We start from the raw sequence: 288,358 nt of genomic DNA, 5'->3' as shown, positions 1-288,358 counted from the left end.
TTTGCCCAGTTGTTGCCCGCTCCGGATTGTCCGTAAACGAAGTTATCCGGTCGGAATAACTGACCGTACGGACCCGACCTCACCGTGTCCATGCTCCCGGGTTCCAAATCCACGAGGACCGCTCGGGGCACGTACTTTCCGCCTAAAAATTTCACACACACATCACAGATTTGACCGACACAATATCTTTATATATATGTTTTGGGATTCGTCTAATAATAATATTAGAATTCGTGTCCAGTCTTACCAAGCGCCTCGGTGTAGAAGACATTGATCCGTTCCAACTGTAAATCGGAATCTCCTTTATACGTTCCGGTTGCATCGATACCGTGTTCGTCAGATATCACTTCCCAGAACTGCACAGTAAGTAATAAAAGATTTCGTATATGCGTATAAAATAAAACGATACTAAATTACACTCTATTCCAGCGGTTCTCAACCTTTTTATAACTGCGTACCATCGAAACAGTTTGAACATTTTCATATGCAATATGCCACTAATTGACAAAATAACGTTTGTTTTTTGCTTATCAAAAATGAATACGTTGTTTTAAATATTGATAATATACGCATTTAATGCATAAAACGAAAATTAAATATGTACAGTTGTTATTCTTACTATTATTAATATCAAATAAACCAATTAATATTTTTTGAGAATAATGATCAAAGCCATTTTTTTTTATAAAAAGAGATTTTCTTTGCATACCGCCTATGAACTTTCCACGTACCACTAATGGTATGCGTACCATAAAGGTTGAAAAACGCTGCTCTATCCCAAATAAGATTGGAAAAAAATCACGACGAAACCGCGTCTTGTTCGCGCACGTGCAGTCTCGTTGGCTGCCTTCGATGTGCCACCGACCACTGGCCAATCACAGCGGTCCTACCGTTACGAGGCTACGTAGTTTTTCCAAACTTATTTGGAATAGAGTATTGTGTGGAGTGATGGTGTTATTATTAAGCAGGTTTCCCTTGACGCGTGGCTCGGCTCGCGGCTCGTGTGCCGTGACTGTACCGAGGAATTGCGCCGTTGGAAAAAGCCACGTGACGAGCCGTGAAGCTCGCGATGTCAAAAAGATCGTCTAAGAGGCGACCACGTTCGAGCCCCCCTCGCTATACCAAGTCTCGCCATTCCCACGGCGCGTCTATGATATCATGCAAAAACGAGCCACGCGCGTCGTGGGAACCCGGTTGTAAATAATAATAATTTTATTGTCATGTCCGAATATAATTACTTTAGAGCCGATTTGATTTCCGCACTGTCCAGCTTGTATGTGGCAGATTTCCCGCATGATTTTTAAGTACAGTAGTTTTGAATTTTAAAATGTGTAAAATGTGTGACGGGCTACGCGCGCCGTTCTGATGTAAAAGTATAAATGTATTTGTAACGTAATGAGTTAATTTAAAGTATAAAAGTTTTTGTGATCGGTTAAAATTTGTGTGTTTTTAATTTGTGTTGTATTTTTGTTTATTAATGTATCGCTAGGTATGGATTTTGAACTTTATTTATAGTAACCATCATAAATGTTTGTTTGCCGTAAGTTCTATAACAATTAATTTAGTTAAATAATATGAATTTTATTAAATTAACATTTGTTTGATGAAATACTTTTGGGAAATTTTTGAAGATATAAAAATATTTTAAAATAAAAATCTTACTTTATATACCGGCATACCACATATTTAATAAATAATAATTTATTATTCAACTAACCTATACCTATACAATATTACCTATCTTCAAACCTAACCTAACCATGAGAAGTTATAGGTTAGCAGTAGAGTATCTATTCAGAGTTGTAATTTAAATTACATACTTACCGTATAAAAATGTTTCTTTTACAACGTATCAAAGTGTCTACTGTTTCAACTGTTATCACATTATTGACACACTGAAAAATTACTTACTTATTTATTTGACGGACTTTTTTACAATAATTGAAGTTAAAATTTAAACCATTTCACATAGCTTCTACATATATTGTATGAGCCCACATTGTCATAATCTCTATTAAATAATATAAGCTTTATTGTTCATTATAAATTCACTGTGTTTTATTAAATTTGTTTTAAACTCAACATCGAATAGCTCACTTAGATTTTTATAAAAAGTGCGATGGGTATACTGTAAATAAACTACAAGATATACGAAAATACCTATGCCTACTACTACTAACTGGCTACTCCTACACCCAGTGTTTGGAAGGAAAGAGTTCCAAAAGGAACGGATTCCTTGAACGAATTCTTTTTTATAAAATAAAAAGAGAAAATGAACAAGTTTTTTTTCAAGGAAAAATAACAAAATTTTTCATCCCTTTCTAGTTAAAATAATTTACACAGATATTATTATTATAATTAAAAATTAAAGATGTATGCATATGAAAAAAAAACATTAATAATTAAATAAGAATTTTTATTTTATTTGGAATTAAAAAAGGAACTCGTTCAATATTCAAAGGAACGAATTCTTTTTTTTCCTAAATAAGGAACTTGCCAAACACTACCTACTCTTATAAATCTATATAAATATCATGAATATAATATATTACAATGGTGATAAGCATATTATATAATTAGCATATATTACAAATTAAATACCATACCTAAACGGCTAAACTTAAATATAATATTAAACCTCTTTTTATATTTATTTATTTTATATTTATAAACGGACGATTAATTAAAAATAGTTGGTTTCTAACGTAACACGTTCCGGTATTCTCATTACACAACACTCAGACAAAATATTTTTTAATAAGCACACCTAAATAAAACACAACAATATTTTAACATAAAACCGGAAAAATGGAAACACCAAACCAATACCAAAAACGATGCGAACAACAGAATTTGATGAACACAATGAAAGAGCTTCAAAGAGAAAACATGAATAGAAGAATAAATTGTGGTGGACAATTGAATCCCGAAACGGGTCCCAAGAAGCGTACTCCTTGTTGTACGCTGTCGCCCGTGACGCCGACTCCCCTGATCAAGACCAACGTCTGCGAAAGACAGAGATTACCGAGTAGAAATTTTTGCACCACTCTTCAAAATGAATGTGACAGACCCGAACTGACCGCGTACGGAAGAGAGTTTATGGCGAACAATGGAAAATTGGTGAGTAAAAAAATATTACGTGTTTTTAAACATTATAGTTCGATTATATTGATATTGATCATGACATTGAAATTATTGATAATTATTAATACCGAATAATTGTTTAACGTGTTAATTTGAAGAGTTTCTTTAGTTCTTCTCCCCATCCACTAATATTTTACCTAGGGGGGCGCCCATGAGAAGTGTCTGAACATAATAATATTCTACACTGAAGAATACAATATCGTTGCTTATAGTGTACCTTAGACCACCTGAATAACACACGATTTCTTATTTCAGGTTACGAAGTGTGTGTGTGTAAAATTCAACGGTCTTCAAGACTCGTGTCGGCATCCCGGGTGCTACACCAAGGTTGGATGCTTAGACAATCCGTTCCCAACTTGTCCACCTGCACAACAGTGGAAAATCGATTACGCCCCAAAAAACAAGAAAAACAGTGGATGCTACAACTAGGAATCAGTTATACACTATGCCAAACACCTACTAACACGGACACTATACAAAATGTACGGTACTGCAGTAACGATATGATATAAACCGAGACGCACATAATATTATGCCACCCAATGGCTAATATTCGTAACAAAATTAATATGAGAAATAAACGTACATCAAATTTTTATTAAATGACTATTCTATGGTAGGCACATTGTGCTACATCTTAACCAGCATCGTTGTCAATAGACAATAATTGATTCTTGATGAGTAATACTTATTAAGCGATTATTTTGGTTTGTTAAAACAATAGATCCAGACCAGTAGTTTCCGAAATTTTTTCCATCGTGAAACATTTTCATTAGTCATCATTACTCATTATAAGTCACAGCACACTTTGTAATATTGTCTATTTCCCAAAAATAAGTACTTATTGGGACCAGGATACACATACGTCGCTGTGAATATGCAGGTATCATTGCAAACCTTTAAAATTTTACGTTTATTAGTGTGACACAGCACACCCTTTGGGAAACACTGATCTACAATTCTAGATTATCCAATATAGGCAATAACTAGACCAAAATAATGTGTACCTACTAAAAATGTGTTAAATATTTATATGATGTAAGTATATGCAAGGCAGAAATGGAAAAATATGCACCAATAAAATAAATACAGTAGAAGCTCCTCGACTCTCCAAACTTGTTGGGACCAGAGATCTTAGATGCTCGAATAATAAACGTATATATTACGTGTTTTAATTTATATATTTAACAGCAAGTATATTAAGAGATATTATTCTGCTGAGTTCTATGTATAATATTGATATGATTCGAACAAAATCCAAGTTACAAAGTACTCAAAACGATACTTATGGTTTAATTGATAATCGTATGTGATATTCCTGCCTAGATATTGTTAGTCTCTAGAGATTATCATGTTCGTAGTCACCATAATATAGATCCTCTCACGAACATCGATAACTTCTCGAACGTTATCAAACCTGTAGACTACTCAGTATATTCCTATGTAATGTTACGAATAATACATTATGTATTATACACAGGGGCAGAATTTCAATGAAAAATTTGGGGGTATTAAAGCCCTTCTATTTTTTTACATGTTATTTTATGGAAATCAGCTTAAAATGTAAATTAACATGAACAAATTTGGAGGTGCTAAATTCAAAATTCAGGGTGTTAAGCATACCCAACCTCCACTCAAATTGCGCCTATGATTATACATGTAATACACTATACCAGGCGTGCCCAATCTTTTTCAATTTATATTTATACTGCGGGCCGTAGATGCTTCACGGGTTTTTTTTTTTTGGTTCATTTCGATAAAAATATATAGACTAGTCATATGTATATCTATTGTACATTTTATCGGATATAATATTATCTTTGTTCACTTATCGAATTTATGATAAAATACATTTTTTTATAAATAATAATTTTTTTTTACACCTATACAAATTTCTAATTTTTTTAAAATGGTCACGGGCCGGTTGGAACACCTTCGCGGGCCGTGGGTTGAGCACGCCTGCACTATACAGTGTTGAGTTTTTCGGAAAGAACTAATTAACAAATTTATTTGGTCAGTAGTATAATATAAGTAATTAAAAGATCATATCGGATGTTAAAATGACTCAATTGATTGAATATACATACTAGTGTGATTGCTTTTGTTTAAATGTCAAAAGACAAAAATATATCGCAGTGCATACTGTTGTGGGAGCTGTGCGTCTTGAGGCTTATTACTGAGAGACTGACGTGGACAGTGTGTATTAAAACTTCTTCTGGAAAAACACTGACGTCGAGTAGATTTTGTCTGATGCTTATATAGATTGATTTTTTGTGTAATCCCTTCTTTTTGATATGCATCGATTAATAAGTTTAATGTCAAAGTATTGATGAGTCATTGTGTGTTTATGATTTTATTTTGTGCGCCAGTGTTTGGCAAGTTCCTTACAAAAAAGAATTTGTTCCGTTCCTTGTTCTTTTTTTTTTTAAAAAAGGAATTCGTTCCGTTCCGTTCCGTTTCTTGTTCTTTAAAAAAAAAAAGAATTTGTTCCTTCAGAAAATGAGCGAGTTCCATTTTTAGTTCCAAATAAAATAAAAATTCTTATTTAATCGTTAATGTTTTTTTTTTTCATATGCATACTTCTTTAATTTGTAATTATAATATATACCTACTTACAAGTAGGTACCTACATATTTTATAATTCTATTTTGAGATTTTCTTCAAAATTAAATTGTTGGCCGACATATGTTGACTGTCTTATCGTTTATTGTTATAAATAATTATATTTTATTTAGGTACTCATTTCTACATAAACTATAACGTATAACTTATGAGAAATATTAATAAAGTGACTAATGACTAATGAGTAACGATTAACGTCGATACTCGATAACGATCACTAATTGGCAATAATATACATTATACACATTAAAAAAAATATACCTTATCTTAATTTCAATTATTTACATATCTGTGTAAATTATTAGAACTAGAAAAGAACGAACAATTTTGTAATTTTTCCTTGAAAACAAGAACTTGTTCAATTTCTTGTTCTTTTTCTTCTTATAAAAAGGGAATTCGTTCCAGGAATCCATTCCTTTTAGAACTCGTTCCTTCCAAACTCAATGTGTGATATTATGACAAAGATGCCGCTGGTAATTTATTGTGTTGTTTTTACCGAACGTCTTATCGGATGGGTGTTGAATTTTATTTAGGTATGTGTCGCGTGCACAATAGATGCCTATTGTGTATGTTTATGTCTATATTGAATCATCTTACATCAAATATAATGGCCCGTCGTTATTACCTATACCGTGTTTTTTTTATTTAAGTTTATTGACATTTTTTATATTGCACTCTTTTTATGATTAGTATAATCCTTTTAGGAGAGGAGGGATAACAATTTTTTGAAAGATGCAACTTACGTATTTTGGAAAAACTCCATTGCTTGGACTAATAGTATAATGTTATATAGTCAATATAATATATACCTAATACGTTGTATATTAATTAGTCAATTATTATTTTTTAAATTATAAATTGTAATTCACTGCAGTTAGCACAATTGGGTTCTCATAGTATGTTCCACAAACCATGAAACCATAATGTAATTTAGTAATTATAATTAATAAATAATGATTAATGACCAATGACCAAAATATGCATATACAAGGTAGGAGCCTTATAGATTATTATCTGATACAATTTCTTTATAAATTACCTACTTACATACAAAGTTTATTATGTAAATAACTTATTGGTATAGTATTCAAATTTGTGTGGCAATTCAATGGTTAAAAATTACATTATTCTATTTTTCGGGGGCACGTCACGGTAATAATATTAGCAAAAGTGAAAGCACTATTTGTACACGCGAGTGAGTTTTTTTTTGTTGATATAGATAGATCAAACTACACTGAAAGTCAGTTCCATAATTCAAAATATTACTATTATTGTTTAGAACGGACACATATTGCAGGAAGAAGATGCAGTTCAAGTACTCTTGTACAGCATGCGTAGTCGTGACCTGCTATGTACCGATATGACAATCTATTATGTTTTATATGGCGAATATGTTACTGAAATACAAATAATAATATTTGTCTATTGTGGCCTGTGCAGATATTTCGAGACATCCGAGTGAAATAAAAACCTAATTTAGTGTTATCATTGTTAATTTATTAAACATTTATGTTTTACGTTATTATTAAAGCATATTATACTATAATATAATATATATATTAATAGTTGATCAATGTTAGAGGTAATGATAATACTGCTTTACCGATTAACATGAGAGTGTTTGGTTTATATTAATATATACAGGCTTGGACGGATACTGAACGATGATATGATGGCCGGGTCTGAGGGGTATTGATTTCAATGGGTGCTACATAAATATTTATCTTGTAGGTACAATTTACATGCATGTTTAAATATTAATAAGACGCATCAAATCCATAATTTGCTATTGTTAATCAATATTTAGAAATGGTGTAATATAATATATAATATATAGGTATAATTAATATAATAATAATAATTTAAAAATTGAATAAATAAAAGTATCACTATAATTTTAAATTTATCTTATTTTTATATTATATATCTAATTTATTTATTATAAATATCCAGGATAGAATAAATGTATTGTAATGAAATGTATGTAATGTGAAATCTAAACGTCGTACAAATGTTACATTATTTGTAAATCGATAATAAATAAGTACTTGACATTTATAAACGCGAATAAACTTATGCGTCATCTGTCTATCGTAAAAATGTATGTTTATAATAGTGTAATAGGTATATTAAATCTCTAAGTAGGTAAATTATATTTTTAAGGAGGATCTTGCCCTTGAATTAACCAGAACCTGTAACACACTAACACCCCTGAAAACCCTTAAAAAATCAAACTCCTGAAACCTATATACTCAACCCGAATGATTTATTTTCTGATTAACCCGAAGCCCAAATAATTTTTTATTTTACAATCTTTATAAGATATATCATTTTGTATGTATTTTAAGTGGTTCATTTTATAATAACAATGTTAGGACAGGACTTACAATCAATTAAATAAATAAATACTATAAAATTAGATTTTCTTAAAAACCTCGAAAATAAAATCAAATTCTATCATTTGATTCTGACTAAACCAAATAGCTAAATATTAAAGTATTTAAAATATTATGTATTACTTTATCAGTACAAAATAAATCCAAATAAAATATTGATGTGTTAATGGTAATGTATGGTCGGGAAATATTAATTTATATTTAAACAATACAATTTAAAAAAAAAAATATATCTCTTAAAAATAACTTAAGGTTTAAAAAATATATTTTTTCTGGACTACTGAACACCAATATTAACCTGAATAATAACGATTATTAACACCCAAACGTTCGTTTCAAATTTTTATTCGGGTGTTTGGACAACTGAATACATTCATCACTCAAAACCCGAATAAATAATTTTGGAGCAAAGCTCTGCTTTTGAGGATATCGCAGACAAAATGTATTTTCTTGAAGTGTAGAAACGATTTAACCACAATTGTCCACAATTTTTTGATAGTTGTAGGTAATAATATGGTACTACCGATAGTTTAAAGCATAAATCATGTTAGTCCATCAGATTTTTAATATCTGATGAAAGACGTTTAAAATATTGTAAAAAAAATCACATTATAGAATAATATATAGGTTGGTTACCAAAAAAACCTATATAGATGTAATTTAAAAAATTAATTCAACTCCATTTTTTGACAGGTATCTGCAGTTTATAGTTTAAGCTTTGCATACTCATACACTTGATGATCATTTGCAGTTGTGTGGACATTAGTCTCAAGTGCATCGTACATGTGATTTGTGTGAGGTCCATTTTTCAAACCCGCGGAAGATTTAAATTTGATGTATATTGCGTATATTATAGCTGTCGACTTGTCCTTGTTCGTATAGTATGAAAATATTAAATAACTTACGTATATGTATACTTATTAGTAACGCTATACATTGCCTTGTACAATAATTAACGTACCTATAAGACATGGCAGATAATTTTGTTTTGTTTTGATTATGATATAACGCAGGCCAAATAATTAGTTTGTTTTACAGGTGACCGAGCAAAAATGTGTATTATATATTCACTGATTCAGTATTTAATAATAACTATTGCACTTCTTTCGGACATGCAATTTCATTAAATAGGTACTTGTAACAAAGTGCTACGAAATTCGTTTAGTCAGTTGAATTGTTCATTTGGCTATCAAGCCAACAATACTAAATTAGTAAAATAGTATAATCATCGCATTATGATAATATAATAGATGTCCGATGTCCCGGAATTATTGTACCTGAGATACAAAATACGAATAAGAACGAATACCTATTTTGTATTTGTATGGTGAAATATTTGAATTAACCCGTCTTTCAAAATATTACCTACCTATCATATTATTAATATATTATAGTAATTAATTAAATATAATTTCTATGAATTTTGAAAAGAAATACCGAATATGGATCTAAACACATATTTGTAATTTATATGAATTGAATTTATATGAATTGAATTTAAAACCAATGCAAATTAGTTATATTGTACAAGGTTATATATTGCAAAATTGGAGATAGAAAGGATTGTTAAATTGTTTAAATTTTATGTAAGTAATGTAAGTATATTTTTTAAAATTAGAATAGGGTTTTTAAGCAAACAATTGGTAGATGACATAAATACACAATACGCAGGCTTATTGTATTATTAGATCAATAAGTGTTAAAATAAAAACTTCATCTTTTTTTGTTGGATAAATACATTTTTGTTATCTGGAGAAAATAAAAAGTACCTATGTTTGTCTTAAACAATATCTACATAATTCAAAGTGTAATTTTTGATTTTCTACCTTCTTTGTTTTTACTGCAGCGAAATCAATTACCTACATACATTTAATAGTATTTTGGATGCCTATAAGCGAGATATTAATGTTAAAAATATCACAAATTAAATGCCGCACTATACTAACGTTTCATAAAATATTATTCATTAAATCACCTTTACATGTATTTGCTAAGTGGGCCGCAAGTTTAAGATAAAATTAATTTATCGCTTCGCTCAGAATATAAAAACAAACATTTTGGAAAGACTGATTATTTGTTCATCTATATTTTATATAAATTATATATGATAGTTATTATTCACCTACAATTTTTTTTATATCTAGGAAGTTTTTAAACCCTACAATAATAATATTATGTCGACATGTCGTGATATAATTATTTAGAGTTGAGTTTTTGAATGTTTAATATAAATAGGTTCTAAATTTTTTTGTGAATTTGTAGGTATTATCTCCACTCAGAAACGTTTTTCTTATGCTATGATATTATATCATTGAATTTATTAAAGTTTAATAAAATCCATTACACATTAACCCACTTGTAACCTACTGTATAGCAGACCGACATCCACTTACCCGCTTTTTATTATTGTACCTACATTATGTCGATATAGCTGCAATAGTAGCGTGCAAAGTGTACAGAAATGAATTAATATAAAACGCAGTCAAACCGTATTGATAATAATAAAGATAAAATCGTTACAGGTACATGATAATATTAATAATATGTTACGATACTGAAGTCGGACCTGCAGTATCCTTACCTTCGATAGCCATAATTTGCACAAACAAATTCTAATTATAGCCTTGCAAATTCTTGAAACTTTTTCCTAACTCTGAGCATAATTTTCAAAATGTTTGAACATAGTTGATGAGCTTAAGCTTAACTTCAAGAGCCCCACTTTTTATAAAACAAGATTTTAGAGCCCTATGTTATTGATGTTGAACATAGTTCATAGGTCATTGTTCAAATAGGTATAGTGTGGAATTATAAGTATTAATAATAAGTAATATTAATATTCATCGATTATTGGGTAAATAATAAATATAATATAATGTAATTAAATACAATATGGTTCGCATTTCAATAAATTGGTACCTATTGTTCCTTTATCTAGTTTAGTGTTAGGTACCTACGTACAGGCGTACAGCATTATTCGTCTTGTCAATACAGGCAGCGTGTGATGGTCCATCGATGGACTAGTTTAGGAACTTTTTTTATTTTTGTATAACAATTGACTGACAATTTATTTTAATCTATAATTTAATCTATTTGTTTTAACAATGACTTATTAATTATTATTCATAAAATATATTCCGAATGGATACACTAATAACCGTAATTTCATTATTTTATTACAGGTCATTTTCTATTACCAAAAGCGTCTTTACCTATGATGTAAAGTATTACAAATAAAAACGTTGTCATGTATCGAATAAAATAAAAAGGTAAAATAGTATTATAGGTATATCGTATATACTTATATATATATTTTTATGGTTATTTTATAGCAAGTCATGTGTTGTAGTCATTTGTGTCTAAACGTTATTAATATTATTATTATTATTACTTTTTTAGAAACCGTCATAAAACTTAAATTACATTCAACAAATGACGGAATCACATGTATAGTCGGCTATAAAGTTCTAAGTTAAGAATTAATAAACTTTAGCACTACAATCATGTGGTTACGAAAAACATTTTCTTGGAAAATTCATGTACCTTCTGTTTGTAATATCAAAATTCGATTAATTCTGCTATCGCGTATACCAGGGATACCATGCATTTCATTACAAGGTTGGTAAGTTAGCTAAATTTTAACGACACTTAGAAATATTTTCATTTTAATTTTAAATCTTGCAATTATTGAAAAATAGTAGTGAAAAAAAATTCTGTATTATTTCTTTATAATATAATCAGCTGATCCCACGCACTTCGTTGTACGTAAAAAATGACAACTTTACTCTTAAAAAATTGTGATTGTTCAACTCCTTTTGGGAGTAACTTGCTGGAGTAAGTTTGAGCATTTTTTTTTTAAAACCCTGTTTTATCCGAGAAACATGTTTTTATAGGTATAGTGTAGCTTAGTAGCTACCTGTTGTACGAATATATTATGACTGGCACGTGAACAGTTTTTTAAACTTTGATTACGACATTTTACCACGTGGCCCGAAAAAGGTTCGCCATCCCTATACGAATTTATTTCAATATTAATTTAGACGTGAAAAAATCGATACGAGTAGGTCTTGTCCAGCTATATAGCCTATATATGCTTCTTATGCTTCTATAATACTGTGTATTCGTATGATATTATGTAGATGGTGGGCTCACCGGGCACACTTTGTGCACACAAAAATGATTGATTAGTAGCATTAATATTTCCGAAAACTCGAAATGATGTAAATTGCAAAATTGATTGCTCAAAGTATTATTTGAATGAATGGATTTTGTTGTACCTACCTACTTATGTATTGTAGTATTATGTTGTCAAAAATCGTGAGCTCTGTTACCCGTACTATATAATACAGCCTTATACGTATTGTACCTACTATAATATACATCCATACCTATAGAAACACATAATATATATTATAAAGTAAGGATTCATAATGTAATACAAAGCATAAGGTCTAAAGATTTTAGTTATTTTTTTGTAATTTAAAAATACTATTCGTGGGTAATTGAAACTTTTAAAGTATATTATTGTATTGCATACACACGATGACATTTTCAAATGCAATCACAATTTTTTTGTCCAAAATTAATTTAACCTATTGTATTATTAATATCTAATAGAAAAATAAATTTCTTTAATAACAATAATGTACTTAATAATATTATAGGCTAACAGATCGTGTTTGCTCAGAATCATTTTTAGTATATGATTTTATATCATTAAATTCAAATATAATACATCCATTACAGAGAGCCCTCTAAACCAGGGCTTGCAAACGTTATAATAACGTTAAGATTATAAAGTTTTATTTGACAAAAAAAACGATTAAAATTTGTAAACGTAATTATAACGGAAAACGATAATCAAAAATAATTAAATACCGTAAAACAAAACATAACGATTAACAAAATACATTATATATCATAACGTAATTAATAACAAAACATAACGCAAAACGTAATTTATAGAATATCATTAATCGAAAATATCGCAAAACATAATTTATAGAATATCATTGAACAAAAAATAACGCAAAACGAAATATTTTAAAATCTATTTATTTAAAAGGTCTATTGGTTTCGTAGAAACATTTATTTCATGCAAGCAATCTAAGAATTGATTATATTATATTCCGTATCCGGGCCATTACCTACACACATTAGTAATTGTTTTTGAATTTAATAGGTATTAACACCATTTTAAATAACGATAAACGCAAGACTTGTATAACGTTTTAGTTCTAAATAACGATAAATGCAAAACTTGGATAACGTTTTAATTATAAATAATGATAAACGCAAAAATTGTGTTAAGTTATAATTGTAAACAACATAAAAAGGAATTTTTTTTTAATGTAAGCCTTGCTCTAAACACCTACTGTACAATGGTAACCTGCAGTTGCCAACTTATTTAATCTGGAACCTATACGGTATTATAAATGCCTTAGATGGCACTATGGTATAGTACCTATAATTTTGTTTTGTCAGTTTGGTGTAAACCTGGTTTAAGAGAGAACAGCAGCTCAACTATTTCAAGAAGTAGTCATTTCAAAGGACACCCACCTAATTAGGCAAAATTGTGTAAATAACATTCTTTGGGTTATTTTTGGTTTAATTAAAAAAAAAATCATTTCAGGAATATTTGTCATCATCTTTTCATTATCAATAGTTTTTACACCGAATAATTGGGTAATTTGCATATTTGGCTTAAGTTACAAAATAAGTTAAGTACTAACATTTTCACGAACACCTGATGAATGACAAATTTACATAAATTCACAAAAATTGTTTACGAATTTACAAATTTGCATCGATTCGTGCTCTTAGAACTTTTAATTTTACCACCCTCCGGAGCGATAGATTACAAATCATATTTGTGAATAGTTTTGGGGCCAATTTTTGTTTGACGAATAACCCCCCTACACACTATTCACGAATTTGTACGAATCGCGAACCGCATAATATAGTGTCATTGTCGATAAAGCATGTAGGTATAATCTATACTGCTTTGTTTATAAGTAACGGACGGTTTTCCATAGATAATTTATATTAAAACTAAATTATACTTGTAGTTAGGGCCTAGGACAAAACATTATATACTTATAAACGAGTATTCGACTTATTATTGTTATAATTATAATAATATTATTTACTATTATTTACGGTTTCTATCTTTAAGCGAGCTATAGTTACACGTGCACAAAATATTGTTTTTGTTATTAATAGGTATCATCAGGTACCAAATACCAATTTTAAAACATTTGCTCAATATTTTGTATATTATGTTTTATTTATTGTAGTTGATCCGGCTGGACCCGAGTGACATAATACAAAAATATACTTCGGCGGGGATGTTTATACTAACGCATATTAATAATTTATTAAGTAAGTACCGTTATTGTCTGCGATGCCTTGTTAGAAATTGGGTAAGTTTATTCTGTGGCCTCGATATTGTGAAAGAGATTTTATCCCATCATTAATAAACAGTTTAAATGAAAGACTGTAAAATGGAATTAAAATGATTTATGTTGCAAATAATGTTATAATGTACCTATACCTACTATATTGTATACAGAATTACAAAATTTCCTTTTTTCTAAATATAATATAGTATATTATAATATTGTAATATATACATATAAAATAAAAAAAGTATATATATTATACAATAGGTTTATATAGCTGTTATCAAATTAGATACTTTAGAAAAAATCGATAATTACTTCAGATTATTATAATAATCTAAAGAAGACTTGTTTTCCGGAATAAATATTTATAATATTATACTATATAGGTAGCTAATTTTGATTCTTATTAGTTATACAATGCAAGAACTTAACGGAACAAGTCTTAAAATTAAAATACTAATTGAAAAAAGATCAAGTGTGATAAAACCAATTATTATTAATAATAATATTAAACAGGTAGTTAATTTCCGAACACTGCTTATTACACCGTTATTGATTGATATTTAAAGAAGGCTTTTGCTTGTATTCAAATATTAGATAATTACTATTGATTAATTAAATGACAATATTTATGAAAGCTTTCTTTTATTTACCTACCTACATTGATGATTAAATCTTATTGTTAATACTTAATTGTAAAAACATAGTTTAATTTTTAACAACAGCAGTGTTTATTTTTAAGTTTTTTAAGATCAATAATTTAGTATTATTCATTGATAATTAATTGATTAGTTTAACGGAAACCTACCTCTATTTTTTTACCAGACATTTTTGGGTATAAATTATGTAATAGAAATAAAAATTTATACTATAATTTAGTTGAGTAATTATTTTTGAGTTGAAAACTATTTATATTTAGTGTTTAAATTAACAATATTTACTTTCTCAAATTAAGCCCCATTTTAATTAAAAATAAAACATTGATTTTAATTTGTTTTCCCGACATAATATACCTTATTACGTGTGAACCTCTGATGTAATAATAATATTATTCGTGGTGCGACGCATCAAAACATTATAAATCTAAAAACATCTCCAAGTTCAATGAAAAGTCAAAATTAATTATTGAGGGTATTTTGATTTTTGACTTTGGTGTACGAAACCCAAAACTTGGTTTCAGTTCCGACGGCTGGTACAGTGAATCGTAATAATATCTAGAAATTCACTTGCTCGAACCGGTAGGAAAAAAAACGTCCTGGGAATTTTGTACTGCATCATAATATCATTCACATGTTTCATGTACCTACGGGATAATATTGTAGGATAATTTTACACCGGTTTGGACATATACGAATTTCAAGTATCTATTATTGTATACCGTGGTTGAGTATCACATTGACAATAATGTTAAATTTACGATATTACGATGAACGTAATTTTCAAGGCTGGGCATTAACGAGTTATAAAGTTAAAGTTAAGTTAAAAAGTTAATTTTATTTTAACTTTTTAACTTTACTAGTTACTTTTGGCTTTTAATTAACTTAACTGTTAACTAATTAAATTTCTTTCTTAATTAACGTGAAATTAACGAGTTAATTTTTCATTTTAAGAAGTAAGTTAATTTAATTTATTTTGTTTTTAATTTTATAATATTTCACTATTTCAATCTATTTTGTGTTCATGTCCATGCAAAATATGTATTGTAAATTGTTTAAAGTTAAAAATTTATATCATTCGAATCCTACTTATATGGAAATCTGTATGAAGTATTAACACTAAATCCTATAATTTAGTTTTGGGTTGGAAAAAAATACGCTAGCGTTGTATAAACAAATTAATTGTTTTTTAACTTTTAACATTTTGTTATTGGTGCATATTAACTTAACTTAACTAGTTAACTGAGTTAAAAAAAATCATTAACTTGCCCAGCCTTGGTAATTTTAGATCCCCAACTCGAATCTATCGATAGTTTTTATAGGTAAAACACGGCGAAATCGTCAGGTCGTCGTGATATCTATTATTTTTATGAGCCAATATCATTATTATAATAATATTATGATGAATGCTGAAGCGATAATAATATTCAGCGGTTTACGTTTTGACGCGAAGCATGTGCAACGTCGTCGACGTATCTCTCTCTCTCTCTCTCGTTTTCGTGTTTACTGGTAATAATTTCCGTCGCCCGCGGTGCCGAATACCGCATCGTATAAGTATAATAATAATATAAGACATAAGTATTACGTGATACGATATGTAACAGCCTGTTGAACAGACGCGCACATTTCATACAACGTCGACAATTATTATTACTATACTTCATTTCCACTCGTATTTCTACACTATTTGAAATTTAGAATTTTTCAGCAGACTTCGCAGACGTTTTGGCAAACGTTATTCGCTCTTACGAAATTTATCTAAGTAAAAATACAATTTGTAATTAATTACTAACCGATCTTACAAATCAAGTATCCGATCATTATTTTGAATGTTTTCTATAATATACGCTTTCCATCATTTTAGCTCTATTTTGTGTAGTATTTTCCATTTAAATTGTATACAACAAATATATTATAATAACCGTATATCGATCAAGTTGTTAACGATCAAGTTGAGCTCTTTACTGACTGCGTGCATCTGTACTGTCGTCTATCACTGGTCCATATTTTAATTTAGCACCTTCAAATCTCTGAGATGAAATTATGATGTTCAGACAAATTTAGAATACCGTGGAGAGCTTTAAATCTTGTACAACATTAATGTTTAATAATATTTTATTATCCCTCGTTTGAAATATTTCGTCTAATAGGTAATACAATTATGAGGAAAATCAAACTACTATAACTATTATCAAGCTTGGGCATAAACAAGTTAAAAAGTTAAAATTAATGTTAAAACTTTTTTATTTGTTAATGTCCAAGCTTCTAATAATGGGCATGAAGATACCCATCAGTTAGTTTTCCCATTAACAGTTGTTGTATGTATTTAGATTATATATAAATAATTAAATAATAAATATAATACAATTATTATTTATTGATGATACATGTTGTATACTTTTTTTTAAACTGACTATTTATAAATTAAACAATAAATAAATAAATAACTTAACTTAAATTAACAAGTTAATTGTAAGTTTCCATATAACTATTAACTTAACTGAGTTAAAAAAAAAAATAGGATAACTTTTAACTATAAACTTTTTAAAACGTTTTCAATCAACTTAACTTAAGAGGATGTCGCACCCGCATAATATGTTGTCTCCGTCTTACACGCGTACGACATGGCAAATTTTACACTCAGCAGATCACGTTTAGCCCGGTTAATTTTAAAATTAGACTGAATTCAGTGAAAAAAGTCAGGCACGTAGCCAGGATTTTATTTGGGGGGGGGGGGGGGGGGGGTCGAAATAAATGTTAGTACAATTTTTATGCTTAATTGATATATAGAAAATCTTTTATTTTTTTTTATAAGCTGACAAATTAAAACCAAGTTACAAGTTACAATACAATACACAATACAATCTATTATTATTTAAAATGTTTAACTGATGTAGTAAGGCCTATAATATTAATTTTCTGTTTTTTGAGCCATTACACCCAACACTTCGTCTGTAGAGATAGACACTTCTCAATGTATTGACAGAAGATCAAGTCCCGTTAAACTCTCATTTCCAGTTTTATTACGAAGCAATGTTTTTAAGCGTTTTAGTGTTAAAAATGAGCGTTCAACTGCTGTTGTAGAAACTGGTAGTGTTGCCGAGATTTTCAATAAAAATGTATGTTTGGGTAAAACTTTGCATCACATGCATTGTTACAAAATAAAACACAATATTTACAAAATGCCCCGTTAAATACTTTTGAGTATGATAACCAATTCCATTTTTGGAACCATTTATATTGAAATTTAAGTTTTTTTCCATTAAATTCACGAACAGGAAAATCATAAGTCGCAGTAGGTTCATATAGGAAATTCATAACGTTAGATTTAAATAAATCGTTGTTGGAGGTATAATTTTTTTTCTTCAAATAATTCTGTTGAGACTGTTCCGATATCCATGTTAATAGTACTCACATTTTTTACATCCACAGTTAGCTCACTTGTGACCGTCGTATTTTCTTCAAGCTCACGTTTCGAGTCATTGTCTAACCACGGATTTTTAACTGCTGGTTTGAAAAAATTGTCTAATGCCCCTCGCTTCATGACAATTAATACAAATACTTAAGTCAAATTAAAATAAAATAAAATATTAAAATAACGTCTAAGTATATATTATTATATAAAACTATACCAAAAACGGAACTCGTGTTTGTCTCGAATTTTAAAATTAACGGGGCTAAACGTGATCTGCTGAGTGTAAAATTTGATATGTCGTACGCGTGTAAGACGGAGACAACATATTATGCGGGTGCGACGTCCTCTTAACTCAATTAAAAATTATCATTAACTTGCCCAGGCTCTACTATTATACCGTATAAAATATGTATATTCAAGTTGAAAATTCAGTCAAAGATATAGAACGGTGGGGAGGGGGAGGGACAAGCATTTTAAAACACTGAGGAAATCAAATCAAATTGTCCGTCTGGTCGTCATCAGTGATAGAGGCACGTGTAACATTTTTTATTTTGAATGTGACAATATTATTATATCTGGAAAGATGAATATGAACAGCTAGGCTCAATTTATCATTACAATAAGATACGTTACAATAAGTCTAGCAAAGTGCTTAAATAGTCTGAGCACATGGCACATCTATTAATTATGTAATATATTTAACCATGATTGTACATTCATACAACCATTAAAAACCAACAGAGTTTGTATTTTGAAAGGAAATTATTTTCCAGATATGAAATTATGGACCTTAATAAAACTTATTCCACAAAGTTGAAGATGTCAAGCAATTAGGTTAAAAATATATTTTGAACAAACGGATTTATATAAGATTGTGCAGCTTGTAACAAGCGTAGACATATTGATTTTGATATGGATTTTAATAAGTCGTGCTCCAAATGCCAATGAATAGGCACGCCAATATATAGTTAATATATAGTATTATCATAGTATTGATAATATCAAATGATAAACTGAATGTTATTTTTAAAATATAAACTTAACCTAACCTGGGAAGTCGTTATATTGTGTAGTAGATTTTAAGTGTATTTCATCGTCATCTGTGGCGTATTTAGGTTTTTGTCTGGGGGAGGGGGGTGAGTATGATTTTATCCAGTAGCCCCATTTTGAAAGTTAGAGGCTTTAAGTTAGGACTCCGAAAACTTTTGCATATTATATACAGTCTATGGGGGTAGGGGATTGATCCCCTTGATTCCCCCTGTAAATGCACCACTGACCATCGCCATGCACAATACGATTCGTCATTGAGATCAAGTAACTCAATTTAATAAACTTCCTCAATTTGAATTCAATTCACACAGAAAATGTTCTGAGCGAACTAAGCGGAGACGGTGGTCAGTTCTATTTCTAAGGATTAAGGATGTTTTATAATTTTTTATACTGCTATAAGTAGTTTATTTTTCTAATAGTATTTTTCTAGTAATTATTTGGTAGGTTGTGCTAAATTTTTCCAAAAAAAATATTTATAGGTATTATTATTAGGTATATATTATTAATATAGACAATACATATTATAATAGTATACCATTTTATATTGATGATAATTATAATTATAATTATTATAACTTATAAGTCAATACCAGTGTATCGTAGAACGGAGCGTGAACAAGTTCATAGTATAATCTACAAATAGCTTAAAATTGGTTAAATATTTTGAAAATGTTATTGTTTGTATATAAAATTATAATATATAGGTACGTACTTAACGATGAAAAGTTTTCAGTCCTCAGGACTATTATTTTTTGTATTAGGTAATTACAATAAAATTGTTATTTTTCATTTAAACATCCAAAATTATCACCATTTGAACTTGCTATGTCTGTAAAAAAATATTGCGCATACCTACCTATGTATTATTTTGAATGTTTTTCTAACTTCGGTAAGAACAACTTATAAGAAGAAGTCTTGTATTATACTTCCATCCTAAGGTATTACAGTTAAAAATTGCACCTATGCATTTTTAACGAGTGTAAAATCACTGAGAAACTAAAATGCAAATTTAAGCGACTCGATTAAATTACAGTTATAATACGTATTTATAGCCTATAGGTTGTGATAATATGTTGAACATACTAAATCGTTATATCTCATACAGTTATACAGTATACAATGTATATGCACTTAACATCAATACATAAAACTAAGATCAAATAACTCTAAATAAATATCTAGTTATTATCTAAATAATAACTCTTAATTAAACATTTTATTGCGTTTTTAACAGTAAATCACTATAAATTAATATAATATCATCGCTCGTAACATGCGGTTATGTATGTTTATTAATAGTTATTAGTATTTTTATTCGTACGTCATGTACAAACTCGTGCTAAACGTATTCCTATTACAATATATTTTGTTTTGTATTAGCCGATTTCGAAACTCGTGCTCATTATCATTTTACACGATTCGGAGGACCACGATGCGAGAATGTACCTACATAATGGGACTAAGTAAGAACGTGCACCAATAATTGTGCTTGCAGCACAATGATGACTGCAGCTCAGGACAGTAACTCTTAAACGGTACCCAGCATAGCATTATACCTACCACTGAAGGAAGGTAGGTCATGCCATTTTTGGTGATATCTAAAAAAAAATTACACCCGGAGGAGCTGAATTTATAATACTACCGAGATACGACTTAAGCAGCCATCGTATACGTGTCAATATAATATCATAAAGTCTCTTCTGACGTCTCCGCAACCCAGCGTAATATATTATTAGGAATTCTTCATGTTTATATTCTTTCTTATTTTCCAAAAAAAAAACGCCTTGCCTAGCTGTTCTAATGATTTTTTTTTCTTAAAGCTTGATTTAAAAAAAAATAAATACAAGAAGTAACTGAGTTTGCACAAACTTGTTGCCATCGTATCGGTGGTGGGGTTATCCGAAAGCGTCTTAAAACGGGACTAGAACCAAAAAGATAGTGATGGTTACGTAAAAAAAAAAACGTATACAAAACGCGTTTTTTTTTTATCTTGTCCGGTCTTCTCTCTTTCTCTCTCTCTCTCTGCATCTCCCTCTTTCTTACTCACTCTCTCTCCCTCCCTCTCCCTCTCTCTCTCTCACTCTCACTCACTCACTCCATACCCAAGCTTTCAACGCTGCCGGACACGCGCGTGTAAGGAGACGAAAAACGGCACCTGCAGACACATGGCGAGCGGGGAATTCCCCCGGTTTGCCGACGGACTTGTTACACCACACGCGGTTGCTGCTGCCTGCATCGATGGACCGCGCGATTAACAGAAGAAAGTGAACGTGATTTCGGCTACGGCGGAAGGGGTCGGTAACCGGCTGTGGTCGTCATCCTCGAACCGCGTTTGAGGCGCAAACGGCACGGTACTCGCGAGTCGTACACAACTCGATCAAACGCGCACCTGTCTTGTCGTCGTTGTCGTCGTACACTTGACCGATTTTGAGACTCGTCAGACAGTATAGAACTCCAGGTGAGTAAAATAATATGTTAATAATATGTACCTACGCCGGCCTATAATAATAAGCGTTGGCATACGGAATGGCAATCGTATTTATGACAACAATAAAAAATATAATTTTCACTATAAAAAAAATATTATTATATTATAACAATATATGATAATCATAAAGTAATCATGAAAATTGTTGGATATCTGTTGTCATTGTGTTATTGCGTATTGTGTTATTTACTGTTCGCCACTAATGATTTTAATGGTTACCATATTATTAATATCTATAGTAACTACTATTATTGTTATAGCGATAATAATTAACGTAAAAAGATGTGTTTGAAATATAAACCAAAATGTATTGATCAGCTCCCACTATAATAGCACTTAGATTATTTATTGCGTTTTCTATTAGCTCTTACTTGCCAGGGCAGTCGGGCATGTCGGCGAGACTATTGCGAAGGTGTATTCTTGCGTTCTTTTACTTATTTCCAAGACGCGTATCAAATTACGACTATATGGAATTATAATCACACGATAACGAGAACAACGTCAAAAACCACTGGCGTTAATATCACCCACGAGCACATGACTGCAGTATGCATGTAACGTGCATTTTTATTGTCAAATTCAATCATGCCAAGATAACTCGATTTTCTTTTACATGCCTAAATTAATAATGATTAGTCGCCTTTATAAATTATTATTTTCCGATGACAGTGAAAAAAAATAATGCAATCAACTTTATGCATTACTTTAATTATTTTCCACTATAATACAAATAGATTTCTTTTTAAATCGATTGGAAAATATAAAGTGAATGAAATTGTACCTGTAATCTGTATATTGACCACCATGAAGGTGTTTTTGAATTACCTGAGATGAGAAAATCTTAATTGTAAACATCTATAGGTTTCTTTAATAACACAATCTGACAGCTGTTATGTTTGTTAGATATAACTTCTAGTTAAAACTAGTGAAAAACTTAAGCTATAATTAAACTAATTTATTAATGAAATTTAATAGGTAGGTCTGTACATAATATGTCCAAACAAATTAATTTAGTAAAAATATTTGCTTGTGCTACTTCTGTTGTGGCTTTAAGTAGGTACCTATACTCAGTGATTCATGCGCTAAAATCGAACGATTGAGTAGGACTCTCAGACTTAGCCCTCCTCTCTAGTCAATCTAGTTGTGTCAATGTTGGGTTTTATTGTGAAAGACTCTACTGTAGTATACTGTGTAATAATACTAATGACTTTATAATATCATAGTGCTGATAAATATTACCTTTAGGCTTTAATCATATGCATCGGGGAAGATGTTTTTAGGTCAAGTACCTATACTTAACAAAATGTATTTACCAAGTTTTTATAAAAATAAATGTGTCGATCAACAAAGTATACATTTTTATGTTCATAAAAGTTAATAATAACTAATTAATTGATTTGTAATTAAGTTTAACAAAATAAGAAGAAAATAACTTATATCTTATGTATAGATTTGATAATATATATTGAGCATGACGAAATATATAATAAATAATCAGACAATCGATTTTTCTATTTTGAGTTGATTGAATTTACTAACCAAAATATAATTTTAATAAAGTAAGTAGACGAACAGTTTATTAAATGATGATAAATAAATATCTGGATACAAGTATTTATATTATTTACGTAACTGTCTATGACTATAAACCTGGCATTTTAGATTCTGAGCGGAGCAATGAATGTATTTTATTTTAATATTTTAAAATTTGTATATATATGTACTTTCAGATAGGTATTTATAAAACATTTTTCCACATAATAGTATGCGCTATACCTAATGATGCAAATTAAAATTTTTTATTTTAATTTATCACAATCCTTGTTTTTGTTTTTTCTCGAGAAAATCAATTATTAATAATTGTTGATGTATGCATTTTACAAAATATGACCTTTGCGGTAGGTAGGTACATTCAATAACAAAACCTATAATGTATTTTACATAAAACAAATGTGATTACTGATCAAGCGAGAATCTTAACTTGGGCAACTAAGAAAATATTAATAATTAAGTTTCAAGCCCACCACATTATCATGGAATATCATTTACGATTTACCACATTATTGAATCAGTGATGGCCGGAGTGAAAATGATATACCTAAATAATCGCGAGAAAGCTAAAAATTAAGCTTATTTAAGCTAATTAATGCTTCAAATATGAATAAAAAAAATTTGTAGTAATGTATTTTAGATATATTTTAATTTTTATAAAAACTAATTACTTACAAGAAACCTTGTATCATCTCAGTGGCATAGCCAGAATTTTAAAACGAGAATACCTAGGTGCAAAGCTAAAATATTAAAAATAAAATCAATAATCAACAAAAATAATTTATTTTCATGTTGTTTAAATTGTTTGATACGGATGAGGAGAGGAGGTATTTGCATGGCCCACTGCCAGCCCCATGGCTACGCTACTACTTTACCTACATTTTAGAGATTTTTTACCGCTATAAAAGTATATTTTATATTTTGAAAAGATTCCATAGAAATTAGAAATCATCCATATAAAGTATCAATTTAAATTTCAAGTTTTTATAGTTTATGGTTTTTTAAATTAAAACTTAAACAAAATCAATTATTTCGTTTTCCAGTTATTACTTTTTGTTGTATTTAATGATTATTTTGTAAATAACTGGCATATTTCTTATTTTGACCCTTCTGACTATTTTACTACAAACATGACCCAATTTTTTAAAAGACACCATACTTACCGGGTTGTTTAAAAAACAACAAACTCCATCATAATAAATTGTTAAAGTGTAAAACCAGTAAGTACATTTATCACTCCGCACATAATTTAAATATAAGTGTTGCTACTTTGACGATCAGTATCACTATTTTTTTTAACATTTAGATGATCTAGTTTTCATCTAAAAAATATCGTTTATTATTTTTCGATTATAGTATTGTAATACATGCAATTAATAATCATTAATTAGGATTCCTATTAGTTGCCTGCATAGAAAGTGCATGTGCAAATAAATGATAAAATCTGTCATATATTAATAACAATATATTTTGTTGAGATTCGTGTCTAAGGATTATTATGTCTGATGGTTGTTAAATGGGTACCTACACTTTTTCCTTTACATCCGGTAAAATATAAATCACTTATGTAAAATTTATCTAGAATATAAATGATTATTAATAATTAGCTCGACACTAAAATGTTGTTTTCTTTCGGAAAAAAATTGTTTCGAATACTGAATCGTAGTTATTAGTTTCTACCCGAGAGTAAACAAACAAATAAGTCCACTTTGTAATTAAGTTATATAGGCAGGTGCATAATATGTATAATGTAAATTGTATAAAATAAATTACAATTTCAATCACAACTAATAATTAATTATCCTTATTTCTCCCCACACCAATCTAATCAGTTACCACATTCATAGTTAATACAAATAGCATTATTTTATATTTGATATTAATACAATTTTATTTAAAAATAAAATCATAGGTAGCTACCTAATACATAATGATGGCGATGATAATTATTACAAATTAAAATGCGTTTTCAGGTTGTATAATAATACATCCACCTGTATTAAACATGTTTATTTAAAATATAAGAGTTTTGAATAAATAATTAAATACATTATATATGGAGATCTATCGAATAGATAGTATGGTTTGTGATTAGACAAAGGGATTTTGACTGTCTATGGAATTTATGGATTTTATTTAAACTAGAGTGTTTGGCAGTACCCCAATTTGGATGCTATACATCATGCATGTGGACTTGTTAAGGAGTTTAAGGTTAACGATTGAATAATTAGACGGTGTGAAGTTTACTTACAGGTACCTACACTGTTACAATAAACTGTTCTGTTTCAAAAATAATCTTCTGATATATATTATAGTGAACAAAATATATGCCACGGACACAATGTTATTAGTAATTAACAGAAAAAAAAATAAATTATGACATAATGTTTTGTAATTATTCATTAATGTATATTAACATAATATTAAAAAAATATAAGTGAGGAGCAACACATTATTAAAATCGAGTTCTGCGTTTAAGACAATTAGTACCTAGTATAATTAGTAGTCAGTTACGATTTATTCGCGATTTCGAACAAGAAGCTCATATCATCGTAATTATTACTTATATTTTTTATTATTTTACATAATATGAAACATTTAACCATGCCAATATTTATAATCATATAATATATACAATACTTTGTAGTTTTCAATAATTATATCTATCTATAAGCTTTATTATGGCACAGTTTTATTAAATTGTACCTGCTGATCTAAGCTTAACTATTCCGCGATTATACGTGTACCTCCTTATTATATATAATTATTTGAAAAAGTAGTTTTCGAAATGAGTACAAAAAAATATTGTAAAATCAATAGATAACTATCCCGATCTATTTGAAATCGTATATTATGCATTTTATAATTTATACCACTCATGATATGTAGTTATGTCGATAAAATTATTCTGTAATCGTTTATAAAAACACAGTTAAATATTGGGCCCGGTGAAGTTTTTTATGATATACAATTAATTTACATGTTGTACGTATCAATAATATTCTTATTGATATGATCCAGATTGATATCAGGTGAAAAGAACGAATTTCTACAAGTTTTACTATTGATGTTACGAAAAAAATTTTATTTAACTGCCTGTTATGAGTTTTAAATAATTATACACAGATCTGATATAGTGTACAGACGCCTGCATTGTTTCATACTGTTATGTTTCCATTACCTCATCAAATAGTCGCATGCTCATAATTATTGTTACATATTTTTTTATTTAATTAGTTGCCTGAATCTTAAGCTGCATAGATATTTTATAAGTGGGATTATAATTTATTATGACATAAATTACTTTAATTGAGTAATGTCTACGTTGTTTAGCCAACGCATCAAACAAAGATTTTGCTTTAAAAAAAATACTACTAATTAGGCCAGATAAATCGTAATTAAATACAACCCAAAAATATATAATATCATCTTAAAAAATACATTCATGCATAGTAAATTATGCAGTTCACCAAATTATTTTTAAATAAAATCTTTTTTTCTCGTGAAATTGTTGAGTGATACTAAATTATAGGTAGGTATAGGTTAACATTTATTTTTAAAATTTTGATTATATACACTTACTGAACGCTGAAAGATCTCAATGAAAAAAATAGATAATATTTAATTAAAAATTTACGTTTATTGTTAATAAAATATGATATAATATGGTGTTCAGTGTGAGATCCATAAATCTTATAGGTATGCATGGATGCATGATAGATCCTGTTGTATAATATTTATTTATCTATTTAAATAACAATAACAAAAATTATAGTAATAGTAATAAAAAAAAACATAATATTGTTATCTATAAGTAATGAGGAAAGCTCTTACACATTACGGTTGCGTCATGGGTATTCGTTGAAAATAATATAATGTACACCAGTAAAATATTGTAGTCGAAATCGTAACCGATCGCCTTGATAACACCGCATAAACGCATAGGTATCTATTATATATATATATATACAGTGTGTACAAATCAATTTTTTTATTATTATTATTTATATCGTATTATCATTCTTTGGGAAAGTCGACACACAAATGTATTACAGTGCAATAAAATTAGTTATACGACCCTGATGGAAGAAAAGTTAGCAACGATTTATAAGTAGGTGGGTAGGTACGTCTTACTCTATATATAACTTACATAACCAGTGAAATTTAAATAATACAATTATTGTAGAGATAATAATATAATGAGCAAACAGTAATATTGCCATTACTATACCTACATAAACAATTGACAAATAGATATTATAATCTAATAGCAATCACCATAATGAATTTTATTTTATTGTACAATTTATAACGATAATCGTAGGCCAATAGTATAATAACTGTATAATGTACCTATATAATATAGTGTTTACCTACTACAGTAGGTAGTTCTAAACATGCACCTCAAAAATTAAAAGACCCGTCAAGTTCAGCAATAAAGATAGGTATTAGGTACCTACTATATATATTGTCTATATAATAATAATACTATGATATCAACTATATAGCAGAGAAAATAGTACCTACTTAATATTGCACGGGAATACTAAGGGCTGTTCTTACAATGTCTGGTTAAAGTTAACTGATACTTAACCGGCCGAATTTTGCCGGTAATAAAATCTGTTATCAGTCGTTTAGTGTTAACTGGCAGTTTACCGGACATTGTATAAGAACGGCTCTAAGTCTTATATTATACATAACCGTTAAAAAAGTAAAAATAATAATGGAAACGTAAAAGTCGTTAATAATAACACAAACACAATATGCATCTTTAAAACTAAAACAATGTTTTAATTAATGTTTACAATCTGTTGCAAAATATCAAACCATCGTTGGATTTTTAACACAATATAATAACAAAAAAAAAACCATGAACATAATTATTTATAATATAATACGCACTGCGCGGTCCAATAAAGATGGTATACACGCACTAATTATTGGTACCTACAACGCGTGTCCTTGCTACACGTCATACATCACTCGTCAGACGTCACACAATGATGTAATTACTGGGTGTCGCGATAACACCATAATATATAGTAATGTACACAAAAGTTTATTTCCTATTATTATTTTCTGGGTCGGTCGTCAATGGCTCCATAAAATGAGTTTTACTACACTGATCGAAGAAAAGTTCAAGGCGTCATTACGAATAGGTACCCATATCCGGTGGGTACTCAAAACGCATTTTTTTATTGCTAATAATATATGATCGTTGATTACACAAAATAATAGTAATACCTGTATAGCTGGCTGGCAGAAAACTTATAATAATCGATCGTACTGCATATTTTCCTCCAAATAGAAAATATGTAAAAATACAAAATATACAAAACGTGCATCATTTTTGCAATCTAATCTTGCGCTTATATTCGTCTATATACTTAAATAAGACTACATTTCATTTTAGTAAAATAAAAACCTATTAAAACAAATAAAAATATCGGACGTACCTATATGAGTCACTGTTTATTATTTATTTGAATAAGATGGCTGTGTTCGTAACAATTTAATAAGTCAGAAACAAAAAAACAAGATACAATAATATTGTACATTTGTACACAATATATATTATGTCCAATATCAATGTCAACAACAACTAAACAAATATAAGAAAAATAAAATATGTATAAAAATATACAGAGGGTAACGATCCAATAATGGTATTGCATTAAATTATTATGTTAATTTATGTCTATAAATAAAAAGTATTTCTACGGACGTCTTATATTTCGTTTGCGTTATGTAAGAAAAACTTGTTCCGAATGTTCAGAATATTCTATAGTTTTGTGATGACCGACGTAAATCAATGATGATATAATTATTAATTTATTATTCTTTATATTTGACTTGGTATACCTATCATACTGGTTGAAGGTTTTTGTTGATCTTTCTTTTTCCAAATAACTTATTACTTAAAAGTTAATAAATTCGATATGTACCTACATTATATTTATTATACTATACATTATGCGTGGGTTCAAGTATTACAAGATTTGGTTTATGAATAAATATATCTTGCACTCGATATATTATATGAACATTATTCATAAATTTGTTTTTTAAAAGTATTCAATTGGTGAAACAATTTTAGTTAGAACAACTTCTAGGTGTATAATCCAAATATAGGTACTAAATAGGTACTGGCATTCACAATATCAATACATACCTATACATTATATCAGTGAGAAACTAATTAATACATTCGTTTATTTTTTACAATTTTGGTAGGTTTTGAATCTTGATTGAGTTAATTAACCAACATATTTTAAATTTATACCTTACTTGGTTATTGCTTGGTAATCTCTAGACTCCAACTTGAGAGTGAAGTTAATAATATATATTTTTTATATGTAGGTATCTGATGTAATTTGTTGTACTATGTAGGTATTGTGTACCTATTGTCTACAAGGCATGGATTGCTATAGGTTATAACATAATATTTTGTGATGGTACGACGAGAAACTTAATTTTCATTAAAAATGTGTACTTAATTACGCTTAGTAAACTGAATAATCATCATTATTTCCAAGAAAAATTAATTTAATAACTTCTTTTGTATGTATTTAAACATTTAATGATATTATTTATTTTTATTAGGTATGTAGTTTTGGGTATGTCTTGCAACAATTATAATACCAAGTTAATTATATTTTGACTACACTTCTATTATATTTAAAAAATGTTTATCACTAGGTAATTGTTGAAAAATAAACAAAACACTTTGAGTTTGAAAAATTATATTAAGTAATATAGTTACCTAAAATAAAATGTTTATAGGAAGGAACCTATATTAAATGGAAATAATGATACTAAATAATGCGCGAGTACCAAAACCAACACAATTTATATATAATATATTCTATGTAAGAAGCTTACAAACACATATTGGATCAGTTATCACTGATACTATTATTATAAGTACTATACTATTATTATAATTCATTACTAACAAGACGTAACTATTATTATTTTATTTATACTATATAATATATTATAAATTTTAATATTTTATACCTAATGTAAACTCTAAATAGTTGCCTCTGTAGCCTACATTGCTTCAATAAAACAAAATCCATTTAAATGTACCTAAACAGTATGCGTGAAGCAATTTTTTGTCTGGGATTGACAAATTTCACTTTTTTTTAAACGTATTTAAATTAATAAAAATATCACGCTATAATGGTACTAAATGACATTGACAAGATTTATTGTTACATCGTTTTTAAAAAAAATATTTATGGATAATTAGCAAGCCATCGCACATGAGTATAATATTATGACTTTGACATGAATAGTTACATATTAGGTCTCATTAACAATAACGAATTGTACCTAATTTATTTGTTCAATTATAATTACATTATTATATTGTTTGTATTAAGTATTAATACCAACTGCGTTTTGTTCTAGAATTGCCCAAAAGTGTTTAGACTTCTTCGATTTTTTTAAATTATTTTATACCTCAAAATAAATACACTGAATAAACTGATTTAGTAGTGTAATACATCGACAGATCTTTATTGTTTATTGGGCTGTATTTATTCAATAATATAATGTATTTATAATATATAAGTAATGTAATATATATAGGTTATAGGTATAGGTACACAGCTATTGCAAAACAGTTATAAGTTATAATTTACAACCATGCTGAACAACAAGATGCTTGTTTTTTAAAAAATCTATTCACTAAAAAATAATTTATTATTAATATAAAATATTTTATTTTTGTTTTTTTTTTATTATGTTTTGTGTGTTGTGATGTAATGGGAACGGTTTTACGCATTCGTTGCGAAATAAGAGTAGGTATTTAGAAAAATGAATTAATTGGTTGTTGCGTTGGTTATTGTACAAGAAAAAGTTTCTGTCGGATTAATAAATATTAAACTATTTAATACAATTTTTTTTTGAGCATTCTTAATTTTATATTAGACGATACTATAGAAGCAGGGACTGCTTAGATTTTATATCATTATGGAATCTACTACAATTTGGCTAAATATTAATATTGATCAGAAACAAAATATAGAACTTATTTGAGAGCACATTTTTTTGTAATATAACGGACGGTTTGACGAGATAATATAAAATTCAAATAAAGCCAGCTGGGGTACCTATATAAATGAGACGCAAAACCATAAAAATCTCTCACATACGTAGTTTATTTATTCAAGCAAATGATATTATGATTGTCTGCAATTCTATATTACTTCTGTAATTATTGGTTTAAGAGGAAACGTCGCGCCACACTTCCGCACGAGTTCCGACGATACATTCGGTTTATATTTTGTACATTTAATGAGTTTTACAACACATTCTGTGTGGGTATAGTATTGTTCTGGGAAGGCTCACAATATAGTAATAGCGAGCGTGAACGAATCGGGTATACATTATATGTACATTACAATCGACATAATAATAATAATATTAATATTGTTATTTATTGTACGTAGGCAAGCAGACAGGTGTTCATATGGAAATTTAATTATTATATTCGGTTTACGACTGACATCGCTACCAGTCGTTTTAAGTACCCAACTCAATAGTTGTAGTTACTATGTAGTTAATAAACTTGTAATTTAATTATCATTTGCCTCGTCTTCTTAACACGTCGTCCAATACTACCACGCGATGTGCATTATAGGTACTTAAACATATTACAGTAAAAGTGATGCGGTGACGGAGGTGGTTCCCTCGTTTCAGTTTGACGGTTTTAATATTTATGTTTTAATTAGCCCCACGCTGTAGATGATTCTTTTTTCCAATCTCAAACGGACGTGCGTACCCCCCTTCAGACCAATATTATATTTTTAAATTAATTGCTACATTTTGGTATCATTTTTCGAAGTTCCTCATAAAGGGAGCCTGCGCGAAGTTGGTCTTCCTATTATTATTTTCTTTTCATCACACTGGAAAACGATATGCAAATATTTGCAAAGTGACTACATAATTTTCAAATAAATTGGTTTGGTTTTCGGGGAGTCAAACGATTCTATTAAAAAAAATAATATTTTGAAACTTCAAGTAGCACTTACACTGTATAGCCTACCTACCTATATCCGACGACCGTCATTCGCTAATATTATAACGCTATGATATTCTTTTATAAGATAATTTCACCGCAGGTTGCACACATTATTAATATTGCTGGTTTCACTTCATTTAATTTTTTTTTATTATACTACACTTCATTCGACATTCTAATTACCTATTATTATTATTTAGATTGAAACGTAATTTACGGTACCTACCTATATATAATGTAAATCAAAATTAGTAGGCATAAAAATATAATTCAACTACAATATTATATTAATAGTGTTTTGATGAGCACGTAAAATAAAAGGCTTATTTATTAAAACACTTAGGCATTTCCGTTATTTTATGTTCAACGTATTTGTTCAAATTAATTGAAAATATATTTTATTATTTACAATTAAAATATATAATCAAAAATTAAAATATGCAATATTAACTACTAGCTATATTGGCTACATAGTATGATATGCATGGGACGTTTTATAAAATTAATTAACTATAAGACCAGGGCTTTGAACTCAAATAACTTAATTCTCGTTCTGACTCACGAATACGGTTCTTATATTTAGATTTGTAGCAATGTACCATAATATGTACCATTCAAATGTGTGAAACGTAAAATTTTAATCGAAAAATTTATTTTAAGTGCACAACATTATTTCTAATTTATTTTATGTTCGTATATAATTAATATTTTATTACTGAAAATGTATATTCGTATTTAGTAATTCTTCTTATTTTTTTTTTTTTTTTATGATTAATTACTATAAATTATTTACATATTGGCAGATTTTAAATTAGATCAGATTAGAATTTTTATTTATATTATTTTTGTAACTAGGTATAGGGTACTTACTACTTATATTATTAAATAATATTAAGTATTAACATATTTAGGGCAACTAATTATTATTCAGGTATTGAAGCCGTAATTGATAGGTTCTTAATAAAATATACATATTTTAGGTGTTGACAATAACAATTTGAATTCGGCGTTTGTGAATTTATTTGTTGGGTGCGTTTGTAAGGCAAATAAAATATCATGATTAGTAAAAAATTAAATCATAATTTCTAAATAGAATAGTCTATAAAAATGATAGTAATGCGTACAATTTATAGATTCAAATTTTTGAATTTTGGTATTCGGTGTTGTTGAATAGAAATAATTACTGTCACATACCTTTTAGGCATTAACCTAACTTTTGGCCAAACATATAGACGGGCGGCGTTTCTCAAATCTTGATAAATACAGACGGTGATCTTTAAATGTACACGGCACTAATTTTTTTCATAATAATTATTTAGAAATTATTTCTTTGGTATACAATCAAGTAAGTAGTCAACGGCAACTTTTTAAATTTAAATTTTATATTGTGTATAATAGCAGAAAAGTGAAAATTTTATATAGAATATATTATGATATCTAACCAAACTGCAGGAGTTTTTACGGTTTTTTAATTATGATTTTCAAAAATACATCGCCGAAAAGATCGGCTTGTTTTACATAGGTAAGCCGTAATTTACTGTAGGTCAAATAAAAAAAATTTCTAAATCCGTAACAATAACGCCCGAGGACGGACTGCAGTTTTTTTTTTTTTTAAATTTTTGTACTACCGGCGCATTATACCTAATATTTAATATTGGTATCCGGCACACGACGACCAAACCAGAATGGTTTTGTTTTTTTTTATCTTGTAGAAATTTTTACCACACTCGTCGACCGACCAGCGTGCGCACACACACACACACACACACACACACACACACACACACACACACACACACACACACACACACTATACATTTATACATAGGTATGGTACATGTACATACAAATATATAATATATACAGCACACTTGGGCGCATTACAATAAAGTGTATACGACGAGATCGCATATCACGAGTGAGTAGAAGTGACCTGCAGTGACCGCCGCGGACACTGCGCGCTGTTTAGACATAACGTATAGTATTGTATACCTATTAGGTGCCATAATTATTATTATATTATAATACGTACCTACTGCAGACAATCATAGTACCTATATGCAGTGGATGACAGAACGTCACACGCCAAAATATATATAAATATTGTACCTATGATACTGTATTATAATAATATCAGCTCCGGGCAGGTTCGTATATTTTATATAGGTACATTATTACATCCCAAATCCTTAACCTATACCTATGCCCTATACATTGTATAGGCATCATACACACACTGTCATTGATTAAACATTATTATATACATTGTATATTATATTTAATCAATGACACTGTACGCCATACCTTGTTACGCCATCGTATGCGGAATAGCTGGTGCCATAATGCGCGCGCGCTCGCGTGTATTTCATTGCATAAAAATATAATAATACGACGTGTAACGTGTGGGTACGAAATGATAATATAATATAATATTATATGCACCGGCCGGCGGAGGGGCGACGGCACAAAAAATGTAATTTCTCTTCATCAAAACTCGTTATCGGCCGGCTCAGCGGTCCGTTTTGTTTTCGACGATATTTTTTTTCCTTCGTTCCTAATGGTACTCCCGGCCCAGTGGTGTATTCCAGTATTTGACGAAGGCTGGGCAAGTTAATGATTTTTTTTTAAACTGAGTTAAGTGTTGATAGACATTTTTTTTTTATAGTTTTAAGTTAATAGTTGATCAATCTTAGAAAACTCAGTTAAGTTAAGAGTTAGGTATATATAGAAACCAACAAGTCAGTAAGTAAACTTGCCGCCTTAAGTTAAGTAATTTTTTTTGATTCATAAAGCATAGTCATCAGATAGTTTAAGCTTTAAAATGACGGAAATAATAAATATCATTGTCCGCAGGCAATACATTTACTATAGCAGTAATAATGACTAATAGCTTCTAACATAATATGTCTTACCTACTTAAGATATATTTGCGCAACATTAATTGTTTTCTCTCTCAGGCCAACGCGCAACATAGATAAAACGCATATATAATTATAATTTTTGAGTAATCTTAGAGTAAAATCACGTATTGCAAACATTTTATGGGATAATATTTAGGAGGGATCGATATATTATTTTATATTTTAATAATATTTGACTTTATATCTGACTTTATAAACAAAAAGAAAAATTTGTAAATTTAAACGGATATTCAATTGTTTTGATTTTTGAGACAGTATTTAGACAAATTGATTTGTCATATACCCTCAAAAATGTGAAAATTCTCTATGATTTAACTCCAAGATTACTCTAAATCATAAACAACAAATATTTTGGGTGAATGAGTTTTGTCCAGGGCTTGCATTTGAAAAAAAAATCAGTTTTATGTTATTTACAATTGAAATGTCACATAATTTTTGCGTTTATGGTTTATCGTTATTTAGAATTAAAACGTTATCCAAATCTTGCGTTTATCGTTTCCAGAATTAAAACGTTTCTTGTTATTTAAAATAGTGTTAATAGGTACCAATTAAATTTAAAAATAATAAGTAATGCGGGTAGGTAATGGCTCTGATGCGGAATATAATATAATCAATTCTTAGGTTGTTTGCATGAAATAAATATTTCTATGAAACCAATAGACTTCTAAATAAATAGATTTTAAAATATTATGTTTTGCGTTATGTTTTGTATGATATATAATATATTTTGTTAATCGTTATGTTTTGTTTTGCGGTAGTTAATTATTTTTGATTATCGTTGTCCGTTATAATTACATTTACAAATTTCAATCGTTTCTTGTAAAATATAACGTTATAATCAAAACGTTATTAGTCCGTTAGCAAGCCCTGGTTTTGTCTTTATGTTGCGCGTGGGTCAGATATTAAAAAACCGGAACCTACCTACGCTGATATCCTCTTAATATCTTATTTTATTTCATGATGAAAATATATTATAATTTAATTTTTTGAGGATTGTACCTACCTATTAGTATTTATTTTATACAGATGCATTATAATTATAACTGATGTTACTTAAATGCCACCAAAAATATGTTATTTTTATTAAACAATTCTGTCCAATGGCAGCATCAAAAAGTAAATTCAACAATTACATTTTAAATTTTCCATTTTGTTCATGTAGGATCAGTAATCATAGGACCCACTTATTTTATGTATTACTTATAAATAAACGCAACTTACATCTAATTGATAGTAACCCATTATTTATTAAGTAAAATAATGTTAATAAATGTTATTAAATAAAACTTAAAAGTTAAGTCACTAAAAATTAAATGTAAAAACGTTAAGTAAAAAAAGTTCGCTGAACTGTAACTTATTGACTCGTTTACAACCAAGATTGAATGAATTGAGTTATAATAAAATCTTTCTGCCCTATTCGTATTATGCGTATACATATAAAGTCAGTGATTATTTGGTTAGGTGCAGCGATACAAATCATATGATCTTTCCTAAAAATTAGTATACCAAACTACTTTCTTTGCTTGATGTGAATTTTAAAACTTATAAATATAATTATACAATTAATATATGCACGTGAATTTTAGTGAGTGCATGCGTGCCACAGTAATATGGTTTGGCCAGATTTGTGAGACGAAGTCCACTTGTAACGCGCGTGACCTATATATAACCGCATAAACCGGTGGTCGTGATGTCCCCCAACAAATGTTATCTGCGTAGCTAATTGATAATATAAATTGTACGAGACGATTGGCTTAGGCACCTGTACATCTCGCTATACCACGCACTGCGTATATTCAGCTGTTACAATATCTCGACGGAAAGGGCGGCATCGAGGATATACAATTGCAGTCGTGGCTGCACGTCCATAATATTTTCAATAATTTATCATATACGACTTGAGTGCGTTATTTGGCCTCTGGTCCTAGTCTGCGACATTGCAAAGCGGAAAACGGAAAAATCGTGAATCACGTATGAGGAGTATATGGTTTTTGTTTTAGCAGTCCATCGCCGGCGGAGAAATGACAAAATACGATGGTTCCGCGTGGTCCGGAAATTGTTTTTGTGTGAATAACAAATAATAGTATACGATGATAGTAATTTAGGGTTATCGAGTACATATATATATATATATATTGGCGGAGAAAGTAAGCATCGAACTCTTGTAATATACAGACGTATTTTTTTGTTTTATACATTCACATCAATGGCATTCGTGGATGTAAAATAATCACGTTCGACATCAATTCGCTTGGGTAGGCAGGTAGCTATAATGTTATATACTGACGAATAATAAGCAAACAACATGGAGGTTCTCATGTAATATTTGTTTGATTCGTAATACGTCTCGACGTCTTGTTGTTTGTACAGAATCCTCGTAATTCTCTAAAAGATATTTTATAAAAAAAAATTATTACCATTTGACTATAAAGAATGAAAACTATTATACCCATTGAATCCGCGACGTCGTTTGAAATGTGAAATTTAACACTTCATAAAATATAAAAATGATCATACGGACTGTCATACTGAGCGCAAAAGTACGTCATACCCGTAAAACGTGATTTGAAGATACTGGAGTTGGGCTAGGTTAGGTGTCACCGGGTGTCTTTGAATTTGAAAGCAGTGATAAATCATTACATAATATATTGTGGTTTATCCAAAAATGGTCAAGGTTTAGTCCGAACTGATGATTTGCTCGCATATTATAATATTTTGTTCACTGTTACTTCGTTGTTCTTCACTATATTTCGAATATTAGAAACGTGAAATTCTCGACGAACTCATCGAATACATTTAAATATATATATTTGTTTATATTAATATTTATATACATTTCAATTCGAATACACTTCTTCGTATGGATTCCATAATAATATTGTGTTTGAATAAATCGACGCAAATATCTGCGCATATTATAATTATTAAAGTGATTATTAGTGAAATCGTTTACCGCGCCAAAGTGGTTTTTTGGCAAAACCATGTACGATGTATTCGCTGAACAGATTTCAATTTTTCGTACTGTTCAGCATCTTACAAGTTATTTATTACTTAAAATATTAATACTGCTATAAAGTGTTATTTTCTACCCGTTGACGATTAATTCACAGGTGTCCATTATTTGCACGTGAACTGCAAGTTATAATATCATGAACAGGACATTTTGATCAATGTAATCATTGGACACATTGGGCATTGAGACACTGGGCAGTAAGTTATTTTTTCGAAACTTGTGATGATCCCGGTCAACCTATATATTTTGAACATCTATAATATATTTAATACGTACAGCACGCTTACCGCTGTCCGATGTATCAATTACAAATATTTACCATAACCACATCTGGTGGACTATATATTACAAATTATACCTAACGTTGAAATCGATCCTCAGTGGCCACGTTTTTACGCTGTTTTATTGATTATCGGTACGAATAAAAATATGAAAAGCGTAGATAGAACTGCAGAACGTTAATCGAATATACTATACTATACTATAGTGACTGGGCAAGTTTTGAGTCTAGAAAATAATATTACTGTAAGCACAGACCGAATTAGCATACCACTGCAATATTATTATTATTATTACCCGGCATAATCTCATTTTTTTCTGATTTACTCAAAAAAAAATTATACCTATAAAAAACCAACCAACAATATTATTATGTTTACAAAGTAATGAGCACTTATTTCAATTTAACTTTTATTATTAATTTTAACTTACTTGAATGAAAATAAAAATGCTCTCGACTTGTCGAAAGTACCGACATAGGTACCTACGTTTAAGTTGTTTAACAGTAATATCTTTTTAAGATTTTATATTTTGAATTAATGCAAAAGAGCGCTGAGCACTTTTAAAATGTTACCTAATTAGTTAAACAAATAAATAATAATCCCTACATTTATGTCTATGTAATATTTAACAATGCCTTCAATTATTTTCAATGTTATGAATAATAATAATAATGAAAAATATGACTACTATTGTTAGAAAGAAATTTAAGTCAAGGCAATTTCATACACATATCGAGGCTGCCGTTATCTGGCAAAATTGTATGATTGACGACTGTAACACTGTACTTATAAACGAGTAAGGTAATAATAATATTACATGCAATTAACATAATGATTTTTTCTAGGTAGGTGCCTACTGCTACATTGTTGCTTGACTTAACTTGTTTTATCATTGACAATATTCTTGTGAACAATTATTGGTAACATTTAATAGAAAAAAAGTGTGCATTGATAATCAATTTTATCAAATCGTGTTAAAATATTGTTGTATTAAAATGCAAAACATCTAAAACAATTAATATTCTAATGACTAATACCATTGATTATATTCTATTTCTATAATATTATAATTTATAATCAATGATAATATCTGTAGGTCAAATCTATATTCTGGTTATTTATAATATAAACATATTGTGCAGTATACAATACCAATATTTTGTTTTACCGTCTTACCAGTTACCATATTGTATATACTTTTTTTTTCTTCATTAAATAGACCAATTCACGAACCGTTTCACGAATATAGTTAGGTATGTACGTAGGTGTTTCAACTCGAATTGCTTCTGGGCGTTTTCAGAAGCAATGTGACAATACTGTATGGGTGTATTTGATTTTTTCTGTCACGTGATCGATGGCGTAACTTGGAGTAATTTAATTTTTTAATTTTGGGAGAGGGCAGAATATTATAAAGTTTTTTACCTATTGTGGCTAAAAAATTTAGGGGTGGAGGAGGTAACACTCTGGTTACCCTCAAAAAATGTATCAATAATAAATCAATACTGTATTATCTATATAATATTATAATCACCAAGACTTTAAATGTAGGTACCAGGTACCTGCTATTACAATATTCATATTTTGATGACAAATTATAGTGATAGAAAATAAAACATTCAAGATCAATGAATTAAAGCGTAAAACTAGAGGTGAAAACAATATTTTTCCACCACTATAAAATATGAGGGCGAAACCATCCCCCTTCTTTCCCAGATTATTATCCCTATTCATATGTTCAAAAAGAATTTGGAATGTCTGAGTTACAGTTGACAACTCATAGCTCATAAGTGATTTAAACATACATTTGTCCATTTGGCCCCCAATATTGAAATATATCCAAACGCCGCTGGATGGCCCATACCGGTGTCGCAGGTTTCTAATACCCTCAAATGTTTACCCCGGGGGTAAAATTAACCTAGTATATTTTTAGTTTATTTTTTGTTGGTACACCGGTACCGTTAAAGTTACAAAATATTGTTTATATAGTGTTCAACGCCACTTTATACGCTTTAACATAAATCACAATATCTTAAGTCATACAATTTATCATTCGAATAATATGCAGTCGTGTTATCGACGAATATCCAACCATATAGGTGCCTACATAGAAAAGTGGCAACACAATGACATTATAATATTAATTTAAACGAAATTCAAAAGTTGTGTACACAGCCAGTGTAGGAAGGTATTATTTGATATTATTTGAATAATTACTCCAATGATGGATTGGTAAGAAGTCAAATAATATCATAATACTAATATAATAGTTGTTATATTGATCGACGTGAAAAAGGGGGAGGGGGATATTTGCAACCACTGTATTTCAGGTATTCTAATATAACCATGTTATTGTTGTTGTTATTATTATTATTATGAACAGTCCTTCAGCGGTTTGTATCAAAACAACATTAATAATCGTGCCGTGGCGTCATAAATTCTCTGTCACGTTCTATTTCATCCGAACACTTGGCAGGTTTACTGGATAATAATTTTCTCGGCATTCCATCACACGTGATTATAACCACTCGCGCGGTGCCTAATTACCTACTCAGTTTATATATACGAAAAAGTACCGTTTTTTTTTTATTCAATACTTACGGCCAACACGCTTTGTAATTATTATAATTACAATATCGTTGCACACGTGTTCGAGATTATACAGGTAGCGAATATTCACTGTACACGCAAATAAATCGTGTGCGTTCACCCCATCACAACCACTGTTTACAACAGCTATATTTACGCCGTGTTTGCGGATTGATTTGTCAATATCCGACGAACTATGTGTGTGTGTGTATAATATTTATATAATATTATTTAATGCTTAGGTATGCGTGTTTGACTATATAAGTATATCGCATTACCATGCAACGATGTTTATATCATATTTCGAGTCGATTATTATTTCACTCGTAGACACACGCATCACACTAATATTATTGTTGCATCAAAACTTCACTTATTCTTGTCTGCCGTATCATATTTATCCTATTTTTAGATGTACACGAAGCTGCTCCCCTCACCGCTTTGTCAAATGTATAATAATAATATTGCGAGTCGAGTTCGAATAATTTTATTGCGAATCTCTTTAAAAAAAAAAAAAATAAGGAAAAACGGAAACAAAATTGATTTTGGCTTTTGGTGTAACTCTAAAACAAATGATATTTTCACTGAATGTTTATATTAACATATATACACCATAACATTTTCAAAATATTTTGACTTGTTTTGAGCTGTTTACAGACATTTTCAGTTTTTTTTCTATAAATGTCAATAAAATGTTATTCAGTGGTCAAAGAGCTTGTAAATTTAATACAAGATTCCTAATATGTTGATACAATGGCAGTTGAAAAATATTATAGTTACTTTCTTATTCTTTGTTCTTCGTTTAGATATCAAACTTCGTCATAATTTGAACTTGAAATGCTTATAAAAAAAAAATCGTGCCTGTATATCTTTAATATTTTTATATAGCAATAGGTACTAAAAACTTATGAGGAACTCTGTATTCAATTTTCAAGGATTTTGACAAAGCAAAATTGCTTATTGTTATTTATAGAAAAAAAAAGAAAATTTCAAATGTCTATGAATAGCATTAAAATAGTAATAATATTTTGAAAATTGTACGATGTAAGAAACTATAAAATGTTAATATTCCTATAACTATTTGGCAAAAATCGGTTATTTGAAAAAATTCCCGTTTTCCCTAATTCTTTTTTCTTTTTCAATTATTAAGAAAAGGTTTGAGAATTTTTCACTCATCTTCCCAAGTACAAAAAAAATTCACTCACCTAAAAGAAAATACATTGAATTTGAAAATCTAAGCATTTTTTCTGATCTATAAAGTGATGAGTGATAACAGATATGAGAAAAGTAGTATAAAAAAAACATACACACATCATATACAAATATCAATAAATGTTCATAGCTCCACTCAGAATTTAAAAAAAAAACGTATAACAAAATTGGAAAACATCTCCAAATCACATTATGCATTGTTAATTATAGGCACGGATCAATGTACAGTCTACCTATGTGAAAAAAAATTCAATAGATAACTCTATTGGATGAGCATTAATAGATTTACGATTTCTATTTGTTAATAAATAAGAATCCATGGGGAACTCTTGCAACAAAAGTGTTGTATTGTGAATAATTGTGATAAAAAAAAAATAACTATTACATTCAATAATGTGTCACGTAATACCGTTATAGTCTATGATAAATTGTATTGCTCCTAACAATACTATAATGCGTATCTATGCACAAATGTACGTAATGCCTATTAAGTTCTAGTTAGTGAAAACGGGATCGATTTTATTAATTTCGTAAAAACTTGAAATATTAAAAGCTTGAAATCGAAATTTTTTCATAGTTCATGGGAATATTTTAGTGGTCTGTAATCGGAATTTAAAATCTAGCTGTTCCCGACATACCTATAAGAGGTATACATAATATTTTACTAATATGGTACCTATAAGAGAAACTTCTAAAATAACAGTCCCTAGTCCTTAATTTGTTTCTATTTTGTTTTTCCATGAGCAATATTATAGGTTTGACGTTTATTTCGGAAAATCGTCCATGTAATAAACCACCTAATGACAAATGTAATATCTTGATCTTTGAAGATATTCGCCCCGAGAGAGCACGCACTTTGTAATACCAGTATAATATTATAATGATATTCTTTGAGTAAAATCCGTATACAGCGCGTTATTATGAAACAAATGATTATAGTAATATGTCATTGGTATGTCATGTTATACCTATACGTAATAATTTTATGTAATGTAGTAATACACTCACCCATTGTACAAATATATGAATATTTATTTATTTAGGTATGATATTCGAAATACTCGAATTTGCAACCGATAGTAATATATATTATTGTTGAATAACGTCTGATATGTTATTTTTCAGGTGATAAAATGACGAACGAAAGTGTATGCGAGTGGTACAGCGGTCGTTCGGTGTTCATCACCGGAGGTACCGGCTACATGGGCAAGGTGCTCATCGAGAAGCTGCTTAGAGACTGCGGCGGCGTCAAAACCATTTACGTACTGTGTAGACCGAAGAGAGGTTTCAGCCCGACAGCCAGGATAGAGCAAATAAGGAAATTAGCAGTTGAGTGATGATCGTAAATCATAGTACTAATAATATTGTTTTATACGGGCGAAGTGGAAAAAATTGGAAAACAATATTATGCTCACGATAGAAATTAATTAAATCTTATAATAGTGTTGGCATTTAAGTTTAGTATACAATATATATTATAATATTAAACCTGACTTTTCATCAATCTGCGTCAGTATAAAAATATCTTGTAATTATATTATATTTAAATTTCAACGATTAATATCTTAACCAGTCCTGATTTTTCATGTCAATCAATATAAATTTGAGTAATTGACAAAGATGCATTTTCTATATTTCTAAATTTTCATTAATTTTAGTGAAATTAATTTTACATAATCGTTGAGTGGTAATTTAGTTGGTTTCGGCATATTTTGGTGACCTTATTAGGTAGGTATATTATTTTAAAATTTTTATGTTAATTAAATATAATTAAATTACCTAGTAAAATATTTGTTACATTTATTATGTTCTCAAATTATATAGACTTACTTATAAAGTTTGACCAATTTAATGTCTCCAAAAGTATTTTTCGAAAAAATTATGATAAAATTCCATAGTTGTTTTCAATTTTCAAAGTATTTTACTGTCTTAGTGGGTAGGTATTTACCACAATAAAGGTATACCTAATTTTTTATTTTAATTAAACAAATACATTGCTATAACTTTAATCCATTTACTTTATTTTTAATTTACAAAAATTATAAAATCTAGTTCTTTACGTCAATTAAATTTCTGTTAATTGAATTATTCAGTTATATAGTTTCAACATATTATATCAAAATTATAAAACTAAATTTATATTGTACCTATAACGTTTGAAAAATGATAGTTGATTATTTTGTTTTACTTTGAACACAAATTATATGATAAAATAAAATATTTAACATAGATAGTTACTTATTAATCAATTACTATAATTTTGAGATAGTAGGTACTAAAAAAGGACTAAAAACATTTCTTCATTGTTGCGGTGGTCGAGGCCGCGATCTGAATATTTCTTTCATCCTGTTATTCTTTCTTTAAATATCTATCTGAATAGCTTGAGGAGATGGGGCGTCCATAATTTTTGTTCTTGCCCAATAAATGCAATATTATAATAAATTGTTGTATAATTATTGTTAAGTCGTTTCTAAATATAAGAGATTGGCACATAAAAATATGTCTAGAAGGGTGGTTCATATCGTTGTTACATGCACATGTATATTATCACATTATATACGGTGCATATAGTTATTATTATTTTGAATTTTATATAATGTTTACGTTCTCGGTGTGTATCAGGTACCTGTAAAATCTAAAACGGCACCTATAATCGAAGAACACTATAATTAATTATAATATTTATCGTTTTCGTAAGGTCGTTTGGTCGTGTAGCAAGATACGTTTACACACGACGATCGTCGTAACATTTATAATAGGTGTATGGTTTGTATTATAGCACTTCGTTATGTACGACCGATTATAAAAGTGTCAAAAGTAAAAGTGACTATAATATTTGTATATAATATGTATAAGCTCAGATGAAATCGTTGTTTATAACAACATTCAATAATTTATTATTATATAGGGACCAGCGAAATAAGGTCATAATATAAGTTCCATTTCACCAGCACTGCCGCCTATAATTTATGGTCATAATAACAGCCATCACGTATGGGTAATAGCGTAGGTTTAAGGGTCTTGTGAGGACCTTCGAAAAAATGTTTATTATCATATAGGTCATTAGACTCATATAAACGTAAATAGACGCAAATTCTACTCCACAGCACACGTTTATACTTCATAAATAATAATTGGGGTAGCTATAAGGACATAATATAGACCTAAAAAAATCATTTAATTTGCAAACACTTATGCTCTAAAAATATTTTATATAGTATAAGTGAATTATTTTAAATCGATAATAAGAACGACGATAAATAAGTCACGTACAATACCTAATTCGGCACGTGCGTCGTGTGTACATGTGTACACCCTATTTACTAAAATAGTAAAATACTCAATCGACGTGCCGCCACAGCGGCAGTACGCGGAGCCTACCAATTAACCAAATGGATTTAGAACTGATTATTGTTTTAATAAACGTTATTTAAAAGAAAATGTCAAATAATAGCGCAAATAATAGTCCGTAAGTAACCACTAACAGACGGGTTTTGTTTTTTTTTCAAAGGTGTTCGAACGCGTACGCACAGAGTTCCCGGATAGGCTGAAGAAAATCAAAGCGATGGAAGGTGACTTGGGCCTTCCCGGACTAGGACTGAGCAACGAAAACAAGTCAATTCTTGTCAACGATGTGTCAATCGTCTTTAACGGGGCGGCGTCGCTGCGCTTGGAATCGGGTCTGAAGGATGCGATAAGACACAACACCACTGGAACGAAACATGTGTTGGACTTGGCTGTGGAAATGAAAAATTTGGCGGTAACTTAGAATATATAATTTCAGTACGCTTTACCAGTGGCGTGCTCAGGTTTTTTGAAAGGGGGGGATATGAATGTATGGCCATTCTCAGACCACGTCATATAGCGGTAAATATACTTTCATTGCTTATTATCATATATTTTATATGCCAAAATAATCCAATGTAGGGGGACATTACCACGATTTTATTAACTGTACAGTTCCAGTGTGTAATGACTTGTATAAGTTATAACTAATACCAACATTAAGAGTGTCGAACCAGAAAATCTAAATTTTTGTTTAGAAGATTTTTGTTTTTTTTTTTACGGAATTTATAAAAACTCTTGAATTTTTAAATATACATAATATTAAATAAAATAAAATAAACTATGTATGTGGTTTGTTGGTATGATGTATCAACATTTAAAAATGTATTTGAATATTTAAGAAAGATGTATAGTTTTTTTCTGATATTTCTAATATAGTTAGCAATGCTTTACTAACATCAATAGTCTCACACGATTAGTTAGTTTTAAGACTCTGACTTTTCGATGTGTTTGTGAATGAATATATAATATTTTGAACATCAATAGTCAGCTTATATGTTATAGTATTCCTTAAATATTATACAGGGGTGAATGGGTTGTCCATTAAATTAATCAATTTTTTTAAGCGACTTGACATTAGTACGGTTCAAGTAGAAAATTACTATTTGCTCGTAGTAAAAATATCACTTACCCGGCGAGGGTGAATACGAGTTAGGTATATTATTCAGTTTCAAACAAAAAACCGACAACGTATAATAATATAATACTGTACAAAAATAGAACCGGTCATCGCTAATTAATTAACTGTAAACGATTGTCTGACGCAATTGTCGTTTTGCGTCGGTGAAACTGCGAAATTCGGTCTCGGCAAGGACAGGTTTTTTTTGTTGCTATTTTTTATACGACAATATTATAAACTCGGAGTGCAGTTGGGATTTCGTTGTTTTAGTCGTTCGTCCATTTGTCCACGGCTTTCTGTCACTGCGAATATGACACACTCGAAGAAACGATTTATCCATCACCGGCCAATCCGGAGGACGTCATGCGCGCTGTCGAATGGATGGACGATCATACGCTTGAAACCATCACGCCTAGGTAATATATACAAGACGTGTGAGTTATGGATGTTTTTTTAAAACCGAGTTGAGTTAAATTGATACTATAAATTCAATTTAAAGTTAATAGACAATAGTAAAATCATTTTTTTAGAAATCAACAATAATTTATAACTTACTGATTTAAATAAATTTTATTTTTTTTAACACATAATACAATTGGACAATAAATATTTTAAAATAATAAACATCATTGAACGATAGCAATTACAGTAATAATAAGTAATAACTAGTAAGCAGTAACTTACTTATGTAATTTTACATCATTATGACTACCTATAATATTTTACAATTTGTTCTTTTTGTGAATTGTACCTACAGCTTACAAGTACTCCATTATAGTACCCAGGTACCTATTTATAAAATTGAATTATTAATCTTTAATGTCTGTATGGTATCAAAAATAAATAAACTATACTTATTGGACAATACAAGAAGTAAATTTAAGAATTACATATTTAATTTCCTATTATGTATCTTCAATAATAATTTTATTGATGTTAATATTTACTATTTAATTATTTATAAACAAACATAACTTACATTTGATTGATAGTAACTCATTGTTTATAAAGTTAATGTTAATAAAGATCACTATCAAATAAATTAAATGTTAAGTTACTAAAAATTGAATTTAAAAAAAATAAGTTTGAATGTTAAAATTAACTCAATCTTTATCCTATTGGCTTTTTTGTACAGTTTTGTTAATATAATAAATATTATTTTAGTAAGTGTTAACTATATAGGTACTATAACGTAGATATACATTGTACACACTACACGTTCGTGAATAGAACAACCACTTCGACTGTCGGATAATGTTTTCAAGAGCACGTAATCATAATATGTAGAATACTGCTGTTCACCGGCATATTGTATTTTTATTTATATTGATTCGTCACTGGTCTCCTTATTTGTTAACTCAACACTGTAATGGATATTGATGTTTACTTTATATTGCCCTTCACGAAAAAGAGTCAATTTATAGGACATTTAATACAGCACATTTGAATTGATCGCCTCATTGACGGGGTCGGAGATAATATATTATAGTATGAAACCTATATAGTAAATTTATTATATAATGTACATGTATGTATACGAAAACACAACTATTACATACACACATGTTTTTGTCTTCTGGGTTTTGATAAATATTTATTTATTTATTTCGTTGAATTTTTTTCCTTATAAAAAATAAAAATATATACAAATACTGTTGAAAATTTAAAAAAAAAATTACTTCTTTCTTATCTATAATATATTTAAATTATGTCGTAACATTTTTTTTAAATTAGCAATGACTCAATATTTAAACTACACGCTAATATACACTTATATTTATGAAAAAATGCCATCTGCAGCCTGCAGGCATCCATTTTAAGTTATAAGGTAGAATAAAATATCAGTATTTAACAGTATTTAAACAGTATAAAGTACATTGTATTAGTGTATTGAACGAAAGTAAAGTTTAGTTATTTAACTATTTTTGAAATAAATTGTTGTTCGAATCAAATAAGAATTACCTAAAATATGATTTTTGCTAGCAAAATAAATAGACAGAGTATCGACAAACGTGGACGTCAATTTTTTTGTTAATTTTATAATAAAAAATAAATCATCTCTTTTATAGCATTGTTGCTGTATGAAGCTGGGAAAATACCCAAAATTGATCAACATAAAAAAGTTATTATCAGAGCTCACTGCTATACACTTCACGTATTTTTGTACTTTATTGTATGAATTTTTTTTGTAACACTTTTTGACACTTACTAAGGAATATAGTAAATTACGTCTTCTTTAAATTCATAGAGAAACTTTAAGACTATACTCCAAAGTATATTTTATGATTAATTTAAAATAAGAGGAGAATTCACTCTGCTAAATCGTAAAATTTAACTTTTAGTGTACTTCGTCATTAAGTTATTCACTGTATGTGTTAAACATTATTTCTATTACAAATCAATAACCATAGTACTTACTTACTACCTATACTATGATAAACGATAGGTACAGAACAGAGACGCATTCTCTACTTCCTACATCCAGAATATTTTTATAACATAGGTTAGCCTACATAATATACACATGGGCTTAACTATGATTTAATAGTTAGCTAGAGAAATCAAGGTTAAAAATAAGCCATGTAAAACCAAAATTTAAAATAAACCACACAGTAAAAACAAATCTGAACAATAAAATAAGTATAAGTTTTTTTAAAATTATAATTTACTGCAGTATACGCCCAAAATATTTGGATGCAAATGTTTACAAATTATCATTATCGATAATCTTATTAGATGATTCTTTTTCTCTATTTTTATAGCCACTTTACTGAATCTGTTTTGTGTCAAAGTCGACCTGATGAATGTTTTGATTTTTCTCATATATAAACTCGTACATGGTACATCCACAATATTGATGTATTACGTAGAATATACTTAAATAGAATTATTAACTATTTTACACAATATATTTTATCCATGGACGTTTTTTTCATATAAGTCTATTGGTGGGAGCAGGGGGTTAAGCCCCCTCTAGATTCTCCCTATAGTTATGATGATACGTTTTAATTTATATTAGGTAGGTAGGTAACTGTAAGTAATTTATGCTGTTATTGGTAATATTACCTTATGAGGGTGGTGATACCGCAGGTTGAACATAAACGGTTTTTAACTTAATCACATATATACCATAATATGCATTGATTTTATAGTGTAAATTAGTGCTATTTGTTGTTAATTATTATGATATATTATTGGTACCTAAATTGTAAATATAATCGTACCTACCACCTAGAACGGTTTTATATAAATAGGTTCATGGTGTAAATACCTAGCACAATATTTGAAAACTTTAACTGTGTACAAAACAATAATATTTATATGGTGAATAGTCCCGATGATAAAATATTTTTTAAATTACAAGATAACTAAAATAAACTGAGAAAAAATCTTAATTTTTTTTAATATTCATATATTTTTAAAATATGAACTTAAAACACTCGTAAAAATTGAAATAATTATGTGCCATCGATATTTTTAAAGTTTTGTTAGAACAACTTACGAGAAAACTTGTATTACAATGTCTAAAGTATAAGTTAATAAGGGTAAACATTCTTTTTAAATTATAAATTGAATAGAAAATTCTAATTAAAATATTTGGTGAACATATTTTCAAGTTGTTTTAAAATCAAAATTGATTTGATCAAAAACGGCGGGTATTGCATTAATATTTTATGTTCCCGTTTTTCAGTAATTTGTTTTTAGTTCTTCCCAATTATTTTGAGCAATTATATTATTCTTTTATTCTTTTTACTCTATAGTACCAACTAGAACTGATTTTCTCCCAACTACCACGTTAAAAATTGAAGCAAACGTGATGATAAGCACAAAAAAATTAATTCTCCGCTCTAAATGTAAAATTATATACACCATAAAATTGTTTATTCCTAAAATTGGCCTGCATCGCTAGGAATCTATGAAATTGATTTTATGATACGTCGTATTAATGATGGCATACTTCAAAAAATGTTATCGAACAGTTTAATTTGTTTTGTATCGACTACATTGCGTCATGATATCTTAAATGTAGACACATAAACAGTCCGGAAGTGATTGTTTTTTTTTCGGAAACTATAAATGACAATATATATCCATTAACTCGCGCTGAGCGTAATTGGCTATTATTATTTTATTTTTGTTTCGCCACAGGGCGAACCGGTTAGCCTTATTACCGTAGTTCAATGTTAGAGAAAATAAACGAATATTGCAGATTAATCATATTCGAATAACGTAATGAATTCGATGATCAAACGAAAAAGCAAATTATCATTATAATATGGTTAAACTGTATTCATCTAATAAAAACAAATCGATTTCAGACTGCTTGGGCCCCATCCGAATTGCTACACGTACTCCAAAAGGTTGGCTGAATCGTTGGTCAGCGAATATGCTAGTCGAATTCCAATATCTGTGGGCCGTCCGTCAATTGGTAAGTTCATATTGATATCGTACCTATTATTAATATGTACCACTACCGTACCTATAAACTAAACTAACGTTACACACACGACGTACACGCATACGCTGGATTGGTCAAATAAATTGCCCCGGCACCGCTGCAGTCAGTGACTTGCCGAAGTTGAAATTCTTCAGAGACAAGTCTAATATTCCACCCACACAAACCTCGGTATAAAAACATACATATATTTTCAATTGCCTGCCGTATTAACTATTAAGTACCAAATTAGTAGTTGATATTACTACATTTTTAACCACTGGCCATTATCCACCCTCCCTTCACCCATTAAAAACTCAGAGGCGATTGCTTCTTGTTTATCCACTTCGCCACGCCACTTCGTCACTGTCTGCATTAATGGCAGCCTTGTAACGTGTTGGTTCGGAAAATATAATTTTTTTGTTTTTTGTCGCTTGCAGTGACGCCTTCGTTCAAAGAGCCCGTTCCCGGATGGGTGGACAGCTTAAATGGGCCGGTAGGAGTCATTGTGGCTGGCGGCAAAGGCGTGATCCGATCCATGTTGTGTAGTCCAGACTACGAAGCGGAAGTTGTGCCTGTAGACATTGCGATTAATGCTCTTATTTTGATCGCTTGGAAGAGAACAACGATCGAGTAATTATTATTTTTATTATTATTATATATTATACTGTTCTTATCCTGTCTGTTGACTGCATGATATATTATGATTTATGATTATTATATGTTATAATATATATATTATATATTATTATAATCGAACGGCTAACGATGAGAACTTTCTGATCTGCTGAAGAGATCACTAGTCACTCAACAAGCGATAATATATGCACATAAGCTTAGGTCCACCTAACTGAAGAAGCGATAACAAATTGGAAAAACATATCAGCTGAAGTACTACAAGGTTGTGCCTTAGGCTATTCTTTAACTATTCTATTTTACGTATACTTTACGCAAAATTAAAAATGTCCAAGTGTAACTGGATCACACGAGAATCAGACCAAAAGATTCGACAAATACCTAGTTGATTCACCCTGAATGAAAAACACCATGCCCGCCGGAGAATTGCAGATCAAAGAAAAAATGCACTAGTAATTGTTTATTTGAAGAAATTCTGCACTAGACCAGGAAAATCAACGGCTTCTATATGTACCTAACTATCATCAAACCGATTTGTAATTATGGTGTAAAATTGTGGGATTGTGATCATAAAATCCAACATTGAAGTCATCATCGTTGTCAAAATATTCGTACCATTGTTGGAGCATACAAGTCATCCCATCGAGATTTCAAGATATTGTAATCTATCCAGAATGAAATCAAAAATTGTTCTGAAACTGCTAAACAACTTCTAGACAACTCGAAAAACATTATAGGCGTATCAAACGATTGAACGCATACAACTTAGTTTAAGTGACTTGTACATTGTCCATGTACATATATGTATAATATATATATATAATTTATTGATTATCATGTAGGTTTACCATATATAACCTACCTATTATATATTGTACATATTTAAAAATGTTTTATAATAATCATTCATAATTTTACCTTTCAGATAAAAATAATTAACAAACCAATAACGTCAAATGCTGTATTAGGTACATATTATTATAATGGCTTGGACTATATTAAAATTAGACTTAAATTAAAAAAATATTAATTACAAAGTGTTATTCTTTGAGTATTAATATTCTAAAAAAATTTAAAGTTCACAACTTCTTAGGTTTTTTCTTTATTTTTGTTACTATGCCTTATATAGCCGATGTATTTTGAAAGTGGTTATGTGCTTCACTGATTTTTAATACAGAATAATTTTATTATAATTTAAACATTGCAGTTTACTCCTAATAAATTCACAGCCTGACTATTTTTTGACATTATCAATGATTAAAATGTATGGTCATATTTATAAGTTTCTATATGCCGTTGATTTAATTCGTTACACAAAAAACGTATTTAGGTACAGTTTTTAATCTTCAATAATGATTGATTGATTGAGATATTTGATCAAGGAGGTACTGACTGTTTTATTTAAAACAACAAATCACTTCCGTAGATATTTAAATTTAGGATGCACTTAAGTTGAAGAAATTTATGAGCTACGTTGAGTGAAAACACATACCAAATGCAATTGTGTGTAGTTAATATTTTAATAAGTTTTTTTTCTGATTACGTCAAGAGAAGTATAGTTTTTTTGATTTTATCGTCATAATGATTTGACGTTTGATATTGATAGCGTAATAGTTGTAAGATAAACTAAAATTATCACATTATCAATTACCTATTATACACAGGAATTGCATTTGAAAAAAAAATCAGTTTTATGTTGCTTACAATTAAAACGTTACACAATTTTCGAGTTTATCGTTATTTAGAATTAAAACGTTTTACAAGTCTTGTGTTTATAGTCTTGCGTTAAAATAATAACTAATGCGGGTAGGTAATGGCCCGGATACGGAATATAATATAATCAATTATTAGATTGTTTGCACGAAATAAATGTTTCTACGAAACCAATTGACCTTATAAATAAATACTTTTTCAAATATTTCGTTTTGCGTTATTTTTCGTTCAATGATATTCTATAAATTACGTTTTGAGTTATGTTTTGTTTAATGATTCATAATATATTTTGTTAATCGTTATGTTTTGTTTTGCGGTATTTAATTATTTTTGATTATCGTTTTCCGTTATAATTACGTTTACATATTTCAATCGTGTATTCGTCAAATATATTATATAACGTTATTATAACGTTTGCAAGCCCTGATTATACATTTGAAAAAATAACTCGGAAGACATATTATAATTTATAGTCAATTCTAATATAAATGTACCTACCGTGATGCTTTATTTTATTGTTGTTTGAACCAATTGGATTTTGGACTTAAGTATAAGCAACCAAGGATTTATCTTTGAAGAATTGCATTAATTGTATATAATATTTCAACGTATATATTAAGATTTTTGATCACTAAGTACATTTTATTTTTATTCGAATACCCCACTATCAATCAAACTTTTTGATGCCTATAATAATATGTTTATTGATAATATAATAATATAATAATAATTTATTGATCAAAAAAATAATTGAATAAACCATGAATAATAATTGAAACATTGAATCGTTATAGTAACACAATCGATGACATGGTGCCGTGTTACAATATATCCAAGGGAGACATCGTTCGCCTGACCTGGGGTGAAGTGTTGTCTAAAGGAAAACGATACGCATACGAGTATCCATTCGACGCCGGTCTGTGGTACCCCAATGGATCGATAAGGACCAACAAATTGGTGCATTACTTCATTGTGTTAATGCTGCAGGTCATTCCGGCCTACTTGATCGATGGAATCATGTTATTGGCTAGGCAAAAGACATTGTAAGTCAAAATCACAACCTATGGGATCCAATACTCACGGATTTTTAAGGAGTTCAAAATAGATAATTTTTTTAGGGCGTACATGCGGGGTGCATAAATTTATGTGAATTAGAATGATGATTAGTGTATGTGAGTAACTGTGTGTAAATTAAAAACTGAGCATTTCAGAAAGTGCACAAACATATCATTACGAAAAAACGCATTACACGATTATAAATTATTTATATATATATTTTTTTTTGGCACAAGTAGAAATAAATAAATAAATAAATAAATAAAAATAAATACAATTATTATTATTAAACTTATAAATCTTTTGCCAATTGTATTTACTAATCTAATCAACTGGTTAACATTTGTGAAAACATATTTTAGCTTACATGACAATTTATTGGCATAACCTATAGGTCTATTTTTAAATTTGGTAATATACACAGCCGGGATCAAATTCCTTTAATACAATATTACTTTATCATTGACCAAACACATATGAAATACTAGGGGTTAACTGAGCACTTTTCATCAGGTGTGATCTTATGTTATTATCTTGAGTAAATAAAATATGTCTTATAATAACATAAAAATAAAAATAAAAATAAGACAACTTTTTAATTAATTTAAAAATATGTTAGTAAATACAATATTTCTTTTTAAATCATACAATATCCTTTTCAAGCTTAAAAAAAAAATTAAAACTTAAAAAGAATCGTCTATATACTTATGTTTGTAACTTAAAAGTTGTAAGTACTAAATTGACAAAAAAAAAATGGCAAAATAAGTTTAGGGTTGATCTGAATTTTAAAAACTACCAACCCCTTTGGCACGTTCACAGTCCTTACTGCAATAATATATTATCTGAACCTAACCAGTAGTATAGTGTGTTGCTTCAGGCATTCATACCCGAAGAACTTAGATATCAGCACTTTGCTAACAGTATATATCGCATTAACATCATGTTTTGTATTGAATTTAAAGCATGGTTCGAGTTCAAAAGAGGATAGCCGTCGGTATGGAAGTATTGCAGTATTTTACCATGCGCAGTTGGAACTTCAAAATTGAAAACACTAAAGCACTGATAAACAATCTAAACGAAGAGGACACGAGAAAGTTTTACATACAGAATACCGAAATTGACGTTGAAAAGTACATGATCCAAGTGTTGCTGGGTGCTCGTCAATATTGCATGAAAGAGCCTCTTGCAAATCTTGACCGGGCGAGATTTCATCTAAAACTGTGAGTTATATTCTTTATCATAAAGGTATAATTAATTACTTTTTAAAAATGTAATTAGATTTTAACAAGTACAGTTAAAAGTTTAACATACAGTTAATATACGTACCAATAGGACTATAGCGTATCTACATTACAACGTTTGGACACACAATTTAATGGCCGATTACTACCTAGAATATATATTGTTTGTTGTGTTATAATTTATAAAATATGTATAATATATTTATGATATTGAGTTTATTTACTATACCATCCAATTCTGCAAAAAAAAGAAAATCAATCCAATCGAAATGTTACAAAATCAAATTGTTGATTTTTTCTAGTTTGTCTAGTTTAATCGTACTCAATAGAGTAATAGGTACTTACATTTTACTAATTATTTGAATTCTCTGTGAATCTGAATGATGTTAAAAAGAAAAAAAGTAGGTCAGTGCATTTCGGTGGTGGATGTTTGTCCATCGTCCCTTCGGGCCTCGGGCAGGATAGTGTAATTTTACTGTATTTGATTTGAATTCAATGATTGCATTCGATAAAAAACGATTCTGAGCGGACGAGGGAATCTTTTTTATTTAATTTTATTCGTTTCTATGGTGATAAACAAAGCGTTTTAAGAACAGCTTAAGAACGATTTATATAAATAGGTAATTTATATAACTATAATTATAATTTATAATTAGGAAATATCATAAAAATGAAAAAAAATATAAAATAAAAGAAAAAGCTCTTAAGTCTCTCAAATGATTTGAAAATGTTACCATGTCTAGGTATGGATAATATAAGTAAACAACCCAAATTTCAAGTTTTTACGAATGTTTTTAACCGAATTACAACAAAAAAACTCTTAAAATTAAAATATCTATAAATGGCTCAACAATGCCCTAAATTTTCCGAACTTTAATCCGTAAGAAACAAAATCTAAAATACAACAAAAATATCTCATGTCATTTTTCATTTTCAGCAATATTTCTGGTAGAAAACGTCGTCCGTAATTATTTAATATTATAAAATCGTAAAATCGTACGTTTTTTCTCCTTAAACCGCTTTTATTTCGAGTAGCGTTTCGAAAATCGAAAAATGTCCTCTCTAAAGTACCAGCTCAAGAACATTACCTTTTAGAAAAGATGCTATAGTTGATACTTTTAAGCAAGTTTAGAGGGAGAAAAAGTGTTTACAGAATAAAAAAAAAAACGAAATAAACATCATTGTAAAACCATTACATTCCTCGCTCCGCTCAGAATCTAAAAACCAATGTACACGCTGTACAACTGGTCATAATTATGTTACTAAATATAATATAACTTCCATTGTGGTTGAAAACACAATTATAAATTATTATCCACCAGCGTAACTATTTTACGCAATAAAAACATTTATTCTTCCTTATACACTGTGGTTGGATCTGCATAAGTTATACAGCTGGTCATTATCAAATCGTATCGATCGTTATAGGTACTTAGATAATATTATTCTACAGTGATTTTAAAAACGTTATTTTATGTTTGGTTTGATTAGACTATCTTTGCACAACATGTTTCATAAATAATTTATTGTTTTTTACCAATTTTTCCGAGAAACAAATTCATTACCTAACTTTAGAGTTTTAATTTTCGATTATTCTCGATATGTGTGCAGAAACTATAACATTATTATTATGTACAATTAATATTTATTTTATTTTCTACACACCCTTGACATAATTGAATATTATGTACAATAATTTATATTTATAATTGGTACCTACTATTCATTAAATTGGGTGATAATAATATATTTTTATTTATGTGATCGGTATATTGATAGGTACATTGAAAAGGGCAGATATTGATGTAAGAATATTAGACACCAATTATTAATATCTTGCTTATACTGGAATAAAACAGGTTATATAAAAGCAATATTTCTTATTATTTTTGTTGTTATAAACAGATGAGTACCTAATACACTTCTACAGTACTATCTGTAGTAATGTGTGGTGTGTTAACTATATTATAACAATAATGTTATTTCTGTTATTACTGAACAATGAAAAATGAATTTGAAGATGTTCTGCTTCTTGTTGTGTCCGGAATTTTAAGATAAAATAAAATAAAATGAGTCACTGCATAAAGGAGTGAAATTTTTTGAGCGTAGGTAGTATGGTTATTGGTTAAACGTTAGATATTATCTATAATTTTGTAAAATTAATCTCAATAGGTAAATCATCAATACATTTTCTGTATAGACCCTATAACTTCGGCAATAGAATTTGCTATATCTGGGGAACATTTGAAAATATTCATGAGAATAATACCCCCATAATTCATAAACAATAGACATTTTGCACAATATTTTGAAGTATAATTATATTGTTTGTATAATAGGTATGCGCATATAAAGTCATATCAATAACTTACCAGTTACCAGCATGGGCGGTATAATTGATTTCTTGTCCAGGAGTTTCAAACAACTTACAAATATTCCCCCTGACTCTTTAGCATGCTATAAAAAGCAAATAATTTCTATAATGAAACGAAATTTTAATATTAAAACTTATAACAATGGTTATAACTTTTATTAATAACTAACCTAACCGAAGACTCGTAATATAAAGCTGACTATCAACTTGTATAGCTGCAAATTGTGGCAACTTTGAACTGACCGTAGTAACTAGTAGCTGAAAACCTAACCTACCGTAGAATACGATTAATCATTATTGCAGCTGACCTCAACTAGATAATATCATTCGAAAAAACAACATTTATTGACAATTATACGTAGTCACTGAGCGAAAAAAAATAAACTAAGATCCCTATAATGACTAATTTCTGTTAAAACGTTAAAAAAACTCTTGTCTACGGGGATGCAATTGCCTATATGCTCCATACTAAAATAATAATAAACATTATTTTCAGGCAATATTGGTTGCATTTGGCCACTAAACTGGTTTTCAGCATTTTACTCTTGTGGGTGTTTGTACGTGCGTTCGATTCTTTCAAATATTTGCTGGACTCCACCACGAATTCGTTCACAAACGTACCGATCATTGGATCGTTAATACCAAAGTGATGTGCTCCGAAGAACCATATTTATATCACTCGACCGAATTATAATAAATTGTTATATATATAATATATATAATTGTTGTAGTATAGATTTTTTTTTGTATAAAACATATTATTTTATTACTGTGGAAGGGATGATCATATTATATTTATAGATAAGTATTATACTATTATATTATATATACGCGTAGTGTGGCTGCAGATATGAAGAATCATAATTATTATTTTTGTTTGTTTGTTAATTATTATTAATATTTTTTTACGTATGGATTTTAGTTTAAGTAGTTGGTGCAATATATAAATATGTAATTTAAATAACACAAAATGTAATCGCACGGTTTGAATGTAATATTTACAGTGATTCAAGGGATTTGAATAATTATTTTACTTTTTAGTATTTAAATATAAAACTAATATTCTCAAAAAATCAGATTCGTTTTTTGTTTGTATTGTACCGTTATGTTTTTACACCTTTTATCCACTGCAGCGTTGATGCCAGTATTAAAATAATATAATATATTGTGTTACTTACGTGTACTTACTATTATAGTGTTGACGACTGACGTGTTGGTATTCATATAATAATTTTCTCTGTTACAGTGTACTACTGATGTGTTGTGAGTAGTGATGGGCACAATCGAATAGTTGACACTATCGAATATCTATTCGAATGTTTTTAACATAACCGATTAGTAGTTTTTAATAGAAACTATCGAATAGGTAGTCTGAAAAACTATCGAATAGTTCGGTGGACTATTCGAATAGCACTATCGAATAGTTTGGTGGACTATTAATAGCCTAAGTGGTTCTCGTTTGCGTGAAACGGCTCTTAATTTTTTATTATGTTGTACGTTTGTATTGTTTTTAATACAGAGATGACCACATGAGTACCTTTAATGGCAAACGGGTCGCTGCTCTATTGTATTTTTTAGACTTTTGACTGACGGCGGCATCGCATTCTTATTTGATAAGATTAACTAGTGGTGAATATTCCAGCTGTTCTGGTTATTTAATTTGGTTGCGAGTTTAAAATGATCTTAGCAATCTATGGATCTATGGGCAACCAGTACTATCTATTCGATAAACTATTCGATAAATTATTCGAATAAAAACGATTCGATAAATTATTCGAATAAACTATTCGATAAATTATTCGAATAAACTATTCGATAAACTATTCGAATAGTTTTCATCTTCGAATAGGTTATAGATGACTATCGAATAGTTCGAATAGTGAACTACTATCGAATGACTATTCGATAGTTCCCATCACTAGTTGTGAGCACATTGTACGGAAGGGTTATTAAAGTTTTCAATAACTTAAGCTATATTTAGCTGTACCACCACTACAATATAATAATACGGTGGGTAGAAACATTAAATATAGTCGATACGAAAAAAGTCCATTCTTTTAAATAGTGTTTTTAAAAAAAAAATAATCCGAACGTGTGTGTACAGTGTACACGTAAGAGACGTGTCTATTAATTGGTAAATTCTGTAATCTTCTGGACGATACAGAATAATATTTTACGATCGATGATGTACCTATATCAGGATCAGGGAATGGAACCGGAATCCATATTTTACAATGCTTAGAACCGGAACCCCAGTATAATATTCCGGTTTTCCGGTTCTTTTAGGTTCTTATCGGTTCTAAGAAAAAGTCCTGTATCTGGACAAATAACTGGACATTTTATTTAAATTGGATTTTGTTGTAATCAAATAATTATTTTTCATAGAAATATTTTTGTTTTGTACATAGTAAGATGTGGTATTTTAAAATTTTAACTCGAAATAATCGTATTATAGGTACGACCGAGACTGATTAATTTACACACATACGGGTTGCATTTTTCATTGGTAATGTACCGAGAATGGTCGAAAACAATGATGTGTTTTTCTACAATCTTTACCAAATACCTACGACTTTTACGAGAAATAATATTTATATAGTTATTTATAACTCTGTCTCACAGTCTCAAACACAGTCACACACTCACACATTGAAACATACGTGTAATTTACGACTTATTAATCTTATGGTCATACTGTAATTTAATGTTTTGCTTATTAGTTATTAGCAACTTCTAAGACCTAAACCCAATACACTTGTTAATCAATTAAAATCATTTTTAAAAAATGAATACACTTCTTAAATTAATAATTTCTTACCTAGTAAAATTATGAAATTAATTTTTGATTTTATTAATAACTGTTTAATTCTTTAATTACCTACCTATAATAATAAATGATTTCAAAATTATTATATAGCCAGTTTTATTAGTTTTCATTTTCCAGTATAAATTTAAGAAGGAAGTTCAAAAAGTTCTAATAATATCTGGATGAATGTAACAAACTAACATTACACTATTTTAAATTAGCAATTATACAATTAATTTTGCAAACTGAAATAAATTGAGTAAAATTAAAAAAGTATTTGGAATGTGTTTTAAATACTTTTTAAATGGATGTATTTGTATTTGTATTTAAATAAAATTTTAAAAGTATCTTTTATAAGACTGGGCCAAGTTATGACTTAATGAGTAAAAAATCTACCTAATAAGCAATAAGTAATTTTTGAAAAAAATCATTTTTAAGAACCGGTAAGAACCGGAATTAACCGGAACCGGAACCCATATTTTGTAATTTTAAGAACCGGAATCGGAACTGGAACTTTACTTATCTTTTTTATAAGAACCAGAACCGGAAAAATCCTAAAGGTTCCAGTCCCTGATCTGGATATTGAGTCTTAATGTTAAATTAACTGCAACGCCAAATAAAAAATGTATAATGTATAAAAAATGTATAATAATAAGTCATCGAACTTAGAATACCTACCTACGAAAAAAAACCAACACAACATAATATAATGTTAGCTTATAAGGTTTTGCTTGCTGTTGTTTTTTTTTGTATACTCATATTGTTCCAAAGTTGACCTACTGTCAAACAAATGGCAATTCCATCACCATGGTTCGTTTAATGACACTGAAACTCATCGTTACGCATGATTTTACACTGTCACATAATATACGTTTTTACTATCAAAGATGATTCGAATTTTTTTCACATCGTTTATATAATATGTTATTATAATATGTTTTATTGTGTGCAACATACTCTAGAATCTCATCTCACTGATGGATTTTAGAATTACCTATACAAAGTTTTCTAATTGGACTTTGAATGTTTGTAGAAAGCTACAGAATATTATAATATTGTCTTATTATATAGAAAAGTTTTTTAATATCGTTTGTCTGCTAGAATTACGTTTATCATAGGTACATAATATTATAATGACTATATATGCGTGGTGGCGTAAAATGGCGAAATGCCTTTAACCCAGTGTTGTCATTTCAGAATTGTTCATGAAATGTGAAAATTTTTTCAAATAGACAACCACAATCGTAATTCGAAAGAATTAAATACCAAATAGCTATATATTATTATTATTATTTATTGCATAATCAATAAAAAAAATCCTCTAAAAACAAATATTAGTTAAACGTATCAAAATGTAAAGATTCTTTTTTATGTAGTATATTTTTATATTTTTTATTTAGTATTAGGTGCAGGTTATTTTAGAATATTTTTACGTGGCAAGAAATAATAATACGTTCAACTAAAAGTAAATACTTTTAAAACAGTAAAAATACTATAAGCATAAGATTAAGCTGTCAATGTAATCAATATTATTATATTACAATAATTTCCAGGAAAAAATAAATATCGTAATGCCACGCAGTTATTTTTTTATAGGAATAAATTACTTTTAAAAATTAATCAAAATTCTAGTAGGAATTACTTTTGAAAATAAGTAGGTATTTAAACACTGTTGGGAATTCTTAGAACGTATTAGGAGTACTTATTTGAAGTAATTTATTCATTTCTGAGTACAACATACAATAATATTATGATTTATGAATGTTTAATGTCAATTTTAAATTTTTATTTTTTTACTTTTGTCGCAACAGTCGACAACAGTTGTTTGACTACAAAACGCGCGAGGTGTGTGCTTATATGTGTGTTAAAATTATTGCCGAGTTAGCCCAGGTGGAAATTATCGTGCTTAAGGTGAAAAATATATCCTGTCTAACCGGTAGAAACTGTTTTTTTAAGTTGATTATTATGTATTTGTGTATATCAACGTGACGGTTAAGTGTGGTCTGATTTCGTAGCATTTTTCTGCTTCTGCGGGTTCATTAATTGGTATTTTATTTGGCAGAAACAGTACGACGGTGTGCAGTTAGTTTATTATACGTTAAATATTTATAAGTGAATAGTGACAAACAGACTTAGCCGTTTAGACGTTGGGACAATTAGACGTAAAAAAAATCAATAAAAATATTGGTAAGAAAAATTAAAAAATTAAAATACAATATCAAAAACAGTTACATGTAAATAACTACTATTTGATATTATATTTTAATTTTTAAATTTTTCCTACTTATAATTTTACTGATAGATTTTTTTTTTGACGTCCCACCAATTATTCCAAACGGCCACGTCCAGTCGAGTTTGTCTATTTTTCTTAGATCGATTTATCAGAATATTGCAGGATGATTAAATAAAAACCAAAAATATAATATGATAGCTACTTTATTTAGAAAGTATGCATATCGTCAATGAATTTGTCATCGTCACTCGTCAGTGCGACAGTGCTAACCTAACCAAACGTGAAGTTTGTTTGATTTTCAAATATTAAGTACGCAACATTATTGAATAAGTACTTCAGTTAACTATGCAACGCCCTAGTAAATCTCAGCTCTTGAAAGTCCTGATAAATTCCTAATCCAGACCACAATATATTAATAAACAGATTTTGTTTGGTAAAATATATAAATAAAAAAATAAAGTCGTAAAAATAAATATTACATAAGTATATCATATAATATGACGTGTTTATAAAAATAATTGTAGACGAAATGTACATATTTTAGATTTTTGAGCTTTTATTTAAATCAATAGTATTCTGAATATGTACAATTAGTATAAATAAAAACCAATAAGAAAGAAAAATGAAAAATACAATTTTCTATCTGTCATTATCTTAACATAGGTACAAGTTCCTTAATTTGTTTATAAAAATTGTGTTTTAAAACTAATAACAATTTTTTTGTATAATATATTATGCTGAAAATTTGAAGTGTAAATTAGTTATAGACACATAAGTAAAATAAGTATCTATATTGTACACAACACACTGTCATACAAATATTTGGTTTTTAATTTTTTTTTTAAATCGACCTTTTCATGGAGTAATTCAATATGTGACTAATTGTAAGTCAGTTATTGTCATTAATCGAATTTAGATTGGTAAGTCCGTCGACGAATAACACGATTTTACATTTGCATGGGTTTTACATAGTTGATTGTAAATAACAGGATTATAAATTTATTTATAATATATAGAACTCCGTCTTCAAATTGTCATTTCATTTTTTTATTTTTGTTATGATTATAGAAAATAGGTAGATAGAACCACTTGGTACTAATACAATAAACTATAGTGTTAATAGATGTTAAAAATAGTTCTAGAGCGCTATTATATTTATTTTATTTATTATACCCAAGGATCAAGATGATGATATTTATTAACTAAAATAAGTTAAGTTGATAGGAAAACATTTAAAAAGTTTGAAGATAATAGTTTTAAAATTTTTTTTAGTTAAGCCAAGTTAAAAATTGTACGGACACCAACAATTAACTTACTTCAGTTCAGTTAATTTTATTATTTTAAAATAATATATATCATTGAATGGAGACAATTATATATATTTTACTGTAACTAAATTAGCTTACAATTTTTTATTTTTTTTTATTAATTAACCCACGGCAACTTAGGCCATTGGATGGTTTTTTGACTGTGGGGGAGGGTACTGTAGGTTTAAACACGAGTGTTTGTTAGTTTGGCAGAGTTGTCTAGTGGGCACCTGTGGTAGGATCTGCCATGCCTGGGTGGGTCATGCACGGGTCTAACCGTGACTACCCGCAGATTACAATTATTTTACTTATTAATTTTACTTTTTTATTACAAAAATATTTTAGATTTTTTCTTTTAAGAATTGTACCTATAAGTATTAATTTTTGTAAGAATGCATTATTAGTACGATTCAGGGACTGGAACTTTGATGATTTTTACTGTTCCGGTTCCGGTTCAGTTCCCAGAAAAACTGAAATTTAGGTTTCGGTTTCTTTTTGGTTCTTAAAAAATAAAAAAATTGTTACCTGTTTTGGTTTTATACTTAAGTAAAAAAATTTGTAATGTTAAAGTATCAGTTCCGGTTTTTCAATTAATTTAAATAAGGATTCCAGTGAGGTTCTGGTATAAAAGTTAATTTAAATAAAGGTTTCGGTGAGGTTTTGGTCCCTAATATTCAAAGGGATCCAGTTCCAAAACTGGTTCTTTTTGGTAAGGTTCCAGTCTCTGATAAAATTATTTTACCTAAATGGTACCAATAATAAGTTATTTTTATTGAACTATGATTCCGGCTAAAGGAAACAACAAGAAGTAAATTTAAGAATTACATTTTAATTTCCTATTAAATTTATTGTTTGTGTATCATCAAATATCATTTTATTATTTTATTATTTATAAATGAAAGTAACTTAGATTTGATTAAAAATTACTCGTTATTTATTAAATTAATATCGATAAATATCGATCAAGTCAAAAGTTATGTCAACAATTAATACTGTAAAAAAGTTAGATAAAAAGTTAAAACTAACTTAAGATTTAATTTATTCGTCTATGCATCGTCCATACTGTTGTACGAAAAACGGGGATGTTTGTCAAAAACCCATAATAGCGACGGATGAGTATCTCTCTCCGAGGTTTTTCTTCAATAGCTTTTCTTTTTCTTCTTTTGCAACGTCGGGAGGCTTACGTATGGCGACAAAACTTCACCCTCTCATATACAGATTTCGTGCTTTTACACGTATATGCCGTTCATGGCACAGGGGGCTCTATATAGAGTACAGACGATAAGGACGCCGATGCAGTCTACACGTGTTTGTAGCGGGTAAGCTGCGCTCGATCTGCGTTTATCTGAACCGTACTAATATCAGACATGGCACGAGCAACTCCCATGGGAACTACGCGTATGTGTTTATTTTCTTTCCTAATTGTTGAGTTGATGATTAAAAAATTATATATTATTCTGTCACCAGAACCGAACCGTGTCATCTGTCGCTGTGGAGTGTCGGCACGACGAGCAACGGCATTGCAGTACACATAGAGTCACGAAGTCGCAAAAATGGGACTGTTGGACGTAAGTACGATGATGATACAGTATTAAACATAAATATTAATAATTTGCCAGGAATAACGTATTTAACGTAAACATGGCAGAAATATTTCTGAAAAACCGAAAAAAAGTCACTTTGTGTACTTATACCAACGTTATTGAGTATAGGTCACTGTAGTGGATGAGATCAATTTAAAATATACAGTCATAATACATTGCATAATATGAAAAACAATTTATTCTGAGCAGAGACGTTGTGTCAACCTATTAATATTTTAATATATTAATTAAATTATTTCATTAATTTTAGTAATAAATGTATTTCTAAGTAAATACCTATACGGCGGTAAATTGAACTAATTTTGGCCGGAAACATTGCATATAGTATAATATAATATTATTCATTATTGTACAATTTACATTAATATTATCCTATTAGCCGATTCCGATGTATCATAATATAATGAAGTGAATAGGTTAATAATATAAATACCTGATAAATGATAATAGTCCAAACATTTTGAAAATGTTATTGTATAAAGAAAAGTAATATGTTATAGGTACGTTATGACAAAAAGTATCAAGTCCCAATAATTAAAATAAGATAACATTTTTATATTTAATTTAATTATTAAATTTTGTCAAAATTTGAAATTCAAATGTCTATGAAAAAAATATTGTGTATAATATACATGTACCTATGTATTTTTGATATTTTTAAATTTCTATAAAAAAATACTTGTAAGTAACCTTGTATTACATTTATTAATCATTACTTACAGACAATTTATTAAAATTATTCTAAATATTTTTGAAAAATTAATTGTGTATAGAGAACGATCATTTTAGTCATAGTGGTATGTCGAGTTTCTACAATGGATATTTTTGAATTACAACAAAATAATAAAAACCGTTTTAAGAGTTAACATTAAAGATATACGTATAGGCATGATTTTTATTAATGAAATTTAAATTTTGAAGTTCAGATTTAGATATTGAAACGAAAAATAACGGTTTTAGTTATAGTGTGGTCGACAAAAATAGACTGCGATCGTCACTCCGCCTATCAGCCGTTTTTCGTAGACTCAGAGGTTTTACGTTTGGAAGTATTTATTTTATTATAGCACAGACCAGGCAGTCTTTCATCCCATTTTAGGGTACATTTTCGTTTCTTAACAATCGTTTTTTTTATAATTATGTTTATGTCGGTACATAGTTCTGTTGTATCATAAACGTGATATTACACGATTTGAAATTATTTTAGGCGGTAAAATATTTGGAGACCTATGCCGTAAAACAGCCGATGGGCGCGTGACGATCGCGGCCTACTTTTCGTAGACCACACTATAGGTATATTGTTCAATTGTTGTAATCCATAAATATTATTCGTGTGGACTTGACAGAATCATTTTCTTATACAATGATATTATTCATTGAATTCAAATTTAACACGATTCATTTATTCATTAGAGTGATCCACTTGTAACCTACTATACAGCAGACTGACACCCACTTGCCCACCTTTAAAAAAATAGATTTTTGTTATTGAAATCTGTTTTTTTCAATAAAGTCTATATAGTTTTATAAAGTTAAAAATTATCGTTATATCATGTTATTTTATTAATAATTTACGATTAATATGTATATGGACGATCAATTAAGAGCTTTACTTTGATACATATTTATAATTCATACAATTTCGTATTCATAAAAATATTTATAATTTAAAGAACTTACCAAAGACGGTCAAGTTAATGAAAACATTAAATTAGTTAAGTCAAATAGTTAATAACGTTAAATTATAAGTAAATAGTAAACAAACAATAAAGTTAGCTCTAAAATTGCGAAGCTTAAAAAAATGTACGTATTTTTTTTAATATCTATCTACATTAATCACAGATTAGAGTGTATAACTTACAATATTTTCAAATAATAACTTAACATGATATATTATGTCAAGAATGCACTCTACAATAACTTTTTATTGCACACTAGCTGTAGTGATGGTCTAGAAAATCACATGTTTGTATCAACAAAACTATTAAACCTAGGAATATATAATTGTTATTTGTATTTAAAACGATTGCATACTGTGAAACTGTAAAAAAAAAAATTATAAATGAATGCATTTTAACTATACAGTTATAACTATTATCTATAGACTAAAGTAATACTTGTACCCAACAATAGTCAAAATGCATTAATTTATAATTTTTTTTTAGAATTTCACTGTATACAATGAGTTTAAAATTCTAAATACAAATAAAAATTATATGTATTGCTGTATAGTAGATAAACTATAATCTATAGGTAAAAAGTAGTTAAGTGGATGTCGCTCTGTTATACAGTAGGTTACAAGTGGGTCACTGTATAATGGATTGTATTAAACTTGAATTCAATGATATCATATAATTATATACGAAAAACGATTCTGAGCGTAGACGGTTTGTCAGTCCGGTTATTTTATGTTGTTATTATATTTTATTATAGCCTGTAAGTTGAATTAATATTATAAATTACAACAAAATTACTAAAATTTTTATTTTTATTTTTATTTGTATTTGTCTCTATGGTGATAAACAAAGCGTTGGAAATTAAAATCCCATTTTTAGCGGTTTTTGGTAAATTGTCTGTGGTTTTTCCTAACTATTGAGAAAATTGAAAAATGACCTCTCTAAAGTACCATCTTGATCCAATTTTCTAAAAGATAATATACTATATGTTGAAATTGAAGCACTCCTTCTGGTAGACATTTTGTATATAGGGGAAAAAAAAATAAAAAATAAACACCATTGTAAAACCACTAGATCCCTCGCTCCGCTCAGAATCTAAAGTGAATGTAGGTCTGTCTGTCTGCAGTGTGTATGTGTATCCATATTACCATGGCAACCATTTACATATTATTTTGAGATGGAAATTTGATGGAATTTTTTGTAAGTAAATGGTTACCATGGTAATATCTAACACATACTATTTATATAGAGTAGGCAATTTTAATGGACAACGGAGTGCACGGGATCAGATATTTTTATATGTTATATAGGTAGATTAGACCTTTGGGCAGAAGATGGGCTAATTTAAAAAGGGAGAGGACCAACCCCGGAAGGCGCTCAAACAGGGATTTTGAGATTTCCGATAGACATTTTTGTTTATAAATGGTTGCCGTAGTTTCCATTATATCATAAAATAAAACATATTATCCATATAGAGTTGGAATTTTTAATGGGCAACGAAATGCACAGGATCATCTAGTTATAATATATTACCTATAAACTATAATTATCTATAATAGATAAGTTTCAGTATGTTTAAAAATTTGTACCATGAAATATTTTTAACGTAAGACATTGTATTTGATTCAGTTTTTTTTCACTGCATAAATAAGGACTTAAGAGGACGTCACACCCGCAATTGTTGTCTCCGTCTTACACATGCGGGTGTGACGTCCTCTTAATATTAAACTTATTTATGAAAACTAAATTTTTTAATATATTTTTCCCATATAACATGTATAGGAAGTTAATTGGAAATTATATAAAAAGTTTTAAAAACTATTTCTAATGCCCTCTCCTTCGGAGTTTACTATTTTAAATATAATATACCAGTCTACTTTATGATAACTTATAAAGGAATCTGAAAATGATCAAAAAATCGGAATTATAACATTAATTTAAAAATTGTTTAATCACACAGATATAGTTAAATGAAACAAATGCAATTAATTAGTATAATTTATTTTTGAAAATGTAGATATTTATATTATTATTTACAAAGCTCTAATTATTGAGGATATTGAGAATATTTCGACAAGTTGAAACAAAGACAATAGTTTATCACAACGAAATAAGGAAAATATTTTGTCGGTGTAGAAGCAATGTCTTGTAATTATAAATAAAGTGTTTTTAAGATATTACGTATATCAACATTTTAAGTAAAAAATCTTGAACATTTTAATAGTTACATCACGATCATTATTTTCTAAAAAATATACACTTAAAAGTTATTCAATGTAAATCATTTATCAAAGTTTTCGACAGAAATATCACTTCCATAGTGATGATTTCACCTTGTGTTATTAAAATAATATTTTATCTATATTTATCTATAATTTACATTTATATATTTCCTAAAAAATTGTTTTTTGCTTCTTCATATAATATGATATTATATTAAGTTGAAAAATGTCATAACTGAAATTTCCCTTATAGTTTTCTAATTGTGTTCTTAAAAACAGTACATTTATTTACTACGTAATTCAGAATGATTTTTTATTTAACAACTATAATATAGTAATATAGGCATTTATATGCATTGAATTATACTACGATTTTAGTCTCTTATAAAATACAAATTTAGCGTACCTGATTTTTTCTTTAATTCTGGCAAGTTTGTGTGCCTGAGTCGTTTTTCTATGCATCGATTTCACAAGATTATTCAGTTATTACGAATTATTAGGTACTCATAGAAAAATTATTTAAATATAATTATTAACAGTTGTAGTATAAACATTTATCTATTATGGTCCCGAATTTCGATAAATTGTTGTCAATTTCCTATTCTTCATTCAGTTATCATGATAATACGTTTTTCTGACTTTTGAGGCTTCTCAATAATTAAACAATTAATATTTATTAAGTACTAAACTTTGTGTTATGCGTCCGAAATACCAACAATTGTATAAATTATTAATTTTATGTGTATACGTTATATTTTTAATTATGTCAAATAAATAACTAATAAACCAATAAAGATAAACAATATGACGTATGCAAATAACAATCGTCACGAAACGGCGAATATAAACCACATGTGTTGTTTATAGGTATACTTCACAATTATTATTATTTTATTCTACACATGATTCACAGCCAACGTTTGGCTGTTCACTGTTTTTATTTTGTATTATTATTTAACATCATATTTCGATAACACATTGATCCATTTTACAGTTGTTGCAAAAAAAAAAAAATGCATAACTGATTCGTTTGTGGTAGATGGGCCGTAAATTGTATTAAAATCACAATTAATTCCATACCAAACGATTTATGTAATCAACAATTATTACGATTTACCTTTTTTACAGTATAAAAGTTTATACATGCAACGCAGTATTGATGTGCGAATTATGAAAAACCATAATTGTCATATTATTTTATCAAGAAATATAACAGAAATTATAATGGATAGGTAATATTACTATTAAATTGTATACCTAGTAGGTAGCTATTAGATTATTTTAATTTAAAACCTTATAGGTAGGTTTCCAGGAATTAATGTATGAAACCAATTTCAAAAACATTTTTATTTTATTAATCAATATTAAACTAGTTATGTTCTTGAGTGAAAAACAAATTGTAATTTTATACTAGTTAGCACTTTTTCAGGATGTCAAGACGTATGTATATTAAGAAAATCATATTATTACATTATAATATTATTCATTGTATAGCACGCAATATCATAACAGACCGTGCACGTTATGATAGTTAATAATATTCTAAACCAATGAACCGGACGCGATTTTTCGAATTTAAATCGATTTGAAACCTTTTTTGTTTCTCTGTTACGTTATAGTTCTGCATCGTCGACCCCAGCAAAACGTTTTGGGACGACCCGAAGATGTACTTGGACGATCCCGGTTTGGACACTTTACTGTCGCTGACCGCCGACGAGCTGTTACCGTGCAACGACCAAGACGACGAGACCTCATACGATGACGAGGACAGCAAAGGGAATTTGCCGGACACGCAAAGGCCGCGGCAGCCGGACAGACCGAGTGACGTTAAACAGGTGTTGGAGTGCACTTATCCGAATTGTGACAAGACCTACTTGAAACCGTCCCACCTCAAGGTAAATGATTATTGTCAAATATATTTTGTAGTGCGCGACTGATGCTGCGCTAAGGTTGGATGACGGAAGTTGATGCGTAATTTTTTTTGTTTGTAACTGTTTTGGGAAGAGATCGATTAAAAGTGTAATACTTAGTTATAAAAATATGGTTTTTTTCTTCGGAAACGTTAACAAGTCGACTGTCCGACCAATTTCACTGATCTTACTACGAATACACCAGCTAGAGCATCATAATATTATATGGACTCAATAGTTATATGAACCCGGGCTGTGTATCATATTTGTTATACAGAGATTTTATTAGAGGTTTCCTGCACGGTGAATTCCCTAAATATAAATAAATATGAATATTAAGAGTAAGCCATTTTTGTAACAAACCTTTCGGGTTCCAAACTTAGACCACCAAAGCACTCCAAAAGCTGTGCAAATACTGAGGTCTTGGTGTGGTTACGTTATACACCGTATTTATATTGGAGCGTAATGCGTACCTATAGTAAGTCAAACAAATCAGTAGACATGTAAATACTCCGCACAGAGTTAAAAGTCAAACAGTTGCTATACCGCCTATACCACATGACTGTTACACTGAAAATGTTGCAAATTTAAGTTTCTACTGGAGTTCCTATTGTAGTATGTAAGTTTCCCAGTGACCATATTATAAATCAAATATGACTGATAAAGTGACTTAGTTTGGAAACACTATAGCAACCGAAAAAAAAAATGCAAAAGATTATTTATTATTTTAGATTTTTTAGGAGTCTCTTAGGTGCATAACCAAAGTATTATATAATCACGATGATAGCAATTTTTATAACTATAAAAAATGTTAAATTTATGTTTACATAATATTACATGCATCATCAATTTATAACTACTATAATATACTATAATAGTTTGGATAACTAAAAATCGGATTGGTTTCTATGATTAATTAATATTAAAATGGTTATGGAAGTTCTAATATAACGTTACCATCATACTAGATTTTTATAAATGTATACCTATTAGTTGGTCATATTCAGGTAAAGTAACTAATATATTTATCTATTTTAAATATTATAATATAAACCTACAGTTAATACTTACCTATATATTATTATGCTGATAATTATCGTAAAATATTTTTTTATACAACTCAGTTACGTTTATTAGAGAACTAATTGATTTGATTTGAGTTTAAAGTTAGTTTTCCAAATTATGAGTAGGTACTTGGAATATAATTATTCAGATAATTAATATCAACTTAAATTCAGTCAGCCGAATGAGTTAATAAAATGTTCAGTTGTTCAAATGTAAATAGTAATTATTAATTAATGATTGTTGTACAAACTTTGAATAAACAATAACAAATTATTGTTGAAAGCACATCATTATATTTATTTAATTAAAAATAACTTTACACCATAATACATTAATAAAATATAGAGTATTACATTCAAATTAAAAACAAAATTTTTCTTCTAAATAATAAGTTCAGACAGTTTAGTTAATAAAAGTACGAATTGTTAAAAAAATTAATCTGTCACTTAAAATATTATTAACTCGTTATTACTCAGCCTTGCCTAATTGTACTTGCATAGTAGGCCAGAGCTAAAATTTAAGTGACACCGGGCTTCTAGCACTTTTTTAACACCGTCATCAGCAACTGTTACAATTTGTATATCATTGCAATGTGTAAGTACGAATATAATATTTTAATTATCACAATAACATTAACCCTTTGTCGACCGACGGTACTTATAAGTCCACCGAAATAAAACGTGTATGAAATATCATAAAACGTTATTTTTGTGTTTCTAATGGGTCGGTACTCACGAGTACCATCTACCGATTAAATAAATATTATTTTAAAAGCGGTCGTACTATTATTAAACATTTTATCGGCGATTAATTTCGGGGACTGCAGCATTCAACACATATACATGACTTGGTATTTTTCCTTTCTATTTATATGTACATATTTTATCATTTTATCATAAGAAATATTTTGTTTATGTTTAGATATATGTCTAGATGGATTATCTGTTTCTGTTATTGCGATTTCATTATCGATATAATGAAATATTTATAAATAAGAATATGGACTTGTAAGTACCATTGGTCTTTCACGGTAAATATTTAGTCAGTTGTCGACTAGTAATCGTCGCCGTCGTTCGTAAATGTTTGATTACTGTCTGTGAAATCGTTTTTTTTACGTACTATACACATTTTTGTATTAAAAGTTCGAATTATTTAACCATAGGTAATAATATTATTTTTGCTAGAAAAATTAAAAGCGGAAAATTCACTAGCATGTGGGACAATCCGATCAAACCGTAAAGATGTCCCGGAATTATCTGAAGATAAAAAAGCGCCTAGAGGTTCATCAGATTATCGCATTACAAACACTGGTATTGGTGTTTACAAATGGAAAGATACCAAGTATGTTATGTTAGCATCAAATTATCATGGTTCAGAAATAACAACTGTAACAAGAAAGGATAATTGTGGTCGAAAAAAAGATATTCTATGTCCACAAGTTGTACGTGATTATAATTGTTATATGGGTGGTGTAGATCATGCTGATCAACTTAGAACAACTTACGGTGTTAACAGAAAATCAAAAAAGTGGTGGCACCGAATATTTTGGGGTTTATTAGACATTATGTTTGTAAATTCGTATGTGGTATACAAGCAAATACATGGAAGTATTACTTTATTGGATTTTCGTCGTTCAGTCACACAAGGACTTTTGACTTTACGAGAACTTCCTAAATCAAATAAAAGACAATCAACTTCAACACCAAAAAATAAAGGTCCGGCAATAAAGAAGAGGAGAGGAAAAGAATGGTCAGTGTCAAAAGATGTGCGTTTAACCAATCGAGGAATTCATTGGCCAAAATTTGTTGCTAATCGAGGACGTTGTGAAGTTTGTGCTATGAACGGAACTCAATCAAGGCCATATTCAAAATGCTCCCATTGCAATGTATTTTTATGCTGTAACGATAAAAAAAATTGTTTTGCGGACTATCATGATATAGATTGTTCATAACTAGTATAACTAATATGCATATAAAATTATTATAATGTGTTCATAAGCATAATGTAAAATAACTATTTTTTTTTTTAATTATAACATTTTTATTTGACTGATATGGAGTTATGATTTTCTTTTTATTTAACCAACATATAAATCAACACCTATTAATTTCCACGATAAAAAAAACTTTTGGTAACAAAATAATTCATATATAGCATTGACCTAATAATATAACATTTTTTAGACTAAAATACTTAATTTACACTTAGGAGCTATTGAGGTTTTTAATTTATATGTAAGTATTCTAAAAAAAACGTTTATGCTTATTTTTACTAAGAGTAATATTTTTAGAAATAAGAGAAGAACATTTTTTTTTTCTAAAGTCGTAAATAAATTTTGGTATATTCAACATGTTAAAAATTATATGGCAAAATTACTGTTGGTACTTTGAAGTACCAATTAAAAAAATCCTAGATGACCGATGGTACTTCCAAGTACCATGATCCTAACTCAAATTTGAGTAAAAAAAAAAAAAAAAAAACAAAAAAAAATGTCTTATATAGGTCAAATATAACATGTTTATGCAAAAAAAACTTTAAAAAATATTTTAATTCGATGCTTGGTCAACAAAGGGTTAAGCTCGCTTCATAACTCACATATACAGTAAACATCCTTATAACGGACCCGCTATTAGACGGAAATCTCATTAAAACGGAAAATAACATCAGTCATATAATATACTGAATATTTTATGGCTATATCTCGTATATTTTAGTCTCCCTATAACGGAAACATCTATGCTCTATAGCCTATATATTCCGTTATAAGGAAGTTCAACTGTATTTATGTTACTTAAAAAAAAAAAATGATTGTGTTTATTCAGGTTTATCATTAACATCTTACCGTTCAAATATTTTACTAAATGAATTAATAGTTTTAATTAAAATAACATAATCGTTGTAATGCAGTATGTCTTACTCAACATCCGATATTTATGTTCACTTTGAAATTGTAATCGAAAATCCAATAGAGCACAAAAAATGTTTTAATTGAAAGTACCTACCTAGATTATGGTCCACCATTCACGGAAATGCGATTATTCACACGTAAGTCATACAAATTAATAATATTATAGGTATCAGGTTTATGGGGAAAATACAATTTTATATTTTTATATTAAACATGTTGCACCAATTTTGTTATGCTGATAATAATTTTTTCAACTCTTAAGTTAGTGATTAATACAATTAAATCCAGTGAAATTATCAAAAGATTTTACTAGCTACCACCTCGTAGTTCAAGTCCGGATCTTAAAGTGATGTATTACGGCGTACTGTATAGGCAATATAGGTACATCGCTGCATCGAGGAACAACATTTTAAAATATTTAACCCATTGACATAATCAATAATATATTATTATTGCTATTAATTTATTATATTATATTTTAGGTCATTTAAACTATTCACAAATGTGCATGATATAATTACAATAATGCGCATGCCACTTTATTTTTTGTATTGTAAGTTACAAGGCTAGCCAAGGTATTGGGATATTGTTAAATTGAGTAGTTAAGTTAAGGTGACAGAAAACGTTTAAATAAGTTTTAAGTAAATAGTTAACTCATTTTCTTTACTTATTCAAGTTAAAAGTTATACAGAAACTAATAAATTAACCAAAAAACTTAAGTTAGTTTTACTTTTTAACATATCAAAAATATCAATAGCCAATTTAGGTAGATTAAATTAATCTATATTATGAAAACACGTAATTGCAGTGATATAATAACTTACTTGTGGTGTAGTTGTGTGATTTAATATCATTATATGACGACAATTTACATATTTGTCTTAAGACTCGGAACCCTCAAACCAAACCAGAAAGCCGTTGTTTTCGGCTCAAGCCTCCCGACATAAACTTGTAAAATACAGGCTGTTCCAAAATTCTAGTGACAATTGGCAAAACAAATTAAACACTGGGAGCGCTGTCGACGTCTATCGTACTGATTGTTAGGCGGGTTCCCCTCTACGTCGATTCGGGAGGTTGTATTTATTTTCCCGACGTTTCGCATACATTTTGTCTTAAGTGAAGTGTATTTAAATGTATTCGATAATATTAGTAGAAATTGTACTAACCAACGTACACAGTTAGCTATAAAAGTGTATAAAGTTTCGATAACAAAATTAATTTATTATAAAAAGTAAAATAACCAATACAAAATAATATCAATACATTCCTAGTATGCGAGTTGAGGATTATGCCACCAGAGCGCGTATCGCAATCTTGTTTTACCAATAATGACATAAATATTATTATACTACAACGACGGCGTTTTCTCGTCCACAGGTGCACATGAGGAGACATTCGGGCGAGAAGCCGTACGGGTGCATGTGGCCGGGCTGCACTTGGCGTTTCTCCCGATCCGACGAGCTGTCCCGGCACTGTCGGTCGCATTCGGGCGTCAAGCCGTACGGGTGTGACGTGTGCGACAAGCGGTTTTCGCGGTCCGACCACTTGGCCAAGCACGCGCGCGTCCACCACAAGCGGATGGCCGCCGCGGCCGCCCGGCTGCAGTGGCCGCCTCAACAGTGCCAGAAGCGCGCCGCCGTACAACCGACCGCGGCCACCACGGTTAAGACCTCCGTAACCACCTCACCGGTCACCAGACGTCAGTGATGACGCGACGGCCGTCCGATGTGGTTGTGCCTACGACGTGCCTGTGAATTAAACACTGCAGCAATCCACCCAACACCACTGATGCAGATTCTAATATTATACACAGGCTGATTTACCAGGCGTCTTCATCTCTATTTTCACAATTTTTCACTATTAATAACGAATTTATTAAAATTAAGGTTTTTGGAATTTTTACCTATAAATAGGTACAATTTTATGACATATTGTAAGCGACTTGTGGCGATTCCAATTTCTTGAATCAGAACTTTTATTATTGTACATTTTTAGCATATACCTATAGTAGGTTTACGATTTTGTAAAAAATAGGACCACGTTTGAATCGCCACAAGACACTTCTTAGACGGTATATAAATGCTTGTGAATCACTCTGTGTACATCCTTTTTCTGCATCGCAACACTACCACAAAAGCAATGGCATAATAAATTATTGCAATGTATATATTATATATTAATCATCATGATCTGTGCAAACGCGAATTATACAAAAAATACACAATATAACTCACTGATACCTACGTGTGTATTACATTATTAAGTGGCAAGTATGCACTTACAGTTGTCTTGTTTTAGAATAAGTTTGTTCATCTCGATATTCGCGTGATTCTGATCTTTCAGGGCTGTGGATAGACCGGGACGTACTTTTTTTAAAACTCCATCCGCAGAAATTTCTTTGAACTGTTTCAAATGCTCCACACGTTTGTATCTTATATTAGTGCCCAATGGTACAAAGAATATTTAATAATTTATAATACAAATAAAAATTTATGTAAGTACATATAATAAGTAACATTGTATTAAGTAAATTTTTCCTTTTTTTGTGTGAAGTTATGGTAGTATGTAATTTAATGAACTGACCTTAGTAAACTTAACTAATCTTGTTTCAGAGATAGGTATATACTCTATGGGTTTTATACTTTTTCGTTGAGAATATAATCACAACATTTATTGATATTTAATACAAATCATATTATACATTTTGAGGTTCACAAGGGAGGACGGAAATGTCGTTTGAAATCTCGTCCCTCCCACCAATGGCACGTTTCTGTTAAGAAACATATCGGAGATTCAAATATGTCCATTATGTCATTATTATTAATGTTTTCCAATCAGAGTACCTTGAAATATGTAAAACGATATATGTCATATGTCAGGTGCCTATTTTATAATAATATAGTATAATCGTTATTGACGAACACAGGACAAAAATAAAACACAAGGTCCATTTCGTAATAACTTTAGTTTTTATTAATTTTTTTGTTGTTTTTATTTTATTTTCACAATCACTCAAATAGTAGTCTTAGTCTATGAAAAAAAACTTAATAATTATAATATAACCTATCCTTAAAATGCAACAACGCCAAAATTTATCAAACCCAATAAAAACAAAACGAAAAAAAAAATGAACAAACGAGACCTACGTTTAAATGAGACATAATATTAAATAGAATTGTTCAATAATATACAAAAAAAAAAAAGTTAAAAGTATAATAAATAAATAAATTAGATAAAAGAAAAAATTATATAGTACGTATAATATTAAATAATATCAATAATAATTTATAATAATCAATTTTTCAACTAGGCGAAATCAGAAAGGAGAAAACAAACAAATCATACAGGGAGAAATCATTAAACTATACACATAAATATTACGGCAAGACTTAATAACTAAGGCCTTCTACATAACAATGATCAGTCACAATTAATAATACAAGACACCGGGTGATATAAATGAGTTAAGCCGAGAGTACCAGATGTTATGGGTGACTCTTGTTTTTTTCACATTAATTTTTTATATGTTTTATCATAATTATTATTATCTTTTAACGCAACATTACCCACCGATTTTAGGGAGGGGGGACCAGCAGTCTCAATCACAACGTACAAACATCTTGTTCGCACATACTTAATATATATTATATTATTATGTACTATATTACTTATTATTTCTCCTTTCGACGTTATATTAATATTAATTTTTTCTTTTAAACTTTTTTTCAATACAGGTTTTTTTTTGTTAATTAAAATTATTATCGTTATCACTAAACTTAAATTTAAATTAAGACGTACGTTTAAAAGCAAAAACCTTAAGATACTAAAGCTAAATTGTTTTTTTTTCGGAAACAAAAATAATGACAAGCCATATCTAAGACAGCTTTGAGAAGACGACATTCGAACAATCGTCCTTTTTTATTATTTCTTAATATTATCATAATATTTAGGCTAATCGTGTGTAGCGTACGCGCAGTACGCTGCAGAAAAAAAAATTAATTTAATATTAGACTTTTAATTAATGTAAACATAATATCATTACCATTATCATAATAATAACACTTAAAACTTACACACTAAAAATAAGTCGTTACATATTATAACGTTCGAATTGTAATCATATTATTAAACGTAGGTAATACGTGCTATATTATATTTTATTATTTTGTTGAAATGTTGTACACACATATACACGTACGTACATTATAATTTATATTATACGCCGAAGCGGTATTATCGACGTTACGTCTCGGTACACATATTATGATAACAACAATTATAATATGTCGTCAGCCAAGACATTTAAAAAAAAAATATATTAATTAATATAGAAAAGGACCTACACATTACGCAGAATATTAATTTGATGTGCGGTCACTGTTTAGAAACGCCGAACAACGCAACAGGTATCATACAATAATATATTATTATAATATACGTACGTAGCATATATCGTACGTGAATCGGAAATGTTTATATACTTGGCACTAGCGTAGACCAAGATTTTGTGATATATTTATTTTATTTGTATTATTACCTATTCGATTTTATCTTCAATTTAAGATGTCATACCGATCTACTGTGGTCGTACCTCTACGTTATAACGTGTGAGCGGAAAACTAGTAGGCACGTAATAAACCGATCGTGAGAATGTCCGGAATCCGCGGAAAAATATTTACTTTTTTTAACGATATTTTCATTTTGTCTTTAGCACAAATAATCATGCGCAAATAGCGTCCTGGGAAGACACCGATGTGCTAAATATCACATTTAAAACTTCATACGTTTTATTCAGACAAAGGCGCTTAGGCGAAACCAAGTCTTATTATTACATTTTTATTATTTTTTTTTTATGGGACAGAATACAAAAATACCCCTGTAAAATTTGAACAGTCGTATGTATGTACAATTTCATTTCATAGTTAACCCAGAAATTCTCTAAGAAAATCGCTTTTCGCACGAAGTAAAGACAATTTTCTAAAAACCGTAAGTAAACAAAAACAAATAATAATAATAAAAATAATAATAAGCTATACTTTGGATGATATACAGTAAAATTAGGATTGCATTACTACGATTATTAAAAGAGGCGTTACTATTACAATGGTATCGTCCAAATTTGTTTGAAATTTTCTTTCGTAACTGTATTTACACATAATTCAATTGCATCATATAAATTGTATGTATTTATCGAAAATAATAATAATAAAATAAAACAAAACAAAAAATAAAAACTATAATTTATATAACTCATGATAGAGAGAGAGAGAGAAAAAAATAAAACAAAAAATACTTTATAAACCTAACGGCTAACATATTATTTTTATCTTTTTATTTTTTTAGTACCGCCATTAAACGAGCACCGAGGAACGGTCTCTGCGATTTTACTATAATATCTTTGGGATTAATGGAGCAAACGTAAATCATAATTATTTAAACAATAATCACAATCGTTGGACAATTTATTGATTTTTTAAAAAAAATTATTCTTTTATTATATACACCACATATTATGTATTATTAATTATTTTATACAAAATTTTAAAAATTAAAAAAAAATATCGAGCTGACTAATGCGTCGTGGGGAGGGGTAAGAAAGTCGTGGACAAATAAAAACGTAATTTTATAACATGTTTATGCGAACCGTGGTGGTGGTCGTCGTGGTTTAGGTCATACGCGGTGGACAATTTAGAAAAGCTGACTTGGGATGAAAAAGCCACTAGCCGGTGAAGGGAGAGTTAAACGAAATACCAGTGATAAGCGTTCCCGATTTTGGGTTAAATGAAATAAAAAATTTAAATCGTGGCCCTAAATGTATGGTCGATATTTGTGTAAAAGCACCGATCGACTTGAAGGAGGTAACCAATTTTGAGAAAATTTACAATTAATATTACCATTTTTGTTGTTAATTATTATCAGGTTAGGTTAGTGATCGAAATTACGTTTTCTGGGGTCGAGTGAAATATTTTAAATAATGACGAATGACATATTTTTATCATTACGACCAGTCCACACACACACGAAACATTCGCACACATATTATTATTACAACTATAATATTATCTAACGTTGTCAAAATCATAAAAATTTAGATGAATAACGAAAAAATCACATTATAAAATTTATATACTTTTTCTATATCTACTATATTATAATGTTATAATCATAGGTCAAATAAAATAGGACGAAATCAATCGTCAATTATAGAAGAAATTTAAAAAAAAAAACAAACAAATAAATAAAATATGAAAATAATAAAAACAAAAATAATCTTTTCTTTTTTCTTTCAAAAATATGTACCTACCTAAGTCAAGGTAAAAAAATAAACATTCTTTAAATTTCTTTTTTAGATTTAAAATAAAAATTTGAAACGTATCGTTTTAAAGAACATTTTTTTTTCAAACGGTACACAACATTATAGTGACTATTAACCGCTGACATGTACTAACACATGTATCACAGAATTTCAAGGAGACAAATTTACCAAAAAAAAAATTCAGTCACACGGATACAAAATGGATGGTTATACTACGGGGGGAGGGGTGGGGATTGGTCGACTAGGCGACAATAAATTACATTTAAACTTATATTAGGCTACATAGCTATATACTTATTAAACAAAAATATTACCTATTGTTAAATTTATCAATAACTTAATGAATATACTTAACCCTAAATATTTTATTAATTTATTATTATTTTTATGTTTACTATTCACGTAATAATTTCGTCTGTGAATTTTACTCGCAACACGGTACTTGCCTTCCCGGATGCGTCAACGGCAACGCGAATTAGGTATTTCGAATTTCATATTACCTACCGTATTAAAATTTCATACACTCGGAGGCTTAGTTTTTTTTTTTTTATTTACTTAATCTTTATGTTTAGTTGCCAACGGGTGTAACAGTTATACACTTCAAGGGACCCTTAAAATAAACATAAATTTCAAATTTCAAGAAATAAACGGTATCTCAAACGACGAACAAAATTATAACTCAAAACACTTTTAACTTTATACACAATTTTTTTTTTAAATCGAAAAACTAATTTCAACGTAACAAAAAAATAAATAATAATTTCAATGGACATGTTTTAAACAAAAAATAATTTAAAATTTACAAAAACAAATATTCTGAGGACCAAATATTTGGACATTATTGAATGTTGTTTTATATGTTTTTTTTTTAAACTCATTGATGTACATTTAGTCGGCATTATGCCGAATGTCAAATTTAACAAGTTTATTAATAAGTACATATTTTTTTGGACCGTATGAATCTGCTATTAACTTTTTCGATACTAGGTTTTAATACAATAATGACACGTATTCTCGTTTCATTATAAAAATATAACGTTCAGTAAATGTTACTGTAATAACTCTAAAAATCAATTAGTAAAAACTGCACAATTTAGACATAAAACCGTTTTTACGATTTTACGTCTATACAGTGAAGCGATTAAAATTATTTTTATGTTTTTTCAGTAAAAATAACTGAACTTGATGAAATGAATCGCGAAACGATAACACGCGTTGTATATAACCATTACCATGTCAAAATAAACGACATGTTGTCAAGGGTCCGGAAAAAACAAATAGCATCGGGTGATATAATCAATTTGGAATTTACAAAACAAGACTCGGAAGACTTGTTTGGAGGGAATGACAAATGAAACAAGTGCCTACTACAATAATGAATTATAAATAATTACTCTACGCAAAACCGGAATTGAGCTAAATTTGTATTGAACTAAAATTTATGTTTGTCTAAAATATACCGTTAACCTGTTAATCTGCGCTGATAACAGTGTTTAAAAAAGTATTTTTCCCAACGGAGTTCAACAGGTTCACTAATAGTTTCTAATATTTTTTTATACATTTACTGGTTAATTATTTACCAAGCTTTTCTTATTTTTAGTACTAAACAAATTTAACTAAATTTTGAAATGGCTAAGATAACTAATAAAAAAAAAAAAAACATTTAAACAAAAATTAAACAGCTTGGGGTGCGTTGGGAAAAAAGCGGGCGTTACCTACTATATTTTATCGATTTTGGTTGTTTTTGCATGATATATTTTTTTCTGTTTATTTGTGCGTGTAATGTTGATAGGAGTCATCGGGTGACGCCGCTGTCGATGGATGTTCTTCAGATGGAATTGGAACCGTGTGAATTATGTTTGGTGCAGTGCTGGTGTAGTACGGATAACCTGGGTGTGGGCCGGCCACGTACTAAAACATGGATACTTGATTAAAAAAAAAAGAGGCGAAAATGAGCAGTTCTTATAATGAATATATTATACGAAAACGATATTTTATTACATTATCAAGAGATTCTTATTGCGATTAATCAACGATCACCGTCAATCGTTAGCAAAACACTCAATCAATAATGTGGGCACACATTATTTATTGAATTACTGCTAGCTGACGCTATATAATAATCTTGTATACGTAAAAATTAGATAGTTCTTAAGTAAATTAGTTATACGTACATTAACGGGTACGACTATAATAGTCGCCATTTACAGAAGGAATAATAAAATAAATATGTTACATGATCGTCTGTAATCGCCAAGAATCTACAAGAGTAATGAAATGCCATTAAAGCATAGTAGACTTACTGATCCATTTCCGATCTGTAAAGCAGACATATGTGTGGCGAGTTGCGGTATAACTGAACCGTATTGAACGGATCCAGGATCAGCTTGCTGAATCATCTGACAACATACAGGAGTCTTAAACAAAACATTTATATTTTAAATTAATACGTGTACCCCGTCTTAGTGTGAACAGTGTAGCGCTTAATATAAATACATAAGTTAGATATTAAATATTAGAACAAACTTCTAAAGTGATTATTTAAAATGTATGTCGGAGATTTGGCACCAACCGAAATCGTAGCGATATGTCTGGCGAACGGTCGCGGTGGTGCCAGGCGAAGACTATTATTATATTATATTATGCCGGACACGATGTTTTCGAATAAAATGAAATAAAAGAAAACTATACCAATATCACATTTCAAAATGTAATGCAGCTATATTAACTTTAAGGCAATTGTTTTATGACTATGACGTATTCAATGCACAAAAATATATTGAAAGTTTCTCTAACATTATAACAGCGATATTGTGTGTTAATCATTGTTAGTAATGATCATGTTAATCATTTGAAATCGTTCAGACAGTAGGTAGGTGAGACGCTAAAAAAAACAAATTTTGGCATATTATATCCAAACGCAGCAAAAAAACCGAGTGGCGTACGTATTATGAAGTTTTCATAGATTTGTCACCGTCATGTCAATTGCGATCGCTTTATTTTCATGATTTGTTAAATACTAGGTCTTGAGTATTTCGTAAATCGTGTAAAGATTAAAAATTTTATTATTATTCTTATCAGTTAATTATTATATATTATGAGATTTAAAAAAATTTGATTCCAATCAATTTGTTCGAGTAATTCTTTGAGTTATGGAAAAACTTCTTGATCCTCGACCTGGTTCGCGTCGGTGACTCTTGGCCGGCACGGGACTCAAGAACACACGGTGACATGAACTCACGCCTAGATTAGGAGATTAGGGGTATAGCCAGAAGACTCCTAGGGCGCCAGTTGTTGTCACATGTATAGCATAAACTTTGTCTGTATAAGAATTAAGAATATCGCGTGATAATCTGATAATAATATATATTATGATTGAAGCCTAAAAGATTGTTTCTGAACACTATTTTTTGTTTATAAGATCCTTGTGCTTTCAACCACTGACACGACTAAAGCCCTAAACTGAAGAAAACATTAAACAAAGCATCTAAAATGTCATTTCCATGTATAATAAAGTTGTAGATATTTGTATCTGCAGTAATGCAATCGTGTCGTTTCAAGTGCACTTGATTTTACACAATCCATCAAAAGGTAGTTAAAAGCATACAATTTTATAGTATACTGGAGCTGTGAAAAACATTTAATGAAAATAATTTAATTGATGCGTGTTTCCCAACTTGTTACAACTTTGTTCTGAAAACATAATCTTCTATTACAAGTACTAATCATTCAACGGAAAGGGGCGTTTTCAAAACTTTTTAGAATAAAAAATAAATATAGAACGTCTAGCACACAATAAAACTTAACTGCGCACCTATGGTATTGGCATCTGAAAATTATGGTTTGAAAATAATAATCACAACGATCGAGTGATACAAGAATTTATAAAATTAAAATCAAGGAAGAAGTCTCAGTGTAGTTTTTAAGTCATGATTGATTTAACTATCCCTGATAAAATATTGATACAAATGAAATATTTTTTATTCGTTTCGAGGGGTCTCGTCAAAAATGTTGGTTTTTGGGCCGCTTCTAAATTGAGCCCAGAGCTCGTAATACTATTGCAGGCGGTGGAAACACGACAATAATATATGGTTATTATAGGTAAGGTGTAGGTTAGGTTAGGTTAGGTTAGGTATATATGGCGCATACGTCTATCTGGGCCAGATGGTGTGGCGGCGCGGGCTGCATCACATATTGCGGCAGCCACGTGGACGCCGGGATCGAGTATCCGTGGGCAGGCAACGCCTGCGTGGTGTAGTGCCGACCGACGTACTGCGCAAGCGCGGTGGCCGGTATGACGTGCGAGCCGGCCGCCCCGGTCAGACCGTTGTGGGCCGCTTCGTACCCGACGTGTGAGCCCTGCAACATATAGTGCTGTACCGGAAATCGCACACATCCGCCGTTCTGTTACACAACAACAATAACAACAACATTACACAATTAATAGAGTTATATTAAGATTTAAGTATAATACATAGTAAATGCACAACAATAATAATAATGATCATAAAAGTTTAGGCCCGGATGTTAATGAACTTTTTAGTGCTCTGGAAATGTCACTAAAGATGTTTAAAAAAAATATCCTATAGTCGTAATGAATAAAAATCACAACTACACGTGTAAACAATGAACATTAAACTGTGATCTTAACATCTATGCAGTTAATATATTTTAATTGATTGAAGTTTGACAATGATTTTAATCAATGTATAAGATTAAAAGACATTTTTTACATGAAAATATTGGTAGTTTAAGATGTTAAAAAAAGTTATCAACATCCGGGCCTCAATGTTAAATAAATAATACAATTAGTGTTAAACGATTTATAGGTTGGACGGACAGAGCTCGTTAAACTTAATACTATAATATAATAATAATATATGTTTATGTGGGTAGTGGGTCAAAGCTCTGCCCTTGAGAGGACGTCATGTCGTGCGTACTTAACCGATTTTCAAGAGAGGGGTATTTTTAAGAAAAATGAACGTTAACGCTATTGGTTAATGCATTATCACTAAATTAAATTTATTACAATTGTTCGACACAAACCAACAGCGCTCAAAAAATAATTATGATGAAATTACGGAATAATTTTTATACAATCGTTTCACATCTGTGAAGCTGCAGCTTGTTATAATTTTATAAATCGACTCAAACATTTTTATGTATTTAATTAAATAATAATAATAAAAAAACATTATACATTTACAAACGTCTAAACATACATTATTCAAGACCTATTTGTACTGTCCAAAGGATAATAACGCTGCTTGACAGATAATAATTATACAGCAATTTAATTTGGCTACTCTATTATAAATATTATATGTGGAGTGGTGTTGGTTAGCACAAACTGGGGTTTTTGGACTCGAATTACGTTAATTTGACGTCTTCGTAAAGGGTGTAAATACTGTATTGAAAATGAGATTAACCCGTCGTAAGGCAAATAGTTTCGGATGTCATATTTACACGCACGGGGTAAATATTTACACCACTATATAATTTTAACTTTAGCGATGTTTTAGTATATTATTTTTTTTTTTGGGAGGGAGGTTGGGCAGATAATTTTAATATGCCATACTACTAAATCTATGAAATATGCACGCAGTAATGCCTTAAAAGTGACCATCATAATATGCTCGGATAAATTGTATAAATTTTAATAATTTTGAAATTTACGTCAGAATATGAAAACCATTATTAAAAAAAAAGAAAACGTTCACTTTAATTGTTTTCCCATACTAATCAAGCCATTACTACTCATGTAAGTTCCTTAGCCTCTTTTTTAAATTAATTATAATTATTATGGCTATCGGTGTTTTTATGTTTGAAATAATTCTATAAACATTTTAAGAAATTTACCACGCTAAAAAAGTTATCATCTTGCCTGCTCATATTTATAAAATCTTGAACAGTTATTTTGTATCAAATGATTTGTCAAGTTAAATATAAAAAGTAGTACATTACCTAGTATAGTAAATATATAAGCTAAAACACGCCTTAAAAATGCAAAAATATCCTAAAATATACCATAAATATGCAAAAACCATAAAATATGAAAATTGTATAAGTTTACTGAATAATTAGGTCACGAAACGCATTTTGATAAAAACTAGTTATTTTTTATACCAAACACTAAAAATATGTAAAATGATATAAATTCTGCCATAATTACGAAACATATACCTACTAATAAATTAAAATTTTTCTACCGATATTATACCATAAATTAAATTGTTTTACTTTATAAGTTCGTTACCCGGTCTGAATTGGTTAAGACTTTGATATAATTTCTATCGATTTTAAATGAAATCATGAGTATTAATTTTTGAATTTAAATTTATTTTTTATGAATGTTTATTTCTGAAGTAATATTGAATATTACGACACTAAAGGTATAATATGTATTAATAGTATTGCTATTGATCATTTTTAAATTATCATCTATTAAAAATGTTAAGTTATAAAACTGTAATCAATCATTTATTTAAAGTTAATTTAAATGTATATTATGAGCGACAATGCCCAATATAATATATATATATACGAATCACCATTACTAGTGTGAGCAACTTATAACGATACTGATATAGTACCTCAATATCGAATAATATATTAAGTGAATACAGAATAGATATACTGAACTTCAAGGATAATAAATTGTCAACTACTGTATCGGTCATCACCATAATCATGGCCATCAAATTAAATGTATACAATTGAAACGATCTCGTTTCGATTATACCACCCACATAACAATGTTATCACGTATGGAATTTCGAGTTAAAATTTAATTAGATGGATACTGTGCGTGACAAGCGTATAATATACAAAGTTCGAAACGTACCTCCGATTCTCTCCACAAACGAGAGTCTGATCTGTAGCTAGGGTTTCTCTTCTTTTGACCACTGTCGGCGAACTTGACAAGCAACGGTTCTTTAGATCCCGGCAATGGATTGCCATTGAACATTTGGATGATTTGTTCACACTTTTCTTTAGAGTCCATTCTGAAAACAAAAAAACGACAAAATATTAAAAACTACTTGGCGAGAGATAGTCGCGTTTGTATACCTATAATGAGTATTATTATATAATTTACCTAGCAAATCCGACTCCTTTGCTGACCATATTTGTGTCACGTAAAATCCTAGTCGATACTACCTGACCAAACTTCGATAATAGCGTATCCAAATCGTTCTCTTTGAAATTCGGCGGCAAGTTGGCTATATACAAGTTGGTTGGATCTTGTTCTTGCTGCTAATAAAATTAAACCATACAATATTATTTGAAAACATTTTTTTTCTTGAACAACGTAAAAACAGCCAAACAGTAAAAAAGAAATTTAATATTCATTATCGTTATTGTGTATAATGTCCTCCAGAATCAAGTGATCACACACATAGGCTTGTCTGTGCGTGTATGTGAGTAAATATGTTGTATCCTCTAACACAATAAAAAATAAATCCTCAATACATATTATACCATATGTATTATTATGTATTATTGGAGGAACTCCAAACGTGTCATAATATATTATTATGATTTACGTATAAGAGAAATAAACTAAAATATACAATATAAACACATCGAAATATAATAGTGTAAGAGATATTGAAAGCGAAACACTGCAGTATAGGTACTTATTGTTGCTAAAAGATCAAAACGCAAAAAAAAGCGCAAAATAACGCTCAAACGCAAGAAGACGGATAGAAGTAAATATAGCTTAACGGTTGCAGATCGTCCGTCGACACGAATCGCGTCTCTGCAGTCGTATAACAAAGTAATAATATTATATTATATGGCATGTCTTATGGGAAAACAAATCGACGGGCGAGGAGCAAACATTTTTGATACGCATCTTCTTAGCGAGCGTACAACAGTTGTTCAGACGTTTCGGACGTCGAGTAATTTTACATTATGCGGTATATGCCAATAAGTTTTATAATCACATGGCCATTAGTCAAACACAATCGCAAAGACAATATTATCATTAAGCGTTGAGTACACAGAAAATGGAAGCGAACGCATTGACAATACAACAGAGGCGTAGGCGGGGAGGTGGCCCGAGAGAGAGGGTGAGAGAGGAAGAGAGAGAGAGAGAGAGAGAGAGAGAGAGAGAGAGAGAGAGAGAGATAGAAAGAGACAGAGAGCGAAAGATAGTGAGAGTGAGAGAGATAAAGAGACACAGAGAGATTGTAAACCGCGGTTTAAATGTCTACTCATACATCGCAGGCGTAGTATTAACGACGACGACGTCTATAAGTAGATTTAGCGTTTCAAAATTACTCGAGAGGTTTTGAAACTATTGATTTTTAAGCCGAGTTCGCTGTTTTCTTTATTCTCCTTGTCCCGCGCGTTGCCACCACACGACGTTTTGTGATTCTAACAATGGGTTGCGGCTTAGAGTTTGATTTCTGAAAATATTGCGAATAATGTGTACATGACCCACGACGGCCGTCTTGGGAGATTGACGAGATTACGAGTCTCAAACATATATAAGTAGGTACCCGTTTCGAATGAAAATTCACCACTACTCTGCTGTACCAACTGTATAAGTATTCGCCTAATTCGTCCAGTCCATCAAATTAAATTAAACTATTGACCGTTTGGACTTGCAGCGTGTGCTTCTATAGCACAGATGTGTTCAACGCAATAGCTATATCCACCCGATTAAGACCGATCGAGACCGTCACGAGATAAAAACTCAAATTTCAAGCGAATTCCGTAAGTACAATAAATCGTTTTAACAAAGAATATAAATTCCCGCGGAGTAGAAAATAAAATGTATCAAATAATTTAATCATTATTTAAGGATAATCAGAAAACGGACTCAAGACCTACGTTACCGTTTCACTGTTTATCTGAAGATATATAAATGGATACGACGGTTCGACGTTCTGGGGATTTTTTTAATGGAGGCGGATAGAAAAATTGATTGAAAAGTTTTCTTCGAGGTCATACCCACTGCTAGGAGGTTTGTGCACCACTCACAATAACAGAAGAATATAAGTTAAATCTCAATAAAATATATTATTTTTACCCTAGCCTCGTTAAAAAAAAAAAAATGAACTGTCATTTATTACAGTAAATATGTCGATTGTCGATTTTCTTTTTAAATAACTGGTATTTGGTAAATTTTGGAAAACATTCAAAGACTCCATAATCATAAAGGATATTTTACGGCTGTATTAGGAAATTCACGATTATTTAGTTTTTTTGGTTTTAGTTCAGAATTTATTAATAACGGTTTAAATTTAAAAGCCAAAGTAAATTAACGTAACAAGCTTTTCAAATGGTTGATACTCAGTAAAAAATACAAAAAAGGACAACGGATCAAAAATTATTTGTCAATTATCATAAAATACATATTATTAATTAATATTTGCCACTTACAGTGTAGTGCACACAACATTGAAAAACCACTCCATTACCAAAATAACCAGCTATTCGGGATTATAAAAAAAGGTCAATGGTGGGATATACCTATATCCCATATCCTCCCTCCTATGATAACACCCATGGGCTACGAGTGCAAACGTCAATACATTTTAACTACTTAAAATTACATTTGGACTACGTCAATACATTTTTAAGTTAATTAGATTATAGAAACAGACGAACCCTAATAAAATAATTGCCAACTCGTGTATTAAAGCAGTTTAAAGTGTTGGAAAATGTGACAAGTAACAAAGTTTAAAAAAAAAAAAACCGTTTCAGTTTCAATATAAATTACTATACCATCTGGTTAAATTCGTTTATAGACCGATATCGAGTAACCTTCAGAATGACAGTAATTATGATAAAATAAGTATTAAAAAAAAACATTGTCGAACATAATAATTTGAATTTCACGACAACTGCCGACATGTTATTAGGAAAATTATTATAAGTTTTACAAGGCAATACTGTTCAAACCGGAATTCAACTTGAGTCAGAAAAACAATTATGTACTTTTTAAGAGGAAAAGTTTAGTTCAATTTTGTACTACGATTGTTCAATTTAAATCATTTTACCATGGCACATCATGTAAAATTATGTTTTACATTTACACATTTTTTTTTTTTTTGTTTATTGTTTTGTATAGTTTATTTTTTCACGTTTTAAAGTGAAGCAAATTAAAATTAATAATTTGTCAACAAAATAGTTCTCTCGTCATTCCTGTTATTTCTTAAGCTCCATATAATAGGTATCTAGTTGAATAATTTAAAATAAACGTTCAGTAATAATGGGTTTTTAATGTGTATTCATGATAAGAAAATAAATGTATATTTTTTTTATACTACAAAAACCTCAGAAAGACAGAACTCAAACGAAGAAACTAAAAAGTAATCGTCATGTTAAAATATTTAGATGTATATCAAATATTAATATGTTTTTACAACTCAAAATGCGCGTCTACCACCATAATGAATTACAGGTTATCGGTGGATCGAATATAATATACAATAGTTTAGTCTTTTCATAAAAATATGTAATATATTGTGGGTTGTATTTTTTTTCCTAACAACGTCCTAATATACATACGTCGGTCGTACAATTATATAAATCGATTTTTTATGTATACGTCTCTCTAATCTCTATAACATAATGATGCCGATTAAATGATATAGATATAATAAGCAATTCGAGTGTGGACACGCCCGTGAGTCATCCACTTACATGACGAATATACGACTTGAGACGTTCGAATTGGAAACAAAATATTTAATGCCTATGTAGACAACTATACAGACATCAGTTATAGATAAGTCCGAAATGATTGAAAATACTGGCTGATCGGCGTCGACGATTATATACGTTGGCTGCAGTAGCGTCCAACAAACACACGTCGAGGGCACTCGACGAAAAGACGAAATACAAAATATTATTTTCGAATAACATTGCCAATGGCATGGTTGTAACCCGCACCTATACCGGCCGGCGCGGTGTTTAGGGGTTATCTGTATGCGGTCACCGTACGGTTATTATACCGTATAGGCGCGTGCACTAAATACACTGAAAACCACTTAGGGACACATTGTTGGAAACACAAATAAAAGTACAAACATAATATATATATATAAAGATTAAAGACGCGCTGAGAATGAGGTATAATATGATTATTTTTCGTGAAACCAACCAACCACCGCCAACACTGTAGTTGTATAGGTAGGAACGTACACGATATTATTACTATCGTGTTATATACACGTATTCTATGTATATAAGTACACCCACCCTGAAAAAAAATGAGCCGAAAATGTTTAATTTTTTCTCTCGTTTCACAACGCCCGACATAATACATAATAATAATAATATAGAACAACACACGCACAGACACAAGCACGGACACTGCAGATATATAGGCTCACACTGTAATAACAATAATAATAATACAGATAAACAGATACAGCGTGTACATTCACATGTGGTTAAATGTATGTAACGATATGGACGCACGACAATATTATGTTTACGAATATTATCGTTGTGAGAGAAAAACGTAAAACGAAAAACATATTATTATACTAGTATATACTGTTTGACAGCGACAGTTTAAAAAAAAATAAGTGTATAATATATAGTATAAATAATATCCATGCAACAAACGTACAGTGGCCGCTCTACGTTGAACTGGAATACCCACTTTAGCCATTTGGGCTTGGACACCTTTTGCTTGCAGACCTTTGACCGCGGCGTCAGCGCACGAGCCGGACTCGAAGTCGACAAATCCGTAACCTATATCACACGCACAAACACACAAAAGAATACCGTTAGAGTAGAAGGGTCACGGAACTATAGGGACTTATATTGACGAAGGGACGACGTATGTTGTAAAAAAAAAAAATACGAATAATTTCAATAATAGTATTGGTATAATGACGTGAATCTTCTTATTCTTTTTCCTCGCCATTCGCTCCCAACTATGTGTGGGGTCAGCCATGCTCGTCCTATACACTCCCATAGGGCTCTGTCCCCTTGCACGCCGTATCTTTACTCACATCAGCTATTTTCGTGTCATTCTCTATTCTCTGTCTATACATCTTTTCTCTGGTCTTTCTCTCCTATCTTCCTCCTACATTAACTCTCTCTGAGTCACCTCTCTTCATAACATGCAGGCCGAGCCATCTCAGTCTATTTTCCCTCAATTAGTCTACAATTGGAGCCACTCCTATACACTACCCCCAATTAATTAATTTATTACTCTATTATCTTAAATCATTCCACACATCACTCTTAGTATTATCATATCTCCTACAATCGTCTTCTATTCTGTTTTATTGTCTACTGCCTAACATTCTGATCCATACAACACGAATGGTTCTCATGCAACAGCCCTTTAAAAAATATACAATTTTCAATCTTGACATACAAAATACCTGACTCTTCCGTCCACTGCATCCATCTCTAGATAATTCTTTTTCATCCTCAAAAACACCATTATTTATTGTACCACCGATCGTAAGTGCCTATTTGCATCACACACTATATCATCCCCCATACATGCCTTTCCACATACATTTTTCGAATACTTCCTTGAAAATCATACACATTCGTCTCTGTTTTAACTCCCCTTATGGTCCCTCCCCTTCGAGGTATCGCCGAAAATAATAATATTATACAATACGTCGCTCGTACACTTGTTAGTGTTCTTGTCCAATATCGCTTTAGTTGAAACAATGTTGCCGTATCTATATTGGAGAAAAAAAAATAAAAACATTTTAGATGAAATTCTACTGTATCAACGTAATAGTTGAAGCACATCAAAGTTAGGCAGTATAATAATGTAATATGTTATAATGTCATGCCGTGTTGTGTGTACAGCAGCAGAGCATATTAATCAAGACGCTCTGCAAGCACGCATCGTGGATCCGGTGGGCGGATAAAACAGACCATGCTATCGCCCGAGACTGACTACGCTAAATCATGGATGTGTATGTAATTGATTATATATTATATATAACTGTCGTTGAATGATGAAAATAATAATAATAAAATAATAATAATAATAAAAATAATGAATAGAAAACGTTGATACAATATTGGTTTAAAAAAGTGTGTATGGGTGATAGGGTAAGAGAATTCCAATATAAAGTTTAAAAACCGAGCGGCGAGGATTACATCCGTAAAAGCAATCCTTATAAGACGACAAAAAGTTTGAATAAATCAAAGTCTTACAAATATACCCTTTATACGTAGAACTTAAAACTACCGCTGCTATATATATAATATATTTATACATGAAAAATCAGGTTGAATATGCGTATAACATATATATAAATATATATTTATATTCAAAAATAAATTGACGGTAACCACGGAATACCATAAAAAAAAATATATTTTGAAATTAACAAAATATGTCGTCTTTGTAACGGCAACGAAAATCAAAGTACCAACCGATTAAAAAAGTTTTTTATTCATCTCTTTTAAAAGCTTTGTTATACGTGATTACTTTTGTGGTTAAAAGTATTTGCTCCAATATTATATAAAATATATAAATATGATATATTGACTGTAAGGTTCATTGATTTCTTAAATGAGATTTTTCTTTTATGTACAAAGTACTTTTTTTAAGGAACTAGATACTTAATATTATTTAATAATAACTAAATGTACACATCATGGTAATACGTGGTAGCATTTTTTTTCTACCTTAGACTGATTATTTGAAATTACACATTAGGTAATAATATGTTGAAATAAATCATGTATATAATGTGTAGTTTTTTATTTTAAACATGAGTTAATTGAATTAGGTAATTAAATTCCACTGTATACATTTATAAACTTGTTATTGTAAAACTCATTAGAAAATCATTAAATGTGTGTTCTTATGATTTAAATAAGAAAAATAATTAAATATGATATTATATTTATGTGTACGCAAATGTCCCATACGTAATAGAATTCTATAAGTTTCTTTGAAATTAAATAAATATTACTTTGTAACTTGAGAGGATGCATTATTTATTATGTATAATAATTATTTATTTTCGACATTAGTTATTGTTGAGCTAAAGCCTAGAGAACAATAATATAGTATAAGCGGATTTCAAAGAAATTCAATACGTTGAAGGTTGAACAATATAATATTGTATGGGATTGCGTAAAATACAAAAGATTTAAACACTCACATAATATCATATAAGATAATATATCGACTTGAGCTAAAAGATATAAGTTAGAAAATGTTTTAAACATTGTAAAATCGTTCTTAACTTACATAATACACATGAACTTTAATAACAAAAACAAAATGTACCCAATATATACATGCATAATATTATACCAATACACTGCTTTAGACTTTAGAGTATTACCTAGTAAACTGTATTGGTATTTGGTAAACGTTATTGTGTAACTTCGAGCTAAAAGTTTTGAAAATAATATTTAAAAAAAAAACCATTATATTTCTTGTTTAAATATCTAATTTCATTTCAATTTAAACTGGAAATGTCTTGAAAACAAAAATAAATAGTGCAATTGTATTTCTGAGATGTTTAGTTTTCCGTATAAGAACAATTTGTGAGCATCATTGTATACATTTTGCAAGTCTTAGCTATTAAAGTTGAAAATTAAATAAATTTTTAACTACAAAATTATTTTCAAATTTTCATGATGTCGAGTTGATTATGATCTCAAGTACTCGTCTATTAATGTAAGTTATATATTGTATATCTACAGCTAGCTCTAATAGCTGTTTGATCGTTCGGTGTCACTATTATAGGTAATAATCCACTCCCAACTAATGTCTAACACACTTGCTATAATTGTAGGTAACTATATACCATATTGAAGTTATATAAATGGTATATTATTATTTATATATACTCAAGTACTCAACATGTAACACTCATATAGACCACACATAAACTCAATAACTTTAATACCTAATTATTATAATATTAATTTTAATATAATTTATTATATAGGTACTCACTGCGAACACATGGTGATCAAATCCTTGTCCATTGTGTTTTGGTTCAATCCGCGTATGTAAAGGTTGGTCTTGGACAACTGCTGTGCCGGCGGGGCCGATTGACATTCCGACGACGGCGAACTGGTGGTCGGCTGGTTGGACGATTGCAACGATGCACCGCCGTTGGTGTTAGAGCTCGAGCTGCTGTTGGTGTTGGCTGGCGACGAGGCCGTAGGTATTCTGTTGTTGCTGTTGTTGGTGTACTGTATAAAAGGGAAAAAACAAACAAATTCGTTATTATCATATATTTAATTAAACTGCAGCCGCACAACAGTTCCGTATTAGAAAACCTCCAACACGCTTACAAATATCTAGCCATGTAGTCATAAGGTAGGTACTACTGTAATAATGATTATTAGTGAATTTAATGGGATTTTTAAAAATTTTTTAGAATTCCTTAAGTTCAATGCACCAATGTATTTTTTGCCGATCGACGTAGTAATATTACTAACATTATGTCCACGCCCTAATTATTGTTTTCCATTTTATTGCCATCCAAAGTTGAAACTTGGCTGGCATTGTATAATGCAGTATTATGATGTGGGTATGTTGATATTGAACTTGCATTATACAAGTTGAATTGTTTATTTTATGCATTAAGTAAGTAGTTTTAATTTATGCAATATATAACAATGCGTTTTTTTCCCAATGAGAAATTTTAAGAATAGGTTAGAAAAGTAATATAAATGGAAAACAAATATTTGTAATGTACACATTGTACAATGTACACATTTAACAAAGGCTTCGAGAAGGTGAGAAATTGAACACCTATCGTACATTCTTTTAAAATTGAAAAAATATCCCTAAAATATTTTTATAAAAATGTACAAATTCGCTAAATTTGATGTAAGTTTTCTGAATTTTTTTTTGCCGATTAATCTACATAGAGATACATTGTAATATATTATATCATACTTCACGATCTGTACATCGTTTCGACTGCGCGGGCCCTCGTATAATAGGTAGTTATGTATTATATTAGTACCACACTTTATTATGTTATTATTACGTGGCACTGAAAAGGCGAACGAAAATGTCTGAAGACCGAAATGAACAGTGTGGGTGGATGTGCCTACGGTTAGTAAAAAAAATCCGTTTTACTTTCATGTTTTATTATTTTTTTTTTTGAAGCACTGCTGTGATGGCGGTAGCGTATGTCATATTATACGGGGTATAATATTATTATAATACATCCCGCACACATATTTTTACGATATAAGTACACTTCTTATATTCGTTCGCAACAAACTCGTATAATTCAACTGTGCACCGTTCTCCGCCCGTCTGTCCGAAGCCGCTTGTAAAATAAAACTAGCACACACACACACACATTGGAGTCGACGACGAACGGAAAACAAAATAGGCAAAGTTTTCTTTTGAAACTCAACGACCAGTTGTGTATTATATAGTGTGCATACAATAACGTACCTGCACATATATTATGCATAATGTGCCAACTGTATATTATATAGTCTAGTTCAAACGTTCAATGCAATAATATTGTGCAAGGTCGGCGAGAAACCACTATAATACTGCATAATATGCTGTATATTATTATTATTATTATTATCATACACAGCTGTGTATGTAGGTACCTATCTTATCGCTGGGCTCAACATAGGTTTTTACTATGCGTGGTTCGTTTTATTTTTTTTTTTTCAATAATTAATATTTGTTTTTTTCCTTATCGATGTTATGTATATATAGGTAGGTAGGTACCTAATATTATAATATTACATCTCACGATACCGCGTCGTACCTATATATATATATATACAAGATTTTCGTCGACTCACTCGGCTAGATTAGGTTTTTTTTTACAGAGTCCGAGTGTATAGTGCACGTGCACACGCGCACTCATCAAACGATCACCGGACCACAATAATGGCGACAATACAAAGAAAACCGATAAAAGTCAAACATCTATCGTCTCTATAGGGTATGCATAGTGTTATATAAAAATCCGAATACGATGGCAATAATTATTGTTGCTTTACGCTACTACCAATATCCTATTGTTTTATTGGGACCGCGTTGATGCTCGCGTCGAATGAATGGACTAGAAAAATAATATAACGAAAGCAAGTTGTGTTCAACAATAATGATCGTATTGTGCGTGGATCGCGGGAATCCTGCTACAACTACTATATAGTATACGGTTCAAAAATTAACAGTCGCTGGGAATAATTTTATTATATTACCACAGAGACCGCGAGTTGTCGGACCCGGTCGGCGATAAGAACGAAATCGGTCGAAATATATTATATCGTGGCGACAATAATTATTATAATATATCATATATAATATTATGCACAACGCGTGTAAAATATAAATTATAAACATTAAAGTACCACAAATCAATGATAAATTAAATATACCGGATGATTCACCGAGCATGCTCACCTCCGTTTATTCCTTTGGTGAATTTATATTGAAATTCTGATTTTTGGGGATTTTAAAACAAACATTTTCAAATACTCGGATTTTACCGTTTAAGCGGATAGTCTCTCGTGGTGGTGATAACAACAACTTCCCTTTTCAAATGCATGAATCGCCTGATGTTTTCCGTAAACTGTTAATCAGACGACCTTTTGCGGAAAATGTAATTTATAAATCGAAATTCAAACAAGGTGATTTTGATATAATAAAATATTATTACGGTCCTATGCGAGCATACATAGATATTTCAAAACTCAGAGTCCGAACACGAATTTTTGGAGTGGGAAAAAATGGAGGCGAGCGAAACTGTCGTGAATCACCCTGTGCGCGTACACGTACCCGTCTGCAAATAATGATAAGTACACAATTGGCGATAACGCGACACTGCAATAACACACATACAATGTAATTATACTATCGTACATATTTTATATACGCCATGTAGCCGGTTATACGTGCCGTGCGTGATTTATTATTTACAAAAAATACAACGACGGGCCCAAAGTTCGTCCGTCGGGATGGAAGTCGTAAACGTTCGGCAATAGTGCACGCCGCCGCCGCCGCCGCCCGATTATATAAAATTATAATATAATATTATTATGGTACGCGGAAACCGCACCGAATCGAAAGCACTGGCGCCGCCGCCACAGGGTATTATAATAATAATCATTATTATTATTATTATTATTATTATTATTATTATTGTCATTATATATAATTATATAGGTATTACAACCCACGACGACGATGTAGTTATCTATACATGTTAAATCATGTTATTATACATTGTGATACTTTCATCACAAATTAACACAACATTTTCTCGTTAAGTTAATGCGTTAATGACATGTTTAGATTTTGGAAGTCTGCAATAATAATAACTCAATATCTGATCAACAAATTATAAACTTATCGCCATAATTTTGTATCGATATGATTTTCAATTTTTTTTCTTTAAGACAATGTTCATTTAATATTTATTTTTAATCTCATACTCTGAAGTAGAATAAAATACTGAGAATTTTGATTTAAAAAATCGAATATCAAACCAGTAGTAAGAAGCATTTAAATATAACGTCAACGGATCGAGAAAAGGCAAACTGTTGGTGCACGTTTCGCTCATCTAAACTCTTTAGATACGACTTATTATTTTTTACATCGAATTTCTGAGAAATATATATTGTTTAGGAATATAAAATTGAAAAAGTATGCTATTATTTATAAATGTAAAAAGCACCAATTATTTCAACCGTAATTCGTAATTCGTAATATTAAAATGTTCTCAAGTGTACTTTTTTTCCCCCTCAATTATTGTAAAATATATGAACAATAGATTTGCAACAAGATTCCATCAAGGTTGTCGATCAGAGCATTTGTTCTAATATAGAAAAAGTGTCTTCAGAAATAACAACAATTCAAAAAATTAAAAAAAAAGCCATTTATTCATCTACAATACATTTATTGCACTACTCAGAATTTGAAACTAAAATGTAAAGCGTGGTAAGAGAAGTAATTAAAAAAAAAAATAATAAAGAACAGATTTGTATTGTACGAATTATAGCTTATAAGTGTATAAATATTATAATAAATTCTGCCAGCGTAATGGAAAGCACACCTAGTTGACGCTGCACATTTCAAATGTTTCACATTAAAAACGACGTCGATGACTCATTTGCGCCCAATAAAAATGCAGATTATAAAATCACAATTTCCCAATTATACAAATTTCGATTATTTAATAAACATAATAATATGTTGACTTAAATAAAACCATATCGTTCGGGTAACGAGACGTGATTTTGTATTACATATCTAAATTCAGTGATATACTTTTAAGTTGTATTACTTTTAATTAATCATGGCTTATAGATTATAGACAACCTAATATATTATACTGCATGGGTTGCAACTTTGCAAGTAAATGCCTAAATGTGCTATATAATATATCGAGTCCTAGTATTTTGAGCAAAAAATTGTTTAAAAAAAAGGCGAACTACACCCATCAGGTAGTATAACTAAAACGAGTCCTATTGTTTTCCACTGAAAATAAAAACATTTTTGCATCCGCCAAATTTAATAAAGGTTCAACACTAGGTTTGATTAGTCAGCGGTTTTTAAATGTGAATTAGTCAAATAATTTAAAATCCATCGGCATACGATATAATATAGTATAGGTAGGTACCTACCTCCTAATATTGTTGTAACAAGTTTTGAACGTCAGGCATAAAATATCGATTTTGGCGGAAACTACAAAATCGAAAGTTTATTCAAATCTGGCGGAAACGTAGCATCCGCCCCCCCCCCCCCCCCCCACCCACCCACCACCCGCACACCCACATAGACGACGAGCGAGTTCAGTTACACGTCATCATCATAACAGTATAATATAATATAGCGTTATAATTATAGCCGCCAAGAGTGATGTACGCGCCGTGCTTAAGACACCATTATATACATATTAGATACGTTTTACGCGGCCGAGCGTAATTATATTATTATGATACGCAGACAGGGCTCGTTGGACCAAATCAGCGAGTGGATTATCGTCGTGAACCTGGTCGTCTTCTTGTAATGTCTATGCCAACGCAATTGGTTATAATGCTGTGTTTAATAATGATATTATGTACACAAAACATAATATAGTAGGTAAGACAATGCAATACACTCGTGTGCTGCATTGTGCGAGTGCGCATAAATTAGGTCAGACTAGGGCGGCTAGGCAGGTTGACGATATTATTTTCCTACCGATAGTTAAGTCGATGGAAACAAATTAGAAAACATTTATTGTTAGTAGTTTATTAATTTATATTTTTTTGACTCGGTCAAGTTAAGAGTTGTATATGGAAACTAACAATTGACAATTGCAGACTTACCTACTGAGTTGAGTTAGGGGCATTTCTTTAAAATAAATATAAAGCCAATAATTAGTATAAATGCCCAAGTAATAGGTATCAAAAATAAGTTATTTTTATTGAAAAACTTGGTGAACAGCAACAAGAACTAAGAAGTAAATTTATTTTTTAATTTACTATTCATAAATAGGGGCAATAGGGTTGTAAAATTGTAGAAAAATGCATTACTTCTTACTTAGCTTCCTTAGTACAAAGTTTGAATTAAAAACTAATGAATTCAATTTTGAAATTTTTTGATAGGTATTTTCAATAAATTTCATCAGTCATACATTTGTACAGACATTTTATGAGTTATTTATTAATAAATGTACGTTTTATAAATATTTTACACATTCTGTATACATACGTATGTCATACCTAATTAATAATATCAATGATTTAAAATATTTTTAATTTTAATGCATTTAGGTACCTATATATGGTTTATAAGTACATTGTATACTCGATATTTTATGTGCATTCTTAAAGTTTATAATGGATTAAGTTCACATGCCCCAAATTCATTAATAATTATTTTATCATATTTATTATTTAATTATTTATAAATTAACGTATAACATTAAACATAGTTTGTACTGACGTAACACGTTGTTTATTAATTTCATATAAATACAAATAAATTAAGTTAAGAAGTTAAAATTATAACTTAACTTGAATTAAAAGTTTTAAACATCAACTTTTAATTCATTTATGCCCGGAATTGAAATCAAGTACCTACAGCGTGTTAAAAACAATAACGCGTGAAATCGTCTAACGTCCGCAGATATCGGTGCGTTAACCCAACAGCGGTACAAACCAGGAATTACCGGTACGTAAAAAAACACCTGTAATCTGCGCGGTATATTTAATGAAATATGTATGTATACAACTCTTTATAATGTGGTTCCGAACAAAATATGTATTTTATGAGTAGGTGTTACACGTGAGAGACCATATTATTATTAGGTAGGTACTTATTATTATGTGGCATTGCTGTTGCAGTGGTCTGGTGCGCTGTAACTATCGTTCGGTTTTCTCAGCGATTGTATTGTATAGTTTTTTTGAAAGCCTGATAATATAATATAGGTACCTAATATATACTATTTACCGTACGATGACCATAGTTATGATATCATTTTATTTATAATATACAAAATACGCAAGTTTTACGATAAAACCTCAGAGTTTTCAGATTCGTCTTGCCACAAGCGCGCACCTTAAATACGGCGTAAAATGAAATATTGCTTTTTTTTAATAACTGAAACATAATATCATAAATGTCATACCTAACCTTTATTATTATTATTACATACTTAGGAATGCCGAACGAATACCTGTGGCGGTCGACTATCACATTATTAGAACATTATATACTTGGGACATTAAAATATGCTGGTGTATGGATCTGTATATATATATATATATACTATAAACTATATACTATATTCTTATATATATATAGATAAGAATGCCACAAAAACGTTTGGAAATGTAAGAGTAATACCAACACACCCAATTATTGTTGAAAGAGAATAATAATAATAGTACATTATTAAACATAGAAATAGTCTTGACAACACCCATTAGATTAGTAAAAATAAGTTGGAGAATTTAAACGAGAATCTTACAGTAGTACCTACATAATTTAGTAAATACTGCATGCAGCACACACTCCTCTTATATGTACTAACAATGAAATTACAACTTATTTAGACAGCCATTGGAAAAAGCCACCAACGTATAAACGAAATCAATACAGTACAAATATCGTGAAAAATTGGTTTTATATTAATATAATAAGTATACACTTAATTCAAACCATATAAAAATAATAGATTGAAATTATAATTGTAAAAATATAAGTAAAATATAAATAGTGATAAAATTACAAAAATAATTGACCTAAAAAAAAAACAAATGTCATTGAAAAAACCTGCACATCTACCTAAGCTACCATTAGGTATATATAAATGAGAAATCGATAATAACATAACATTAATACTAGATGTATACTATTATATACAATATGCTACTGCCTATACCTACTACGGTATATATATATATATATATATATACAAAAAGGATTGACTATATACCTAATACGAGTTTACCGTTCAGGAATCGAGATTCAGACACGTTTTGCAGTAATAATGGCCTTGGTTGGAATTTTGGGGACCGCTATACAATATGTACGCGCGCACAGACGCCGTCCGTTAACCCGACGACGACGACTATAATATTATATACGCGACGACACATAATAAACGGAATGCAATTTTTCCCAGCACGAAAATGGCGTTCGTCTTCCGATATAATAATAATATGGGAAACCAAATATTTTTAACGGTGCGGCGTCACGAATGGCATTTGAACGAGTCCCTCCCCACTCAAGCACCTACCAAGAGTGGCATAAATTTCACGCCCATAAGCGTCATTATATATATATATCTGAGTTTATGTGTATGTGATGTATATAGCACGCACGTCTCCTCTCGTATAACAATCGTTCGTCAAAAAAATAGGTATTTTTTTTTTAATTTTTTTTTTTTTTTTTTGAATAGTTCGTTAATAAATCCTCTCCGAGAGGGTATTATATTTTTGCTCGTAAAAAAACAATATTATATACATATATATATATATATATACTGCACGAAGTCGTAGGTATATACGCACGCTGCACATAATATATAAAATAATGTTCACTAATTAATCATACTTCTTTTCCTATCCGGCGACGCCGCAGCCATCGCGTTTATTATATATATATATATATAAATTATTATATATTATGCGCACATCGCGGGGTGGAGGCGCCCGACGATTTCAGACCCTACAATAGCGGCGTGCGTATTCCGCGTATAAGGTACAATATATATTATAATAATAATATATTACACGCGATATACGATGCGAATCAGCATGTTCAACACCCCCCCCCCCCCCCCACGGGCCAACTTGATGAGCCCATCTATATAAATATACTGTCTAAACTTTAAAACGTTCATATAGAACTGTTTGAATACCTAAATTAATACTTAGGCTCAAAATTATTATAGTAATATTCAGCTTTTAGAATATATGTGTAAATCGACTCTTCAAATAGTAGCATAATATATATAGTCACTAAAAATTATAGTAAAAAAAACGAGACGAAAATAACATTTTTTTTCAGCCCCTATTCAAGTATGGACTACAAAATATAATATAAATGTCGGTGATGTTTTTGGATCTCCGTCATATTAGATGGATTTATCGGTTTACTGGGGATGAACACAGCGGCGAAACACTTTGTACAGTATTAAATTACAGACCCAGATTAAGCTTATGATTTCACCCGTAGGCTGTGAACAATTTTGATGCCCAAATATTTTACTAACCCTTTATTGTGAAATAATTTTTTTAATATTTAATTTGTTATTATAAGTTTATGTTTTATTGTACAAACTTTTAACATTTTTCAGCCAATATAAAAAAAAAACCATAATTATTCAATTTGAATAAGTGATAGAATAATATGTTTAACTTATTGGGCATACATATATGAACAAAAAGCTAAACCACACAAATGAAATAAAATTATATGTGGTTTATTATATTTTAATTATACGCATAAATAAAATAAATTAAAAAATCTATATGTCACCCACCGTACTGTGGTTCGCGAATATTGAAGTCAATATTTTATAATAAAATTAAAATATATAGACATAATATTTGTGTTTTGCGGTTTTGAAAAAACCATATAATTTAAAACAAATATCATGGACCATGGTGTCTCTACATCCGTGGTCAATCACGGTCCGTAGTCTTCCGTATAGCTTACACCGTTCACGACTTAATCCGGCGCTATATAGTATATATTATATAAAACTCGTCATGTAAACCAATATAATATATATATATACATGATATAATATAAACGTGGTTAAATTAATTTAACAGCTTTCGCAGGATAGCACACGTCGTCGCCGTCGTCATATTATGTATACATATGCATTATGCAATATATATTGCAATATACCTATATGCTATAATAATATATTACGTTTTGTTTACCCAGACACGACGTCGCGTATAGGTTGTTATGATACTGCCGACACCCACCCGGCCGCCATCCACTCGTATTATTTGGTATGCCAGGGATGGGCAACTCAATGCTACAAGAGGACCAATTTCATGAGTTCAAAATTCTAGCAGGCCAGAGAACACAGAAAACGGAAAAAAATGCTATATTAACTATGCCCTTATAAATAATAATATAATAATATAATATTAAGAAATTATAATATTAGATACGAATTCATATCTACGTTTTACAATAAACATTATATTTTAATAAAATAAAACACGGTAAAATCCCAACATTTTATATTTTTATTAAATAATTTGAAATGTAGCACGGGCCTACAGTTGCCAATCCCTGTACTAAACGATACCATTGTTGTTCTCATTATAATTATATCACTATTATATAAATATATATTGTATATAGTCCGTGCGGTGTAGTTTGTGTATTATAATTTTATATTACTATGTATAAAATATATTATTATATAGCGCCTGACGAGGACCGAGGACGGATTTATGACAAGAGCGTAGCGGCGCGCGTCGATGCGGTCTCGAGAAAACGTTCGAAAATTGAAAATGAAAAAAAACACGCACAAAATAATACAGGAGACACTGCGTAACGAAGTTTACGCGGTCGACCTGTTTTATATTATATTATGCTATACATAATATGCCTAATTTCGCAGATTAAATAATTAAAAAGTTAATTAAAATCGAAACCCGATGGAAACGGTCGCCACTAATGCACGTGGTGCGGCGTGTACATACATAAAATATAATTATATATTTATATTGTAGCAGACTTTGACACAATAATTAAAATATTGATCGAACAATATTGTTATATACATAACTTTTTTTTATTATTATTATTAATCTGTCATTATAATTTTAAATTCCGAAAACGTGATACTATTATAGTGTAGGTATAAGAAAAGGTATATATAGTTATAATATAATATAGAAACAGACATAACATAATATTATAATAAGGCATATAACCTTTACGGCTTTACCCTAACCTATGAATGATTTATAATCATATGGCTAGTTGATAATTAGGCCACATTTAATATCTACCCGTTTCGAATAAATATGTTTTAGATTTTATTATCTGGTTATTTAGACCACAAATAAATTAATATACATTTTTTAAAGGATACTCCCGAAAATCGGGCTATAGCTATGTAATAATTATTTATATAAACAAATTTTAATAAAACACATTACTTTTCGAAATAAATGTAAAATATGTTCAGTAAATGTATAATATACTCATATAATTATTAAATTTACAATATTAAATCAAAAACAACTATAAAATATTAATATAAGTAATGCTGATTTTACAAAAGTAAATCTGGTTTTTTCTCTTTCTTCGTAATTTTTTGTTTCATCAATAATCTAATTCTCTTGAACTACTAAACAACATTTTCTGGCCTTCAAGTGCATCTGCGATTCGAATTTTAATATAAATTTATATTTGTAAATTCAATAAAACAGTAAAAAAAATGTAACGTGTGATAATTAATTTTGAAATGTAAATGGAAATACTTGAAAACAAATTATATTGTTAGAGAATTGACATTTGGCATTCCAAGTTATGGATTCAGAATGTAAATTGCGTACATATGGAGGAAACATTGCAACTTCATTAAACTGTTTTGAAAATATCATTGGAAATTGTAGAAAATAATTTATCAGTGGCCCCATTACCAAATTCAATAATGAAAAATCTTTAAAATTTTACGGTTTTTTTTTTTAAAGTTTTTTAATGCGGTCCAATTCCTGGGTCGACATTTTTTAATGTAAAATTTTTAGTGGGTCCCGCAGTTACCATATACCTTTTTGAAAATGGTTTATTGTGACCTAATAGCCGGACGTACAATCATAGAAATAATTTAAAAAAATATAAAACACGATTTTCCTTGTGAAAAAACTAACTAGTAATATTCTAAAACAAGCGGCTGTTGAAAATATAATTATCATCTTACTTCATGATTCATATTTTTTTTATAGAACACTACTGATATATTATGAAACAGTAAATTAATGAGGTCCACAGTAGAAATTATTATTTATTTAGTTTTTTAATTATATAATCTATACATAGACTGAACTTATACAATACGCGCACGTGTTAATGTGAATTGAATGTTATAGATTAAAAAAAAAATGTATATATTTTATTATTGTTATTTGCATTGATAGCGATGAGCATTCCCCGACAGTCACCAAATATTTAATATGTAATATATAAAAGAAAAGAAGAAATCGTCGTCGCGTCCATCGTAATATTCGTCGCGAAAACGAGCAAATTCTATAAAAAATATATGGGAAACCTTTGACCGGTATATTTATTTGTATACATTTTTAACATTCCGGCAGATAACTGATATGAAAAAAAACGATGCACCAATCGTAAAGCTGTTGATGACGATCATAATATAATTTTCCTGACTACTTCGAATAGAGCAACTGATGTTGTCGTCGTCTGAGCGTGTCGCAATCACGTGAATCACCGATGTCCAACGAATATTGTAAAATACAAAGAACTGTACAACGAATATAAATACATGGTGATCGGGATGATAATAATTAATAAATTATTTCATAAATAGGTATACGTATTATACAGGCGAAATTATGATGATGCACATTTATTTGTGGAACATTATCAAGGCCATAGATGATAGGTATAGGAATGGATAGGACAATGTATAATGGGGAAGAGAGATAGATAGATAGAGAGAGAGAGACAGTTTTTGCTTTTCGGAGAAGGGATACGGACTAATATATTGAGTTTTTTGAGGTTATGTACAAAAACAATATGAAAATAATGGGATCCGTGTTCAGAAAATATGTGATGTAAAAATGATGTGCTAAGTATATTGATGTAAGGTACTAACGATTTCATTATTATCTATGGACTATGGTCAAAGAATGTCTATAGTATATTATAACGATGATATACACTCCGTCGCCAAAATATAATATTGATATTGACACGTATCAATTATACTGATCGAATATTCGAATACCTATACGATCCAGTCATCGACAAAGTCATAATGATTTCACTCGACCAAACTACCAAAGGTGTGCAGACTTTGTTGATTCAATTACTTTTTCTTTCATTTATTGCTATTATAATGAATAATGACAAAGCTAAATAAATAACTATTATTTAGACAAACCAGCAATAAGCGTTTTGCAATAATGTGGGAAATTGAAAAAAATAAATATGAATTAACCTTGAAACTCGGACAAATTATCGCTAAGATAAAATCTATTAATAACAATTATTTTTTCAATTATTTGAATAATGTAGCTACGTATTATAATATAATAAAGGTAACCGAAAAAGAACGAACTAAAACCAAAACTTTTAAAATCAAACAGCTGACTACCTATATTATGGTACGATGTACCTACATCACTATTGTCTATTATAATAATATAATTTTTTCATTACAATAACTGCACGCATTTTATTCGGAATCCATTTGAAATACATTCATATAAAACGATTAAACTCACTAGTAAGTGGTAATAATAATAATTATTATAACAATAACAGATACACGTGTAATTATGTATACACAGTACATAGAGCTGTACGGTATAAAATATGTATATAAATTACAAGTTTAGATGTTTATATAGCATAACAATGGGCTATTACCCCGTCTATGACATCTGGTCATTATTCAGCGGTAAAGGACATCATGCATTTAGAGTGTTTGACCTTAGAAAAATCATGTATTTCATGCGGTGAAATATTAAAAGATGTATAAAACGGTTTCCGGGTTTTGATCCACTCGCTACTTGATTTATTAAAACCGTTGTGGATCACGTACACGGCATAATATTATAATATGTCAGCGTTGTAAAATGCTTTGCCGGATAGTGACCACATATACAGCAATGATATTTTTGGGTACAGCATCACTAGGAAAAACAACAACGGCATGGATATGATGTACCCAAGGAAAATTACCGGTGCAAGTGTGCAACGCATTCAGTTAACCACGAGCGGATTGCCTAACCAGGCATTAATATCCCTGGATATGACTGGAGATGAATATATACACTCAATAAACTCCGATTTCAAAAATTTACATATTATAGCGAAAAAATCCATCAGTCTAGCACCAAATCGATGGTACCCTAGGTACAGACATTATACTGCAAAACATAAATTGGTCCCCCGAAGAAGACTTTCAACTATATCGACTCCCTCAATAATTACATACTAAGTATTTAAGACGTATATTTTCCGACAAAGGGTATACCTACTCTCGACCAATCGAGATTCAACGAGGTCCACCTACAGCAGCTATTTAAAATGTTGTAAAACGTTTTTCGAGTTTTTTGCACGGCAGCAGCGGTTTTTTCTCTACACTCGATTTATCAAAACAGTGGAGGATCAAACCCCGATCAGGGGAGCACCGCACGTATACTTGACATAATAATATAATAGATCAGCGTGTTCAAAATAGTGCTTTGCCGGAGTGACCACACGCATATTTTTTTGGTACACGAGTACGAGGAAAAACAACATCGATATGATTGATAATACCATATAATATGGTACACACTAACCTAACCTAACCTAACATAATCTTTATGTATATATATTATAATATTATATGTGTGTGTGTATACTGTGCGTACGCTAATATTATAATGTGTATAATATATTTTACACACGGGTCCTAGATAAAGCGGGTGGCAGATTGTCGGCCAATCAATAGGATCGAAAAGTACGTCAGTCACACCGCACATAATATAATATTATATATATACCAACCAGCGTGTATATATATTATATTATTTATATATCATAGGTACTGTACGGTAATGTCTTTTTTTTCTTCCCGAGGTATCCTTCAGATCTGCAGTGTGTTTGACAATCGATTTCTTTCGCATGCACGAGTGCGTATTATGTGTGTGTGTTTGACGCAATATACAAACAATCTACAAAACTGTCAAAATGAATGGGCCCCTAATAGACAGTATGACAAAGGTCAGAAATGCGGAGCAAGATCGTCTCATTTGTCAAACCCATATTATATTAATATAATATTTTATAAGCGATTTCCCGGTTTCGTGTAAAGGTATACCTCATATAATACAATATACCTATAATATAGATTAATAATAGCATTATACCAGCACGCGCCCAAAGGGCAAATACAATATAATATTATAATCTCCGTAATTATGATCCCGAAATTTAAAGGCAAGGGACTGTGTAGTCTGTAATAATTTATTGCAGGAAATAATATACATTGGTACGTATTATTACCAGAAGGATGACTGCGCGGTCGTCCGTTGGTCGATTGACTACCGAAATCGCTTAAATAATATGATAGGTTATATATATATATATATACGATCCAGATATTGACTTAAAAACCAGAGAAATATTTATGAGCTAATAACTGTTATAATATTATATCTCGTACAGCATACATCATATAATGCGGCTAGCTTAGGTTACTGCATCGTCAGCACGACGTACATAAAATAACACGTATAATAATAATATAATATGTAACAATTTCGAGCGTGCAGTGTCGTTTCGTAATCTGAGGTTAAATATTTAGCAAATTGAATTCGCTCACCCGCGTGCAAATTATCAGTGCACTTAATTATCATCCGAGTCGTTCGCGATTTATGCATATAATAATAATTGATATGCGTGTAACTCGTGTAAGAGTTATGGAAAAAAAATTCGATTAAGCAAATCGAAAAATCCTGTCGTGAACATGACATCAATTGCCCGGCGGCACAGTCCCTAAAATTGTGTATAGATATAGGACGAAAAGTGAAATATATTGTGTAGGCGTACGAAGTTTGAAAATGTGTTCATCTTATAAACTATAAACTAATTTTAAAGTTTAATTATTATACTAGGTATAGTTTATTTGATATACTGTTCATTTTTTTTTTTATACATTTAAAATAATATAAACTATTTTTTAAGTTATTTTTATGAGAATATAATATGATAAAATATAAAATATCTTATCATGATTGTATTTTTTTTCCGAGGGAAAATACAAAATATTAAACTGTAACATACGATATTGTAATAGTATTGATTATGCACTTAATTATTAAAATGTCAATCAGTAATAATTTACAATAATGCCAATGTCACCGCACAGTCTCATTTTCTTAATTAAGCTATTACTGTTCAGTTACTACACAGCGAATAAATATTTTAAAACAATTAAAAGATAATTTTAATACAATATTAAGTGACTTTAAACAACATATTGTACTATATATAATACATACCTATATGTGTGTATTAAAATAGTAAAATATTATTTTGTTTGAATTGGTGTTAATATTATATTGATCAGTTATACATTTTTATTTATTTAAATTTTAAGTTTTAAATATTATTTATATTGTTTAGTAAGTTAACTAGTTGTTCTTACTTTTAAATGGGTTACACACAGTCATCATAATTCATAACAGTTAGTAAGTACATAATATATTGTATAATAAAATAATAAATTGTAAGTACACAATTTAATATTTATGCATAATATTAATTTATTTTATAATAGTATTGTAACATAATATTTATAGGTACCTACTACCTAGCAAATGAGTTTGTAATTTGTTGATGTCAATACTAATTGGTTTTGTATAAAATGTTAACCGTCGTGTTAATGATTATAGGCCCCATTCGTAGGTATCGGGTACATGATACCAAGTGGCAAAAATTCCAATAAATTATATATATATATTTCGATATAATACTACCCTCGCAATCAGTTGTGATTTCCATTAGCTATATTATGAGGGTTTGAAAGTCGAGACAAAGTGTGAAAGTACGGAAATTCTGATACTTTAAACTCTGAAATTTAGAGAATAATATTATAGATGAGATTATCGTTTGCCAATTTGCAGGACAAACTCGTCGGGACGTGTTGGACGACGATAACAACATAATAATAATGGCGTATAATACGCGGGTTCATACCTAATATAATATATATTATTATAAATTGCGCCAAAAAGTCCGTTTCTGCGTTTCACCGTTAATTATTAATTTCTCTGAAAACGCTCGGTGCAGACGACTCGGGCAAGACCTCGTAGAATATAATAATATATAGACGCGGTGACGAGGTCAATTAACCGAGAGATTCGCCAAGACGTCGCGAATTGGTCCGGCGAACAATCGTTGCATGTTTTCCTATTTCTATATTATACACACGCACACACCTACCCGAACGCAGCGTACTGAAAATTTCCACGAATATAGCCGTAAACCATTATTCCGAGAACTACGCTGCATTTTCCGGGTGTAAACAGGTTACGATGGATACAGTCAGCTGCTGCAGCAGCCACCGTATATATATGCGCCGGAGAAGAAAGTGGGCATAACGCGCGACAAATAACACTATTACGATGAGCAATGGTTATTTTTTTTTTTGTTTTTCATCGCAAACGGTATATACGCGAGGAAAAAAAGGCACAACATAATAATTATATGTATACGCGTCGTACAAATAATATATTATTGTGTACACAAGCACCGTATAATAATATAATAATTATTTTAATAGCTGTAGTGCCGTACTCAGTGCACCGCTGCGGGCCCGGCGGAATTATTGAACTAGATTTCTAGATTTATAATTCGATTTTTCTTAGAAATGAATACCGGCGACGATTTCCAACAATGACATCCATAATAAATAATAATAATAAGTGAATTAATTGTGATGTCAGACGCGGTGGCGAATGATGCGAAACTACGTGGAAAGGCGACGAAGACGGAAGAAATCAACGTTTTAGGCCCGTTCTTACAATGTCCGGTTAAAGTGTTCGTAAAGTGTTGGTTACCTAACCGTAATGTCGTCGGTTAAATACCGGTTACCGGAGCTTAAAACAATCCGTTCTTACAACCTTCGATTAACGATCGTATAACTAACCGTCAGTTATAATACAAGTGATTCCCAAAACAACCGCGCATGACCAAATTTTAATGTTCTACGCATGCGTCGTTCTCGAGTTAGCATTTATTATTGTTGTTATCATTTATCAGTCAGATAATTCGATATAATATTGCATAGTCCTATATTGTTATATGTTCTTCATTTGTGTCTGTTTCGTTTTTTAATTTTGAAAAACATGTCGAAAAATAATATGAAGAGACCTCGTTGCACTAATTTCTCTGCAACAGAAGAGAATACGTTGGTCGAGTTGGCCGCAAAATATTCTAACGTGTTGGAATGTAAAAAATCAGACCACGATGTTTGGCAGGGAAAAATTTAGGGAAATTTAGGGAAAAATACCCCTTTCTATTTCTGTATTGTTCCCCATATTCTCTCGATGGAGATTGTAATTTGATGTGGGTACAATCTATTGCACCTATTACTTTTGGGAAACGGGCTAATCCATAAAACTTCACTTTCAGCTCCATTATCTCTGCTGTTGTTTTAAGCATTTTTATATATCTACAAAAACAAATTATAATTAATATACATATCAAATAATTCTTAAAAATCATCAAAGATCAAGAAAACCCCATTGAATTCTTTTCTCCTCTCCAATTTTCCAAAATACAGGTAGGTTCTATTATCTTATATTGAATGTATTAATATTACAATGTGTGTTTTTTTTTAATTTAAAATTTTTTTTTGTTTCATCACCTTTTAGGACAGTAAAAAAAAGTGCTTACATTTCTTCAATGATATTTTTGTTAATAGGAAAGTTAATCTAGTTTAGGGGGTCAAAAGCACCGTGAAAAAATAACAAAAGAAAAGTTAAGGAAAAACGTAAATATTTACTCAAAATAGATTTTCGACTAAATCGATTTTGGTTTTTGGTGTAACTTTACAACAAATTACCGTAGACATATGAAATTTTGACTGAATTTTTAAATTAGCATTTTATATAGGCTGCTGATATATTGTTACAATAGCAGTTGAAAAATATTAAAAATAAATGGTCACAATTTTTTTTTATAAGCATTCAAAGTTCGATTTTTGACAAAATTTAAGATTTAATAATTATTTTGCAGTTGAAACTTTATAAAATGTTTAACTGTTATAGCTAAGGATTGAAAATTTAAAACAAGATTCCACGTAAATAGGTTATATTATATAAATTCCTTTATTCACAATATTATCATCAAATATACTACCCTAGTAGTATCATAGGTTGGCAGACCGTCTTCGTTCAACAATAGTTAAACCTAAAAACTATTTCAAAAACATTGAATTTCGTTTTTTTAAAAAATTCAAAATATACAATGGATGTAACTTATTATGATAAACAATGTAATCTCCGAGGTTTGTAACCCTATACTTCACTGTTTTTGAGTAAAACAACTCGTAAAAGTTTTTCAAAATGTTTTGATTTTAAATTACGTTTTCTCGAGAACCCATTAGTCAAACAAATATTTTTTACTGGTCACTTGATCTCCTCAGTATTTTGTTATAGACACAGTTTTTAATTTTTATAAAATATAAAAATTGAAGATTTTTGGTTTTCAAAAATAGTCAAACCAAAAAATTTGTTTCAAAAAAATTGAATTTCGTTTTTTTTTTTAATTCAAAATATACGACGGACGTAACTCATTATGATAATAACGTATAAACATTATGATGTAGCTTAACTTTTATCATAATAAAAAGTAATCATAATAAGTTACTACTGGGCTACTGGATATTATCTCACTGTTTTACATATTGAGTAACGATATTGTACACTCATCGTACACTCATCTTGGTCGATTAAACAGTAGTTATGAAGAACTTTATTCATAATTGTTAATTGTAACAAAAAAAATAACAAAAATGTATAGACTATACTACGTGAAAACTCCAACGTCGAATTTAAAACAAAAATCAATAATAAAACGATGATAAAGTGTATTATTGATAACACAAACCGACAGATTTTAGATAACCGGAGGATAACCGGCCGAATTCGGCCGGTTAAAAATCTGACCGTAAAACATCCGGTAACCGGAGACTTTTTGCATAACCGACGTATGTAAGAACCAACTATCCGTTAAATTTCAGTATAACCTCCGGTTAGCGCTAACCGACACTTAACCGGACATTGTAAGAACGGGCCTTAATATTATAATTCTCTTACAGAAAACGATTAATATAATTATATAGCTACAGTTGATCGTGGTTATGACTTATGATTGGGCTCGGCTTAGGTACCGCTTAATGGGGCATATTATGTACATTATGAATATGTATAATATGATGAATGTATAAATTTATATTTTTGTAGCTGGGTTTTATTGTATAAAATTATAAGTTAACTTCGCAGCACAGTTAGAAAGTTATGCGGGTATATATAGGTATTAATGTATTATATACATTATAATATAGAATACAATAACTATATCTAAAATGGCCGTGCATATTTTTCAGGATTATATTATAATTTTGAACTTAATTTTGATATCATATTTACTTACAGTAATTACTATTGTATAGAACTGTCTAAACTTTCGCTTTGAAAACTTTGAACGTTTGAACCCCAAGATACATCTATCCCAGATAACAGATTAAATAATACGTTGTATATTATATGGAATTGCCGCAAAATTCGTTCGGCAAATATTATAATATAAATAGATGGATCTGTAATGACTTCACGATATTATGGTAAAACGATTCGGTGACATAACTAAGTGGTTAAACTGGAAATAAGGTTAAAAAAAATGGGTCTTGCCGTTACAAATTTACTATATTTAATAAACGAGTAGGTATATAGGTAATATATCGCTACAAGCAGCTATACAGTTCGGCCAATGTATAATATTATAATGTTGTCGAGATGAAAAAAATTCTAAAGCGAAACGAGAAACTGTTTTCTATAGACATTACAGCAGTAACCTATATTATATCTAAAATATCGAATTTTCGCAAACATAATATATAACGAGCTAATAAATAACAATATTGCTGGTGCAATCGACCACCGAATTCAAAATTCCATATACAATATAGTTTTATATACAGTGTAATTTATAAATACAGTATATATATATATATATACAGTTATATTATCATATAAGGCTGCAGGTATATAAAACTGAGTATTCATATTTCAGCTACCCCTTCGACGACTTCAAATCCGTTTAGACGAACTGTCGGAGGCCCACCTCCCTCCTAGGGCACCCATTATTTCCACGGGGAGTTGTTAACGCGGGGATTTTGAAGTTTACCGGATAAAAGTGTATAATACGACATTACTACCCTGCAGTGTTGTACTGGCACGAATCGCAGGGGTGCTAAGCACTCTGATTTCCAGTACATAGAATCTCACGAGAGTACGTATATACGTACCGACCACATGATATTATTGCCATGAATATAACCTAATAAATCTTTTTTTTTTATATGTTTTTTTTTCAAATTGCGTCGGAAAATCTTTGATAGAGTGAACTTGTACACAGCGAACACTCGTTGTTTCGAAAAGTATCTATTAATAAACACTTGAGTTACCTATTAACATTATTAGCTCGTTTTAATTGGCAACTTATATTCAACTTGATTTCATAATCCGTAGAGGAAAATACTTGTTGAAACATAAATAAAACACTTATCGAATACTGAACGAATATTCCAGTTTAGACGAGCATATCCCATGTAGGTACGTTTTCAGGCTAGCGCACACTTATTAATTTTATTGATAGAATACATGCTGCAGCGAATACGTTTTTTCAATGTTCGTATACTGCACTAATACAACTGAAATAAATTGCGTTTCTGATGCTGCAATCGAATTCCGTAATGCACAATATAGTGTCGTATAGAACCCACTGCACATAATCGTAGGCACGACCGAACATAACATTATAATCGCGGTGCATAATTAATATTATTGCTGTTGGCCACGAGCATATTATATTATTATATATTTATACGTAAAATTATTAGGTACATTATGTTTTTAACTAAAACTCTGACAGATTTTCCTTATTACCTGCGACCGCGATAAACTATTATCCTATTCGTAATATTAATAATTGTATAATATGGTACTTAGTTATATTATAGATAGGTACTTCAGCTAGGTATCTTAAATTTCTCTGATTGTTCAATTATCATCTGAAAACGCGGGAGGTATACAATATTACACTTTGAAAGCATTTTATTTATGGTCTTCGATAGAATACATCACTATATTGTGTCATAAATCGGCATGCATACGACCTATATAGGTTCATTTATAACAATATATAATAAACTATAGGTGCCGAACGCGTGTAATAAACGTCAGTGGCCGGCCTGACGATGCGATCGTTAAGACGAAAGTAAGATAAATTCTCGAGACAGTTTAATCGCCGAACCGGGTTGATAGTCATACATATATAATCAAATTTTATTGAAAAGAAAAATGTAATAAAGCTAATAATATCATTATAAATGTATTATTCATTTGTAGGTATTTGAAAAAAAAAAACACGAGATATAAAAATACCCATTTCTTACCAAAACACGAAAGACGGTATTTAACGTAGGTATTCAAAAAATTCAGTTTTTCGATTCATATAAACTAAGCATATAGTAATGTTATTTTTTTGGCTCTGAAAATAAAGTAAAAACGTCCAGCATTCCATAAGAACGATAATTAAAAAAAGGTGTGGCGTTGTTCGTTAACGCAAAACAATTTCAAACTTCAAATGAATGTATATAGGACAAATATCGCCTTACACGATTATTGATATTTTTTTATGTTTGCTAATAGTTATAAGAACGAAATTACAATTTAAATTTCTGGTAGTACGACAAAAATTTTTTTATAAAAAATAAAATAAAACAAATCGAGTATCAATTAACTTAAATTTAAAATATAATATACGCTCAAATATTATCGTCAACTTTTTAATTACTTACAAATATTATATTCTTAATATTAGTAGTATTACACATATACCTATGTAAGTATACAAATAAAATGATTGGTGTCATAAATACATAACATTATGTACCTACAAACAAAATAAATAATTTTAATATTCTAATATTTGGAGGAAAATGCATTGTACCTTTCTTTTTTTCTGTGTATGTTTTTGGGATGAAAATAGTACCAGCGATTCTATTATAGATTCAACACTTTGGTGGTAGAGGAAAACTAACGACTATACCTGAGTCTGTATCTGTACATTGCAGTGGAAATGACCTCTCCAATAAAAAGTATATAGGTTACAACAATACCCTATTAGTTATTACCTATTGGTACTTGCGTATACCAATTGATCCTGCAGTACAACGTTTCCAATCCACAGATAGAGTATTATACTACTTATACAAGTTACATTCTATAAACATCTATAGGTAGGTAATAAACAATACAATATTCGGTCCTCGTGATCGAAAAAATGATAACGGACAGAACTGATGAAAAAATGCAATAAAAATCCATTATTGCAGAACCAATATACATTCCTGGCTCCGTTGTGAATTTAAAATGACTGGCAACTTAACGTCGAACATTACGGAGCGGGGGGATATAGGTGGGGGGGAGGGTCTCAGCGGTGCGTTCCGGGGGTCCCCGTGAGAAAACGTGTTTGTTGGGGGGGGATAAGGGGGGAGAAATATTGAAAACCGCGACGACTTGTTGCACGCGCGTTTGGCACACGCTGAGAAGAGTCATTCACCGCCGTCGATGCAGTTTGCGTGCGTGTCGGGCACCGCCCGCCGCGACCCGGCCCCGTCCGACAGTCGTACGCGACGGCGGCGTTCAATGTCAAGGGCAATAGCACGTCCGCCACACACCGTTGCTCTTTCTCGCCGACGCTCGCTATATTGTAATACAGTCGCTGTCGTCGTTGTTGATTTTCAAATCAGTTTTTTCATCTTGTTATTGTTATTATGATTATTATTAAAATGATTTGAAATTATGATGCATTAATAAAAATAATGAATGTAAAAATGCACAAAAAAATAAATGAAAAAAAATAAACAAAAACGCGTATTGCTTGTTATAGAAAACAATTTATTATTAATTTCATTTTCATCAATGTAGGCACCTACATATTAGTACGATTGATACTTATAGGTTGGTTGTTAATGTAAGATAATATAATAATATAATACCTACTTATTTCATTGTTTTTAAATAAATAGATGATCTACGGGTATAGGTAGCTCTAACGTTATACACAGTGAGATCAAATACATTGTCAGGAACACTATTTTAAAAAATACTATAAAATTATAAGATACCTACCGTTATTATATTGCAAATAAAATTATGTTTATTGATTCTGGCAATATGGCCATAACGGTTATTTTATTCCTACTAATCGGCGATACGTCAATTTGTGTATATAATATAATGAATATTATATTAAAATATAAACAAAAATATCTACAGTTTAAATAGTATATAATATATAATACCGGAGACTGATATTCGTAAAACTATCTAAAAATGAAAAGATGTTATGTTAAATTTCATACTCAAATCAACAGACTCAATACACATCAAATAATAATGACTAGCCCAAGAACGGTACGGAAATAAAATAAAAATATATTGAACTCAAGTCTATTTCATAATGATTTTTATAATGTATGATATAAATGCCAAATGTCAAAAAATAATCTGTGAGTTGTCGGACAACGCGTAAATAATTTATAGTCGTGTGGCATTTTCTCGAATTTCCAAGACATTTTGTATTTATACAGGACGATAGGCCGATAGCCATCATATATAGATACTCAAAATTTAAGTTAAATTTAAGCGCTCATAATTTTATCAAATAATATTGGTACCTATGTTATTACTTATTATAGTATAGCTGATGTACACTATAGTAATATTCGGCTTACAATATAAGTCTTAATACAATATTTGACAACTATATAGTATGGCAGATGAACGACATAACGACTAGTTCTATATACCTACGCGTTACGCTCCGGATTCTTTATCTATATAGCTAGTGTCGGAAACCCGTGGTGACAATTGTCGCGGATATCATATCTCAGCTAGGTATAGCCCATAATATTATATAATATATAGAATAATATTATATTGTAGCAATATGACGTCTATATGAACTCCATATAAATATATTATATAATATATCGTGTGACGTGGGTAATATGAGGAGCGCAGATAACGTAAAAAACCGCGAACATGGATGAGCCTGCTGCAACTAAATTATTTATCATATACTCTTGTTTATATATATATATATATCGAACCGAATAGAGCGGGTCCGCCAAACGATGTTTGAAGCGTATCTTATCTATTTTTTCTATGCCACCCCCGGTTATAATAACGTTATCTTAAATTGTTAATAATAATAATATATATTTAGAGATTCGGACGATGTACAATATTCTTCTAGGTTTACTTTTGCACACCCACCCGCCCACCCACCAACCCACACACGTGGCAAACGAACACTTTTTATCTATAATATGATACTTTTTATACTCCCGGCTTCCAACATCTTCTCGATACCACCGTTTAATATTATTCAGGGCTGGCAAACGTTATAATAACGTTATATTTGACAAAAAAATTATTGACATTTATAAACGTAATTATAACGGAAAACGATAGTCAAAAATAATTAAATACCGCAAAACAAAACATAACGATTAACAAAATATATTATATATCATTAAACAAAACATAACGCAAAACGTAATTCATAGAACGAAAAATAACGCAAAACGAAATATATTAAAATCTATTTACGGTCTATTTGTTTCGTAGAAACATTTGTCTCATGTAAACATTCTAAGAATTGATTATATTATATTCCGTATCTGGGCCATTACCTATCCGCATTAGTTATTATTTTTAAAATGAATAGGTATTAACACTATTTTAAATAACGATAAACGCAAAACTTGTACAACGTTTTAATTCCGTATAACGATAAACGCAAAAGTTGATCAACGTTTTAATTTTAAATAACGATAAACGCAAAAATTGTGTGACGTATTAATTGTAAGCAAAATAAAACGGAATTTTTTTTTCAAATGCAAGCCCTGATATTACTACATACTACATAATAACACATCACATAATATTATAATAATACTATCGTAATTATTATTCTCCGTGTCCTATACGATGAAGATGCATAAACGCCTAACACGGTAAACTATTATAAAGTGATGGTTGCGAGGTCGATAATCGATAGGTATATTATGTTATATTATTACATTATTTCGTATAATATACGTTTAATACTTTCATACTTGTACATTTATAATATAATATTATGACGTATACGTATATACAGCGTGCGACAACTGATGTCAATTATAATCATTCGAACCTATGCGGGAAATAAAAACATTTCCTCGCACGTCATATTATATGGAATTCACTGCGAGTGAATATGCATGCGTGGTACCTGTATACAACACATAATAATATTAAAGGGAAGGTACAGGTACTTTAATAGGTATTGGTTTACAATATATAATACCTATGTGTTCTTATTAGAAATACGACATTAGTATTCATATTATTATACTATTATATAAGACAAGTGTCTCGTCGTTGTACACGCGCTGCTGCTGAACACGAGGTCGAGTGAAATAGTTTATTAATCAACGAAATTCTTTGAGTTCCGGAACTGAGGTTATCGAGCCTTCGAATTCGACGATGTGAATTCAAATTTCCAATTGTCAGACGGTAGGTAACGAATGTGTTTTTCGTGTTAAGCATATTACATGTACAACCAGGTACCTGTATATACATAATATTTTATACCTACGTGAGCGCGTGTAAGTTCCAATACGTGTCACAGCGCTGAATCACGCGTGACGACAACTTTTGCAGCAGTTAATTGAATTGCGTTTTTCTTAAATTTCAAACATTTCATCATATGAACACGCCCGCAATTATTCGGAGAGACGTTAAGTTTAAAAAGAATCTCATTTTATGTGTTTAAAGATTAATGTATTTCTAAGAATTTTAAATAATATAATATAAGTTCTGTGGTTTTAATCAGTGTTTAACAGTGTTTTATTTTTATAATTTGGTACGTTTTTCATTAGTGATGTTTTTTAATAATAAACTGAATAAAGCAAAAATTTCCAAAAACAATTTAGAGCGGAACTTTGCGGAACTCGACTAAACTAGACCTTTTCCATTATCACATTTCTTTAGAAACGTTTGACAGTTGTCAGTTTAGTTTCTCCATACATTTACAAAAATTATTAAAATATATTATAGACAAATTATTTACTTCCATATATGTATCATGTATCTAACATTTTTTTTAAGAAATCCTTCTACCCAAAAAGAAAAAAATTAAATACTTTTAATAAAAGATAAAATAAAAAGACAGAAAAGAATAATTATTGCAAGAAATATTCGTTGCATTCCTTCTACGGCGTATAACTATTTGTTCATCATGATAATGTGGTTTGCAAATGATTTGATTGCGTATTTAAGAGAAAAACAACTAGTAAAATAACTCAAAAACGTTTTGTTTCATATTTTTTTACATTTTACATGGCAACCAATAGAAATATTTTAGAAACTAACACGTTAATATCGGTTTAATATTTTTTAATGAAAAATCAACCCTATAATAAATAATAATTTATGTAAACAAAATCCATCGAATAAAACTCAGCTCAGTTTATTAGTTTCGTCATTGGACCGAATAGGTTCCAGAGAACCAGTTTCTACGGTAAACCAATTCAAGAAGGGCATACTTGGGGCAATAGATTTCATAGTACGGGTTAGATTATTCCAAAACTACATATTTTAATCCCACAGAGACACATTCATCAAGAGCATATTGTGACGTTTTCAAGAAACAAAGCTGCGACTATTAAACGAATCTATAACTGTGCTTATATACATATTCCGATGGATATTATATAGGACGTGAACGATGACGATGAGCATGATAGACGACTCGTATGACACAGACAGGTGTTCGAATAATACAATTATTGTATGACAACAAGAAAAAATTGACGCTTTTTTGATGAGAACGGTGACAATACTATATTATAATGATAAATACTTGTCAGGTGATTCATTCACGTAAGACACTCATTATATATTATTACTCATCATATATTTTTAATAAATGTTATCGTTATCATTTATTAAACTTTTACTTTCTCTAATGACTGCAACGTATTCATTTTTAATTTCATATTTCTAAGTAGAATGTTATTCAGATTATTTCGGTATGAATAATTATATATTTATATAAATCTAAATAATTTGGATGAGTACTTGATTATTTTAATTTTAGATGAGCGGAGTAGTGAACAAACTTTTTGCGAGATACCTATATAGGTAACGATAACAGTAAAAATAGTAAAAACATACTTTTTCAGATATTTTGTTTTATAACTGCTATTAAAATCTTGTAAAAAAATAATTTTCACAAACGTTTATAGTTTTTGAAATAATGAGTGGTTTTGATAAAAGAATCTTCCGGTAGGTGCCTGCGGTATAATATAATATATTATTATATATTGTAACTTGGGCTGCTGCAATGACGTCGATCGTCATATTTATCACACACATACCTACGCACATAATATTCATAGGCACATACGGTCAATAAATGTTTGTATGCATGTCGTAATATAAACGAAGAGCGAGATAATTCGCAAAACCGACACAAAACGGGATTTTATTTTAATGCGAACGGATTGAACGATAAGCTTATCCGCCGCTGCAGACGACGGCTGTATAATATACTTTGGTCGAATATTCGTTTAGACACGGTCCTAAGTATTCAGTATTGTATATTATATACCTTAGGTACCTATACACTACAGCCGTCCGCAACGGTCCGTGTCCACGATAATTTAACATTACGTATAAACAACATAATAAAAATTCATATTCGGCTGAGCGGTATATACACCGCGGTAAAAACGGACAGGCACAAAATAACGAACGAAAAAAAAAACACGTCGATTGAAGTCATATTTTGCGCACACATATCATTATAATATAAGAACACATGTAGGTATAGAAGGGCTTCTGTGTACCCATAGTACGTAGACGTATGCTGGTCTATATAGGACGGAAAACGACAGTATATATTATAATATATTATATAATATTGCAGCTTATCGATAGTTATTCTATATTATTATATAGCTACACTAATATCTTGTTCATCCTCATATTTTCCTTTAGTATAATACTTTTATTCAAATTCATTATTTTTTTAGACCATGTTTAGTTCCAAATTGTTTTTTTTTTTAATACAATTTAAGGAGTATCCTGTGACGAAGCAAACTTGTTTTACAAATGTTAATTACGTGTTTTTTTTGTAAATTAAATAAGTAAGTAGATAATTTTTTAATCATATCTTGATTTTAATCACTATCTAAAAATATTATTCACTTATTTATTGCTGCAATAGTCATTGTTTGGTGGCATTTTCTTGAACATTTAATATTTTGTTTAAGACATTATTATAACTACATACGCCTAGGTGTTTAAACAAATTCCTGATGATTTGATGATATATGTATAATGTATATATAATATATATACATGATATGTGTACCTGTGGTGGCGAGTTAAAAATTTTTCAAAAGAGAAATGGAATTTTATACAACTGCAGTGATAAGGTTAAAAAAATCTATTGAAATTTTAATTATTGAGATGTAAAACTCAGTTTGGGTGTTTAACAGGGAAGTGGTGGAGGGGATAAACCGGTGACGACTCTCCTCCCACCCTGACAAATGCGAAAAAAAAATTACGACTATTTCAATACTATACTGCTGCACCACAGCGATAGCGCTGCGAGTAGGTACAGTGTACAGTGTACAGTGTGTACAGTGTACACATTATAATATTATACTATACATAACAGCTGTTGTCTTTCGAAAGAATGTGTCGAAAATACAGATTACACGAAACGTATATTATATTATTATTATTACCTATGTACCTATATTGGACGCGGAACGAGGTCAAAAATATTGCGTCTCGATAGCAACACTTATTGGTCTACTCTCTCGACAATTCTTCGTATTATATACATTATATTATTTTTATTATTATTATATTACTCTCTACGCGACATAAATATATATCGTATCCCGATTTAGAGGATCGACTTCCCGCTGAATATCATTGTATTTGTATATAATATGTACAGTAGCTGGTACCTACACGTCGAATGTTTGCAGATCACGTTACCCGTGAGGTACGCGAGTAATTTATGATATATTATACATCGACGCTATACTTAAATATATAGACACAGTTACCGATATCCGTGTCTGGTGGATCCACACACAAGAATCTCAAATAGACATAGTGTTAATAGAAGCATATAGATGCAATAGAGGAGTGTACTTATAGTTCTATAGAGTCAAAAGTATATTGGCCTATCTATATAAGTACCTATAGAAAATAATTTGAACAAGAAAAATTACAGAAATTCTATATAGTATTAAAATTATTATAATATAATATGGAGTATAAGATTATTTTAATTTAAAACCGTGTATACATTAATTATTATATAAAAATATAAAACCAATAAAACCAACAATTTCAAAAACATTTTTAATTTTAACTTGATAGATATACATCTATTTTTAATTATTTGAAAAAAAAAACTAAGATATTTCAATAGTTATTATTAAACTAGGTTCTTAAGTTCTTAAGTTTATTAGAAAATTAACTAACTGGTTAAACAAAAAAGTTTCGATTTAACTTCATATAAATTACTTCGACTATAAAATGCAATGTGTATAATAATATAAAAAGGTACATTTCCGATATCAAACTTGAAAACCTCAAATCCGTTTATATTACTCTGTTCTCATAAAATATAATAAGTGTTCCACGCTTCCTGTTTCAAACTTTTACCGACATTTGCAATTGTCACGCTTATAATAGTTATAATATGATTATAATATTACAATCTTTCCGTCAAATTAAACATAAGTGCGAAATGTATAGTGCTCTCTCGCGTATGCCCCGATTACAACGTAATTCTATCTAATAAAATGATTGACACACATTATCATGCTTATAATATAACATTTTTTACTGTCCCGCATATAAAAAGGTACATTACAAATAATTTCCGATAATAATCCTTTAACTGCAGTTCTTCTCCAAAAACTCAATATATATTTATACACGTATGACAATCTTTTTATATTAAATTTATAATATTATATATTGCCACTCAAAAATGGAAAAAAAATGAAAAAGAATATAATATTATGATGTATTTTTGCATCAATATGCATACCTACTATGGAAAATGTACGTATGGTTCGTACGAGTTTCAGGTATTTTAACCCACCGACTAGTTTAAGGTGTCACTTAAAATATTTAAAATTAGCTTAACTCAGTACGCAAGACTCATTTGTGGCCATGAAACTGTAATCACTCTGTATAATGATTATCGTTTGGGAGTGCCAAAATCGCATATAACCACGGAGAGTGCAGTTGCCGAGGGCCATGTGTGTATGGTACCAAGAGGGGGCGTTGGTCTATTTTTATTGCAAATTTCCGTGGCCAACGTCCAGAAAACCGCTTATGTTTTTATTCCGGTGTCGAAATCGTAGGACAGCGCATATCTCGGCTGAACTCGAGTTGAATTGATATATTTTTAAAAATCAATCTTAGCTTTACAAAATATTGACAAAATTATATTAGTTTTAATGGCCAATCATATAGTTTCCATTAGGTATACCTAACAGAATTCAAACTAATATTTGCTCTAAGAAATACCTGACTAATTCGTTAATTATATTATAATATTGTTAATAATAAGATATTATGTAGCACCTAAAAATAAAAAATAAAACATTAAAAGAAGCTCAAATTGTATCATATAAATTATAAATAGGTGGGTATCTACACATTATATTAAAATGTAATTTTCAATTATTTAGTTAAATAAACATAATATATTATACACAACAAAATTTCGTTGTAAACAAGATTTTATGTAAAAAAATATGTATGTTTTTTCATGTGTATAAAAAAATATTCTATTAAAATATGGTTTCAAAATCATGGCTGCAATAAATTATACTTAACAACCACAACATATATTTAATTGCTTTATGTTTGGTCAGAAACTGCAAGATAAATTATTAATCAGAAATATTAACTTATTACACTAAATCAAATAATGCATCTACCTATACGTCTAAGTCTTAAACACGGGGCATGGAATATTTCATAATTATTCTGTAGTATAGTCTAAGACCTAATTATTGTTATGGTTACATAACGAGTTTTAACTATTTTATTGGTATGCTTTGTTTTTAAACACGAGGAAAGGTAGTGATAATATTTAAACAACATGTAATTCAATTTACTACCTACCTATACTTAAACAAACCCTTTGCACACTTGAAAAACAACTCGTTAATTAATAAACTCGTTTACCTAGGTGATCAATTGAAAATAGTCTTAGAATCATCAAAAAGCAAATAACTTTAGGATGTGTACCTACTACCGGTCTTGATCCATCACAGTTCATGCTAAATTAAACAAAGAAATAACAAACTATAATGGTAACAGACGAGTATTTTTGTAAACGAGTAAAATATATGTACACACTGTATTATGTGTTTGTGTAGAAAATGTAGTCGATCCTATAATAATAATAATAAATAAATAAAAAACTATACTCGTGGGGTTTCGAGTGAGTAAAGTAACTTACAATATGGGTTTAATTAAGTAACGCAATAACCCATTCTGCTGGAGGTTGAATACCGTGGTAATGACTTAAATTTATGTTGAATAGATTGACGGGCAAAGGCGAAACTTCGTAGACTTTTGTCGAGTTAAGCAGTTAATTATATTACTTAAATTAGGTTTATGAGGCTAATTAGTGTGCAGAAAAAATGATTCAAATTATACTATAATAATATACTTAATATGTATAAACGTATAAGACTCGTTAAAATAGTTTTAAAAATAATTCAAATTATGGGGATAATTTTTCCTAGTAAATATTTTAACGGTTGATGATATCACCGTTAAACAACTACTATCTTACTTCATTAATGGAATTGAGTTACAGTGAAAAAAAAAATAATAAATAATCTCTAGTATATTTTGTCCCTTGTCAGCGTATGATAAAATACCTAATAAATATTAAAAATTCAGTTGAACACTTGAGCCTAAAATATATACTATAGTAGGTACACCGAACACCTCTATACATAAAGAAGCACCTCAAATGAGATTATGATAATAATTAACACATCACCACCACCAATACCATAACCACCCCCACCATCATACCACTACTGCCATCTCCGGTGTCATATACGTGAGATTATTAATGAAAATTAACAATATAATATACGTAATAGCTTGGAATATAATATAGCTTTCTACCGAAGAAAAGTGTACTTACATCTTATAATCTATTATGATATAATTTTAGTATTTGTCGCGAAGACTGCACCGCATACGATAAAATATTCTTTTGACACCGCGTTCCGTTTATCCGGTTACGATGGAAAATAAAATGACGTGACATTAGGGTAGACGATGAACGTACATCGTAATCGTATATACCGCATTCGGAGAAGGTTACAACTTAAAATCGTAAACGGGAGATTATGTTTTACCTATATATACACACGAATCGTATTCACTGCGCTATGTTATGTACTTATTTATTTATTTTTACGTACCTATATATAATATACTTATGTGTGCGCGGGCAAAGCACAAAGAAGACTTATATACGCGACAAATTGGGGGAAAAAACACGGACTGGTCATCACTGCGTACCATATGTACAGTGTGTATACCGTTTACATAAAACTACATTCATTTACCAAATCGATATTTGTGTTTTTGAAAAATATTTTTTTTCAGGCGCCATAAATTATTTATAACACTATAAAACATTTTATTACAATATATTTTACTGAAGAGGTTTTAAAATTTTGTTTTTTAAATAGCCTGTATTTTGAATTACATGATCAAGCAGGATACTTCTTAAAAATTCTCAAGCAAACATCTAACACTGAATAAGTATTTGGTTTCTGATTATCATTTTTAATTTCCCGCAATTGGAGTAAAATAGCAAAGGATTTACGTCACCAAAGTTCAGGTCCACTACCCCGCTGAAATATAAATTATCTTTAAATTCTATTTATTTAGTATATTAGATTATGTTTATGCGTCTACATTTTTTGAAAAGTATTTGTCTTCAGACTATGCAAAGTTTAAAGTATAGGCTGTGATTAAAAACAATATTTATATTAAAAGCCACTATGATAAAAATAGTAGACCAAATATTTTATAGAAAAATGTTTACGTAGGTATGTATAGCGTGTATTATCTTCATTGGTTTTACAATATACCATATTATACTACTAGTAAAATCAATAGTATTGGTATAAGTATCTATATTATATTTGTCTGTATAAATATAAACATTTTTTTTTTTCAAAAACCCAAAAATCGACTTGGAAAATTATTGTGGCCGTGTAAATGGATCACCCCGTATATAGTATAGAGGAGTGTCGGGTCTAAAAAAATAAAACACAATTCGATACCCCAAAACATTTCGTATATTATGGCCGCAAGCGAGCGTTCGCGCATGTGTGCAGTGTTTTTTTTCGTGTGAAACGTAATCCTCCGCCGCGCACTAGCGCGCCACCCTTTGCACTTGGATTTCATCGACGTGCTCGCTCTGCCACAGACCGAAATAATAATAGTATACCGACGCCGAACTTCAATTTCTCTCGAGCGTGCGTTTCGGCTTGACACAGTGGGGCGTGAATACGATAGGTAGTGTGTCTAAAATATAGTTTTACGTAACGAACAGGTTCACCTTCAGAACTCGCGATAGCGCATATATATATACATATAATAAATAGGACTATAGTCCGCGGCGGCGGTAACTGCGACACGCGAGTATTGGGCACGACTAAATTCACCGCAAAATATAAACATAATAATATTTACATATGTATGATGTATCTATAGCTATATGTATTATAATAATCCGTGTAAGGTGAGTGTATGACGTGAAAAATAAATAAGCGATTGAGAGCGAGCGCCATATGTTTTTGGACGGACGGAAGTTTTCAGAAAGGTTCCTATAATATATACCTAATATGTATAAGATCAATCATTCCGGTTAGACGTCTGCTAATTGGGCTTTGGACGATATTTTGAAACACCTATCTATATTAACGAAATATGAACGCTCTTGCCGAAACATATTATAATATTAAGTATAGGTAATATATCTACTATACAGTTGTTCTGCACCCAAAAACGTGAAACCTGTACCTAAACTAGCAGACCACCCCAGCTGTGTATATTCGAAATCCGCGTTGTTGTATACAAGTGCTGAAGTACCCATAGGATATATAGTATATACGCTTCGAGATTGTAACGACTAAATCGGCGGCGGTGGTGGTTCGCGCTGAAGCAATCTCGAATACAGTAGTATTAGATAAGTTTGAAAAGTTTTACCCGTTTTGGTTTTGATATAATATATAGCCTATAGCGGATTATCCAAAGAATACCATCAGCCCGTTGATATATATATAAAGATGAAGAATATAGATAGCTTGACAACATAAAACCGTCTTCAGGAAAATAAAAATGTACTTATAGATCTTCAACAATTATTTAGTTTATATATATATAATATATTTATTATATATTATTATTCGCATGCGGTATTACTAAACTTCAATTATTATTTAATCGTGATGAAACAATTTTATAAAAATTAAAAAATATTTCTAATAATAATATTATATGATACGAATAACATGGTAATAATAAGCACGTTTAATCTTCTACTTACTAGCTAGTATTATATAAACTTATTTTAAACAGATAGAAACGGGAAATATAAATTATAGTACGTGCCAAAACTAATAATTTACAAATTATTTACTAATTACTATAGGACAATAATACGAAAATAGCATTCATTGATTTACCGATCGATTTAATCGGGGATTTAATACATTAAATACATTAATTTATTGTACAATTAATAGTAAGCTGAATGAATAGAACACGTGTCATTTATCTTAAACGTGAATATAAAATATTAAAATCTAAAAATTAACAGAGGCGAAAAGGCGAGAGTTGAAAATCCTAGTACGTCCTTTAGTTAACCAGTTTTATTGCTTTTGAAGGTTAGAAAAATTAGTCTCGAAAATTATATATAAACGCATTTTTATTGGTAATTTGTAAACAAGAATTGAATTTTTTTGTGCATTCATAACATTGATTGATATGTTCAAAATGCGAAAATAACAAATTTGAAAAAATACTCAACGCAATGAAGGAATGGCGTATTATATTTATAACATGGAACCTAAATGAATGTACATCAAAGTAGCATTGCAAATTAAAGTTGTGAACGTGAAACGATGTGTAACGACAAATAAGAATAGAGGTAATTGAAGTTTAGAGAAAAAGTATAGAGGGGTTAAAGTATCTAGTTGGGAGAGGAGGGCGATATGTTTAAAAGCCGTCAACCTTGGGCTTATAATTCATTCAAAATAGAAGGAAAAAATGCAATTAAAGCTTAAACTGCAGTTGCATTTTATGTAGTAGCTATATATACTGAACCTACACGCTTTATTTAATGACATCATTGGGTTCGAGTTGTAGAGGGAAAAAAAAGCTCAAGGCCGAATTTTTAAACAAAGGCTTTGGACAAAAGCCATTTTAAATTTATGTCACGGTTGACGCTGCAGCTCGGTGTAATTTCAGTATGTTGAAATGAAAAAGATATACATACATACACATCAATACCAGCAAACACAACCCGAAAATTGATAATTTTGCAATGAGTATTCATCGTTTGTCTCATTTAGGTACTACTACTATTAATACTAATACACACTCACACATAAAATATTCATACAGGGTCTTCCAAATTTCGCGTGATAAAATGGAAAGGATTATGTTGATTCTTACGTGATCCCCGCCATTTTTAACACACACAATTTGGAAGACCCTACGAATCTCATAAACTGGTATACATTATACTATGGTATCTGATATAAGCCCTGGGGTTTTCACGATTTTCATCCAAAGTTGTAAAAAATATAAAATACGTTTCAATATATTTGTGATGGAGAGCAAATTCGTCTGAGAGAAATAAAACGTGTACTTAATGAGTATAATGAAAAAAAATACACTCGCGAAACAAATGTCGAAAAACGCCAAAGAAGAATACAACGCTGTACATATTACATAATATGTATATGTTTACATGTATAAAGTATACCATCGCCTTGGCACTGTAATGGCGCGACGGCACATCGTAAATTTTACAATAAATTATTCAAATGAATATGCAAAATAATTTTTACACACATCGGACGTGAGGATTGCTTTTAATGGGCGATTTCAGATCTTCATAAACAGCGACGGTTTTATGTTTTATCGTCACAATTCCATTCGCGTTTCGAATAACTTTTCAGTACGCACAATATAGTAGGAGCGCGCTGCTAGCAATCTAATATTCTATGGTCTTTTAGTGAAATAATTTTCCTTGCCGTCCTACAAAGTTTAGCAGTGCATCTTATACGTGCATTTTCGTCTCAGATACGACTCGCTAGACTCGTGATCGTTTATCTTCTTATCGCGGCACTTTAGTATATAGACAAAAATATACATTAAAAAAAAAAAAGTAGTGGGACTCAACTTTATATAATAATCTTTTTATGCAAGTATTGCAATGGAACGGTGGAAAATAAACGTTAGAAATGGATTATACTATGGTGAGTGATGAAATACACTTCAACATGCTGTACATAAAGTGGTAAAAATAATAATAATAATAATAATAATAATAATAATAATAATAAACAAATACTGTTTGGTTTTGCGCAAATTCGTCTGCCAATATAATATGATTACATGCGAAATACAAGTGGGCAGCAATTTTTTTTAGAGTGCACTGAGTATTGTTTGAGAATTTGAAGTAGGTATATAATTGTTGAAGGCATTTGTTGAAAAAATAAATATTTTACTGCAGCTATAACGCAATAAAATAGTGTGACTTAATTCTTTTTCTATTCCTATTTATAAGAAGACTTGTTTATAGTATACGATATTTAATATTATATATAATTTATTCGAATAATTAGCGAACTGCGAAATATTTATTATAATAAAACTGATGAAAAATAAAAATGCCATTGACACTAACCAACCTCAACATTTTTTTTTTTTAATCCCACGCAAACCATGAAATTCTTATGCATTATGAGCTCGGTTTCAACTTATTAACACTGGACTTGTCCTTGGGTACTAATAACTATAAATTATAACTGAAGTAGGCGGTAACTGATAACATATTTTTTTAATGTTAGAATAAGTTATACTTAAAATAAAGACAATCCTCTCTTTAGATAAGCTGTTTAACAATAAGCGCGAGACCAATATATTTACATGCGTATGTCTTATATATCATTCTAATTAATAGTCGATAAACTTAAAAGTCTAAGTATGCTAAGCAACATTTTACAACCTGAAGAGCGTACAATTAAAATCATCAGATAAAATGTTCAACTTAAAATAATGATACGGTCAAGCAGTGCATTATAAAAAAAAAAATGTTTTTAACAGACTTCGGACTACATTATATAGGTATAATAATAAAACGCTAAAAATCTAAAATGGGTATTTTACCAACACCAGACGAGCGTAATAGTACTGAAAAAAAATTGTAAATATCCTACCCACAATACGACTTGTTTTCTACAATCGTATAAAATATAGTCTATATAATATATTGATGCCTACATAATTATAGTTATCAGAATTTGTATAAAACTGTTTCGCGTTCGATAAAATAAAAAAAACTTAATAAAACAACAAAGCGAAAAATACTCACAGTGGTCGGATTGGGGTTGTAGGACGTGTACGGCGACATGGTGGTCTGCGTTACTGGACCGGTTCCGTATCGATACTGTTGGGCAGGTAAGGGCGCCGAGTTCCAGCCGGCCGTCGCTCTGTGATGGTACTGTGTAGGGGCGCCACTAGCATAGTTGCCGGTCATACCGGGCGGACCACTGTGATGGCCAGGTACCGTGCCCGATTTGCCACCAAAGGTCGTGTTGGTCAAACCTTGGTTACCGCCGGTAGTGTTGTAACCGCAACCCAACTGCGCGCGCTGAAACAAATAAAACAAAAGCCGACCAAAACATTAATACTAGGTACTATTATTTTCATAAAATTATTATTAATCTGCGAGAGCTATCGTGTACCGAGCATGCACGTCTTTTTTTTTACATTAATTTTTTGGAGAGTTTAAAGTATAAACGTATATGATATGTTATTACAATGAGTCATTATAAATAAATGCGAACGAATATTGTTCTTGCGATAAGCCACGCACACATCACAACACACACACGACCGCATACAGTATATATATACTATATATATATACACTTCCGGCCTGTGATCAAGGTCGATGACATTAGGATATGCGCGATTTCCGGACATGAAAACTTCCCCAGACCAAATTTGTTTTAATTGTACAAATACATATTATATAATATTGTTTTTTACTCCCGACAGAGATAGTGGAATGTATGACAAAATTATCTTTTTTTGTGAAAAATATAATATTAAAGGTTTAAACGAACGTGGTAATGGAATACGTTTTATTAACGCGGAATAGCCATTTAGATCGCCAAACACGAAAACACAAATAACAATAAGTATTACCCAGGAATATATACATAATATTTAATAAAATTATTGTTGTGCATTTCTAACAGTGTGCTCCACTGATCGTGTATAACTAATTTGAATTTTCTTATTTGCAATACATAGAACATTCACAGGTAGTTTATACTGTAATTGAGTCAATATTGACTGGAAATTGAAATGAAGAACGTCACAGCCGCAGCTCCATTAATTTATGTACACAGTGAAAAGCTTTTAAATCTATTTTCTAGGGGTAATCAGGACGTTGTATTGGGAAGCGTCTTGGAAGTAGTGTTGAAGATTCCGGTATAATGAACTTCACCGTTTAACATCATTTGAATATTCGCTTGTTATTATAATATACTGTTTAAGTATAAGGCCAATATTTCATGATACCCGGCAATGTTATAAAAAAACTGTTTTTATAGTATAGGTACTTATAAAAAATATTTCACTAGTTTTATGAAAGGAATAATGTTATTATTGATATTTTTTGCATAGCTTATGAAGAACCAAATATTTTATGATTGTATCAATTGAAATGTTCAGAATAATTGTTTTCATATTCGTAGCACACTTGATATAACATTGATACAAACTTCAGATGAAAAGTTATTTTATATACATTCAAAATAGTTATGCTTTCCACAAGAGCTCGGAAAAAAATTGTACAATTGTAAGAAATCTTATAATTAATTCTATGAATATAACTTTGAATACTAATAACTTAATAAATAATACAATTATTTATATACATTCAATGTAATAATAATGCATCTGATTATCTGAAGTTAACTAAGTAGGTACATAGAATTACACAATGTACAAATAGCCATAATAAATACATATTTCTAACGAATAAAAGAGGAGAAATGAAATAAATATAAATAAATTATTATACATAAGTTTTTTATGATAAGGAAATTACATATGGCTTTGCACAAAGAAGATGACTTTTTAAGACCACGGCGACACAGAGTTTATAAAATTAACAATCAGCAGTTAGCACAAATATAACTATATGATAATGTTCCCTAAAATATAATATGTAAATAATATATTATTATTAGTTGCGCGAAAATAATGACGTAAATTGATGATATCTGTTAACCGAATAAACCACACAAATTAGAAATGTAGAAAAGAATAGTTATATTTTAGGTTTTTTTTTTTTTAAATTTATTGTATTCAAACATTTCTTAATATAACATCATTACATAACTCCATATTAATAATATAATGTACTGAATAATCAGTTTTTAATTCATTATTTACATATAAAATGTCATGTAGCATTTAAAAATGTAGAATATCAGAAATAGCGATAGTATTTTAATCGATTTATATTTTATATTATTAAATGTTACGAGCTTAAAATAAGACATTTTTAATTGATTCTCCTTCTAATATTATAACTTCATAATTTGTCGTTTTTTTATGGTAAACAAGAGTACTCAATGGAAATACAAATACAACAATAATTGCTATTAATTTAATATTTGAATGCATGTCCTTATGACCTATATACTATCTTAAATTAGTCAAATTAAAGTAATCACATTATAGTTATGAATTTGTGATACATGCAGGCGATGGATGGAATTTTCCGGAATACCAATGCGTCACTGACATTACGGCAACAATAGTAATGCTTTATCAATAAAACCAGTTAAATAACTATTAAAATATGCTGTAGTCACAAAAATGTAAGTTATAGAAAAGTTAAAACTATTCAATGCAAGTTGAAACCCAGGATTTAAAAAAACGTGTAATTTAAATGACATTAGGAACATTAGGGGCGGAAACCAAATAATATAATTTGATATTTTTGTAAGCCTACATTATAAATCCAATATCTAATAGGTTATACCAAGCAGTTAACTGAAATAATTTATTCTGCAACTTCTTCAAAAAAGGCATTCCTACATAATCTTAAGTTTAAAAAATAAATCGAACAAATAGCAATTTAAAACCGTTCAAAAAGAGAGAAATTGAAAATATAATTAATTTTTTTTTTGTTAGTGCATAATATTATACATAGGTATATTAATGTACCTTCGTGTATTCAATATGTATGTAACGAACATAACATATAAACAAAATTTAATTTGGAAGTTTGGAGACAAACGTGACACTTATAAGTATAGTTATATTTAAGTATACACTTATATTATACTTACTTATTTATACCTGTTAGGTCTATAGTTAACATATAGGTTTTATGTACGAAAATAATAAATAGAATTAAAAATGTTTTAATTGGATGACTTGGAAGCCAAATGTAGGATTCGCCATGTCACGTCATTATGACAAAAATGACAATTGTGCCGTTTTTAGAAGTTATATATATATATATATATGTATGGACTTATAATATAGTAGGTAGTTGTTTTTGCTCGGTTTTTGTTAATACGCTCTACAGTTATGGTAACAATACTATAAGTATACGCATATGTGTATAGTGAGTGCGAATGTGGGTCATTGGGTAGACGTCATGAAATGTCATCAAAATATATTATGCGCGTAGTTTGCATTTAAATATTATTAAAAAGGCGTAACCAGTGCGGTTGTACTTACTTATGTTAAATTAAAAAATTTCCAACAGTGTATACAACTATTATTTATACCATTATACTTTTTACGAAATTCGAACTAAACTAACAAATAGTCCATATTATGTAATTTGTATGAACCCTACCACCAATATTCATTCCAGAACAATCACTTAATAATATTATTATTATAGAAAATCATTTTTATATCAACTGGGATTTCGACGGAAACGTTTTGAACACACATGTTCCTGAACGATATGATCAAACGAAATGGCTTGTATAGAATGTGTATGGACAAAAACCACGACGTTTTGAACATATTTTATACGTTCCAGACCGTTGCAGGAAACAAACAGACGCCTCTCTGCTGTTTATTCCGAGAACACCCTATACAGTTAACTCTGCAACTAGCACTCTAATAAATATATTTATATATATATTTGGATTTTATAAGACAACGTATTATATCCGTTTCGGGGCAAACGTGTGACAATAACTTCCTCTGAACACGCAGTTCACAAAGTCAATTACCCGCTACTCACAAGTCGCACAACTCGTTCAACGCAATCGCGAAATCTTTTCAGTTTCTAACCGCCGAAAGTTTATTCTTTCAAACGTGGTTGGTCGATGTCACATGAAATGTGTTTCAAACCAGACTTTTGCGAGAAATCGATACTGTTGTATAGACGATTATAGGAAATAGCATGCCGATGACACTATATTATTATAATAATAAAAGGGTTTAAAATTGTATTAACCGCATGGGTATAGCTTTATAATATATATAATATAAATGTATTATGATTATAATAATGCGAAATGCAATATTGTGTCATCATCACAAAGAGGACTCCTTACGCATATTTGACACATTTACAACCATATATACCGATGACGTCCTTTGACTTCCGACGACCATGTCACGCAACGTTATCGACATGGAATATCACCAGAGAAAGGGCTTTACGGATAATAGACGCATCGAGATTAGCCGCGGGGGTTGTAGGTACTTCGTGCGATCACATCGTGATAAACAGAATAAAGTACAAACGAAGGTTAACCGTGTATTATTTTACTGATAATCTAATACACAGTGCTTTACATCTATATTACATTATAGTCCGTGTACAGATAAGTATAATATTGTATTTAGAACAAACAAAAATAAAAGATTTCGATGTTCGAACAGATACGAATGTATACACCACAAAAAACTCAAATGAACCGCACCTTAAATTAAATAGGTATGTTTAATTGATTTTTTTAGTTTTAGTTACCTATTACATATAGAATATCAATGTAGTAATCGTAATCGAACAGGCCGATACGATTAACAATAGTTGTAAACATTGGACAAATCTTTGTAAATTCGCTCTTTGCAGTATATACCTACCTATTTCAAAACCCACTAATGTATAATTTTTTTTCAGTAAACACACACCGTGTCCACGATAATTGAAAAACTCTAGTTTCAAGCTCAGTGCGTGGTGTACCTACTTGTCATATATTTGAACAACTGTTCCATTTAAAATTAGCATATATACATGCGTACAGTATACCCACGTATATAGTATTATATTATAGGTACCGACAAAAGTGTAGAGCGAACATCCAGGCCTTTTCCACTGTATTCTGACATTATAATTAATATAATACGAATAAATTAATATATCTTTCCCGCCCAAGGCAGTTATTAAATTATTATTAAATCCATCAATTTAACGGGGAACGAAAATAATGAAGTTCATAATATGATAAGTACTTACTGGACTATGGCTGGTACCCGTATTATACCATTATAATACGGAGTAGAGGTACACGCCAACACCGTTAAATAACAATTTCTTTTTAGTATTCTCATTAGTGTAATTAACACTTATTATCCCGACATACTAGGGGGGGGGGATTGATGATGAGTTATATAAACGTTGCAGCAACAATATACTTCGCTATAGTATAAAATTACGGTGCTCGATGAAAAAAAAAAACCGTACGGTCTTACCTACTATAGCTCCTATAATATGTAGTTTCGAACGTAAATGAACAAACAAGAAAGAGGAAAAGAAATAATAATCTAATCCGCCTTTTTTTTTTATTTCTCATGTATATAAATGCGCACACATGCGTTTACACGTGTATTGCAGTATATATTCTCACTGCCGCACATTTCACCGCAAAAACTTGTATGCGATATATATAAATGGATATAGTCGGGGCCGTCTCTTACCGCCGGGCGGATATATCATACGCGAATATATAAGAAAGAAGTATATAAAATAATATTATTATGTAATATATATTATATATAATACAAATCAGAGTTCAACCGGATACGCATACGGTTCCGGACTGCGGAAAAAAAAATATAAACGATTATAAAATATAATATCGCACGTATATCCCCTTCCGCCGAGCACGTCTGCACTTCTGCAGTTAGAGCTGGCGCAGCAGTATAATACGTTGTACGGTATATATTATTATTATGATTATTATGTATAATATTAATAGAGAGGTAGGTACAATAATTATTGTTGTAATAAGCGCGCGCACACATTTTGCACATTCGAATGTGCCGTACGTACATATTATAAGTACGGTGGTACGCGCGTGACGACAATGACTCACTCAGTTTGTACTTTAAAAAAATGCGAATGGTGAATAATATTTTCACTGCGCTGAAGCACATTACAAATACTATAATTGTTATTGGGACCAACGTTTTGACGGTATTACCTACGACCTACGACGGCTATACGTGACTTCAAATACAAAAATCTAAAAAAAAAAGTGCATTTTCAATTGTATAGCTCTTCTGACTGAAAAATCACTGATTCATAACATGGTCAAAATACATTATGTGGTACCATACAGTGCACGGCAGTTTGCTTAGTATCTATTGGCTACTACAAACTGTACTTATATTTTGTATGATTAAATGCACATTAGGTATATAGGGGCCAAGGCATAAAATATAAATTAATGATTAAATTATGAAAAATAATAATATTAGCAGGTGAAAATATTATTTTTGACAATATCTGCGACTGTATACAGCCTGTGACGATTTCGTGGTCGTGCTCAGCGATCGCGGGTCGGTTGTGATTTTAATTTCTTGAATATTATATAAAAAATAAAAAAACGATGTTAACAAAAAAAAAAATAACAACGAAAAAATATATAATAGATACGGATAATAAAACGGTGGTGCGTAATGACTCGCGGCGAAGTACAATATTATACACCTATTATATATATTATAATAAATACATTGAGTGTTTGTAATCCACGTACTATAGTCATTATAAAATCGTATTATCGCCGCAAAGATATTCAACGAAAATATTAAAAAATGCACGTATACAGTGTATAGTATGCAGGAATAACCTTTACTTTATAATGCGCTCAAAGACCGACTTCTTCGTAATAATAATAATAATATGATAATAAAAAGAACTCACCAAAGGAACGGGTCGTCACGTAACTGTAGTCTGAAGGATGTAATTTAATAATACTATATATAAGATGGCGACAAGAGAAAAAAAAATTAACGACTATCAAAACGCGCGACCGTTCTTGTAGCGTTAGCGGAAATTCACTGAAGGAATCACAATGAGGATTAAAATTTAAAAGGGACCTACCAATTCCGTATTATCCGGCGACGGTTAGGAGATTATAATAAAATTTTATTATACGAACATAATATACTATACATACATTGTTAGAGTTATGTTTTTTTTTTTTAGATAAGAACGAAATCGACGAGGGCGTAGCCCGGACAGGGCCAGAATGCCACTATGTGATACAGACCATCATTCTTTTTTTTTTTTTTGTCAACCAGTCTCGCACACACTCACGACGTGAACATTTATACACACCATTAATATAACATCATTTTAACATTACACACACGGCGGACCGAAGATAAGAACGTATTTAGGACGTGAAATGTGATATCGAACATTAGCGTGCCACCGCCGACGCCGCCGCAACCGATTTTGTATTACACCCGGCTCAAAACATTATCATAATATACAATGTATTATAACTACTACTATTATAATACTGCTACTGTATCGCCCGAAGTTATTATAATATAATTTTGTATACAGTCGCGTAATGGCGATTTAAACAAACGTAACCTACCTATACGTAATAATGTACAATACCGACTCGGACTACGCGCGAAAACCGTAGGTAGGTAATACGCACATTATTATTATTCGACACGAGTACGACATAAAAAAAAGTTCAATTACCTAGGTGAATCAAGGACGTTTTGTTCCCGAAAAATATATTAAAATAGGATTTTTGATCCCCGGTAGTGATTAGCCGTATAAACGTCTGGTCCCAGCTAGCGTATTTTGATTGCAGTAGAACATTTGCCTCACCCTCCCCCCCCCCCCCCGTTTTTTAAAATCATTATTTGTACTAATTAATTTTTTTAATTACATATAAACAGTAAGAAAATAATACAAATTTTGGAAATCAATTCGATATCAGTTCATTGTTTCATCGGGACAAAATAAAAAATTAAATAACAAAAGTGCCAATAACAATTAATTCTAAAACAAAGAAAATTAAATATTATACCTACTGTATAGAATTGAGTTTATAATAATGATGGTGATATTTCAGATGTCCTATTTAAAAAAAATAGTTGACGTAAATGAATAATTGTTAATAATTAAGTGTGAATTTGTGAGACGATAGTTGTTTAACTTTTAATTATTTGTACCTGAATTCTATATTTTGTATTATATAGTAAATATAGTAATTGTTGTAAACAATTTTTATTTTTATTTTATTGATTTTAAAATTTTAAAGATTATTATTTTTAAGAAATTAATGAATATGAGAATTTAAAAACTAGGGACCAAGCGTCCTATGATGGATATAATGCCACCCACGGTGCCGAAGACTAAATTTCCTATCTTAAATTCGTAATAATTTCCGGAGAAGAAAGTCTGTAAGCTCAGTATTTTGATGGGGACAAAACAGCAGGGAAGAAACGTCCTCAATTATAGGTATGCACCAGGCTTAATATCCTTTAACGGCGAGTATAGACTATAGAGCTCAAATCGTCGAACCATTGAAAATACCAAAACTGCAATTGAATTGATGGATAAGGACAGTTAAGAATATAATATAAATTATGTTATTTTCAATTCCAACTGTCTGATGTCTCACCTGATTCTATCTTGAATATCATAAAATATCTATAACACCCTATCCTTGTACATATCAGTTTATCAGATGTCAACATTCTACACTGGAGTATAGAAGTGAAAAATCCCTAATCCTTAGTATAAGACCTGCCTATACAGTGCCCATAATAACTATAGATACTTACTAAAATACACTGAAACGCAGAAACCAACCATATCGATAGATTTAAAAAAATGTAACGTAGTACCCACCTATAAAAACGTTTTCATACAATATAAATCACATTAGACTAATTTGTACGACGCAGTTTCACAAAAACTGATTGAATTTTCTATTGAAATGCACACGCTTACGGCATTGCTGCGCTTTCGATACGGATTAATACGATGCAAGGCAAATAAATAAAACTCAACCACCTCATATCACATAATATTATTATACTTGGGTAATTTGAAATGTAACATATTTTATCGAATGCCAAAAACATATCTATAATGTACTATACACGGTTGTAAAATCACGGTGAGAGTCACGTCATAATATTTGATCGTAATGCGATTTTATCTATAGAACATTTTGAGAGGGTGCAGAGTGCGCGCGGCAGAGACGACATCAACGGCATTGTTGTGCGTTTCCTATACAAATACAACATAATGACAACTACAGAATTTCATCGAATAATCGATACACGGACAATGATGATGTTTTTAATAATAATAATAATAATATATTCACATTCAGTCTCGAAGGGTAAAGTCAATATTTTTATAACAATAAATATGTCTTATAATATTTATTATACGCTTATATTCTCACTGACCAGTCGATATCATTCTTTAAGAATAAACTTTTATATTATTATTATATTATACATAATATATTAACTTATAAATATAACCACACGCAATAATAATAACAGTATTACGGCAGTGGCGTTGAATTCAATAGTGAACGATATTGAAAAAATAAACGTCCTGGACTGTATGTATCTCGCGGTTCGTGTCGTCGCGCTGGTGCCAAATAGGCGACGACGGCGATAATATAGTAATACTATTATAATGTTTTATGTTTTGTATGTGCGACGGAGAGATAATCGTTTTTGGGCGAGTCGCTGTAGCGCGCGCGTTTGTCCGATATCGTCACTGAAATATATACCGGACTCTGCTCATTCGCACTTAACTTTATTGTATCGTACATATATGGTATATGCACCGACGGACTTAAATTGCATACGCGTGTGTGTGTTATTAATGATGACTACCGTGACGGGGAAATTAAATTCGCATTCGACGTGACTACGCCTGAGGGGTAATCGGTAATAATGACCCAACGGAAAAAATGCAGTCCCGGAAAAAAAAATGGCCAGAGAAAATTAATCTGACGGGCACGAGAAAACGGTCCCCCGAAAACGGGCCAATGGAAAATTAATCCATCAGACGAATAAGTGGGCGAATAAAAAAAGAAAAAAAGTTTATTGAAAATCATTTTATAAAAAAAAAAAATACCGAGAACGTATACTAAAATGGTTTTATCAAATGTGGCTCCGTTCACTATAAAAATGTTTCGAACAATGTTTGTATTAATATATATATATATATATATGGACATCGTACAATATGACTATAAATCAATATAAAATGTATATACAAACGTTGCGCGATGTAAAATAAATAAAATATATCAATGTGTGAAATAAAAATCCCAGTGAGTATAATAAAATAACGTATAATACATATTGTATACGATTGTATGTTTTTAATACTTAATCAGGAAAAATCGACCAATCTGAAAAATTGCGTTTGATACTTTATTTTATTACATGTATTAAATAATAATAGTGATATATTATGTGGATACCATCAGCAAAGTATTATCCCCGCGAACACTCTAAATATTATAATCGGAAAGAGAATATACTGCAGAGGTGCAGCTTTTAATATACAGGGATTCGTTTACTCTATTCGTGTTCAGATCTCCCTCCAAACTAGACTGTACACAGAGGTTTCGGTGATTAAGATTAAGATTCGGATAACCTACCTTTCGAACATCGAGGTTGTTACAGCACGGACGCTCGGGTATACCAACGCGATTAAAATTCACATTTATATGATAATACACGGCCGGCTATTGTATATAATCGACATGCGCAAGCAATTAACGACGATCCCTAAAATTCCCGAATTCTGTACTACACATACATTTGGTTTCAGACCCTTGTATATAAGGCGGGAATCAGATGGGGTTAGGTTGGGGCTTGGTCCTCCAAAATATCTGTGTTATATTTTATCAGGAATTTTGTCACTCTTGGCATGCACGACTACAGTGATTAATATAGGTACATACAATTAAACGGTATACCTATATATTCATATAACTCAATTTTCACCATTCAATCATTTGCACGGTAAACAAATTCCGTTTAACAATAACGATTTGCTCATTAGTATAATAATATATTAAACAACAGTTCATAGTATCACATAACAATGTTTCATAAATTGGATCAATTATCAATTGCATTAATAGGTGATAGATTAAGTATAGGTGTGTTCAAAATGGAAATAAATAAAAAAATATAAAAATTAAATCTATTAAATATATTTTATAGTATACCACAGCTATTATTTATTGATTGACCATCGCACCGCGGATATGCCGATAACAAACATTTTCGAACGTCCTGCACTCAGCATATTGTGTGCATATTTCTACCCATATATATGTAAGAATATAGTATTAGCCAATAGCCTGTCACTCGGTATAATCAGTGACGGAAAACATTTCAGGCCTAATAATATTTGCGGTTGCACTGTACACGCCACACGGTCTGTCGGTTCAAAGTATACCGGCTATATATATTATACTTACCTACGTGGTATATAAACAACTATTATAGTTCTGTGCACCGTACAGATTCGCCTCGTCCCGAGAACGGAAGTCGAGACGCCCGACCGCGCGGATATGGGCTGCCGAGTATGCGGAAACACGTACCTATACCAGATACCACCTACCCACACGTCTCGGCGAACCGTAAGTGGAGAAAAAAAATTGCACGTCCGCGGACCGCAGGAGGAAACGGCGGGGGCCAAGAATAGCTGAGTATAATATATTATTATGCTGTTCGAGAGACCTTGCAATCGCTCGCTCGCGCGCGCGCGCGTTGCACGAAACGCATCGGTTGCGGCGGCGACCTTGCAACGAGGTAAAAATGTTGGCTATAAAACACCGTCGCGCGTAGGTATTATATTATGATAATAATAATAATATTGTAATAGCGGAGGCGAGCGGTCTCGTCGTTAATCTTTGACCCGCGCGCGCGGCCGACGCCGTTAAAAAAAGAAATCAAATATATAAACAAACTCTTGGTGAATATCATAATATTATATTACCGTTCTCGGCTGATAAGTCACCGTTGCAGATTGTTGCAGTTTCTATACATTATGTTTTTACACTCTTCTCTCACGCACTCTCGCGGCTCCTGTCGCTCCGATATTGGAAATCAATATAGTGCTTTAGGCGTTTAAAACATCACCTATATAGACAGATATCATGCATCAAAATAAAAACTGCTGATCTAAAACGGCGCTAAGATCTGTTCACGAGAAGATAATACGAAACGAACAAAGATTACAAACAACACAACTTACGGTACACGCGAAACACCATACGAAAGATATACTTGCGGTATTTACTGCCGCAGCTCAAAACAAATGCGCAAGTCGAAATTACTTTTTTCTCCAAATATATAGGACCCGAGGCCGCTTCAGTGTCCTTATAAAATTATACGCGGCAATTACACCCTGCGGACTGCAGTTATATATACATATATACGCGCTACTGTGTATATAATATAATATTATTGTTATAACTGACAAATCGATACACCCCCAATTGAGACTCGAGAGAAAACACCACCTCACACGACCAATAAGTGGCAATAACCACCGTATACAGTCAACTGAACTGATGTAGCACTGCACGATAATAAAATGGTATAATATACAGTATACTTGAAATGTATATGTGCGTATAAGTATATTAAACAAATATTACTGTATGATAATATTATATTATATAGCCGCAGGACAGTAGTGCGTTTGTAACATTTTGCTTATATAAGTATATATATATATATGACTTAAAAGCAGTTATCGTGAATGGAGGTACTCGAGTTTTACGGGTAGTGCCGTTAAGTATTTTTCCTTCCTATTAGCTTCTGAGTACATCTAGAAATGTACATACACAACTATAATATATTATTATGATATAATATAATGTGTCCAGTTTCTTTTATAATATGCGATGTTAATTTTCTAAACGCTTTTTAAGACAATGTCAGAGGGTTAGGTGTAATTGTACATACCTACCACGGTTTATTACTGGACGGCATCTCTCTAGATATGAAATTAAGATTTAATATTGAACGTTCATTATGTACATAATATAATATATACGAATTGGATTTCAAAAAAGTTATTCTTTCGAAATGCTTTAAGAATTAAGTTAAGTTTTTGTAAGATTCTAGAAGAATGTCAAAATAATGATAATTTTAATGTACAAATCGGGCTCTGATAGAATTGTTTTTCGAAGTCAATAATTTAACATCGGTTTTAAGGTTTCTACAAAATAAGATAGACCTGCCACAAATCGATTGTCTTTTTACGATGTGTTACATAAGATATTTTTATATGTCATATAATTATTTAACATCGTATACGTGCCAGAAAAAATAATAATAATTTGTTCAAGTTATAAAATGCGCAAAAATGCGAAAACTTGGATAATAGGCTGTTTGTACTCCCCAATAAATCACCGCAGTCGTACATACATATTTAATTATATACAATATACAGCAGTAGTTCCGACAAATGTGTGCGTGTTTATCGCCGTTCGTAAGATAAGACGACCCGCAATGGCACAATAACTGCAGTACTGGTGCACACAACACGTTGCGATTGATATAGAACGCATTTGCATAAGCTGACCACCACCGTGTAGATAAGTGACCCCCCCCCCCCATCCCCATCCCCACCTAACAACCAGCACAAGTAGCTAAGGTATACTCCTCGACAATCGTTTGAATAACGCACGTAGAAATGATAGAAACGTACCTATACTGCACTGACGTTTTGATAAAAATTAAAGCGTTAGTGTACCCACCTACCTACCTATTATTATAATACGTGTTTTGTGCACGCGTGACAAGAACCAGACAATTCGTATACGCATGTGTATGTATGTATAGTGTATACTGTATAGTGCAATAATATGTTTTACGATAGTTAAACTCGTTCCACCCTCGTTCGAAATTCGTAAGCGGATATTGTTTGGAACTCCGAACTTTAGCTAGATAACTGCCACGTACATAATAATATTACTACCTACCTATATAATAATATGATAAATGGTTATTCTATAGCTAAATGTACCCATAATATGGATGCCAAGCTTATTATTGATATTATATTATCGATCCCGTCCCTGCACTGTTGCCGAGACAATTTTTCGCCAATCGTATACGACCGAAAAGTCAATCAACTATAAAATTTTACGAACGAACTATTCAAATTTTCTCCACTTGCACCCCGAACGAATAGCACAAACAATATAATGACGTTTAATATTATGGCATACTCAATCGTTAACTCTTCCACTACTTCGAATTATCGTGTATAAATAATTAATCTCTGATAACTCTCTCTATATTATATAAGGTCTGTTTTTCCAATATAGAAACTTATAATAAAAGCTATAGAAACACTCCAGTTCAATCACGCGGAAGCGCATAATAAAACATTTCAAAAATTGTAAGCACGACAGATCGGTATTTTCGCATATAGCCACCAACAAATTTGTATGCACGAATAAAACAATTGGACCGCATTGATGAATAATTTAATACATCGAGACAATAGGTATTAAAATTTAACAAAACTTTCCGACCGTTGGTTTTTATTTGAAACAAAGTTTCACTCATCATATTTCGAAGGGACGAAAAACAAAGAAATTATGATAATTAATCAATGTCAAGAAGTAGTCAAGTCAAATTACGTTGTTACTTAAAATATCGTTCCTCGATGGGCATAAACAGATGCCCCAATCTCGACATATTTTGTAAATAATCAAATACTATAAAAAAAAATCACCTCCATCCTCTATATGTTATATTTTATAACTCAAGCATGAACGATACATACCTATATGTACTATGATATTGAAGAGTATAAATTATTTATTCGTTTTGGATTCAGAAACAGTTTCATTTAGACGCGAGACTCGAACGTGTGGATTCATTTTCGAAAATTACATTAAAGAAACAATATAATTTAAATATATATAAATGTATATATTATAATATTATATATGTGCGTTTTTAAATTGCCAAAGGAAAAATTTAAAGCAGTCGTAAAAATAAACTTACACCATTTGAATGACAACATGATTAAATTATCAATTCCACGGAGTAAAATATAAGACTAGACAGATAAATATATAAATAGTATACACAAGTGGCTTAAATAAATCTCATGAATATACAACTATCCAAGATTTTTTGAATTGGATTTTTGAACCATTACATCTGAATACTTTTGAGAAATAAATTAAAACGGCCACTCAGAATTGAAAACACGTAGCTATATATATACTTGACTTCTTAGTTTAATATACGAAATTAAACTGAAGAGAATAAAATAAATAGTTGATTGCACATTTTCAACGTGACATTTTGAACATCAACACGACATTAAAAATTAATATATCCAATAATATACTACCGTAATTTATAAGTAAATATTTATATTAAAAATGTTTTATTCACGTTTCACAAGTTGGTAAATCATTATCTATATTCTATAATAATGTTAATGTTATTGGTATACTTTGATCAACCATAGGTAATATCATACTTTATCAGTTAACTTAGGTTATTTAATAAAACAAATATGTGTTCTTGGATATCTTATTACTTAAACATTCGTGTCAAACATAAGCACGCATCCCATGTTATTTAAAATTCAATACAACGACGAAAATGTTATATTGTACACCTATATAGGTACTAAAACATCTTGCAATAAATATTAGGTATATGGTGTACTTATATGTAAACGTATTATAGCTAATGATACTTATTGTGAGTGCAGAAAAATTACAACACTATGTACCTATGTAAGTAAAATAAAGTTTCATAATTACAATACGATTTTAACTCTATAATTCAAAATTCAACTTGAACTCTAAGTGTTCACAGCAACAGCAGTTTAGAATTACGTGAAATGAATCGATTGTGTACGGGTTTTTATTCATCCGTTTCCTTGTATGGCTTTACCGAGAAGGCTTTCAAGATATACACCAATGTATAATAATATATATTACGAGCATATACATAATCAGGGCTCACTAACTTCGGAATTATAGAAAAAACCATATTATGCATACTGCATAGGACTTCGGTATAAAAACGAAATGAATACATACTTTTCCTCTTGTCCAAGCCTTTGCATCCAATTCATAAATCCGCGTATAATATTTCATATTCACAACTCTCTCTCTCTCTCTCTCTCTTTATATATATATTACCTGTACGGTTATACTGCTATTTATTGATATAACTTATATGCAAATAATAAAGGACCTTGACCGTTACAAATAATCAATAGAATAGCCGGTTAATCAAAAAAGTATCAAAATAGGTACTATTATATATGATTCAACCAACAGCCACGCGTTCGTTGCAGATGATGATGAATGTATTGAATAAATGACCATCATAAGCATCGTTATTCACTTTGAGAGGATAAAGAATAGTAGGTATCTATTATGCGTAATATGTACCTATAGGTTTTAGTTTAATCTTAATCAACTAAACAACTTGAAACTTAAACATATAATATATTATGTTTTGTTTAAATTTCAAAATTTGACGTCGCGAATACAGTACAGCGGCTATAGTCACTATAGCCGTAGGTATAGGTAATATTTTGTATTACATACTTAAATTGAAAATCGTAATTTAAAAATATAGTTTACATACATATAGGTAAGAAGAAAAATATTTAAAATATACTATGTATCAACAATAAATAATAATCTAAAACTATTGAGTTTAAACATCTAAATTTAAATAAAAAAGATTGTATTGTTTAAATTTCAAATTTCAAATTATATATTTGTAATACGTGTGTGAAGGTAGCCCACACTTTGTATAAATCACACGAAACTAATATTGTACGCTGTGGAACTCAATTAGGAATTTGGAATTTCATCAGTTCAAAGATATGACCAAAATTAACTATGGGCTACATAGTGCCCATCTTCACATATTAGCTCTCTTTTTTTCTCTCTCTCTCACTCTAATTATTGTAAATTATTGTAAGTTGAAACGATACGATAAGATAAAGGTATCCACTGTCGTAAAAACCAACTTAGAATGAAAAATACCTATCAACTTTGTTGTAAATTTATAATAAATAGTAAAAATAATTATAAAATGTATATTGGCCGGTCACACGATACACATTATATAAATAATAAATATATCGCTAGTAATACTCGGAAGAATGAGGAATATGAAAACCACAGAACTTTGTATCAAGCACGTTCGTGAATTATCGATAGAAAATTAACTGATCCACGTGATTTATTGCAGCATATTATTTAGTTAAGTTTGTAATATAAATATCATCCTGTTTGATTAGTTATTCAATATTTATATGTAGAAACCCATCAATTTAGTTTCACAATTAAATAAAAATACGTTACATTAATTATAAGTTTAAAAAAAATTATGGTATAAAATTGTCTTCATAACCATGTTGTTGGTTTAACATTTTCAAAATTCATATTATTGAATGCAAAATTCTTATTTTTTAATACATTCAGACGCTTTAACGTGGAATTTATTTTCAAGTAACAATTTTTCGTGTACATTGTTTCACATAAATGGCCGAACATTATTAAACTTCCAAAGATTTTCACCGTTCAGTGAAAAATGATGTTCCATTGTGCATTATTATACAAAAAACAAGATAAATCAAGTTTTATTTTATTATTTGATGCACAAGTATATTATTGTATTGAGAAAGAAGTGAATCTTTGGATTCATTGCGTATAGCAGTAAAAAAAAATACATTCTACGAGATAAACTGCATAATATATATAAATATACAACAGAGTAAAGAATGTAGACTGTTTAAAAATTGCGAATTCCTATAATATTCTTATATGGGGCTACAAAACTATCATCTTTATGTAGCAAAAGGTTTAGAAAAAGACAGAATAAAAATATATTGGAATAATTGCAGCGGTTGCCGAAAAACAAATTGCCTTACTAAAATAGTGTTATTGGCACACAGCACCAGGATAATATGAAATTCAGTAATAACTAATGTAATTTTATCAAAACCATTTGTCGATATTAGTCGATATTAGATTTAACGATACAGAAAAACTTTATTACAACTATGATACCAATACGGTATAGTTTGACAGTCACGACAACATAGTAAATATAATTTAATGTGGATATGTATTTTTGTGAACACAGATACGAAATTTAGAAACTTAAATCATTCCTAACACTTCGTTATATAATAACTATACATATGGCGTCAAAATAATACTAAATCGTATAGAACAATAATTTACTGCTATCTCGTGCATTAACATCAATTTTAGCTTCATATATTAATCAATATAACTATCGTGAAACTAATTAAAAAAATTAAAACGTGGTAATTATGGACATTTTCAAGTATGTTCGCTGTATAAAGTACCTGTCTACATATTGTATTAGGTAGATTTATGCTTCATCATAATATTATATAATTGTGATGGAAAGTTATAATAATAACTAATAATAGTAATAACCATTATAATAATTGTATAATTGTTTACTCCAAAGATATATCAACGAAAATACATAAAATTGGTTAGGCTTTGGTTTTTAATGTTCTATACAACCGTTGGCATCACTTAATGAACTTATAATAGCCTATATCCTTTCAAAAATGTGTTTTAACTTATATACAATACAGTCATACGGGTATTTAAGGTATAATACGATCATAGATTAAACATCAATTGAGCTCCATCAGGTTCAATCACAACTCAAAAAAAGTGAAAAAATGTATTATATTATTTAAAAATAAGCTACAAAAGAAAAACAATTCATCGTTTTAATATTTACACGTGTTTTTTTTCTAATTTAGAAACCTAATATCACCATTATGTTGACGTCTACTGAAACACGATGACCCCTCTACCAATTGTTTCCATGCTATACTCGCCCTGTATATAATACCCGCATCGAACAAGCATAATATAACGGAGTCGTCGGCCTCATAAAAAAACACATATGTAGAAGATGCGTACTTGATATTGCAGGAGTACTATAATTCAAAACTAGGACGTAATTTAACGACAATAATCATATCGATTAAGAACGTGTGATTTAAAAGTACGCACTATATCGATTAAGTGCATTATATATATAAATAAGTCCGGAGTTCGAGAAAACGAGTATATAAAAACGATATCCGTTTCGCGTAGAGACATAGATCATTAGGTATTTTTCACATGTAACATGTTATGACCACACGTAAATACATTGACCACAAACCGAGAAATAAATGATGCGTCATTGATTCTAGGACATAACTGTACAGTGAACAGTGTACACATTGTATATTATAACTATATCACGAACAAGTCTTAGACGTTTTACGTAAACAAATACAACATAAACGCGATGCGCTCGCGTAAGTCCCACATTAGGGGGGAATTCTTATATATATAACTGTGTCCACCGTTTAAAATTGTTACTCTCAACTTGTTGTCATACATTCACGAACATATTTTATGAAACAATTTGTTTGTGTCAAACAAATATTACATAATATTATTATTACAACGCATTGTAAAACTGAACGACTTAAATGTCAACTGCAAATAAAAGTGTGGGTGTTATTTTTCATTCAAAGTTTACTTTCCAATCTGTTGTATGGATTGAATAATTCTTTTTTGTATTATATTGACATTTTAAATAAAAATTGAAAATTATTTGTATTTTAGATATTGTAAAAAATTTTAAGTTGAAATCGTAATAATTCAGTAACACTAATAAACGTACCTATACCTAAATCGTATACGACCGCGGTATATCGTAGCACCATTTTTATGCGCATATAATAATCGATTGCGGTAAAAAAATCTACTTACCTATATTACATCGAATATTATAAAATTACTAGGAAAAAAGAACCGCTGTAACGTGGTAATAAAAAGTATTAAGATAGTGAAATTCACAATTTACCATCAAAAATGTCTACCTATAATAATTAATGTACGTAGTAAAAATGTAGGTCTCTGTGTGTGTAATATATATATATAATATATATATTATACAGATCTGAATACGAAAGCAGGAGGTGTGCGGGATCGACGTCAAATTAACGCACATTCGCCGCCGGTATCAGCTAAAAATGTTGGGTTGTTAAATATATAAACCGATGTAATATAAAAACGGTCGCAGGTACATATAAAATACCGACTGCAGTAAGCCAACCCGCAGAGACACGACTAGTATATACAACTACTGCAGACGATCCGTTAGTTTTTGAAAATTACGTTCTAATCGGTCAATCGTCCGAACGATACACGGCCCCGCGAGGACGTCCTATATATAATTGTGTAGGTATTAGGTTGCGTATATATACTGCACCAGCTAGAGAGGGAAAGTCTAAGCAAAAATGAGTAAGTAAAGCCCGCGAGTTTCGACACGCCGATATGCACATCATGCGCCTATGTATAATAGCCATATAGTATTGTATACAGCCGTGAGTGTAGGAAAAAAATGTACGACAGTATGCGTATATACTATTATAAAAATATTATAATAAGAGTCGCGCGATATACGCCGACAAGGAGTTGTTCGGCGCAGACACGGAGAAGATGTACTGAAAAGGACTGCGCCGAGCGATGGAGAGAAGATGGAAACCGTTATGGCCGTTTGAAATGTAATCCGACGGCGGCGACCGGGGACAGGAAAATCGGGATCGTGTAGCAGGCCGGCCGGCATGCGTCGTCGTCGGATTTCCAAACAAGGACCCAAACATCTATCGCGAGCAGAGAGAGGTACGACACACACAAGCGCGATCGGAAATACACCGAGTGTACGTATGTGTGTAAGTGTGTGAGAGTGTATTACTGTGTGTGAGTGTGCGTCTGTGTTTGATGTGCCACATTTCATTTACCTTGCATACATTACCTAGTGAACTCGGCGGACCGGTCGAATACGGTGCAGTGCGCACGTATAGTTCGTCTGCTCGTCGCGGTCATCGTCGAGACTAGGCGTATTATTATTATTATTATTATTATTATAACAAGACGGTAGGACGCGTCCCTATATACGTATCATTATAGGTACGCATATAATGAATATATGTACCGAGGGATTGTTATTAACGCATTTTTCGAGTTATTAAAAATAACAACTATACACACAGTGGTTCACCAAGCATGTTCACCCACATGTTTCCTTTAATAGACAATTTATGAAAATTCTGATTTTTAGCATTTTTAAGTATATCTAAGGACCATATATTGAAATGTTCAACCGTTCGAGGAGTGACGAGTGTCCTTTTATTCATATGATATCAATACCTTTTATACTGTAAATTATGAAGCAGTTGATTTTTGTTTTTGTTATGATAATGACTTGATGTATTTAAATCAAAATTCAAACGAGACGAGTTACAAACAAAGTCTATAGGTACTAAGGATAACTGTCCTTAAAAATGGTTTAACTAAATAACTTTAAAATAAATGTTTATATTTGATGTATAACTTATTACATTCTAAACATTTAAAAAATATAAAATCTTGATATATTAATATTAACTACTATAATTATTTTCTAATTATCATAGTAACCATAATATTATCTTCCAAACCTATTATTCGGTCCATGGACATATAATCATTTTACAGAAAGTTAAACTACTCAAAAACTATACTCATTTGAGTTACGATTTGAATTCATCAACATTTTCAAAAATACCACTTCACAGTATACAAAAAAAAAGGTTGGTTCTCATTTGATAATAATAAGTTTGTATCACCACAAGACTAAAGGAGTGTCAACTACTAAAATGCTAAGAAAAACCTAAATATTTGAAAATAAGTCCATTAAGTATAGTACAAAAAGTAACCTTATACCTACATCATACATTCATACATAAGATATAATAATATATGGCATGTGTGCAAGTAATGAGTTTATGACATCCAATAAATTATACCAAAAAAGTTAGATTTCTTGAAAACCAATTTTTCAAAACACAAACCGTGTCTAAGGATACGTTAATAGAAATAACTCTTCTACATAATCAAATTTACAGACAGTCGCGCGTCTGGAGTATGGTACGGTTTGTCGTCTACTTTACGGGTGTGACAGCGGTGGTTGGGCGAGTGTGTAGCTCATTGAAAAGGTTACCGACGCGTGACTGATATACGGGGTGAAATCAGAAATTCAAGATACAATAATGGTGGGGATATCATACGATATCGTATATTATACATTAAATCCCTGAGTGTAACAAAATTGTCTGTGTATACTATATAATATAATATATATCACCACATTACACATTTACATGCGGGAAAAACTCCAACCTGGGTCGGGATAAAACAAAAAAAATAAAATAAAAAACTATACCCACAAAGAAATATCTTTTGGGTTGATTTCTTTATTTGAACAAACAACGAAAGGAATATATTTTAAACCATTATTCAGACACGTAAATGGAAATAAGATCGATTCTACCGCGTATACGTCCTACCCCAAAATCATTCAGATGGTTAATGTCCTTATGATGCCACTCGACGATAATATTATACAAACGTGCATAACAATATAATACATAAGGCTCGTGGCTATATACAAAGGGACGTAAAGGACATCAGATCTCCCGTTGCATTTAAAAAAAACCTTAGATGTATTGTAGCTTGCATTGTAGTGTTTTTAAAAAAGTTTAAAGATGATAAACCCGAGTATCATAAACTACAAATTAACATTACTATACCTAGTATAGCTGATATATAGATTATTATTCTTATATTTCTTCACCCTTTGCTCACATCACTATGGGGTCAGTCTGCAGTCATCATTGTCCTACACTTCCACAGGGCACTGACCCACCTCTTATTTACTTATACCAGCTATTTTTACGTCATTCTTTATTCTGTCTATCCATCTATTGATCAGTTTCCTCTCCTTTATTTTTTCTGCATTCATTTCTATAGCCACCCTTACTGCACCCAAGTCGCCTCTCCCTTTATAACTTGACCGAACCATTTCAACCTGTTCTATTTTGTTTTCAATTGGTGCCATTCCTATACTGCTCATATAATGAATTTATTCATTATTTTATCCTCCCCAGTCAGAAGCTGATATAATAGATAGTTGGAAATATTTTGTACTTCTCAAAGGAACCTATTGTCAAGGAATTTTCTATCGTTGCGACCTCCCTCCTCCTCGGCTCACCCCGTACACTACTACTTCGAGCTCAAATTCTTAATGGGAAACGATTAAAACCGATTGGAATTCACAAGCTCTCAGTTACGCTAATAATATGTAGGTCCACCGACTGCTGCAGGAAACGGTTTGCCGTCGGTTATCGTTATAATTTCCCATCATTATTGACCTACGAGAGGACGAGCCACGCATATACCTACCACACGCAACAATAAATAACGCGTTATGGTATTATTATAGTGGTCGTGTGTTTACCTATTGTGCGTTTCAGAATTGTATGTACATGTAAAATATATATAATATAATATATACGAACAATCAACAGACGTATGTGGGTATCACACGCACGTCTAAAGGCCTATAAAGTTAAGTGTTAACCGAAAAACACACTCACGATACACACTCACAACAATCTAACGAACGCTAATCGTTCCCAGTCGTTTAGGATGTGCAGCGTACAACGGTCGTATATAATTTTTTTATTATTATTTGCATCGATTGGAGTACAATAAAATGTAAATTACTGTTGTAATCCGACCGCTGATAATGGACGACGAATGTAATAATAATAATATAATATTGGTTGTCGGTCACATACAATGCGCGAGCGATGCGACTTTATATTATTATACTAGAGATTTTTTTATTTTTTCAGCCCGCACTCGTGTCTATATATATTATACATTAAACGAATCAACAATAATTGACCGAGCCTGCACCCAATCGATTAACGAATTATTGTTCATAAATAATAATATCATGATATAGTTCACACGAACAGAACGAGAGCATTTTTTTTTTATTCACATCTTTGACAAACTCGACGTGCGACGCAACAAATCCCTATATTATATAATATATAGTATCTATGTAAAATAGTGTAATATGTCACTAATTTTAGTTTTTGTAATCCCGTTTTGTAACTACCTTTGCGTCTTAATAGCTTATAGTCACTAGTCAATTATAGTGAAATTTTAGAATATATAAAAAAATGTGCACCACCAAAAGAAGTATCCGAAAGGGCAAATAAAATCTGTTTGTTAATAGGTATAATATACAGTTCGAAAAATCAGTAAATATTGAAATCTAATTAGATTTTGAATAATATCAATACCTATAAATATGTAGGTAGGTACAACGGATGGTATATGAAATAGTTAGAATTAAGTAATACGGCGTAACAAATATAATTTAATGATTTTACATGATAATATTACTTTAAATTATACACACATATAAAATATTACCTATATAAAGTGTATAAAAATAACTATGAAAGTACATTTTATAATGCACTTAAATAAATTAATGTTTTAATAGTAAACATGTAATTCTTATTTCCTGAGGTAGGTACATATGCACTGTCACAATTTGTTAAATTTCAAGTGGTTTTTGCGAAATCACTAATACTGATATGTGATGTTATAGGTTGGTTAGTACATAAATACATAATAGTATGTAAAACGGCACTGAACACTCTTCAATAAATACAATTAATATTTTTTGACGAGATGTTTTACGATACTCAAATGGCAGTCTATATATTCACTAAACACAACACATCCAGTCAAATAAAGTAATTTTTCAGTAGATTAAGATTAATGAATAGCATGGAAAAACGCGAACAAAGAATCTTATAATGTATTATAAATTATATTACGTGAATATAATATGTACTTTGATCACAGACATTAAATATCAATATTACCGATATCTTGCATAAAAAAAATATTAAAATATTAACTATATTTAAAATTAAATAAATAAAAATGAACATGTATAAGTAGTTATTCAAATATGGTGAGTATAATATTTTACATTAACAACATTATCTTATATAAATATATCAACACTGGTTTTAAATTAAACTACTATTGCAACATTTACAATATAAAAACCTTTGAATAAATTAATTTGTTTGTATAAACATACCTTTACACATAACCTTCAACCAAAGTTATACTATATTAGGTATAAGATTATTATTTCGTAAAACATATTGATCATCACTGCACACACAGAAAAACAAACAAACAAACAAACAAACACACACACGCAATTTGAAAATTTTAATTTAAAATGAGAATCTTTAAATAATTAAATAAAATAAAAATACTATAGGTATAATATATAGGCCATAGAAAGGACTATAGGCCTATTGAAAAGTACCTCAACATTTTAAACTGTGGATATTACACTACCATCAACTAATAAACTGTAAAAAGGAGTTTCTATGAAAAATTATATTATATGTTAAATAGGTAAATCCTAAAAAATAAAATTGTAAATTTACTTTATATAAAACGATCAAGATTGATAAAAATAAATAAATTTAAATAATGGTGACAGGCCACGAAACAAAAGTATAGTATATATTGAATAACATATGAAAATAAATAAATTTAATAAAAAAGATAATCGTAAGACATAATATTTTAAAGTATATTTAAATAATATAAAAACAAACTAAGAAGATATATAATAAAATTATGTTAAATCAAATGTATTTCTAATTGGATCAGATTAGATATTATTAAAACTCATTTTCATGAATTTTTTTGACAACTCTTTTTTTTCAATTAGTTAAATAACTAAAATACAAAATATTACACTCATCATTATACAATATTCAAATATACAGTATACCTATAATATATGTATATTTCAATATTTTTTATGAACTACAAAACAATTTATATGTATTAATCTCCGTAGAAGTGGTGGGCCATAATAGTTATTCAATTCCACATAAACTTCAACACGATTATATTTTATAATTATATATATAATCATTTATAAACGCATACTAATTGTACAGTACTATACATAAATACATATTATATTGACTAGGTAATTAAATATTTATTAATATTAAAGTGAAAATGTGCATATAATCAAAGAATATCAGTGAAAGCAATAGTGATGAAGATGAAAGATGAAAATAGAATTTTATGTATTTTTTAATTTCATATTACATACAGATAATAACATTAAAAGTATTTTAATTATACTATATCGTATGTATTAAAAGGTCAGAGTATGACATTACAGCTTGAACAATTATCAATTATAACATATATTGGAGGTAGGCGCCGAGATATATAACTACAGTCAACGACACGACGTCTTTATAAAGCAAATACAGTAGATACAATATTATGCGATGTAACGACTAACTATGGTAGACAAAAATATGACAATTAGAACCCAAAACCACTATTATTTTTATGACCATAGATACAAAAACATTAATAACATATTATATATAACTAATATTACTAATGGTGTTGACAAAGTAATAAAACTCAAGAAATTATTTAAATCCCCCAAAACATTATACGCAATAACGATTATTATCGACCTAAAAATGAATAGGTATTGTACACATTACTTCATATTATCCGACGCGACTTCTGTCTGTAGAAATACTCGAAAATAATGGATGACAACAAAACGTTTTATTTTTTATCATGAAATTCAATATGTTTAAGTCCAAATGGAATAGACAGGGTATCTTAATGGAATGTCGTACTTCCTATTTCTCATTGCATTACAGCAAACAACGATTGCTATCGATCCTATCCTTTCTAACACGCACACAGTACACACACACACACACACACACACATTTTCTCTTTTTAGTTTCAATTTCTAGCCGAGCAACGTAATATAGATATAAATATTTTTAGAATATTTTAAATGTATTACTAAAACAAATATTTTATTAAAAAAGATTTTTTATGGGCTATATTTGAAACTATGACGCGTTATATAGACAATTTTATCGTATACTTACAATAAGGCATGACAAATATTGTTTGTTAGGCGGTTTTATTCAATTATTATAGTTACAGTTTTGGTGAAAAAATACTTACTTTTATTTCATATATTATGATCATATAGCATACTATATAATTAAAATGAACTCTTCGAAATTCTAATTCAAAAACAAAATACGATATTACGCACTTATAAGCCATTAAAATATAAGTAGTTATAAAGATACATAAAAAAAAATCAAACATATTTTATCTGTGCGAATACATTTAAGACGTTTAACAAATTCCTAGTTAACAACAATTATACATTTTATCAGTTCTTAGCTACACAGTACACATACTGATAACAATAACATATAGTATAATATCACTAGTTATTATTACACAAACATGCACTTTATTCACGTATGCTGTAATATGGAACATAATTAGAATTATGAATACATTATATAGATAATGATTAAATTAATATAGAAATAAGACAATTCAAATAAGTTATTTCTTTGTCAAATGCAATCAAAAATATACTGTCATAAAAAAATATCAACTAAAATCAGAATTTTCTATTTAGAAAATTATCTAAAATGTGAATTTAACCCACAAAATGGAATATAAAAATAGATATAAAATTATAGAAATTCTACTCTTCTCGGATTGTAATAAAATATAATAAATAATAATATATATATATTGGAATTGTTTTCAAAAAAAATATAGAAAATCAAAACTAGCTGTAGGCAAATTGTATATAGGTACTTATAAGGTACCTAAATCTAGACCTTATAACTAATATATAATTCGATAAACATTATTAGTAGGTATCTACTTTGAATAGTTTATACTTTTAAAAAAATTTTATGGAAGTTACCTCATAATATCAAAACATTATCCAATACAAATAATATTAAAAAATGGATTTAAAGTTTTTATTACACATAAAAAAAATTAAGAGTAAGTAGGTACCTAATATACTCTATGTATTATTATCTCTATTATCAATTATTCAAGCGACAGTTAATATTCTAAGCTTACGAATAATATTTTTTTCGAATTATCTAATGAAAATAACGAGTAATATGATATGACCCGAAAATATTAAACAGTTAAAATAGTAGATAATAGGTTAGATTCAAAAAAAAAAACACCATGGTAAATATTTATAAATAAATATACCAAAAGACGTGAAACTTAAAGAGTGGAAACCATTCAAGTTGTAAATGAGAAATTTGAAGACTTGAAGTCTTGAATATAATTAAACAATCGAGAGTGTATGAAGGGCGTTAATTCAAGAATATAATATATAAATTTCCTACTAAACATTCCAGAAAAGTAATTTCCGAAGAGGAAGCAAGGTAAAATTCGACGAATTCCCAAATTAAAAAAACTCAAATTAAAATATAAAAGTTAACCGTACTTTTTTACAATCATTATCAAGTACAAAATAAAAAATCACCATAATGCGTTATGAATATAATTTAAGTTGGTTTAGGTACCTTGGTTTGGTCAGTGTTATTAAAAACGTTTAGTAATTAGACCATTGTCAATGAGATGATTTTTAAAGGGGTCAAATGGCATATACTTTTTTAATTACCTAGTTCCCAAATGCTGATACATTGCCAGGAAATGCAAAGAAGGACCTCCCAAGTAGTTCAAAATTCAAAAGAAATAGAAAGGCATTCAACCAATGATATCCTAATCAAGCATAGTATATTTAAATGATAAAATAATTTTTTTTTAACAATGCGTACTGCAGTAACAACTAAACAACATCCTATAAAGTAATTAAAAACATATCCAACAAAAATAAAAAAGTAAACGAAACGATTTTCCCTTGGGGTAAATAACTCCTTGGCTATTTTTTCACTACGCAATTTGTACTCATCAAAGATATAAAATATTGTTTTATCATTGTTGTAGAACATATTATAAATATTCTTAAGTAATAGAAATATTGTAAAATGTGGTACTTACCACCGGTATATATAATAGCGATATGTACTTGTCATTAATTATTATTAATATATACAAAACATAAAATGTCTACAATTATGAAACAATTAAAAATATATATACATATATATATTTATATACACCTCTACCTATATTTAAACCCCTATAAAAACTAATATTATTATCAATATTATTTTAGATATTAAGCATTTCAACAAAATACCTTTTAAAAATTGAGTTTATCATTCATTTATAATTATAATTCATAAGACAATTTATTTAAGAGAACATTTATTTCATATAGGCATTTAATGATCGCATATAATAATTTAATGAATTATTCTATAATATCTAGATGAAATAATATGTATTTGTAAATCAGACAATCCGTTTAGAATGATATATTGTAAAAACAGTTAGGTACCTAGTAAATATGTGTAAACAATAAATCTAATAAAAGTAAAAAAAGAAAAGAATACCAAAAACCTATTTTTATTTTTTTTAAATATTTTTATAAGCAATAATTAATAAAAATGTTTATGAAATTAAACGATAATTCAAGTTCTTAAAGTTATACGTTGAATCAAATAACACAAACATTTTACTAACAGATTTAAAATTACATTAAAAATATTATGATATTTACAAAATCAACAATGAAATTGTAGTTGCAGTTGTGCACATTTTGACACCTTGTTAACAGCACATTAAAAAAAACAAAAATTTTAGCACAATATTATCTTACTTAATAATGATTAGTATAGACAATTTGTCATTGATCGTAGTTTAAACTCAGACCAACTAAATTTATACACAGAACGGAATTTTTATATGGGTAGAATAGTTTAACTTAAATGAGTTCAAACATGAAATGTCAATTATATAAACAAATGTAAATTATATTATAAGTGGGTGTTATAAAGTGAGTGGTTAGGTGTCGGAATGTAAAATTTTTTGAAAGACGACCCTGAATGAAATCAATATATGGATGTATGTACAATAATATAATACGAGTAAATACAAAATTGGAAGTTTAACTAATTTAATTTGTATTTATTTACAAGTGAATATCCTCTTTTAATATTTTATTTATTTACTAATCATTAATTATGAGTAAATTCTCTTTCTTAAAATTGTATTTATTTATTTATTTACTCAAATATAATCTTTTAATTACCGCCATTTAAAACTTTAAACGTGTAAGAATATTTGATATACATTTTATTAATTTAATTTTTAGTCAGGTACATCTATAACTCGACATTAAACAGAGCATTTATACAGATAATTGTATATTAAATTAAGTTTTAAACAAATATATACAATACTTTCACAATAGGTGCAATGCACGTATGAATAGATTCCAAAATAGTGGAATTTAATAGTTTTAGTTTATATAATAGTGTATATAGGTACTATAGATACTTTTGTACTAACTGACCATAAATATTAAATACATTTTATAAAAAGTATAAATATAATGCGTATTCCAAAAACAATGTACCTATGCAATCGTGTATTTCTTATTTTCAAACAAACTATACGATATAAAAAACATTTTTTTGTAAATTAAAATAAACATAGGAGATAAAAGATTATCTCAATTGGTTGTCTGGTTTTAAAAAAAGCGATCAACTTTAGTATCCTGATATGGGTTTGTACAAAAGGATAAATTATTTTTAATTTTAATTGTTTGTATCAAGAATCCCCTATTAATGAGTGCACTATAAAAATGCACATATGCATTACGAAATTAAAAAAACGTAGAGTGCCTTTATGGATTTTTGTATAGCAAAAAATAAAATAAAGGCTATACAGGATTAAGTGACACGTTTATAATAATACGTGGATCAGCTTTATCACTTAACAATAAAAAAGCAACTATTTTATCAAATTGAAAATACTCAAAACTCCTATGAAAATGTTAATTATTGTTCTTCAAAAAAATAGAATAAATAATTGGAGCAGTGAGATGTATTTAAAAATTATTAATAATATTAAATAAATTATGCGCGTTAACGATGTATAGTATAGGTATATACATTGATAATCATTTATGAATACAAATGTTCGATAAAAATAATAAAAATATGTTTCAAAAGGTATTAAATTTTGATATTTGATGTATTATATTATTAATGTGTTTCTTTTCATCGTAAATGTTTTTAAACTTTTGTAAAAAACCAATTTTTTAAGTAATAAATAATGGGATACGGTTTTTATGACATTACATTTGTCCTCCAGCTAATGTTGCTAGTTAAGTGTTAGTTGAATATTGTAAGAACTAAAAAAAATATTTAAAAACGAGTAAAAACAATTTCAAAATAAAGAAATATTAGTACTCAACTTGGATGATTTTCAGTTGGGGTTGGTCAATATAGGGTCAGAACTTTTGCATATCAGGATTTTATTATATAATCGCAAAAGTAATACGCCACTTACGCCCTTAACGAACTATTCAATTGATTCTACATAAAATGTATAATATTATGATCCACTGCGTTACATGTCACATCTATCATTATTGACGGCTAAAAAGAAAACCCGTAGTCATTACGTGAAACTCGAAACGCACTTTTTTCCCTTGATAACCGTTCAAAAGGAGAATTTTAAACAAGATAAATTATTTTTAAGTCAATTCACCTCTCTTTTCGTCGTATAATAACAAAAAAAGAAAAATGCATTAACGTTTGGTAAATTGGAATTAATTCGAATATACGAGAAAAAGGGAGGAAAAGGACACGTCAAGAAAAGCAACAGGAGCCAAAGTTAATAATGTAGGCGTTTAGAGTGTAAATGGGACACACACGCATACTAACACACAGATCAACAGAATTTTGGACATCATAGTTCTTTGCTGGGAAAACCACCCTTTTCCAACGAAACAAAAAAAAAAATCAATCCCGTCGAGTCTAGCCCACGGTTATTATATTTGTATGACTAAACTGTACATTTATAATATACATTTTTTTTTATTACAATCGTAAGTGTAATATGCTAATTACTTTTAGGTACCTTCAACAATATTAACCATTAAGCAACATATTTTTAAACAAACCGTTTAAACTGCTTCAAATATTTATTTCAAGTTTTTTTTTACAAAATTTACAACACATATATTATACAACTAATATCAGCTTAAAAACTTAGTGGTTATATAAAAGAAAAATGTTGAGTATTTAAAATTGGAACCATTAATATTGGCTTAAAAAAATATATATTTATACTCCACGTTGTTTGACAAAAGTTTGGTAAATATTTACATAGAAAAAGAAGTACATATATTAAGTATTATGAAAAATAAACACTTGTAATTTAAGAACTTGAAATATGTTATTGCTCAACGTTCAAACAATATCCAATTTTAACGACGTACAAAAATAACAAGGGTCTAAAAACGTCGAAACGTGATGTATAGTAAAAAAAAAAAATTAAAACCGAAATTAAGAAAATAAATACAAATATAGAATGACAGTAGGTACAAAAAATATTTATGACCTGATAAGTCGGACTCCTAAGAAACCGGTGAAGTCACGAAGACTTATTTTTTTCCTACCACGATCGTTTCTGTAACAATTACACAACGATCGATAGCAAAATAAACTTTGTGCCCGCCACGTCTAAAACAATCGATGACGTATAAGTTCTTAAGGATTTTTTGCCTGAACACGTCACATGATATAATATATAATGAACATAATTATAATAAAATATAATAAAATACCTATTATAAATACTTGACGGTATTCGTATGACGATATAAGTACATAAACAACTATGTGCAGTACTATAATATACGTTGGGCGATATAACGGGAGAGTTACTTAATATTACAGAAGCTCCGTTTGATATAATGATATCGCAAAACGGGACGACGTAAAAAAAGTGGTCCCCCGCCGCGCCGCGAGAGAAGAGAAAAAAATATGCCTAATGAAAAAAAGAAAAAAAAAGTAAAAGACAAAAAAGAATAACCGAGGCCGATAATACCTACCTCTTTTATATTACATATACAGTGCATCATCTGAAAGTAAAACATATGCCAGCGGCAGGCGCGTATACAGTTTTCCGTTTCAATGCAGCTTTCAGACCGTTGTCATTACACACGCACCAAGGGCGAGGATGGGGCAGGGGTAGTCCGACACACGCCCTTATAATATATATATATAATATTTCACTCGGACATATGACTTCCTGTACTGCACATATACGCTGCACACTCACACGACGACGATGCGACCACCATTTCGAAACGTGATTTATTTCGGACAATCGATCCATCATCGAGAATTTCGTTCGCGGGAAACAGCCGCGGCAGTGAAGGCAGTCGTGGGATGAAAGACATTATTGTTTGAACCGTGGTATAAAGTGGTATTATATACGTAGGTATATTAAGCGAAAGGTGGTCCGCAAGACCACCAACGGAATATAATATATAAAAGGGCGTTAAAAGAATGTGGATACCCAAAATTAAAATCGATCAGGGACGTACGCAGAAAAAGTTTGGTTGCGGTGGGGGAGGGTGGGTGTTTGAACTTTTTGAAAATTGGATGTTGAAAATTATAGCTATATTTTTTTCAAGAACAATACATCACACCACGTCATCAAAAAAATGAAAACAATTGTTTTACCTATCTCATAATTTAGAAATGTATAAGTACTAACTATAAAAATCACAAAATTAAATCTATATATACACCTACACCTACTAACTACCTATCTACCTAGTATTTGTATGATAATAATTAACCATAAAAAAGACTTCCCACAATTTTGGGGGATGTTTGAACACACAAAACAACCCCCCGCGCACATGCCAGAAATCTACCGTTGGTAGCACGTCGCGAAACGGTACACACTGTATAATAATTATAGGTACCTATTGGTATGATATTATATTATTTGTAAGAGACTATAGGTAGGTAGGTATATAGGTATATTAATTTTCGGCGGCGACCAAACCGTTATCGTCGCGTTCAGGTATTTTCGTATATATAGTATTAGTGTACATTATAATGCGTGTGTTCGTGTATATCATATACGTTATACGTGCGGCACACCGAATTCGCCGCGGCCGCCTCTTTCTTCACGATGCACAACACGAATCATACACAACAATAACACAGTATATAATAATATTAAACTGCATGAACGTACCTATGTTATTATTATTACTATTATTATTATTGTTATTATTATTCTAATATACTATCCTCTCGTCATCGTCATCGCTGGATTTGCCTTGGCCGCAGCCGCCGCCTCGACGATGATGACGTGTGCTTTGAAACCCGCGGCGGCGGCGGCGCACAAGTTGTTGTTGACCGCTATAAAAACGCGCCCGGCCGCCGCGGGACTCGAGCGTTTACCTATCGCGCCGGATTCTAATAAGTATGATAGTGTTATAACTATAGGTGCCCTCCCCCCCCCCCCCACCATATAATGCTAACATATACGCCGCCGGCCGGAAAATGGCGAGAAATCTTGAGAAATTTTTTTTTCAAATATTGCACCCGCTCTTATATCGGAGGAGAAAAACCGCGCTGCCGTATCGTGCATGTTACAATGCTGCATGTGCGTGCGTGTGAGGCGCGGGTGCGTATATGCGTATGTGTGTGTGTGTGTTTGTGTGTGTGAGAAAGAGATGTGTGTGTGTGTGTGTGTGCGCGCGCGTTTATGTGGAAATGTGCCAAACGACATTGCGGCACCTTATAAGGTTGCAAATAAAAACGTATAATAAATCGTTATTGACGACTTACCTTGGAATAGGATGCGTTGTAATCGTGGTAGTTTACCTGGAAAACAGAAAACAAACAGAACAAATGGTAAGTATAACGGGTATATGCATCAATCTTAAAGAACCTGCCAGAAAATTAAAACCACCGAAACGGCAAAAGACGCCGCCGGTTCGATTTAAAAGTTACAGTGGCCGACGTATGCGGCACGAAAATCGAATACAACTTAAGTCTTATTAACTATAGTGAAATACAAGTAAACGTATGGCAAGTGTATGATATAATATTATTACTTAAAGCTAGAACAGAGTACGCACGTTTTCTTTTCGTAGACCGATGGGCGGCGGAGAGTGTTGATTTCGGCGTTAAAAATAAACAAAAATTTGAACGGATAAAAACCGCCGCCGATTTCGAATGTCAGCTGTGACGGAGAGACGTCGACGACGACTGATGACAATTTATTTTAATTCATACGACACGACGATATTTAAAATATAATATTATAATATTAACGGATTATCGATATCTGTATTTTAAAATTTAAATTTAAAAACAAAATTATTATCGTATCGCGGATAACTGGCGACTCCGACATACACGACCGTGCAGATAACAATATGACGACTGGTTGCGGCGGCGGCGTCGACCGAATATGATGATGCGATATCACACATGCACACCACACTGATCGACGGCGAACGGCAAACGCATACTACCACGACCAAAGTTGCTGGTGCTCTGCCGGTGCCGTGTATAGCTGGCGCTGCTGGCCGGTGACGATGACGGCGGTGGCAGTGGTGGCGGCGTCGACGATCGCCGGCGGTACCGCCGACTTCGGACGAACCCGCGCGCGTCAAGTGCCGCCGCCGCGACGGTGAGCGCCGCGTTGTGTCGCACGCACGCGCGCGCCGGGCGGCCACTCCCTAGCACTACCCCCGGCCCCGGCCCGCCCCGTCCGAGCGCGCTCACCGCGGCCCCGTTACAATACGCGCGTAGAACATAGTCGCAGGCGAAATCACCCTTCCCTCACCGCCGTCACCAACGCCGCCGCCGAGTCATCATCGCCGCCGCCGTCATCGTCGTCGTCGTCGTCGTCGTCGTCGTCGGCACTCACATGTACCCGACGCCGGCGACGAGCGTTTTTGTACACGACTACGAACGCCACCGTCGCCGCGTGTCGCGCGCCGTCGTTCTATTTTTATATATATGTGAGGATGTATTGTTTTTTTTCCTCCTGAAAGGGTGCGGTTAGGGCGGTTTCTCGAAAGAGATTTCGAGTAAATATATATATTTAAAGACCGACACCCTCAAACATAATATTATAAAATTATGTTCGATCAACACATGTGCGGCGACGGCCCCGATATATTTGTATAAATAAAAACCGACAAAACGAGTATAATTCACCTCACATAATATTTTTATAATAATATAATGTGATATATTGTGTGTGTTTTATATTATACCATATAGTATAATAAAAAACACACATAGGTATCTACATGTTGAAGAAACAAATCAAAAACTTCCTAATCGAATTAAAGTTGGTACCTAACTATAGCTAGTTTATGTGGTGGGTGGTGGTGGAGGTGGCGGTTGTGAACACAACGTGATTCCCCGGAACAAAATATAGATGAGCAGCTGATAATATACACTGATAAACACTGATAAATACTGATAAATACGCTGATACTTTTAAGTTGTAAACCACCCGCTAGTCCTCATCAGAATTCAGTGGCCAGACCAAAAAACATATGGTATTGTTTCTCACACACGTGAGCGTCTCAAATACAGACTTTTGAAAAGGTTCGAATGAAAGAATGTTCCTTAAATTTAAAAAACTATGTATATTTGGGTTAAAATATTTAGATTGAAACTTTTCTAACCAATATTTACAAATATATAGACTATTATCTAACTATATTATAAAACAATACTTACCTATGTAAAATAAGTAATGTATATATAATAACTTTATGAAATAAGAAATACATTTTTATTGGTGAGTCCCTAATACAAATAAAAAAAACTACATAAATCTCAGAAGAGATCTGGTAACATAGAGTACACCAACTCCATAAAAATTAAATAAAATTAGTTTAATCTTTAAATTATACCTTATTATTAACTGTAGTTATATCATACGAATACCTACTAAGTGCACTAAATATACATTCGTTTTACAACATTCAAAACATTTTTATAAATGTTAAATTAAAAAAAAATTTAATAATGCATTTTGATAGTAATACTATACTTTTGAGATTAATTTAAATAGTAATATAGTATTAAATTAAAGTTCGACTGGCGGGGCCCCCTTCACTATATTATATTACATCAAAAAGTAACAAATAATATTATATTTTTTTTCATATTGAATTTGTAATGTTACTATGTTAGGCATTCCAATTATTTCTGTTTAGTTGGATAAAATATAAAACGTAACGAAACTAAAAACCAAAAACAACTATAAATAATAATATTTGTTCAAAGCATTTAGTCAGAATAAAAGTTATCAATTTAAAGTCTAAAAACAATCAGTATGAGTCATGAATCATGACTTATGTGATACTATACATAGAATAATAATTATTCAGAGTTACCTACCAAACATTTTTCTAATAATGAGCTACACTAAAAATCACTGATATGGTAGGTAACTATTCGTATAAGTAATAAGCATATTATAATTGTATGACAATTGAAAAATATCTCAGGATAACTGCAGAGGCATGGCAAAACGATATGGATAACAACTTTTACTTTGATTTAAATCAACATCAATAATATTATTTTTTATAGGTACCTATCTAAAATCTATAGATGATGAACGCAGTTGGCCTATAAAATTGTAATGTGATCGACCTTTATTCATTTAAAGATCGGCTAGTTTAGAAAGCCCCTAACTATAGCTAACTATAGCACAAAATATTACACCAAAAGATAGCAAATAATATATTATGTCCAACAGTCCCAACCCTACTGCACCAACCCTACCAACCTTACAGGCTAATGACCTCAGTCGTCGAAGCCTTAAAAAAAATATATATATTATGTTTTCATACTAAATATTAAATTGTTATGTTGCTATAAACATATTATACGGTTTAGTTGAATAAAATACATAGTTAAACTAAACTTAAACGATGTATAATGATAATAGGTACCTAACATATAACCATTTGCCCATTTAGGATGAACTTCATATTTATTTTAAATTTCTTATGTACACAACAGTTATAGTTCTATAAGCTATAATGTGTGAACAAATGTAAACAAGTAAATAGTTCGATAACATATATGAAAATTATATTGTGAAACAACAAATAATAATAAAATGTTAAAAATGTAGATACAAATTGATTTATCTCATATAATATATTATATTATACCATATTATGAATAATATTATATGTATAAATTATTACCTATAATGAATGCAATGATAATTTGATGCTATAATTTCAAATAATATTTTTGAATCTTTGAATACTCTATATACATGTAATAGTAGGAAATATGAAAATATGCTATGTTTTCCATTTAACTGGACGATACATTTTAATGTACCTAGAATGGGATTTATAGGCACTATAAACTTATAACTATAGATTCGATTTTCTTGCTTTTCACAGTGTAATAGTGGTGCATTTAATCACCATATGAATTTGAAAGTAAATAATTATCGTAAATATTTGTATTTGAACAACGATTCTAAAAGGAACAATCTGAGGAAATATTTGCTCTTTCAGAGTTTTACTTTAAAAATATGTTAGTTTTCTCTACGGTTAAAAAAATTGCTGAGAAAATTGAAAAATACCAACTGCACTCAATTTTCAATCAATAAATATAGGGTTACATAAAACTTTTGGACATTTTTTTATTGTTTGAACAAGTATCTAAAAAAAACAAATTTTTATTAAAACATCTATTTTATCCTCGTATCACAAATAACTTTAATACACAAATTATTATGTAATACTTCTACAAACTATGGTATAATATTTGTTATAATAAATTACTACATAGTATTTTATATATCATTGATTATTATTATTTTAATTAATTATTTTATTCTATTAAAGAAATCAAGTCGATCTAATAATATTTTAGCTAAAGCTATTTAAAACTATAAGTACATGATGAATGATATAAAATTATTATATTTTTTAGTTTTTATTATAGTGAATACTATATATTTTTGTAATTTATACAATCGAGCCTAAATTACAACCTATACAATTAAATATGTACAGCATTCGTATTCTTTAAATTGTACTATTATGATAACATAAATATTGAATACCGAACCCAATATCATTATATTTTGTAAGTACTATAAGTATTGTTATTTAATAAAATATTTAATGAGATAAATACAAGTATTTAAAATAAAATTTAAAATAAAGATATAAATATATGTATACATGATATAAACCTATATAGTTTCCCTTGTACTTTTCCAATACAAATTAATTCAGTCGTCAATATATTCAATGTCAATTAAAATGAAAGAAAAAAAATCACCTAAATTCTGAGTAAAATAATAAACCAAATGTATACAAATAATAGCTAGGAATCTGGGATTCGATTTGTTCGTTATTACTTATAGTATCCAAATATTGACAATATTCCGTTATAGGTAGGTACCTACCAATTTCAAAAATGTGTAATATAATATATATTCACATTCTACAAATGTAATTCAAAAATGTTTTCTCGTTTAATTCAACAATGACATTAAAAAGAAAAAAAGAATTAAATCCTCGGTACCTACATACACGGAAACGTTGGTATTTTATTCGATGATATTCGTTAAAAAATAATAATACTTCAGGCATTCGTATACTGCTATAAATTAATATAAGCTGCGTGTCTTATATTACAATTGACCATTATATTAATAATTTGAAATTGTCCTCATAACGACATAATATATACAGATATAATTTCAAAATATTGTGTCAAAAGTCACTGGCTTGTGCTACTATATAGATATAGTTAAAAACAACACACGAAATATATCCAAATACATATATATATATAAACCTACATTACGTTTTCAACTGCTTTTTTTTTTTAAAAAAACAACATTTTATAGTTTTGTTTTCGATTTAATGAGTTTTTCAGATTCTAGCACTTCAAATATCTACAACATGTATTACATATTATAGTATCTCCTACATGTGAATTGTAATTGATTTGTTTATTTTATTTTATTCAGTACTTATGTATGCAAATATGTTGTATAATTCATAAAATCCTTACGTTACCAACCTATAATTTAATGCTTTTTGTGCAAAGATTATAATGTTTAACTTTGTAAACTATAGCAATTTAATATACACATATTATTTATACAAACTTTCTCGCCATATTTGATCTCGTATTACCTACCCATGACCAATCTATACACTTTAAGTGTCTACTTATATACTAGCCTTCTCTCTAAAGTTCAAAACATGCAATCAATATTTGAATATGCTTAATGAAAATTAGTTATTCACATTTTAAATATTTACTTAAATTAATTGGATACTTTAAATTTTTATCGAACACGAAGACAACTATTATTAATTTTAGTTTTGAGTAAAGAAAAACCAATTTTTTCTACAAATTACAATAATTATGACTCTAATGACAATATTTCATAAATGTTAGTTTGAATAAAAGTCGTTGACTAGAAACAATCAGTGAATCATACAATGTATATATAGTATCTCATAGTATTCAGGGTTTCCAAATATTTTTCTTCTAATGATATACATTAAAAAATTATAATTTATATAGTTATTACTTATCACTGATTGACCTCTATTTATTTTATATTCTGAGCAGAGTGATGAATGTATTGATTTTACAATGACGTGTGTGTTGTTTTTTTGTGACTGAGTATACGATAAATAGTTGAATTAATGCTCCCTACTTTCAACTCCAGTATTTTTTCTGGTGGGAAAGCGAATCTAGTTGGTGTATTCGTGTGATTAAAAACTAAAATTCCCAGTAGTTTTAAAATTTGCAGAAATAAAAAAAAAATTAAAAGATAAACGTGAATTTTTAGCAAAATCGATTTAGACAAAATTTAATTATATTATATTTAATTTTTGGCGTAATTAAAAAAAAAAAATGACTGTAGATGCATTACATTTTCACCGAATGTTTATATTAGAATTTTCTATGAATGATAAAATGTTCAAAATATTTTGACACGCGTTATGTGCTGTTTACAGGCATTTGAAATTTTTAATATCATTGATAAAGTAAATTATTATTGATATTTATTAAGATAATTTTAACTTTTTAAAAAATGAATATAAATTAACTTAACTTTTAACTTAACTGATTTTTATTGATGATATATTATTATATTGCATAAAGATTTACTTTTTTTTTTTAAAACCATATTACTGGCTTAATACTTAATTTAAGTTAATAAGTTAATTGTAAGTTTCCATATAACTATTACTTATATAACTTAATTGAGTTAAAAAAAAAATAGTATAACCATTGATTTTTAAACTTTTTATAATGTTTTATATCAATTTAAATTAACTCAATTAAAAATTATCATTAACTTTCCCAGGCTTGTATTTTATAAGCACAATGACATTTTTAAATGCATTTTTCGGAAAAAATAATTTAACAGTAGATTAAATAGTAGTAACTATATACCTAATATGTTATTATAATAGGTAGTATAAAGTAATGCCTAATTGTAAAATACATCACTTTAATCGCAATAATATCATAAAATATACTTCGTAATATTATAGACTGACGAATCATTTACGCTAAGAATCGTTTTTTGTAGACAATGATTTTATATAATTGAATTCAAATGTAACACATCCATTACAGCGCCTTCTTTAGGCACCTAATGTACGGTAAAGCGTTAGATACCTACTTGCCGCTTTTTAATATTTATCTGTAAAATTCTAATAATACTATGTATATAAGTATCTAAAATATAAAATATAAAATCGATTGTGAATGGTTTGATACAAAATTATATTACGATTGACGTTTAATAATGTAAAGATCTACTGGTAAGAAAAGCCCCTGTAAGAACTCAATATATTACACTAACAAATAACAAATAACATGTTCTTTCATAGAATTCACTGAATTTTTAATGATGTTACAATCATTATATTATGATATTATGTTTAGTTGAATAAAATTAATAATTTAACTAAGACTAATCGATTTTTAATTATAATCATATAACCGTTTACACATTTAATATGCACTTTAAATTTGTTTGACTTTTCTTATGTATACAATTATATAGTTCAAAAAGCCAATTTGTGAATAAATGTAATTAATAAATAGTTAAATATAGTTTGAAAAACACTTATGAAAAATATTTGTCATCTGTCAAACAGCAATTAATAATCAAATTTTAGAACTGTAGATAAAAACTAATTAATCCCATTAATATATGAATAATAATCTATATTATTTACATTTGTAATGTATTATAATATATGATAATGTGATGATTTTATTTTAAATAATGTTTTTGAAACTTTGAATGCTCAATATATTATTGTGATAACGTGTGCAATATGAGAATATGCTAGGTTTTCAATTTCGCTCTAACTAAATATTACATTTTATAAATAAGATAAGGAGACCGGGGGTTATAGGCAATAGATTTGCTTTTGTTGATTTACATTATAGGATAATGGTTCAGTTTATAACTATAAATTCAAAAATAAATAAATAATAATAAATTGTAGGTATGTCTTCACATTTTAACAACAAACTTGAAGAAAGATCGATAGAAAACACACTTTCTGAGTTATACCTACCTACAATTGTTGGCAATTTTTTTTTCACGCTTATTAAGGAAACTACTGAGAAAATTGAAAGTAACATTAGTGTATTTCAATTTCCAAACGATAAATATATAATCCGATATAAAACTTTTTAACTTTATTTATTGCTTATAATTAATTGCTTGCACCACAAAGAACTATAAAACACAAATTATCATAAAATACTTCTATACGAAATTTACTAATATTTGATAAATTAGATTACGGCATTGCATTTTACATATTTTTAATTAGGTATTCTTAGATATTTATTTTTTTTTATTTTAGTCAAACTTCTTATAATCTGAACCTTTACACATATTTTTAATTTATAAATTATGAGAAGTCCGACTACAGGTAATAAGAGGATGTCAGCGCAATACTTGTTATTTATCTCACAGACCCACGTGAAACATAGATAAGACATTGTCAACTAATACCATGTGTTATATGATTTTTGAGTAATCCTAGAGTAAAATCAGCTATTACAAGAATTATAGATGATAATATTATTGAAGGCATGACATATTGGTTTTATATTTTTTCATTAGGTTATTGACTTTGTACTTGATTTTCAAAATAATAAAAACAATTTGTACTTTTAAATGATGTTTAAACTATTTTGAGACAACAATTATTTTAGACAAATCGATACCTAGGTACGTCATACTTAAAAAAAAGAAGCTTTCGTGTAGGAATAATAATAAATCCAATCATAATAAGTTCTATCGATTTCCGTGAATACGAATACATAGTCTTCATATACCTAACGTAGTTTTGATTAAGTGTTCGATATGAATATATATTATTATCATTTTAGATGATAACAAGTGAAAACATGTAAATTAATATTTCTTGTCAGATAAAATTTAGTTATTAATAAACATTTAATAAAGTTATTTACAAATGCAAATTTAATATACTGAATACTCTGGCCCAGACATAGAAATTCATACTGCGAAGTAAGAAATACCTTTAAAATAGTTAAACGTCTGGCGACTACGACTAAAAGTTTAATACCAATCAATAAATATTTGCTTAAAATTTTAAATTGTCAAGAAATTGACAGACATGACACATAAATAACATTGAACAAAATAAATGTAAGAAAAAAGTATTATTATTACATTCTTAAAAGTGGATGATTTCAAAAATAATATAATAAAAATGTTCAGAATAAGAATAAAGTGACTAACCATATTTGTATAAGCATCCAAGAGTTTTATAGCACAACTTTATAGATAATCAAACTAATAGATGTAAATATTATAACATCATGTCAAGGAATTAACGAATTCAAAATGTTTAACTGTTTTTTTTATTGAACAAAATGTATATTTACAATCTGTATTTACAAGTAAATGGGATGTGGGGGAAGTCATCCAATGGTGGCACCTTGTGGCAACTTTAAACTTAAATATTAAGATACGAAGACTTTATTTATTATTATTATTATTATTCCAGGTCTTGAGAAAATGAAATAAATTATTTTCCACTTAAATGGAGGGGGGCTAAGTTCTCCTAATTTTATCCTATTTGAGTAAATATACTATTGACATTAAGGTGGTGGTGGTCAATTCTAAGTGTTCATCACACCTATTTCTTCAAATTTTACATTTTTTATATACGAAATGTATGTAAATTAATATTTAATTATATATTTTTATCTGCTTTAGAATATAAAATGTATTCTGTGATTCAAAAAATCAAAAAACGATTAAGATAAAAATATTATACTACAATGTCACCAAATTATGTAAAAAAAATATTTTCACAACAATTAAAACTTTTGGACACTTTTGTGGACACTTAAATGGATCACTTTGTATTTTAAAAGTTATTAAAAAATATATATCACTTCATAAAGGTCACCTAAGGACGGCCATTTTCCAAGACTTATATCCATCGACCATCGCTTATTATATTCTTATACATACATATTAAAATACTTAAAATACAGCGGTACCTATAGGTACCTACAAATACCATTCTTACAACATTAAACATTAAAACGTTTGTGGTAAATCAAAAACCTACTTGTCATCTGTCTTATAAAAATTAATTCATTTTAAAGTGTTTGATTTACGTGTTTAATATGTATTGATATCTATATAATAATTACTAATATTGTGCACTTTTATACCTACTACTTTTGAAGAACTAAACATATAGACATAGATGCATAGGAACGTTATGCACTTAATTTTATCTTATTTTCTTTACTGTTTATAATAAATCTGTCCAATGCAATATTTTACAAGTCAAATCTCTTTAATCCCCAACAGATTATTATGCTATAGGTACGCATAATTTCCAATCGACAATCAACCTGCATAGCCGTGTATCAAAGTATGGTCAACTATGAAACTTAAAATACTTGTTAATATATTGTTCCTATTTGTACACAGTAAATGTATTTTAAGACAGACGTTCTAAAATTTGTATAACTAAGTAATATTTTAATATGTTTGTATGCACTTCGTTCATAAAAAAAATAATTTAGAATGGCGTATTAATAGGCATAGGATGGCTATAATTTATAGGTTAGTTTAAATTTATCAATTCTATAAGTACAAATAAAGTAAATTGTAAATACTTATTAAAATATATTCAAGAACATACTAAACAAATTATGATTTAATTAAGAATATGAATTTACAATCTATACGATTATAATACGTCTAGACATAATAAGTAAAGTAAATGAGAGAACTTTTTATGATATATTATTTATATATATATTGGAGGCTATTTAATAATGATAAATAAATGGAACCAAACTTGTTTTAGTTTTCACAATTACATTAGTGGGTATCTATACAATTATAAACACAGTTATTAATATTTAATCGCAACAAATTATTAGCTAAAATAAAACATATTGTTTAATCAATTGAAATTAATGTTTGTATATTAATACTGCCAACAATTTTAGTATACTAAACAGCAAATTTAATACTAATAATATTAAACATTTTTAAGTAGTCATAAAGTTAATATTATATTTATAAATTACTTTTAAGTTGTATAGTAATCATTAATACAATATTGATTTAATTATTTGCGTAATATAAAATATACTATTATCAACGAAATGGATAATATTATAAATATAAAATCCGAACTTAATTAGTTTTTAAAACTATAATATAGGTAGGCAGTTTCCATTTTTTAATAAATGCAACTTTAATTAAATACTCAAGTTTGATAATCAATATTTTTATCAATGCGGAATCAAAAACGAAGACTAGTTAAATTTTCTTTTCATTAATTGTCTAAATAAATTATAATTCAACTTCAGTAACAATACAATTATTCCATGCATGTGGTCCATTATTAATTGTTTTATAAAAACATTTTTTTTGAATTACCATATTATTATGTTAAGACTTTAATTAATTCAAAAATAATTTTATAATGAAAAATGGTAGGTACTCATTAATTGTCTTAAATGGTTTGAAATAAATTATATCAATCTTGAATAAACGTTCAACAAATTTTAAAAATATTTATAATGGTGCAGGTACTTATAAATTATAAATTACAAACAATGATATGACTATTTTTTAATTTTATGTTATTATAACCATCATTTTTAATCTAGATACCTATTGCATTTAAATGGTTAAGCTGTTGTAGGTATAGGTACTGTAAAAAATAAATAATATAAATAATAAAAAATACAAAAATTCTAATCCTATGTAGATAACTATATATTATATTTATTTATCAATGAGTATGACGTATAATTATAGTTATCAAGTAAGTACGTCTTAATATTTTAATAAATACGTGTTATCAAATACCAAAATTTTAAAATACAAATAACTATAATATTTTTTAAATTTCTAAAATACGATATTTGTATTGCAGTTTATGCTGTATGAGAAATAATGACACTAAACGTTGAATAAAATCAAAATCCAATTGTTACAGTTCTAAAATACAGAAAAAGAATATATTTTCGATAAAATAATGTCGAGAAATAGATAATAATATCATTCTGAACAATGGAATATAATCGAAGAAATAATTATAAGTGCAGCATTTCAAATGTATCTAATATGTATATATCATTATTATAAACCAATGCCGTAGCTAATGGATCACTAGAGTGACCCCACCAATTTTTTTTTAAAATTATTACGACATTTTTATTTTAGCATCTGAGGTTTAAAAATGTGATTTAGAGATATTTTTTAAGTATCCAGATATGGGACTCTGTCAAACCCTCTAACACGAGAACAATTCAGGCATTCCAGCCAATCTGTCTGCGGAAAATTGTCTCTGCTCCAGGGTTCATCACGAATAACAATCTCCACAAAGAGCTAAATATTCCCTCGCTCTCTCAACTAAATAAGTCTCATTACGTATCCTTTCACTCCAAGTTACTACATCACAACAAACCACTAATAAAACGCCTATCTTCATTTACAATCCCCGAGAACCCCCTGAGACGTCTTAAACGAACCTGGCCTAGAGATCTTTTAATTTAATCTGTCGGGTGGCACTACTGAGTGCCCTCCCAATATCTGTTATTCTCGCTATGTATATATTATCTTTAATCAAAATTACTTATTGTACCAAATGTGTATAAATTGTAATTATATTTTAATAATAATAATAAAAAAAAAGTGATTTAATACAAGAACCCTCATAAGTTATTCTAACTAAAATTTAAAAATAAAATGTTGGTTTTAAGTCCATTAGAGATACTCGCTCAATAAAGATGTATATTCGAAATCAACTTTAAACAAGAGAGACTTCCATGATATTTAAATTATAATTATGTTTAAAGCAGTCTCATTTTTTGAAGTATTAAAAAATATAAAAAGTTTCTCGCCATAAAAATGATTATAAATATTAAATTGGGACATATTACAGGTACAATTTTTCTTTGATTATGCAAAAAATAAAATAACAATAATGGTTTTAGTAGATTTTATTTTATTTTATGTACTTACATAAAAGAAGATCAAGGCATAACAATAAAAATACTCTTCTAAGAAATATGCTAAAATATACAAAATTTATCAACCTTCCGCTGTCCCTAAAATATGCATAATTAACATAATGTATGTCAAATATAAACAAACAATATAAATTTTTTTTTGTATTCATTCAAAAAATCGTTGACTAAATACTTTCATCGATCTGCATACTCTCAAAATAAAAACTTTAACACATTCAAATCTGGACTGCAATCATTCACTTCATATCACGTATGTATCTCTGGAATCCCCACCCCCCCCACATGCATTAAAAAATGCAAACTTTAGCATGCAATTAACATGTATAAGCCTGGTAAGTCCATAGGTTTCATAATTTGTATGATTTTATTTAAAGGAGCACACAACACAAAAAATAAAATTCTTTAAATTTTTTTTAAATGTTTAATTATTGTAGCTATAGCTATATTAAATGATTTGGTGAAAATCCGATGTAAAAAAATGATTAATTTAAGAGATATTAAGAAATGTAGAATAGCCCCGTGACGTCATTGGGCCCGGCTCATCGTATTTGCCTATCTTATTCATGTAAAAGTTCCTCGTTTCACACAACGATTATTATCAATCTAAACATTTTATTTTTGAAATTTGACGACACGTGTCTTTTTTCAATTGCTCATAACTTATTGAATAATGTGAGTAAAAACGTAAAACCTATACCATTATTCTTAGAATTGTACATTCTTTCAAATTTAAAAAAAAATATTTTTTGTGTTTTGTGCTCCTTTAAGAAAAATATACCTCGGTTATAACGGAAAATATATCTCCAGCTACTCTTCCTGACCACCTTTTCAATACAATAACAACTATTTTTGCACTTATTTTGCCGATATTCAGCATGAATTGATTTGCACTCTCCGATATTCGCTCGTCCTTCCCTACCCGACGAAATAGTTTTTTTTTTATTTCACTGCCTCCACCACCTCCACATTTCCCGTTAGCATTTCTTAAAAAAATCCGTGCAAATGATGAAACCTATCATACCAATACAAGCAAAAAAAATGCTTACAATTTCTTTTTATGTGGGGGAGTGTCGATTACAACTGTACGATTAGTACATCTTGTTGTCATAAATCTTATTCTTCATTACGGATTATGATAATAATATACTTGAATTATATTTTAATTCAAGTATACAAGACAATACTTATTTATAGTTCTCAAGCTTCGTTTAATGTTGTCGTAATAGTTGACAGTTTTTCTGTCAAAATAAAAAAATTAGTACACGCGTGTGTTTATGAACCGGAAGATTTGGTGTATGTAAGAACATTACAAATAAAAACGACACTGGGCGATTGTATAATATTATGTAATATTTTGATATCCATTTAATACAAATAAGTAAATAGTTCCGTGAATTCCTGTCACACAGGTTGATATTTCTGTAGATTCACGTTGAATTCCCGATTTATGGAAATCCATTCAATATTTTCAATCAATGTTACATGCAGATTACATATGAAGAAGGTTTGTTTATATAATTATTATATTATTTTTTTATTTAGTCTTAAATGTTTTAAATGCTTATGATCCGAACAATAGGATTTATTAGCTTGTGAACTGACAAGGTAATCATTAATTTTTCAGAAAATTCCACGATAAAAATGTTATTATTTGTTGTAGCAACTCGATAAAATTAATTAATTAAAAACGGATCCATCAGTTTTGTAGCATTTTAATGAGAATTCATTTGCAAAAACGTTGTATCGACTACGGGATAATCATTACTTAAAATAGGTATTATATTACCTATATTAGTGAATACTATTATGGGAAACAGCAAAAATTTAATAAATTTAATTATACTTTAATAAAAAATGTATATATATCTCACACATATGACATTCATCATGAAACCTGACAGTTGTATGCAGGATATTATTTTTATTATTTTTTCCGTAAACCATGTTTATTTTAAGATGGACATAGTTAAATCATGGAAAAACGTAAATTGCGTCCTTTAATCTCCAGAATATATAAAATTATTGGTTCATCATAAAAAATCACTCTGTATGTAAGTATATACGATATATTATAATATATAAATATATAATATGCAGTACCTATAATTTATAATTGATATTTAACTATAAATAATAATTAATATTATTATAATTTAAAATAAAAAGATTAAATTCTTTCTCAGATTAATATTGCTACACTTCATAAATGGTATTGTATTAAAACACATCCAACTGAAAATAATTGAATACATGAGATCATGTCATTATATACTATAATTTATAACAAACCAACAATTAATTTAAATCACAGTTGAATAATAAAAAAAAAATAATAATAACTAGGTTAACCTATAATAATAACCCAATATAAAAACAAATAAACTCAAACTTTTTAGACATAGGTACTTTAATACAACTAATGGACATCGGACGTTAAACAATAAACCAAATTAGATGTATTAAAAATATTTTTAAAAATCAACACAGTTCTGTTAAAATTAGAACTATTTAAACATTAAAAAGTAATCATATATTAATAAATCGAATTTATCAATATAAATATGACTCATAACCGTAATAATTTAACAAAATTACAAAACAAATTTTAAATCCACATAAATGATTTATTGATCGTTAATAATAACTAATTATATAAAATATGAATAGATTGGCATATCAATTGAGTTTAAACATTATTAATGTTATAGATAATAGGTACCTACATCGAGTTTAAAAAGCAAATTAATGAATTTCCCAATTTATAATTTTCCAAATGCTTGAATTCATTAGGTAAATTTTGTTTAATAAATAATATATAAATAATGAAAACATTTGGATTCAAAAATTATTTTCCCAGTTCATTATTATTTATTAGTTATCATACTGTAGTGTTGATAAGTTTACCTAGTAAATTACAACTATATATCAATTAATATTAGGATTTTACATATTTAAATTAATTTTAATTTCAAAATTAATAAACTAAATAGTAAATATATTTAAAATGTTAAAAGTATACTGCAATATTAATGTCTTAATTTTCAGAGATATAATTTTTTATATTTTTTATATTACAGTTGCAATGTAGACCAAGAAAAACAATAATGCCGTACATTGGCACTGGTAACATATCAATTAGGTATTTATTTTTAAATTAATAATATTGGTGACGAATAATCGTGCAAAACAAATTGTGCAGTTCTAAAACAAAACGTGGGTAATTCAAGAAATGTCAAATGTACTATAATTATATTTTATAATATTTAAACTAAGTATTATAAATAAGATAAAATTGAATTATTATACCTTATAATGGCAATAAATATTGATTTATTATGGTAAGTTCTTAAATTCTGAGAGGAGCCAGTATTGATTTTCCGACCAATTTTTATTTTTATTTTTTTATTTTATCTGACTCGAGATGTTTAAAGCCTTCCTTTAAATTTTAAATTTACCATTGATGGTACGCCTTACTTCTAAAAATTACTATTGGGAATTGTTTAGTTGATCCAGTAAAGCGTTTGCCATTTTAATTAATTATACAATAATCATTTAAAAAATGTGTTGTTTTTAGAATTGATTTTATGAAATAATATACCTACATAATTATAATAAGATAGTTTAAATATATTTTTTTGTAATACTAGTATATTTTGAAGTTTTTGACTATCATAGTATCATATAACCTATGAATACAGTCTAATTCAACATATTTTTAAAATAATTATTCATACATTTTTCTATTAGCATTTTATATATTATGCATACTAAGTTAAAAATTAAAACCAGTAATAGAAATCCATTTATAATCATTTTCTGATAATGCAATGATGGTTATTTTATAACCTATTCAACTACTGTAGGTATTTAACCTATTTAAAATTGTATTTTTGTGAAACAAATTAAAAAAAATTAAATATAAATGCTATAATAAGTGTAATTTGAGTTAAAATAAAAATAAACATGTATTATATTGTATAAAAAAATATATACTATTCGGGTAATTTATAATGCATGTTAAACTACATTATGTATAATTCTAAAAGTTCATTAGCATAAGCTCTGTAAATAATGAAAATCGGTGTATTAAATATGTGGGTAGAGAAAGTGGTATATTGGAAATCAAAAATAGCTGTGACAAAACAAAAGGTTAAAACTTAAAATCGATTGCTCTAGATTAAATAAAATACGTGTTTATTTATTTAAAATAGTCTGTACCTATACGAAAATGTTATTAAAATTTTTACTCTGAGTAAAAACAATAAAACTCAAACAATACTGCAGTAGGTTTTAAAATTATTGAAGTTTATTTCAAATTATCCCGTGTTGCTGTATAGGTTAACATATAGTTTTAGTGATACATACATGATAAATATACTAGGTATAGTATATATTATAATATATAAGCACGTATTATTACATACCTATATAATATCATAAAAACGATGAGATTTATTTCCCACAACAAACGAACATGCAAAATTATTTTATGATGACACTAAAATAATGTTTTCGTAGGACAAAATCTGAATTAAACAAACGTATATGCAGGGATTTATAAGGGATTAACTAAACTAATGCAAAAATTAAACATATAGTACCTAACAATAAATATATAACCAAATTAATATTTTATTTTTTTTATTTTGAAAATGTTTGTTGGTAATTTTATTTAATATAAAATAATTATAAGTAAATTTTATTTTATTTTCTATTACCATTTTACTCAAAGGAATTAGATTTAAGTCCCACCAACTCATTGCAAACTATTTTAATTTAAAAGCAATAACATTTGAATATTTCAATTTAATTAAAAAGGGATATTAGTACATTAGGTACTAGGTACATCTATTATTTTAAATAATGTTAATATTCATCGTCATTACTCAGCCAGAGTTTTTGGTTTATGATAGCCCGGGTGGCGGGTAATACATATATACGTATAAGTTAAATCACATTTCCAACATTTGTTTGTATATGGGTAATGTATGAAATTAAGTAATATTGACTTTACCCGAAATCAGGGATTATACTTGAAACATACATACCTATACATATGTATATTTATAAATATACACATGTACATATTTTTTTAGTGGACAGTATAACGCTAAAATTGTTAACAGTTTTATACTGCTCTTCTAGCTAATTTATTTAACTCCACGTGATAAAATAAGTTATCAGTATACTTTCAAAAGGAGTTAAATTTAAAATGCAGACATTATGAAGTGATACTCTAATTTTAGAGTGCAAATAAAACACATAGGTAATATATTATGGTAAGCCCATGAACGTTTCAATAAGCTTCAACGTTTGTAGGGGATCCTAAATATAATCATGAAATACACATTTAAGATTTAAAATATCCAAATATCCAAACGAGAAAAAAATAATATAAAATAGTTTATATACTGTTAAAAAACTAACATCCATAAAAATTAAGGAAAAACGGGAATGTTTACGCAAAATCAGTTTTCGACAGTCGATTTTGGTTGTTGTTGTAATTCTATAACAAATGACCGAATACACATGAAATTTTCACTGGTTGTTTATATTCGCACTTTCTATATATACACGATAAAATTTTCAAAATATTTTACTTTGTTTTGGACTATTTACGGACATTTTCAGTTTCCAATTTATTTTATTTTTTTTTTTCTATGAATGTCAATAAAATTTTTTTTGTTCAGTAAAAAGCTTGAAAATTTAATACAAAGCCCTAATATATTGTTACAATGACATATGAAAAATATTAAAAATACATAATTACAATTTTTTTTATAAGCATTTAAAGTTCAAATTTTGACAAAAGGCGTAAAAGTCATGAAAAAGTGCGAATTATTTTGAGTTAGAAATTCATAAAATATTAATATAAATTAATATAATACATGTAAAATCTAAGATTTTAAAACGTAATACAAGAATCTTTATCAAAAAAAAAAATGTCTGTTGAAAAGTCAAATTAAATTTTGATGAGCGTTTGAATTTTTACAACATTGGATATTCATCGGATTTCTCATGTATAGCGATTTTCTTATTTTGTTATAATTTAAAAACGAATAACCGTATAGACACTTGAGATTTATATCATAAGATTATATTCTCATTTTCTATATAAAATAAATAATTTTGAAAATATTTAGACTCGTTTTGAGCTGTTTACGGACAATTTCAAATTTCAATTTTTTTAGTTTTTTTAGATTTTTAGTGGAACGATTAATGTATTGATTTTACAATTATGTGTTTTTTTTATTTTTGTTTCTGTCATCACCTTTTAGGACAGTAAAAATGCTTAGATTTTCTTCAACAGTACCTATTTTTTCTGATAGGAAAGTGAATCTAGTTGGTACTTTGAGGGGTCAAAAGTAAAAATTTTCCAGTAGTTTTCAAAAGCGCCGTGAAAAACAAAAGACAAATTAAGGAAAAACAGGAATTTTTACGCAAAATTTGTTTTTGAAAAAATCAATTTTGGTTTTTGGTGTAACTCTAAAACAAATGAACGCATATACATAAAATGTTCACTAGTTCTTTATATTTGCATTTTCTATACACGATAAAATTTTAAAAATATTTTGATTTGTTTTGAACTGTTTAGGAACATTTTCAATTTCCAGTTTTATTAGTATTTTTTTCTATGGATGTCAACAAAACTTTATTTGTTGGGTAAAAAAGCTTCAAAATTTAATCCTTAGTCACAGTTTTCATTTATAAGCATTTAAAGTTCAAATCTTGACAAAATACAGAAAATTCACGAAAATTAGGAAATTATTTTGAGTTGAGAATTTATAAAAATTTTTCTTTTTAAATCTAAGATTTTAAAATGTAATACTAGATTATCCTAGGGCTGACAGTATTGAAAATTATTTTGCGGTATTACGGTATTGATTTCAATACCGGTTTGAAACAGTACACCGAAAAACCGAAATGTTTCGGTATACCGAAACTGAAATGATTCGGTATACCTAAATACCGAAATGGTACGGTTAGGGCTGACGGTATTTTCGGTATACCAGTATTTTAAAATTATTTTGATAAACGGTATACCGTAAAAACCGAATGAACGGAATACCGTAAAAACCAAATGAACGGTTTTAGTGCGGTTTTCTAGTATCAATGGCAATATTATAGATTATAATATTATATATTATAGTATATAATAAAGTATATAATGTGAAACAATAAAAGTAAAAAATATCGATACTAGTTGAATTTTATTTATGATTTCGGTATACCGTACCATTTCGGTTTCGGTATACCGAAACGGTTCGATTTTTTACGGTATACCGTTTAGACGGTTTTTTACGGTATACCGTTTACCAAAATAATTTTAAAATACCGATATACCGGTATTTACGGTATACCGAAAATACCATCAGCCCTAGATTATCCATAAATTTGTCTACCATTATCAAAAAAAATGTCTACAAGAAAGTCAAATTAAATTTTTATGAGGGTTTGAAATTCATATTTTTACAACATTTGATATTCACTCGATTTCTTATGTAACGATTTTCTTATTTTGTTGTAATTAAAGAACGTATGACTGTAGATACTTGAAAATTTCACTGAATGTTTATTTTAGAATTTTCTATACACGATAAAATGTTGAAAATAATTTGACTCTTTTTGAGCTGTTTACGGACATTGTCAGTTTTAAATTTTTTTAAGCAAACAAATACAATTTATAATGATGAATAAAACTATTACGGTCAATTTAAATTAGGTATCTATCTAATTAGGTATTTACTACAAAATAATAAAATGGCAGGAACACACGATTAGTAGAAATTAAAACTTGAATAAGGTTAACTTAGTTTGAGTATAAACTATGCATAAATAATCGTAAATAACTTGAAAATTAACGATGAAACAAACAATTTAAAATTCAGATATTAGTACCTAGTTAATACAATACCATTTTTATGTTTCCTTATAGGTTAGACATAAACACCATATGTTATACCTACCTATCATAGTTATATAGTTAAAATTATAAATATAGACATAAATTGATGCTGAGTTGAAGATTTCAAATATTCATATCATAGAGTAATAAATTTTAAACATCCATTAAATACCTAATAAAAATGTATTAATAATAATCGATAAAAAGTTTATACGAAAGAGTAATACGAAGAGTTAAATTAATGTTTTTAATTTTAGATTCAGAGCGAAGCGATGAATGTATAATTGTTTTACAACGAAGTGGGTCTTTTGGTGTATGAAGAAACTTTTTCTAATAGCAACAATTCCCCAATCATCAAATGGATGTTTCGCATAGAAAATTGGATCTAGTTTGTAATTTAGGAATCACAAGTAAAAATATAAGAATAATTTTTTTTAAATATGGGGAAAACTTTAATAATTACTAAATATTTTAAAACTTCTACTTTTTGGTAACAATAGTTATTGCAATAACGTAACCATGGTTACATAAAAGTTATTCAAATATATATATATTAAAAACTATTAATATAAAAATTATTTATTAGCTATGCATAATATAGTAATATTATTTGAAATAATATATTTTAATTACCATTATATAATAAGCGATTTGCTTTTAATATTAATAATATGTTTTTAATAATAAGTTACCTATTACTTAATACAAATATAAAATATCCTTAAAATTATATGCTGACAGACCGTTTCCACACAAGACCGTATTTAAAATTTTTATTTTTAAAATATACCATTAGTATCCCAGATCGCAAATGAATAATATGTCTACAGAGAATACAAACATGAACAATATTTAAAAAAAGCCACACACTCATGATACTTAAACTATGACAATATACATTATTCTATTAATAAGTTAAAAAGTAAAAAGTATTTAGAAAATGATTTATTATTCATTCCTATTATTGTTATATTATACATAATTATATCCTCACGTCAATATTTATTTTAAATTTCAAAATCAAATTATATTGGAATTTAATAATACAATTAATACACAACACTACTTAGAAACGAATTGATTTGTTCGTTATGAACATCATAGTAAATAACAAGATCTACGAAGAAAATTTTTAAGAAGAAAAATTATTATATTTATTTAAAATATGGATAAAAACTATAAAAATATTTTATGAATTAATTCAAAGTAAAAACTGTTTTAAGTTATGTATGGGTAATAATTAATAAAAGGTTATTACATTTATCAAAATCCTACTCATTAGGATTACCAACATTGTAATTTATAGGCATTGAAGTATAATATGAATGTTTCTTGATATAGGCAGATACTATTATATATTAATAATAATTGGTATCATATTTAAGTGAAATAACAATGAGTCACAATTTACAATTTATACATAGGTACTAGGTAGGTATTATATTATATGTAGTATGTGTTTGTCGCTTGACCATTTTTAATATAGTATTATCTCTTCAATTATGTTTCCAATGTCCCTCAATAGTCTCAATAACACTGTGGCATAACTTTTACCCCAATACCACAGGTCTAGAAAATATAATATAATATAATGTAAGTTCCTACATTGATGTTAGGATATAAAAGGAAAAACGTTATTATACTTAAGAATGTTTCGTTCAAAAATTCAAAATGTTGTGATAATTTAGTACTTATTTACGATTTATTTTCTGCGATGTAAGAACTAGCATCTACGGTTTATATTGTACCTATAGAAACTTACATATATAAATTGTCCACCTTATATGAACTAACATATTTAATAATCATGCATTTAGGACGTTTAGTTATAATTATTTATTTTATTATATATTTATGATTAAAATATACACAATCAATCATAAATTGTACTAATTAGGTTTAACAAAAAAAAAATCCATTTCGAGTAGTACCTAAAATGGTAATAATAAAGGTATGTTTTTCATGGTATTGAGTTTTGAGTATCGATTGAAAAAGTTAACTCCAATCGAAAATAAAACTGAAATTGACGATATATGAATATTACCTATAGCTTTACCTACATTATTTTCTAACTTTTTTGTGTAAAAATTCATTCAAATTACTAATTAGTACCTTTATTTTATTTTTTAGTTCCTACATTTTTTTTTTTAACTTTTATTTTAACTTTTTTAGAAATATTGTAATCAGTAAACGCATAATATACAAGTAATTAAAATTATGAATAATATAATGAGTCGGAGGATATTTAATTCGTATTTAAGTACGTCATAGATATCTATGTATAAATAATAATTTAAATCGTCTGAATAGTTTCTTATATAGTTGCTTGCTTAATTGATTAATAATTTAACTCGCCCATTTTGTTCTATAATTTATGAATTATTTATGTACAGCGTGTTCAACGATAAAGGTAACAAGAAATATTTTGAATGTACAACCTTGAAAGTTAATAGGGTTTTTTCAATTAAAAAAAGACTTATTTAATATTAAAATTATTTTTGAATAACAATTTTTTTTAAATACTATAACCTAAAAAGTTTTATTCTTTTATTAAAATTGAATAATTGGTAACGAGTAAAAGTTTCAATATATACCTAATTTAAAATTACACGGAAATTTGTAAAATCGAAGGAATGGACCATGCAATTAATGTGCATGAATCGAAACTTTGACTTATCTTCAATCAGTTAAGATAGAAAAAATCTTTATGAGTCAAAGTTGTCTAAAAAAAAATAAAGTAGGTAATTTCAATTTAAACTCAAAAAGGGAAATCGCTATTTAAAACAATTTTGTTTTGTTGCGCAACTATGGAAAAGTGGATGACAATTTTAATTTTTCAAAAATTATTGATTATTAGAAAAAACCACGGAATTTCAAGGTTATGTGCTCAAAGTATTTTAATAACCTTTATTGATTAATACACAGAATACACTGTTTACGTTAGGTAGTATAATGTTGTGTACTTTTACATATCCATATTATATTAATAAAATATATTTCATGAATCACGATTTTCTATATTGAATTTAAGAAAGTTATACTTGACTACCTACTTAAGTATAAACACTGTATAAATACATTATTGAAAATTAAATTAAATTCAAATCATTTCAGAACGACTGCAGAGTGATATGTAAATCAAAAAGGTATAAGAAAAATGGCAACCTTTTTTATGACATGCTAAATTTGACTTTGTAAATTAAAACTTGTATACAAAAATATACAATTAATGGTGACTAAGTAAACTTTTAAGTACATTGAGTTGATAAGTATAAGTAACTGCCTAGTGTACATATCTTAATTGTGTTTAAAATTAAGTACTAATTTGGTTCAGGATAAATAATCTAAATACAATTAATAATTATGAAAAATATAAAACAAACGCATTGTACATGTATAACAGTTATTATTAATTGTTTTTCATTATGTCTAATAGTTTTGTATAGGTTTAAGTTCCATAGCTAAAATTGGATTATTATTTTTAATATAAAATATAAAAAGTATGAATTGATCCGATGAAAAACCGACTTAACATATCATAATCATATGAAAATCCATTAGGAGCTATAAAAACATTGTATTAATCACTATTGTACATTAACGTTCGTACAACTAGGTAATGAAGAACCAAATTAACGATAGAATATAATAAACTTGGTTCTCAAAATATTGTATAGAAGTAGTTAATCGTAAAAAATCTACAATTCAATATTTTGTTTAGTTGGTAGGTACGTCAATTTTATATTTGATTTCACAATTAGTTAAGTATTTCATAACACCACACATATTTGTATAATTATTATTTATAATTATTTATGTATATAATATACTAAAAAAACACAGTTCATACATTAATACATAAATACGCTCTTAGATTTCAAGACGGCAACAGCCAACAGTTTAATATAAAGACAACTGAAAATCAATTTTGGTATGAAGACTACTTGAACTTTATGCCTAAAGATTCTGCAAAAGCAAAAAACAATCTAATTAAAACGTCTTTTATTCTATACTTTTTAGAAAAGTAAAAATACTTCAAAGGTTTTTTATTGCGATTTTATAACAACTCAATGATCTTTAAGCATATGTATATAATTTATTCTAATATTTTAATCAAATGCCGAGTACCAGGTTGTAACTCATATAAGTAATTTAATTAATTTGTTTTTGTTATTATTTAAAAGTTATACGCGATCTATACAACGTGAAATGTACAATGGGTATGAGAAGAATAATGTTGAGTGTCATCTGTTAATTACTTAAGAAAAAAGTCACTCTTTGGCAACATTTTCAATGTGTGAGGAAACAATCTATATTTTTAGATTAAAATATCACGATACCAGCTTCTTTTAAGATTGGGTTTTAGGGCATATTGGTACCTGGAGCTAGCTTTTAAATTATAAGATTGGAATGATTTTGGAGTGAAGAGTGGTAGTGACGCTATAAATAAGCAACTTGGTGTCTCTCATAATTTAATTAATACTTAAATTTAAAAAATAGCTAACACGTAACCAACGTTTTCAAACCCATTATATGTAGTATAATCTTATTGCAATCTTAATGAACTGAAATGATAATTCAAAACTGGATTTTGAGTTTTCGACTAGGCAATTCTAGTTTTTAATATCTATTCTCCTTGCCCTACTTTAAAACAAATAATAATGCATAGGTATTATCAATAAAATATTAAACCCAAAACAAACATACAGTACAACATACTATAGTAAAATATTTTGTAAATAGCATAATGGGGATTGGTATTCACTAAGTATGATCACCCCTCTTTTTCTTTTAAATGTGCATTTATTTACAATCGGATTTTTGGAGTTTTAAACATATATTTAGGTATAGGTACTTAAGTATATTCGAAGACTATAACTGATAATATTTCAAATACCTACTTAGATTTTTTACCAACTAACAATATCTATGAATAAAATTGTACTATTTACAAAGCAGGTACCTATTATTGTTTGCTGTCTATAATATAATATTATGGACTTTGTCGATGTCCTTATTTTTATAATTGGTTCTTATCTATTTATTTTTGATTCTGTTTATTCTGTTATATGTCATATTTATGTTTGACGTTGTACCCATCCAAATAGACGTACAATGTTTATGTTGCATTGACTATCTGTGCGTATAAAATGTCAGGGCTTGAAACCGATTGAAAAAATTCAGTTTTGGTTTCAATTATGCATACCTACCAGTTTTTATTTTTTTTGATTTTGGTTACAATTTTTCAATGCCAGTGTTAGGAAATCTCGGTTTTGATTTCGATTCTGTATACCGGATTCCATTTTTTTTTCGGTTTCGGTTTTAAATTTAATACCGGTTTTCAATATTTTCCATTTTCGGTTTCCAATTTTTCCCGGTTTCGTTTTGTAAACGGTTTATACCGGTTTCTAAAATCGGTTGCAAGTACTGGACTATTTACGTTCATTCATAGTTTATTAATTTATTTGAATCGGGGGCTCATAGAAGTAAACTTTCCAAAATGTTTGAGACACCAACAATTTTCAAAAAACATACTGTTATTTAAATTATATTTTCGATTTAGGTTTTGAATTTAATACTAGTTTCAAATTATTTTCATTTTCGGTTTTTGAAATTGGTTTTGATACCGGTTTCAAGGCCTGCTATCATTAGGCACGTAAGTAAAAAAAAACCATCAGAATACTTTTATACCTGTTAAAATGTGATATAAAAATACAATTTTTGATTTAGATAAACATTTATAGCATAACAGCCAAAACCATGAAGCTACTATATTATATTACCTTTAGGTAACCTATATAATGATCCAAGGTTATTTTAACAAAACATTAATCAAACCATAGTTTAGGACATTAGGTTGGTATCTAGACAAAAATATATCTATTATACATAGTGGATAAAGGTAATATAAATATTTGACAATAACTAGACAAATAATAATGTATGTTGTAACTTGTAACTTCAAAGAAAGTAAGTTTTAAATTTGAATTAATGTTTTACACAAATTATTTGTCATTTACTATTGTGAATACAAGTACCTAGGTACCTAACTAAGATTTTATATTGTTAAATATAGTATAAATTATATTTTACTTAGTTACGATTTAAACAGTACAGTTTAACCTACTTCTGAGTTGAATGAAAATTAATTTAGGCACTCCAAAAGAACATAACAGATGGGTAAAAATTATTTTATTAAAAAATAACTTTATTTCGTAAGTTATGTTTGTGTGGTAGTCTTATATCTGGTACATCAACCATTTCCTCGAAATGTCAAACTCAATTAAAATACCAAACATTTTCAGTAACACTAATTAATAATTAGCTATTGAATAGTAATTAGTATCCATGGTGTCAGCAAAGAAGGACTGCAGTGCTGCAATTAATGAGTGTACATCACAGCGTAGGCACACTCGGACCACATATCATAATCTCATTGGTCCAGGATATCCGTTAATATACGATTACAAGTTCGCAACTTTATTTTGATAGACTTGATAAATTAATACAAGGTTATTTGTGAATTCACAATATATTATAATAAGTTATAACTATCTCCTTGTGGGTATTCCGAAAATCTCAAAAACTTATTCAGATTATTGTTCTAAAAATAATTTTAAATTTTAATTATTTAGTTACTTGCTTCGTTTCACATTTATAAAAAAAAATATTTAGATTGATATTTTACAAGATTCTGAGATGACCGTAAGTTTCCTAAAATCAACGTAGGTATGTCGTTGTAATTGAGTTTTACAAATTTACTTAATATTATTATATTATTATTAATATAGCTAGTAACTGTTTAGGGTGGTTGCTTTTGGAATGGAAATGCATTGTACATATTTATAGCTAAAATATAGGTAAAACTGGATGATACCAAAATTATTTATTAATATTATAGGTAGCAACTAGCAGGCATAAAAAGCTTGGTACTTATATTCTATAATACTATTCAGTAGGTAGATAGCAATTAGTAGTACATTGTTATTGCCAAAACAATATTCCGTATCATTACGAATTTTACATATAGCTATATGGTACCTATTTTATACTTATACCTACCCAAATATTATATGATATTATCAAGTTGATTTTTGTCTATGCGATCTCGTTGTTATAACACATTTGTACTGTTATAATCGTTTCTTTTTATTAAACAATAACGAATATTTTTCTTAAATTCTATAAATATCTAAAACAATTTCTGAGAATACAGTTACCAATCGAGGCTGTACATTATTATATAGATACTTATTTTAGTGTTGTGAATTTGTAGTTCAGTAAATTACAGACAAAACTTATACATAATATACTAGAAAAACTACACTGTGTGTCGTATGCCATGTGATATGTGAATAATATATACATAAATACACATGGTGAAATAACAAATACTATATACCAGATGGACGATGGTATATAAATATAAATATAAAGCTCGTCAACCAAAAACAGTTTCTCTTTCTCTGAGTGAGACAAGGGATGGGGGATGTTAATCCCATCATGTGGATTAAGGTTACCAGACTAATGCTGTATACATGTATGAAACTCCACGGGGTGTGTCATATTTATATTTAGGTACTTGGCGGCGGCGTTTACTAAGTCGTACAATACAAATAATACTATACAAATATATATGATGATAAAATATTACTAAAATAGTAAATATTCCACGGCACCTCGAGTTGGTACAACGAAGAAAGCAGCTGGGAAGTAATTTTGGAATCTTGGTTTGCCAATATAGTACTTAAATTAATTATGAATTATGATGTTATATTTACATCTAAAATAATCAACATATATATTTATGATTATTTTTCAAAATTTAAGCATGTACCTAGGTACTATGAGGGAATTATGATATAAATATAGATAGGTAGTATTTTAGTATTTTTACCATACTAGTCACAAGATTTAATATTCTGAATTTGTAAACCAAATCAATAACAATATTTTGTTATAATATTATTAAAATAATGTGAGGATATAATAATAAGTAATTGTCATTCTAATAGTTGACATTACACTGCAAAGGATTTAATCTAACAAACTAATAAAAAACATAAAAAAAATATATTAAAACCTACATTCCATATCAAACTTTTACTATATGAAATGATAACAGAATATCGTGTATTTCACAACCCATATAATATTATCGTACAATTGAGTTATTATAGTTCATTTTTTATTAAATAAAGAATTATATTTATCGATCATAATAAAAACGCTAAAAATACCACTATGCTCGTAAGTCGTTACAAAATAATTATTTCAGTATTTAAATTATTACTCGAGACATTGGTTTATATAAGTATTAAGTTTCTCAAGGAATTTATGTTTTTTTATTTTATTATATAAGTGTAAATTGTTTTTCTCAAAAGAAAACTATCTAAACTACAATAAGAATACCTACCTCTACTTAATAGAATAATTGTAATAAATCTAATATTAACACCTCGGCGTACAATTTCAGAAAATAATATGATTAAAGCTTCAAAAACTATGATACTGAGAAGCCGAGTGAACGTCATAATCTATTGACTGTTTTTTTACTAACATTGAATGTCCATTGAACATATATGTTGTATTATATAGGTATATAATACTATAATAATATCGTTCTATTAGTATAAATAAATTAGTCAATAAGATCTTCCTGTATACTTGGACTAACGATGTTTTGAATTGCCTATGAATGGGGTTTTGGTGTGGACGAGACGAACGTCGCAAGCGACGATCGTTATGTGCGATAAACTTACCAGGCGTGCCCGACCACGCCTAAAATACCCGTTTATAACACATGTTCCGATTGACCACAGACAACACTAATTACAAATACCCAGATATTTTATAAAAGTAGTTTGTCAATAGGTCAATACATTATTACTAAAATTATCAATAATCAATCCATACACATTGCTCAATATAGTATCTAATATGGACTACCTATAGTGTACTATCTAGTAACATAATATCTCCAAAAAATAAATATACGACACACCCCCCCCCCCCCCCCCCCACCCCACATTATTCTTTACTATAAATGCTTTTTACCCTCTTGAAAATTGTGTTTCGTAACACTTATAATTGTCCATCTATACGACTATATCATATATTTTAAATACGTTTTTTCATGTCTGTACATAATATATCATAATGTCTAATTGTAAGTTAAAGTGTACAGGCGCGGTTTTTCAATAGTTAAATTCGTATTCTAAACGTATAGAATGGTAGGTCTTTCGATTTGTGTGCCTAAGTAATGGATGTTTGTATAATTTATTTATTCAAATCAAATTAGTAATTGTGTTTTATTTCTGTAAAATCGATAGACTAATCTAACATAACCTATACATACTTATTCAATGGTTAATACTTGATTATTTTAAAATTATATTGGTTCTCATTTTAGTTTACCACCTACTATGCAAATTTATCACTCGAAATTCATGAAGTTATACTGATTATCTTTATATAATATACTACTATGTAAATTACATAATTACCTATTCATGACGGGATAACCAATAATATAATTAGGAAGGTACCAATATAGTGAAACTATTTAAATTTATCTTGCGATGGTGAAATATAATATACTCTTTATTCATAACTTAATAACGACAATATAAATTATAACAACATTTTATTTGCCACTGAAAATATTTACCCAAAAGTTTCTGTATAATAGCTTGAATTGTTATCATTAGCTATTTGTACAAAATTACTAATTACAGACTTATTAGTTACCTATAGCAGTTGAAGCAAAAGTATGAAAAAGTAAATACTACAATGCCCGAATTAAAATAATTTGCATACCTTCAACCCAGTACCCACTGAAAACAGATTAATATTGTTAACAGTATTACATAATTACACGGTTATATTCTGTTGTATAAAAAATGAAAGCTTTTTAAACATAGATTGTTTTGAATAAAACTTTAAAACTTTACTTAGTTATGACACAGATATTTTAAATTTTAATTAATAGGTAATATTATAAAATGTATTTTAATTTGTCAACATAATCTACATAACTAGATACCAAGCTTCAACAATACACTTATAACAATATTACAAGTCATAGGTAGACACAATAAGTTAAAATATAATTTACCTAACTACATTATAAAAAGTTAAAATTATTGAATATTCAATAGGTACAAAATATGTACAATTATACCAATATGAATACATAACGTTATAATGCCATTAAAAATAAAAATAATAGAAGTAATAATTGAAATTACATAACTTAAATCTTAATTATATAGTGAAATGTAGATAGTAATTGTAACTAATTAATAGTAATATGTTTTAGTGTTGTACTTGGGTAATTATCAAATCACTTTTAATTTTTAGTTATTAATAACTTTGGTTGAACATTATTCCAAATAAAACAATTTTAGTGAGCATATATTGTAAACATAAAATATACATTTTTATAACAATTAATTTTGACTTATAATGGAGTTAGTACCTATTACAGGCTATTAATTTTTTTTATTTTTCTATCGATGAAAAGTCTGACAGTGAAATAACTACAAAAATATTACGTATTCATAATATCTGTCCCAATCAACAGAATTTATTGATCTATTTGATCATAGGTACAACTAGGGGGGTTGGGGGATATTATAAATTTAAGTATAGTTTTCTTACTAAAAATAACTATTGGTGCATCATAGATTGTACATTTTTATTAATACACTTCTATCTTTTAATACGGTGAGTAAAGTGAGGTGGATTGCCAAATAACCGGTCTCCATGGACTAGCATTTTTATACCACTTTTTGTTTTAATAATAATATACTTTGAATACATAATATATATATATATATATATACATATATCACTTCTCAATATACAAAAAAAAATGTCTACATTTGTTCTTAATATAAATATGTATAGGTATACCTATATTCTATATAAGTATATAACAATATGTCATAACAGCGTAACATAATACATTTAAACTTCACCAAACTGGTAATACTAAAAGTTTTTAGTTTAAAAAAAGGTTGAATATATTTTTTTTTAAATATGATTACCTATTGTTTATGTTATTATATTGAAAAAAGATTAAATCAAACTATTCAAATTGTAGGGAAGTTGAATAAAATTGATAAAGATATCATAATATCATGTATTATAACTTAGTATAATGTTAAAGTCTAAAAATTAAAAAGTTATTATACTTTATTTCAAATAATTGAGTTACATCTCAGTAATTTGTTACAATGCTATAAAATAATTATAATTAACTTGGAATTAATAAATAAACACAGATACAAGGTACCCTGATTATTTTACTATCTATCAAATGTACAATGAAAAATGTTTTAAAATATTACAAATAACTTTGTCAACTATCAATACATTTTCATTTCCTAACTGGTGGACCCATAATTGTAAGAATACAAAAACTATGCATAACAATAATGGCGGGTACGACTTGTGGGAGCTAAGTATTCATGACTAAATACTCACACATGCAATTATGTTTAGTTGAGTTGTAGAAAATACAATTATAGATAAATTAATAAATTATATATTAATAACGATATATTACGTATACTTGTATGTACCGTATAAATACCTAATAAAAAGTACCTTTTCTGTTTGTGATAAATTATTTTATATTAAACGCATTTCATATTAGTATATCACATACATGTTATTACAAATAATTAATTTATTGGTACTTACACTAGAGTAGTGTGGGTGAGTTGGCCTAGGAGTAGCATAATATGTTGCCACTCCTCCAGCATGTTGCATGGGATGCATTACCGTTGCAACTTGCATTCAAACGGCTTTTAGGAAACTTCTAAACAGCTAAAATATAAAAATAATTGTTCAATTATTGTCGAGATTATTGTGTAACTATTTATAAAATATATTAGATACTATTTTTGGCTTGTGAGCAATAATCATAAACTCAGTACATCAAAATTTCAAATTTAGATATATTTCAGATTTAAACTTTAGTCTAAAAAACATAACTTTTTAAAAAACAAAGCCCTTACAATTACTGAAGCACTTAGTATGGGGTTTGGATAAAATAATTGAAATTCAAATCTACTGAGGTCTAAGGCTAAATATGTTATAAATAATTATCAACAATAAAATAACTCTAGACTAATAAATTATAATATATTTTAATTGGTAGTTTAAGTTGTTATAAATATTTTTACAAAAAAATGTATTTAATGAAGACAATTAAACAAGATAATAAATATTCTATTAAATTGCAACAATAAGCCACCAACTAAACCATGTCTCATTTATACATTTAATAAATATAATCTATATAAAATGATTACATAAGGTTCATTTTAAATTTTGAAACCTCCATAAATGTTATAATAATATTGTAATAAGAAAATAATATTTTTCTTTCTTCTATTAGATGCCTATAACAAGTATTATTAAAATATCAAATGTTTTTATTATCTATTTATACCTCAAAAAAAAATATTTAATAATAACTAATTGTATTAATTTCTGTAGTTATACAAACTTTTAACTATAAAAATGTTTATAATAAATTTAAATTATAATTAAATCAATTCATGAATTTTTAAATATATTAAATATATTAAGTAGATAATATATTAAATCGGTAGACACCAATAAACTTTATAGACTTTGTTCAAAACAAATCAAATATAGTACATTATTCAAATATTCTAGTATTCAATAACTATTTGTTTAAACAAATAAACATTATTGTGTTGTATTAAAATCAAATAGATTTTTGTAAAAATTAGTCATATAAAATATGTATGAAATAATTTAGTTAGGAGCAAAGAAGTTTAATTACAACTTTTTTTAATAAAAATCAACTTAAAGATTCTTAATTAATTACTTTATTAAACAGTACTTCATTAAATTGTTCTAAATATTTATTTCAAACACAACATTTTACATTTTCTTACTTATCACTAAAAGTAAACAATTTAGATTAACACATAATTCCATTATTTTACACAAACTAGTTAAAATTAAAAATTAAAAAAAAAAAAAAAAAAAAAAAACACAAAGAAATAATAGGTTGTATATTATTAATGCGTAGTTAAAACTGATTACTATTATCAATTTTATCAAATATAAAAATTCTTATCTCAAACATAAGCTACTAGGAACAGAAATAAAGACATAGGTTTTATAACAATTGAAATAGTAGTAATTAGAGAAAATACAATTTGCATAATTGTTCTAAAATAATGGAAATAAGGAGTGTGCACCAGCATAATAAAGAATCATTGGTGGAGCTCCTTAAAATGTGTTTAAATATACATGCAACTGCATGTTATAGCATAACTAATTTCAACAAAAAAATATTAAAACTAGAACCATTTTTTATGGATATCTTGAACAAAAATCTGCATACTCTGCACACTCTGGTGTATGGTTGCCAATTTCAACGGATTAAAATTACAGTGATGCATTAGCTTCAAACGGAGCACACAAAAAACTTAAATAATATTTGTTGTTTACTCAACATCAAACAATACAAACTGTAAAAAAATAGGGTAAAGCTTCTATCAACTCATACACTACTCATAACTACTGGGCGACAAGCTGCGGTCAATACTGTGTGATTGTAGAATTTCCACAAGGTTAACACTTACGAAATATCAATCGATATGGTTGACTAGTGAAATGGCTGCAGTCAGCTGACGACGACCTGCTACCGCTTATTATCTATACTCATGTGTATACAGAGAGGACTTATTACGGATCGGGACGGTGTGCTCCTCCTGCAAAACCACATAGATCCGTCCACAGGACGGAACAACATTAATTTATAATAATATTATTAATTATCAGTGGTCAATAGGTACTTACCAGTGTGTAGTGTTCGCCGTTCGCACCTGACATAGCTGTGACCATGGAACGATTACTTGAGTAAATTGATGTAGGTATAATAACGACTTGCACCGCAGTAGGTAGCTAATAGACGATGGCTGCGGTAGAAGACGGAGAAGGCACCGGGTGGCGGCGTGCTGTAGTTAGGTATGTGAATGACTCGAGCATCGGTCTTTAGGGAAGTCGAAAACCCTCTTCTGGCGCGGTGGAAGCAGAAAAGAAGAGCGATAATTTAGTGGTTGGTGTGTAGTAAGGTTGCTGAAAACCACGAGACGTGTGTATTGATGATGGTATTATTATTGTTATTATTATTGTTATTCAATAATAGGTACCTACCCGTCACCTGTAAAAAATGATGGTGATTAGGAAAAAACACACAAACGACGATGACCGACGGCGATCGGGAGCGGTTTTTTGCGCGAACGTAACCGGCCCGAATCGTTATCGCGATAAATAAATAATAGTAATAATAATAATAATAATAATAATAACAATAATCGCCGTCGGGTCGTCTGCGGTCGCGGTCGTCGTCGTCGTCCTCGTCGTCGTCGTGCTGAACGGCGGCGTCGGCAGCGACGTCGTGGTCACGTCGTCGGCCGGCGGATAAGGAAATGCTAGCACACGCCGGCGCGCGCATACACACATATACGCGCACGCACGCACACCAGTCAGTAACACACTCGCTCAATGGGCACACTAACGCACACAACCAAATGCCACACACGCCCCAGCAAGCGGTCGTAGTTGTAGTAGTGTCGATACTCGGTAGTAACCAGTAGTAGTACCGCTAGTAGTTGTAATAGTAGTAGTAATAGTAGTAGTAGTAGTAGTAGTAGTAGTAGTAGTGGTTGTAGTGGTTGTAGTAGTAGTAGTAATAGTAGTAATAATACTACCACCTAGTGGCGGTGGTGATCGGAGGGATGTGTGCCACACGGTAGCCTCGGCGGGGGCGGTCACACGGTGTGACCCATCCCTGAAATGGTAATAATAAACGGAGGAAAAAAATACGACGGCTCGTGTGAGAGGGTGTGGGGAAAAAACCCGCGCTCATACCCACCACCGGCACACGAGCCGCCCACACACCCCGTCGATCGATTTTTTGGTTTACCGGCGTGTGTTCTCTCATGGAACAGAAAAAGGCCGCTGCGGGGACGTCGTCGGCGGACTGTCACAGGAAGACTGTTAAGCGGGAGCGGCTTTTAAACTTTCGCCGAAAATTTGCAATTTTTAATACAATCGATTGACGGGCTATTGCCCGCTTTCGTACTTATTATTAAAATATGTATTATATGATTATAAATATATAATATAATATTTTTATTATTATCGCTGTGATATCGACGGCCGTTCACTCCACGACGATATTAACAATCGTGTGTGGTGACTTCCGGTCGCATCAGTACTCGGAAGTGTGGTCGGGGACGAGCGCAGAACCGACGACTTTTTTTTTTCCGCGCGATCGGATAACCCGGTTATGCCGGTCTCGAAAACAGCTGTTCTCGAGGCTGCCGCCGCAATACCGGTCGGAATTTGCGTGGGCGGCGGGCGGCGACCGTGGCGTTTCAGGTCACGATATATGACGCGCCGTCTACCGATCGCATCCTGTACCGCCGAAAACCGCCAGTCCGGCCGATAGATGGCAAACCTTTCGCGAATATATATTTGGTGGGCCCAAGAGCATTTAAGATTTTGCCGCACTTTGGCAACAACATTTTAAAGCCCCCCGACTTTGATTCATATGATTAATTTTTCATACTTCAGTATTTTTACACAATATTTATTATTCATACAAAATCAAAAATAACTGCCTTATATATTATGATTACTAAATAAATATAATATATTAAAGTATAATAAATTATACTATAATGGAAGACTGAATTGTATTATTATATTATATTATATAGAGCTATGCAGTGTCTGGCAAGTTCCTTATAAAGAGGAATTCGTTCCGTTCCTTGTTCCTTAAAAAAAAAAGAATTCGTTCCTTTGAGTGACTGAGTATTCCTTTTTTAGTTCCAAATAAAATAAAAATTCTTATTTAATCATTTATGTTTTTTTTTAATATGCATACTTCTTTAATTTTTAATTATAATATATAACTACAAGACAGTATAGGTACATATTTTATAATTCTATGTTGAGATTTTTTTCGAAATTAAATTGTTGGCCAACGTATGTCGATTGTCTTAACGTCGATACTCGATAACGATCAATAATTAGCAATATACATTATACACATTAAAAAAATCTTAATTTCAATTATTTACATAATTATCTGTGTAAATTATTGGAACTAGAAAGGAACGAACAATTTTGTTATTTTTCCTTGAAAAAAAGAACTAGTTCATGAGTTCAACGTTTTTTTATAAAAAGGAATCGTTCATCGTGCCGTTATTTAAAAAGGAATTCTTTCCAGGAACCCATTCCTTTTGGAACTCGTTCCTTCTAAACACTGGATCTATGTGACATATTTTGTGACAGTTGAACATAAATGCTCTTTTTCAGAGTTGAATATTTAGATACCTATTGGCTATTTTGTTATTATCTCCTATTATCATTAATATATTTCTATAATATGATACAAGGTATAATTTGGGATTATAGAGATTTGTGATGTCCAATTTAGTATTGGGTCAAAAAAGAGATCATTTAAAAAAAAAAAAGGTGGGTAAGAGGATGTCGCTCTGCTGTACAGTAGGTTCCAAGTGGGTCACTGTAATGGATGGTGTTAAATTTGAATTCAATATGATAGAATATCATTGTATAAGAAAAAACTATTCGCATATGATATTACTGAGTATATTTGATGATATTATTGTGATTAAAGTAATTTATAATACATAACCTATTTACGTGGAACCTTGTTTTAAAGTTTCAATCCTTAGCTATAAAAGTTGAACATTTTATAAATTTTTAACTTCAAAATAAATATTAAATTTTAAATTTGATACATTTTGTTAAAATTTGAACTTTAAATGCTTATAAAAAAAATTCTGCCCATGTATTTTTAATATTTTTCAACTGCTATTGTAACAATATATCAGGAGCCTTGCATTACATTTTCACGCTATTTTACCCAACAAATAAAATTTTATTGATATTTATAGAAAAAAAAACTAAAAAAATTGAAAACTGACAATGTCCGTAAACAGCTCAAAACGAGTCAAATAATTTTCAAAATTTTATCGTGTATAGATAATGCTAATTCAGTGAAATTTCGTGTACTGACGGTCATTTGTTATAGAGCTGCACCAAAAACCAAAACAATAATAATATGATGGTACAATATTATTAATTATTGTACAGTTATCAGCAAAGCAAAGATTTCTATAAAAAAATTGCAAATCATAAATTAAGAAGGCATGGACGTACTCAGGACAAATTTTTGGGATGAATGTTGGGGGGGGGGGTTGAGCCCTTAACCCTTGACCCCCTCCCAAATTACTGCCTTGAAATAGGGATCTATAAACGAAAAGCCAATGTCACATTATTTATTATTTTGCGGTTGGTAATGTGTTAGTAAGAACATACATTTAATTCAGAACGAAACAGTTCTAATTAAGTGAAAAAAATTATATTAACAACCAAAACGTTCTATCTGAAGAACTTTTTGGTTCTTACCGGAGATTTCTTACAATTTTGTTTTTTTTTGTTACATTTTGATTAAAAAAAAAACGAATGACTGTTGTTAACGCAGAACAACTTTGTGAATTATTATATGTGCCAATCACGAAAACTATTGGCAGACCAACGCACGTTTAAAATACGACCATTTTTTTTCATTTCAATTCCAACCTCCAAACAAGCTTCGTCAAAGGCCCTAGAACTTTTAGGACTTTGGTGATACCAAAAATCACATCTAAAAATTCACAAAGTTGTTCTGCGTTAACAACAGTCATTCGTTTTTTTTTTTCAAAGGCTTGGCCTGGTCCAATGTCACTACGGGCCGGCCCGGCACTTGCAGGTCTTTAGTATACGGTCAGAGTTGTACTACTGTATTAGATTAAATATTATGTACTATATCACAAACCACGTTTTTGCAAACATTAACATTATTCATGTTCTATAGGATATACACTAGTCTAAACTCATTTTCTTCAAATATGTTCTTACAACATTTTCAAATTAAGTTCTAGCCAATAAATAACTGTTAAAAATGTTTGTTTACTGTGGTTTATTGAATATTTAATTTGTGGCTCTGTAATAGCGTTTTCAACCTAACCGCACTGGTGCCACAGCCCACAGACCTTATACTAGTTATACTAATAGACGGGGCATGAACTTAGTTCGAGCTTGCTCGCGTGAGCTCTCGTATAAGGTCTATGGCACCAGTGTGGTAATGTGGAAAACGTAAATAAGTGTGTATCATGTAAAAAATATAAATGAAAATATTTCATCATTAATTGTAAGTTGTGTGGTGGAGGTTTCATGTGGACTGCTATGTAACTTGCCTTTAAGTGAAGTTGCTCATGAACAATTTAAAGTGAATATGAAAAAATTACAAACTCAACTCAGTTAAAAACAAATTCTTCCATTTTTTTTTTAAATTATCAGCCAAATGACTAATTAGTGAGTTGAGTAGTAGTTGGATAATTTAAAATTATTTAAATAACTAACCATTTTGTAATAATAATAATTATTATTCCTTTTTATTGAACACTTTTATATCTTATGTCCATTTGCACAGTAAATTATGTATCACATAAGGCATAATTTAACATGTATAAATGTCTTATGTGACACATACTTGACTATACATACGGACATAAGTTAATATTTAAGTATGTATGTGTTTTCTAATTGAATTAAAAAAATAATTATTTGTTTAGTTTTTTTTTTAAATCATTATAATATTTTACATTGTGATTAAACAAAAATATATTAAATTATCTAATAATTTTAACCAAAATGCATTTGAACATGTCCATTAGTATATGTTTCAAACAACAAAAAAAAAATATGATTTTAAATTATATCTTTTAAATAAATTGTGTCTTAAATTTAGAATATTTATGCCTGTATATTATATTATAATGGTTAACATTTTATCAATAAATATTATCCATAATATGTTTTGGTAAAAAACACTTAAGTATATAAAACACTAATAACAATTAAATATTCAAAAATCAACCGTAAGGATAAAAGGGTGAAAACAAAAACTTGTGATGGTCCATAGAAGAAATAATTTATTGATCTAAATGAGCTGAATTAAAGTTGAGTAGTCAATGTTTGTTAATGTAAGATATTCTTATTATTCTTTACCTAGTTTATCCAAAACTAAGCTCTTATTTGTTGACTATAACATACAAAAAAAAAACCAACAAATTAATGTTAGTATTATGTAAGGAACTTAAATAATGAATATAATAAATAAAAAGCATTATCAAAAATGTATTTAGATAGGCTCAAGTAAGAAAAACACTTGATATTTATCAAATGTCATTCTTAAAATCATTGTACATAATATTGATATTTGGTGCACAGTATATTTATTCTTTGAAGTTATGCTTACAATATTTACATAATGCAATGGCTCTAAGTATTTATCTAAAATAGCAACTTACACTAAATATTGTTCACACTGAATTTTTCCAATTATATTATCTCTTTGAGGCTCAGGAACATTCCTACATCTGCACCCACTATTGTTCCTTGTTGACTAGAACTAAAACACTCAATTACTTGTTAGTTATTTTTGTAATGTGTTATAGCTACCTTTAGGCTATATTTAGCATTTACAATAGTATATTATAATAGTATTGTAGCGAGCTGTGACTACCTATCTAAATACCTATGTAAATAAATTCCTAATAAATACAAAATTACTGTAGGACAATGGATAAAACAAATTAAAAACAAGTGATATGCTATTTTAAGTTAATTGAAATATATTTTAAATTGTATTAACCATTCAAGGTATATTATCAATATTGCTCATTATGGTACCGCAAGACAAAAATAACTAGGCCATAGGGTTTTACTAATGTTTATCATAAAGCTACTTTCTATGTCCAAAGATTAATGAATCCAATTTTAATAACTCATGTCCAACTAAATGTTTGAACTAGGTATATTTTGCCACCTTCCAATTCACATTGCATGTCCTGGTCCTCGAAGATCTGCACTATTAAAATTAGATACTACTTCAGCAATTGAGCAATGGTAATATGGTATAGGTAACCTACAAACTAATAACGTATTATATTATAAAGTAATATTTTGATCCAATTTGCTAAAAGAAATACTATATGTTGATCCAGCCCTCCTTTGTTGACTTACAAATTCTGATTTTGTGCTCACAAATACTTACTAATGACTTACTAAAGGAAGACCAAATATGAATTCGTTGGGGTAATGTTGGGTGACTAACTTCACGGACATGGAATGCTGTCTTGTACACTTCAATTAAGGAAAACTACATTAATGTGCGCTCAATCAGAAATGTGTAGAACAATTAGAAAGCCTGAAGACAGAACCTGGTGAAAAAGAAAAAGAAATTTTTAGAAGCTATACAAAAACGAATTCATAAAGGCATAAATATTACAATCACAAAGTCTGTAGGAATCAACAGATTGCAATTCTTGCCAAATATAGTCGATAGAATGCGTCATCGCTTATTCAATGACCTTGAAAATACAACAATATTACAAGATCTAAAGATAAGGAATATTGAAAAATATAATCTAATTAATAATTATTACCGTACGCAAATATCTAAATTCCATTTTTTTCATCCTGTAGGTTATATAATATATTTTAGAAGTATTTAAAATAGAAACCGATGATGATAAAGGAGAAGAAGAAATTAAAAGAGTGTCACACAGATTTGGTCTATCTGAATTTGAAAGTTTAGTAAACTTTCGTACATAAAATGCGTCTTCTGATCTTATAAAAACACTAAAGATACTTCCAACAACAACTTCTGAATGTGAACGAGGATTTTCTGATATGAATCTCATCATAACTGATCTTAGAACTCGTTTAACGATTGAAAATGTGTCAGATTTAATGCTTATCTCCATCAATGGCCCCCAAGTTGAAGAATTCAATCCACGACCATACGTAAAAGTTTGGCAGCGAAACCACAGATCGGCATATTCAGCTCTACGTAGTGAAGAACAAAAAACACCGTTAAGAAAATTCATTTTTATAATTTTGTTTTGATATATTAAAAAATATAATAGTAATTTTTTTTGTTATTAACTAAACCATTCCACCACTTTTATCGTAAAAAAAATTAAATACCTATATTTTAGCGTTCTTCATATTATACTCTCATAAAAAATGATGGGAACATCACTATCCATTACAATAGCATGGTTGACACCTACTGTACAGCAGAACGGTACCCACTTGTCCACCTTTTTATATTGTATTAGGTACCTACTATATTTATTGTCATATTAGTTTTTCAATATTAATATATTAAGTTTAAATATATGACGTGTTTTGTTATTGATGTATTTTCTTATGCCTTATTCATATTGTTGTAAGTACAAGGTTCTATATTTTTAATTCTTTTGCGCGCTGCCCCTATATACCTAGGTATATATTATAAAATATGCCACTACCAACTAACGATAATGACATTTTAGGCGCCGCAATTTTATCTGCCATGGGCCCCGCAAATCGTCAGGACGGCCCTGCATTAGCGAGTCGGAAGCTTTATTTGAAAGGTTATCGAACATCAGGAAAACTGAAAAACTTTAAATACAATTGGAAGAAAAAATAGAGAACAGTGAAGAAGAAGAAATACGTGCAGCATTTAAAGAGTCAGTGTTTACTCTTCTAGCAAAAATAAAAATATTCATACGTAGGTCAAATACATCAACAAAAACTGCTACTGAGAACCAAGTTATAAAATTACGGTGTTAGGTTTCAGAGTCATTAAAAGATGATCAATACATTATCAGTGAGACTCAATGACTGGAAATGGAGTCAGGGGTTGTAGATATATGAATCCAATTAAAATGGTAGTTGAATTAAGCGATATCGTTACACTTATTCAACGTTCCTAACGTCAACTACTACTTATAGAGAGTGGGCTGAATGCGGGCTTAGTGGCAATGAGCACTCCACCACTCCAAAAATGGGGACTGTTTTCAGATTTCGTGTCCAGTCTGAATATTTGAAAGCCTAATAAACCGAGTCATTGATTTCAGGGGTGACCCGTGTCTTGGTGAGGACAAGAATATCATAAGTCATAACAGAGAAACAAAGGAAGGGAGCACCTAATATTAACTAACTTAGTTTTAAACCATGTACATTTTGATAGTAGATTTTTAAATAAGAAATCTGAAAAGTATTAAAGCTAAGAGACAATGTTGAGGTAGAAAGATATATTTTTTTTAAAGATATAAATTCATTAATAATGTTATTACAGTAAATAAGACTATTAGAACAATTAAAACAGTTATTAGCAAATGATTTATGAAGGTGAATAATAATCATCAAACTTTGAACATAAATCAGCGAGACAACCAATAAGTTTAGAATTAAATACAGAGGGAACACCATTTATAAATGAAATAGTTGGGTCTGATTCCCCGGCCTATTTCCTACGTTCTAGTTCAGCTTGATAAGAACGGAGTAGTTGACACTCAAAAGTAGTTTTGCCTCAGACAATTCTTAGGCCGTGCTGAGCGGAAACTTTGGAAAAAACTGGAGGCTTCATCTTTTATTGGAAAGATCATTTTTAAGGGCCTTGGTTTATGTGAGCTAGGACCTCCTAAACGAAAGATCTTAAAGTTATTTGCAGGGAATAATGAAAGGGATCCCAATACTTTCAAAATATCAGCATTGTCGTCTATTGTTCTTTGAGTGGACGTAGTTAAGTAATTAAATTTGATTAAGGAATACTAAATATATACTATAATTTATTTGTATTACTAAATACATAATCATTGAGCTAGGGCTAGGATTTATATGCAATGAATGATGAAATATTAAGCATTTGTTTTATTAAAATGCATTTTAAAATGCAAATAAATACGTAAATATGCTAAAATGTACATAATACCACATAAATATTATTAAATAAACACATTTTCTATACATTTCTTTCAAATTACTTTAAATAAATATGTTGAAATATGCAAATAAAATATGATAAAATGAACACTTAATCCAACAACATTAAAAAAATTCTAAAATCTATTAACTTATTACATTAAATACTAAATTATATAATTCCATTAAATATCTATATATATAAAATTCAAATATCACTGACTAACTGATCGCTGTATATCAAAAACTACTTAACGTACGAACTTGAAATTTGGAATAGTGATTCCTCTAATACTTTCACAGTTCAATTAGAAAGGATTTGCCAACATTCACATTATAAAGAGGTGTTCAAACAGTGACCTTGGGTTCGCGATGGAAATTGGAAATTTAATTTGTATTTATTTTATGAATAGTTGCTATTGGTTATCCACGCAGATCAGGTACAAGTTTGAATCAAATCAAATTATTGAACATTGCCTACCAAGGTGAAAGAGTTTCCCCTTGTCCGCGATCCATAGTGGCTGGGTTGCACTTACTGCAGCAAGCTACACCCAAAATGAGTTGAACAATCATAGTTTTTTGAAGAATTGCGATTTTTTACGGGCAACAAAGTGCACGGGTTCAGCTAGTTAGTTTATATAATTATATTAAATATTAGTTTATATTATTACATGCTTCTATGACATGTTGTTTCAAATTTTCAAATACGAACGATTGGCTATTTGAATGTAGAATATAGATTTATATTGACTAAAACTCCTTTCTACATCACACGATGTTATTAGAGGTATTTAAATCACGCGATTTGTCCTGGAGTTAAATTAATATTAAAATCTTCTTTCATTTCATATTCACCGTTTACAATGTTACGCATTTTTAAAAGTATTTTGAATCCTTTATTCTTCTTTAGTACCAAATCCATTTTAGTTTTTACCAATTCTGCTACTCTCCAGTTATATTTATACAGTTAATCTTTCACATTTAAAATCAATTTTAAGCCCTCATCAAGAGATAGTGTACTTTTTTCTAAGCTAAGTAATAGCTTCGGCGAGAAAATAAAAATTACTTTTTAAATAAACTAAATAAATTTAAAAATTTAAAAATTTAAGTTTAAAAAATCAAAATCTAAAAAATCTATAGATATGCAATATTATATGCATAATGCATTATGTTCAAAATATGCAAAAAGAAATGGTTCTATTTAAACGAGAATAAGCCTTAAGTATCTGTTTTTTTTTTTACTTGACCGTTTTCTACATAGAGTTTGATAAAGTGTTTTTGTTGTGATTTCACCAATTTTTTAGAAATTGTCGAGAACAGTTTTTTTAGGGAATTTATTTTATCACTAAGTTTTTTTTTTTTTATTCAATAAGTACTTCTTTATTTTTATTCTTTGTTTGTACACATTATTTGACATATTTATAACTAAATAATACCAATATATTATTTTACGCGAGGTGCGAACACAGTAATAACTGACAACAGTTATTACACACTAATACACTAATACTAGTAATAATTACAATTTAACAAATTACATTAAAATATTAAATAATATATAATAAATTTAAGGTGGTTTAATGAAGCGATAGTCGATAACGAAATAAAACAAATGAAAAATACGTGAAGTTGTGAAATAGCAATAATGAAATTCGTCGTAAATTTGTCCCACCTAAGCTACCAAGGTCTTGTACTGCGTACACGACATAGAGTGGGGGAACCGGTCGACACGGCAGCACGAAATTCGGTCGCCGTGATTCCAAATTTCATTGTAATTTCTTACCTATTAAAAAGTTTGCACGTTTATTTTAATAACCTAATTTATTACAGTACGTTTTTTTACAAAAAAATCATCTGCACAATTTTTCTGATTTGTTTCTAATTCAGTAGGTAATTTGTTAAGTCCGGTTAAAAAAACAACAAAATGTACCTACACCGTTTAAATGGGCAACTATTGCTTCGAGATAATAATAATATAATATACACTGTCGTGCCGCCGCTATATATTTTTTTTACTTTTAGCTCGCTCCACGGCCCTGGCGTTGGATAGAAAAGAAAATCATCCAATCAGAAGTGGAGAACTACGACATTGATGCGCATACTGAAAAAGCTAGTACAACTGTGATAATACCTATTTATTTTGTCAAATAAATAATACCAACCATAACTATTATGTTATTAACAATTAGGAACGATTATACCAATAGATGATATTAAATTATTTTTTATTAGTCGTCTTATTTATATATTTTATATACATGTTTTGTGTAAAACTAATATATTATATTACTTACATACTTTTTAGTTATTACATTTTCTTATTTGAGATTTTAAGTTATATCAGAGATCGCAGGTGCTGTAAAAGTGTGATAAATTGTTAATATTTATCTTCACGTGAGCAACTAAAAAAATATAAATATTAGGGAGCCCCGAAGCTAATAATAGTTTTCGGAAAAATTGAGAAAAGAAAAATTTAAGTTGACAAATTGATAGGTATAACCAATAGATCCCCCCTCCCTAACTCATGAGTTATTATTAGAATCAGCCATGGTTAAAGTTCCCTTAATTTGTTTTCAAGTTAATCACAAAATAATACTTTAAGACTACCTATATGAGGTATTAATAGTATTAAATTTGTTAATAGGTCTATACTTTTTACTGATGATGATTTGTTAATGTGAAGGGATCCGTTGTAATTTAATGATTCCGAATTTGTATGAAGTGAATTAATTGTTTGTGTTCTTTTGATATCCTCAATCAAGCGAGCACTCAGAAATTTCGTTTTGGGGGGGGGGGGGGGCTTACAAATGTTTCTACTTTCCTTACACGCAGGTAAACAATTACCACTAATTTTTAATAATCATTTTTAAAATGTATTTTTACAAAATAGTACATAATATGTTGTATGTGTTTATAAATTATAATAATATTATATTCATAATATTTATAACTAAACATATTGATGTATTAATTTAAAATATAATCAGTTTTTGACTATTTTAAGTGCTTTTTCGGAATAAATGTTTTAAATTAAGAATAAGTAGAAAACAAGTAGAATTTATATTTTAAACTAGTAACCAAATTTGAACATGCATTCATAATACACAACGGCAAAATCGAATAAACTGAACTGTCTAAACGAGAATTCATGCAACAGACTGTCTCGACATCTCTACAGTCATAGGTAATTATTATTGTTAGGTAGGTTGTAGGTATCGTAGTTATGGATCAAAGGCGAAGGCTGACGATCCGACGTAGTCACTATAGTACAGTAGTACGGGCGTAGGTAAATTGAGTCCCAAACAAAATTACTGTTTTTCAAAAGCGGTGAATTGAGTCCCTTGTATAAAAGTTAAAGCGGTGAATTGAGTCCCTCGTATATTATTAGACTAGTTTTCAAAATTACCTATACGTATAATCGCGCGTGCACCATTAGTTATTGCGAGCATATAAGCACACAAATGTCATGTATTAATAAGATACTTATCTTATCGTATTTAGATGTGATTACTGTAGACTAGTTTTCAAAATTAACTATACATACAGTCGACAGTCGTGCACCATTAGTTATTGCGAGTATAAAGCACATCTATATCAACATTAATAATGGACGTAATGAAAAGTGAACGTAATAAAACAATTTTTATTTCTAATGGTTACAAATTTCGGTTCCATAAAATGTTAAAGAATGAAGTTCAGCGGTGGACTTGCTCCTTAAGTACATGTAAGTGCTATTTGAAAATCAATGATTCCAACACAGTTATTGATAGTTTTGAAGATCACAAACACAATAAACCAGACGAAAAAACTTTGAACCGCCAAAAACTTAGCAACAGTCTCAAACGAAAAGCTGTCGAAGATATTTCAAGTAAGCCATCCAAACTTTTACATTCTGAATTACAAAGAGAAAACGTAAATACATTAACTTTGTCAGATACAACTCTTATTAAAAGAAATATACGAAATATTCGATCAACTGTCCACCCTAATTTACCAATAACTGTAATTGAAACGCATGAAGTAATTAATAAAATAATAATTAAAACAAATACGGACGAACCCTTTATAATGGTTAATGATCACGATAATAATATTATCGGATTTTCAACAACGTCCAACTTAATGGTTTTATGTGATACAAATACGATATACGTTGACGGTACTTTTAAAAGTTGTCCTAAACATTTTTTACAAATCTTTAGGATTCACGCACTTGTGAATGAAATGTATGTCCCACTAGTTTTTTTTTATTGCCAAATAAGGAAACTAAATCTTATTTTTATTTCTTTTAAGATGGATCAGTGTACAATTGTTGGCTTAACATTTTCACCAAAATATATTTTTATTGACTTTGAAAAGTGCCGCGCAACAAGTTTGGCCAGCAATTAATATTAAAGGTTGTCGTTTTCACCTTGGACAAAGTTTGTGGAAAAAAATACAATGCCTTGGCTTAAGTACAAATTATAAAAAACGAAATTCAAAAGAAAGTAATTTTTTAAAAAAATTTTTTGGTTTACCATTTTTAAGACCGAACAATGTTTACGATTGATTCATTGAAGATATTATGCCAAAGGTTCCTGCAAATGAAAATATAAAATTATTCACCGATTATATTTTAAAAACATGCATTGCATCAGATTCTACATTCCCGCCTAATCTTTGGGCTGAATTTTCGACAATATCTAATCGTACAACAAATAGTTGTGAATCATTTCACGCAAAGCTGAATAGTTTATTTTATACTTCACATCCAAATATTTATATTTTTATTGATGCACTCAAAGAAATCCAATCTTATACATATTATATTCAAATAAGAAGTAAAGAGCTATGCAAAAAATCAAAACACAACATAGAAAAGGAGAATATATTAAGAGAACAAATGACGAAGTACAAAAATACTGAAATTAGTAGACTTCAATTTATTAAGCTCGTATCATTAAAATATTTACCCGTTTAATATCAAGAGTATTATTTATTATTATTATTAGGTATTGAAAATATTAACTATTATATGTATTCTGTATTATTCATTTAAAAGTTGACATTGATTACCTATTTAATAAGCATTATTAATTTACTAGAATAAATATTTTATAAGGTACTCAATTCACCGCTTTAACTTTTTTACAGGGGACTCAGTTTACCTAAAAATAATAATATAGGACTCAATTTACCAAATCCGAGTAGTACAGGCACGGATTAAGGGGGGGGGGGTATGGGTGCTCGGGCACCCCCTGTCGTCTGAGCCACTAATAAAATAAATTTGTATCCAAAATTACATAATCTAAAATAGAAAGGTGTAACCATTTTTTTTTTAGATTCTGAGCAAAGAGATGATGTGGTTTTTTTAATTTTTTTTCCTTTTATGATTCTTTATAAGTAAGTAGGTATGTCTACTTTTATCAAAAAAATATCTACCGGAAAGTTAAATAATATTTTTACATCATTGGATATTCTCTCGATTTCTTGTAGGGATTTTGATGTAGCGATTTTCTTATTTTGTTGTAATTCAAATTTCAAACACTGTAGATATTTGAAATGTATACACCATATGACATCTTATCAATTCCTATACTTGATAAAATGTACAACATATTGTAACCCGTTTTGTGCTGTTAACGAACATTTTAAATTAAAAATTTTTTTTGTTTTTTCTTTTAACTGCTAATAAAATTTTATTTGTTGGGTAAGCAATTGTTTTTAATAAGCGTGAAAATTAAATACAAGGCCCCTGCTCTATTTTTAGTATAGCAGTTGAAAAATGTTTTAAATACATATAGGTACACTTTTTTTTTATAAGCATTTAATGTTTGAATTATGGCAAAATTTGTCAAATTTAAAATTTAAAATTATTTTGTAGTTAAAAATGTATAAAATGTTTAGCTTTTATAGCTATGAAGATTGAAAATTTAAAACAAAGTTCCATGTAAATAGGTAAATAAATTACTTTATTCACAAAAATATCATAAAATATACTTCGTAATATTATAGTTTTCGCTCAGAATCGTTTTTCTTATTATACAATGATATTATATCATTGAATTCGAATTCAACACCATCCATTAAAGACTACAGTGATCCAATTGTAACCTACTGTACAGCAGAGCGACACACACTAGCCAGACTTTTTTTTTTGAGCACACCTTCTAGATCCGTGCCTGCAGTAGTACCTATATAATACGTTACCTTGTACCAAAAATCTATAAAAATAATTTTCATTTTATAGCTTATCATTATCTAATATAATATTTCATTCCGAAATAAAATATCATCAATTATTTATTTTTTATCAATTATAATGATTTTAATATATTTGTGACAAAACAATATGCTATAATAATGTAAAATCTAATATAAATAATTAACATTATGCTATAATAATAAAAAATCTAATATAAACATAATTTTTGTGTGTGTGTGGGAGGGGGGGGGGGTTAGCCTCTGGGTGCGCCACAGTGGCCTCAATATCAAACAAATTGTCATTCCATCGTAATTAGTCACTGTAAAATAACTATAAAATGTACGGTTGTATTAGCAAAAATTATTAGGTATAATTTGGTATTACAATTTTAAATTGTAATCAAATCACGAGAATCGCACAAAATATGTAAAATAATATTTGTCACCAAATTTTTACCAGTGGACAACTATAATGGTCGAATGTTTTTCGTTAGACTACAGGCACACGATAATTATTCAAGAATATCAAATATTTATTTTCTTGCGATACAGATTTTATCGCATGTGATAAAGTGCATCACGAATCACTATTTCAAGAAAGGGGTCCCTGATTCCGTCCACGCAAGCGCGCATCAGACGAAGAATATTGATCCAGAACTTTTACCCTCTTTCCGCTGAGTCATCGCTTGGTGGCCGCTTCGTCACTCGTCAGTCGTCTTCCCTTGAGAGGTGCATACCCAAGTTGTCGTGTTTCCTCCTTTAGCGTACGCCGTGATCGATCAAAAACCTTTTGTTTTGGTACGACGCGTTCCATAAAAGTTTACATCGCTCCATTTTTTGTCGTGCCGCAATTCACCGCGTACGATCGTTTGAAGTCAAATCGATGTGAGTATGCTTATGAGATATCATTATAATAATATTAATCCATTTATTTGGAAGTTCCGACGATCTTTGTCGCAAGAGGACGTCAGCGCGCCATTTGTTTTCTCTCTCTGCCCCACGCGCAATAATATAGCACATTTATGTAGAACCGACCATATTGTATCGTAACGTCTTTTAATATTTATGAACATTTTTAAATTGTAATAATTTATACGTTCATAACTGGCATACAATTTAAAATATCATAAAATAGCCAACGTAGGGACACAGGTAATGTTCTTAACTTAAAGTCAGATAATATGCGAATTCACTCGTTACATACAATATTATTTAAAGTGATAACACAGGGTTGGTTTTGCTAAACGTAAGTTTGCCATTTATATTGGGCGTGGGTTAGAGGGAGAAAACAAATGGGGTGCGTTGAACCGTAGCGCCGATAGTCGATATTAGACGCATATATATAATATATAAATTGTATTATTGTCATCATCCCTATATTATAATATACGCATACTGCGCAACACCATTGCCCCCGTCCCAGCTGCCACCACTCATCGCTGTTGACGCTGCCGCCGATCAATAAATACGACGATGGATATATTTGCCAACCCCACACCGTCCTTCAGATTGACATCCACGCATTCGAGACCAACGCCACTGATCGGGCTGTGAGTACCCACCGATCGGCATTGATAAGTCCTAATTTTTAATATTATTAAATAACTTAATTAAACAATAATATTGTTTTGAATCGTATTAAAATATGTATGTTTTAGGTACTGTTCGGAGAGACGTATTCGTTACTTTTTACCCACTTAATTATTATCTGTTACAATCAATTACAATATAATATACTTCACATCGAAAGTTATTAGTCACATTATGTCTTGATATATATACATTACGAAGTTATATAAGCTCAAAATCTGTGTAAAGTGTGAGTTGTCAGACCAACTACGTGTAAGAGCACGTCCGCGTAAAAATCATTAGAAAATTAATTTATAAATTAGCTATAATACGTTAAAATATAACCACTATTCGAAAATATACAACTGTCTCCGAAATAATGCAAAGTATAAGCGTCTAAGGTACATAAGTTGCACCTAATTTTTTAGATATTTTATATCTGATATCAATAGGATTACTGTAAATATTAAATATATCGATGAAAGATCTAGCGGACCGTCTCTTACTGCGTAACATGATGTGTGTGCTGCAGTTTAAAAGTCACACACTTGTGTTATGTAGCAAAAGATGGTCTATAACGCTTCGACGGTCGACAAAATGTGCATCGCTGACCAACACCTCCATTACAGACCATCCAACCAAAGAGCTGACACCAAATTTATTCTTTGAGTGTTTATAAAGGTGCAATAATAGGATAACTAAGAATATTAAATATAATATGATTATGAAAGATGTAGCAGCCCTTCTTTTTCAACGAAACATGATGTGTGTGTTGCAGTTCAAAAGTCACACGTTTCGTGTTATGTAGAAGGAGATTGTCTCTAGAGCTTAGATAGTCAACAAACTGCTCACCACCTGTATATCGCAGATCAACACCATTGTAGCCGATGAACCGACCAAGGAGCTGGCACCTAATTATTTGAGTATTTAAACAGGTTCAACTATAGGGTAACTATAAATATTAATTATATGATTATGAAAGATGTAGTAGCCCGTCTTTTTCGACGTAACATGATGTGTGTGCTGTAGTTTAAAAGTCACACATTTCGTGTTACGTAGAAGGAGATAGTCTATAGAGCCTCGATGGTCAACGAACTGCTGCCCAAGACTTCTTTAGCCGACCTTCCGACCAAAGAGCTGAAGCTTAATTTATTCATCGATTGTTTATAAAGGTGCAACTATAGTGTTACTATAAATATTACAAATATGATCATGAAAGATGTAGTAAACCGTCTTTTTCGACGTAACATGATGTGTGTGTTGTAGTTTAAAAGTCACACATTTCGTGTTACGTAGAAGGAGATAGTCTCCAGAAACTTGATGGTCAACGAACTAACACCACCTGTATATCGCAGATCAACACCTTTGTAGCTGATTACCTGACCAAGGAGCTGCGACCTAATTCTTTGAGTATTAATATAGGTGCAACTATAGGGTAACTATAAATATTAATAAAATGATTATGAAAGATGTAGTAGCTCATCTTTTTCGACGTAACATGATGTGTGTGCTGTAGTTTAAAAGTCACACATTTCGTGTTACGTAGAAGGAGATAGTCTATAGAGCCTCGATGGTCAATGAACTGCTCACCACCTGTATATCGCAGATCAACACCTTCGTAGCCGATGACCCGACCAAGGAGCTGATACCAAATTTTTTGAGTATTTATGAAGGTTGCAACTATAGGATTACTATAAATATTAAATATATCATTATGAAAGATGTAGCAGCCCGTCTTTTTCGACGTAACATGATGTGTGTGCTGTAGTTTAAAAGTCACAAGTTTCGTGTTATGTAGAAGGAGATAGTCTATAGAGCCTCGATGGTCAATGAACTGCTCACCACCTGTATATCGCAGATCAACACCTTCGTAGCCGATGACCCGACCAAGGAGCTGATACCAAATTTTTTGAGCATTTATGAAGGTTGCAACTATAGGATAACTATAAATATTAAATATATCATTATGAAAGATGTAGCAGCCCGTCTTTTTCGACGTAACATGATGTGGGTGTTGTAGTTTAAAAGTCACACATTTCGTGTTACGTAGAAGGAGATGGTCTCTAGAAACATGATGATCAATGAGCTAATCACCACCTGTATATCGCAGATCAAAACCATTGTAGCTGGTTACCTGACCAAGGAGCTGACACCTAATTCTTTGAGTATGTATATAGGTGCAACTATAGGGTAACTATAAATATTAATTATATGATTATGAAAGATGTAGTAGCCCGTCTTTTTCGACGTAACATGATGTGTGTGGTGTAGTTTAAAAGTCACACATTTCGTGTTACGTAGAAGGAGATAGTCTATAGAACCTCGATGGTCAACGAACTGCTGCCCAAGACTTCTTTAGCCGACCTTCCGACCAAAGAGCTGACGCTTAATTTATTCATCGATTGTTTATAAAGGTGCAACTATAGTGTTACTATAAATATTACAAATATGATCATGAAAGATGTAGTAAACCGTCTTTTTCGACGTAACATGATGTGTGTGTTGTAGTTTAAAAGTCACACATTTCGTGTTACGTAGAAGGAGATAGTCTCTAGAAACTTGATGGTCAACGAACTAACACCACCTGTATATCGCAGATCAACACCATTGTAGCTGATTACCTGACCAAGGAGCTGCGACCTAATTCTTTGAGTATTAATATAGGTGCAACTATAGGATAACTATAAATATTAATAAAATGATTATGAAAGATGTAGTAGCTCGTCTTTTTCGACGTAACATGATGTGTGTGCTGTAGTTTAAAAGTCACACATTTCGTGTTACGTAGAAGGAGATAGTCTATAGAGCCTCGATGGTCAATGAACTGCTCACCACCTGTATATCGCAGATCAACACCTTCGTAGCCGATGACCCGACCAAGGAGCTGATACCAAATTTTTTGAGTATTTATGAAGGTTGCAACTATAGGATTACTATAAATATTAAATATATCATTATGAAAGATGTAGCAGCCCGTCTTTTTCGACGTAACATGATGTGTGTGCTGTAGTTTAGAAGTCACACGTTTCGTGTTACGTAGAAGGAGATAGACTATAGAGCCTTGATGGTCAACGAACTGCTGCCCAAGACCTCTATAGCCGACCTTCCAACCAAAGAGCTGACACCTAATTTAACCATCGACTGTTTATAAAGGTGCAACTATAGGGTTACTATAAATATTAAAAATATGTTCATGAAAGATGTAGTAGACCGTCTTTTTCGACGTAACATGATGTGTGTGCTGTAGTTTAAAAGTCACACATTTCGTGTTACGTAGAAGGAGATAGTCTATAGAAACATGATGGTCAACGAATTAATCACCACCTGTATATCGCAGATCAAAACCATTGTAGCTGGTTACCCGACCAAGGAGCTGACACCTAATTCTTTGAGTATTTATATAGGCGCAACTATAGGGTTACTATAAATATTAAATATATAATTATGAAAGATGTAGCAGCCCGTCTTTTCGACGCAACATGATGTGTGAGTTGCAATTTAAAAGTCACAAGTTTCGTGTTATGTAGAAGGAGATTGTCTCTAGAGCTTCGATGGTCAACAAACTAATCACCACCTGTATGTCACCGATCAACACCTTAGTAGCCGATGAACCGACCAAGGAGCTGACACCTAATTATTTGAGTATTTAAACAGGTTCAACTATAGGGTAACTATAAATATTAATTATATGATTATGAAAGATGTAGTAGCCCGTCTTTTTCGACGTAACATGATGTGGGTGTTGTAGTTTAAAAGTCACACATTTCGTGTTACGTAGAAGGAGATGGTCTCTAGAAACATGATGATCAATGAGCTAATCACCACCCTGTATATCGCAGATCAAAACCATTGTAGCTGGTTACCTGACCAAGGAGCGGACACCTAATTCTTTGAGTATGTATATAGGTGCACCTATAGGGTAACTATAAATATCATAAATATGAACGCGAAAGATGTAGTAGCCTGTCTTTTTCGACGTAACATGATGTGGGTGTTGTAGTTTAAAAGTCACACATTTCGTGTTACGTAGAAGGAGATGGTCTCTAGAAAATTGATGGTCAACGAACTAACACCACCTGTATATCGCAGATCAACACCATTGTAGCCGATGAACCGACCAAGGAGCTGGCACCTAATTATTTGAGTATTTAAACAGGTTCAACTATAGGGTAACTATAAATATTAATTATATGATTATGAAAGATGTAGTAGCCCGTCTTTTTCGACGTAACATGATGTGTGTGCTGTAGTTTAAAAGTCACACATTTCGTGTTACGTAGAAGGAGATAGTCTATAGAGCCTCGATGGTCAATGAACTGCTCACCACCTGTATATCGCAGATCAACACCTTCGTAGCCGATGACCCGACCAAGGAGCTGATACCAAATTTTTTGAGCATTTATGAAGGTTGCAACTATAGGATAACTATAAATATTAAATATATCATTATGAAAGATGTAGCAGCCCGTCTTTTTCGACGTAACATGATGTGGGTGTTGTAGTTTAAAAGTCACACATTTCGTGTTACGTAGAAGGAGATGGTCTCTAGAAACATGATGATCAATGAGCTAATCACCACCTGTATATCGCAGATCAAAACCATTGTAGCTGGTTACCTGACCAAGGAGCTGACACCTAATTCTTTGAGTATGTATATAGGTGCAACTATAGGGTAACTATAAATATCAAAAATATGAACATGAAAGATGTAGTAGCCTGTCTTTTTCGACGTAACATGATGTGGGTGTTGTAGTTTAAAAGTCACACATTTCGTGTTACGTAGAAGGAGATGGTCTCTAGAAAATTGATGGTCAACGAACTAACACCACCTGTATATCGCAGATCAACACCATTGTAGCCGATGAACCGACCAAGGAGCTGGCACCTAATTATTTGAGTATTTAAACAGGTTCAACTATAGGGTAACTATAAATATTAATTATATGATTATGAAAGATGTAGTAGCCCGTCTTTTTCGACGTAACATGATGTGTGTGGTGTAGTTTAAAAGTCACACATTTCGTGTTACGTAGAAGGAGATAGTCTATAAAAACCTCGATGGTCAACGAACTGCTGCCCAAGACTTCTTTAGCCGACCTTCCGACCAAAGAGCTGACGCTTAATTTATTCATCGATTGTTTATAAAGGTGCAACTATAGTGTTACTATAAATATTACAAATATGATCATGAAAGATGTAGTAAACCGTCTTTTTCGACGTAACATGATGTGTGTGCTGTACTTTAAAAGTCACACATTTCGTGTTACGTAGAAGGAGATAGTCTCTAGAAAACTTGATGGTCAACGAACTAACACCACCTGTATATCGCAGATCAACACCATTGTAGCTGATTACCTGACCAAGGAGCTGCGACCTAATTCTTTGAGTATTAATATAGGTGCAACTATAGGGTAACTATAAATATAAATAAAATGATTATGAAAGATGTAGTAGCTCGTCTTTTTTCGACGTAACATGATGTGTGTGCTGTAGTTTAAAAGTCACACATTTCGTGTTACGTAGAAGGAGATAGTCTATAGAGCCTCGATGGTCTATGAACTGCTCACCACCTGTATATCGCAGATCAACACCTTTGTAGCCGATGACCCGACCAAGGAGCTGATACCAAATTTTTTGAGTATTTGTGAAGGTTGCAACTATAGGATTACTATAAATATTAAATATATCATTATGAAAGATGTAGTAGCCCGTCTTTTTCGACGCAACATGATGTGTGAGTTGCAATTTAAAAGTCACAAGTTTCGTGTTATGTAGAAGGAGATTGTCTCTAGAGCTTCGATGGTCAACAAACTGCTCACCACCTGTATATCGCAGATCAACACCTTCGTAGCCGATGACCTGACCAAGGAGCTGATACCAAATTTTTTGAGTATTTATGAAGGTTTCAACTATAGGGTTACTATAAATATTAAATATATAATTATGAAAGATGTAGCAGCCCGTCTTTTCGACGCAACATGATGTGTGAGTTGCAATTTAAAAGTCACAAGTTTCGTGTTATGTAGAAGGAGATTGTCTCTAGAGCTTCGATGGTCAACAAACTAATCACCACCTGTATGTCACCGATCAACACCTTAGTAGCCGATGAACCGACCAAGGAGCTGACACCTAATTATTTGAGTATTTAAACAGGTTCAACTATAGGGTAACTATAAATATTAATTATATGATTATGAAAGATGTAGTAGCCCGTCTTTTTCGACGTAACATGATGTGGGTGTTGTAGTTTAAAAGTCACACATTTCGTGTTACGTAGAAGGAGATGGTCTCTAGAAACATGATGATCAATGAGCTAATCACCACCTGTATATCGCAGATCAAAACCATTGTAGCTGGTTACCTGACCAAGGAGCGGACACCTAATTCTTTGAGTATGTATATAGGTGCACCTATAGGGTAACTATAAATATCAAAAATATGAACGCGAAAGATGTAGTAGCCTGTCTTTTTCGACGTAACATGATGTGGGTGTTGTAGTTTAAAAGTCACACATTTCGTGTTACGTAGAAGGAGATGGTCTCTAGAAAATTGATGGTCAACGAACTAACACCACCTGTATATCGCAGATCAACACCATTGTAGCCGATGAACCGACCAAGGAGCTGGCACCTAATTATTTGAGTATTTAAACAGGTTCAACTATAGGGTAACTATAAATATTAATTATATGATTATGAAAGATGTAGTAGCCCGTCTTTTTCGACGTAACATGATGTGTGTGCTGTAGTTTAAAAGTCACACATTTCGTGTTACGTAGAAGGAGATAGTCTATAGAGCCTCGATGGTCAATGAACTGCTCACCACCTGTATATCGCAGATCAACACCTTCGTAGCCGATGACCCGACCAAGGAGCTGATACCAAATTTTTTGAGCATTTATGAAGGTTGCAACTATAGGATAACTATAAATATTAAATATATCATTATGAAAGATGTAGCAGCCCGTCTTTTTCGACGTAACATGATGTGGGTGTTGTAGTTTAAAAGTCACACATTTCGTGTTACGTAGAAGGAGATGGTCTCTAGAAACATGATGATCAATGAGCTAATCACCACCTGTATATCGCAGATCAAAACCATTGTAGCTGGTTACCTGACCAAGGAGCTGACACCTAATTCTTTGAGTATGTATATAGGTGCAACTATAGGGTAACTATAAATATCAAAAATATGAACATGAAAGATGTAGTAGCCTGTCTTTTTCGACGTAACATGATGTGGGTGTTGTAGTTTAAAAGTCACACATTTCGTGTTACGTAGAAGGAGATGGTCTCTAGAAAATTGATGGTCAACGAACTAACACCACCTGTATATCGCAGATCAACACCATTGTAGCCGATGAACCGACCAAGGAGCTGGCACCTAATTATTTGAGTATTTAAACAGGTTCAACTATAGGGTAACTATAAATATTAATTATATGATTATGAAAGATGTAGTAGCCCGTCTTTTTCGACGTAACATGATGTGTGTGGTGTAGTTTAAAAGTCACACATTTCGTGTTACGTAGAAGGAGATAGTCTATAAAACCTCGATGGTCAACGAACTGCTGCCCAAGACTTCTTTAGCCGACCTTCCGACCAAAGAGCTGACGCTTAATTTATTCATCGATTGTTTATAAAGGTGCAACTATAGTGTTACTATAAATATTACAAATATGATCATGAAAGATGTAGTAAACCGTCTTTTTCGACGTAACATGATGTGTGTGCTGTACTTTAAAAGTCACACATTTCGTGTTACGTAGAAGGAGATAGTCTCTAGAAACTTGATGGTCAACGAACTAACACCACCTGTATATCGCAGATCAACACCATTGTAGCTGATTACCTGACCAAGGAGCTGCGACCTAATTCTTTGAGTATTAATATAGGTGCAACTATAGGGTAACTATAAATATAAATAAAATGATTATGAAAGATGTAGTAGCTCGTCTTTTTCGACGTAACATGATGTGTGTGCTGTAGTTTAAAAGTCACACATTTCGTGTTACGTAGAAGGAGATAGTCTATAGAGCCTCGATGGTCTATGAACTGCTCACCACCTGTATATCGCAGATCAACACCTTTGTAGCCGATGACCCGACCAAGGAGCTGATACCAAATTTTTTGAGTATTTGTGAAGGTTGCAACTATAGGATTACTATAAATATTAAATATATCATTATGAAAGATGTAGTAGCCCGTCTTTTTCGACGCAACATGATGTGTGAGTTGCAATTTAAAAGTCACAAGTTTCGTGTTATGTAGAAGGAGATTGTCTCTAGAGCTTCGATGGTCAACAAACTGCTCACCACCTGTATATCGCAGATCAACACCTTCGTAGCCGATGACCTGACCAAGGAGCTGATACCAAATTTTTTGAGTATTTATGAAGGTTTCAACTATAGGGTTACTATAAATATTAAATATATAATTATGAAAGATGTAGCAGCCCGTCTTTTCGACGCAACATGATGTGTGAGTTGCAATTTAAAAGTCACAAGTTTCGTGTTATGTAGAAGGAGATTGTCTCTAGAGCTTCGATGGTCAACAAACTAATCACCACCTGTATGTCACCGATCAACACCTTAGTAGCCGATGAACCGACCAAGGAGCTGACACCTAATTATTTGAGTATTTAAACAGGTTCAACTATAGGGTAACTATAAATATTAATTATATGATTATGAAAGATGTAGTAGCCCGTCTTTTTCGACGTAACATGATGTGGGTGTTGTAGTTTAAAAGTCACACATTTCGTGTTACGTAGAAGGAGATGGTCTCTAGAAACATGATGATCAATGAGCTAATCACCACCTGTATATCGCAGATCAAAACCATTGTAGCTGGTTACCTGACCAAGGAGCGGACACCTAATTCTTTGAGTATGTATATAGGTGCACCTATAGGGTAACTATAAATATCAAAAATATGAACGCGAAAGATGTAGTAGCCTGTCTTTTTCGACGTAACATGATGTGGGTGTTGTAGTTTAAAAGTCACACATTTCGTGTTACGTAGAAGGAGATGGTCTCTAGAAAATTGATGGTCAACGAACTAACACCACCTGTATATCGCAGATCAACACCATTGTAGCCGATGAACCGACCAAGGAGCTGGCACCTAATTATTTGAGTATTTAAACAGGTTCAACTATAGGGTAACTATAAATATTAATTATATGATTATGAAAGATGTAGTAGCCCGTCTTTTTCGACGTAACATGATGTGTGTGCTGTAGTTTAAAAGTCACACATTTCGTGTTACGTAGAAGGAGATAGTCTATAGAGCCTCGATGGTCAACGAACTGCTGCCCAAGACTTCTTTAGCCGACCTTCCGACCAAAGAGCTGAAGCTTAATTTATTCATCGATTGTTTATAAAGGTGCAACTATAGTGTTACTATAAATATTACAAATATGATCATGAAAGATGTAGTAAACCGTCTTTTTCGACGTAACATGATGTGTGTGTTGTAGTTTAAAAGTCACACATTTCGTGTTACGTAGAAGGAGATAGTCTCCAGAAACTTGATGGTCAACGAACTAACACCACCTGTATATCGCAGATCAACACCTTTGTAGCTGATTACCTGACCAAGGAGCTGCGACCTAATTCTTTGAGTATTAATATAGGTGCAACTATAGGGTAACTATAAATATTAATAAAATGATTATGAAAGATGTAGTAGCTCATCTTTTTCGACGTAACATGATGTGTGTGTTGTAGTTTAAAAGTCACACATTTCGTGTTACGTAGAAGGAGATAGTCTATAGAGCCTCGATGGTCAATGAACTGCTCACCACCTGTATATCGCAGATCAACACCTTCGTAGCCGATGACCCGACCAAGGAGCTGATACCAAATTTCTTGAGTATTTATGAAGGTTGCAACTATAGGATTACTATAAATATTAAATATATCATTATGAAAGATGTAGCAGCCCGTCTTTTTCGACGTAACATGATGTGTGTGCTGTAGTTTAAAAGTCACAAGTTTCGTGTTATGTAGAAGGAGATAGTCTATAGAGCCTCGATGGTCAATGAACTGCTCACCACCTGTATATCGCAGATCAACACCTTCGTAGCCGATGACCCGACCAAGGAGCTGATACCAAATTTTTTGAGCATTTATGAAGGTTGCAACTATAGGATAACTATAAATATTAAATATATCATTATGAAAGATGTAGCAGCCCGTCTTTTTCGACGTAACATGATGTGGGTGTTGTAGTTTAAAAGTCACACATTTCGTGTTACGTAGAAGGAGATGGTCTCTAGAAACATGATGATCAATGAGCTAATCACCACCTGTATATCGCAGATCAAAACCATTGTAGCTGGTTACCTGACCAAGGAGCTGACACCTAATTCTTTGAGTATGTATATAGGTGCAACTATAGGGTAACTATAAATATCAAAAATATGAACATGAAAGATGTAGTAGCCTGTCTTTTTCGACGTAACATGATGTGGGTGTTGTAGTTTAAAAGTCACACATTTCGTGTTACGTAGAAGGAGATGGTCTCTAGAAAATTGATGGTCAACGAACTAACACCACCTGTATATCGCAGATCAACACCATTGTAGCCGATGAACCGACCAAGGAGCTGGCACCTAATTATTTGAGTATTTAAACAGGTTCAACTATAGGGTAACTATAAATATTAATTATATGATTATGAAAGATGTAGTAGCCCGTCTTTTTCGACGTAACATGATGTGTGTGGTGTAGTTTAAAAGTCACACATTTCGTGTTACGTAGAAGGAGATAGTCTATAGAACCTCGATGGTCAACGAACTGCTGCCCAAGACTTCTTTAGCCGACCTTCCGACCAAAGAGCTGACGCTTAATTTATTCATCGATTGTTTATAAAGGTGCAACTATAGTGTTACTATAAATATTACAAATATGATCATGAAAGATGTAGTAAACCGTCTTTTTCGACGTAACATGATGTGTGTGTTGTAGTTTAAAAGTCACACATTTCGTGTTACGTAGAAGGAGATAGTCTCTAGAAACTTGATGGTCAACGAACTAACACCACCTGTATATCGCAGATCAACACCATTGTAGCTGATTACCTGACCAAGGAGCTGCGACCTAATTCTTTGAGTATTAATATAGGTGCAACTATAGGGTAACTATAAATATTAATAAAATGATTATGAAAGATGTAGTAGCTCGTCTTTTTCGACGTAACATGATGTGTGTGCTGTAGTTTAAAAGTCACACATTTCGTGTTACGTAGAAGGAGATAGTCTATAGAGCCTCGATGGTCAATGAACTGCTCACCACCTGTATATCGCAGATCAACACCTTCGTAGCCGATGACCCGACCAAGGAGCTGATACCAAATTTTTTGAGTATTTATGAAGGTTGCAACTATAGGATTACTATAAATATTAAATATATCATTATGAAAGATGTAGCAGCCCGTCTTTTTCGACGTAACATGATGTGTGTGCTGTAGTTTAGAAGTCACACGTTTCGTGTTACGTAGAAGGAGATAGACTATAGAGCCTTGATGGTCAACGAACTGCTGCCCAAGACCTCTATAGCCGACCTTCCAACCAAAGAGCTGACACCTAATTTAACCATCGACTGTTTATAAAGGTGCAACTATAGGGTTACTATAAATATTAAAAATATGTTCATGAAAGATGTAGTAGACCGTCTTTTTCGACGTAACATGATGTGTGTGCTGTAGTTTAAAAGTCACACATTTCGTGTTACGTAGAAGGAGATAGTCTATAGAAACATGATGGTCAACGAATTAATCACCACCTGTATATCGCAGATCAAAACCATTGTAGCTGGTTACCCGACCAAGGAGCTGACACCTAATTCTTTGAGTATTTATATAGGCGCAACTATAGGGTTACTATAAATATTAAATATATAATTATGAAAGATGTAGCAGCCCGTCTTTTCGACGCAACATGATGTGTGAGTTGCAATTTAAAAGTCACAAGTTTCGTGTTATGTAGAAGGAGATTGTCTCTAGAGCTTCGATGGTCAACAAACTAATCACCACCTGTATGTCACCGATCAACACCTTAGTAGCCGATGAACCGACCAAGGAGCTGACACCTAATTATTTGAGTATTTAAACAGGTTCAACTATAGGGTAACTATAAATATTAATTATATGATTATGAAAGATGTAGTAGCCCGTCTTTTTCGACGTAACATGATGTGGGTGTTGTAGTTTAAAAGTCACACATTTCGTGTTACGTAGAAGGAGATGGTCTCTAGAAACATGATGATCAATGAGCTAATCACCACCTGTATATCGCAGATCAAAACCATTGTAGCTGGTTACCTGACCAAGGAGCGGACACCTAATTCTTTGAGTATGTATATAGGTGCACCTATAGGGTAACTATAAATATCAAAAATATGAACGCGAAAGATGTAGTAGCCTGTCTTTTTCGACGTAACATGATGTGGGTGTTGTAGTTTAAAAGTCACACATTTCGTGTTACGTAGAAGGAGATGGTCTCTAGAAAATTGATGGTCAACGAACTAACACCACCTGTATATCGCAGATCAACACCATTGTAGCCGATGAACCGACCAAGGAGCTGGCACCTAATTATTTGAGTATTTAAACAGGTTCAACTATAGGGTAACTATAAATATTAATTATATGATTATGAAAGATGTAGTAGCCCGTCTTTTTCGACGTAACATGATGTGTGTGCTGTAGTTTAAAAGTCACACATTTCGTGTTACGTAGAAGGAGATAGTCTATAGAGCCTCGATGGTCAATGAACTGCTCACCACCTGTATATCGCAGATCAACACCTTCGTAGCCGATGACCCGACCAAGGAGCTGATACCAAATTTTTTGAGCATTTATGAAGGTTGCAACTATAGGATAACTATAAATATTAAATATATCATTATGAAAGATGTAGCAGCCCGTCTTTTTCGACGTAACATGATGTGGGTGTTGTAGTTTAAAAGTCACACATTTCGTGTTACGTAGAAGGAGATGGTCTCTAGAAACATGATGATCAATGAGCTAATCACCACCTGTATATCGCAGATCAAAACCATTGTAGCTGGTTACCTGACCAAGGAGCTGACACCTAATTCTTTGAGTATGTATATAGGTGCAACTATAGGGTAACTATAAATATCAAAAATATGAACATGAAAGATGTAGTAGCCTGTCTTTTTCGACGTAACATGATGTGGGTGTTGTAGTTTAAAAGTCACACATTTCGTGTTACGTAGAAGGAGATGGTCTCTAGAAAATTGATGGTCAACGAACTAACACCACCTGTATATCGCAGATCAACACCATTGTAGCCGATGAACCGACCAAGGAGCTGGCACCTAATTATTTGAGTATTTAAACAGGTTCAACTATAGGGTAACTATAAATATTAATTATATGATTATGAAAGATGTAGTAGCCCGTCTTTTTCGACGTAACATGATGTGTGTGGTGTAGTTTAAAAGTCACACATTTCGTGTTACGTAGAAGGAGATAGTCTATAGAACCTCGATGGTCAACGAACTGCTGCCCAAGACTTCTTTAGCCGACCTTCCGACCAAAGAGCTGACGCTTAATTTATTCATCGATTGTTTATAAAGGTGCAACTATAGTGTTACTATAAATATTACAAATATGATCATGAAAGATGTAGTAAACCGTCTTTTTCGACGTAACATGATGTGTGTGCTGTACTTTAAAAGTCACACATTTCGTGTTACGTAGAAGGAGATAGTCTCTAGAAACTTGATGGTCAACGAACTAACACCACCTGTATATCGCAGATCAACACCATTGTAGCTGATTACCTGACCAAGGAGCTGCGACCTAATTCTTTGAGTATTAATATAGGTGCAACTATAGGGTAACTATAAATATAAATAAAATGATTATGAAAGATGTAGTAGCTCGTCTTTTTCGACGTAACATGATGTGTGTGCTGTAGTTTAAAAGTCACACATTTCGTGTTACGTAGAAGGAGATAGTCTATAGAGCCTCGATGGTCTATGAACTGCTCACCACCTGTATATCGCAGATCAACACCTTTGTAGCCGATGACCCGACCAAGGAGCTGATACCAAATTTTTTGAGTATTTGTGAAGGTTGCAACTATAGGATTACTATAAATATTAAATATATCATTATGAAAGATGTAGTAGCCCGTCTTTTTCGACGCAACATGATGTGTGAGTTGCAATTTAAAAGTCACAAGTTTCGTGTTATGTAGAAGGAGATTGTCTCTAGAGCTTCGATGGTCAACAAACTGCTCACCACCTGTATATCGCAGATCAACACCTTCGTAGCCGATGACCTGACCAAGGAGCTGATACCAAATTTTTTGAGTATTTATGAAGGTTTCAACTATAGGGTTACTATAAATATTAAATATATAATTATGAAAGATGTAGCAGCGCGTCTTTTCGACGCAACATGATGTGTGAGTTGCAATTTAAAAGTCACAAGTTTCGTGTTATGTAGAAGGAGATTGTCTCTAGAGCTTCGATGGTCAACAAACTGCTCACCACCTGTATATCGCAGATCAACACCTTCGTAGCCGATGACCTGACCAAGGAGCTGATACCAAATTTTTTGAGTATTTATGAAGGTTTCAACTATAGGATTACTATAAATATTAAATATATCATTATGAAAGATGTAGCAGCCCGTCTTTTTCGACGTAACATGATGTGGGTGTTGTAGTTTAAAAGTCACACATTTCGTGTTACGTAGAAGGAGATGGTCTCTAGAAACATGATGATCAATGAGCTAATCACCACCTGTATATCGCAGATCAAAACCATTGTAGCTGGTTACCTGACCAAGGAGCTGACACCTAATTCTTTGAGTATGTATATAGGTGCAACTATAGGGTAACTATAAATATCAAAAATATGAACATGAAAGATGTAGTAGCCTGTCTTTTTCGACGTAACATGATGTGGGTGTTGTAGTTTAAAAGTCACACATTTCGTGTTACGTAGAAGGAGATGGTCTCTAGAAAATTGATGGTCAACGAACTAACACCACCTGTATATCGCAGATCAACACCATTGTAGCCGATGAACCGACCAAGGAGCTGGCACCTAATTATTTGAGTATTTAAACAGGTTCAACTATAGGGTAACTATAAATATTAATTATATGATTATGAAAGATGTAGTAGCCCGTCTTTTTCGACGTAACATGATGTGTGTGCTGTAGTTTAAAAGTCACACATTTCGTGTTACGTAGAAGGAGATAGTCTATAGAACCTCGATGGTCAACGAACTGCTGCCCAAGACTTCTTTAGCCGACCTTCCGACCAAAGAGCTGACGCTTAATTTATTCATCGATTGTTTATAAAGGTGCAACTATAGTGTTACTATAAATATTACAAATATGATCATGAAAGATGTAGTAAACCGTCTTTTTCGACGTAACATGATGTGTGTGCTGTACTTTAAAAGTCACACATTTCGTGTTACGTAGAAGGAGATAGTCTCTAGAAACTTGATGGTCAACGAACTAACACCACCTGTATATCGCAGATCAACACCATTGTAGCTGATTACCTGACCAAGGAGCTGCGACCTAATTCTTTGAGTATTAATATAGGTGCAACTATAGGGTAACTATAAATATTAATAAAATGATTATGAAAGATGTAGTAGCTCGTCTTTTTCGACGTAACATGATGTGTGTGCTGTAGTTTAAAAGTCACACATTTCGTGTTACGTAGAAGGAGATAGTCTATAGAGCCTCGATGGTCAATGAACTGCTCACCACCTGTATATCGCAGATCAATACCTTCGTAGCCGATGACCCGACCAAGGAGCTGATACCAAATTTTTTGAGCATTTATGAAGGTTGCAACTATAGGATTACTATAAATATTAAATATATCATTATGAAAGATGTAGCAGCCCGTCTTTTTCGACGTAACATGATGTGGGTGTTGTAGTTTAAAAGTCACACATTTCGTGTTACGTAGAAGGAGATGGTCTCTAGAAATATGATGATCAATGAGCTAATCACCACCTGTATATCGCAGATCAAAACCATTGTAGCTGGTTACCTGACCAAGGAGCTGACACCTAATTCTTTGAGTATGTATATAGGTGCAAATATAGGGTAACTATAAATGTTGGATATACAATCAAATTTTAAATCCGGCGCGCTGCATGCGATCCGAATTTGTTGCAATGTTTGTCACCCTGACGAAATCTACGCGAACCGAACCTTTTACTATGAGGAGGGGACGGGTACTGTCGCGGTCTAGCCGTTGGTCGCCGACACCCGCCACCGCCGTGTCTGTCGTTACTCAGCCGTCGTCTTGGCGTTCTATAGTTTTTTTGTTTATGTCTTTTCCACGACCCGGTGCGTCGTCGCCGTTTATACGCCATTTTTTTTTGTTTTACGTCGAGCATCCAAGCTCCGGCGTTGTACTAGTGTTTTCTCGTCTCGACCGTCCGTGTCGCGATACGACAGTGTTTCTAGCGACCTTTGTCGCTCGTCTGATCTTTGTGTGACTTGAGCCCTGCTCGTCCACATACCGCGTGTTCCGCCCGTCCGTTTCTAACGCAGTGCGAACCGTGTCGTAGCCGCCGTGTTATTGTTTTCTATCGTGCGCTGTGCACCCGGTTGCATCGTTTCAACCGCCCGTGTCACGAGCCATAAATATTGTAGTGGCTCCTGTCGTTCGATCGTTAAGTGTGTGATTCGAGCCCTGCTCATCCACGTACCCGTGTATCACGTGTTCCGCCCGTCCGTTTCAACGCAGTGCGAACCGTGGCGTAAAACCGACTTTTTTTGTTGCCGTTCATATCGTGCCAAGCACGTCCACGCGTGACGATTTTGAGTTACTTCGTCAACCATAAGTACTCTTTCGCACACGCGTCGGTCAGTTAATTTAAACTACCTCCGCTCCACCGGTCGACCAACAGTCGCACGTCAACGAGTTGTCGTGTTATTCGCCGCAGGCGACGTTCGGAGCATTGTCGCAGTCCTGCCTATCTCCAGCTGGTCATAACCGTTCCGGGACAACCACATCACCGTGTTATCACTTGCCGTCGTATCAGGTCGTACACACCGTTATCATTTGTTTGTTTATTTTGTCATTGTAATTATTACTCGTCCTACGCGACGTTCTTATTTATTCGTTGTCATTGAATTATGCCGATCGTTGTGCGATCGTAGTATTAGTATCTACTAACACTAGTATTAAGTTATTTATTTGCAGCATATTGTAATAAATTGTATATCATACCCTTTCATATCGTAAATATTGTTCTTGTTGAATAGTCTTTATTCATCACCTCATACCTTACGTTTCTTACTCTCAAACCTAATCCGCCATACAGTCCACTCACCCCCCTCCTACAGGGTTATCGACAGGTCAGCAGTGACGAGGTAAGTCACACACGATCCGACACTTGTAGGCAGCCTTCAGCGCATGCACATACCTACACGCGTCAACCCGGCTTGATGTGCAGCCGTCGCACATTGTTTGGTCCTTCGGGCCGGATAATTATTTGTGTGTGCTACTTCGTATCAATCCGTCTTCAATATTTTGTCGTTTACATAATTTTACATTTCTATCGTCATGCCACCAAAAGTCCAGGAGAGTCCTGAAATCGTTTTGACGCGAGCGCGCGCTAAACGAGACGACATTCTGAATTCCATTAAAGGCATTCAGGCCACTGCATTAGAGGCACGCTCCGATGTCAGTCGAGTACCGTCGTTAATTATTCATGCCGAGGATTTGAATAGGCTCGTCGAACAATTTCAAAGTCAGCGGGATGTTATTATTAACGCGTTAACTGACCTCAACCGTATTGCCGAGTTCGAACAGGTTGATCGTCCGGTGGCTACGTCAATGGAATCAATACGTCTCGAAATAAAAACTATCGTCGCGAGTGCTGTTCACGCGAGTGCCGTTTCCGTGAATATTTCTGAAAATAAATCGTCGCCGTCGCCGTCCAACGCCGCCGCGTCACAACAATATATTTCGTTACCGAAAATCGAGTTACCTCACTTCGACGGTGATTTACTAGAGTGGCGGTCTTATCGCGATATATTTGTGTCCCTCGTACACGATAACGCTCTCATCGGCGACGCGCAACGTTTCCATTTTTTACTGGCTAGTTTAAAGGGAGACGCGTTAACCGTTGTGAAATCAATACCGCTGTCTGCGGATAATTACGCTCTCGCGTGGGAAGCATTGTCCGATCGTTTTGACAACAAGCGTCTTTTAGCTTCCGCACATTTAGACAAACTTTTCGCTTTCAAGCCAATCGCACACGAGTCGTTACCAGCTCTGTCGTTATTCGTCAATACATTTAAAAAAAATGTGTCGTTAATTAAGTCCCTCGGTGTCAACGACCTCGCCAGTTTTCTGCTGTTTCACATGGGTTCTCGGGTTCTTGACTCAACCACAATGCAGTTGTTTGAATCCAGTACGTCTCCGTCGAATATTCCGACGTTCGACGAGTTAATACAATTTGTACAACAACGGTGCCGAGTATTAGAAAATATTAAAAAGCCCAGTAAACCTGACATTGTCGGAAAACCGCACGAAAAGTATAATGCGCGTAATAAAGTCGTACCGAATAAATCAGTGTTCGCCGCTACTACGTCTACCTCGATTAAACTTAAGTCTAGGGATTGTTTATGTTGTGATAAGTCGGATCATAGAATATATCAATGCCCAAAGCTCACCGGAATGTCTGTCGATAAACGACGAGAAACTGTGTTAGCCCGTAAATTGTGTTTCGCATGTTTGAGTCCGGGTCATATGGTCAATACGTGTTCGTCAACCAAGGGTTGCTTTTCGTGCAAAAGTAAGCGTCATCACTCCCTGCTACATCTTGATAACAATCAGTCATCGGCCGCGAGCAAAGCTATTCAGAGTACCAGTTCAGGTCCCTCCGCTGACAAGCCCAGCTCATTTTCGGGTGCAGCGTGCACCAACTCCACGGTTGTCCTCGGTACGGCCATAGTACACATTAAGGACGCCTGGGACCAAACACATTCAGTTCGAGTGCTTCTCGACAGTGGTTCTCAAATTTCGGCCATGACAAGTGATTGCTTCGCTCGGTTAGGCCTGTCTAAACGTCGTTTTAAAACCGATATCGTCGGTCTCGCGCAAAGTCCCGTGAATCACGTACAAGGCGTAACCAGTTGTCGATTTTCGTCGCATTTTGAACCTCAGTTATTCCCGTCAGTCGATTTAGTAATTCTTACGCAAATCACTACCGCCATGCCGTCTACGCGGTTACCAGCGAGCGTACGTTCTAAGTACCAACACCTCTGTCTCGCCGACAACAATTTCGATGTTCCGTCGCGCGTCGACGTCCTATTCGGCGCCGACATATTACCCAGTCTTGTTCGCGCACATGCCGGCGTCGAGCATCATCCCGGCCTTCCATCAGCATTGGACACTCAACTCGGTTGGATAGTTTTTGGATCATTCACTACACCGAACTCGTCATCCTTATCCGCGTTGACCACTGCCGTAAGTCCGCCGTCGATTGGGGATTTATTACAGAAGTTTTGGCTGGTCGAAGAACCCGCCGTACCATCGTCGCCCACCACAGAGGACCAATGGTGTGAAGAATATTTCAAGACGTCTACTTCACGTGATACGACAGGTCGATTTTGTGTCGCCCTACCATTTCGACATTTATTCACCGACTCAGATCAACATCAAGACGCCGCGCCGCGTCACGGTCTCGGTGACTCGCGCTCCATAGCGCTAAAACGATTTTATAATTTAGAAAAACGGTTGATCAAGGATTCCGTTTTATACGCGGCCTACCGAAAGTTCATGTCAACATATCAATCGTTAGGACACATGGTACCAGCTCCGGCACCGGGCACATATTTTATTCCGCATCACGCCGTACTCAAGGCTGACGGTGACGTGTCCAAAATACGCGTCGTGTTCGACGCCTCGTCCGCTTCGTCGTCCGGTCGCTCTCTCAACGACGTCTTGTGCACCGGACCGAAACTACAAGTTGACTTACGCGACATACTACTTCGTTGCCGCATGCATAGGTACATTTTATCCGCCGACATCGTCAAAATGTATCGACAAATTTTAATTCGTCCGGAAGATCGGACATTTCAACACATATTTTGGCGCGACTCGCCCAACGACGAACTCGTCGAATTTCAACTATGCACTGTCACGTACGGTCTCAACTGCGCGCCGTATCTCGCCATACGCTGTCTTCACGAGCTCGATCACCAAGAAGGTCACCGCTTTCCACTAGCAAAGGACGTACTTACTCGAGCCGCCTACGTCGACGACATCGTTGTCGGGGCTGCCACCGAAGAGCTATTATTACGTCGGAAAAATGATATTGTTGATCTACTACGCAGCGGCGCCTGTACATTGAGCAAGTGGACTAGCAACAGTGCCGCCGTACTCGAATCCGTCCCGTCCGAGGACCGAGTACAATCTATGTCATTCGACCCGCGAGAGGAACACGCCGTGAAGGTTCTCGGCCTACATTGGGACACGAATACAGACAGCTTCGCTTACCATACCAGCCTTCAACAAACGTCGTCCACAAAACGTCAGGTATTGTCCATCATCGCGCGTTTATTCGATCCCATCGGCGCGCTCGGCCCGATGTTGTTGTGGGCAAAGTGCTTCATGCAGTTATTATGGTGTACAAAACTCGGCTGGGACGACCAGATGCCCGATGAGTTACAATCTATGTGGCAACAATTCTGCACGGAGTTGCCGCTAGTATTCGATTTAAACCTACCACGTCACATTGACGTCACCTGTCGGCAGGACATCCAGCTACTCGGCTTCGCGGACGCATCAGTCAAAGGTTATGCGGCCGTTATTTACCTTCGCATCGTCGACAGCGCCGGCAACACTTCTGTGAAATTCATTACCAGCAAAACCAAGGTTGCCCCCCTGAAGAGTTCTGCCGCCGACGAATCGCTATCCATACCGCGCCTAGAGCTGTGCGGCGCCCTGCTACTCGCCCGCACGCTTCATCACGTGCACTCCGTGTTGTCCAGCGAAATTACCGTATCTCGTGTGCGAGCGTGGTCGGACTCATCGGTCGTTTTGTCATGGTTGACGTCAGACCAAAAACATTTTAAGATTTTCGTAACCAACCGGGTTGCCAAAATACGACAATTAGTACCGACGTGCAGCTGGACTTACGTATCAACGAACGACAACCCCGCGGACCCCGCATCTCGTGGGCTCTTACCGAAGTCAATGTTGTCCTCGCCCATCTATTGGACCGGTCCTGAGTTCCTACGACTTCCCGAAGACCAATGGCCACAATCGAAATTTATTCCGCTCGCCCCTGACGAGCTGCCCGAAAACCGGCCGAATGTCATCATGACGTTGACCGTCAATGTCCCACCGTCGTCATTAGATTTTATTGGTCGTTTTTCGTCGCTCGAAAAAATGTTACGAGTGTTGTCGTACGTCTCACGTTATTTGTCTCATCGTTTACGACGACAGCCAATCCGTATCGGCCCTATCACGTTCGCCGAGCGACAAACGTCGTTATCGATCATCGTACAGCGTACGCAACAACATTATTTTGCCGAGCTGATCAAAATGTTAAAAAATCAATCTATCATTTCGCCGCCGTCTATGGCGCAGTTGGCGCCCTACGTCGACGAGAGGGGGATCATACGAGTCGGAGGCCGTCTGCGCTTCTCTAGTGCCGGTCATGACGCGAAGCACCCGATTTTATTGCCGCGATCCTCGCACCTCACCGAATTGATCATCCGCCATTACCATTTGTCATTTTTGCACGGCGGATCAAGGCTGATACTATCAATGTTAAACCAAAAATATTGGATACTGTCAGGTCGCGCGGCAGTTCGACGTGCCATTTTTTCGTGCGTTCCGTGCACACGTCATAAGGCTGTCCGCCCTCAACCACTGATGGCTGACCTACCGTCCTACCGAGTTCAACCTCATCGTCCGTTCTCACACGTCGGTATGGACTACGGAGGGCCGTTCCTCGTTAAGGAACACCGTCGTCGAAATGCACATTCGGTCAAGGTCTACCTCGCCTTATTTATTTGTATGTCCGTCAAGGCGGTCCACCTCGAAATCGTGTCCGATCTCAGCACTGACGCCTTCCTCGCGGCTTTGGACCGGTTCGTCGCCCGCCGTGGGATTCCGTCCAACCTCTACTCGGACTGTGGCACAAATTACGTCGGCGCCGCCCGCCAGCTAAAATTGTTATTTCGCGACGCCAAGGCCCAAGACCGTCTCTCGTCGCACCTCAACTGCACATGGCACTTCAACCCGCCTGCCGCGCCGCATTTCGGTGGAATTTGGGAAGCCGGCATCAAGAGCGTCAAATTTCACCTCAAACACGTCATCGGTCAGCAGGTGTTGACGTACGAAGAATTCTATACGTTGACCACTCGCATCGAGGGCATTCTGAATTCCCGACCGATTACGCCGAGTTCATCCGACCCGCACGACCTAAATGCGTTAACGCCGGGACACTTTCTGATCGGACAGCCGATACACGCCGTGCCTGAACCTAACATCACCGAAGTCAAAATCAACCGTTTGAATCGCTGGCAGCTCATTCGGCAATGCCATCAGTCCTATTGGAAACGGTGGTCACGCGAATACCTATCTACATTGCAAGGTCGACAGAAGTGGTTCAAGTCGTTCCCAAATCTAGTGATCGGCGACATGGTCATCGTCGAAGCTCCGAGTCGACCACCAACTGATTGGCGTCTCGGTCGCGTCACTGAAGTTCATCCGGGATCTGATGACGTCGTGCGCGTTGTGTCTGTGCGTACTCAAGACGGTGTCTACAAGCGGCCCGTCGTTAAGCTTGTTCGTTTACCGATTGAATCCTAGTCCAGTTTTTAAGCATCTACCTGTCCATATTTCCCTAGTTATTTCAATTTTATTATTTTTTTTGAGGTTGATGAGTACTAGGTTCTTTACAATTATGTATATATGTATAATTATTATTTATTTTTATGTTTGTTGATTTTGCTCGTGGCTTATCCACTCATTTTTTTCGATTATTATGTTATGTGTACGATCTGATTTTCATTGAACCACATTCAAGACTCTTGACTTCTTGAAAGACGCCTGGGTCTTTCAACCCGGGGAGGAAATGTTGGATATACAATCAAATTTTAAATCCGGCGCGCTGCATGCGATCCGAATTTGTTGCAATGTTTGTCACCCTGACGAAATCTACGCGAACCGAACCTTTTACTATGAGGAGGGGACGGGTACTGTCGCGGTCTAGCCGTTGGTCGCCGACACCCGCCACCGCCGTGTCTGTCGTTACTCAGCCGTCGTCTTGGCGTTCTATAGTTTTTTTGTTTATGTCTTTTCCACGACCCGGTGCGTCGTCGCCGTTTATACGCCATTTTTTTTTGTTTTACGTCGAGCATCCAAGCTCCGGCGTTGTACTAGTGTTTTCTCGTCTCGACCGTCCGTGTCGCGATACGACAGTGTTTCTAGCGACCTTTGTCGCTCGTCTGATCTTTGTGTGACTTGAGCCCTGCTCGTCCACATACCGCGTGTTCCGCCCGTCCGTTTCTAACGCAGTGCGAACCGTGTCGTAGCCGCCGTGTTATTGTTTTCTATCGTGCGCTGTGCACCCGGTTGCATCGTTTCAACCGCCCGTGTCACGAGCCATAAATATTGTAGTGGCTCCTGTCGTTCGATCGTTAAGTGTGTGATTCGAGCCCTGCTCATCCACGTACCCGTGTATCACGTGTTCCGCCCGTCCGTTTCAACGCAGTGCGAACCGTGGCGTAAAACCGACTTTTTTTGTTGCCGTTCATATCGTGCCAAGCACGTCCACGCGTGACGATTTTGAGTTACTTCGTCAACCATAAGTACTCTTTCGCACACGCGTCGGTCAGTTAATTTAAACTACCTCCGCTCCACCGGTCGACCAACAGTCGCACGTCAACGAGTTGTCGTGTTATTCGCCGCAGGCGACGTTCGGAGCATTGTCGCAGTCCTGCCTATCTCCAGCTGGTCATAACCGTTCCGGGACAACCACATCACCGTGTTATCACTTGCCGTCGTATCAGGTCGTACACACCGTTATCATTTGTTTGTTTATTTTGTCATTGTAATTATTACTCGTCCTACGCGACGTTCTTATTTATTCGTTGTCATTGAATTATGCCGATCGTTGTGCGATCGTAGTATTAGTATCTACTAACACTAGTATTAAGTTATTTATTTGCAGCATATTGTAATAAATTGTATATCATACCCTTTCATATCGTAAATATTGTTCTTGTTGAATAGCCTTTATTCATCACCTCATACCTTACGTTTCTTACTCTCAAACCTAATCCGCCATACAGTCCACTCACCCCCTCCTACAGGGTTATCGACAGGTCAGCAGTGACGAGGTAAGTCACACACGATCCGACACTTGTAGGCAGCCTTCAGCGCATGCACATACCTACACGCGTCAACCCGGCTTGATGTGCAGCCGTCGCACAATAAATATCAAAAATATGAACATGAAAGATGTAGTAGCCTGTCTTTTTCGACGTAACATGATGTGGGTGTTGTAGTTTAAAAGTCACACATTTCGTGTTACGTAGAAGGAGATGGTCTCTAGAAAATTGATGGTCAACGAACTAACACCACCTGTATATCGCAGATCAACACCATTGTAGCCGATGAACCGACCAAGGAGCTGGCACCTAATTATTTGAGTATTTAAACAGGTTCAACTATAGGGTAACTATAAATATTAATTATATGATTATGAAAGATGTAGTAGCCCGTCTTTTTCGACGTAACATGATGTGTGTGCTGTAGTTTAAAAGTCACACATTTCGTGTTACGTAGAAGGAGATAGTCTATAGAGCCTCGATGGTCAACGAACTGCTGCCCAAGACTTCTTTAGCCGACCTTCCGACCAAAGAGCTGACGCTTAATTTATTCATCGATTGTTTATAAAGGTGCAACTATAGTGTTACTATAAATATTACAAATATGATCATGAAAGATGTAGTAAACCGTCTTTTTCGACGTAACATGATGTGTGTGTTGTAGTTTAAAAGTCACACATTTCGTGTTACGTAGAAGGAGATAGTCTCTAGAAACTTGATGGTCAACGAACTAACACCACCTGTATATCGCAGATCAACACCATTGTAGCTGATTACCTGACCAAGGAGCTGCGACCTAATTCTTTGAGTATTAATATAGGTGCAACTATAGGGTAACTATAAATATAAATAAAATGATTATGAAAGATGTAGTAGCTCGTCTTTTTCGACGTAACATGATGTGTGTGCTGTAGTTTAAAAGTCACACATTTCGTGTTACGTAGAAGGAGATAGTCTATAGAGCCTCGATGGTCTATGAACTGCTCACCACCTGTATATCGCAGATCAACACCTTCGTAGCCGATGACCCGACCAAGGAGCTGATACCAAATTTTTTGAGTATTTGTGAAGGTTGCAACTATAGGATTACTATAAATATTAAATATATCATTATGAAAGATGTAGCAGCCCGTCTTTTTCGACGTAACATGATGTGTTTGCTGTAGTTTAAAAGTCACACGTTTCGTGTTATGTAGAAGGAGATTGTCTCTAGAGCTTCGATGGTCAACAAACTAATCACCACCTGTATATCGCAGATCAAAACCATTGTAGCTGGTTACCCGACCAAGGAGCTGACACCTAATTCTTTGAGTATTTATATAGGCGCAACTATAGGGTTACTATAAATATTAAATATATAATTATGAAAGATGTAGCAGCGCGTCTTTTCGACGCAACATGATGTGTGAGTTGCAATTTAAAAGTCACAAGTTTCGTGTTATGTAGAAGGAGATTGTCTCTAGAGCTTCGATGGTCAACAAACTGCTCACCACCTGTATATCGCAGATCAACACCTTCGTAGCCGATGACCTGACCAAGGAGCTGATACCAAATTTTTTGAGTATTTATGAAGGTTTCAACTATAGGATTACTATAAATATTAAATATATCATTATGAAAGATGTAGCAGCCCGTCTTTTTCGACGTAACATGATGTGGGTGTTGTAGTTTAAAAGTCACACATTTCGTGTTACGTAGAAGGAGATGGTCTCTAGAAACATGATGATCAATGAGCTAATCACCACCTGTATATCGCAGATCAAAACCATTGTAGCTGGTTACCTGACCAAGGAGCTGACACCTAATTCTTTGAGTATGTATATAGGTGCAACTATAGGGTAACTATAAATATCAAAAATATGAACATGAAAGATGTAGTAGCCTGTCTTTTTCGACGTAACATGATGTGGGTGTTGTAGTTTAAAAGTCACACATTTCGTGTTACGTAGAAGGAGATGGTCTCTAGAAAATTGATGGTCAACGAACTAACACCACCTGTATATCGCAGATCAACACCATTGTAGCCGATGAACCGACCAAGGAGCTGGCACCTAATTATTTGAGTATTTAAACAGGTTCAACTATAGGGTAACTATAAATATTAATTATATGATTATGAAAGATGTAGTAGCCCGTCTTTTTCGACGTAACATGATGTGTGTGCTGTAGTTTAAAAGTCACACATTTCGTGTTACGTAGAAGGAGATAGTCTATAGAGCCTCGATGGTCAACGAACTGCTGCCCAAGACTTCTTTAGCCGACCTTCCGACCAAAGAGCTGACGCTTAATTTATTCATCGATTGTTTATAAAGGTGCAACTATAGTGTTACTATAAATATTACAAATATGATCATGAAAGATGTAGTAAACCGTCTTTTTCGACGTAACATGATGTGTGTGCTGTACTTTAAAAGTCACACATTTCGTGTTACGTAGAAGGAGATAGTCTCTAGAAACTTGATGGTCAACGAACTAACACCACCTGTATATCGCAGATCAACACCATTGTAGCTGATTACCTGACCAAGGAGCTGCGACCTAATTCTTTGAGTATTAATATAGGTGCAACTATAGGGTAACTATAAATATTAATAAAATGATTATGAAATATGTAGTAGCTCGTCTTTTTCGACGTAACATGATGTGTGTGCTGTAGTTTAAAAGTCACACATTTCGTGTTACGTAGAAGGAGATAGTCTATAGAGCCTCGATGGTCAATGAACTGCTCACCACCTGTATATCGCAGATCAATACCTTCGTAGCCGATGACCCGACCAAGGAGCTGATACCAAATTTTTTGAGCATTTATGAAGGTTGCAACTATAGGATTACTATAAATATTAAATATATCATTATGAAAGATGTAGCAGCCCGTCTTTTTCGACGTAACATGATGTGGGTGTTGTAGTTTAAAAGTCACACATTTCGTGTTACGTAGAAGGAGATGGTCTCTAGAAATATGATGATCAATGAGCTAATCACCACCTGTATATCGCAGATCAAAACCATTGTAGCTGGTTACCTGACCAAGGAGCTGACACCTAATTCTTTGAGTATGTATATAGGTGCAAATATAGGGTAACTATAAATATCAAAAATATGAACATGAAAGATGTAGTAGCCTGTCTTTTTCGACGTAACATGATGTGGGTGTTGTAGTTTAAAAGTCACACATTTCGTGTTACGTAGAAGGAGATGGTCTCTAGAAAATTGATGGTCAACGAACTAACACCACCTGTATATCGCAGATCAACACCATTGTAGCCGATGAACCGACCAAGGAGCTGGCACCTAATTATTTGAGTATTTAAACAGGTTCAACTATAGGGTAACTATAAATATTAATTATATGATTATGAAAGATGTAGTAGCCCGTCTTTTTCGACGTAACATGATGTGTGTGCTGTAGTTTAAAAGTCACACATTTCGTGTTACGTAGAAGGAGATAGTCTATAGAGCCTCGATGGTCAACGAACTGCTGCCCAAGACTTCTTTAGCCGACCTTCCGACCAAAGAGCTGACGCTTAATTTATTCATCGATTGTTTATAAAGGTGCAACTATAGTGTTACTATAAATATTACAAATATGATCATGAAAGATGTAGTAAACCGTCTTTTTCGACGTAACATGATGTGTGTGTTGTAGTTTAAAAGTCACACATTTCGTGTTACGTAGAAGGAGATAGTCTCTAGAAACTTGATGGTCAACGAACTAACACCACCTGTATATCGCAGATCAACACCATTGTAGCTGATTACCTGACCAAGGAGCTGCGACCTAATTCTTTGAGTATTAATATAGGTGCAACTATAGGGTAACTATAAATATAAATAAAATGATTATGAAAGATGTAGTAGCTCGTCTTTTTCGACGTAACATGATGTGTGTGCTGTAGTTTAAAAGTCACACATTTCGTGTTACGTAGAAGGAGATAGTCTATAGAGCCTCGATGGTCTATGAACTGCTCACCACCTGTATATCGCAGATCAACACCTTCGTAGCCGATGACCCGACCAAGGAGCTGATACCAAATTTTTTGAGTATTTGTGAAGGTTGCAACTATAGGATTACTATAAATATTAAATATATCATTATGAAAGATGTAGCAGCCCGTCTTTTTCAACGTAACATGATGTGTTTGCTGTAGTTTAAAAGTCACACGTTTCGTGTTATGTAGAAGGAGATTGTCTCTAGAGCTTCGATGGTCAACAAACTAATCACCACCTGTATATCGCAGATCAAAACCATTGTAGCTGGTTACCCGACCAAGGAGCTGACACCTAATTCTTTGAGTATTTATATAGGCGCAACTATAGGGTTACTATAAATATTAAATATATAATTATGAAAGATGTAGCAGCGCGTCTTTTCGACGCAACATGATGTGTGAGTTGCAATTTAAAAGTCACAAGTTTCGTGTTATGTAGAAGGAGATTGTCTCTAGAGCTTCGATGGTCAACAAACTGCTCACCACCTGTATATCGCAGATCAACACCTTCGTAGCCGATGACCTGACCAAGGAGCTGATACCAAATTTTTTGAGTATTTATGAAGGTTTCAACTATAGGATTACTATAAATATTAAATATATCATTATGAAAGATGTAGCAGCCCGTCTTTTTCGACGTAACATGATGTGGGTGTTGTAGTTTAAAAGTCACACATTTCGTGTTACGTAGAAGGAGATGGTCTCTAGAAACATGATGATCAATGAGCTAATCACCACCTGTATATCGCAGATCAAAACCATTGTAGCTGGTTACCTGACCAAGGAGCTGACACCTAATTCTTTGAGTATGTATATAGGTGCAACTATAGGGTAACTATAAATATCAAAAATATGAACATGAAAGATGTAGTAGCCTGTCTTTTTCGACGTAACATGATGTGGGTGTTGTAGTTTAAAAGTCACACATTTCGTGTTACGTAGAAGGAGATGGTCTCTAGAAAATTGATGGTCAACGAACTAACACCACCTGTATATCGCAGATCAACACCATTGTAGCCGATGAACCGACCAAGGAGCTGGCACCTAATTATTTGAGTATTTAAACAGGTTCAACTATAGGGTAACTATAAATATTAATTATATGATTATGAAAGATGTAGTAGCCCGTCTTTTTCGACGTAACATGATGTGTGTGCTGTAGTTTAAAAGTCACACATTTCGTGTTACGTAGAAGGAGATAGTCTATAGAGCCTCGATGGTCAACGAACTGCTGCCCAAGACTTCTTTAGCCGACCTTCCGACCAAAGAGCTGACGCTTAATTTATTCATCGATTGTTTATAAAGGTGCAACTATAGTGTTACTATAAATATTACAAATATGATCATGAAAGATGTAGTAAACCGTCTTTTTCGACGTAACATGATGTGTGTGCTGTACTTTAAAAGTCACACATTTCGTGTTACGTAGAAGGAGATAGTCTCTAGAAACTTGATGGTCAACGAACTAACACCACCTGTATATCGCAGATCAACACCATTGTAGCTGATTACCTGACCAAGGAGCTGCGACCTAATTCTTTGAGTATTAATATAGGTGCAACTATAGGGTAACTATAAATATTAATAAAATGATTATGAAAGATGTAGTAGCTCGTCTTTTTCGACGTAACATGATGTGTGTGCTGTAGTTTAAAAGTCACACATTTCGTGTTACGTAGAAGGAGATAGTCTATAGAGCCTCGATGGTCAATGAACTGCTCACCACCTGTATATCGCAGATCAATACCTTCGTAGCCGATGACCCGACCAAGGAGCTGATACCAAATTTTTTGAGCATTTATGAAGGTTGCAACTATAGGATTACTATAAATATTAAATATATCATTATGAAAGATGTAGCAGCCCGTCTTTTTCGACGTAACATGATGTGGGTGTTGTAGTTTAAAAGTCACACATTTCGTGTTACGTAGAAGGAGATGGTCTCTAGAAATATGATGATCAATGAGCTAATCACCACCTGTATATCGCAGATCAAAACCATTGTAGCTGGTTACCTGACCAAGGAGCTGACACCTAATTCTTTGAGTATGTATATAGGTGCAAATATAGGGTAACTATAAATATCAAAAATATGAACATGAAAGATGTAGTAGCCTGTATTTTTCGACGTAACATGATGTGGGTGTTGTAGTTTAAAAGTCACACATTTCGTGTTACGTAGAAGGAGATGGTCTCTAGAAAATTGATGGTCAACGAACTAACACCACCTGTATATCGCAGATCAACACCATTGTAGCCGATGAACCGACCAAGGAGCTGGCACCTAATTATTTGAGTATTTAAACAGGTTCAACTATAGGGTAACTATAAATATTAATTATATGATTATGAAAGATGTAGTAGCCCGTCTTTTTCGACGTAACATGATGTGTGTGCTGTAGTTTAAAAGTCACACATTTCGTGTTACGTAGAAGTAGATAGTCTATAGAGCCTCGATGGTCAACGAACTGCTGCCCAAGACTTCTTTAGCCGACCTTCCGACCAAAGAGCTGACGCTTAATTTATTCATCGATTGTTTATAAAGGTGCAACTATAGTGTTACTATAAATATTACAAATATGATCATGAAAGATGTAGTAAACCGTCTTTTTCGACGTAACATGATGTGTGTGTTGTAGTTTAAAAGTCACACGTTTCGTGTTATGTAGATGGAGATTGTCTCTAGAGCTTCGATGGTCAACAAACTAATCACCACCTGTATGTCACCGATCAACACCTTAGTAGCCGATGAACCGACCAAGGAGCTGACACCTAATTATTTGAGTATTTAAACAGGTTCAACTATAGGGTAACCATAAATATTAATTATATGATTATGAAAGATGTAGTAGCCCGTCTTTTTCGACGTAACATGATGTGTGTGCTGTAGTTTAAAAGTCACACGTTTCGTGTTACGTAGAAGGAGATAGACTATAGAGCCTCGATGGTCAACGAACTGCTGCCCAAGACCTCTATAGCCGACCTTCCAACCAAAGAGCTGACACCTAATTTATTCATCGATTGTTTATAAAGGTGCAACTATAGGGTTACTATAAATAATAAAAATATGTTCATGAAAGATGTAGTAGACCGTCTTTTTCGACGTAACATGATGTGTGTGCTGTAGTTTAAAAGTCACACATTTCGTGTTACGTAGAAGGAGATAGTCTATAGAGCCTCGATGGTCAACGAACTGCTGCCCAAGACTTCTTTAGCCGACCTTCCGACCAAAGAGCTGACGCTTAATTTATTCATCGATTGTTTATAAAGGTGCAACTATAGTGTTACTATAAATATTACAAATATGATCATGAAAGATGTAGTAAACCGTCTTTTTCGACGTAACATGATGTGTGTGTTGTAGTTTAAAAGTCACACATTTCGTGTTACGTAGAAGGAGATAGTCTCTAGAAACTTGATGGTCAACGAACTAACACCACCTGTATATCGCAGATCAACACCATTGTAGCTGATTACCTGACCAAGGAGCTGCGACCTAATTCTTTGAGTATTAATATAGGTGCAACTATAGGGTAACTATAAATATAAATAAAATGATTATGAAAGATGTAGTAGCTCGTCTTTTTCGACGTAACATGATGTGTGTGCTGTAGTTTAAAAGTCACACATTTCGTGTTACGTAGAAGGAGATAGTCTATAGAGCCTCGATGGTCTATGAACTGCTCACCACCTGTATATCGCAGATCAACACCTTCGTAGCCGATGACCCGACCAAGGAGCTGATACCAAATTTTTTGAGTATTTGTGAAGGTTGCAACTATAGGATTACTATAAATATTAAATATATCATTATGAAAGATGTAGCAGCCCGTCTTTTTCGACGTAACATGATGTGTGTGCTGTAGTTTAAAAGTCACACGTTTCGTGTTATGTAGAAGGAGATTGTCTCTAGAGCTTCGATGGTCAACAAACTAATCACCACCTGTATGTCACCGATCAACACCTTAGTAGCCGATGAACCGACCAAGGAGCTGACACCTAATTATTTGAGTATTTAAACAGGTTCAACTATAGGGTAACTATAAATATTAATTATATGATTATGAAAGATGTAGTAGCCCGTCTTTTTCGACGTAACATGATGTGTGTGCTGTAGTTTAAAAGTCACACGTTTCGTGTTACATAGAAGGAGATAGACTATAGAGCCTCGATGGTCAACGAACTGCTGCCCAAGACCTCTATAGCCGAACTTCCAACCAAAGAGCTGACACCTAATTTATTCATCGATTGTTTATAAAGGTGCAACTATAGGGTTACTATAAATATTAAAAATATGTTCATGAAAGATGTAGTAGACCGTCTTTTTCGACGTAACATGATGTGTGTGCTGTAGTTTAAAAGTCACACATTTCGTGTTACGTAGAAGGAGATAGTCTATAGAAACATGATGGTCAACGAATTAATCACCACCTGTATATCGCAGATCAACACCATTGTAGCTGATTACCTGACCAAGGAGCTGCGACCTAATTCTTTGAGTATTAATATAGGTGCAACTATAGGGTAACTATAAATATAAATAAAATGATTATGAAAGATGTAGTAGCTCGTCTTTTTCGACGTAACATGATGTGTGTGCTGTAGTTTAAAAGTCACACATTTCGTGTTACGTAGAAGGAGATAGTCTATAGAGCCTCGATGGTCTATGAACAGCTCACCACCTGTATATCGCAGATCAACACCTTCGTAGCCGATGACCCGACCAAGGAGCTGATACCAAATTGTTTGAGTATTTGTGAAGGTTGCAACTATAGGATTACTATAAATATTAAATATATCATTATGAAAGATGTAGCAGCCCGTCTTTTTCGACGTAACATGATGTGTGTGCTGTAGTTTAAAAGTCACACGTTTCGTGTTATGTAGAAGGAGATTGTCTCTAGAGCTTCGATGGTCAACAAACTAATCACCACCTGTATATCGCAGATCAAAACCATTGTAGCTGGTTACCCGACCAAGGAGCTGACACCTAATTCTTTGAGTATTTATATAGGCGCAACTATAGGGTTACTATAAATATTAAATATATAATTATGAAAGATGTAGCAGCGCGTCTTTTCGACGCAACATGATGTGTGAGTTGCAATTTAAAAGTCACAAGTTTCGTGTTATGTAGAAGGAGATTGTCTCTAGAGCTTCGATGGTCAACAAACTGCTCACCTGTATATCGCAGATCAAAACCATTGTAGCTGGTTACCTGACCAAGGAGCTGACACCTAATTCTTTGAGTATGTATATAGGTGCAACTATAGGGTAACTATAAATATCAAAAATATGAACATGAAAGATGTAGTAGCCTGTCTTTTTCGACGTAACATGATGTGGGTGTTGTAGTTTAAAAGTCACACATTTCGTGTTACGTAGAAGGAGATGGTCTCTAGAAAATTGATGGTCAACGAACTAACACCACCTGTATATCGCAGATCAACACCATTGTAGCCGATGAACCGACCAAGGAGCTGGCACCTAATTATTTGAGTATTTAAACAGGTTCAACTATAGGGTAACTATAAATATTAATTATATGATTATGAAAGATGTAGTAGCCCGTCTTTTTCGACGTAACATGATGTGTGTGCTGTAGTTTAAAAGTCACACATTTCGTGTTACGTAGAAGGAGATAGTCTATAGAGCCTCGATGGTCAACGAACTGCTGCCCAAGACTTCTTTAGCCGACCTTCCGACCAAAGAGCTGACGCTTAATTTATTCATCGATTGTTTATAAAGGTGCAACTATAGTGTTACTATAAATATTACAAATATGATCATGAAAGATGTAGTAAACCGTCTTTTTCGACGTAACATGATGTGTGTGCTGTACTTTAAAAGTCACACATTTCGTGTTACGTAGAAGGAGATAGTCTCTAGAAACTTGATGGTCAACGAACTAACACCACCTGTATATCGCAGATCAACACCATTGTAGCTGATTACCTGACCAAGGAGCTGCGACCTAATTCTTTGAGTATTAATATAGGTGCAACTATAGGGTAACTATAAATATTAATAAAATGATTATGAAAGATGTAGTAGCTCGTCTTTTTCGACGTAACATGATGTGTGTGCTGTAGTTTAAAAGTCACACATTTCGTGTTACGTAGAAGGAGATAGTCTATAGATCCTCGATGGTCAATGAACTGCTCACCACCTGTATATCGCAGATCAATACCTTCGTAGCCGATGACCCGACCAAGGAGCTGATACCAAATTTTTTGAGCATTTATGAAGGTTGCAACTATAGGATTACTATAAATATTAAATATATCATTATGAAAGATGTAGCAGCCCGTCTTTTTCGACGTAACATGATGTGGGTGTTGTAGTTTAAAAGTCACACATTTCGTGTTACGTAGAAGGAGATGGTCTCTAGAAATATGATGATCAATGAGCTAATCACCACCTGTATATCGCAGATCAAAACCATTGTAGCTGGTCACCTGACCAAGGAGCTGACACCTAATTCTTTGAGTATGTATATAGGTGCAAATATAGGGTAACTATAAATATCAAAAATATGAACATGAAAGATGTAGTAGCCTGTCTTTTTCGACGTAACATGATGTGGGTGTTGTAGTTTAAAAGTCACACATTTCGTGTTACGTAGAAGGAGATGGTCTCTAGAAAATTGATGGTCAACGAACTAACACCACCTGTATATCGCAGATCAACACCATTGTAGCCGATGAACCGACCAAGGAGCTGGCACCTAATTATTTGAGTATTTAAACAGGTTCAACTATAGGGTAACTATAAATATTAATTATATGATTATGAAAGATGTAGTAGCCCGTCTTTTTCGACGTAACATGATGTGTGTGCTGTAGTTTAAAAGTCACACATTTCGTGTTACGTAGAAGGAGATAGTCTATAGAGCCTCGATGGTCAACGAACTGCTGCCCAAGACTTCTTTAGCCGACCTTCCGACCAAAGAGCTGACGCTTAATTTATTCATCGATTGTTTATAAAGGTGCAACTATAGTGTTACTATAAATATTACAAATATGATCATGAAAGATGTAGTAAACCGTCTTTTTCGACGTAACATGATGTGTGTGTTGTAGTTTAAAAGTCACACATTTCGTGTTACGTAGAAGGAGATAGTCTCTAGAAACTTGATGGTCAACGAACTAACACCACCTGTATATCGCAGATCAACACCATTGTAGCTGATTACCTGACCAAGGAGCTGCGACCTAATTCTTTGAGTATTAATATAGGTGCAACTATAGGGTAACTATAAATATAAATAAAATGATTATGAAAGATGTAGTAGCTCGTCTTTTTCGACGTAACATGATGTGTGTGCTGTAGTTTAAAAGTCACACATTTCGTGTTACGTAGAAGGAGATAGTCTATAGAGCCTCGATGGTCTATGAACTGCTCACCACCTGTATATCGCAGATCAACACCTTCGTAGCCGATGACCCGACCAAGGAGCTGATACCAAATTTTTTGAGTATTTGTGAAGGTTGCAACTATAGGATTACTATAAATATTAAATATATCATTATGAAAGATGTAGCAGCCCGTCTTTTTCGACGTAACATGATGTGTTTGCTGTAGTTTAAAAGTCACACGTTTCGTGTTATGTAGAAGGAGATTGTCTCTAGAGCTTCGATGGTCAACAAACTAATCACCACCTGTATATCGCAGATCAAAACCATTGTAGCTGGTTACCCGACCAAGGAGCTGACACCTAATTCTTTGAGTATTTATATAGGCGCAACTATAGGGTTACTATAAATATTAAATATATAATTATGAAAGATGTAGCAGCGCGTCTTTTCGACGCAACATGATGTGTGAGTTGCAATTTAAAAGTCACAAGTTTCGTGTTATGTAGAAGGAGATTGTCTCTAGAGCTTCGATGGTCAACAAACTGCTCACCACCTGTATATCGCAGATCAACACCTTCGTAGCCGATGACCTGACCAAGGAGCTGATACCAAATTTTTTGAGTATTTATGAAGGTTTCAACAATAGGATTACTATAAATATTAAATATATCATTATGAAAGATGTAGCAGCCCGTCTTTTTCGACGTAACATGATGTGGGTGTTGTAGTTTAAAAGTCACACATTTCGTGTTACGTAGAAGGAGATGGTCTCTAGAAAATTGATGGTCAACGAACTAACACCACCTGTATATCGCAGATCAACACCATTGTAGCCGATGAACCGACCAAGGAGCTGGCACCTAATTATTTGAGTATTTAAACAGGTTCAACTATAGGGTAACTATAAATATTAATTATATGATTATGAAAGATGTAGTAGCCCGTCTTTTTCGACGTAACATGATGTGTGTGCTGTAGTTTAAAAGTCACACATTTCGTGTTACGTAGAAGGAGATAGTCTATAGAGCCTCGATGGTCAACGAACTGCTGCCCAAGACTTCTTTAGCCGACCTTCCGACCAAAGAGCTGACGCTTAATTTATTCATCGATTGTTTATAAAGGTGCAACTATAGTGTTACTATAAATATTACAAATATGATCATGAAAGATGTAGTAAACCGTCTTTTTCGACGTAACATGATGTGTGTGTTGTAGTTTAAAAGTCACACATTTCGTGTTACGTAGAAGGAGATAGTCTCTAGAAACTTGATGGTCAACGAACTAACACCACCTGTATATCGCAGATCAACACCATTGTAGCTGATTACCTGACCAAGGAGCTGCGACCTAATTCTTTGAGTATTAATATAGGTGCAACTATAGGGTAACTATAAATATAAATAAAATGATTATGAAAGATGTAGTAGCTCGTCTTTTTCGACGTAACATGATGTGTGTGCTGTAGTTTAAAAGTCACACATTTCGTGTTACGTAGAAGGAGATAGTCTATAGAGCCTCGATGGTCTATGAACTGCTCACCACCTGTATATCGCAGATCAACACCTTCGTAGCCGATGACCCGACCAAGGAGCTGATACCAAATTTTTTGAGTATTTGTGAAGGTTGCAACTATAGGATTACTATAAATATTAAATATATCATTATGAAAGATGTAGCAGCCCGTCTTTTTCGACGTAACATGATGTGTGTGCTGTAGTTTAATAGTCACACGTTTCGTGTTATGTAGAAGGAGATTGTCTCTAGAGCTTCGATGGTCAACAAACTAATCACCACCTGTATGTCACCGATCAACACCTTAGTAGCCGATGAACCGACCAAGGAGCTGACATCTAATTATTTGAGTATTTAAACAGGTTCAACTATAGGGTAACTATAAATATTAATTATATGATTATGAAAGATGTAGTAGCCCGTCTTTTTCGACGTAACATGATGTGTGTGCTGTAGTTTAAAAGTCACACGTTTCGTGTTACGTAGAAGGAGATAGACTATAGAGCCTCGATGGTCAACGAACTGCTGCCCAAGACCTCTATAGCCGACCTTCCAACCAAAGAGCTGACACCTAATTTATTCATCGATTGTTTATAAAGGTGCAACTATAGGGTTACTATAAATATTAAAAATATGTTCATGAAAGATGTAGTAGACCGTCTTTTTCGACGTAACATGATGTGTGTGCTGTAGTTTAAAAGTCACACATTTCGTGTTACGTAGAAGGAGATAGTCTATAGAAACATGATGGTCAACGAATTAATCACCACCTGTATATCGCAGATCAAAACCATTGTAGCTGGTTACCCGACCAAGGAGCTGACACCTAATTCTTTGAGTATTTATATAGGCGCAACTATAGGGTTACTATAAATATTAAATATATAATTATGAAAGATGTAGCAGCCCGTCTTTTCGACGCAACATGATGTGTGAGTTGCAATTTAAAAGTCACAAGTTTCGTGTTATGTAGAAGGAGATTGTCTCTAGAGCTTCGATGGTCAACAAACTGCTCACCACCTGTATATCGCAGATCAACACCTTCGTAGCCGATGACCTGACCAAGGAGCTGATACCAAATTTTTTGAGTATTTATGAAGGTTTCAACTATAGGATTACTATAAATATTAAATATATCATTATGAAAGATGTAGCAGCCCGTCTTTTTCGACGTAACATGATGTGGGTGTTGTAGTTTAAAAGTCACCCATTTCGTGTTACGTAGAAGGAGATGGTCTCTAGAAACATGATGATCAATGAGCTAATCACCACCTGTATATCGCAGATCAAAACCATTGTAGCTGGTTACCTGACCAAGGAGCTGACACCTAATTCTTTGAGTATGTATATAGGTGCAACTATAGGGTAACTATAAATATCAAAAATATGAACGTGAAAGATGTAGTAGCCTGTCTTTTTCGACGTAACATGATGTGGGTGTTGTAGTTTAAAAGTCACACATTTCGTGTTACGTAGATGGAGATGGTCTCTAGAAAATTGATGGTCAACGAACTAACACCACCTGTATATCGCAGATCAACACCATTGTAGCCGATGAACCGACCAAGGAGCTGGCACCTAATTATTTGAGTATTTAAACAGGTTCAACTATAGAGTAACTATAAATATTAATTATATGATTATGAAAGATGTAGTAGCCCGTCTTTTTCGACGTAACATGATGTGTGTGCTGTAGTTTAAAAGTCACACATTTCGTGTTACGTAGAAGGAGATAGTCTATAGAGCCTCGATGGTCAACGAACTGCTGCCCAAGACTTCTTTAGCCGACCTTCCGACCAAAGAGCTGACGCTTAATTTATTCATCGATTGTTTATAAAGGTGCAACTATAGTGTTACTATAAATATTACAAATATGATCATGAAAGATGTAGTAAACCGTCTTTTTCGACGTAACATGATGTGTGTGTTGTAGTTTAAAAGTCACACATTTCGTGTTACGTAGAAGGAGATAGTCTCTAGAAACTTGATGGTAAACGAACTAACACCACCTGTATATCGCAGATCAACACCATTGTAGCTGATTACCTGACCAAGGAGCTGCGACCTAATTCTTTGAGTATTAATATAGGTGCTACTATAGGGTAACTATAAATATTAATAAAATGATTATGAAAGATGTAGTAGCTCGTCTTTTTCGACGTAACATGATGTGTGTGCTGTAGTTTAAAAGTCACACATTTCGTGTTACGTAGAAGGAGATAGTCTATAGAGCCTCGATGGTCAATGAACTGCTCACCACCTGTATATCGCAGATCAACACCTTCGTAGCCGATGACCCGACCAAGGAGCTGATACCAAATTTTTTGAGTATTTATGAAGGTTGCAACTATAGGATTACTATAAATATTAAATATATCATTATGAAAGATGTAGCAGCCCGTCTTTTTCGACGTAACATGATGTGTGTGCTGTAGTTTAAAAGTCACACGTTTCGTGTTATGTAGAAGGAGATTGTCTCTAGAGCTTCGATGGTCAACAAACTAATCACCACCTGTATGTCACCGATCAACACCTTAGTAGCCGATGAACCGACCAAGGAGCTGACACCTAATTATTTGAGTATTTAAACAGGTTCAACTATAGGGTAACTATAAATATTAATTATATGATTTTGAAAGATGTAGTAGCCCGTCTTTTTCGACGTAACATGATGTGTGTGCTGTAGTTTAAAAGTCACACGTTTCGTGTTACGTAGAAGGAGATAGACTATAGAGCCTCGATGGTCAACGAACTGCTGCCCAAGACCTCTATAGCCGACCTTCCAACCAAAGAGCTGACACCTAATTTATTCATCGATTGTTTATAAAGGTGCAACTATAGGGTTACTATAAATATTAAAAATATGTTCATGAAAGATGTAGTAGACCGTCTTTTTCGACGTAACATGATGTGTGTGCTGTAGTTTAAAAGTCACACATTTCGTGTTACGTAGAAGGAGATAGTCTATAGAAACATGATGGTCAACGAATTAATCACCACCTGTATATCGCAGATCAAAACCATTGTAGCTGGTTACCCGACCAAGGAGCTGACACCTAATTCTTTGAGTATTTATATAGGCGCAACTATAGGGTTACTATAAATATTAAATATATAATTATGAAAGATGTAGCAGCCCGTCTTTTCGACGCAACATGATGTGTGAGTTGCAATTTAAAAGTCACAAGTTTCGTGTTATGTAGAAGGAGATTGTCTCTAGAGCTTCGATGGTCAACAAACTGCTCACCACCTGTATATCGCAGATCAACACCTTCGTAGCCGATGACCTGACCAAGGAGCTGATACCAAATTTTTTGAGTATTTATGAAGGTTTCAACTATAGGATTACTATAAATATTAAATATATCATTATGAAAGATGTAGCAGCCCGTCTTTTTCGACGTAACATGATGTGGGTGTTGTAGTTTAAAAGTCACCCATTTCGTGTTACGTAGAAGGAGATGGTCTCTAGAAACATGATGATCAATGAGCTAATCACCACCTGTATATCGCAGATCAAAACCATTGTAGCTGGTTACCTGACCAAGGAGCTGACACCTAATTCTTTGAGTATGTATATAGGTGCAACTATAGGGTAACTATAAATATCAAAAATATGAACATGAAAGATGTAGTAGCCTGTCTTTTTCGACGTAACATGATGTGGGTGTTGTAGTTTAAAAGTCACACATTTCGTGTTACGTAGAAGGAGATGGTCTCTAGAATATTGATGGTCAACGAACTAACACCACCTGTATATCGCAGATCAACACCATTGTAGCCGATGAACCGACCAAGGAGCTGGCACCTAATTATTTGAGTATTTAAACAGGTTCAACTATAGGGTAACTATAAATATTAATTATATGATTATGAAAGATGTAGTAGCCCGTCTTTTTCGACGTAACATGATGTGTGTGCTGTAGTTTAAAAGTCACACATTTCGTGTTACGTAGAAGGAGATAGTCTCTAGAAACTTGATGGTCAACGAACTAACACCACCTGTATATCGCAGATCAACACCATTGTAGCTGATTACCTGACCAAGGAGCTGCGACCTTATTCTTTGAGTATTAATATAGGTGCAACTATAGGGTAACTATAAATATTAATAAAATGATTATGAAAGATGTAGTAGCTCGTCTTTTTCGACGTAACATGATGTGTGTGCTGTAGTTTAAAAGTCACACATTTCGTGTTACGTAGAAGGAGATAGTCTATAGAGCCTCAATGGTCAATGAACTGCTCACCACCTGTATATCACAGATCAACACCTTCGTAGCCGATGACCCGACCAAGGAGCTGATACCAAATTTTTTGAGTATTTATGAAGGTTGCAACTATAGGATTACTATAAATATTAAATATATCATTATAAAAGATGTAGCAACCCGTCTTTTTCGACGTAACATGATGTGTGTGCTGTAGTTTAAAAGTCACACGTTTCGTGTTACGTAGAAGGAGATAGACTATAGAGCCTCGATGGTCAACGAACTGCTGCCCAAGACCTCTATAGCCGACCTTCCAACCAAAGAGCTGACACCTAATTTATTCATCGATTGTTTATAAAGGTGCAACTATAGTGTTACTATAAATATTAAAAATATGTTCATGAAAGATGTAGTAGACCGTCTTTTTCGACGTAACATGATGTGTGTGCTGTAGTTTAAAAGTCACACATTTCGTGTTACGTAGAAGGAGATAGTCTATAGAAACATGATGGTCAACGAATTAATCACCACCTGTATATCGCAGATCAAAACCATTGTAGCTGGTTACCCGACCAAGGAGCTGACACCTAATTCTTTGAGTATTTATATAGGCGCAACTATAGGGTTACTATAAATATTAAATATATAATTATGAAAGATGTAGCAGCCCGTCTTTTCGACGCAACATGATGTGTGAGTTGCAATTTAAAAGTCACAAGTTTCGTGTTATGTAGAAGGAGATTGTCTCTAGAGCTTCGATGGTCAACAAACTGCTCACCACCTGTATATCGCAAATCAACACCTTCGTAGCCGATGACCTGACCAAGGAGCTGATACCGAATTTTTTGAGTATTTATGAAGGTTTCAACTATAGGATTACTATAAATATTAAATATATCATTATGAAAGATGTAGCAGCCCGTCTTTTTCGACGTAACATGATGGGGGTGTTGTAGTTTAAAAGTCACACATTTCGTGTTACGTAGAAGGAGATGGTCTCTAGAAACATGATGATCAATGAGCTAATCACCACCTGTATATCGCAGATCAAAACCATTGTAGCTGGTTACCTGACCAAGGAGCTGACACCTAATTTTTTGAGTATTTAAACAGGTTCAACTATAGGGTAACTATAAATATTAATTATATGATTATGAAAGATGTAGTAGCCCGTCTTTTTCGACGTAACATGATGTGTGTGCTGTAGTTTAAAAGTCACACATTTCGTGTTACGTAGAAGGAGATAGTCTCTAGAAACTTGATGGTCAACGAACTAACACCACCTGTATATCGCAGATCAACACCATTGTAGCCGATGAACCGACCAAGGAGCTGGCACCTAATTATTTGAGTATTTAAACAGGTTCAACTATAGGGTAACTATAAATATTAATTATATGATTATGAAAGATGTAGTAGCCCGTCTTTTTCGACGTAACATGATGTGTGTGCTGTAGTTTAAAAGTCACACATTTCGTGTTACGTAGAAGGAGATAGTCTCTAGAAACTTGATGGTCAACGAACTAACACCACCTGTATATCGCAGATCAACACCATTGTAGCTGATTACCTGACCAAGGAGCTGCGACCTAATTCTTTGAGTATTAATATAGGTGCAACTATAGGGTAACTATAAATATTAATAAAATGATTATGAAAGATGTAGTAGCTCGTCTTTTTCGACGTAACATGATGTGTGTGCTGTAGTTTAAAAGTCACACATTTCGTGTTACGTAGAAGGAGATAGTCTCTAGAAACTTGATGGTCAACGAACTAACACCACCTGTATATCGCAGATCAACACCATTGTAGCTGATTACCTGACCAAGGAGCTGCGACCTAAATCTTTGAGTATTAATATAGGTGCAACTATAGGGTAACTATAAATATTAATAAAATGATTATGAAAGATGTAGTAGCTCGTCTTTTTCGACGTAACATGATGTGTGTGCTGTAGTTTAAAAGTCACACATTTCGTGTTACGTAGAAGGAGATAGTCTATAGAGCCTCGATGGTCAATGAACTGCTCACCACCTGTATATCGCAGATCAACACCTTCGTAGCCGATGACCCGACCAAGGAGCTGATACCAAATTTTTTGAGTATTTATGAAGGTTGCAACTATAGGATTACTATAAATATTAAATATATCATTATGAAAGATGTAGCAGCCCGTCTTTTTCGACGTAACATGATGTGTGTGCTGTAGTTTAAAAGTCACTCGTTTCGTGTTATGTAGAAGGAGATTGTCTCTAGAGCTTCGATGGTCAACAAACTGCTCACCACCTGTATATCGCAGATCAACACCTTCGTAGCCGATGACCTGACCAAGGAGCTGATACCAAATTTTTTGAGTATTTATGAAGGTTTCAACTATAGGATTACTATAAATATTAAATATATCATTATGAAAGATGTAGCAGCCCGTCGTTTTCGACGTAACATGATGTGGGTGTTGTAGTTTAAAAGTCACACATTTCGTGTTACGTAGAAGGAGATGGTCTCTAGAAACATGATGATCAATGAGCTAATCACCACCTGTATATCGCAGATCAAAACCATTGTAGCTGGTTACCTGACCAAGGAGCGGACACCTAATTCTTTGAGTATGTATATAGGTGCAACTATAGGGTAACTATAAATATCAAAAATATGAACGTGAAAGATGTAGTAGCCTGTCTTTTTCGACGTAACATGATGTGGGTGTTGTAGTTTAAAAGTCACACATTTCGTGTTACGTAGATGGAGATGGTCTCTAGAAAATTGATGGTCAACGAACTAACACCACCTGTATATCGCAGATCAACACCATTGTAGCCGATGAACCGACCAAGGAGCTGGCACCTAATTATTTGAGTATTTAAACAGGTTCAACAATAGAGTAACTATAAATATTAATTATATGATTATGAAAGATGTAGTAGCCCGTCTTTTTCGACGTAACATGATGTGTGTGCTGTAGTTTAAAAGTCACACATTTCGTGTTACGTAGAAGGAGATAGTCTATAGAGCCTCGATGGTCAACGAACTGCTGCCCAAGACTTCTTTAGCCGACCTTCCGACCAAAGAGCTGACGCTTAATTTATTCATCGATTGTTTATAAAGGTGCAACTATAGTGTTACTATAAATATTACTAATATGATCATGAAAGATGTAGTAAACCGTCTTTTTCGACGTAACATGATGTGTGTGTTGTAGTTTAAAAGTCACACATTTCGTGTTACGTAGAAGGAGATAGTCTCTAGAAACTTGATGGTCAACGAACTAACACCACCTGTATATCGCAGATCAACACCATTGTAGCTGATTACCTGACCAAGGAGCGGACACCTAATTCTTTGAGTATGTATATAGGTGCAACTATAGGGTAACTATAAATATCAAAAATATGAACGTGAAAGATGTAGTAGCCTGTCTTTTTCGACGTAACATGATGTGGGTGTTGTAGTTTAAAAGTCACACATTTCGTGTTACGTAGATGGAGATGGTCTCTAGAAAATTGATGGTCAACGAACTAACACCACCTGTATATCGCAGATCAACACCATTGTAGCCGATGAACCGACCAAGGAGCTGGCACCTAATTATTTGAGTATTTAAACAGGTTCAACTATAGGATTACTATAAATATTAAATATATCATTATGAAAGATGTAGCAGCCCGTCGTTTTCGACGTAACATGATGTGGGTGTTGTAGTTTAAAAGTCACACATTTCGTGTTACGTAGAAGGAGATGGTCCCTAGAAACTTGATGGTAAACGAACTAACACCACCTGTATATCGCAGATCAAAACCATTGTAGCTGGTTACCTGACCAAGGAGCGGACACCTAATTCTTTGAGTATGTATATAGGTGCAACTATAGGGTAACTATAAATATCAAAAATATGAACGTGAAAGATGTAGTAGCCTGTCTTTTTCGACGTAACATGATGTGGGTGTTGTAGTTTAAAAGTCACAAGTTTCGTGTTATGTAGAAGGAGATTGTCTCTAGAGCTTCGATGGTCAACAAACTGCTCACCACCTGTATATCGCAGATCAACACCTTCGTAGCCGATGACCTGACCAAGGAGCTGACACCTATATATTTGAGTATTTAAACAGGTTCAACTATAGGGTAACTATAAATATTAATTATATGATTATGAAAGATGTAGTAGCCCGTCTTTTTCGACGTAACATGATGTGTGTGCTGTAGTTTAAAAGTCACACATTTCGTGTTACGTAGAAGGAGATAGTCTATAGAAACATGATGGTCAACGAATTAATCACCACCTGTATATCGCAGATCAAAACCATTGTAGCTGGTTACCCGACCAAGGAGCTGACACCTAAATCTTTGAGTATTTATATAGGCGCAACTATAGGGTTACTATAAATATTAAATATATAATTATGAAAGATGTAGCAGCCCGTCTTTTCGACGCAACATGATGTGTGAGTTGCAATTTAAAAGTCACAAGTTTCGTGTTATGTAGAAGGAGATTGTCTCTAGAGCTTCGATGGTCAACAAACTGCTCACCACCTGTATATCGCAGATCAACACCTTCGTAGCCGATGACCTGACCAAGGAGCTGATACCAAATTTTTTGAGTATTTATGAAGGTTTCAACTATAGGATTACTATAAATATTAAATATATCATTATGAAAGATGTAGCAGCCCGTCGTTTTCGACGTAACATGATGTGGGTGTTGTAGTTTAAAAGTCACACATTTCGTGTTACGTAGAAGGAGATGGTCCCTAGAAACTTGATGGTAAACGAACTAACACCACCTGTATATCGCAGATCAAAACCATTGTAGCTGGTTACCTGACCAAGGAGCGGACACCTAATTCTTTGAGTATGTATATAGGTGCAACTATAGGGTAACTATAAATATCAAAAATATGAACGTGAAAGATGTAGTAGCCTGTCTTTTTCGACGTAACATGATGTGGGTGTTGTAGTTTAAAAGTCACAAGTTTCGTGTTATGTAGAAGGAGATTGTCTCTAGAGCTTCGATGGTCAACAAACTGCTCACCACCTGTATATCGCAGATCAACACCTTCGTAGCCGATGACCTGACCAAGGAGCTGACACCTATATATTTGAGTATTTAAACAGGTTCAACTATAGGGTAACTATAAATATTAATTATATGATTATGAAAGATGTAGTAGCCCGTCTTTTTCGACGTAACATGATGTGTGTGCTGTAGTTTAAAAGTCACACATTTCGTGTTACGTAGAAGGAGATAGTCTATAGAAACATGATGGTCAACGAATTAATCACCACCTGTATATCGCAGATCAAAACCATTGTAGCTGGTTACCCGACCAAGGAGCTGACACCTAAATCTTTGAGTATTTATATAGGCGCAACTATAGGGTTACTATAAATATTAAATATATAATTATGAAAGATGTAGCAGCCCGTCTTTTCGACGCAACATGATGTGTGAGTTGCAATTTAAAAGTCACAAGTTTCGTGTTATGTAGAAGGAGATTGTCTCTAGAGCTTCGATGGTCAACAAACTGCTCACCACCTGTATATCGCAGATCAACACCTTCGTAGCCGATGACCTGACCAAGGAGCTGATACCAAATTTTTTGAGTATTTATGAAGGTTTCAACTATAGGATTACTATAAATATTAAATATATCATTATGAAAGATGTAGCAGCCCGTCGTTTTCGACGTAACATGATGTGGGTGTTGTAGTTTAAAAGTCACACATTTCGTGTTACGTAGAAGGAGATGGTCCCTAGAAACTTGATGGTAAACGAACTAACACCACCTGTATATCGCAGATCAAAACCATTGTAGCTGGTTACCTGACCAAGGAGCGGACACCTAATTCTTTGAGTATGTATATAGGTGCAACTATAGGGTAACTATAAATATCAAAAATATGAACGTGAAAGATGTAGTAGCCTGTCTTTTTCGAAGTAACATGATGTGGGTGTTGTAGTTTAAAAGTCACAAGTTTCGTGTTATGTAGAAGGAGATTGTCTCTAGAGCTTCGATGGTCAACAAACTGCTCACCACCTGTATATCGCAGATCAACACCTTCGTAGCCGATGACCTGACCAAGGAGCTGACACCTATATATTTGAGTATTTAAACAGGTTCAACTATAGGGTAACTATAAATATTAATTATATGATTATGAAAGATGTAGTAGCCCGTCTTTTTCGACGTAACATGATGTGTGTGCTGTAGTTTAAAAGTCACACATTTCGTGTTACGTAGAAGGAGATAGTCTATAGAAACATGATGGTCAACGAATTAATCACCACCTGTATATCGCAGATCAAAACCATTGTAGCTGGTTACCCGACCAAGGAGCTGACACCTAAATCTTTGAGTATTTATATAGGCGCAACTATAGGGTTACTATAAATATTAAATATATAATTATGAAAGATGTAGCAGCCCGTCTTTTCGACGTAACATGATGTGTGAGTTGCAATTTAAAAGTCACAAGTTTCGTGTTATGTAGAAGGAGATTGTCTCTAGAGCTTCGATGGTCAACAAACTGCTCACCACCTGTATATCGCAGATCAACACCTTCGTAGCCGATGACCTGACCAAGGAGCTGATACCAAATTTTTTGAGTATTTATGAAGGTTTCAACTATAGGATTACTATAAATATTAAATATATCATTATGAAAGATGTAGCAGCCCGTCGTTTTCGACGTAACATGATGTGGGTGTTGTAGTTTAAAAGTCACACATTTCGTGTTACGTAGAAGGAGATGGTCCCTAGAAACTTGATGGTAAACGAACTAACACCACCTGTATATCGCAGATCAAAACCATTGTAGCTGGTTACCTGACCAAGGAGCTGGCACCTAATTATTTGAGTATTTAAACAGGTTCAACTATAGAGTAACTATAAATATTAATTATATGATTATGAAAGATGTAGTAGCCCGTCTTTTTCGACGTAACATGATGTGTGTGCTGTAGTTTAAAAGTCACACATTTCGTGTTACGTAGAAGGAGATAGTCTATAGAGCCTCGATGGTCAACGAACTGCTGCCCAAGACTTCTTTAGCCGACCTTCCGACCAAAGAGCTGACGCTTAATTTATTCATCGATTGTTTATAAAGGTGCAACTATAGTGTTACTATAAATATTACAAATATGATCATGAAAGATGTAGTAAACCGTCTTTTTCGACGTAACATGATGTGTGTGTTGTAGTTTAAAAGTCACACATTTCGTGTTACGTAGAAGGAGATAGTCTCTAGAAACTTGATGGTCAACGAACTAACACCACCTGTATATCGCAGATCAACACCATTGTAGCTGATTACCTGACCAAGGAGCTGCGACCTAATTCTTTGAGTATTAATATAGGTGCAACTATAGGGTAACTATAAATATAAATAAAATGATTATGAAAGATGTAGTAGCTCGTCTTTTTCGACGTAACATGATGTGTGTGCTGTAGTTTAAAAGTCACACATTTCGTGTTACGTAGAAGGAGATAGTCTATAGAGCCTCGATGGTCAATGAACTGCTCACCACCTGTATATCGCAGATCAACACCTTCGTAGCCGATGACCCGACCAAGGAGCTGATACCAAATTTTTTGAGTATTTATGAAGGTTGCAACTATAGGATTACTATAAATATTAAATATATCATTATGAAAGATGTAGCAGCCCGTCTTTTTCGACGTAACATGATGTGTGTGCTGTAGTTTAAAAGTCACTCGTTTCGTGTTATGTAGAAGGAGATTGTCTCTAGAGCTTCGATGGTCAACAAACTAATCACCACCTGTATGTCACCGATCAACTCCTTAGTAGCCGATGAACCGACCAAGGAGCTGACACCTAATTATTTGAGTATTTAAACAGGTTCAACTATAGGGTAACTATAAATATTAATTATATGATTATGAAAGATGTAGTAGCCCGTCTTTTTCGACGTAACATGATGTGTGTGCTGTAGTTTAAAAGTCACACATTTCGTGTTACGTAGAAGGAGATAGTCTATAGAAACATGATGGTCAACGAATTAATCACCACCTGTATATCGCAGATCAAAACCATTGTAGCTGGTTACCCGACCAAGGAGCTGACACCTAAATCTTTGAGTATTTATATAGGCGCAACTATAGGGTTACTATAAATATTAAATATATAATTATGAAAGATGTAGCAGCCCGTCTTTTCGACGTAACATGATGTGTGAGTTGCAATTTAAAAGTCACAAGTTTCGTGTTATGTAGAAGGAGATTGTCTCTAGAGCTTCGATGGTCAACAAACTGCTCACCACCTGTATATCGCAGATCAACACCATTGTAGCCGATGAACCGACCAAGGAGCTGGCACCTAATTATTTGAGTATTTAAACAGGTTCAACTATGGGTAACTATAAATATTAATTATATTATTATGAAAGATGTAGTAGCCCGTCTTTTTCGACGTAACATGATGTGTGTGCTGTAGTTTAAAAGTCACACATTTCGTGTTACGTAGAAGGAGATAGTCTCTAGAAACTTGATGGTAAACGAACTAACACCACCTGTATATCGCAGATCAACACCATTGTAGCTGATTACCTGACCAAGGAGCTGCGACCTAATTCTTTGAGTATTAATATAGGTGCAACTATAGGGTAACTATAAATATTAATAAAATGATTATGAAAGATGTAGTAGCTCGTCTTTTTCGACGTAACATGATGTGTGTGCTGTAGTTTAAAAGTCACACATTTCGTGTTACGTAGAAGGAGATAGTCTATAGAGCCTCGATGGTCAATGAACTGCTCACCACCTGTATATCGCAGATCAACACCTTCGTAGCCGATGACCCGACCAAGGAGCTGATACCAAATTTTTTGAGTATTTATGAAGGTTGCAACTATAGGATTACTATAAATATTAAATATATCATTATGAAAGATGTAGCAGCCCGTCTTTTTCGACGTAACATGATGTGTGTGCTGTAGTTTAAAAGTCACACGTTTCGTGTTATGTAGAAGGAGATTGTCTCTAGAGCTTCGATGGTCAACAAACTAATCACCACCTGTATGTCACCGATCAACACCTTAGTAGCCGATGAACCGACCAAGGAGCTGACACCTAATTATTTGAGTATTTAAACAGGTTCAACTATAGGGTAACTATAAATATTAATTATATGATTATGAAAGATGTAGTAGCCCGTCTTTTTCGACGTAACATGATGTGTGTGCTGTAGTTTAAAAGTCATACGTTTCGTGTTATGTAGAAGGAGATTGTCTCTAGAGCTTCGATGGTCAACAAACTAATCACCACTTGTATGTCATAGATCAAAACCATTGTAGCTGGTTACCTGACCAAGGAGCTGACACCTAATTCTTTGAGTATTTATATGGGTGCAACTATAGGGTAACTATAAATATTAAATATATGATTATGAAAGATGTAGCAGCCCGTCCTTTTCGACGCAACATGATGTGTGAGTTGCAGTTTAAAAGTCACACGTTTCGTGTTATGTAGAAGGAGATTGTCTCTAGAGCTTCGATGGTCAACAAACTGCTCACCACCTGTATATCGCAGATCAACACCATTGTAGCCGATGAACCGACCAAGGAGCTGGCACCTAATTATTTGAGTATTTAAACAGGTTCAACTATAGGGTAACTATAAATATTAATTATATTATTATGAAAGATGTAGCAGCCCGTCTTTTTCGACGTAACATGATGTGTGTGCTGTAGTTTAAAAGTCACACGTTTCGTGTTATGTAGAAGGAGATTGTCTCTAGAGCTTCGATGGTCAACAAACTAATCACCACCTGTATGTCACCGATCAACACCTTAGTAGCCGATGAACCGACCAAGGAGCTGACACCTAATTATTTGAGTATTTAAACAGGTTCAACTATAGGGTAACTATAAATATTAATTATATGATTATGAAAGATGTAGTAGCCCGTCTTTTTCGACGTAACATGATGTGTGTGCTGTAGTTTAAAAGTCACACATTTCGTGTTACGTAGAAGGAGATAGTCTATAGAGCCTCGATGGTCAACGGACTGCTGCCAAAGACCTCTATAGCCGACCTTCCAACCAAAGAGCTGACGCCTAATTTATTCATCGATTGTTTATAAAGGTGCAACTATAGGGTTACTATAAATATTAAAAATATGATCATGAAAGATGTAGTAGCCCGTCTTTTTCGACGTAACATGATGTGGGTGTTGTAGTTTAAAAGTCACACATTTCGTGTTACGTAGAAGGAGATGGTCTCTAGAAACGTGATGGTCAACGAACTAATCACCACCTGTATATCGCAGATCAAAACCATTGTAGCTGGTTACCTGACCAAGGAGCTGACACCTAATTCTTTGAGTATTTATATGGGTGCAACTATAGGGTAACTATAAATATTAAATATATGATTATGAAAGATGTAGCAGCCCGTCCTTTTCGACGCAACATGATGTGTGAGTTGCAGTTTAAAAGTCACACGTTTCGTGTTATGTAGAAGGAGATTGTCTCTAGAGCTTCGATGATCAACAAACTAATCACCACCTGTATGTCACAGATCAACACCTTAGTAGCCGATGAACTGACCAAGGAGCTGATACCAAATTTTTTGAGTATTTATGAAGGTTGCAACTATAGGATTACTATAAATATTAAATATATTATTATGAAAGAGTAGTAGCCCGTCTTTTTCAACGAAACATGATGTGTGTGTTGCAGTTTAAAAGTCACACATTTCGTGTTACGTAGAAGGAGATAGACTATAGAGCCTCGTTGGTCAACGAACTGCTGCCCAAGACCTCTATAGCGGACCTTCCAACCAAAGAGCTGACGCCTAATTTATTCATCGATTGTTTATAAAGGTGCAACTATAGGGTTACTATAAATATTAAAAATATGATCATGAAAGATGTAGTAGACCGTCTTTTTCGACGTAACATGATGTGGGTGTTGTAGTTTAAAAGTCACACATTTCGTGTTACGTAAAAGGAGATGGTCTCTAGAAACATGATGGTCAACAAATTAATCTCCACCTGTATATCGCAGATCAAAACCATTGTAGCTGGTTACCCGACCAAGGAGCTGACACCTAATTCTTTGAGTATTGATATAGGTGCAACTATAGGGTTACTATAAATATTAAATATATAATTATGAAAGATGTAGCAGCCCGTCTTTTTCGACGTAACATGATGTGTGTGCTGTAGTTTAAAAGTCACACGTTTCGTGTTATGTAGAAGGAGATTGTCTCTAGAGCTTCGATGGTCGACAAACTAATCACCACTTGTATGTCATAGATCAAAACCATTGTAGCTGGTTACCTGACCAAGGAGCTGATACCTAATTCTTTGAGTATTTATATAGGTGCAACTATAGGATAACTATAAATATTAAATATATGATTATGAAAGATGTAGCAGCCCGTCCTTTTCGACGCAACATGATGTGTGAGTTGCAGTTTAAAAGTCACACATTTCGTGTTACGTTGAAGGAGATGGTCTCTAGAAACATGATGGTCAACAAACAAATCACCACCCGTATATCACAGATCAAAATTATAGTCGTTGTACCTATCGGGATAAGGACTTTTTTCCCTATTATTGTTCCCGCCTTTGTAATCTGATTTGTGTGGATATGGACTTTTGTCTCTGTTGCGTGATCTATCTTCAAAATTTACTGTCTTGTCGTATTTTTTTAAATTGTTCATTTCAGTACATAGTTGATCAATTTTGTTTTTGTAATAACTGTCTATTCCTTCTAATTTTGTATTTAAACGTTGAATTTCTTGGTTGCTGTCTTTTGTTTCGGTATTTAATTGCATTACTTGTTTGTTCAAAATTTCTGTGTATTCGCTAAGTCCTGAGCTTCTTGAATTAATTCTAAATTGCATAAGTTCATATTTTTTTAAATTTTCTTTTAACTTTTTTAAGTTACTGTTGTCGTGAAGTGAAATTGTGTGTAATATAGGTTCTTTTATACCTTTTAGTATGTAAACACAAATATCTTCCTCTTTCATATCCTTGTCTACTTGACTACATAAATATTCTATTTCCGTAACAAAACTAGAAATTGACTCTAAGTCGTTTTGTTTCCTATTTTCTAATTTGGCTTTCAGTATTATAGAGTATCCTATTGGTTGAAATTCGTTTATGAACTCGCTATTTAGATTTTCCCATGACCAGTTTCTTCCTTTGTTTTCCAAGTTTTGTAAAAATTTGTTGGCAGTATCTTTCAGAAATATTGATAAGAATTTCATTTTTTCATTGTCGTCCCAATTGTTTATTTGTGCTGCTTTTTCGTACTGTCTAAGAAATGTTTTGATGTCTCCTTGTCCGGAAAAACTATCTGGTTTAATTATCATTTTTTCCATTTTGTGTTTTGGATTTTTGTTTTTTTTTTTTAAAATTATTTTGATATAAAGTATTACTAGTGTCTTAAAATTTTTTCTGCCTGAATTATTAATTTATTTGCGTTGTTATTTTGTAGTGAAAGTTGATTTTTATTAATATATTTATACTTAACAATAACTACTTAATTTTTGAATAATTTAAGAATTAAAATTAAAATCTATTTTTCTTTTTTTTTTTTTTGAAGTAAACTAAATACAATTTTAAAGGGCGAACGAAAATTAAAATAAAAATTATTTAAATTATTAAAAAAACTAATCTACAATCCTAATATTAATATTTAAGTATATTACAAAACGTTGCTCACCTTGGCGTATATGTGTAGACGCACGGTTAGCAAAATTGTACTCACGCGGCACAAACGTTGTCTTGTCGGTAAGACAAAAATCGAACGCGTATTTGTTAGTTAATCGGTATACACGCACACAATTGCGTTCTGGGTTTCTACTGTACCCAAAACTCTTATAACTGTTATTTTAACTTGTAAAGCACTAAAAATTTGCTCCCGGTTACACTACCAGAAATGTACAATTAGTCGCACTTCACTTGTACAAAAAAAAAAACAAAAAATTATATATTGGTGTACTCACGAGGTACAAGCGTTACTTTTTCCGTAAGAAAAATTTATCGAACGCGTATGTGTTACTCACTCGGTATACACACGCACAAAATTGCGTTCTGGGTTACTACTGCACCCCAAAACACACACAAAAAGTATATTTTACTTTAACAGGTAAAAACACTAAACTTGCTCCGGGTTTTACTACCCAAAACGTACACAATTGTCGTACTTCACTTGTACAAAAAAATTGGTGTGCCAAGGGAATTTTTCCCAGACCACACGTAAAAACTGTTGTACTTCTCGTACATAAACACTTCGAAAAATTAAACGTGCCAAGGTTGAGGTACCAGGGCACACGCACAAAAAAAAAAAAAATGTCTCCGCCCGTGAATAAGAACCTCGTTGGGCGCCACTCTGTGGTATCACCCGTATTAGACAATACGCGGTAAACCAACTATCGCCTTACCCTCGTATTCTCTAGTAATTAACACTCTCTAAAGTTAATTAGAATGGCACTGTTAACTCGTTGAGGTACGATGGTAGGCGCTTGTCAATTCTTAGTTCGTTCCTATCTAGTTGGAATGACTCAAAGATTACATATACCTTGGCACTATTCAGTTTAATAAAACTTCATTGACACATAGTACGTATATCCCGGCGCTGTTCCTATAAAAGGTAAGAACGTAAGAATGACTAAAATAATGTTTAACTCGGGTTTTCAGGTCGGAAACACTTTTATTGTATTTAAAACAAACATAAATAATACACTTAGCAAATTCAGATCGCCTAGCCCGTACTACGATCGGCGTTTCACACGCACGTCGTAGCTACGTCCTCGCCGAATCACTCAGCGACAACGGGGGCCGTGCCTGCGCGTACGGCGGTGTTATATAGAAAATATTATTGTCGCCTCAGCACATTATTGCTTCACTGGCCTGACCTATGTCAATAATTTACAATTTGAAATATTCCCACCTATATTACATATATATAAAATAATATTATTTTGACGACTGTCTGCAATATACGACAAGGGTTAATATAAATATCAAAAATATGATCATGAAAGATGTAGTAGCCCGTCTTTTTCGACGTAACATGATATGGGTGTTGTAGTTTAAAAGTCACACATTTCGTGTTACGTAGAAGGAGATGGTCTCTAGAAACATGATGATCAATGAACTAATCACCACCTGTATATCGCAGATCAAAACCATTGTAGCTGGTTACCTGACCAAGGAGCTGTGGCCTAATTCTTTGAGTATTAATATAGGTGCAACTATAGGGTAACTATAAATATTAATTATATGATTATGAAAGATGTATTAGACCGTCTTTTTCGACGTAACATGATGTGTGTGCTGTAGTTTAAAAGTCACACGTTTCGTGTTATGTAGAAGGAGATTGTCTCTAGAGCTTCGATGGTCAACAAACTAATCACCACCTGTATATCGCAGATCAAAACCATTGTAGCTGGTTACCTGACCAGGGAGCTGACACCTAATTCTTTGAGTATTTATATAGGTGCAACTATAGGGTAACTATAAATATTAATTATATGATTATGAAAGATGTATTAGACCGTCTTTTTCGACGTAACATGATGTGTGAGTTGCAGTTTAAAAGTCACACGTTTCGTGTTATGTAGAAGGAGATTGTCTCTAGAGCTTCGATGATCAACAAACTAATCACCACCTGTATGTCACAGATCAACACCTTAGTAGCCGATGAACTGACCAAGGAGCTGACACCTAATCATTTGAGTATTTATGAAGGTTGCAACTATAGCATTACTATAAATATTAAATATATCATTATGAAAGATTTAGTAGCCCGTCTTTTTCGACGTAACATGATGTGTGTGCTGTAGTTTAAAAGTCACACATTTCGTGTTACGTAGAAGGAGATGGTCTATAGAGCCTCGATGGTCAACGAACTGCTGCCCATGACCTCAATATCCGACCTTCCCACCAAAGAGCTGACGCCTAATTTATTCATCGATTGTTTATAAAGGTGCAACTATAGGGTAACTATAAATATTACAAATATGATAATGAGAGATGTAGCAGCCCGTCCTTTTCGACTTAACATGATGCGGGTGTTGTAGTTTAAAAGTCACACATTTCGTGTTACGTAGAAGGAGATGGTCTCTAGAAACATGATGGTCAACGAACTAACACCACCTGTATATCGCAGATCAACACTATTGTAGCTGGTTACCTGACCATGGAGCTGACACCTAATTCTTTGAGTATTTATAAAGGTGCAACTATAGGGTAACTATAAATATCAAAAATATGATCATGAAAGATGTTTAGCCCGTCTTTTTCGACGTAACATGATTTGTGTGCTGTAGTTTAAAAAACACACATTTCGTGTTACGTAGAAGGAGATGGTCTATAGAGCCTCGATGGTCAACGAACTGCTGCCCAAGACCTCTATAGCCCACCTTCCCACCAAAGAGCTGACGACTAATTTATTCATCGATTGTTTATAAAGGTGCAACTATAGGGTAAATATAAATATTACAAATATGATAATGAAAGATGAAGTAGACCGTCTTTTTCGACGTAACATGATGTGGGTGTTGTAGTTTAAAAGTCACACATTTCGTGTTACGTAGAAGGAGATGGTCTCTAGAAACTTAATGGTCAACGAACTAACCCCACCTGTATATCGCAGATCAACACCATTGTAGCTGATTACCTGACCAAGGAACTGTGACCTAACTCTTTGAGTATTAATATAGGTGCAACTATAGGGTAACTATAAATATTAATAATATGATTATGAAAGATGTAGTAGCTCGTCTTTTTCGACGTAACATGATGTGTGTGCTGTAGTTTAAAATTCACACATTTCGTGTTACGTAGAAGGAGATGGTTTCTAGAAACTTGATGGTCAACGAACTAACACCACCTGTATATCGCAGATCAACACTATTGTAGCCGATGAACCGACCAAGGAGCTGGCACCTAATTATTTGAGTATTTAAACAGGTTCAACTATAGGGTAACTATATATATTAAATACATGATTATGAAAGATTTAGTAGCCCGTCTTTTTCGACGTAACATGATGTGTGTGCTGTAGTTTAAAAGTCACACATTTCGTGTTACGTAGAAGGAGATGGTCTATAGAGCCTCGATGGTCAACGAACTGCTGCCCAAGACCTCTATAGCCCACCTTCCCACCAAAGAGCTGACGACTAATTTATTCATCGATTGTTTATAAAGGTGCAACTATAGGGTAACTATAAATATTAAATATATGATTATGAAAGATGTAGCAGCCTGTCCTTTTCGACGCAACATGATGTGTGAGTTGCAGTTTAATAGTCACACGTTTCGTGTTATGTAGAAGGAGATTGTCTCTAGAGCTTAGATGATCAACAAACTAATCACCACCTGTATGTCACAGATCAACACCTTATTAGCCGATGAACCGACCAAGGAGCTGACACCTAATCATTTGAGTATTTAAACAGGTTCAACTATAGGGTAACTATAAATATTAAATATATAATTATGAAAGATGTAATAGCCCGTCTTTTTCGACGTAACATGATGTGTGAGTTGCAGTTTAATAGTCACACGTTTCGTGTTATGTAGAAGGAGATTGTCTCTAGAGCTTAGATGATCAACAAACTAATCACCACCTGTATGTCACAGATCAACACCTTAGTAGCCGATGAACCGACCAAGGAGCTGACACCTAATCATTTGAGTATTTAAACAGGTTCAACTATAGGGTAACTATATATATTAAATATATGATTATGAAAGATTTAGTAGCCCGTCTTTTTCGACATAACATGATGTGTGTGCTGTAGTTTAAAAGTCACACATTTCGTGTTACGTAGAAGGAGATGGTCTCTAGAAACTTGATGGTCAACGAACTAACACTACCTGTATATCGCAGATCAACACCATTGTAGCTGATTACATGACCAAGGAGCTGACACCTAATCATTTGAGTATTTAAACAGGTTCAACTATATGGTAACTATAAATATTAAATATATGATTATGAAAGATTTAGTAGCCCGTCTTTTTCGACGTAACATGATGTGTGTGCTGTAGTTTAAAAGTCACACATTTCGTTTTACGTAGAAGGAGATAGCCTATAGAGCCTTGATGGTCAACGAACTGCTGCCCAAGACCTCTATAGCCGACCTTCCCACCAAAGAGCTGACGCCTAATTTATTCATCGATTGTTTATATAGGTGCAACTATAGGGTAACTATAAATATTACAAATATGATAATGAAAGATGTAGTAGACCGTTTTTTTCGACGTAACATGATGTGGGTGTTGTAGTTTAAAAGTCACACATTTCGTGTTATGTAGAAGGAAATTGTCTCTAGAGCTTAGATGATCAACAAACTAATCACCACCTGTATGTCACAGATCAAAACCAGTGTAGCTGGTTACCTGACCAAAGAGCTGACACCTAATTCTTTGAGTATTTATATAGGTGCAACTATAGGGTAACTATAAATATTAAATATATGATTATGAAAGATGTAGCAGCCTGTCCTTTTCGACGCAACATGATGTGTGAGTTGCAGTTTAATAGTCACACGTTTCGTGTTATGTAGAAGGAGATTGTCTCTAGAGCTTAGATGATCAACAAACTAATCACCACCTGTATGTCACAGATCAACACCTTATTAGCCGATGAACCGACCAAGGAGCTGACACCTAATCATTTGAGTATTTAAACAGGTTCAACTATAGGGTATATTTAAATATTACAAATATGATAATGAAAGATGTAGTAGACCGTCTTTTTCAACGAAACATGATTACGTAGAAGGAGATGGTCTCTAGAAACTTAATGGTCAACGAACTAACACCACCTGTATATCGCAGATCAACACCATTGTAGCTGATTACCTGACCAAGGAGCTGTGACCTAATTCTTTGAGTATTAATATAGGTGCAACTATAGGGTAACTATAAATATTAATAATATGATTATGAAAGATGTAGCAGCCCGTCTTTTTCGACTTAACATGATGTGGGTGTTGTAGTTTAAAAGTCACATATTTCGTGTTACGTAGAAGAAGATGGTCTCTAGAAACATGATGATCAATGAACTAATCACCACCTGTATATCGCAGATCAAAACCATTGTAGCTGGTTACCTGACCAAGGAGCTGACACCTAATTCTTTGAGTATTTATATAGGTGCAACTATAGGGTTACTATAAATATCAAATATATGATTATGAAAGATTTAGTAGCCCGTCGTTTTCGACGTAACATGATGTGTGTGCTGTAGTTTAAAAGTCACACATTTCGTGTTACGTAGAAGGAGATGGTCTCTAGAAACATGATGGTCAACGAACTAATCACCACCTGTTTGTCACAGATCAACACCTTAGTAGCCGATGAACCGACCAAGGAGCTGTGACCTAATTCTTTGAGTATTAATATAGGTGCAACTATAGGGTAACTATAAATATTAATAATATGATTATGAAAGTTGTAGCAGCCCGTCTTTTTCGACATAACATGATCTGGGTGTTGTAGTTTAAAAGTCACACATTTCGTGTTACGTAGAAGAAGATGGTCTCTAGAAACATGATGATCAATGAACTAATCACCACCTGTATATCGCAGATCAAAACCATTGTAGCTGGTTACCTGACCAAGGAGCTGACACCTAATTCTTTGAGTATTTATATAGGTGAAACTATAGGGTTACTATAAATATCAAATATATGATTATGAAAGATTTAGTAGCCCGTCTTTTTCGACGTAACATGATGTGTGTGCTTTAGTTTAAAAGTCACACATTTCGTTTTACGTAGAAGGAGATAGCCTATAGAGCCTCGATGGTCAACGAACTGCTGCCCAAGACCTCTATAGCCGACCTTCCCACCAAAGAGCTGACGCCTAATTTATTCATCGATTGTTTATAAAGGTGCAACTATAGGGTAACTATAAATATTACAAATATGATAATGAAAGATGTAGCAGCCCGTCCTTTTCGACGCAACATGATGTGTGAGTTGCAGTTTAAAAGTCACACATTTCGTGTTACGTAGAAGGAGATGGTCTCTAGAAACTTAATGGTCAACGAACTAACACCACCTGTATATCGCAGATCAACACCATTGTAGCTGATTACCTGACCAAGGAGCTGTGACCTAATTCTTTGAGTATTAATATAGGTGCAACTATAGGGTAACTATAAATATTAATAATATGATTATGAAAGTTGTAGCAGCCCGTCTTTTTCGACTTAACATGATCTGGCTGTTATAGTTTAAAAGTCACACATTTCGTGTTACGTAGAAGAAGATGGTCTCTAGAAACATGATGATCAATGAACTAATCACCACCTGTATATCGCAGATCAAAACCATTGTAGCTGGTTACCTGACCAAGGAGCTGACACCTAATTCTTTGAGTATTTATATAGGTGAAACTATAGGGTTACTATAAATATCAAATATATGATTATGAAAGATTTAGTAGCCCGTCTTTTTCGACGTAACATGATGTGTGTGCTTTAGTTTAAAAGTCACACATTTCGTTTTACGTAGAAGGAGATAGCCTATAGAGCCTCGATGGTCAACGAACTGCTGCCCAAGACCTCTATAGCCGACCTTCCCACCAAAGAGCTGACGCCTAATTTATTCATCGATTGTTTATAGAGGTGCAACTATAGGGTAACTATAAATATTACAAATATGATAATGAAAGATGTAGTAGACCGTCTTTTTCGACGTAACATGATTTGTGTGCTGTAGTTTAAAAAACACACATTTCGTGTTACGTAGAAGGAGATAGTCTATAGAGCCTCGATTGTCAACAAACTAATCACCACCTGTTTGTCACAGATCAACACCTTAGTAGCCGATGAACCGACCAAGGAGCTGTGACCTAATTCTTTGAGTATTAATATAGGTGCCACTATAGGGTAACTATAAATATTAATAATATGATTATGAAAGATGTAGTAGCTCGTCTTTTTCGACGTAACATGATATGGGTGCTGTAGTTTAAAATTCACACGTTTCGTGTTATGTAGAAGGAGATTGTCTATAGAGCCTCGATGGTCAACGAACTGCTGCCCAAGACTTCTTTAGCCGACCTTCCGACCAAAGAGCTGACGCCTAATTTATTCATCGATTGTTTATAAAGGTGCAACCATAGTGTTACTATAAATATTACAAATATGATAATGAACGATGTAGTAGACCGTCTTTCTCGACGTAACATGATGTTGGTGTTGTAGTTTAAAAGTCACACATTTCGTGTTACGTAGAAGAAGATGGTCTCTAGAAACTTGATGGTCAACGAACTAACACCACCTGTATATCGCAGATCAACACTATTGTAGCCGATGAACCGACCAAGGCGCTGGCACCTAATTATTTGAGTATTTAAACAGGTTCAACTATAGGGTAACTATATATATTAAATATATGATTATGAAAGATTTAGTAGCCCGTCTTTTTCGACGTAACATGATGTGTGAGTTGCAATTTAAAAGTCACAAGTTTCGTGTTATGTAGAAGGAGATTGTCTTTAGAGCTTCGATGTTCAACAAACTAATCACCACTTGTATGTCATAGATCAAAACCATTGTAGCTGGTTACCTGACCATGGAGCTGACACCTAATTCTTTGAGTATTTATAAAGGTGCAACTATAGGGTAACTATAAATATCAAAAATATGATCATGAAAGATGTAGTAGCCCGTCTTTTTCGACGTAACATGATGAGGGTGTTGCAGTTTAAAAGTCACACATTTCGTATTACGTAGAAGGAGATGGTCTCTAGAAACTTGATGGTCAACAAACTAATCACCACCTGTATGTCACAGATCAACACCATAGTATCCGATGAACCGACCAAGGAGCTGACACCTAAGTATTTGAGTATTTAAACAGGTTCAACTATAGGGTAACTATAAATATTAATAATATGATTATAAAAGATGTAGCAGCCCGTCCTTTTCGACGCAACATGATGTGTGAGTTGCAGTTTAAAAGTCACACGTTTCGTGTTATGTAGAAGGAGATTGTCTCTAGAGCTTAGATGATCAACAAACTAATCACCACCTGTATGTCACAGATCAACACCTTAGAATCCGATGAACCGACCAAGGAGCTGACACCTAAGTATTTGAGTATTTAAACAGGTTCAACTATAGGGTAACTATAAATATTAATAATATGATTATGAAAGATGTAGTAGCTCGTCTTTTTCGACGTAACATGATGTGTGTGCTGTAGTTTAAAATTCACACATTTCGTGTTACGTAGAAGGAGATAGTCTATAGAGCCTCGATGGTCAACGAACTGCTGCCCATGACCTCTATAGCCGACCTTCCCACCCACCAAAGAGCTGACGCCTAATTTATTCATCGATTGTTTATAAAGGTGCAACTATAGGGTAACTATAAATATTACAAATATGATAATGAGAGATGTAGTAGATTGTCTTTCTCGACGTAACATGATGTGGGTTTTGTAGTTTAAAAGTCACACATTTCGTGTTACGTAGAAGGAGATGGTCTCTAGAAACTTGATGGTCAACGAACTAACACCACCTGTATATCGCAGATCAACACTATTGTAGCTGGTTACCTGACCATGGAGCTGACACCTAATTCTTTGAGTATTTATAAAGGTGCAACTATAGGGTAACTATAAATATCAAAAATATGATCATGAAAGATGTTTAGCCCGTCTTTTTCGACGTAACATGATTTGTGTGCTGTAGTTTAAAAAACACACATTTCGTGTTACGTAGAAGGAGATGGTCTATAGAGCCTCGATGGTCAACGAACTGCTGCCCAAGACCTCTATAGCCCACCTTCCCACCAAAGAGCTGACGACTAATTTATTCATCGATTGTTTATAAAGGTGCAACTATAGGGTAAATATAAATATTACAAATATGATAATGAAAGATGAAGTAGACCGTCTTTTTCGACGTAACATGATGTGGGTGTTGTAGTTTAAAAGTCACACATTTCGTGTTACGTAGAAGGAGATGGTCTCTAGAAACTTAATGGTCAACGAACTAACCCCACCTGTATATCGCAGATCAACACCATTGTAGCTGATTACCTGACCAAGGAACTGTGACCTAACTCTTTGAGTATTAATATAGGTGCAACTATAGGGTAACTATAAATATTAATAATATGATTATGAAAGATGTAGTAGCTCGTCTTTTTCGACGTAACATGATGTGTGTGCTGTAGTTTAAAATTCACACATTTCGTGTTACGTAGAAGGAGATGGTTTCTAGAAACTTGATGGTCAACGAACTAACACCACCTGTATATCGCAGATCAACACTATTGTAGCCGATGAACCGACCAAGGAGCTGGCACCTAATTATTTGAGTATTTAAACAGGTTCAACTATAGGGTAACTATATATATTAAATACATGATTATGAAAGATTTAGTAGCCCGTCTTTTTCGACGTAACATGATGTGTGTGCTGTAGTTTAAAAGTCACACATTTCGTGTTACGTAGAAGGAGATGGTCTATAGAGCCTCGATGGTCAACGAACTGCTGCCCAAGACCTCTATAGCCCACCTTCCCACCAAAGAGCTGACGACTAATTTATTCATCGATTGTTTATAAAGGTGCAACTATAGGGTAACTATAAATATTAAATATATGATTATGAAAGATGTAGCAGCCTGTCCTTTTCGACGCAACATGATGTGTGAGTTGCAGTTTAATAGTCACACGTTTCGTGTTATGTAGAAGGAGATTGTCTCTAGAGCTTAGATGATCAACAAACTAATCACCACCTGTATGTCACAGATCAACACCTTATTAGCCGATGAACCGACCAAGGAGCTGACACCTAATCATTTGAGTATTTAAACAGGTTCAACTATAGGGTAACTATAAATATTAAATATATAATTATGAAAGATGTAATAGCCCGTCTTTTTCGACGTAACATGATGTGTGAGTTGCAGTTTAATAGTCACACGTTTCGTGTTATGTAGAAGGAGATTGTCTCTAGAGCTTAGATGATCAACAAACTAATCACCACCTGTATGTCACAGATCAACACCTTAGTAGCCGATGAACCGACCAAGGAGCTGACACCTAATCATTTGAGTATTTAAACAGGTTCAACTATAGGGTAACTATATATATTAAATATATGATTATGAAAGATTTAGTAGCCCGTCTTTTTCGACATAACATGATGTGTGTGCTGTAGTTTAAAAGTCACACATTTCGTGTTACGTAGAAGGAGATGGTCTCTAGAAACTTGATGGTCAACGAACTAACACTACCTGTATATCGCAGATCAACACCATTGTAGCTGATTACATGACCAAGGAGCTGACACCTAATCATTTGAGTATTTAAACAGGTTCAACTATATGGTAACTATAAATATTAAATATATGATTATGAAAGATTTAGTAGCCCGTCTTTTTCGACGTAACATGATGTGTGTGCTGTAGTTTAAAAGTCACACATTTCGTTTTACGTAGAAGGAGATAGCCTATAGAGCCTTGATGGTCAACGAACTGCTGCCCAAGACCTCTATAGCCGACCTTCCCACCAAAGAGCTGACGCCTAATTTATTCATCGATTGTTTATATAGGTGCAACTATAGGGTAACTATAAATATTACAAATATGATAATGAAAGATGTAGTAGACCGTTTTTTTCGACGTAACATGATGTGGGTGTTGTAGTTTAAAAGTCACACATTTCGTGTTATGTAGAAGGAAATTGTCTCTAGAGCTTAGATGATCAACAAACTAATCACCACCTGTATGTCACAGATCAAAACCAGTGTAGCTGGTTACCTGACCAAAGAGCTGACACCTAATTCTTTGAGTATTTATATAGGTGCAACTATAGGGTAACTATAAATATTAAATATATGATTATGAAAGATGTAGCAGCCTGTCCTTTTCGACGCAACATGATGTGTGAGTTGCAGTTTAATAGTCACACGTTTCGTGTTATGTAGAAGGAGATTGTCTCTAGAGCTTAGATGATCAACAAACTAATCACCACCTGTATGTCACAGATCAACACCTTATTAGCCGATGAACCGACCAAGGAGCTGACACCTAATCATTTGAGTATTTAAACAGGTTCAACTATAGGGTATATTTAAATATTACAAATATGATAATGAAAGATGTAGTAGACCGTCTTTTTCAACGAAACATGATTACGTAGAAGGAGATGGTCTCTAGAAACTTAATGGTCAACGAACTAACACCACCTGTATATCGCAGATCAACACCATTGTAGCTGATTACCTGACCAAGGAGCTGTGACCTAATTCTTTGAGTATTAATATAGGTGCAACTATAGGGTAACTATAAATATTAATAATATGATTATGAAAGATGTAGCAGCCCGTCTTTTTCGACTTAACATGATGTGGGTGTTGTAGTTTAAAAGTCACATATTTCGTGTTACGTAGAAGAAGATGGTCTCTAGAAACATGATGATCAATGAACTAATCACCACCTGTATATCGCAGATCAAAACCATTGTAGCTGGTTACCTGACCAAGGAGCTGACACCTAATTCTTTGAGTATTTATATAGGTGCAACTATAGGGTTACTATAAATATCAAATATATGATTATGAAAGATTTAGTAGCCCGTCGTTTTCGACGTAACATGATGTGTGTGCTGTAGTTTAAAAGTCACACATTTCGTGTTACGTAGAAGGAGATGGTCTCTAGAAACATGATGGTCAACGAACTAATCACCACCTGTTTGTCACAGATCAACACCTTAGTAGCCGATGAACCGACCAAGGAGCTGTGACCTAATTCTTTGAGTATTAATATAGGTGCAACTATAGGGTAACTATAAATATTAATAATATGATTATGAAAGTTGTAGCAGCCCGTCTTTTTCGACATAACATGATCTGGGTGTTGTAGTTTAAAAGTCACACATTTCGTGTTACGTAGAAGAAGATGGTCTCTAGAAACATGATGATCAATGAACTAATCACCACCTGTATATCGCAGATCAAAACCATTGTAGCTGGTTACCTGACCAAGGAGCTGACACCTAATTCTTTGAGTATTTATATAGGTGAAACTATAGGGTTACTATAAATATCAAATATATGATTATGAAAGATTTAGTAGCCCGTCTTTTTCGACGT

At 31.6% G+C, this 288,358-nt stretch overlaps 6 protein-coding genes across 15 annotated transcripts in view; 4 read left to right on the top strand and 2 right to left on the bottom strand.

The window, feature by feature from the left end:
* Window positions 1–1,313, bottom strand: part of LOC132933797 (tubulin beta chain-like) — a 4,964-nt gene extending 3,651 nt beyond the window's left edge. Inside the window, exons 1-3 of the mRNA XM_061000075.1 lie at window positions 1,239–1,313; window positions 248–356; window positions 1–142 (exon numbers count right to left, since the gene is read on the bottom strand). The exon at window positions 1–142 is cut by the window's left edge and continues 54 nt beyond it. Of these exons, the coding sequence (XP_060856058.1) occupies window positions 1–142; window positions 248–356; window positions 1,239–1,295 (308 nt within the window). The 5' untranslated portion in view covers window positions 1,296–1,313. The remainder of the gene's footprint in view (window positions 143–247; window positions 357–1,238) is intronic.
* Window positions 1,314–2,808: 1,495 nt separating this feature from the next.
* LOC132934458 (uncharacterized) lies at window positions 2,809–3,573 on the top strand. Its single transcript, XM_061000759.1, has 2 exons — window positions 2,809–3,120; window positions 3,400–3,573. Exons 1-2 carry the CDS (start codon window positions 2,809–2,811, stop codon window positions 3,571–3,573), a joined length of 486 nt encoding a protein of 161 aa, XP_060856742.1.
* Window positions 3,574–21,991: 18,418 nt separating this feature from the next.
* LOC132935502 (putative fatty acyl-CoA reductase CG5065) lies at window positions 21,992–59,757 on the top strand. 2 transcript variants are annotated; one of them, XM_061002076.1, is made up of 9 exons: window positions 21,992–22,142; window positions 43,893–44,095; window positions 46,279–46,527; window positions 47,503–47,648; window positions 51,552–51,661; window positions 52,108–52,300; window positions 54,811–55,059; window positions 56,035–56,292; window positions 59,184–59,755. In XM_061002076.1, exons 2-9 carry the CDS (start codon window positions 43,901–43,903, stop codon window positions 59,335–59,337), a joined length of 1,554 nt encoding a protein of 517 aa, XP_060858059.1. In that variant the 5' UTR covers window positions 21,992–22,142; window positions 43,893–43,900; the 3' UTR covers window positions 59,338–59,755. The 2 variants fall into 2 exon arrangements, with proteins under 2 accessions (XP_060858059.1, XP_060858060.1); XM_061002077.1 differs by lacking the exon at window positions 21,992–22,142 and adding an exon at window positions 35,352–35,496 and having other exon boundaries at window positions 59,184–59,757.
* Window positions 59,758–66,499: 6,742 nt separating this feature from the next.
* On the top strand, window positions 66,500–79,241 carry LOC132936809 (Krueppel-like factor 15). Its single transcript, XM_061003585.1, has 3 exons — window positions 66,500–66,601; window positions 72,152–72,427; window positions 77,793–79,241. Exons 1-3 carry the CDS (start codon window positions 66,587–66,589, stop codon window positions 78,120–78,122), a joined length of 621 nt encoding a protein of 206 aa, XP_060859568.1. The 5' UTR covers window positions 66,500–66,586; the 3' UTR covers window positions 78,123–79,241.
* Window positions 79,242–79,365: 124 nt separating this feature from the next.
* LOC132936807 (protein alan shepard) lies at window positions 79,366–205,952 on the bottom strand. Of its 9 annotated transcripts, none has more exons than XM_061003582.1 (14): window positions 205,380–205,952; window positions 205,023–205,301; window positions 204,806–204,934; window positions 202,881–203,006; window positions 170,498–170,533; window positions 135,938–136,216; window positions 97,652–97,893; window positions 95,347–95,399; window positions 94,322–94,446; window positions 89,828–89,985; window positions 89,576–89,735; window positions 86,881–87,135; window positions 85,035–85,130; window positions 79,366–84,656 (listed from the first exon to the last, which is right to left on the bottom strand). In XM_061003582.1, the coding sequence occupies exons 4-14, from the start codon at window positions 202,974–202,976 to the stop codon at window positions 84,585–84,587; spliced, it is 1,572 nt and encodes a 523-aa protein (XP_060859565.1). In that variant the 5' UTR covers window positions 202,977–203,006; window positions 204,806–204,934; window positions 205,023–205,301; window positions 205,380–205,952; the 3' UTR covers window positions 79,366–84,584. The 9 variants fall into 9 exon arrangements, with proteins under 9 accessions (XP_060859565.1, XP_060859561.1, XP_060859564.1 ...); XM_061003578.1 differs by having other exon boundaries at window positions 79,366–84,642; window positions 205,380–205,938; XM_061003581.1 differs by having other exon boundaries at window positions 85,035–85,148; window positions 205,380–205,936.
* Window positions 205,953–239,399: 33,447 nt separating this feature from the next.
* On the top strand, window positions 239,400–244,667 carry LOC132940809 (uncharacterized). The gene has a single exon (XM_061008575.1). The coding sequence runs from the start codon at window positions 239,400–239,402 to the stop codon at window positions 244,665–244,667; it is 5,268 nt and encodes a 1,755-aa protein (XP_060864558.1).
* The last annotated feature ends 43,691 nt before the right edge of the window (window positions 244,668–288,358 follow it).

Source organism: Metopolophium dirhodum, chromosome 1 (assembly GCF_019925205.1).
Source record: "Metopolophium dirhodum isolate CAU chromosome 1, ASM1992520v1, whole genome shotgun sequence".
NCBI classification, from domain to species: Eukaryota; Metazoa; Arthropoda; class Insecta; order Hemiptera; family Aphididae; genus Metopolophium; species Metopolophium dirhodum.
Note: the sequence above shows the minus strand (reverse complement) of the source record. Positions and strands in the feature narration are given on the sequence as shown.

Coding starts and splice junctions, on each gene's coding strand:
- LOC132935502 (XM_061002077.1), top strand. CDS start 43,901: ATGACGAACGAAAGTGTATGCGAGTGGTACAGCGGTCGTTCGGTGTTC. Junction 44,096..46,278: donor AGCAAATAAGGAAATTAGCA/GTTGAGTGATGA, acceptor TTTTTTTCAAAG/GTGTTCGAACGCGTACGCAC. Junction 56,293..59,183: donor GCGAGATTTCATCTAAAACT/GTGAGTTATATT, acceptor CATTATTTTCAG/GCAATATTGGTTGCATTTGG.
- LOC132934458 (XM_061000759.1), top strand. CDS start 2,809: ATGGAAACACCAAACCAATACCAAAAACGATGCGAACAACAGAATTTG. Junction 3,121..3,399: donor TGGCGAACAATGGAAAATTG/GTGAGTAAAAAA, acceptor TTCTTATTTCAG/GTTACGAAGTGTGTGTGTGT.
- LOC132936807 (XM_061003576.1), bottom strand. CDS start 202,976: ATGCAAGTTGCAACGGTAATGCATCCCATGCAACATGCTGGAGGAGTG. Junction 97,894..135,937: donor ACAACCCCAATCCGACCACT/GTGAGTATTTTT, acceptor CCTTTTATACAG/TACACCAACAACAGCAACAA. Junction 89,986..94,321: donor TTCAACGTAGAGCGGCCACT/GTACGTTTGTTG, acceptor TAATTTTATTAG/CAGCAAGAACAAGATCCAAC.
- LOC132940809 (XM_061008575.1), top strand. CDS start 239,400: ATGCCACCAAAAGTCCAGGAGAGTCCTGAAATCGTTTTGACGCGAGCG.
- LOC132936809 (XM_061003585.1), top strand. Junction 72,428..77,792: donor TGAAACCGTCCCACCTCAAG/GTAAATGATTAT, acceptor TCTCGTCCACAG/GTGCACATGAGGAGACATTC.